The following is a 282992-nucleotide window of genomic DNA, read 5'->3' as shown; positions in this document are numbered from 1 at the left end:
ATGGGACAGTCACGTGATAATATATATATATATATATATATATTTATATATATTGTAAATTTGGGGTTTTTCGATGTAATTTTCAACGCATGTGTGTATATAGTCTTCTCTTTATAATATGTTGGTCTTTGAACCTCGAAAGTCCTTTAACATATTATAACTTTATAAGTTTCGTATAAACCATCTACAGGATGGGACAATCCCAAATCACGTGTGAACAATAATTAGTATAAGTTGCTCGCAGGAATCTCTGGTAGGGAACTTAATAAGTTAATTGATAATTTGTCGGTTTGAAATTAAAGTTATTCTATGTCAGACGTGTATCTGTACATATAGGGTCTGTATTATATCGCTCAATGTAAAGCCTACGTTTAAGTAAACTATATGGCAATCTATCAGAGATATTTAACTGGACAGCGCATCTTGCATGCATGTAAAAACATTTGACGTAGATAACTGAACATTCACAAGTAAAAGGTGACAATTAAATGGATTTTTTGAAAAAAGAAAGAGAAAAAACTTTGTATGTGTGTACAAATGTCCCTCCGCACAGAATATTATGTGACCACACAATGTATTGTTGGTTTTTGAAACAATATATATACACGCATAAAATCATTCGAATTCTGCTTGGCAACTTTTGCGTTTATCTGTATTTTGATTTGAGCCAAGGGGTTATATTCACAAACAATGCATTTCAAACGAGTAACTATAGTACGTGGGAGGCTCGAAGTCATTTATGTTCACGTGGCATCTGGTCATAGCCCTACGACGAGAAGTTATATTGAACAAGATCTCGTTTAATCAGTGAGTCACTTAAGCAGCTTTCTAGTTGTATATATCGCACAAGCGGGATGTGGTATTACTTCCTTGTGACAGCGTTTAGCGTTCTTTGTTCAGAGTGTACAGGTAAATGGCTGATATGCAAAATGAAATCAAGGCTCTGGGCAAGTGGGGAGTATGCAAACTACACGGCACAGCCGAGAATAACAGCGACTAAAATAGTGATTAATAGTGATGTATGTAAAGAAGACAAGAAAGACTTTTTTTGTCTTCTTAAAAATAAACCCTAAGTGACAATTGACTGAAAACTATCATTAAAATAAAACAAGGCAGATATTCTAGAGCAAGGATCCTGTGATCATGGTATCTGTAGTAGGTGTTTACAGTGTATACGAATGATACTTTGTACACTTTATAGATGTTTACAGTGAATTTACAGTGTACGAATGATACGTAGTACACTATATAGATGTTTACAGTGAATTTACAGTGTACGAATGATACGTTGTACAATATATAGGTATTTACAGTGAATTTACAATGTATGAATGATACGTTGTCCTATATAGGTGTTTGCAGTGAATTTACAATGTATGAATGATACGTTGTACACTATATAGGTGTTGACAGTGTACGAATGATACGTTGTACACTATATAGGTGGTTACAGTACGAATGATACGCTGTACACTAACGTATAGGTGCATAGCTCTTTGTTCGGTTATTAAACATATCTAAACGGAAACAAAACTGAAACTTCCATTCGGTCTAGTGACCGTATGTCAACTAAAGAAACTGAAACTTTTTTTTACAGTTTGAGGTGAATATGCTGAAATCTAAGCCCACCATAACAAGCACACATGAATCACAAATATCTACAAATGCCACAGTTTATCCAAATCTTTTCTTGAAACTGAAAGTGAAGAAGATTTTCAGTGATCTACATTCGCAAAAAGAAAAAAGAAAAAAGGGTTTTCATGCCATAATATCATCGAACCAGGTTACGGATTATTTGTTAAGGTAGTTCCATACCTATTATCTCTCCTTATATATAGTCCAGCTCTGGGAATCTCAAGGTTATAATGACAGCCGGCATAAACAGAACATGCAGCTTGACTTAAGAGAGAGGTTCGATAATATAATAATTACAAAACCAATACATTATATTTATTGAAAGGGAAAAACTACTAAATACAATATTGCACTTACCAAATTTTGCTTTCAGCAGAGGTCAGTCTTATACCCTTCCTAACAGTTCACACTTGGAAAACACAAATAACTTGACATAGATATAACAAAGAATCCACTTGGAAAGTATACGCCATAATATACTGACAGATTTGAAGAACAGACAACCAAATTGCCCTTTCAAAGTAAAAGTGAAGTTTTCCTGGCAAGCTCAGGCTGATCTAATTGATTAGTTGTGTTTCCCTCTTTTTAGTGTCCGTATCGGTAGAGGAACTGTACAATGTACTTGTGACGGAAAGAGATACTCACAACATTGGTATTGTAATAGGTGGTCCCTTCCTTCCTGCTATTATGAACACCATGCCATTCCTGCAGATCACTATATACCATCATCATACTGACTGGAATCCGGGAAGACACTTTTAAAGTCACGTCGCGTTCAGGAGTGTATAAATGAGGGCGCTGGAGAAAATTAACACAACAAGAGCCGTGTCCATATACGGCTCTGAACACTACCAGGAGTAGTAGATATAGATACGGCTCTGAACACTACCAGGAGCAGTAGATATAGATACGACTCTGAACACAACCAGGAGCAGTAGATATAGATACGGCTCTGAACACAACCAGGAGCAGTAGATATAGATACGGCTCTGAACTCAGCCAGGAGCAGTAGATATAGATACGGCTCTGAACACAACCAGGAGCAGTAGATATAGATACGGCTCTGAACTCAGCCAGGAGCAGTAGATATAGATACGGCTCTGAATAACACAACCAGGAGCAGTAGATATAGATACGGCTCTGAATAACACAACCAGGAGCAGTAGATATAGATACGGCTCTGAACACAACCAGGAGCAGTGGATATAGATACGGCTCTGAACACAACCAGGAGCAGTAGATATAGATACGGCTCTGAACACAACCAGGAGCAGTAGATATAGATACGGCTCTGAATAACACAACCAGGAGCAGTAGATAAAGATACGTCTCTGAACACAACCAGGAGCAGTAGATAGAGATACGGCTCTGAACACAACCAGGAGCAGTAGATAGAGATATACAGCTCTGAACACAACCAGGAGCAGTAGATATAGATACGGCTCTGAATAACACAACCAGGAGCAGTAGATAGAGATACGGCTCTGAACACAACCAGGAGCAGTAGATAGAGATACGGCTCTGAACACAACCGGGAGCAGTAGATATAGATACGGCTCTGAACACAACCAGGAGCAGTAGATATAGATACGGCTCTGAACACAACCAGGAGCAGTAGATGGAGATACGTCTCTGAACATAACCAGGAGCAGTAGATATAGATACGGCTCTGAACTCAACCAGGAGCAGTAGATATAGATACGGCTCTGAACACAACCAGGAGCAGTAAATAGAGATATACAGCTCTGAACACAACCAGGAGCAGTAGATATTCAGTTCAAGGGAATTTTGGACAGACATCTGCATTGTAGGGGAGTTACAAGAGCTGTGCTCTCTCTCCCTTCTTCATCCCACACTACATCTCTCTAGTGATGAGGTGTGGGATACAGGTGAATACAGGTGAATATATAGATACGGCTCTGAACACAACCAGGAGCAGTAGATAGAGATACGTCTCTGAACACAACCAGGAGCAGTAGATAGAGATACGGCTCTGAACACAACCAGGAGCAGTAGATAGAGATACAGCTCTGAACACAACCAGGGAGCAGTATATATAGATACGGCTCTGAACACAACCAGGAGCAGTAGATATAGAGACACGGCTCTGAACACTACCAGGAGCAGTAGATATAGATACGGCTCTGAACACAACCAGGAGCAGTAAATACAGATACGGCTCTGAACACAACCAGGAGCAGTAGCATGGTGACTTCGAAGTTCGGACACTTAAGACTTAAAACACCCCCAAACTAAATCTGGTCTAAAGCACCGGAAAATATACATCATATGGTGGGAGAATTGTGTTATAGTACGATACACGGCCAAACTTTCTTTCCTGCAAACTGTTTCACGTTGTTTTACAAGAAGATTCTTCGTGATTGTGGAACTTGTATTTCTGTGCTAGAGTATTGCGAAGTTCGGACACGCAACCCACAGTGTGGCGCTGCTGATAAAATTGGTGGCGCAGTTGCTCTTTCAGTAATTATAACAGACTTCATAGATCTTCGTCATTTTATTGACAAATATGTAAGTAATTTCTTGCACACAGGTCATTTTGGAGAGAAAATAACTGTAGCTTCGTACTTTTTGGTGAAATTTAGCTCTTCCTGTAGGTTTTCATGGTGAAATCGTGTATTTCTTAGGGTGTCCGAACTTCGCAGTATGCCGAACTTCGCAATACTGACTATATATAGAGATACGGCTCTGAGCACAACCAGGAGCAGTAGATATAGATACGGCTCTGAACACAACCAGGAGCAGTAGATATAGATACGGCTCTGAACACAACCAGGAGCAGTAGATATAGATACGGCTTTGAGCACAACCAGGAGCAGTAGATGGAGATACGGCTCTGAACACAACCAGGAGTTGTAGATATAGATACGGCTTTGAGCACAACCAGGAGCAGTAGATAGAGGTACGGCTCTGAACACAACCAGGAGCAGTAGATAGAGATACCGCTCTGAACACAACCAGGAGCAGTAGATAGAGATACCGCTCTGAACACAACCAGGAGCAGTAGATATAGATACGGCTCTGAACACAACCAGGAGCAGTAGATAGAGATACGGCTCTGAACACAACCAGGAGCAGTAGATATAGATACGGCTCTGAACACAACCAGGAGCAGTAGATATAGATACGGCTCTGAACACAACCAGGAGCAGTAGATATAGATACGGCTCTGAACACAACCAGGAGCAGTAGATATAGATACGGCTCTGAACACAACCAGGAGCAGTAGATATAGATACGGCTCTGAACACAACCAGGAGCAGTAGATATAGATACGGCTCTGAACAGTACCAGGAGCAGTAGATATAGATACGGCTCTGAACACAACCAGGAGCAGTAGATGGAGATACGGCTCTGAACACAACCAGGAGCAGTAGATATAGATACGGCTCTGAACACAACCAGGAGCAGTAGATATAGATACGGCTCTGAACACTACCAGGAGCAGTAGATATAGATACGGCTCTGAACACTACCAGGAGCAGTAGATATAGATACGGCTCTGAACACAACCAGGAGCAGTAGATATAGATACGGCTCTGAACACAACCAGGAGCAGTAGATGGATATTTGAATCATACGAGTAAATGTTTTTTATACTGATTTACCGATTTCTGTAAAAACCTGATATGTGACCATGGACCAACGGACAGTTCAAAACCTAAACCGTTTTATAGCTAAGCAAATTTATATAAACTTCCATGCTTATTGGAAACGAATGTGAAAGGAATTTGTTGTGTTTGTAGGTGTCACACCACGTCATGCGCTTACGTTACCAAGGAAAACGATCTACTTTTTTATACAAAGAAAAGTCAACCCTCTACAGAGCCTATAGGTACGAAAACCAAACAAAGTTAATCCACACTCAGCCCAGTCCCCTTACATCGAGACTGTTACCGTACTATGCTATCATGACAATGTTACGTCAAGTACGTATGACAAGTCCATTGGAAAGGGTATAGATATGAACCCATGCTAAACATGAAGTCTGTGAGCGATCTTCTGTGTATATATAGGCCTATATCAGTACTGTTCACACATGATCCTAGCCAAAAACAAACGTTTTAACGCTTTATTCAACGCTTTAGACCAGGGTTTCCCTAACTTTATCCCATCACGATGTCAAAGTTGTCCACGAATCCCCAACTTTTCGAGACACGATCTGAGTCATTATTATACTATAATACGCATAATAGTGCTTCGTAAAAGATCAAGTTCATAGTGTAATATTGTAATGAAAAAAAACAAGAGATGAACAAATATTTATTTGGAAACTTCAAGATTACGAATTGTACCACGCATCGATCACCCATCACACACGATGAGACGGATGCTCCTGTTTTTCCTCCACGAGGCGTTTGATCCTCGAAGCTGTCTTGGAGAGGGCCACCCTCATGTCGGGCCGACGTCAAGGCGTGCCCGCAGCTTTGTTTTCATGACGACCAACTTTTGTACATTACTAAATAATATAATATATCAGATTTTAGTTCAACCAAAAGTACTCTGGTTTTGACTTTCAGAAACGTCTCACGAACCTCATGGGATGGACTCACGCACCCCCTGGGGGTTCATGCACCCCAGTAAGGGAACCCCTGCTTTAGACAATATTGCAAACAGACGGAGTCTTTGCCACCGAGGTTCATAAAAGGTATGTTTATTAACCCTTATTCTGTTGTGTGTAAGAGAAGAAGCCAAGTTTCTAGTTCATGAATATTAAGCAGTTGATTATAACGTCAGTTCGAATGACCCATTTCATTAGACAACAATAAATTTAAATCAAAACAGATATAGTCTGTTTTGATTTCTTTAATTAATTGCAACCTGGATTTGAAATGTATGCTTTTTTGGTTGTTTATATCAGACGTCCATTGTTATACTTAAACTAATTACATATGGTTACTAAGTATCAAATCTATATAAACCAAATTTCATTGAAGAAATGGAGTTTTAGATAAGCAATGTAAACTCATTGTTAACAATACAAAAGTAATCAGCTGAAAGAAAGTACTTGCCTTTCTATGAGTTTAAAGGAGCATTCCATGTATTAATAAGACTATATACTATATATATACTATATATATATATATATATATATATATATATATACACACACACACACACATATATATATATATATATATATATATATATATATATATTGATATATATATATATTTATACACACAAACACACACACACATACACACACGCACACACACACACACACACATATATATATATATATATATATATATATATATATATATATAACCCTAAAGTGTACAGTACCAGGACACCGTCAAAAAAACCACCTTGGATGGACTTTCCATATAAAGCCACATATAAGTCTTAATGCAAATGCGTCGTTAAGGATAAATTCACCGCAGACTGGAGGGATTGATAGCAGTACATGGAACTTGGATCGCATCTTTTATGCAATTCATTGACAGATATATCAGAAAAGCGATAGTAACTGTGTCTTCTTTACGTACTTCAAACAATTTTTAGTACGATAGAGAGACACTTGCATATGTCCCTCTATTAACAGTTAAAGAGTACAGTACATATGTTCACATAATGTATGCATTTATACAACTCTCCGATCGGTATACGGTTTAAGTGTGTGTGCCATTCATTCATTGCATGTTATAGGAAAGAATCTTATATAAAAAAGTTGACTGCATTATCGGCAATTTTAAGCAATAAATTTGCTCAAAATATAACCAGCTAATGTAGAACTTTCAATTCAGTATACACATTTCATTAGTTTATAACAACACTATTTTCCAATGTTACGGTGTGACAAAAACCCAAATTATGGTAAAGATTTCTTGATTAGAGTACGACCGACATGATAATCAGCTTAACCGAGTACCGATTAGTTTCTATGACAATCGGGCCGATGCCTATAACCTTTAGTGGATAGGCAGTTTTATTTTAATATTTTATTGAAAAAGATAACACGATCCCGAACGTTTGCTTCAAGTTTTGCCATATGCGAGGGAAACCTTCCGATGGAACGTTGTTTAAACGATCATACACAGTAAGTCAATGGCGCTTCTCCATTGACATAACTACACGTGGGAAAACCACACACTAAAGTCCCTGGAAATCAGACATGCTTTAGTCGGTGAGTTTAATTACTGCAAAGGTGATATTTTAGCACGTATAGTACATTAGGTCAGGGAAAAAAAGTTGCTTCGGATTTTTCGCAAAAATATGCGTAAGAATATTTGCCTAATCAGTGATTGGTAATCACAAATGGTAATGCAGTAGAACTACCGAGGACTGTCGCCAAACCTTTCTAGGGAATTTTAGGAGTATTTGGGCCCTTGATTGCATAATTTTATGGCATTTGTAGAAAATTGGGCGTATTTTCAAACTAAACAGTTAGCTCAACAGTTCTCTAGCCAGACTAGCCTAATGTACGTAGAACTCACAATGAACAAAGCGTAATGCCACTCTCACTTTCCAGTTTTCACCTACGGTGAAATGGCCAAAGTGGTTTAAAAGTATATTGATTTGGTTTTACATTTACTCGAAACAAATAATCTTTCATATCAATCGTTGAACCTGATAACAGGAGGTTTCGTTAGATGCAAGAAGCGAAGTGAAAAAATAATAATAACGTCGTCCCTCTAAGCTTATCGCGAGTATACTGTATGATGTTAACTGCTAAAACTGGATAGTATATTGGAGCAGTAGATGGCTATTTGAATCACATGAGTAAATGTTTTTTATACTGATTTCTTTAAAAACCTGATATGTGACCATGGACCAACGGACAATTCAAAACCTAAACCGTTTTATAGCTAAGCAAATTCATACAAACTTCCATGCTTATTGAAAACGAATGTGAAATGAGTTTGTTGTATTTGTAGGTGTCACACCACGTCGTGAGCTTACGTCACCAAGGAAAACGATCTACCTTTGTATAAAAAGAAAAGTCAACCCTCTACAGAGCCTATAGGTACGAAAACCAAACAAAGTTAATCCACACTCAACCCCAGTCCCCTTACATCGAGACTGTTACCGTACTATGCTATCATGACAATGTTACGTCAAGTAAGTATGACAAGCCCATTGGAAAGGGTATAGATATGAACCCATGCTAAACATGAAGTCTGTGAGCGATCTTCTGTGTATATATAGGCCTATATCAGTACTGTTCACACATGATCCTAGCCAAAAACAAACGTTTTAGCGCTTTATTCAACGCTTTAGACCAGGGTTCCCCTAACTTTATCCCCTCGCGATGTCAAAGTTGTCCACGAATCCCCAACTTTTCGAGACACGATCTGAGTCATTATTATACTATAATACGCATAACAGTGCTTCGTAAAAGATCAAGTTCATAGTGTAATATTGTAATGAAAAAACAAAACAAGAGATGAACAAATATTTATTTGGAAACTTCAAGATTACGAATTGTACCACGCATCGATCACCCATCACACACGGTGAGACGGATGCTCCTGTTTTTCCTCCACGGGGCCGTTTGATCCTCGGAGCTGTCTTGGAGAGGGCCACCCTCATGTCAGGGTCGACGTCAAGGCGTGTCCGCAGCTTTGTTTTCATGACGACCAACTTTTGTACATTACTAAATAATATAATATATCAGATTTTAGTTCAACCAAAAGTACTCTGGTTTTGACTTTCAGAAACGTCTCACGAACCCCATGGGATGGACTCACGCACCCCTGGGGGTTCATGCACCCCAGTTAGGGAACCCCCTGCTTTAGACGATATTGCAAACAGACGGAGTCTTTGCCACCGAGGTTCATAAAAAGGTATGTTTATTACCCTTATTATGTTGTGTATAAGAAAAGAAGCCAAGTTTCTAGTTCCTGAATATTAAGCAGTTGATTATAACGTCAGTTCGAATGACCCATTTCATTAGACAACAATATATCAAAACAGATATAGTCTTTATTTGATTTCTTTAATTAATTACAACCTGGATTTGAAATGTGTGCTTTTTTTGCTGTTTATATCAGACGTCCATTGTTATACTTAAACTAATTGCATATGGTTTCTAAATATCGAATGTATATAAACAAAATTTCATTGAAGTAATGGAGTTTTAGATAAGCAATGTATACTCATTGTTAACAATGAAAAAGTTATTTGCCTGAACAGAAAGCAGTTGCCTTCTATGAGTTTAAAGGAACATTCCATGTATTAATAAGACTATATACTACCCTATTAATTATTTCATTTTGGAATATATATATTCTATATTTATATATGTTCGAATCCCGGTGGAGGCTGACAGTTTTTTCACTGTTCTTGATTTTCCAACTCATTACGATTTTCATTTATATATATATATATATATATATATATATATATATATATATATATATATTGATATATATATATATTTATACACACAAACACACACACACATATATATATATATATATATATATTGATATATATATATATTTATACACACAAACACACACACACATACACACACGCACACACACACACATACATATATATATATATATATATATATATATATATATATATATATATATATATATATATATATATATATATATATATATATATATATATATATATGTATGTATGTATGTATGTATGTAAGTATAGTTTTTCCTTATCTCGGATAGTAAATTTCTTAAAAGTACGAGATGCCTCTTGAACAGACAAAGTGACCAATTTCTTGACCTTCCTTGTCTTAATTAATCACTGTCTTTGTTTTCTGCGTGGACACAATACCCGCCACAACATGGATAGACAGATACATCAATCTGAATTCATCGCTTGTTTTTTCTCTATTTTTCACTCTATTGTTTTGACCTTAGAAATAGATCACAGTTCAAGTATACCTGAAAGGGTTATTAAATTTACACAATGTCAATGAATGTGATGTATTCCTTTCATATACAGCAACCAGGTTTGAAGTGGAAAAATTGGATGAAAATGTAAAATTAGATGCACTTTTAAATGTAAATTAAAATATCAAGTAAAATCCACTTAGCTTAATAAAATATGTTAAAACCAGCAATGGGTAAAGTAAAGATCTGTGTAAAAATTGTTTACACGACTATCTTTTAAAAAATACGGCATGGGCCAAATTAATGATACAATTATTGTAATGCATTTGACCTAAATATCATGGCATTATAATATTCGCGTTGGTTTGCGTCATCACGCAGGTATTTGGACGCTACGAACTGACCCACAAAATACGATAGACTTTTACCAAATTAATTGTTAATTTGTTTAATGGAAATCAAAATACATTTATACTAAAAAACACAAAGAGTTAAGCATAAAGATATTACAAATGGTTTCAAGCAATGTCTTTTGAAAACCACAGCAAATTAATGAACTATTACAAAGACTGCAGCCCTAAATCATGATGAAATGGTCTTATAGTTTAGGAAATAAAATAAATATTTAGGTAGATTCTTGAGTCGGAACATGACCTATATATCAAATCAGAAAAATGATAAAATAGGACACCAGCTCTGCAAAGATTCTCTTCATCAAACTAAAGTTGTGAATGTCTTTATTTATAATAAAAAATACTCAGCAAGGGAAAAATACATTTTCCTCCAATATTTGACAGATAATTAATATGTATCTACAAATTCTTGCGAATGAATGCTTTTTTGACGATGATGTATAATCAAATCCTTTTCTAGTATTTCTGCAGCCTTTATCAGACATACACAAGGGCGTAGGAACCGGGGGGGGGCTGGGGGGGGGGGGGGGGCGCCAGCCCCCCCCAGTGAAAAATATGGGGGCGGAAGTATCGTTCCGCCCCCCGCTCCGCAAGTCAGAAAACCCCTTTTTCATTTCCAAATGAGAAAAAAATCTCATTTGAAGCACCAAATTGCATCTAAGGCCAGGTGAAAATGCAAAATTCTTTACAAAATGGAGTGGGTGTTGAAGTGTGCTATATTGCACCAAATTGCATCTGAGGCCACCTGGAAATGCAAAAAAATTCCAAAGGGGAGGGGGACACCCCCTCCCCTTAGACCCCTCCCCCAGGCCGGCCATCAGTCTTCAGCCCCCCCCCCCCACTCAAAAGTACCTTCCTACGCCACTGGACATATATATTGCAAAAGTGTTACAGGTGTGTGACGAATGGTGTACAGCGGGTGTTGGAAAGGTGGTGAATCGGTCTTTGTATATACATGGGGAAGGGGGGGGGGTTGGTGGGGGAGGGCAGGACTTGGAAATGCTATGTAAAAGTAAGTGTCGTTGTTAATACAATATAGAAAACTTACATTTCCACTATGCATAGACTAAATATATTAGCCACTGCATGCCCGGTTGTATGTCTCGTAAATATTGCAAATGCCACAAATAAGCCACGCAGGTATCCATCTGATCTGAAGACGAGGAAAGGTGTTAATTCGGGAGTGAATGTCGGCATTAATTCGATTTAATGTTGTCATTAATTCGATTTAATGCTGACATTAATCCTGGGCCAATCAGGATACATGCTTTCTTCTTCTTGACTGCAGTATTAAATGTTATTAACACAGACATAAATTCGATTTTAATACCTAGCATATTTGTTTGAATAATGCAGGCATATATTCTTCACCGTATCATATGCTATAGCATTAATTCGTTTTAATACCTACTATAATTATGTTAAAGCATTTTGAGGATTATTTTTTTGCATGATATAAGGCGCCATGGCGTCATTTGTGAGTAAAACACCTCAGAATAAGCTGTTCAAAAAAACAAAAAAATTAGTGCGGAACGGCGGATGCTCATAACATGTATATGGAAAGCGCTAATGTCTTTTTTTTATTCAAATTTAAATACGAACACTCAAAGGATTACTGAAGCATAGAAATAATTTCGATATATATTGTACAGACCATTCAAAACCATGTTGAGGGCTCCTCTGGAAAGCAGTGCTCTGCACTGAGCAGGACTATACCCTCATTAAAGATGACAATAATAATAATAAAAATATTAAAAACATCACCGCCTATCATGCAGTCCAGGTTAAGTTTGAGAAATGGCCTTTTAAACAGCGTATAGGTTCATCAATTAAAACGACTGGACTTAATGGTCTAATATATAGACGTTTAAGTCAGTTGCTCAGATGCAACACTTAACTCCAATCGGAAATCATCATAGAGAATTTATAACATCAAATGACCTGTTTACAATATGTTATAAAATGTTTCAACGACCGTACACTGTGTTGAATGTATATATCCTGTTGTGCAGGTGCAATGTTGTATGTGACGGTTAATACAACATGTTTTGATTGAGTTTTTAAAATATATAAAACATGCATTAATATTAACATTATTATTAACACTAAATCGAAAAGCCGACGCCATCATCAATTAACCCTTAAAGGAGCACTATTCTTATTTTTAAAGCAGAATAATTGGAACTTCTGAAATAGCCATATATAGGAACTTTACTTTAGCACTCTCATTTTCCTTTCATTTTCGTGGACTTTAACATTATCAACACTAAGATTCTGCCTTATGTCAGCCTTTAATTTGCATATATTAGTTTCTACAACAGTTGTAACGTTGACCTATATCTAAACACTGTAGCTCCCTGCTATATCCTAATGTGTGAAATCGTGATTCCATTTAGGTCAAGCCGTTTGCAATATAGGCCTATAGCTTTGTAGAGTATATATAGTTGTGTATAGTTTATATAGTTTTGTATAGTATATATAGTTTTGTAGAGTATATATAGTTGTGCATAGTATAATATAGTTGTGTATAGTATAAATGGCTTTGAATAGTTTATATAGTTTTGTATAGTATATATAGTTTTGTATAGTTTATATAGTTGTGTATAGTACATAAAGTTTTGTATAGTATATATAGTTTATATAGTATATATAGTTTTGTATAGTATAGATAGTTTTGTATAGTTTATATAGTTTTGTATAGTATATATAGTTTTGTATAGTATATATAGCTTTGTATAGTTTATATAGTGTTGTATAGTCTATATAGTTTTGCATAGTCTATATACTTTTGTATAGTCTATATAGTTTTGTATAGTTTATATAGTTTTGTATAGTATATATAGTTTTGTAAAGTTTATATAGTTTTGTATAGTTTATATAGTTTTGTATAGAATATATAGTTTTGTATAGTTTATATAGTTTTGTATAGTATATATAGTTTTGTATAGTTTATATAGTTTTGTATAGTATATATAGTTTTGCATAATATATATAGTTTTGTATAGTATGTATAGTTTTGTATAGTATATATAGTTTTGTATAGTATATATATATATTTGCAGTCGAAGTGATATACCTTATTTTGTATAACGTTTAAATGTAACGACGCAATAGCAAAGTTACAGTACATCGTGACAAGTGAGCAACTATAAAGGAAAGTACTTTGATATGTTAGTGTAACTAAACACCATCTTTGTTTCTTTAATTTTAGTTTCAAGTTACGAGAGGTTATGTAATTTGACACTAAAGATATGCTTTAGTGCGGGTAAAATTTACTTAAGGGACCTATACATTGATTTTTTTTTTAGTACATTGACCGACACATACTACTTCCCGTTTTTTCTGTAATGTAAAACAAAAGGGAGAACCATAACGCTGAAAAGATGGCGTTTGAAACTGTTCAAAAGTATCTCGATGCGGTATAGGACTTAAGTTTCGCGTGTGAGCGTGTGCGTGAGCCTAAACCCGCCTACATAATATGAAGCATATGGCGAAGTACACATCTAATTATTGTAGGCGACGTGTGAAGTTTACTCGGCGAAAAAGGGCATATTTTTTAATGCAAAGTATTATTATGATACTGAATTAAACAATTCCGTCTTCGTTAAAATCTCAGGAATAAAGAACATCAAAGCTCTTTTGATATATAAGCAACTATATCCTTCAATGGTGTATTTCCACAACGGATTATCATGAAATTAAACAATTTGTGTAAGATTTAATTTCATTAATACCGTCCTAACCTGACGTGTGTTGCTCAGCACACCTATCTATAATTTCATTAAGAATACTTCAGCAAGGTCGGAATCACTTTGGTTTATAGATATTTCGAAGGTTTCGTCCTTTCGTAAAACCGAATATTAGTCAATATTTTAAACGAAAGAAATAAACTGAAGCAGTGAAATATCGCTGCAATATATACTTCATTGTTTGTCTTTTTTAATTTCCTTGTTTACGTCCGATGGGCGCGTTTCTTCTTGCGTGTCGATACAGCAGCACTGGGTCGGGGCATATGTTGACACCCTTCAAAGTGGGGTATAGGTTGCCATTTGGATCATGTGACTGAACACCATGGTAGGGGTCTCATGTTGTACCTTGTCTACCACTTGTCACATACTAGGGGGTATATGATGGCAAAACTATTTAGGGGTTATTCTATAACTCGTAAGGGAACGGTATATCCATTTCGGTTAACATAAGTCCAGAGCGCATTTCATATCCTATATTCGGGGTGTTTGTTTACCACCACACAATTAGTATTAATATATAGGCACCAATGCTATCAAGGTGTATATCTGGTGTGAAAGTAACACGATGATGCAATCGATAAGAGAGGCTGCTCCCAATATGTTTTGCATTGGTTCACTGCATGCCAAGGGTGGAGGAGGGGTAAGAGTGGAAGCTGGACACGCAGGGGAAAATCTTTTTGGAGTGGATGTAACACTATGAATAGGCAAATTTATTGGTGATATATCCAGGAATACTAACTATGACATTAATGTACCGGTTACCAAAGACAAAAGGAAGGGCACCACATCCCTTCCTTCCGTGATAAACAAAGGGAAATGATTCACAGCCCCTTCCCCCCAAGTGGTGTGTATGTTAACCTCTACATATGTTTAGTGTTATCAGATATCACATTAATGTTTGTAAGGCTTAAACCTGGTGTAAAGAAACAAAATTATGCAATCGATAAAGGAGGCAGCTCCCAATGGGATTTTGCATTCCAGTGGTGGACTGAGCGGCAGGGGGAGGGGGGGGGGGGTAGGGGAGGCTTGGCACAAAGGGGAAACAGTATATATAGGCAAAGCTATTGTAGTGAAATTTCCTGGATTTCTTACGTTGTGCAATGTACAGGTAACCCATAGACAAAAAGTAGGGCAGGACACCCCGTCCCATTAGCTGCATGCAAAAACAAAGTGAAATTATTCACAGTGCTTACAAATGGGGTGTATGTTAACCTCTACATAGATATAGTGTTATCAGATATGTCATTAATGTTTTAAAGGTATATATCTGGTGTAAAGGTAAGAAATGCAATAGATGAAGGAGGCAGCTTACAATGTTATTTTGCATTGCTTCACTGCATGCAAGGGTTGGAGGAGGGGGAGGTAATGGTGGGGCTGGACACACGGAAAAAAAATGTATCGGAGTTGTGTAACATTATATATAGGCAAAGTTATTGTAGTGAAATATCCAAGAATACTAACTTTGATGTAATGTACAGGCTACAAATAAACAAAAGGAAGGGCAGCACACCCCCTCCTCGTGACAGCATGAAAAAACAAAGAGAAATAATTCACAGCCCCCCACCCCCAATGGGGTGTGTGTTAACCTCTCCATATATTTAGCGTTTGCAGAAAGGGCATTAATGTTTTAGGCTGGTCTTTATCTGGTGTGGAAGAAACAAATTTATGCAATTATTAAGGGAAGAAGCTCCCAAGGGTAACATTTTTTGGAGTGGTGTAACATCATATTTAGGCAAAGTTATTGGTGAGATATCCTGGAATACTAATTTTGAAGTTAATGTGCTGATCACCAATAGAGTAAAGGAAGGGCAGCAAATCCCCCCCCCCCCTAGTTGCATAAAAAACAAAGGGAAATGATTCACAGCCCCCACCCCACACCAAAAAATGAGGTGTATATTATCCTCTATATTAAGTGTTATCAGATTTAGCACAATTGTTTTGAAGGTCTATATCTGGTGTAAAAGAAACAAAATTATGCAATCGATAAAGGAGGCATCTCCCAATGTGATTTTGGATTGCTTCAGTGCATGCCAGGGATGTAGGGGGCGGGGGTGGACACAAAGTGGAAAATGATTTTGCGTGGTGAAACATTATATATAGGCAACTAATTAGTGAATGTTTAGGAACACTAACTTTCACGACAATGTACAAGTCACGTAGAATAAACGGTAGGGCGAACACCCCCCCCCCCTAGTTGCATAAAAACAATGGGGAAGGATTCACTGTCCACAAAAGTGTGGTTATATGTTAACCTTCAAGTATATTTAGTGTCATCAGATGTGGCATCAATGTTTTCAAGGTCTATTTCAATTGTGAATTAAAGTAACAAAACTATGCAAATAATTAGGGAGGTAAGTCTCAATTTGATTGTGCATTGGGTCTGCATACCAGGATATGGAGAACGGGTAGAGATTGAAGAGAAAGGGGAAGGTGTTTTGGAGTTGGGTAACATTAGTAAATGAAATATCTAACACTGTTAATGGGTGGGCCAGCTTCATCCCTCCCCTATTTACAAGACAGATACATTGGTTCACTGCATACCAGGGGTGAAGGAGGTGTAAGGTCAGTGATTGAGAGGAAGATGTTTTGGAGTAGGTTCATTTAGTTTATAGATGGCATAAGTGAAATATCCAGGACTGCAGCAACCTTGATCTTTATGGACAGGTCAGCCACAGAAAAGGAAGGGTGAGACATAACACTTTTCCTTAGGTACAAAGCCAAGGTAAATTGGACAAATTGTCCAGCCCCTCTCCTATAGTTTAGGGTTCAATCATGGAAAACAAACAATGAAGCTAAAAATTCTTGTCCCAAATTAGAAGAAGTTTTAAAAACTTTGAAAAAAAAAAACACATTCCTCTCCAGTCTTATGTAAATAAAGGCAATGATGGGGAAATGTACTGCAAAGTGAATTAACTACATTTTCCATCTTGTTCCGTCTGGTTGCCTGCATTATCTACAAAAGATTACAGAAGCACAAACACAAACGAAGACATACTTCATGCTATTTGAATTGTCACATTTTATTAACGTACACAAAGGGTTTTACTTGTGTAATGTAATCCAATAGGATTGAATGCAAAGCGTTTGGAATGGCAAGATGTCACATAATATTGCCATTGTGAGTTCAAAAATATTCAAAAGTATAGGACAGGTGGATGAACCATTAATGGATGGGTCTATTATGCAAATAGGACAATATCAAATTGTGACAGTTCACTTTATAATATACCTGAAACAGAGGATTGCATCAACATAAAATGTTTAATTTAGGCAGAATTCTGGCCTTGAAATCTTATAGTACCACAAAATAGCTGAATATGATCCAAAGTTGTTTCCTTCTGTCTTTTATATATATTTTTTATGCATCTTTTATTTTCACGCTTTCAGTTTGCTTTCCTTAACCTGCAAAGGTAAGGGTAAAATGTTTAATCAGTGAATCTGGCTCCACGAGACCACTTAGGCTTTGACTACAGTGCCTTTTGTCCTTCATAAATTTGTGAATGTCTTTGAACATGGGATTGCCAGTGCAGGCCATAAAGTCCTAGTGTATGTGTGCTAGACTGAGTAGTACTCCAGCTACTTGGAATGATTAGACAACAATGATTAAAGCCAAGAACATCTTTAAGTTATATAAACTCTGACATAAAGCTTTTCACTAGGTTTAACTGGGAAATATACAAAATGTAACAGTGTATACTGTACCTATTTCATCATCTATCCAACAAGATGTCAATGAAGTGTGATCTGTTTTCTCTTTGCAGTGGTTCATTGCTGCCTGCAAATGACTAGTTTTTAAAATCTTGGACATAACTTCATCTAAAGGTTTAAAATACAAAATAGGTGAAAGGGCGAAAAAAACAAAAACAATGTAACTTCAACTACATTTAAGATGGATGGACACAACTCTTCTAAGGACTGTAGTAACTGTATAGGCCTAGGATATGTCATGTTACTCTATGGGTATTATACATAGATGTGACTGAGTTCAAAGACACCTTTCTCTAATCTTCACTAATTGAAACAATTGTGTCTGGCCTTAAATGGGTAAAAAATTCTAAACTAGTATAGCATATCAGGCTGGTGGGCTTTTTATCTCCAAGAGGTAGGTTAAAGCGTGAGCATACTCATTATGTTCCCTGTTGATTGAAAATACCGTCTCATAAATTCATGGACTAAAATGAAGTCAATCCACTACCAAGATTCATGAAGATGTTGATTAAACAATTGCCCAGCCAAGGCCCACAAATCATAAACCAATTGCATTTCATCTGAAAAATATGACTCCTTGAGTCCTCTATTAATAGAAAACGACCCAATACTACCAGTACTTTCTTGTTCAAATTGTTGAGTGGTAATGTCAGTTGTGACAGCTCCTTTGATTAAATGCCAGCATGATATATGCGATACTTCCTTTCTTAATGAGTTATGCATTGAATTAGTTGAATTTTCGATTGAGTAGCCTACACGTAGTTTGTAAATTGTAATTGACAGCCAAACAGTGTGAATAAATATATATATATATATATATATATATATATATATATATATACACATATATATATATATATACACACATATATATACACATATATATATATATATATATATATATATATATATATATATATATATATATATATATATATATATATATGCATCGGTGATATATGTTGACCCACATGTGCAAACTTAAAGTTGTCATGAAATACAATTTATCACTTCATAACCTTGAAAAGGATGCATACATTTACCACTAACAGTTAATCTTCATCGTCATTTTGCTTCTAATGTACAACAAGGGCTCCATCGTGTTGCATCTTATAGGCTTCTTAAGTAGCAATTTCAAATCAGTTAGGCCTATATAGGCTTTCTTGACAAAACTATAGGACAAAAAAATGTAACTAAAACAAACGTCCTCCCAGCAGTGTAAGTCTCGGAGGTTATACTTCTGCAAATAGTTCCTTCCTATCTTGGACAAACCTTAAACGGTCTATTGTTATTAAGATTTAAAATAATAATATTCATGAAGCCCAATACTCTATATACAGGAAGGGCAAATGAAGTTCCCTTCTGCAGAAACAGGAAGAAGAAAAAACAAGAAAGAAAAGAAAGGAAAAGAAAGTTTCTGCTGAAAAGATAGTAATTAACGGAAATCTAGGTTTACTTTCAATAGTTTCTACTTGTAGCATGTCTCCACGAATATGTTTTCATTGGTCAAAGGTCAATCTGATTAGTTAGTGTATGAGTAATTGTACGTCCGATCTTTAAAGGTCAGATATACGGTAAACCCCTATTGGTTAAGTATAAGTACGTTACACTGCTCACGCCATGTAGACTAGGCTATATGTATTCGCCTATACATGCCTATACCAAGTTTTCTTCCTAAAACTTGATAATGTTGTGGCTGCTAATGTATATTGTTGTGTATCTTCAGATATGTGTTAATGGTAACTGTGCGTTTTCTGCTATGTGTTAACGTGTATATGTTAGTCTTCCGCTACGGTATGCGCTTGTAGTATGATATGTGTCTTCATATATGTTTAATGGTAGCTGTGAGTCCTCAGTTATGTGTTAATTATAAATGTGGTGTCTTCAGATAGGCCTATGTGTGTTATAACTGTGTGTCATCATATATGTGTTAATGGGTAGCTGTGAGTCCCCAGTTATATGTTAATTATAACTGTACGTCTTTATATATGTGTTGATGGGTAGCTGTGAGTCTTCAGTTATGTGTTAATTGTAACTGTGCGTCTTTAGATATGTGTTAATAGGTAGCTGTGAGTCTTCACTTATGCGTTATTTATAACTGTACGTCTTTAGATATGTGTTGATGGATAGCTGTGAGTCTTCAGTTATGTGTTAATTGTAACTATGCGTCTTCAGATATGTGTTAATGGGAAGCTATGAGTCCTCAGTTATGCATTAATTATAACTGTACGTCTTTAGATATGTATAGATTGATAGCTGTGAGTCTTCAAGTATGCGTAGCCGTGAGCAGCGGCCATCAGTCGAGGTGTCACCCACCGTGATTCTCGATAATGTGTTGATGAGTAGCAAACTGTAAGTCTGTATCTATGCGTTCGTCTTCATGTATGTGTGAATGCGTAGCTGTGGGGATTGTGTTAATATGTAACTGTGGGTGTTCGGATACGGTATGTTTTAAGGCGTTGTGAGTCTTCAGTTTTGTACTAACGTATGGCTATGCGTTAACTAATAGCCATCAAACTGTAGCTGTGAACCTTATGTGTGTAAATGTATAAGTGTGAGTTCAGCTGTGCGTTATATTAGTCTTCGGTATATGTGTTGATAGTGCAGTCTTCAGATATGCGTTATTGCGTACTGTGGGTATCAAGCGGTGTATCAAGGTGTGGCTCCGATACTTCAGATATCTTCAGATAAATTATTTGCTTTAATGCTTAGATTTTAATCTTAAACTTTGTGTTATAAGGTGTGGCTGCGAGGCTTCAGCTATCCTATATGCGTTAATATATATATGTAACCGCTGAGGACATGCTTTAATTTGTTGCTGTGTTTTTAGCTGTGTGTTAATATCTAGGTGTGAAAGCTTCAGATATGTGTGACTGTTAATTTGTGCATTGAGGGAGAGAGGGGTGTGGGAGGAGGGGGTTCGGTGGGGGGGGGGGGGCGGGAGAAACTCCATTATATCGGATAGTTAGCTTCTCTTTATTATTTAACAGATTGTGTTTATGCAATCAGGGATCTCTTGGTGAAAATGGTTATGAAGTAATCGTCACGGTTGAAGTAACGTATTACATTTCTAGATTTAACTTTTTGTTTATATCGTTCTATATGTTATAATGAATATCGTACAAGTTTACAAAATTAGGACGGAATTTTATACTCTTTCCTGTAGACAGGGAGGTAGGACAATAAGTGACATGCAGATTACATGTGTTCTTAGTATTATGATCGTGAACAGACTTATCGGTTACTTGGAAAGTAGAGAAAGAACTATAGGGGGGAGATTATGATTAAAGCGGTAATGAAAAGGAGAGAAAATCGAGAGAAATTGGATCGTAAAGCTTAAGTATTTTTCAGAGAACCGAAATAATGAATTGGACTGCTACGAGGAACCGTCTCACCGAATTACAATGTGATATTGTTCTGTTTTTATTTAAAAAAATCATGCACTAAACTCAATGTAAAGATGATGAAGCTATAACGGTGGCGCTAGAGTACTTCAGATAATAATACGTTAAGGTTCTTTGACCGAGTTTATGTTAAGAAGCCTCAAAATGGGACAGCCAATAACAAACCGTCTTGAGGAAAGGAGTCACTTTACGCCTGAGGAAAGGAGTCACTTTACGAACGAAAATGTTGTTCTTCTGTTCTCAGATTTTGAGACTGACTGTAAGCAACTATAGTCAGTGCGGCCAGAAATTAAACATTGTATTTTACCACCATGGTTGAACTCTGTTCCCACCACCCCCCCCCCCCTCCCCCGACAAGATTAGAGGAATACACACTGGGCAATGAAGCCGCTGAACCAGATATAAATTTCAAAAGGTGCCCAACCAGACCGAAAAATCCGAAAAGCTCAGATGCACAAATTTAAATTTAAAGAAGTAACGCGGTGATGATATAACTGTTCCCAACCTAAACCTGTCCCTCTCGACGGTCTTTCATGATTGCACGAATCCACCAAGGCTTTTATAGCATATGCTATAATATATGATGTTATTGAGCTAAGTAAGCGGGTTGGAAAAGGTGCAGAGAAAATAGTATACACAAGGTAAATCATATCAGAACGTGGAAGATCGTAGATGGCAAGAGCACTAACATTACAGATAAATTTCATTCTACTTTTTAATTACAGGGTGACGGCACAGGGTTACCACTTATTTCCCGCCCTCTCTGTCACATGTTATGTTAAGTGTTATTACAACTACGCTTTCTATAACAAGAGAGAGTTATGTGAAACAAATTGCAGGGTTCTGGACGTACCTTATCTGTTATTAACCCTTTTGTAAATGTCGCCCTCAACTTAAAATTTAAAAGGATTGTCTGGTGGCCCAAAGAAGTTACCTTAAAAAATGATAAATAATTTTCCAAACATGTTGTCAAAGTATGAGAACGCTAATGTTGCGTTTTGACAGAGAAACGATTTTGTAATCGTTAAGGATGGACATTTCCAATATGATTTGAACAGTACAGAACGTGACGTCATCTACGCTAATGCAGATTGCGACATAACCCACGCCCCGTACAGTACCTACAGTAATCACAACAAACACCGCGTTTGTATACAGATTAATTTTTTCCTTAATTTTCGGTGAAATTTCTTATAAATTAGATATGTTTTCAAAAACTCCTTAAGCCGCCATATATGTGGTAGATTGGTGGTTTCGTGGTATTTGTGTAACACAAGATAAGTTTTAAAAGCAGACTCTTCGTTGTTTATACATCGCGCTATCCAGCTCTAACGCGAAGAATGTTCGCTTGTAGGCTACTCTAACGTTTACAATCGGACAGTTCTGCGAAGCCTAAGCTTCTCGGTACTACATTCTGCTCTGACATCGATTCCGCCAAGTTTAATCTTTCGGTGTTCCGAATACTTTTCAAATTTTACTTTTACTGTAAATTTGATCCGTGAATTTTATTTCAGTGATTTCGAAGAACAGTTTATGAACTGTTGTAAAGGAAAGAAGAAGGCTATAACCGATACAGCAGCCAATATCACACTCAGAGCGAGCTACATCATCTGGCTATGCAGAAACTCAAAGGCATTCAGACAGATGGAGCTACAAACAACTCCAGCAATTTGCTCTGAGGGAAGTGGGATGGTCGAGCGCCAGTGGCGGCGGAACCGCGGGGGCTTGGGGGGGGGGGGCTCAGCCCCCCCAATGAAAAAGTTGAGGGGGCAAATGCATGATAAGCCCCCCAATATTTACCAAGGCCCCGAAACGTGCATCTGCCCATTTTTCAATGCATACTTGTCGATCTGTCCGATGCACACGTATACTATATAGGTGTAATAATTTAAGTAATTGCTGGGGGACCCTCAGCCCGTCCCCTGGCTATAGACCACATTGTCACCCCAACCGCGTCTTCACGCCCCGTGAAAAGTGGAAACAGTGAGTGTGAGTACCGGTAAGCGTAACACAACTTCGTCTTAGGCCAATGACTTGCCTCATTTCAGCCAGTTCTCCAACATCCCCTTACGTAGTGGCGGAGCGTCCATATATACAGTCAGGGGCGGATGCCCCCCCCCCCCCCTGACGGACTCAAATGGACTGCTGGCGCCCTTTTCAGCTTTTCACTACTTTTCACTTATTCGCGATTATTGACTATATTATTGCGCTCTCATATACCTATTTACATTTGTCATATTCTGTTGGTGTAATTTTCCGACAAAATGGCGACGAAACCTATTTATTCTCCGTTTATCTGCAAATTAACAAGGGTCATTTCCTGCAATCTAGGGAGCATCTTTACTCAAAAATTTTCTGTACGCTCCGCGCCAACCTGTGGTGGCGCTCCGCTTAGATAGTGTCGAAAGGGCCCCTACAGACCATTCCTGCCCCCTGACCAATACCCCTAGCTCCGCCACTGCCCTTACTACACTCAAAACATCTTTGCGAGTACACTGCGAGTAATAGCTACTCTCTTAAAACACCATCGAATATACAAATTACAATGTTTTTACAGACTTTTTACGTGCAATCTGAGAAATTGCAGGCTTGAGACCCATATTTTAGGGCTAGGTATTCGCAGCATAAAACACTCGGGAAGTGCCGTATCCGGCCATCTGGGGCTTTGAAAAAACCGAAAATTTTCTTGTACGCTCCGCGCCAACCGATGGTGGCGCTCTGCTTAGATAGTCTCCACACATTAGCCCCCCCAATAATTTTTCCGTTCCGCCGCGCCTGTCGAGCGCTCATAAAACCAGGTTTCACCCACCAAAGTCTGGTCCCAAGTCCAGAGACCTCAGAGCAAACTAATCTAGACAGAGATATTCTGCATAAGGTGAATTTTTCCCTACTAAGCCACCTTCACAGAGTGATGTACCAGGAGTGCTTATCTTCAAACGGATAAATAGGCTCCGAAGGTGACAGCGCTGGTGTTCTACCAATGAACTATTCCTATTAGGAAATCACCTGTGCGTGTACACGTGAGAGTGTATTTGCTGCGGAAATGGGAGTGCTAACTTCAAGTCGCCTGTTTTGCCTATTTGCATGCACTACGTCAATCACCATATTGATGCGTTCGAACAAACGGTAATTTTGGTGTGAAACTGGTGAATTTGAAAACCAGATTTCTACAAGAAGAAAACGTCGAATGGGGACAGTTTTTACATGGTTAGAAAGAGAAAAATAATAACTACAAGGACAATGTATCAAAATCTTCCACCAGACAATTCCTTTAACGCCACTTTAAAACCCCCTCGTAGTCACTGGTGTAAGATGTTTATCCAAATGTTATAACATAGCTATAGGAGTAAAACAAAGTATATTTTAAGCATGGAGAATATAAAACGGCTAAAAAGTTAAGCTAATTTTCAATGCAAAAATGATTAATTATTGTTTATGCTCCACCTGCAGTAAGATCAATTGCGGGTCGGGGGTGTGGGGGGGGGGGGGGGTGAGCCTAGTATTTGCTCGATAACAAAAATGGAATAAAAGTACTATTATATATTATATATAATATATCCATTCACTTCGTAATTATGTTATTACGTACGCTGGTATGCATTATTTTATTTACATTGGTATGTACTATTAATTGCGGTACTTGTAAAATAGAAATCCAGATATCAAACAATTTGCCGCCACAATTGAACGCTGAACGTTAAAAGATATTTCAATTCTTTTATATCTATGGGTTAAGAAACAAAATGCTTAGCAGAGCACAGTTTATTCAGATATATATTTAGAACGGAAACATACGAATAATATTCTGTTTTACCACCTGGAACCTAAATGATCAGAGATTGTTCCAAGGCCTAAAGGGGGTGGGGAAGGGTAGGGGGAGGGGACGGAGAGACGGGAGATATTACATTTAAGAAGATAAGGGAGAAAAGGAAAGGAAGAAAAAACTTAAGGTTACTTGAGGACATAAAAGAGAACATAAAAGTATACATAATTTAAGAAATAAAAGGAAAAAAGAGGTTTACATAATTTCGTCTTCTTTTAATTCTCAAGCCAGATTGTGTTTCTTTTTTTTTTGGCTGACTATATATAAAGCAACTGTCATTTCTAAACCACGTACACTCGTGGATAACATATAATAATCTTTCATGCAAATGCTATTAATAATATCTTTCTTGACCGAATTGTAACCTCTTAATGGTAAGCAATCAGGAAAACAAACCGGCATTAATAATTTCCGTTCTAAGTTTACAGCCAACTAATCTAATTAGTTCGACCTTTTCTAAGAATAAACAGAGCCTCAACTAACAGCTGTTACAAATGAAAGTACACGATGCTCAGATATAAACGTACATGAATGATCATGTAAAAAGGTCATGATGATATTGGGAAATACATGATGATAATATTCAAGTCCACGGGTGGCAATATACATGTACATGATGATTCCATGAAAAACATACGACGAAAACCGAAAAAAAAACAAACGATGATAGGATATTCTTACAAGAATGATCATGCAAAAAGTACATGATGATAATGGGAAAGTACATGATAATATTGGGAAAGTACATGATGATAATATTTAAGTCCACGGGTGATAATGTAAATATGCATGATGTTTACATGAAAGCATACGATGATAACGTAAATATAAACGATGACAAAATAATCTTACATGAATGATCATGTAAAAAGTACATGATGATAATGGGAAAGTACATGATGATATTGGGAAAATACACGAGGATAATATTCAAGTCCACGGGTAATAATATAAATGTACATGATGATTACATGAAAAGCATACGACGATAACCGTAAAAAACAGACAAAGATAAGATATTCTTACATGAATGATCATGTAAAAAGTACATGATCAAAATGGGAAAGTATATGATGATTCTATAAAAGAACATGATTATAATATTCAATATCCACGGGTGATAATGTATAAATATGCATGATATTTACATGAAAGCATTCGATGATAACGTAACAATAAACGATGATAAGATAATCTTACATGATGATCATGTAAAACGTACTTGATGATCATGTAAAAAGTACATGATGATAATGTTAAGTAAACGATGATAATATAAATGTTCATAATGATAATCTCAAAGTAATTTATGAATAAACGATATCAACATATTTTTTATATATAGTGTTTACACCTACTTTAATAATATAATCGTAAGTTCTGGCTCTTCCGGCGTTCTCTAAAAACGTAGCAGAACGGAAATTATTTCAGTAAAAAGACAAACATTTCGGTATTTTTTGTGTGTAAAGTACAGATTGAAGGTTTTGAAGGAAAGTATCACAACTAGTATTTATATTACTATGCCACTATCCTAGTCCCAAAAAAACCCTCTATCACCATAGTACGACACGTCATATCAAATTGAGCCCATTTGTAGTCCTAACACATCACACCATACCACACCACACCTCACCAAACTGACCGATTCTCGGTCCTAACATCAGCACATCAACACCTCCACACTCCACCGAACTAACTCATTCTCGACCATTACACCCACTCGCTTCAACACTTACATCCCACACCTCACCGAACTGACACCATTTCAGCACCGACCCTCTCACATCAACACCACATCGCACCAAACTGACACCATTTTAGCTGTTACCTAATCACATCAACACCACACCACACCAAACTGTCTTCTCCCTGTTTCATCAACACCTTCACACCTCTACAAATTGGCCCTTTCCTCACCCCAACCATCCCACTGATAACATGAACGTAATCATGTGATTACGGTGACGTCATATATGTCGCTTTATTTGTATGTAAACTTTTACATCGATCTACATAGACCTTATTGATACTGAAAAAAAAAGTCCCAGGCAAGACTGGTTGCTTTCAACAATGTAAAAGTAAACCATTAGAATCGAATTGGGGGATATATTTATATGGTTAGGTCATTAGAAGAAGGTCGCGTTACTAAGATACATACTTACAAAAATAGCGAATAGTGATGTTAATTCAGTGCAAAATTTAAATCATTTATGGAACACTTCATAGTGCTACGACCTTTCTGCAATGGGTCGCATTACTAAAGCCTCATTAATGTGGTTTTTGAATGCACGTAGTTTAACGTTACTTATACACTGGTGGTATAAGAGGTATGTATTTCGCTGCTTTGATTGTTGCCACCACAAATGACTTGGGGGTGGGGTGGAGGGGGGGGGGGGTGGATAGACCCCATTAACCACACCGGCTGTTCATGGCCCCATTGTCATCATGTAGTCCTATATATATATATATATATATATATATATATATATATATATATATATATATATATATATATATATATATATGCACTTGATCTGATTCATGTGTATTGTTATAATATAATCTATGGCATGTCATTGTACTTCACCTGAGGACTTTTGATTTGTACTGTGCAACAGCACTGCGTCTTCGAGTATATTGAACAAACACATTCATGTACTGAAACATCGACTGTCCTCGACTGTCCTCTGAAAAATCAAGTCAGCTGCTGATCGATTTTAATTATTTCGTACAAGCGAATATTAAAACAAAAATCCCGCCACGACTGAATCCTTTTCACCGGATATGGGTTCCTACCCCACCCCCCCCCCCCTTTTTGTGCACGCCGTTGCGATATTCAACACCGTAGTGAATGGGATAATGCTACCAAGGAATTAACCGAGAAAGTTATCACATAACAAAGGCATTAATTTTTAATATCACTAATGTTTACAACAGCAACTTTCCCACAGTTGTATTAATTACAAAATAAATCCTTTAAATGGGAAAAAGAAAGAACGAAAGTTAACGAACTGCTTCGTTCTGCAATTTAATTAGCATCAAATAATATGCACTTACGAAAGTTCCCTCCCCCCGCCATCCCCGCCAACCCCCCCCCCCCAAAAAAAAACAAGAATAACATATTATTCTTTGACGTCATGCAATAGATTATAATGCTTGAAAACAACACGCCTTTATTTTCAAATATTTAAGTCCATTTTTACATTCCTTTATGTTCTGTGTTTACGTGTTTGTAATGGTAAAATATCACGAGGCAATTATTGTTATTCTAAGATATTGACCGATTTGCAAGGTAACCGATCATTACGTACTAAATATAGTACTCTATGACTCCGTGGGAATCAACTTGCCTGCGTTATCATTTACACGGATTTACAGATCTGTGTAACCAATCATGTTGTCCAGGATATATTATCCGGGATATACTATCTTGCCTTCCTGATAGTACATCCAATTAATCATGAACCTTTCTTGAACTTCAGCAGTTTTTTTTATGACTCTGGCGTGACTTATCAAAGTTTCGAGAAGTATAGCTTCAATTTTTATAGGCCTATAAAAGTATATTGTTTTTTATTTCTAGAAAATATTATTAAAATGCATCAAAAGTTAAAAACAAAACACAAAATAAATAGATTTATGAACTTTTGGGACATTGTTGATTATATATGGGCCAACCAGAGAGATGTAAAAATCCAAAATGCCGTCACACAAGTGTGACGAATGTAACACAGGTTGGTCAGTTTGGTCTATATGTAATCTGAAAACGTTAAAAACATAACAGCTTTACTAGACTGAACCGCTCATAAGTTCGTTTATAGGGTTTCAGTCTTACTTTTGAAAATTGAATTCATGTCGGCCTTTAGTTCTGTTCTTCTACAACGGATACAGATTTTATCAAGCATTTTGCATATTTTACTTAATATTTCTGAACATTGTATTAATATCTACAATTCTAAAGCAAGTCATCACTAACAAATACAGCTCCATTTTACATCCATCCCCTAAACGTGTCCCCTCCCTCAGTCCCGTTTCTTTGCCTCGCCCCCTCGTCCCCTCGCCCCCTCGTCCCCTCGTCCCCTCGTCCCCTCGTCCCCTCGTCCCCTCGTCCCCTCGTCCCCTCGTCCCCTCGTCCCCTCCTCCCCTCCTCCCCTTATCCCCCATTACTAGCCCCTGTTCCTGCCGTCCTTGTTACCGAATATCCTCACCGTTTACTCTGTCGCGAGGGCCTTTCTCGTGTATCTATAGGCTATGTTTACTTTAGGGAAAGGGAAGGGTATTTCTTTATATAAATCGGAAACGGAGGTAACCCATGTGAGGTGTGTATTTGTTTGTTTTTGAATGCGTGTAAAAAGATAAGCTCTGAGTTTCACTTAATCTAATATAAACATGATATTCACACTGCTCATACTGTCCATAATACGAGTGCTTTGTAGCGGGATATAAGGGCCTACAATTATTCTTTATATTAGTTTATAATTTGATAGTCACTGTATTCTTTTTTTGTGCAACAATCATTGAAATATTTTAAAATGCTTAAAAGTGTACGACCATGTGTCAGAGTAACGAAACATGGTTGGTTACCCCTGTACTGGTTTCTCTATAGCTGTTTTTTTTTCTTGTCGTGAGGGAAATGTTTCTATCACACCCGCGTTGCTAGCTTAAAAGGTGGTCACATGTACTTTGGATAGGTTGACACAATTTCGTATATGTGGTGATTTTGTGCAATTTATTCGTTCTGTAAAGTGCAAATACCAAACAACTTGATCCTTTTGTACTTTTCTGAAGAATCGTTAAAGAGACTAGGCTTACATAATGAATTCCAAACTACTGACTCATGCTTAAGTGACCACGATGCCCAGTGGTGTGAGCGAAGGGGGGGGGGGACCTACATCGCCAGGTTTTTATCTGGTGGATAGGCCCTCGAGCCACCCCCATCCCGAGAGTCAGCTACAACGAACCACGGACCACAACCCTCCTTAAGTCCTGATTCTGCCACTATACCTTCCATAAAGGTTCCTTCCCATATGTACTTTCACTGCACAATGCTTTACAAATCATATAAACCACCCATTCTATTTGTCATGTAGATTAGGAATTTATATTATTTTTATATATTTTTTTATGACAATTCATAGTTGTGATAGAACCATACGATCCACTTGCAGAGGTGTCGAGAACAATGTTGGGTCTCGAAAGACAATTACATCCAATAGTTGACCCCGGGCGCCCGACCGTCTGTATCCCCGTCCATTCACCCCTCCCCCTGACCCCGATCCCCTCTCGTCCGGCCTGCTCACCTAATTCGCATAAAGTTCAGCAGGGCAACTTTTCAACGAGTTTTTGTACGATCAAGTGAAATAATTGTTGCCCACTACTACAACAGTCCCTTTAAATATTGACTTTTTAATTAAGCATGTAATATGGAGTACTTCGACGATGCACGAGCAAGCATTATCCTATTATTTTAGATGAGGCGTAGTAATCTTTGCACTCACCCCGACGCAATGTCGCAAGATGCAATTTGTAAGTATTTTGGATAACTGATTTCTCATCAAAAAGTAGCATTAGGGGTACTTCGTGTGCAAACTCACGGTAAATTATCGTTGTTCACTTCAGTTCAATCGTGCGAAAAATGTGTGTTTGACTCATAAACTTGACTAATATAAAGCCTAACTTTTCGGGGAAATCCGAAACGATTTTGCTGCCTAGCGATACATTTGTAAACAGATCGCTCCATGGATGTAACATGACATATAAGTTTAAATAGCGGTGCATAAGAAAACATCGGTAAAAAATGTAATTAATGAAACCCTTGAGAAATATGTCCAAGGTGTACATTGCAATGGTCAGAGTAATGTTTGTGGTCGATTTTGATGCCCATCAGCCTTTGATCCGCCCCTTAATGTATACAGGGGTGATACTATTGTGGTTCATCATATGTGTGCCATGTAGAGTAAAACTCTTTCGAATACAGATGTGTATAGAGCTTAGATCGAGCATAATCAATAGCAGCGTTTCATCAGTCTGGAATGTTTGATAGCATAAAAAAAAGGCCGTGGCTATTCTTACAACTAGTTTTAACAATTATTTATAAACTATTCTTACGACATCGGCGAATTCATGCTCAGTAAAGTAAATAAAGCAACTGCGCATGTAATAGGGGTAACCCTAACCCTAACCCTGAACCCTAATCCTAACCCCTAACCCTAACCGGAAATTATTGTTACTCCTGGTCGTAAAAATAGTACTCCTGGTCCTAAAAATAGCAACTGCGCATGCGTATTCGGAAATTATTGTTACAACTATAGTTGTAAGAATAGCCACTTTGATAAAAAAATCAACAATAGCTTTCAGTGACTCAACACGTATATAATTTATATTCAGTCTAGACGTCCTCAAAATGTGAGTAATCAATCGACTCAGATTTCTAGAATAGGTTTTACTGTAAAACTCGTCTCTTCTAAAGTAAATATCGGCGACGAACTCGTGCCATATGGCTATCGTTAGGAATGCTGATTTATTCTTCATGTGTTTCCCCAATACAGGGGAAGGTTTACCCATTGTGACGTCAGAAATCATCACGTGCAAAACTCTTAAGTTCAGCGCGTACCGCTTATACAATAAGCGCGATAGAAAATTCCACTTAAAATTAACAATCCATCTTAAATCCACGGATGTGAATCTTTCTCGAGAAAAACGAAGAAACCGCCAGAATGTTTGCTTTGTATTAAATTATCCGTCATGAAGTGATTCGTATCTTGCAAGACCAGAGCAGATGTTATGCTGTCATAATAATCAGAGATCGTGCAAACTAAGAAGTTAAGATCCAGCTAAAACTGCAGGCTCCACGGAGTCCCACGCTGACTCTACAGGAAGACATAACCGATAAGATAAACTGTCATTTCCACCGAATAACCTTACAGGGCCATCTTGACATCTAAAACAGGGTAGATTTCATGATGAATTTTGTTGCATTTTATTCCATTTTCTTGTGTCACGAAGTGGAACGGTACCGTGCTGTACAACACGTCATTGAGGTGATTTATGAGTTAATTTGTCTTACAAGTATTTAACGTATATTAATCACCAATTCAAGAAAGCTGTTACTTGCGTTAAATTTCGGATTTTTCGTCACATTTGACCCAAACCATATATTATTCACATATTAATTCTCGTGGTCGGATGGTGATTTGGAAGGGTGAATGGTAAAATTGGCAAATAAATTCGAACGACTGTGATTTCGTTAGGGACATGAACCTTTCTATGAACGGTGTGTACCGATGGATGTAAAACTTTCACCAATTAATGAATGAGAGGTGCATGCTGTGGGTTCGTATATAGAATGCGACTCCCATGTAACAGGATTTGGGTGTGCTCGCTCACCCAGCAAAAGTTTAGACGGAAATGGTACATTTTGAAGCATATTTAGACTAGAAATGTGGTCAATAATTAGGTAAAAAAATAATGTTATGCTAATAACCACATTTGCATTTTTTATGTGAGATTGAGAGAAAATAAAAGGAAAGGGGGTGGGCTTGTGGGGGGGGGGTGACGGGAGGGGGTGAGGGGGTGAGGAGAAACCCCATGCAACACCCACCTGGCTTCTATACTGTATTAAGACTCGCTTACAGAAGAAAAGGAAGGAAATAGTAGAACACGGTTCAAATTAGCCGCGTCACTGCCTGAGACGATAACGCCACATTGTTTGACATAAATTACATAAAGGGGGAATCTGGGTCCATAACAACTCCCTGGTTCATATCAAAAGAAGATCCCTATAGTAACCTGGTAAATTGTTTTTCTTTTCTTTAGTTTGGTGGTGTGACATTATGGATATCGTCAAGTAGAACTGTTTATGTTGTTAAAATAATTCACTCTTACTGAGAATACCACTTACTAGTATATTTTTCTGACCCTTTTTTCTGATTTTTGATAAGATATTATCTTGTTATCTAAAATATTTACTGAAAAATGTTGACTTATTGGGGCAAAGTTCTCTTATATGTTGATGGCACTATTAAGCTTCCGTAGACCTCTGTGGTTTGAAAATGAGGAAGTTGCGTTTACGTTTACTACATTGTAGATTTACTCTGTATACTAGCATTTAACGGGTACCAGTAATTCCAGGTTCCCCCCTTTTTTTTTTTGTTCTTGTGTTGTTTGACGGGTACCTCCTGCTGAATAATTCAACAAATGGAAAGAAAATAAGGTAGGCTATGTCTCTACCACATGCACCCATTTATTCCCTCCTCCATAGACCTCATGATCCACTCCATCCCCAAGCTACTCCTCTCAACCTCGCTCAATCAATTCGACAATGATAGTTGTTTCTGACAGAATCACCCTGCTCGACCCCTTTCGACCCCTTTCGACCCCTTCCGACCCCTTTCGACCCCTTTCGACCCCTTTCGACCCCTTTCGACCCCTTCCGACCCCTTCCGACCCCTTTCGACCCCGCTCGACCCCGCTCGACCCCGCTCGAACCCGCTCGAACCCGCTCGATTCCCTGCTCGATTCCCTGCTCGATTCCCAGCCCGTTCCAATCCAATCCAAAGATAACCAATCCATGCATATCAGAATCTATTGGTTTATTTCAATCATTTTTGAAAGGAACAATCCTTGACAAAAATGAAGTTCGAACCCGGATACCAGAAACCACTTGCCAATGTGCGTGCACACACCTATTGAGATCTAACTAGACGTGTAATTGTGTCAAGATGCTGAATGCCTAATACTCATTACTGCAATAACCTTATATTACAATATTTTACAATTAAATATGTTACTATATTACAATATTACAATATCCGGAAACCTCCTGTAGCTAAACAAGATTGTCTGAGAGTTTTTTTTTCCCTTTCTCAAGTTCAAGGATTTTCTCCCATCATCTATATATAAACTTTCTGTGTGTTTCTAATTTTCAAATTGAAAGACAATCTATTTAAGGTCACGAAAAGGTCATAATCGCTAGTTGAGTCAGGTAATGGCATCGTACGTTCAAGGATGCATGACTTTCAAGTAGAATTTGATGTGTTGCTATGCAAAATACTCAGAAAATAGAAAACGCCAATAAAGAATATATGATTTTTCTTTATTTTTTAAACATAATTAACAATTTTCGCGTATCGTTATAGTGTTGTTATTAGCCGTGGTATCAGTGGTATCATCTTCTTAATGACTTCCGTGTTTCATTACGTTAATGATCTGTAATGTGATGCCATATTTCTTACTGTTATATATGTTCTAATATGTTAGTTTTAAATATACATTGTTTAATGTCTGGTACCTCATTGGGGCTTGGTGAAATCAGGCAAGAAATAATTTGAAACTGTATATATAAAAACTGTTTCTACTGATATTCCAAGGTTTTCAATGTACACCACCAGGATTCGTTAATTTTTTGAAAGGTATTCTCTCAGCTAGAATTTTTTTAGAGGGCGGGTCAATTTCATAGGTTTCCCTGGTACACCGTTACTCCACTTTCTGACTTGGTCACGTGATACGGTATATGTAATATACTGCTACTGTACAGTGTATATCCTGTATGTAAATGTACATAATGTATCGCATGAGTTTCATGCAGTGTTAGCATTACACACGTAACGTGTATATTGCGGTCGCCGCGCGGTTTAGGTGGAAGGCACAGGTTGCTTTATTGTGGGTCCCGAAAAAAACTCCCGATGCCAAAAGCAGTGAGCGAAAGAAGGACAGAGAATAGTCCATTCAAGGCGACGGAAAATGTCGGTCCTTCGGTTGTAGTAGTAAATGTTAAGTTTAAAATATTATTTTATAAAGTTATAATAACTCAACCAAAACATGTTCTTAAAAATTCTTATAAAATAACAGAACACCTTTGTATGAAAGTCAACACCACGCAGTATCCATGCGCAATGCCATTGTAAACGTGTTATATGGTGCTATAGAATATAATTCGTAGGTTTTTAAAAAAAAATTTTATTCAATTTTATGTACCATCTGAGGAATTGACATAATGGTATGTGTGTTAGACTAAATAGTCCAGTCACTTCAATTGAATAGCCTCAGCTTTCTAATGCGACAATTGGAAATGTTTTGAAATCACGTGATCTGGTGACGAAAAAGGGAGTAGTTTGTTTGCGACAGAACGCGCTATTTGTTGTAGTGAAAATACAGGCCACATAAATTTGCGTAAATTCGCGGAAACAAAGCGTCCGCAAATGTATTATCAGCCCATTGACATGAACCTCATTCTCTACTATAAGGTTAGAATAATTTATAAATAGATAGTTGACACGTTTAATTGTAAACGTGTGCATGCCGATTAGGATTTGGTCAAATTCCTCGAGGGAGAAATAATTACAAATTTCCTAAGGTTTGAATTGCCCAGTTATATCTTTCATTTCATTTCCCTCATTGCCGGCTTGTTTCCTAGCTCGTTCCGTTTACCTATATCTTAGGCTTTCCAACAAGTTTGAGCTGCTGTATAGATCTGTAGTTTCCGATTAGTATCCAACTTTTGAATTATGACCACCTCCCCGGGAATTTCTATGTATTATTTGCCCTTGAGTGTCGGCGAAGTATTGATCGGTATGTGCAAACTACTGATTGCAGAAAATTCGTCTTGTAACGTCCTTCAACAGTTAAAAAAAAAAACCGGCGAAACATGTCCACACTTTTGTTTCTTCTTGACACAGCAAACATATTGTAGACGAAAAACCTGGGAGTCGAACTAGTAACTGGCATCCCGAGCAAACTAATGATCAGCGGAGCCGAGTAACGGTTCTGGACATGGTTAATAGATCCCGATACCAATTAAGTTGGAAGAATATTTACATTTATGTACCCAGGGTACTATATCTAATCCCTTTCTAAGCTAATTAATTCTTTGCGCTTTCGACAACTTAGTTATAAGTTAATGAGACATTTTCTGTTGTTGATTTAGCTACACGATTATGTATATTGCATCTGTACAAGGACTTCTCATGCGAATCAATGTCCTTCATGCTGTTGGGTCAGACCAGCCTAAGCATGAGGTTGCATTGTCGTTGAGCAACATGCAATTAGTATCCACACCTATGATCGTTAATATCAATACAAATATCCTTGCTTAGAACAATAATAACAATAATAATCAGCAGTTTTTTTACGACGCTTGGGAGGCACCCGCAAGGGCTTTGGGATTACAACTTACACGTCGGGTGGCTTCCAATTCAACATTTTTAACGCAAATTTGGAAATCTTTTCAATTTAGAACAGGGGTTCCCTAACTGGGGTGCATGAACCCCCAGGGGGTGCGTGAGTCTATTCCAGGGGGTAGTGAGACGTTTCTGAAAGTCAAAACTAGAGTACTTTTTGTTGAACTAAAATCTGATATATCATGTAATTTAGTAATGTTCAAAAGTCGTACCCTATCGACAAACTCTTTTAGTGTTCCATATACATATATGTTGCCATAGTAGTACCGTACCGTGCAAACATGTGATAAATAACTGAATTATGAAACAGACACAGGCCGCATGACTTTGGTGAAGTTGGTGTACGCATAACAGTACGTCGTGAAGATAAAGAGCTGATCTGATCTTGAAGTTTCCAAATAAATATTTGTTCATCTCTTGTTTTTTTATTCATTACAATATTACACTATGCACTTGATCTTTGACGAAGCACTGTTTTGCGTATATAGTATAATAATGACTCAGATCGTGTCTCGAAAAGTTGGGTGTTCATGGACAACTCTGATACCCACAGGGGGTTCGTGGGGGGGGGGGATAAAGTTAGGGAATCCCTGATTTAGAAAGTCATTTCAGATGGGAAAACCGTAGATTGCTCTTAGATGAAAAAACCCACCTTACTATGACCCGGCCTGCTATCAAACCCGGAACCTCCCGTTGCTAAGCCTCATTGCTTCCGCAACTGTCACCGCCTTTATCCACTCGGACACAGCAACGGTTAATGATATAAATGATATATGCAATGCGTTCTGCTGCTTCTGGGAATGACATTTGCCTTAAAGAAGTCTTACCTGTGATTATAAAGTGGGAACACACCCTGCACTTGAGACATTTTGTTGTTGTCATTACTGAGCTGTCATGTCCTGCATCGTGTACAAACAGTATGAGCAGAATATCCTGTTTCTATATCACAGACAGGTTAGGAACTGTTCATACTCTCAGTAACAGTGCTTTAAAGCCTCAATATAAAGGACAGTATATATATAATGGTATTAGTATTAGGAAATTGAGTAAGAGTATCAATAACTTTATTAATCCTTAAAAAGGAAACTACAGTGCCTCGCAAGCCAATAAAACATAAAAAGAGTAAGAAGTAAACCTAAAAGAAAGAAAACATGAAAAGCAGCAAGTTGTACAGAAAAAACTTGTCCCAACTGGCTGGGAAACAGATGATCTCTGACCATAAATATCAGCAATATTGGCTTGTCTTTACATCATGGAAATTAGCCCTTGTACGGTTGTACCCCACTAAAGCAGTGCCACTCTGAGTGGATGGTATAGTGTAAACTATGCATTGTTGTGTTTCTGTTGCGCATACACGCACGGTACAAAGCATGACCGGGACGTTTTGATTCCGCTGGGGTGGGGGGGGGGAGGGTGGTCACGTGAAAAGAAGAACTTTGATGTGAGCATTTTATTTGCAAGCTCAGTTTGGTATATGAGTTACCAAATTGGTTGAGGTTATTTTGTACTCTGATGTTTAACCAGAATTGTTTTAAAGTGTTAAGTTGAAGAATTGCTACTGGGTGGAGTGCTGAACTCTTGCATGCCTAAGACGGACCTGTTCACTTGGTGATTTACTTTTCTAATTTAAGGTAAGCGTTGGATGCAATTCCTGAACTATACTATACCACTAGCCAGGCCTGTTTCAGGGGGTTTACAGCCTCTACCACTAGCTAGGCCTGTTTCAGGGAGGTTACAGCCCCTACCAAGCCAGGCCTGTTTCAGGGGGGGGGGGGTATAGCCCCTACCACTAGCCAGGCCTGTTTTAGGGGTTGTTACAGCCCCTACCACTAGCCAGGCCTGCTTCAGGGAGTAATAGCCTCTACCACTAGCCAGGCATGTTTTGGGAGGTGTTACATCCCCTACCACTAGCCAGGCCTCTTTTTTTTGGGGGGGGGGGGTGTTACATCCCCTACCACTAGCCAGGTCTGTTTCAGGGGTGTTACAGCTCCTACCACTAGCCAGGCCTGTTTTCAGGGGGTAACAGCCTCTACCACTAGCCAGGCCTCTATAAGGGTGGGGGGGGGGTGTTACAGCCCCTACCACTAGCCATGCCTGTTTTCAGGAGGTAATAGCCTCTACCACTAGCCATGCCTGTTTCAGGGGTGGGGGGGGGGTGGGTTACAGCCCCGGCAATATGGATTAAATAACATTGCACTCTCATTTTCATAATGTTAGGGACAATGAAGAGTGCAAAAGTGATAGCTGGTGATATAATTGTTTCCGGCACCGGCCCAGTGGCCTTCGAACACCGCTGTAGCTAGTTTTAAATGCTTAAGTTCACAGAGCATCATCGTTCTATAGATGTCAAAGTGCTCATAAATGAATATAAAGTTGTTTAAAGGAATTGTCATGCAGGCAATTCATGACAAACGCCTTCGCCAATTCAAATTTACAAAATAGACTACCAAAAGGATTAGGCTATTTTGTTGTTGTTGAAAGTAATACATTCCCTCAAGATACAAACCATATGCTGCTTTACAAATATTTAAAAAAATAATATATATTATATATAAATGGCTTCATATCTGCATTTCGCAGTTTACGCCTTGCCGTCCAACACAGACAGTCATGATCAAAGTTGTCTGTCTGATGGCATCCCCTGATTTGTATATAAGGGCGTGTGACGAGACTTGATGTTTTGTACTTGACATTGACTGGCGAAATATTAACACTCCGCCCACATAATAGACACCACCGACTCAAAAACGACTCAAAACTCTAAATGGGTAAAAGGTATCCGCTAGCCTAGCCAGGGGTTATATGTGACGTCATCGTGTCGTCATAATAGAGTCAAAACATGGGCCTTGTCATTCACCTTTCGTGGTTTTACCGGAGTTTAATATATCAACCAATTCTGCTGGAGTTTTTAGATTTATATAAAAGCTAGTTCATCTGCGTTTGTTATTAATTCTTGGCACTCGTCCTCTCCATCTCGCGTGCGCGCTCTCTCCACCTTTGTCTGTCTGTCTGTCTGTCTCTCTGAGCTTTAAGGAGAAGGAGAAGGAGGAAAAGAAGAAGACGAAGAAGAAGAAGAAGAAAATACAAGGGATAAAAGGAAGCAATCCTCTCCGCTGCATGAACGACGGTGTATGTTAATTGATTGGTAAGTGATCTTTGATCTCTTGGTACAATTTTACGGTATCGGTGTGATTAAAATATTGCATGGGGATATATGTTAGCAGTAGGTTGTGGGGTGGAAGTACTGGTGAGGGGGAAGGGTAAGGGCTACGGGGTCGCTACCATTAGACGATCGGTGGGTTGGGCTGAAAGAGGTTTTTTTTTACCAGCAGTGGGTCAAGGGGATTAGTGAAATATTTGTTGAGGTAAAGTAGTACATCGACGTAATTCACCAGAGGGAGAAAGAAGTATCGATTGGTAACATAAATTTTCTATCATAAATGAAAAAAAAAATAAGAGAAAAAAACACTTACATACAAAGAAATGCTACAATGGTTCGAGACAGGCGTTGAACAATCCAGCCGCAAATAGTAACATCTTGTGATTAGTGAAATATTTGTTGAGCGGTTATGGAAGATAGTGGAGGGCGTTCTGGACGTATAGTGTCTAAAGATCTATGGCTAAAATATCTGAATTTTGTTGTCAAACTTGTTTGTTGATTTCAAAAAGTATAGGAAAGCGTTTTTTGCAGTACTTCATGGAGTATTGTTAAATCGCTTGCCGCTGTATGTACAGTGTAGTATAGTTTTTGCGAATATTATAATAGCACAAAGATTCGTTTAATATGAACTGGAAATATACCGCTATAATCAACAAATAAACGTCTTTATTGTTACAGTTTACATTTACGGATGTTAGAACTCGGCGAAGGAGAAGAATGCATTTAAATATAACACATATTGAGCATCAGTTTAGTTGATTTTGATAAATTTTCGATATTCAAAAAGCCAAAAAAAAAAAAAAACCCATTCCATGCAAGACATTTCACAACCTTGTTCATCGTTCTTTTCAATTTATGAAAGCATGTTAACATGTTAACATTTGTAGTTTTGGAAAAAAGGCGTGGTTTTTGCGTTAATGCATGATATGAAGATTAATAATAATGTGAAAATTATCTGCGGGACGAAATGTAAATAACGTCAATAATGTGAATGAAAATAGTTAATTTCTGGATAAATAACGTCCATCTCTCGGTATTGAGTTTTGTCGTTTGCATTTTCATAAATTGTTATACATCGTTATATAGGCCTATACGTTTGGGTGATACCAATTTGATCAGGTGAATTGAGCAAAACAAATATCATACCTGGTGTAAATGTGACCAAACTAACAATAAGTACAGACAAAACGCATATATATCCTAGAAAATACAGGGAAATGGAATGGTACAGGAAGTGGCAATATTCTACACATACATAACAGATGTTAGAACTATAATTATGAAAGTGATTTGTACGATGGTTTAAACAACACAAACACGGATATACTATATATGGCGATATCAGGAGGACTTTGATATTTTGTTTAACGATATCTCCTTAAAATGTTTGGCTTACAAAGAATTGTGATGATAAAAAAGTTCGAATTTACTAACAAACATTAATGTAACATACGGTATATGAATAATGTGACATATAAACAAAAATGTGACATGTTACGCACATAAAACTAGGACATATATAAGAAAGATACATCGCGGGATGTTGTTAATGGTTCCGAATCACATGTGAGCAATGTTTCTTCCACTGTTTCAAACTTTCAGAGAAAGTGGCTCTAAAAAGTGCGGTTATGTTATTCAACATTTACTAATATCGGTGACAAATTTCAACTTTCATACTAAGAAATTCAACAAACATAATTATATACACTTCTTAACTCTATATTATATAAGTAACGATTTAAAAAAAATTTTTTGTTAACTCAAACGTATTTTCATGGTTGTCATTTGCGCTACGTAATTTGGTACGATATATTTTATCAGTAAAACTTTGCCTAATGTTAACACCGTCATGTAAGGAGACCCGAGTCATAAGAAAGGGGTTAAAATTAAGTATTTTATAAAGGTATAAAAGAAAAATTGCAGGTGCATATTTGACTTTTCGTGCTCTTTAATAACTTTACTTAAAGATGATATATATTGACCTGAATATGCAGCTGATTTCTAATGGTTAATATAAAGCCTGATGGGACTGATTGTTGTTTCTCGCACACCCAAATTCTCGTACCCAATTTTTGCTCCTTTTATGTTATTTTCGCTGCACTCTTCCTGTTCATTTCCAGGTGTGGGCATCCAGGGGTGGGTGTACACCCCCCCCCCCATTTCTCATCGAAAACTCACGAAAATAGTAGTTATTAACTAAACACCGGCCGAAATTGTCACCTAACTATGTCTCAGAGCGAACGAATTTGACGTCTGAAATATATTTTTTTTCTGTATGGGGGAGGGACCCACGCTGTCCAGGCCTCCCTCCATACATGGTAGTTGGCTTCATCGACCAGACTATCCACACTCCCTAATTTATTTAAAAAATTCATGGAATACAATCTAAGATTTCTGTACACTAAAGCGCGTTAAGTTCACTCTAGGTTAAGTTTGTTATTTTCTCCTCCCCGGTTAAAAGTTCATCGGTTACTGCGTGTTTTACGACATCAATTATACAAACGGAACTTTGACATGAATTAAAGTCACGTGAGGTCCTGCAGAGGTTATGGATATGGCACATGCTGTCAATAGAATATATTTAAATATATATATTATCATTAATGTATCAATCATGACTTGTGATCAACAATTTGTAAGGATTCAAAAGTTATGACCCCCCCCCCCTAAAAAGAAATGGCAATTTGTCAACAATAATCATACCATGATAAATTATCAGTTATATCGTCAAAATAGAGAAAGTTCGAACATTTAGAAATATATGAAAGAAAAAATAACCTCGCAAGTTGAAGGCGAAATGAAATATGGATCACAGCTTTCTTAGATGGTCTTGTCAACCCTTTTTCACCACGGGGTTTCACAGGGTCCAATCTAAGCAATAGGAACTGGAGACAAGAACATCTTTAATAGGAAAAATTTATTTTAATATTTCCTATCTGGTATAGATATACCGGACACCATTACGGAAGAAGTTGAACGCCTTTTTTTGTGCTTTTATCCAGCCTTAAAAATGTGTAAGTTCATAAATACTTTTAAAAACGGTACCCCCACCCCCTCCCCCACCCCTATTCTGGCGTACCATTATATTTGTCTTTCCGTCGAGGGAAACATTTTTTAACTTAGAATGATAAACACCTCTGATAGCTTCCACAAAACCCAGGTAAGCAAAAGTTAACAATTTGTAGGCCAAGGGTCGCCGAGATATCACCTATATCGGGAAACAGTTGTTACTAATCTAGTAATAAAAGCTTATATGTCAAAGTCTCTGAATATATCATTAACGTTCCCTGGTAAACTGGAAGTAAGTTCCCAGATCAGCAGAGCCGGGTGGGTGGGTGGGTGTATTATAAGATGATATCCACCTCAGTAAACTTTCGACCTTTTTCTTGGACTAAGACATAGCAAAACTATTACGGTTAGTTTTCGAAGTTCTGGTCTGGTCTGGTCGAAAACGAAACCCACCCCCCTCCCCCCAAAAAAGACGCGAATTCAGCAGACAGTGAAATAGGTCACATGGAGTAAACACGCCATTAATTTGTCCCTGAAGAACAAAACAGCAATCATCCATTTTGATTGATCACGTGATTTCTAATGCGTGCAGGTAACTTCCTCTGACCAGACGAATTGGTCAATCAATATACAAATAGAGTTCACGGAAATGTGATATAAGATAATCCTTAGGGTTTTAACAGCAAAAGCAGCCGGCGCATTTGTGGTGTCTTTGACCTGTAAGGACCGGTCAAGGGTCTCTTTGCAGGAGTGTCCACGATTGTCGCAAGAACAGGTGGAGGTCATGGTCAAGTTGCTGAGATATGCTGTCTGTAATGATATCATGAAGCTAATTCGGAGGAAGAAGAAACAAGACAGGCATAATACACGGTGCAGGATTTTTCACAAGTTTTTTTTTTGTTGGGGGGGGGGGGGTTAGGGGGGTGAGAGGCATTGAGGTATGCAGCTGTTAGGGTACCCGGCCAACAACTCTTTATTTATCCAAACTGCTGATATGCAAAGTTCTTGAGCGGTGTTTTCCGTGGATTTGGCATTTCTGATTTGGGAAATGGCAAATAGCGTTTTTTTCTGTATATATAATCCAGCGCTTATGGCCGAGATTCACGTGGATAGGGTTTCAAATAAGCTTCAGTTGGGATTTGAACTCATGAGGAATACTATGACTTAACTACATATGTATATGTATTAAGTTTTATAACTATCAAAATTCTATAGAAATATTGTTTTCAAAAAGTGAAAAAAATATATATATTTATATGTATATGCAGCCTTGGTTTAAAGTACATTGTTTTATAGTTTTCAAGAACACGTCTGCCGTAGTAAGTTGTCGCTATTCATATTTCCTGTTCATAGATTTGTACAAGCTACGTTAAATTTAGAAACATATGTTCTTCATTTCCACATTCACGTTATCATTCATCTGTCGTTACATTGTACGTGTGTGCATGAAATACCATACGGTATATAGCGTAAGTAGCCTAGATAGTATAGCTCAATTTGTATTTGCACGCTCGAAACCAATCGCGCGGGTTTCGTTGTTTAATCATTCGATGCAAATAACACCTGTGTTATTCCCCGTGTTGGACGGTAACGAATGTATCAGTGCTTAAAAGATTCATGACAAAGGGGCATGCAGAGGGTGTATATAAAAGTAGAATGACCCACAAAACAACAGCAGTGTTAAATGAGTTATGAATGGCAACCACAAATGAACTTCACTAGGAAGAAGAGCTTCCAGGGAAATTTACAACTTATAAAGTTTGCCTAGAAAGCAAAGAATTGAATTTTGATTTTTTGGAATATATATTTACAGTCCTGCAGTGCTCTGACAACAGAGCTATATACACCATTGCGACCTCCCCCTCCCCCTTCCCCAACCTACCCACACTTACCCTTCCCTCATGTTGGTGGCGATACGGTTTTAATTATTATGTTGCTGAGGGTGCTAGTCCTATTCAATAATATCATGTCATATATCCTTGTGACCCAGAGATTCACACCCTGCTTTTCCTTTTTCGTTACTCTTTGTAATTTTATTTGTAAACATCATGTTGCATCAATTTGATCTCAATCTGATATGTCCGGCTGTGAGTCATTCAGGAAATCGGAAATCGATTCTTGTTATTCATCGAAAATAAAAAAAGAAAATGAAAAGAGAATGAGAAATTGACGGTCCAATAGTTTATTAATTCATTTTCCATCATAATTGGAAGAATCAATTACTTGGCCATGGTCATTAATATTGTAAAACGACTGACTTTACAAGTTTACCACATGTCATCATTATGAAGTACAAAACATAAAAAAGACCCATTTACTATATATGTGTGCTCTATAATTCGTTGACAACGTATAGGCCTATATATCTTTTCTCCCGCGGATTGCACCGACTTTCATACAAGTATTTCTGATATAGTGCTTAAGAATATACTGACATGAGTCAAATTTGAATTGAATCGATCTAGGCCTATATTTTACATTTCCACGTGACCTTGGTATGTGTAACAATGCAACAGGATTATAGTTCATTGCGCAATTTAGTGCAATATTTATAACAGAGAGAAAAGAACATGATTAGTCACTTTTGATACTTTATACCTCAACAACAGCTGGGATAGAATTCTATGTCGACGTGAGATGGACCAAAGGGGAGCGGTACCATCCCTCCCCTTTGAGGAAATTTGGGTAAAAAAAGGGGGGGCTGGGTGGGTGGTGGATGGGGTTTGGATGCAAAATTGTGGTATATTTCGCAAGTTTGAAACACTGTTGAAGAATTTTCAACTGTTTAGCTTGTATGGCACATACATGTTATCTTTGTACGTACGGTGCGCTCAGATAATTTTGGTAATACGGCGTCAGTCAGTGGTGGGGGGGGGGGAGGAGCGTTGGGGGCGGGGGTTGATCTCCCCTTGATTTTATTCTTGGTAATGAAGTTTCGCTATATAAATATAATTTTTTGCGTCCCTGATTACGGCATACATAATTTCTTTCAGTTTAAAAAGGTTCTCTGTAATCACTATAATACTGTGAGCTCTTTAAGACATTTTTACCGGCCTAAATCGTATTTTATATTTATATATTTTATATCGTAAATTATATATATATATATATATATAATTGAAATCATATGAGTTGTAAAATCCAGAACAGTAAAAAAACTTCCAGCCTCCACCGGGATTCGAACCCGGGCCTCCCGCTTTGTAAGCGGACACCCTAACCAACTAGGCCATGGACGCTGATTGTATGTCCAGAGGTTCGAAACCGGTAAGGAAGGTCGTTATTCCAATGTATGCGTTTGTCACCTGGATATCGAACAATACTAGTTCTGTGTTTGGTGACATATTTGCCTTACTCTAGAGATCAAACATGATATATAAATATATATGTATTTATGTAAGGTTCGCTGAACTGTTTTTCAAAAGTACCGGTACTTCTCACTAGGCTAACATCTGGTTTGTGTAGGCTACATGAACTTTCTGAATGACATTCTATTCTTATTCTTCTTCTACACAATAGTGATCTCTCAGACAATGGCTTCTTCCCAAGTTTCGAAGTGGTTCTTCAAGACTTACTGTTGGTGTCTGTGCATAGTGACGTTATTTCCGGGATGTGTATTCACATGGGTTCATCGTGAAACGATCTTGAACGAAATACCAGAAGTGGAGGGCACAGTCCAACCTGCCTACGGAAGTGTTGTTGTACGTAACGAGTCGCTATATCAATACTTAGAGGCGCAGGTGGAACCGGTGGCAAAAATAAAGGTAAGCCCCCCCCCCCCAACATCATCTTTAGTACTGATGATATAGAGATTCCTGGATGCCATCCGACTTGTAGTAAGAGTATACAGCATGAGTATGAGTACAACAAGATGAGTACGGAGAACAACATCATGACTATGAGTACAACAAGATGAGTATGAGAACAACATCATGGGTATGAGTACAACAAGATGAGTATGAGAACAACATCATGGGTATGAGTACAACTGTATGAGTACGACCTGATGAATATGAGTACAACAAGATGAGTATGAGAACAACAGCATGAGTATGAGTACAACATTATAAGTACGACATGATGAGTACGAGTACAACAACATGAGTATGAATACAACCACATGAGTATGAGTACGACATGATGAGTATGAGAACAACATCATGAGTATGAGTTAAACAACACGACTACAAGTACAACAACATGAGTATGATTGCAACAACGCGAGTATGAACACGACATGATGACGAGTACAACAATATGAGCATGCGTACAATAGCATGAGTATATATGAATACAACAACATGAGTATGAGTACGAAATGATGAGTATGAATACAATTAATATATATCCCTTGGTATGTTCTCGAGTAAAAGGTTCTATGTGCGAATACAAGTACTTCAAATTGAGCTGCTATACCCGTCCGCGGCAGCTATTAAGATATTTCAAAAGTAACCCGAATACGAGTATAGCTACATATCTATGAGGTAGAGTAGTAGTACATGCAGTTATGCGTCAATATGACTATGAGTACGGACATGCTATAAGTCTGAGATATGCTGTGATAAATACCCCCCCTCGCCTCCCCCACCGCACCCCACCCCAGAATAAACAGGGAGACGAAGCAAAATAAATCTTTTCAGATACATCATCGTGTAACAATTTATGTTGTGAAATGACTCCCTATGCACATTGTAGGTCACGGTTGCATTTTCCCCCTCACTATGTGGGCACGCGGTCGTGGTCTCGAAGAAAGATTAAATTGCGAAATATTTCGACTTTATCAAGGCTACAATCATTTTTTTATGAAGAAACATCAACATTGCTAAATATGAATCTAAACAAAAATAACCTCTTTTATTATCATTATTAGTTTTGTCGTTGGCATTTACATATGTAATATTAAAAAATTATGTCAAGATCCATCCGGCGAACTAAAGCATATATATATGGGACCCCTACAAGTCAACCCAGAGTGCCGCGTTAAAAAGTTGGAAGGGTTGCGTCCCTTGACATCTGACCCTGTACCGAAATTATAGTCGATTGTAAAGGTTGTTCCCAGCGGGTCACCTATTCAGACGATACCTATTCTCTCCTCTTGAGGATTCTTCTTTCTCTTCAATACGGAACCTTCACAGTATGACATCCCCGCTAAAACCAACCAAAAATTATCTCTTTCTGTTATAAACATATTTTTAGATGAAATAATTGCTACGGGGGGTCAGGAAATAGTGTAAGGTGCTGCGCATTACTCTATATATATCTTAGCAAACTTGACACAATAAATTGTAACTAGATAACACAAAAACCAAATGAAAGAGGTTTCATTCAGTCATTCTATTCCTTTTTTTTTCAAGCGAGAAATCACACAGTTGATGATGATATTTGTTTGTTTTCGCCGACGGAATCGTTTTAAGGTTATTCCACCTGGGAGTTTTCCCGTTTTCTGTTTGTACCACAGCCTGGCAACAGGATGTATAAGTATATGTTATGTTACAGCAGTGGTTAAAATGAATATTCAGTGGCGTTGGATGTACCCATGGTAACACCCACGTCCGCGTGGCGTGTATCCCTGCAGTAGTCCAGTCACTGAAATTGATGAACCTTAGATACTAGACGGGTAATTTATCAAAATTTTAAACTGTTATAGAAATACAAAATGGAATAACAACAGCGTTCGTTAATGATCTATATACATAACAGATCATATTTTAATTTTTATTATTATGTTAGGTCAAACATAAATAAAGGCTGTTGTAAAAACAACTTAAGTTTCGCAGAGAGCACTTACAATGAACTATATCGTGTAGTAGGACTGTAGGCCTAGTTACTCCAGGGAGTACATGTTATGTTATTTAAAACTCCCTAGTTACTCTATTTGTATCGTCACATGCGCGGTAAGAAGACCGTCTACTTGGAATCGTGACCTAATGAAACGACATTTGAGATATTTTTGACGACACACCACGATGTATGGTAAATATATTAATCTGTCTATACATACAATGCTAGATAGACCACCTAAACATCTTTCCTGAAGTTTTGAGGGCTATCGAAAGAATGCTAAAATATTTCCTTGTGTTTGTTGTACGTCTGACCGGTATTTTTAAATAAACGTCTAACAAATCATACATACCATTGACAACAGTTGCATAAAAGGTAGGTCACTAAGCAATTTACCAAGAAAAGTGGAGCATTCAAGTTTTCTTTGTCAAATTGTTAGGTATCGTCTGATAAATTAATGTTCAAATCTCTTCGCGGCTGGTTTCTGCTACAGACAACAACATATTGAAAATTGAGGTAAACCCCATTCATAGAATTGAGTTATGTTATACTTTGTGGTTCAAGTTTTCAGGTATCAGGTTTTGATTTAGTTTGTATCTTTAACTTGCTAAATAATGAAGAGCTGCTTCTTGTGGTTTTTCACATGTTTTACCAGCTATAGATTAAATAAGCTTATAACTTTCCAGGATTGTTCAGAGAAAATCAAATCAGAAACCATCGTCAAGTCATTTTATATTCTAAGAAAAGTGTTGTAAGTTGATCGGGATTCTAAATACTTTTCAAATTAAATTTTTCGGAGGTTCTCGTCAAAAAACATGCATTTTCAGACACTTGGGTTTGGTAACTTACTAACTTAGATAATGATTCATGTTTGTGATGGGGGAGGGGGGGGGGGGGTGAGAGATGGAGGGGGGAAGGGTGAAGGAGGCAGATCTATGTTCAGTGGTGCTGAAAATGCCACCTGTGGCGGCACCACACACCAGTGTAAAAATCAGTGTTAGTGAAAATTATTTGGAGCTCCCCCTAACCCCCTCCTCCCATTATACCACGGTGTGCAGAACCCCGAAGATACACTGATGTTTGCGGTAGGATTAATGCTTCTTGTTGAAGTTTAAGTATGTGTGACCATATTGTGACATTCTATAGCATATTTGGTAGCAATACTGATGTGTCAGCGGTATATTTGCCGCCAAATTTAGCCAGTATGATCAAAAAGGTTGCTAAACAATGACACATTCTTAAAAAGTCATCAAGTGGAATGATGTCTCATCGAGGGAAAATACATTAGGGGTGGAGTTGAAACACTGGAACAAGTATTCATACGAATAAACATGTATATCCATTCAGCCTGTTAAGTGGGCGTAACGCTAATACTACTATACAAACAGGATAATAAAACAACAATCAAAAAGGCTACTCTGTATAGCTGGTAGATGACCTCACCATCACCTTCTATTATCAGCCTACTTGTCATATTTAACGATGTGGTGTTGATCCATCTTGAAACCCCTGCTGGTTAACAGGGTACCATTGACAGGAATCCTCCAAGCTTGCGTGCGTGGTTGATCCAAATAATTAAGATTCAATGAGCATTGAGAAGTTAGTACAGGTTACTAGTACTTGCTTTATTTACACAAATGACGAAAACTTTAAAAAATCGACAGGTAGGTTTGAACTGCGTGAGATTTGTGACGTTTTTGTTTGGGGGTTGGGGTGGGTGGGGAGAGGGGGGTCGCTTTATCACTAAATAATATTATTTTACAGATTAAGCTGGTCATTGTGAAATAATGATATGCCTAAAATGAAAAACTAACCGATCTAGCATATATATATATATATATATATATATATATATATATATATATATATATATATATATATATATATATATAGGCTACATGAACTTTCTGATATACATCACCTTCTCTTATACGCGCTATATATATAGGATATACATACGCTATTTATATACGCTATATATATATATATATATATGTATACGCCCTTTCCACATTCTTGTCATTGTTATACCTGCTTCCGAATATGCGTATGACACCCCGGACTACACCATATATTATTTCAATATATATGGTTTGCACTTTGTAACCTAGCAACCCATTTGGTTGTCAAATTACAGCAAAAAAGACATCATCTAGACAAACAAACCAAAGCAAGAATAAAGAAAAGACAAGATAATAGGAACCAAAAGAAAAATTTAAGAAAAAGTAAAAACGATGGCGTGTCCTTGCGCCTATACTGAGGTTTAAAAGTACACACACACACACACTAACACATAGAAAAACGCATGCACCCACACACAAAATATATGAAGTTGCTATTTTAGTATACTACTGTGCAGTCATATTGCATTTAAGAATGCTTTAAACATTAATCCGTTTTACCAATAAATATTGAGATAATGGGCTCATTGTACCAGACACAGTTCACATAAATGTCAAAACCAGATTCAAGTGCCATAGATTATTATTTGTTTTGACGGATTCCCTCTTTATTTCTTCTTCTCGATTTGATTTACCAATTTATTGTTCTATAGAGGTTCCTTACACAACACTGACAGCTTTACCCGGTTCAGGACCCCCCCTTGGCCTTTGAATATCTGGATAGCACTGTTGCATAAAAAATATACCCCTTCATCTTTCACGGTTCTGGAAAAGTGGGTGAGAAAAACTGAGCCAGATTAGGACACGTAAATAATAATGTATATATGTAATAAAATATTCGGTTCACTCGTTATATTTCGAAAAGGCCAAATCACTCTCCACCAAAAGCAAGCAAGGAAAGACAATACAAGACAGGACAGTAATTTAGGGGAAGACCTTAACGCTTTCATTTCAAGCGTGTGTACATGAGACCAGTGCATTTCTTGTATCAGATACCCCCCAGGGACGTAGCCATAGGGGGGAGCAGTGGGAGCAACTGCTCCCCCTCACAGTGTCGAGAAAATGTTAAAAACTGTTTTTTTTTTGCATGGTACTTTGTCAGTGCTCTTTTGATCTTGAATACTCCCGTCAGCTCGTTAACTCGATTATAATCGTATTAACACTCAGGCCTAATGATTCAGCAACTAATTTGGCAGATGCAATTAGCTAAATTTAGCCTATAGCCTATTAAAAGCCTACAGTTGGCAACTGCGTAATAAAATATAGCCTACCTAACCGCACTCGATGGAGTGTCACAAACTGTATGCACAACGACGACGACAACGCGCATGCGTTCTCATCCTTTCTATAGAAAGGATGAGGAATCATATATGATTCGCCATACGTTGTTGCGCGAACAGCATGGTATGAAGCTATAAGGTAGCCATCGACACCCCTCCCTTAGACCCCTCCCCCATATCAATCACAAAGTGTGCTCCCCCTTCCCCACTTGTAAATTCCTGGCTACGTCGCTGGATCCCCGAAGGTCCTTCTCTCCCTCTCCCTCTCTGAAAAAAAAGATTTACCATCTTGTTGGAATCCCAAAGCACTACAGTCTTGGTCATATGCTAAACTTATATTGGATAATGAGTGGAAAAATATCTGCAGTGTAGCACATTATGATGGTATGAGATTGATATGCTGATACTTAAAAGGCCCTCATTTTTGGTTGAAAAAAAAACACACAAAAAACAGATGGTTACGCAGCACGATCCGCACACTCTACCCATTTCAGATTGAGGTGCGATATTGTGTGTGTGGGGGGAATGGGAGGGGGGTGGGGTGGTAAGGGATCGGGATTGTGACATTTCTTTACCTACTCACTATATGTGTGATTAAATAGAATGAGTGTAGCCGTGACGTCACAGGACGAACATTTTGATTTGCTTGATACAGTATCATATATGACACACGCATATGTAAATTAATATTCCGGTAAAACTAATATAATAATGTTACCATAGTGATAACTACTACATTAATTTTATTAAAATTATACTCTGATATTAGTACAATATGATGTTTTTATAATAACAGGTATACGACCATATCACAGAGTGAATTTATATGCTACTAACGTAATATTACAGTATAACATTGCAACAGTAATAGGCCTTCTACTACAGTAATATAACTACAATAACAATGATATTCATATACACAGTGGTAGTAAATGATAAATAAAGTAACATTACAGAAACATACCAACAGCATTAAACTGACTAATAGTTATTGTAATACAGTATATAATCTTACAACAGCAATGATGACAGTAATATAGAGACCTTTACAATACAGTATTATATTTTAATTATCTCACTACAGTAATTTACTACAATAACATTATACTGTACTATATTAATGTAGTGATGATATTGCTGTAACGACAGTTGCACTATACTACAGCTGTACTGCAACACTACTGCAATGATACTATACACACACTAAAGACTTTGGTAGCACTGCAATGATACAGTAACTCTCATATACTGAACGTTATGTCCATGTTCCCAAACATGCAATATTGCCAACTTGTCACTAGGCTAGGCTAGAAATGCGTTGCAGGTCAGATGGGAACATATACAGGCTTCCAAGAAGTTCACCACAAGAGTGTTAATAGAGGTTACGGAGGGCAAATAGAGGTGGAATGGCAGAAAACATCTTCAGAATTTTGTTCGGGTCACATTTTCTGTGATATCTGTTTAGGGAGACAACTGGTTAATGACACGCCTCGACCTTAAATTGTCCTGGCTTGCTTTTCCTACTACGTTGCACGCAGTCATTACATCTCTCACTGAATCAAGACTCACACGGAAGGAAGTATGTTTCATCTTGTAGGGTTCATTACAAATAATCTGCCTTCTTTTCCCTTTAAAATTATGAGTTTGTTTCCAATTGCTTAAAGCTTTCGATAGTATAGCAACAGGCATGTACTATATTTCCCTGATCATTATCATTGCAACGAATAACTGATATCCCTATATACGAACACTCTCAAAGGGGAAGGTCGCGTGCACACTCATTTAACACAATGTAATGTGTAATGTGTTACTGTATAGCCGCAAGCGGATTACTGTTGTAATGTCGGCTCTTTGTAATATCTGAGAGGATTTCCCCTCGCAGAGCGCTTTTGTCCTTTTTCATTTTCAAGGATGCTAAAATCCACCAGCATAGTTTGATGGCATTAATCGATTTAGAAATATAGATGGCAAACTCTTCAGTAAATACAATATTAGTCTGTGTCAATAACAAGGTGAAACCCATATAAGTTTTTAAAAAAAGTTTTAAAGAAAGCCGTTCTAGAAACCAAAATCAGCATGCTTAAGGCTAAGCTATTTGGTATTTATATTGATCATCAGGTTCTGTTGTTTATCTTAGAAACGAGGAGATGAAAGCTGTTAAGATAACAAAGCTGTGTTGTGTCACCTGTAAGGTGTGAAAGGACTGTGATAAACTTGATCTTCATTACTTAACTGTAGGACAGTGTAGGCTCATGTCCCAATATATATATATATATATATATATATATATATATATATATATATATATATATATATATATATATATATATATATATATATATATATATATATATGTATATATATATATATGTATATATATATATATATAAATATATATATATATATATTTTAGTTTAGTTTAACAAACGTACTTCGCTCTTTACAATTTGCGTCTGCAGTAGCTGTCTATAACCCGACCTTCAAATGAGCTTGCTTCATGGATGTAATGCATCCCTGGTAATAGTTGTATTTTGAAAGGTGGTACTATATTAACCTCGGATAATCTCTAGGAAGTAATTAAGTACTGGAGAGACATTTTACGCGTACAACAGCATGAATACCCAAATATATAGAATAGATATTATAGATGATATATAGAATTCCTCTTGTTATGATAACGAGTACAGGGGGCGTTCCTGGGTGGGTGTGTTGGTGTGTACACACCACTTTTCAACACCTCTCCCCACCCCCACCCCAAAAACAAAACCCCACATAATAATATAAGTATTTATCAGTAAAACCCTTGCGTGCAGACCTAATTATATGACTAATTTATAACATTAATATGCCCCAGAATGCACCATAGCGAGTCTAAGTTTGCTTCTGGGAGAGACCCCCCCCCCTTCTGCTGACACCCCTATATTGGCTTCAATGACCCCATCAGGGACATACCCTAGCCTTTTTACAATATTGGATCCTCCATGAGTGAACCCACAAGACACTAAACGCGGCTTACGATTATACAGACAACTATATGCTAGATTATATACGGTACGAGATATAAGAGTACTGCAGACTTTCTATAACATCCTGCTAGGATCGAAACGTGAAGCCATCTAACTTTTTACAAATTTTCATACACAGTCTTTTACAGTAAAGAAGCAGTTTGCTTACATTTGTGTTTATTCTCTCTCTCTCTCTTTGACAACTATAGCATGGATTTATTATACATTTCTGGTATTGAACTGAGAATTCTTAAATGTATAAATTGAAGGTAAACTGGCCACCCATACAAGTTTCGTGAATCAGAAGTTATACATCTATTTCTTTGCAGGCGCGTAGCGAGGAATTTGCCAAGGGAGGGGCGAAACTGTATGCAAACTACCAGAGCCGTAGATACGGCCTTGCAAACTATCTAAGCGTAGCGCCACAATTGGTTGGCGCAAAGCGTACAAGAAAATTTGGGCTGAAAATGCCTCCCAGATCGCTGGAAAAGGCACTTCCCAGGCCTTGTAAGTTGCATCTTAGCATTTTCCTTTTGAAATTACTAGCGATATAATAAAAAAAAAAAAAAAAAAAATATGCTCAAGGAGGGGGGGGGGGGGCGCCTGTTTCTTTGCTATATCAATGGAATCATAATATGTGTTAGGAATTACAACGATCAATATCTTCGTACTTATATTTTTCATTTGACAGCATATCACATTATATGTTGGTGTCGTTGAGTATAGCGGGGAAGGGCGTTGGGTGCTGGGGAATGGGTGGGAATGGGTGGGTATGGGTCAAGGAAGGAATGTTACAGAAGTTTAATATGATTTGAAACAGGGCGTCCAGTTTGCTTATGTCGTTGATCTATACAATTCGTTCACACCTCCGAAGTTTCCCGAAGTTTTCAAGGTCCGTTCTTTGATAACAAGTTTGTTTTGTACCCTATATCGCATGTTTTGGATAACGAAATCTGGAATAAACTTAGTAATAAAACCCTAATAAACAAGATCTTGTTTGGTGAATTACGTACATCCGCTGTTCTATATGTGATCTCAGGGTGGTATGGTTCATGGAAATTATAATGATTGAATTACAGTAATTGCACGCGGCGTGTTGCAATCACATTCACTCGAAGCTGTTGTACTGATTTATCTCTGTTTATTGATATGATCATATACTTGGTTATTACAGTTGTTGTCATTTTAAAGCAGACATCTCGTGCTGGTCCAAGTGAAATCACTGCCGAAGAATGATTTTTGACGTCATCACATTGTATCTGATTGTGACATTGTGATCATGACGTCATCTGCTGTAATCATTCATACCGGTGTATGTATCCAGAACCCCAACCAACATTTAGAGCTGAAAAGATGACAACACGTCAATTCCGGTCACATTCTTAATAATACTTCTTGTAAATGTGATAAATTTGGAAAACCATACAAATAAAATTGGCTCCCTACATGCTACATGTTGTCGTATATAGAATAAATGATTTGGAACAATATCTGAGAAATTTTGGAATTCCAGCAACAACGAACCCCCCCCCCCCCACACACCCCCACTCACCAACTACTTGTATAGCCGACTGAAATTGCGGCCGTAGTCTACATAACGTTATATAAGCGCATAATAACCATCGAACAATTCATACATAGTCTTCTCCCGTTGAATGTGACCGAAGTTGTAATGACGTCACTTCTGGTCACCGTTCATAACGCTCGACATCGCAACACAGAGGTCATATAGTTGTGGTTGTAATTGTGACATCTCAGTATCATTATCATTTGTCATAGAAATATACACTCAAGCCAGGACCCGACACCGGCATTCAGTAATGGATACAAGTTTTCATGAAGCAAATCCCTTTAATAAGTCCTCAAATCGCAAATGTTAAGGTCACTCTAAGAAAACTTCATCCCGATATGAAGTCAACCGTTCATTCACGTCGCGTCCTGTGGAATCCATGACATTGACACAGCATAATCATTTACGTGGGTATACTTACAATTCCGTTTAGACTGATAAATACACCTGTCTTTATAATCTCCGCCGTGAGGGGAAAAAATGGCGAGTTGATGAAACATGTTATAATGTATTACATATAAGTAGCCTTGTCATATTGTTACCTCCCGGAGAGAGTTGAAGGTGGCTTCATTCGGTGTTATTTTATGCATTACAACTCAATCAGTTCTTGAATATTTTCTTTCATGATAATAAAATATATCAATATAATATAATATATGTATGTATATATATATATATATATATATATATATTTATAATATATTCTCAGTCCGTGTTTTCCAAACGTGAACTTCTACCTTTCCAGCTTACTGCACGTAAAGTTCAGTGAAAATGACACCGTTCTACGCAATTTTCATATCAATATTCATTATTGTTATTGAGTTATCTGTCTTTAAAAATGTTGAGCAGAATAAAATTCGCCAGATTTATTAACGAGTCTCGTAGATTCTACAAACTTTAATCAAAATTGCAAGCCCGCCCAACAGATCATGCGCCGATCAAATCTCTCTTTTTTGTTTACGACCGTTAGTCCTTCGCCTAATTTACTTTCGTGGCTAGCCTGTCTTAGGTCCCTGTTCTTGTATCTTTCTCTCGGTCTTACCGGTGTAGCTTGCGAAGTTGTGTCATTGCAATGAATAAACAGTTATTTTCGACGTTTCCTCCGTGAAGTTGTAAAAAGTGGATTATACGAGTATAGGACTGCGTTAAAATCTTTATCGGGCCGCATGTGTAGACTATTTTGTGTACACGTTATGAACATGCTGTCATCGGCGGTCGCAGTGATTTTACGGTAAATCGTTCGCGCCATAACGGCAATAGAAAATAAATTTCTTTCTTTCGATTGCGACAGCTTTTCTCCTTTAAACTCACCTGGCCAGAGTGCATTAAGAAATAAGAAACATTGAATCTATACTTCGGAAGTTTTATTTTCTCGAAATACATCAGCAAACACGTAATGAAACTTAAATTTACAATATAGAAAACGGTCAGGAAATTATAAAGCTGTATTTATTGTTTCCTCGTGTTTATTTAGGTCATAATTGGTCATATTGATCTGTAAAAACAAGTAAACAAACATTGCTGAACTGCGCTTATCCGGGAATATACTGACCTAGATCAACACAGGTCATACAAGGGTTCAGAATATCTCGCTAATTAACTAATTATTTGTTTTTATAAAGAGCAATTAATAGAATCTATTAAAGCAATGAAAACCGTCCAACCTCCACAATCGTCGGGATAGTCGTACCCTGGCATTCCATCTATTTATTTTTGGATGCCCTATAAGCTGCTTGGCTTTAGACTCCTACGTAATGTCCATTTATAGTGAAAGAAGACCAAGTAAAGGATATGGTCGAAGGGGGCGTCGCTATATCTATCGAGCATAACCGTACTAGTCCCTTTTTGTTATTTACTTTGCTTAACTCTATAGGTATATCAAGTACCGAATTAAAATTAGATGATTTGTGTAATCCTACATTCGGATTTTAATCGATTCAAATATAGGTCGGTACATGTTTACCGTGCCAGTTGATACCATGTGTCGACGTTCTACACCAGACACGTGACGGGAATTAATAATGAATACAATATGGAACCCTATAGTCTAAATATGAGCTGTGCCTGCTTTTGTCTTTTTTAATGTATTTGATTAAAATCATGAGATGAAAGACAGATAACGTTCCAACACGACCGAGTAACATCCATCGCGGTGTAACATTAGACTTTACAAAGGTGTAACAGTCAGTCCAGGCATGCACACAGTACGGTAGCTCTTATATATGCAAACAGATCAAACAACTGGAATCTATTGTAACCTTGTAACAACATGTTTTCCTGCTGAGATAGAATCATATGGTACAGAAAGGTACCGTACCTGTCATCCCGTGCACTGTCCTATGTTTACTGTGGGGTGGAACTTTACAATGCTTGTCTATACAGGGATAGATACAATGCTTGTCTATACAGCGGTGTGGATAATTCTAACGGACGGTGACGTTTAAAGGCTGGATGGGGGTGGGGTGGGGTGGGGTGTTGCTTTTAACGTTCACTGCTGGTTTTTCTCATGGTACATGGTTTATTATGCATTGCCCTTGCCCAACGGGGGTAGGAAGCTTCCAAAAAAATGGGGGGGGGGGGCACACAATCCACATTCCTCAACCACCACTCGTTATGCTATAAACAGATACACACCGGCCATATCACTTAAATATATATGATGTGTTAGTATGCTATTAATACTATTATGGTGCACGTGACTCTATTTAAAATGAACAAAGGCTTAAGATATCCAAAAGACAGTTCCTCATCAAAGGGGCATATTTTATTTGCCAGTAGGTCACATTTGCTATTTTGGAAAAAAAAGTAGGGGGGCACGTGCACCCATTGCCCCCCGGCTCCTACCCCCTGTCATTGCCTATTTATACAGGGTGCAGAACGAGCCCAATGGCCATGCAATACTATATGTGGGGGTGAGGGAAGGGTGACGTATAGCTGATACATAATACCACGGGGGAGACGCACATGAATGACATGTTTATAACTGATAGAAACGTAGTGGTGGCTATGGCGAGCTGCAGCTCGGGAAACGACAAACTCGTAATGTTAGAGGAGAAAAGGGAAGGGATGGGAGAGGAGAGGAGGGGAGGGGATTGGGAGCGTTGCTAAAGCCCACTTTTGCAGAACACACATCCATTATTATATTATTATATTATATTTAAAACATTTATTGATTATTGAATGAGTTATGCAACCAATGCCTTGTTTATACGGATAGTTATAACCCCGTACCTTATTTCCACGGTGACCTGGAGTGATGTTTCTCCATTAGTCAGCTGTTATACACATTTGCACCCATAGTGACCCATTGACCAAGGATTCCATCAAGGGACCTATATGTCATGTACCATAGCCTTTATGACAATTTCAAGTCAGGTTTGCGATAGAAAAAAGACGGTTCTGAAATTGGTTCATCCTCTGGGTATAAATTTGCTGAAATTCTGCAACTCTTGGACACCTGGACAGATCTTTTATATTAGTGTTCCTATCGTCAGTGAAACCGCGCCCCTACTGTTAAAGTTAACATGATTTATTTTACGAAGAAAATATAATAGATATAAAGGAAATATGGATTTCATCGTCTGAAAGTGTTTACTTAGTACCATGCAGTAGTCCACCCCCTCTCAAAATGTTCTTAATGTTCAGCTTTCATTTCTGATAAAATATAAACAAAGTTTCCTCTAATTCTTTTTGTTAGGAGTTGTTTCATTTACAATTATCAATTATTTATAAAGTAAAATACTGATATTTTATTTGTCTTCTCTTTTTACGTCTTCTATTATCTACATTCTTATAGATAAAATGGTTAAAGTCAGAACTTCGACAGGCAGTTTATTCGTCAATAATGTCGTGCGCAGCCTGACAATGACTGTAACAAATTTTAGATAAATAAATTCATCCTTTTCTTAGTAATTTTTTTGTTAATACGAGTGCCCCTTTCTCCAACATATTCTTTTTAAACTTTGTTTGCAGACCTTACATCCACCAATCAAAAAGCCACCTCACATCATATTTATCCTCGCAGACGACATGGGATACGCAGATATTGGTTACCATAACAACGGTATTAAAACGCCAGTTATTGATCGGTTAGCCAGACGAGGAGTTAAGTTTGAGAATTACTACTCGCAGCAAATATGCGCACCATCTCGCGCAGTTTTACTGACCGGAAAATATGTGGTAATCATTTTTCTTGTTTGAATTTACTTTCTCTGTTTTGTGCATAACTTCTTACACAATGTTTTCCGAATAATGTCGATAATTGCTCGAGATACATTTACTTATGCCATCATTAGCGAGTTTATCACTACACATTGGCAAGTTAAAGAAGAAAAACTCTTCTAAGACGCAATACTTCCTTATCATCACTACACATTATTCCATCGACTTGAACTTTGAGGAGATCAATTTACTTATATTAGAGCAAAATTGTTAAATGTTGTATCTAATTACCAATAAAATCTTTTCTCAGAAATTGGAAAAGCACATTAGTAGATGAAGCTATACTCGTTACAATGTGCCAGCGCAATGATTAAAGTGAGAAAGCCTTTACTTATTTCCAGAATATTTAAAATTAGTAAGTAAAATCCAATTCTCTATTCAGAAACCTTGCCAATGACAAATATGAACGCGAGATGTTAATTATTATTTTGAACGGCACCTAAATGCTGCCATACATAGTTGCGCGTGGTTGTCTCAGACAGGATGACGAAATGATGTTCATGTTAACACATTCTTGGTGCTCCCAGGAAATGGAAACGGTTCTACGGATACCGAGGGTTTCCCAGTGCACGATCATTATCTGTCTATAGCGTATCAGTGAAAGTCAATTTATTTCTTAAGCCATCGGATCAAAACTATGTTTATTTTAAAACCGATCGAAGATGAACTTACATTGGCCTCATCGGTTGCGCTATTAACTCCTTATTAGCGCAAGGCGAAGTATAAACGTCATATAGGTGTCACACCACTATTAATTGCTCCTATTGACTTACACACTAAACTCGTCACTTTCCAAGGCCGCTAGAGCATAGATAGAAGTTTTCAACTGACATGCCCTACCCACGTTATGATAGCTAATGGCTTGGGCTATCATAAAACCATTCAACATTTGCCACCATGACTGTTTAGGTTTTGAGCTAGAAGATCTCAAAGGTTAGAATATTGCTCCCTATCCCATCTGCCAGCTGTCTCTGCGGATCCTTCTTGTTTCACCCAAGATTTTCTAATATACCTTAAATCACCTGCACCTCCAGATGTTTTAGACCATCAGTAGTTTATTTCATCCTCTTCAACATCCAAGCATCAAGAATGGTGAATACTCAGAAAATGCCCCGCCCCCAAAAAGAAATCAATATAGTAGGTCACTTTAGGGCTATTTTCCGACAATGGTTAACCTCTTAGGCGGGCGTGCACTACTCTAATTGTGATGTGACACCCATAGATAGCGGCTGCATCGAGATAAATGAGTCTGGAGGATTCATGTCAGTTGGGCGCGCGCGTACCATGCATGGAGGGTCATGTGATGTGTTCCGGGGTGGTACCAAACTGATATTTCTCTGTAGCAGTTCGAGAATAGTGTTAGTGACTTTGTGAAAGATTTGCACCAAGACGGATCGGACATGGTAACTAACGGCGTAAGAAGGTACTGGTACTTCATAGTTAATATGCTAACGTTAGACATGATGGCCCAGAACAAGTACAGATACATTGGGCTTGCAGCGGGAAATGTCGATGTCTGAAGTGTATTTCAAGAACGTTTTTTTTGTCGAAAAGGATTGTTGAACTGGACGTGTTGCTGTGGGGAAATGTTAAGTTCAGTGCAACCACGGAGTTCTCCATGGAACAGAGCCTAAGTGCTGCTCGACGGGAATATATCTATCACGTTAGGCTACAGGCACGGTTATTGCTAGGTAACGGGTGTCGTCTGCTGCTCTAGCAGGCATACACATTTACGTACTAGTAGTAGTAAGTTGAGTCTCGTCTATCCGACATGCTCAGTGATTAACCTCCGCCACGTATCACGATCTTGCGCAAGGTTTATTGCTTCTTCGAAATTGTGAATATTAACATTTACGTACTAGTTGGGTGAAATCATCATGCGTTATGGGGAGAGTAATATATTAGTACCACCCTGGAACACATCACATGACCCTCCATGCATGGTACGCGCGTACGCGCGTATTTACTGTGTGATAGTTTCTCCAGATTCATTTACCTCGATGAGCGGCTGTACTTAAAATATAGAGGGCGTTCCTTACAATCAGGAATTCAAATCGTTGCACGTCAATAATTTGAATAGATTTCTAATCTATGAACATTGAAATGAATGTCACCATGAACAAGTCAACTCGCCACATTTATTGCGACAAGAAGGTGATATGAATCGCCTAAATATAAACAACATTGAAATGTTCTGCATTTCGCGACAAATGATACATTGGCAACAACCGGCCCTGACGAGAGGGAGGCCAGTATGTGTGGGGGTGTGGGGGTGTGGGGGGGGGGTCGGAAGTGACATAAATACCCCAGGGAGCCGACCTGGTGATCGACGCTCTTTTCATCTTGAAACAGAGGGCGTGTTTTACGGTTATTCGACATAATTTCCTTCATGATGTAATAACATTGGTTTTCCTTCCATAATCCTGCAGAGTCACCACAAGTTAAGTCATAACATTAATCCGCGGGATTCAGTGTGTTTACCGTTCGAGCACCATCTCCTTCCGCAAGAGTTAAAGAAACACGGCTACAGTACACATATCGTCGGCAAATGGCATATGGGGCGAAGTAGCTGGGAATGTCTACCGGAGAAAAGAGGATTTGATTCATTCTTAGGTAAAAGTTGTTTACGTCATCACTGATATTAAGACGGCTTGATGATAAATCAACATCGATATCCATCGATATAATTTATCGATACTATTATTATTATTATTAATATAATCAGTGTTTTGTTAGAGATAAATACTTATAGTTTGTATTGATTCGATGAATCGCTCACCCATATCAATCTCCCTATTGTCTAGACCGCTAATTATGGAAGCCAATTAACGTTTTATTAATTATAATTATTGTTTTTCTTAGTGAACACCAACAAAACCACAACAATATCATGGAGCGTTCAATTGGTATCAAGATATATTAGGACTGCATCATAAACATTTCCTTAAGTGGCAGCGATCATTGAATTTAGCTAACGTGCCAGGCTGAACCCTGGTTTGATCATTATACTAAATGTTTGAGAAATGTTGTCTGGATCCTGTCATTCTTAAACACATTAAACTTAAACTATTTACTCTCCTAATATCAATACCTTGAATTATTATACCGGAGTGGCATTTCATAAATAATATCCATTTCCTATTTCCCTGGAGCTGAAAGGGAAATCAGTGCATTTCTTACTGTTAATTTATGATGGGTGCTTGTGAACACGTACTTCCTGTATAAATAATTTGGTTTCCTTAAAGGCGATATCGCTCGTAGACTTTTTTTTGAGGGCGCTGGCATTATCGAGGTTTCAGCGAGGTTTAATGGGACCCCTAAAACTCACGTGACCTCGGTGGCAAATTTAGATCAGTGAATAGCACAGGCAAGCGTATGCGTAACAAGCCCGTACCCATGCACACATAATGTTATAGCACAGCATTTCAGATTATTGTACTGTTTACCGCAAAGGATTTTCGTACGCGATAGTTTGTTGTTTGTGTGCCTTTTGAGTAAAGAATACTGTACGATTTTCGTACAAATACATTCGATTAGACTAGAGTATAGTGACAATCATGGAAAAGGGATCAGGGCAAGGAGAATCGGGCGAAAGAAAACGACCTTATCCTGGAACGAGCGTATAGGTTCAAGTGGAGGAAAGCCATTGTTGCATGGACCTGACAAAAACAGCAGTGCAAAGGAACAACAGCGACGAAGAGATGCCACGAAGATCTATCTTCTACGTTCCTACGTAAACTGGCAAATGGAGAAAGAACTCTACAAACATGTCCACGATTTGACTTCTGTTAGCAACGCAGATTTCGCAGAACATTTGCTTCAGGATCACACAAAAAGGTAATGATTTGCTAAGCTAGGCTAAAACTGTATAGGGTAATACTAGTACATAGTAGTACTACAGGGTATTGTCCTAGGTAACTGTCAGTATTGCGAAGTACAGAAAACTGCAAAGTTCGGACACCCCTAAGAAATACACGATTTCACCATGATAACCTACAAGCGAAAGCCAATATCACTAAAAACTAGGAAGCTACAGTTATTTCCTCTCCAAAATGACCCGTGCGCAAGTATGTACGTACATATCTGTCAATAAAATGAAGATAGTTTTTGGGGTATTTTAAGGCTTAGGTGTTCGAACTTCGCAGTGTCTATGCTATTGTATTTGTAACATACATGATTTGATGAGCCTAGGCTTTGTAACTAGGCCTATCATTCATTATTTTTCCAATGGACCTAGCGTATGCTAACCTTATCATACTTATCCTAGCACAAAATAGCAGTAAGTTGTATTACTGAGTCATCATCATCACTGTTTGTGAATGCTTGTCATGAGGATACTGTATAGGCCGTTTCTTACGACTAGTCGTAACAATTATAAACTATTCTTACAACAAAGGCAAATTCAAGTGCAGTAAATAAAGCAACTGCGCATGTAGTAGAGGTAACCCTAAACATAACCCTAACCCTAACCGGAAGTTATTGTTACTCATCGTCGTAAAATTAGTACTCCTAATCATAAAAATAGCAACTGCCCATGCGTAGTCGGAAATTATTCTTACGACTAGTTGTAAGAATAGCCACTTTGTACTGTATACAGTTAAAAATTAAAATATCCTTCCTAAAGAAGACTCACAGGGACTGGGGGTCTTTAGTTTCACTCCTCATATTTATGCCATGGAAAGCTGGGCCTTCTCATCACCAAAAAGTAAACTGTTTTTGCCTCAACAAATTGATGGAAATATATTTTCTAACCACTAGGCCTAGGTGATCTGTTCATCCCCACCCCCTCCAGGTTCTAAATTGTTATCAGCTGTCCTTGTTTGAAGAATAATTCTTGTGAATGAGCATTTGAAAGAAAAGCCTCACCTATGCCCAGTCATAATTAACTGGGCATATAACATAGGAGTAAGGCCTATAGTATTAGTAATAAGTAATCAGAATTTAGTGTTCATAGTAACTGTATTCCCTAATTTTGTAATATACACCAGTGAGGAAGGCCTACTGTGCTGTACAAGTACAACCACATGGACCTGCAATTTTTCCTATAAAAATAATACATCTACATAAATAATTTAGAATCACTCCTAACTGATTCACATGTTTTCACACCGCTGCGTATGCAACTAGACCTTAGGTTTTTCTAAGGTCAGCCACAGCCAGCATATATGCAATCAAGTTTTAATGGTTCATTTGGGCAACAGGGTGTTATACTGTTATCTACTGACTGTCTGTCCAATATTCCAGCAATCATGTGTACATATCTGTGTTTGGGATTTTTGAAGGAACCCAACTGCTATGCAAGAAGTTAGGTAAATTAGCCTCACAAATTGAGGGACCATATTAGTACATATAGCTATACCTATATAAACCTTTATATAGCCATGCCTGGAGGTAAGAAAGTACCAGTTTTTTTTTTGCGTGTAGGCCTGATGCTCATACTTTATGATGCTGTGCTAAGTTATCATATTTTTTATATATAGTCAGTATATACTATGCTTGTTTTTGTTCAGCTTCTTGTGAATGATCTGATGTTTAGTGTTCAAAAATTATAATATCTATTAAATTTGGTGGCCGAAACTATCTCTTGTGGAGAGTAATCTAGCGTTAAATTAATGGTAGTCTGAAATCAAGCTATTCATGTGTAAACAGGAATTTTTCACAATGGTGGGCTTATGTCATGGTGTAAGCTACAGTAGCATCTCAATTCTCACTCATGAAACCAACTGCTCACATAAACAGGAAGTTTACACAGTAGGTAAATAATGAGTGTACATCAAACTCTCATCAAAAGACTGGACATCTTTTAGCGATATGAAACCAATCAGTTCACTAAGACAGGAAGTTTACATAGTAAATTTTACATTGACATGTGAGCTCAAGTTGTTGGGCAAGCAGTTGGGCAACACAAAATTATCCTTACAATTCTTGAAAGGTACCGCGGTTTATGGATATGTTGAAGAAGAGTATGAAAGAATATCTCATCCTTATCTGGGTTTAAATCAATGTGGGTTAACAATATGTTATTATTGAAATATGCCTAAGTGTTTGTTTGTTACTTTTCTCTTTCATATTTTTTCTTGGGTAGGTATGATAAAAACATGTATGTTTGTAATGATTTGGTCATTACCAGATTCATTATGCATACAATTAAGCTTGGGGTGTACAGTAAAATTACTATTTCAGTTATATGATTTACGGACAATTTTTTTGGTTTCATTGTATAGGTTTCAAATGCATCTTTTCCGGAAAGATGCTGAAAGTCAAACAGAGGCATTCTCAGCAGCTGTCACCACAGAAAGATCAGTTGACACTCAGAAAGGAGAAGGTAAATTTATATGTTTATCCTTGCATGAATTACAGACTGGAAGAGCAGTGCTAATCTTATCTGATCTGATGTGATCAGAAAAATAATACAATTTCATTCTCATTTAATTCCAAAAGAAAAGAAAAAAATGGTAGCATATTGCTCATCCACTAAAAAGCATACATGTGTATGAAAATTTATAAAAGTAAGTGGGCCTGATATTATCAGGATCTTCTTTAGAGGCAAACTGACTAGTAACAGTAAATTCAAGAGACACAATAGAGCCTGGAACAGAGAGGACATGGTGAACACAAAGAAAGAAGTTAATGGTGTATTGAACAAAAGGAGTCAGTGAAAGCAGAGGTATTTAGATAAACTGTGGAGTACAAAGCGAGGATTAAGTAAGGAGAGAGGGCGAATAAACTATAGCAGAATACAGAGATGGAGCAGGATAAAGTTAGTCATGTCCTTCCTGTATATTGAGCCTATTCAGTTGAATGGTGCTAGGGCATTCCGTCCGCTCACTTTATCTCTGCTGTGGTGTACTATGTCTGAGATGGTTAGTCTACGAATTCAGTTACCTGTTGGGACATGTCTTTAATGGTATGATTGGGCAGCTGAAAGTGTTCCCCTACTGGAGTCTCCATTTTCATGGTATTGACTTGTGACTAGAACTGCTTCTTGAGGGTGGTCTTGGTTTCACCAACATACTTGTAACTTCAATGTCCTCTAAACTCAATGACACCATTTAAATTGAAATATCAGTTTCCAGTGCTGCATAAGTGTGATAAGTTCTAAACAAAAGGTATATTTTTAGTCACAGCCATAGAAGCTATAGCAGGATACTTGCAATCTAGTAACTCTTGTTTTATGTAATCTCTACAGATACTCCTGATCCAGTTACTTCAACACCTCTCAAGAAGCCATCTGCCAATGTTCTGTCCAATGTTACCAGTAGGATTAGATATGGAGCAGCATGGGAGAAAAACCTCAGACTATACGAATACACATTGCCACATTTACATGATCCTGAACAAAAGAGATCATACATATGGCAGGGGCAAGCACTTTTCCCAGACTTTAGTTGACAGGTTGTGCGACATTCACAAATGTTGGATTAGCAGCTAATGATACATCTGCATCACCAGATTGAGATAAATTGCTTTCGTCCATTTTGTTCGATAGTAGCTATGACTGTGAATCAGGAGCTTGGCCACCCTCTAAGTCAAGGTGGGCAAGGTTGGGGAAATTCAATCAAGGAGTAACAATCAGAGAATGGCCAGCTTTATATTATTGTATATAGGCCTACACGCACAGCGTGTATAAATATCTGTATCGGTTTATTTATACTGGTGTTCATTTCCGTTGCCAGGAGGGGATATGATTTGAACGTGGGGGAGGGTGTGGGGGGGTGGGGAGGGGGTCCCATTTGAAGTGTCATCACAACTTAAAGAGTTGTGCGAGTCCCTGTGGTCTCTTACATCCTGGTAGCAGTAGAGAGAAGAAGCCTAATAGATCAGAAACCATAATCATCTTCTGTTGTGTCTTATTTTCCAGCATCCTTGAAACATTATATCCTTCCCCTTTGATTTCTTGATGTCATAAAGCTGTATTTATGTGGTGCATTATTTAATTCCAGTATTTAGATTGTATATTCTTCTTGTGTATTTGACAGTATCCCAGTGATCTCCATTTTTCTGCTCTTGGTTTTTTTCTCTCTGTACTTTCATATCATATCTATCTCTACCCCTAGCCTCCATCTCCACATTTTCTTTACTTTCTTCCTCCATCCCTTCATCTGTCTTTCACGCTTTCTTTCTTGACCTCTTTCCTCCGCTCTGTTTACCCTGTATGTTTTAGTTTGCGAATCCCCCCCCCCCCCCCGCATCTCACCCCCAAAAAAGTTCACAAGGTTGACAAGTCTCCCCGTGCTAGTCCCAAGCTATACACCCTTGTTGTGGTGACCGTTCAATATACTTGCGGATCAAATGGAAAGCCCCACCCCCCCAACCCCTTACTTCCCAGTGTCATGAATCGGCAAATGGAAGATTATTCGGAGTTGTTCGTGATGGTTCAATGATCTTATAGTCAGGCATAGGCCTATACGGTTCTCTTTGTCCTTCATTGCCGTCGAAGTTTGAAAAGAATTAATCGTGCTAGGAACTTCCGGGCAATGTTTAATTTTCTGTGGCAAGAAAAAAAGTTTCCCCCCAGTCTCTCCTGGTTGACTATATAGAGCCCGTTCGCCTATATGGTCACACAATAGTATAGATAAGTATGATCCATGCAGACATCTAGTATATATTTTTTTAAATTCAATCCAATTTCAGTTAAAGTTACGAGTTGTAATTCGAGTCAGTCGTGATGAGGTGCCCCATGGTGGAGCTGGGTAACCCACCCCAACCCCGTTGCCGACTTTTTGGCATTTCGTTGGGAGCCGTTCGGAACAAGAAACAGGATAGTCAATTCTGGGAGTACAGTACGCTGGAAAGCAATACACTGACGTGATTTAGAAAAAAAAAAGTTTTTTGCTTTGACGGCCGATGCTCAGCGAGACACTTTTCAATGGAAATAACTATTAGTTTATTGTTCATGTACTTATTCCCTTTTTGCCAATCCTTTCTAAAGAGGGTGGAGCCGCCCCTTATGGCAACGTATTTTCCTTTCCTTTTCCGTTCAAGTTTCGTTATTTTTTAATTCGGGTCAAAGGGGTGCAAGGACAGGGTTTACGTGCACCGGTTAGGAGGACGGGGTGCAGCTAGGGCAAGTGCTCTGTGATCGCCTAAAGGGCCCGTTGCCAGGAGTCCAAAAATAATTAAATATACATATTTATCTGTATATGGTATATGACATAAAATGCTTTGTCTTTCCCTCCTGATATATAACTAAAATTTATATATAAAATACAATGTAAGCTGTGACTCAGTCTATGTATAATTAATACCTAAATTGGCTGAAATACCAATTGTTCACACATGACGGACTTGACTTTACGTTTGATACCCAATAGTTTGTAATCACTTCAGTCAATTTTTTCACTCATTCGCGTTTGTCTTTTTGTGACACCAGTCAGCGTGAATCAGACATAAAGTTCATAACTATTAGTTTCTTGAGCTGTTTCTTGACTTCGACTGCTCACCATGTAGGCCTAAAAGAGTAAAAGCAGGGAACTGCTAGAGTAGCAGCTCCCTGGTCGAACTATTACGCCTGATGCAAAGCTCGACCGTAACCTATACTGTACAGCCCATTAGTTGTGAAAAGTTCTGAACGTAAAACAAAGCACTGAGTTTTGTATCACACAACACACACGAAAACGCGGCGTAATACCGCATACTACTGACCAGGGAGTTGTTCCATAACAACTCCCTGTACTGCCACAGACAAGAAACTATGCAGGAATTTCGCCAAGGCCACCGTTCAAGTAACCGAACCCGTTTATTGCTTACTAGCCGTAAATACGGGATTGCTGAGAAATTACGAGACAACAGCGACGATCCGATAGAGGGTAGTATTGATATTATTTTTGAATCGGGTGGTGTGAAGGACAGAATTTACGAGGAAATTACGAGCGATCCCACCTTTAAATAACCGGTTTTCATCAAACCAGAAAACCTGTCACCAATAATGTTAGATTATAGCTAAGCGACAGTTATGAAACATTATTCTTATGATGCAATCTTCTTTAAAAACAAGAAAGAAGGAAAAATAGTGGAATACACCTATATTCTCTTGGATAAACCTAACATAAGTTGCAAATTTTATTCCTTTTTTTATTTGCAAATATGACAAGTCAAAGAAGAAAAAAATAAGATGAAGAAAGAATAGTTTGTGGATATTCCTTTCATCTTTTACATTTGGAACAGATAACAGTTTTTCCTAGTAAGCTATATTGCACTAAAAGCTACAGAATTGTAATAAGTTTGAACAAAAGTTGGCAATTTTGTCATCATCAATTAAATTTAAATTTTCTGAAGAAACCAAGGAGAGAGTTGCCAGCACAATTCAAGCGCTTGTACTTTTCTTTGCTATAGTCACACCATGGATATTTTTTTCCTTTCCAAATGTGCGTCATATTTGGTACCGCATCATATTTGGTACCGCGTCATAGTCGGTACTTATATTATATATGAATATATATAATTGTTTTTATATATAATTCTTAGATCCTTTGATATTTTAAAACAGGTATTCATGGCGGTGGTGCGTCGTATGTGTCTCATCTACAAAGGTATAATGAAGGACAGAAAGGGTACGCCCTCTATAATGGTAGCCGAGTTGCCCTCGAACATAAAGGAACCTATGCTCCAGAGGTATACAAAATGAGAGCAACAGACTTAATTACACAACATAGAAATAAAGAATCGGTGAGTATACGGATATACGCAATCGAAACATGCACATTTTAACATTTAATGGACAATATATATATATATATATATATAGATATATATATATATATATATATATACATATATATATATATAGATATATATATATACATATATATATATATATATATATAGATATATATATATATAATATATATATATATATATATATATATATATATATATATATATGTATGTATGTATGTATGTGTGTGTGTGCGTGTGTGTCATGTCAGCCTTCTTTCCTCTGGCTGGTTCTTGTTTAGTTTGTTTTTTGCTTCCATTCTGAATAATATGCTTGTCTAGTTGGAACCTTTTCTATTTTTCTCTTCTTATTCATAAGTTTTTTATATTTCCGCCAGCCTGTAGGAGTTGGGTTTCTATCAGGCTTGCCCCCCCCCCTCGTCCCCCACCTGTCACATGAATATCCGTACGCTATACACTATATGTCATGAACCGTGGGGTATGCAGTTGCGTAACTGATGGAGACCCTAAAGCAGACCTCTCACCCCCTCTTTTTATTACGCTTTTTATTTTTTATTAATAATCTATTTTCTGGAATTTAGATGGATTGCTGAATATTGAAACTCTTAACATGGCCTAATGCTTAATGACGGCTTTTGTTTTTATTGACAAAACTGTTAAAATTTTTACTTGAAAATATATGAAAAACAGAGAGAAAATAAAATGTTCAAGTTCCCAGTAGCACTATGACATCACATTGACAGCTCCCCAGACTGTAGACTTTTAACCTGCGGTATCTCATAAACGGAACAAGAATTGTCTTAGCTGTTTCGAGGAGTTGTTCTTTCACAAAGGTCTCTGTCACAACAAAAAACGACTGACGATGGTATTTTGAGATAGCGTCTCCTCTAATAACGATAGTGTCTGGACCATGTGCAGTGGCGTAGGAAGGTACTTTTGAGTGTGGGGGGGGGGGGGCTGAAGACTGATGGCCGGCCTGGGGGAGGGGTCCCCTTTGGAATTTTTTGGCCTTTCCAGGTGGCCTCAGATGCAATTTGGTGCAATGTAGCACACTTCAACACCCACTCCATTTTGTAAAAACTTTTGCATTTTCTCCTGGCCTTAGATGCAATTTGGTGCTCCAAATGAGATTTTTTTCTTATTTGGAAATGAAAAAGGGGTTTTCTGACTTGCGAAACGGGGGGCCCCTCCATATTTTTCACTGGGGGGGGGGGGTGGCGCCCCCTAGCCCCCGGTTCCTACGCCCTTGACCATGTGACAGTGTCACACATTCTCACTTTAACTTCAGTCTTGATGTGTCAAAGTTCAAGTAAACAGGACGGAGAGTTTTGAATAATAATAGTATATAATGTTTCTATTTAGCTATAGAGGGTTTTGCAAGATATTCACTTTTAAAAAATATGCTCAAACTGTGGAATGCTCCTTTAAAAGCTTCAGAGATGATGACGTTGTCTCTTCAGTCCTGGCCTAATTGTTATTGTTAATCCATTGTGTTATAAATTCTAATTAAAAAATCAAATCAAATCAAAATAATACGATTTACTAATGAGGATAATATGAATGTTTCGCTATATAGACCTGCACAAGTTTTGGTATAGTTATATAAAACAAATATAGTATTTAGAGAAGTAAGGCCTTCTTCATCGCGAGCGGCTCACCTCTTGACAACCCTAACCACTTTCCTTACACTCGCTCCATGAACGCCGATGTCAATTCCAGCTGCTCTTTTTAGTAATTACTTTATTGTTCTTATTACTTGCGGAATTTAACCATATATGTGGTTTTATAACGTCTAAATATATTTGAGTAGAAGAACAAACACATCCAGCTGTTGATCTTTCAAACTATTGACCAACTGACTCTACACGAAAGGTCAACAAATCCCAGACTTAAATGGCCTAAATGACATTTTCCCTGGCTTTATTTTGTTTTGAGTGTTAGGAGCGAATAAGCTGAATAGGTACCTTTATATAATAAAGATTTCAATCCCCAATTTAAACACCGACAGCTGTCCCGGTCCCAAGAACCTATACGTTTATCAGAAGATGTTTACTTGGTGTCTATCCCGGGAAGGCAAATTGTCTCTTTTGTTTATGGCTAAGTACTCCTGGGAGGGTGCTCTTGCAAGGGCTGGGGCAGCCCCCGGGGAAGTCAGCTCCCCTCCCTCTGGCTGACACTAGTTTTACTTGGTGTATGTTTGGCCTATACACTTCCAGACTGAAAATTATTTGCTTGTCTTCTTGACTTCTATTCTATTCCCTATTATTTAATATTCTGCTCTATTTTGTATTTGTTTGCTAATCTGCAGGAGCTCTGCTTCGCAAGGCTCAATCAGGCTTGTCCACACCTTCCACCCCTTCCCTATCACATGCGTGTCTATCGTAAAACAAACGTACATATGCTTTTCAAGTGAAGTATAGTGTGTTTGGTGACCCTATCCATGAACTGTAAATTTCTGACATGCCGTTTCCCAAAGTTTCCCAAAGGGAAGAGAAAGGTGAAAATGTCAAGCTAAAATTACACCTTTCTATAAATGTTGTATTTTAGGGTTACACACAGTGCAATATCCAAATGAAGAATAGCTTCAAATTCTCATAGCCAAAATTCCCATTCAAAACCCAACTGCTGCAGGCCCCATTCCCCGCCGTCTGATCTCAAGATTAGCAGTTTTCTAAATCCACATTTTTATTAAACAAATTAAATATACGGGCGCTGGCTAAATCCTGAGCCGTATATCTAGAGTTCCTTTACAGAGGAACTCTGCGTATATCCAGAGCCGTATATAGAGAAATAGCGCCCTCACTTTGGTTTTCACTAAAAAAAAAGAAGTTTTATCTCCATTTATATATATTAGATGAGTATGTATGTATATGTTAACATATAACGCTGATTTCTTCAAGCCAAACACTGAAGAAAAATAAAGTAACAAAGTGCAGTTTTCGGCAGGTGCTAATTGGACTTTCAATAGTAATGTGAAATTTAAGTCGAATTTATAATGAATGAAAAAAACAAAACAAAGGGGTTTCTTCATAACTTATTGAAAACAGGCCTACTGCTGTTTTAATCTTTCTTAACGTTAGACACGTCATTACTATATGCGCTGTTCCCCACGCTGCTTTCAACTCCTAGAAGTTCAAAAGATGCCTATAGAAAACATGTAGCCCTTTATACAGCATCGTTTATACTTTATTTGCATTTCCCGAAGCAATTATTTCTGAATAAGCGACCCATCATAGTTAGGCTTTATAAAGGATTGGGCATTTATCCCCTTTTTACTTTCTTTCAAAGTTTCAAATATATCGAAAAGAAGCAAAAATTATTTTATGTGGGAGTGAAACATTGATCAATTCTCTCCTCTGGGGCTGGAGCCTACTGGCGAGTAGTTTTGGAGGCTAGCATCTCTCGCATAGAGTAATAAATGGATCATTGAATAAGAAATTGGAAAGAGCTTCTAGTTCTTGCCAAAAGTTCTTTGCCGTGTTTTTTTTTAAAGTTAAAATCGGCAATTTGAATGCTTGAAAATTTAATCCTCTGATGTTCATTGAATTGCATGTAACAACAAAATTATTTCATAGCATAGATCATACCAATATCCTGTGGAACGCCAATAGCCTACAACATACGATAGATCTTTAAAATCATTCCATAAGATCGGAATTAACATATACACCATTCATCGACTTTTTTAAATATCACGTGTCTAAATGAATCATTGAAAATGCTTTCATTAGTCTATAAACTTCAACTTCAATGGCGTTGTTGATATAATTGTAATAAATACACTGGTGTAATTTTTTGCCTGACAATAGCAGCTCTGAAAAAAAATACGGAGGTTTACGTGCAACATTGCATCTGCCACATATATCATGATATTTTGAGCGTTGTGACGTCATGTACCGTACGACGAATGCCTGGTGGAATTTTGTCTAACATATGTTAATATTTCCTCCCTTGCAGAAACCCTTGTTCCTCTTGCTCTCTACACAACTAGTCCATGGTCCTAACTTTGATGTTCCCATTGAACATCTAGAAGGCCATATGCATCACAACACCTCTAACAGAGTAGTCCATTCGGCGCAAGCTACAATACTAGACGGGGTCGTCGAGGCTGTTATAAAATCACTCAAGAAAAATCAAATGTGGAAAAATTCTGTACTTATATTCTCTTCAGGTAGGGTTCACTTGGGAAACAAATATTTTAACACTGGTTTAAACAAGAAAGTGACGGGACAGGGGCGGGAAGGGGGAAGGACAGAGGCACAAGAAGACATGGGCTGCTGGTGTTAAAGCATGAGGGAGCCTTTATCGCCACTATAGGAGTTTTGTGTACTAGAAAGCCAAATAAGAGGTTGGCGAGGGCTTCATTGCATAACTAGTGGCGCCATACAAAAATATAAAACGATCAACGTTTTACGCAGTACATTGTAGTTAGTGATATCGTGAGTACGGTTTTGCGCAGTATATAGGCCTATATTCAGCCACACCTAAGTACTGCGTGTGCAACGCATTAAGCTATATATCAGGATACATATATAAACATAGGAATTATCCAGCTATAGTCATAGCCTACAGTCCTTTATCCTGAACCCCCAAAACCTCTCCGAGAACATGTGTTTTTTCTTCTTTCAAATTTAGATAACGGAGGAAGCAGACGTTTCGGTGGACGGAATCTTCCCTTAAGGGGGTGGAAAGGTGAATTTTTTGAAGGCGGAATACGCGTTCCTGCCTTTTTAGTGAGTCCTCTGTTAGCAAAGCCCGCCCGAGGCAAAGTCTTCACAGGATTGATGGGTATTTCGGATTGGTACTCGACAATTATTAAAGGAATAATAGGGAAAAGCTTGCCACGCCATCTCAACTTGGACAGTGTCAATATGTGGTTAAATATAAAGTAAGTTCATATAAATGTTAAAAGTCAGAAGTAAATAATATAATAAGTTAAACCAGATTCATCTGTAACATATCCACAAAACCACCATGGCTATATACTATTGTTATGGCGGGGAGGGGTGCGGAAGTGGTGGGGGGGGGGTTTGGGTTAGATTGATGAGTATTATCAAGTTAGGACAATTTTATTCAAGGGACTAAAATTGGTACAATTATGAATATCCTATGAGTGCAGATATTATCAGTATGATAAATCTTACTAAAACAATATTCTTCAAGGCAGGGGTGGGGTAGGGTGGGGTAGGGTGGGGGATCTACTAACCTCACTTACCAAACACTGAGAGGCCGTGTCTTCCTGCTTAGCCACGCCAATCTATGTGCATGTCTGGAGATGTCAATATACATCTGAAGGCAATTTACTATATTATTTAGTAATACTTAGTTAAAAACGTTCTTATTTTTTGTGCAAATATTTTCTCGTAATGTTATAGTTTTATCTCTTATTTTCAGAAATGGAAATTCTAAATCCGCTCGAAAGCAATATTTATACTCGATAGGATCGGAATGCTTCCATAATCTGGTAGATACCAGAACAGCGTACCGATGGCAAGGTTGGAAGTACATTGATCTAGGCAACGGTAAGCCTCTTGCTGGTCTCTTATATACTCAGTGACTAAGAAAACTAGGTCGGGCACGAGACCTTTATCGGGCCCTCATTTGGTCAAAACATATCTTTCCTAATATTCTGTACCTCATATTTTTCGGACCCCTTCATTACCCCCCTGGTCAATGTTGTATGCTCTCGGATCACTCCTCTCTTCATACGTATGTATATGCTACCTACAGCATTCATGTGTCCATGTAAGCACACCATGTTAACTCTAAAAATGTCAACTTTCAAATTCGAAAGTTTAAAGATCCGTTATGTGTTGGTAGAACTCTCACATCTACTTCTCCCTTATCACCACCCCCTCCCACCCCCGGCCCCTACCGCACCTTCCACTCACGGTAGTTTTATTACGGGGTTATACTTCACTATTTAGCGCACTAACGGTTCCAAAACTAAGTAGTACTTAACTTATTATGATGCAAACTTAGTACAATCTGTCGTCTTGTGGCGTTCCATAGTTTAAACCAAAAGTGAGAAGTCCACCAACTCCGTCCCAGTGATTTACTTTCTAGTTTATTTGTTAACCGTTTCACACTTTGTGAGTTTGTTAATCTATGATTTCAAAAATTTGATTAAACTCTCGAGCATGTTACTGTATTCCAAACATGGGTTGAAGAAGTGCTGTTTAGAGGATTTCAAAGTTGTGTGTGCCTCAGAGGGGGGGGGGGGGGGTGGGAGGATGGGGGCAACAATTAGATAGGAGCATAAACCTTTAATGTATATATGATTTTCTAAGGGAGTTTTTACTATAGGGTCGTGGGAGCGGACTCCCTCCCATGAAGGATGGTCTGGGTGTCCTCCCGCCAAAAAAAACCCCGCCAAAACAATACCAAAACAAAATAGAAGTCAAATTGTGTATTCTGAGTCATATTTAGACTATACATTGTGTCTATAGATAGCTTAAACGCAAGACTGTGCTAATAAATACTATTGAACCATTTTGTGTGAGGTTAATTAAATTGCATCATCACATTGGAACAATCAGCTGAAATCAATTGTTCAATACCACTGGTCTTTATGTATACCAGCTATTATAAACTCTATGAATGAATTAACAATTTCACTTCTGGTTTGTTTTATTTCGAAATAGAAACGGACATAGGTGAGAAGGTATTCCTGTTCAATATCACAGCTGACCCCTTCGAAGAATATAACCTTGCATCAGAAAGACCGGATATGGTGGGAATAATTCAAAGAAAAATTAGAAGAAACTTCTGTAAGAAGGCTACACAACCAGTACACCCAGCAGAAGTCGACGAATCATCTCCGATACATCACAATGGGGTTATGAAACCTTGGTTGTGATTGGTCGAAGTGTGGCAATTACGTCGTTACCGAAACTACGACGGTTTTTTTTTCATAGGATGTAAACGGTTTCATTATTCTTACTTGAACTTTTCGCGAATGATAACTGAAGATACAATAACAAACGCTGATATTTTCTAATTTTTTTCGAAGGTGTGATCTAAATGAAAAAAGAAACAAAAATGTAGGTCTAGTTTGAAAATTAATCCACGTATTCAAGCCATGAAAAACTACGAAATTTGTTGCTTTAGAGCAACCTTTATGCTGATTTGAGACGGCGGGGTGCGAAATCTTGGCCTTTACCGGGCTGGGGAAAAAAAAATTCGCCGGCGGGGTGGTGTATGTTTTGGGCCTGTACCGAACATTTCTTCTTTTACGTATATTTTAATGCAGGCTAATTATTTGATGAGCTTGCATACAATAGCCCTGTACTTGAAACTATAAATATGTTATACCTTTGAGGTTTCGACTCTTATATTTTGAATGAATTCTAGTATTTTGAAGGGAAGTGGGTCGTGGAAAATTATTGCTTTCAGTGGAGTGCGCTGAGGTATATACGCTAGCTACAGTATAAAGGAATGAGCGGAGTAATAGCTAAAGTATATGAATTGCGGAAAAAGGGTCTGGAGTATTCTGCCGTGGGTTGAGGTATATCTTAGTTACAGCTGCCATTAATTGAGTGGGTTGAGTAGTGGGTTGTGGAGTACGATTGTTATTCTTTGGGTGGGCGGAGGAATTGCTACATTATATATGAATGGTCTGCATTCTTGTGAAAGAAGGGTCTGGAGTATTCAGCCGTGGGTTGAGGTACATCTTGGTTACAGCTGTCATTAATTGAGTGGGTTGAGTAGTGGGTTGTGGAGTATGATTGTTATTCTTTGGGTGGGCGGAGGTTTAGCTACATTATATATGAACGATGTGCATTCTTGCGGAATTAGTGTCTGGAGTATTCTACCGTGGGTTGAGGTATATCTTAGTTACAGCTGCCACGAGGGTGGGTTGTGCAGTGGGTGCACTTGTAGTGGGTTTCTGGAGTATGACCGTTATTAGTTAGGTGGGCGTAGGTATAGCTACATTCATTCATACTTAGTAAAGATTCCTAAATCCTATTGGTCCATTCAGGTCAGCTGACCGTGGTTAATCCTGTGAGTAACGCACGGTAAAATTACGGGGCATGACTTTAATAAATCTTTGGTTATATGTAACCAAAAATGTTTTGTTTTATGATTTTTCCCCCACACAAATGGTAGTGTATGAATGAACGGGGTTAATCAACGGTCTAGCGTGCGTTACTCACATGATTAATGCACTCCGGGTGTTAATGCTATCGCTGGATGCACTCGGGCTCCGCCCTCGTGCATCGCTTGCATTATCCCCCGATCGTGCATTAATCCTGTGAGTAACGCACGCTAGACCGTTGATTAACCCCTTATTATATATCGATGAGGTGCATTATTGCCAGGCGCGTATCCAGGATTTTCTAACCCGGGGGCGCGAATTACTATCTAAGCGGAGCGCCACCAGATGTACACTTTTTGCCTGAGAACCAAGTATTTCCTAATAGTTTTTTTCCATCCATAACCTTTTTGAAGATTGTGAACCCGGCACACGTCATGTTCGACCTGATCGCATCTCCTGTGGGTCTTTGCTTTTGCAGGTGATTCTACGTCGCGGCCCACAAAACCCGTCAGCCCCACTTTTCAAGGTTTTAAGCCCTAACTTTGTTCAGAATTTGAAAATTCACATTTCTCGTGAATAAACTCACTTCAAAACATACCCATAATGTTGTACAAAATTTCATCTATGGACAACCAATATAGAAAAACTTCCTTCAACCCCTAACAGACCGGTCAAAATTGCACGAGTAGAGGGAAGTGTGATGCAGAATGTTGGTCACAAATTTTCGAAAATTCCGACACAGTTAATTTATTGGTGTAGAAATATTAAACCTCTTATAACGGCTATTATAAAACTTGGTCGAAGGAAATGAAAATACAGCAGATATTTCCGAAACCGAACACTACACACATAGGCGTAGGAGGCGCGGCGGCAGTGGCGGAGCTAGGGGTATTGGTCAGGAGGGGCGAGAATGGTCTGTAGGGGCGCTTTCGACACTATCTAAGCGGAGCGCCACCACTGGTTGGCGCGTAGCGCACAGACAATTTTTGAGTAAAGATACTCCCTAGATCGCCGGAAATGACCCTTTCAGGGCCTGGCTAATTTGCAGATAAACGAAGAATAGGGTGTCATCGCCAAATTACACCAACAAATTGTGACAAATGTCAATAAATAGATGAGAGCGCAATAAAAAAGTCAATAATCTAGAATAATTAAAAAGTGGTAAAGAGCTGAAAAAGGCGCCAGCAGTCCATTTGAGCCCGTCAGGGGGTGCATCCGCCCCCCTGATCGTATGGACGCTCCGGCACTGCGCGGCGGGGGTGCAGCCCCTAATTCGCCATTACTAATGTAAAAGAAACTTTTGACATAATTGGACCTCCATGCTTTTTATACATCTACATGAGACATGTCGTTGTTTACATTAGCATCCCGCGGTATACTGCGCAATTTGAACGGACCGTACGGTACATGATGGCATGCGATGTAATAACCGATGCTTACTTATATGATATTGACATCGACACGTTGAACGCGCGCTTAGCGCGCGAAAATTTTTGGTTATTTTTTCAGGCAAGTCGGACAGTTTTGAGGCTTTTCATCCTGGAACGCCATTTTCATGCTCACTGATATGATGTGATATCTGCTGTTTGCGTTACAAATTCGAACAGGCGCGTAGCGAGGAATTTGCCAAGGGAGGGGCGAAGCCTGTAGGCAAATTATCTAAGCGTAGCGCCACCATAGGTTGGCGCGAAGCGTACAAGAAAATTTTGGACGAAAATGCCTCCCAGATCGCTGGAAATGGCACTACCCAGGACCATTTGTTAGCGCGAAGCGTACAAGCAAATTTTGGCCGAAAATGTCTCCCAGATCGCTGGAAATGACACTTCCCAGGCCTTGTAAGTTGCATCTAAGCACTTTCTATTTTGAAATTACTTAGCGATATCATTTAAAAAAATGCTGAATGGGGGGGGGGGGCGGGCGGTCGCCCCATCCCAAAATGCGTCATGTTCCCCGACGACACGGTCGAGTTCGAGACCAGCCACAGTTGGTTTCATAGCACAATTCTACACACGCGTTATGATAGACCATATATAGTATATATATAGATCATTAGTGAGAGAGGAAAATGGAAACGTAAAAAAAATGGAGTTGTCGGTGTAAGGGGTAGGGAGAGGCACACTTTTACGAAATCATTGATCCGTCACTGGCTTCCCTTCAGCGCTGTAATGATGTCACTGTTCCTCTTTCTCTTCCCGGTGTCTTCGCGTTTTTCTTTTACTCCCTCCTTTTCTCCTTCTTCTCTCTTTCTTCTTTTTCTTTTCCCTTCCTTCCTCTCCTCCTCCTCTTTTCCCCTCTTTTTTCCTTTTTTCTTCTTTTTTTTTTCTCTCCTCTTTTTCTTACCCGGGGGGCGCGCGCCCCCAACGCCCCCCTGGATACGCACCTGATTGCGGAAGAGGGTAGTGGAGTATTCTGTCATTAACTGGGTGGGTTGAGGTGCATCTAAATTATGCTGCTGCATAAAGTATGATTGAGGTACATTCTTGAAAAATTCGGTCGTGGGGAATGACTGTTATGAGTTGGGTGAAGTGCGGTATGTGATAGCTACAGTATAAATGACTGAAGTACTTCTACTATAGTGTTGTGGAGTATGACTGTTACATTAGTTGTGGGGGGGGGGGGGGTGAGGCATGCTTTAGCTCCTTCAGTGTATAGTTTATGTACATGTACATATTTATAGACTGTGAGGTATGTGATAACCACAGCATAAATGATTGAAGTATAACTCTAGTAGAGTGGTGTGGAGTAAGACTGTTACATAAGTCGGTGGGGGGGGGGGGTGAGGTATGGGGCATGCTTTAGCTCCTTCAGTGTAGTTGATGTGCATGTATATCTGTATAGACTGTGAGGTATGCGTTATGTGATAGCTACAGCATAAATGATTGAAGTACTTCTAGTATAGTGTTGTGGAGTATGAATGTTACATTAGTTGGGGGGGAGGGGGGGGGTATGAGTCATGTTTTAGCTCCTTCAGTGTAGTTGATGTTCATGTATATCTGTATAGACTTGTATATATGGCCATTATCAGATGAGTGAGGTCACATATAAATATATATATGTATTTTTCCTTTTCCCCTTAAGTTGGTCGAGATATATTACTTTGATTTGGGAGAGGTCACCGACGGGGAGGGGTGGGGGGGGGGGGTGGGGAGAGACATTTTCTGGAAATTAGGCGTTGATCATGCTTCGCGCTCAGGTAATTTTGGGAAACAAGGATTTGGTCTGACATTCATTACTTGATTACTACTAGCAGGTCGTATTACTTTTGTTTAATATTACCAAGCGGGGGTGGGCAGTTGGTGAATGGGTGCGGAGGTGATTAGCATAAGAATTTCAGGAATATGTTTCAAACATGATGTTGCGTGATGGTGTTTGTTTTAATTTTCTTTCATAAAATAATGGTTTACTGATTTCATGGAAACTCTGCGTGAGACGGAGTAAGATTTCAAGGAAAATGCAAAATAATTTTCATCCCAGTTTCACTGTTTTGTTAATTACCCAGGGTGGATCCAGGTAGGGTCAAAAGGCTGGGCCCGGAGACCCTAACTTTTTTCCCCTTCAGAATAGGGTACAGAGTGAATAAAATTAGCAGGCATTTTGTGCGCCGGTCTTCAGTACTTTTCAAACGATGTTTTCTTAATATACACAGCTATACTTCGGTGGTAATTTAATTCGATGGCTATCAATACGTGTTTCCCGAGGTCGGTTTTCCCTCTTTCGAGAAGTCCTGGATCCGAAATATTAGTCTGTGAGGACGAGGAAGAGGGTGGGGGGGGGGGGGAGGAGGAGGGGTAGCGAGGTATCAGTCAAGGGCTACCGTGATTACATGTTGCAAAATATATATTATAATCTTGTTTTATCCTGTGTTAAGTGTTAAAGAGACTTTTATAGAGAAATATCATGTTGCTTAAATATCTTCTGACTATTTTGGACTTTTCCCCCCTCCTTCATATGAAAGGGTTATTCGTTTCGAAACACCGAACACGGTACATACATAGCACAGTATGAATCATATGCAATAACGGGGAGGGAGGGGGTGGGGGTTATCTTTCTAGTGCCTCTATATTTAAAGGACCTAAGTTAGTTTGATTTATTGATTTTGCAGGGTTATGTCAATACGTCGCATATTAGGACTATACAATCACAGAAAAATTGCGAGAAATATCACACCTCCCCCCATCCCCGCCCATGGTGATAGTCACACCTTCCCCCTTCCCGCCCGTCTCCAACAGTGACAGTGAAAATCACATTTCAAGCTCACTAAGTCACGGGTCAAAGCCCACCGAAGAAAATTCCTTCCTAACACCGAAGCGACCATGAATAAATCAAAATAGAATTGCTTTAGACTAAATTTTACTTTTTTAATTGCCCAGGCATCTGTTTCATTATTCTCCAGCAGAGGGCCCTGTGATGCAAGGGGAAACATATAAACAACTTTTTCATAAGTCTTTCGTTTCTTTTTGTCAAATTCTCGAATTCAAATTACCCATTTTTAGCCCAGTAATACAACTGATATTTGATAGAGGCCTAATAATCTTGTACGGATCTGACGAATCAACAAAATAATGAGAAAAAGTCTGATTGTTTGGTTGAAAAATATTGTTTTTGCAGTAGGAAAATGATCCTATTTACAGAGAAAAAAAGACCCCTCATGAATACATATTAAATTTGTTTTTGAATACTTATAAATGGATCGTTTGGTTTGAATGCATAAACTTAGTACTTTTTTGTATCTTTATAAGTAATCACAAGTTATCGAAACTAAATAGAAAAAAACCTATATACTAATCACAACATATCTCATTTGGCTACTATACTATTATGATTATCAATAGCACAAATCATTACAAGAGATTATACCTCAAACACTCGCTGGCAGTCAGAATTGAATAAATTAAATTACCTCAACAACAATCGTCCCTAAAAAAATGGTAACCAACAATAGATAAAGATGGCGCTACAGCTTTTCTACTAGTTAATTAAACGTAGTAAGCGCGTATTAATACTATACTAGCAAACCAGAAAGTTGTAAAGAATGTCGTGAACCTGCCTTTGCTATTTTGTTTCTAAATATGCTAACTTTATACAAGAAAATACTTTCAAAATTTGTTTCCGATAAAAATCACTATATTCGTAATCTTTCAGCGTTATAATAATTAAAGATATAGAGGGCCTGATCTTTTTAATGCTAGTAGTCTCTTCTCCAGAAGCTAGCCGTGTTAATACTTATTAGACGGGTCATACATGTACACGGTGACAAACGATATAAAGATAGTGGATCTTGCAATACTTGAGTGCGTATTTTTCCGTACTGGTTCTCGGTACCTTGTACTCGAACGCGTACTCAAAGAAAGTAAATTTCGTGTACTCTAGTCCTCGTGGATTTATACTCAAACTAACAGTTTGATACTATTAAGTTAGCCTTTCAACGAGAGATTATTGTAATGAATAAACCAGTTCCGAATCAAGACTATTTCATTCCCAATATATAGATCATAAGGCCCTTATTCTATTCACAAAGTTCGATAGGCTCTATGTGTATAGGCTAAGTTATTCATTGAAAACTAGAATCTAGAATTTTGCTTTTCACTGTTGTGTTTTGTTGAATACATTTTGGCGGTACCTCAGAAATTTTGTCCAAGACAGAATTATTTTTTGACTGATAGAAATTATTCAAAGTAAAAGCCTCCAACAAACAAAAGGGAATAATTTAGCATATTCGTCCATGGCTAATTGGCTGCTGAATTACTTGAGAGTGAATAAATAAATTCCCTTTGAAGTAAAAGAGAAGCGTTATCTAATTCATTATTGACCTCTTTTGTTGTTTTGTTTAAGTTAAGATTATAAGGCACTTTAACTTAGATACCACGTATGAATAATGCCACGAATACAACTGCATCAACATAACCACCCCCACCCCCACCCAAATCCCATTGCATGCATAAGTAGTATTAATGGAAAACTTAAACATATAAAAACAGCATTATCTTCAGGCAAAATAAACCACGTAAATTCTTATAACCCCTTCGTAGTTGAATTTTGTAGGCTAATCACTTTACAAAATGAAAAAGCACCTGAGAATGATGGAACTATAAATGGTTATAGAAATATGATCTGCATTAATAATGGAAGCCCATCTTTAACGTCTAAGAGTATAAGTATTTCCCTAAAGTCATCTTACAAAGTACAAGCTAAATAAACAAAATGAATACGTTGCAATTTGGTAGTCCATGCATGAATACGTTGGACGATATAAATTAATATATTGGACTTTTTTAATAAATTATTAAGAGTTATATTTGAGGCACTTACGGTACTTTACATTAAATTAATGAATTTCTTTCTTTTAGAGGCAACTGGGAATACAGAAGGAGATGAAACCACGGTTACAGTATATAAAAAAGGACCGCACTGAATAAAAACAATATCCAACATTGCAGATTAACAATATACCCTGTTGCATATCTTCTATGCTTCAATGTTTTGGTAAAACGACTCCGATTTGTAATATTTTACAGATGACTCAAGTTAAAAAAAGGTTTGGTAAACTTTTAAAAGCAGTAAGTCTCCAAATACAAACTTCAGTACTTTATCTCTACGACACATTTCTTCAAAATACGTCACGCTGTATAATCACAGACAACTGTCGTAACAGGATCATTAAATCAACTTTGTTACTATCACTTTTCCTTTGCCCATAAGAACTTGAAAAATGTCTATATGGAGGCACCGATTGTTAAAGGTTCAGTTCTGAATATAAAATGGAATAGCGCCACTGATATGAGTCGGCGGCTACCGCAGACATTAACAACGCGCACAAAGATTACATTGTAAAAGGGGAATCGGTTTCGGTTATCACTGAAGTTTTAAGGCGAGAAGATGTCAAAAGGGAACAGACTGTAACAGTTAGAATAAGTATACGTTGAATAAAACTACTGAGGTATCGCTATAAACAGCGTGTACAGAACACCCATTCCTTCTTCATCGTAGAACGACATGTGTCCTATGACGTCATACGGTGGCCCCTTCAATGGAATCAATAGTGTCCCTAAGTATTCTAGAAATGGTGTCCCTAAAATATGCTCGAGATCATGTGCCAAAATATGCTTGAGAGATCTCGTATGGTCACTTAGGTCTAACTATATAGAATGTCTGCTACTGCCAGAGTTACTATATGGAGTACTGATAGAAACTTAGAAGGCACTTTAACAAGTTCAAATATGTTATGGGCAATACTTGGCCTTCAGATGATTGGTAGAAACAACTGGTAGTTCTCAGTTCAAACAACTAAGTAAGAACTTCATAAACATTCAAAACTTCTTATTTATTTGACAATTTGTTTACGATAGAAGATAAAGAGCAGAGCAATATTATTGCTACATGTACACTGCTTTCCTACTCATGGGCATCTGCCAACGTCTTTCCACCCCTTCCCCCTCCAGTCCCAATCACACCCACCGTCCCATGGAAAAGGAAAACAATTATAAAATGCGCTATCAACCTGCAGCGTCTACCTTATTAGCACGATTCATCATCATCCATAGAGCAGCATATATATTGCTCTATGGATTAATCTCACAAAATCTCCTAAGATATCCTTCTTGATCTTCGGCCTTGTTCTGACCATCACATCTCACCGGCTGAAGAAATACAACACTTTAACCGATGATGTTGCGGGACACTTTTCACGACTTGTCTGCAAATGCTGTAACAGGCGTATACCATCGGTAAGTCTAGCCTAGGGGGTGTGGTGGTGCTACGCCCTCCACCTCTCATGGATGCGACTCGATAACATGATTGTCATTGACGTCATTATGAACAGGTGGTGATGGTTTCTCTGAAGGGTAGTCTGTGACAAAAATAAGAAAAGAATAACAAATTAAAAATGGAAGATATAATTACACGTGTGAAAAACATCGACATTTCAGAGGATACCTGTGACAATAATTGCATTGGTGATGTCATTAGAATACAGAGTTGTAAATCTTCAGAAGAAAGGAAATTTAAAGTAGACTTTAACCTATGAAGCAGATGCAATAGGAGGAGGGAGTGGGGGGGGGGGTGGAGGGAGTGTTGAAACGTTGCAAATTTGTGTATAAGGTAAATAGTGTCCGAAGAACCAGTGATAACATAAATTTGATCCTTCCGGAGTTGAAAAGAAACACGACCACAGAAATAACATCACATCAAAACTCCTATGTGTCTGATCAAATTGCCTGGCAAGCGCGAAATTATCAAGAATAAGTTGAAAAGACAGATGGGTAGAATATATGCCAGATATTCTTGAAAACTAGGAATGATATAGGGTAATACGTAAAATGACGACGTTGACTTCACTATATAGGCGGAGAGAAATCGATTTGAGCGACTTGGGGACACCGTCTAACATGTTCTACCGCCAACCTTTTCGAAGCGTTGCAAACCCATTTGGGAGGGGGGTTGTTCCTAGCCACTGAAAATTTGCAAGTTCTCGATTTAAGAGCGTCGAAAAGAAACGGAATTCGTAATGTTTTTATTTCTGGAGGACGTTGTGCTACTTCACACAGCACTACTACGTTTGAATAAGTTTGCAAAGAATTGAATAAAGAATGAAATAAAGACTGTAATCTTATCCCAAATACATCCATAATATCCCTACATTTTGTAAATGACAGAAACATTGCACTACCCAGTACCACCCACTGTTGCCCCACCCTACTTTCTCTTGTTTTAGGCCACATGGCTTACAGCAGTTGAAAAAGTGAAAGCACTTTGCGATAGGTCATATAGCTATCAATCGTCAACCACCATTCTAAAAAAGACAGTGATTTTTATAGAGTACTTGAAAGCTTCCGTAGATTACGTGACGTCTATTGACTCCTTTAACGGAGCCACCAATCATTCGTGAGGTGTTTGTCATACACAGGATCATTAAGTAATTTATAACTTTAGGCACTTGGCGAGTAATAGCGCTGACAGAACGGTACGTTGGCTTCGAACAATAAACACTGGCAACTACACGTGAAAAACAGAGGTAACTCTTTTTTTAGGGTACAGAAAAAGAGGGTGTGATTACAAGTAAACTCTGTTACCGAAAACACAATTAATCCCTGCAAATACATTGTCTGGACGTGGTATCGTTTTGATATTGATGAAGTCGTTCCTCTATATTTCTTTTTATACATTTGCAAATATTTTAGTCGTGTTTTGTAAAGCGATATATTTTGAGTGGGCGATATCATGGCGATAGGTAAACTGTACTTTTCCAAGGTGCACATACTTTTATAGTTTGTCGTGTACACAGCTAATTTAACACTTCTCATAGTAGGGTGTGGGCTAATAGGGTGTGGGCTAATAGGGTTTGGGTTAGGTGCGTGGGTGGGTCAATACCTCCATGATACTCCTCTATTAATATTCAGTACATCAGAGGTGGGGATGGGAGGGGGGGTGATCAGTTCTACCTATAATTAGCTTTTTTAGGGGGGTGAGGTGTTGGTTGCTTTTGACAAATTTCTTGAAAGTACATTCGATTTAGTAAAATCCGTCTTAATTAACAGTATCAATTATGACTATATGAGCAACACTAATCATAAGTTGTACGTTCGTTTCCAATAATGGATTATAAAAACACTTTTTTTTATATTTTCGTAATGTAAATGTACTTAATAATGATATGAAAGTGTCTGGGTATTGAAATTATCGCTTGCATTTATCAATCGCTCAAAGTTGTCATTCCCTTCATCGAGAGTTGTATATAGGAGAGTGGCTTAACTTGACCAGCTGCACTGTTATTGGGATGTAATAATCGATAGGTTTGGTAGACGTAGACTATTGATCGAATACAAAATGTTCGATGCTTTGACCTGACATATTGCGGTGAATGTTGGGTGGGTTGGGGTGAAGGGGGGGGGGAGGACCTGAGTATAAGGAGTAAACGCTTATGATTCCAGTGCAGGATGTGCTGCATAATACTGGTGCAGTTTTGCGAAGGCAACCAGTTTTGCAAAAGATAAGGGAAAACATGACAGACCTTGTATTAAATTCACAAAATTCAACGGAGAATGTTTCTTCTTTCACAGTATGTGTACAATCATAGGCTAAATGGTTGAACATACAAACCCCACCCCACCCCTCAAAAAATGGAGAAAAACAAAAAAACAAAAAACAGTGTTCTTCGAAATTATGCCTGAATCATATATGCCAAACAGTTCGTGAGGTTTCGGACGAAAATACAGGTCATAAATATCAGCTTGAAGGAGGTGTTGACTTTTGCCTGATCATTTATTTTCATTTTTATTTAAATTTTGCATTTAATTTAATTTTTTCAAATGTTTAATTGCAGACGTTGCGCAAAATGCCTGGACAACGCCTTAAGGTCAGATTACCGTTAGTGCTTTTTAATGTACTTTTTTATGTCAAAAAAAAATCCTTCCATGACGAAGGCCGACGGCCACCCTAGCATGAGCCTATAAATTTTACTTGTAAAATAAACCTGTATAACAAACAGGATAAACCACAATCGTTTTCGGAATATGAATAATCTTTTACATAACTAAGCTACACAGATATTAACAACTACTTATACTCATCACATGATCACAGCATGGGTAATATAATAATCGGTTAAGAATCCTTGAAAATCATGTCATCAAAATTAAAGAAAATGTAGTTAACACCTCCAAAAACCGACTTTGGAGTCTGTCCAATCGGTTGCGGGTACAGCAATGTCACGTGCAAGCCTGCAGGGTGTTTCAGTAGGCCTACTTATAGTTTCTGTATGCTTCTCTGGTGAATAATGGAACTATCATAAGGCACCAGCATGCAGCAAGCATCGTCTTCGTATACGCGCCCGAAACTGCCTGCATGGTTTTAACAAGTTCATGAACCTCACGAGGGGTACCTACCAAGACTTGGTCGAGAATAATTCTGTTCGTCTCTCTAATCCAATTAAAATATTTGATAGGGGTCCCGTTATTATGGGTGTTTCTTTCTCGGTATTCTCATACGGCGTTGGGGAATTCCATCACCACTGGCCAGAGTTCAAGTGTTCAAATCTGCTACTACAAACGTGATTGACAGGTTGGATGAAGGAGCTCAAAAGTCAAAACTATACTGTTGCAAGAACAACGGCTTTACTATAGTCACGTGGATTACATGCACTTCCCTCGTCGTAATGTGGGAACCTCAGAAGGTATATAGTTGTACAACGATTGAGTACATTTCATAGGTAATTTGCAGCATGTTTGATTAACATATGGTTACCATTTCCATCTAGTTATTGTCATTAGATATCTTCGTCACGTTTGTTATTTACCTTTTCGCTTTAAGCTTGGTCGATAATCTCTAATTAGTTTAAAAAACGTCGACAAAAACATAAAAAGAGATAACATTTTGATGTTTATATATTTTTTGTTTTAATGCCGGATATCTTTCTTGTCTTTTCGTTTTTTCTTTTCTTTTGTCTTGTGTTGTTATTTTCTCTTCTATTATTTTTTATCTAAACTAAAGTATACAAGTTAATACGTTTGGTCCTAAATCTGCATCTAGTTTAACGTAACGTATTGCAATTGCTTTAATGAAAACGTTCAGCCTCAATTTCACGAAATGATTTTTGATAAATCAGTATACCATGTGTGTCTAGATTTCCAGACTTGTGAGTACAAAGTGACGAGTACGAGTACAAAGCCCATAGTAGGAGTACGAAGCCCCTCGTAGGAAAAACAAAGTCCCTAGTAGGAGTACAAAGCCCGAGTATGAATACGAGTGTAAAGCCTCTAGTACGAGTACAAAGCCCCTATTACGAGTAGGAAGTCCCGGATATGAGTACAAAGCCTCTAGTAGAAGTACAAAGTCCCGAATACGAGTACAAAGCCCCTAGTATAAGTACGAGTACAATGCCCGAGTATGAGTACGAGTGTAGAGCCCTAGCTAGTACGAGTACAAAACCCCTAGTACGAGTACAAAGCCTCTAATACGAGTACAAAGCCTCTATAGTACGCGTACCAGTACTAGTACACGAGAGAAACATGGAACGCTTAATTAACAATGATATTCTTTAGGACATGTTAAACAATGTGAGAGGAAATGGGATGTGGTTTGGATTGAATTACACAATCAATACAAGGCACAATACTTATATTACTTTTCACTGCAGACGATACTCAAGTCAAAACTACGAGAATGAAAAATATTAACTTTTCTATTGTCTGGCACATTTGGCGTTCGACAGAACATCTGATCAGAAGATGTCAACAGGACATATGCGTAAACTATGTTATGAATATTTCTCTACATTCCTTATCGGTTAGCCTAGCTTTTTAATCGGCTGCACTGGTCAGGCATGATTTAATCCATCTAACTCAATTTGAAAACCGACTTGATGAGTTTCTGGTGGAGCCCCATGTCGTGTATGCGGTGAAACTTGAACGCGAGACAAGGCTACGCTCTCTTCCCTCTGTCTCCAGGTGGAAGCCATTAGTGTCTTCAAGGTCGGGCTAGCGAGTCGGTGTCGACGGCAGCTGTCATCATTGTAGTGACAGCGCTGGTTGCAACCAGCGTGATTTACATCCTAGCCAATGATAATAATACAGACTATGTTGAAAGTAAAGAAGGGTCTTTATAGTGTTTGAGTAAAAGGCATGGTGATACAGTCAGTCTGTTATACTACGGCGCATGTACGTGGAAAAAAGCCTGATCTTTAGAACGACGTGTATACGTTAGAACAGTCTGTATGAATCATAACGTTAAGGTCTACTATACACGGCCAACACATTTAAGTAGTCTATACAAGCCAAGATGATTAATAAACATTTTTTTACTATCCTGTTAATGCTACAAGAAAAACGAAACATGGGTGGTTCAGGTTATAATAAGCTATGTGTAATAGGAAACTAATTAATCTATGCAAGAGGCCTAGCCACATTTGGCAAACTTCCTCAATGTAAATAACGGTCAATCATAAATATGTAGGCCAGAAGACCGTCCTCGACGAGGGCAAAATAAGACTTCACGTGCGATTGTAGCAGACGACACGGCAGTCCAATAAGTGGATTCAATTTTGCACACTAATCCGTTCCGGTCCTTCTCCATTTACGTTACCAGAAAAAGAGAAGCCTATTTGAAAATCTTCATTCAGTCACTAACTAATTGACTGGAAATACAACACTGCGTACTAGTCAAGCAGGACACATTTGTTTATTCGTTTCTTTCCCCCATTAACTTTTATAGCTGCTCCCTGTTTACAGATCGTGAAGTTTTTTTGTTATCACATGCAACGTCCACGTTAATCATTTCATAATGATTGTCGTGACCTAACCACGAACGACTGTTGCTATATTGACATGTGTTCAAGTTATCCAAAAAGAACTCAGAAAAAAAAAGAAAAAGAAAAAAAGAAAGAAAGTTATGCTTAGCAAACAAACCTCTTCTTTGTATCGGTATCAGAGAGCTATTACATCGAAGAAAACTGTCTGCAATCGACCCCGTCCCCCGCCCTTCCCCGCCCTCCACTTACCCACCCATCGTCAACTCCAAAGGTTCAAGTTCCAAAAATATGTCTGTTGCTGTTTACGGTGATGACAACAATTTTACGGATTTTCGGGATAAACTTTCCACCTTTTGATAATTTCTTTTCTTGAATGATATGGAACACTTATACGATGATGATGATGTAACCACTTGCGATGATGATGTAACCATTTGCGATGATGATGTTATATTTGATACGTTCATGATGTCAACATATTCCGCAGATTTCTACATACGTTCTCTTTAACTGCGACAGTTTGAATGTTCGCTTTAAATGACGGTCGCTTCTCGAGGGTCACTTTTACATTGTCATCTTATATGCCTATTTACATCATCGCTATTTCGTCCAAGCCTTTTGGGGTTCCATAGATTGAAGCTTCAATTTATTTTAAAAGTTACTTTATTGATCCTATTTTCCCTTCTTATATTTCTCCATATGAGAGGTATATATTCCAAAACTTACCGAGTTTGGATATTTACGGTACGAGCGACGAGCCTACCAGTCTCCTCACAACATTTGGATAATCTCGCCCTATGCTCCTCTGTCAGGTGTGAACCCTCGTGAATTCACTCGAGACACCGTGGTGCAGCGAGAGTGCTAACGTTGCCAAGAGACAGGTCAACGAGAGGTCAGCGAGAAGCTGGGGGTATATAGTGAAGTGTCGTAGTTTCCATACATTACGGTACAGGTTATTTTACAGTACGGTGATCACCAAAGATGAATTTCCGATAATTCATGTATATTATGATATATAGTGAATAAAAAAGCAGTACGGTATGATCCGAGAATCGAGCTAAATTTACTGTCATTTTAAATGTAATGGGAACATGATAGACGGACTTCAGTCTCATTATAGCCTCAGCTTAAACGATGACTTGTCATTTTGGAGTTGAATCGTATAAGAACACTTTCCGCATGTCAATCGAGCGGGACTATAAACTGTTGATTCGATTAAAAACTATAATTGGGGGAGAGGGTGGGGTGGGGGGGGGTGGGGTAAAACGTTTAGGATTATACGTGCATACAAATTATAATCAAAATTACAGCCCATTGAAGGCTTGGCATTCAACCTCTTATTATACTTTCCAGTTCCGGGAAACAGCAAAACTTGTAACCTGGTGATAACCATATTAGTTGGGAGTTGCATTGTGTACCTACTGTCAACTAAGTCCGGATTAAGAGTATGTATATATGTTTAGAGAAAGATAAGCATTCCCAAAGACCACACAACGTTCTCTTGTTGATTACACAGAGTTTAGCCCCTTATTTTTTATTGGCATAACCCACAAGCTTCATACACCCATCAATGTACACAGAGCGCTGACCCCCACCAAACAACAGGCCAAATACGCTAGCTAGACGACAGGCAGCCAGCGCTTGTCAAGCAACCACAAGGCTGCAATATCGTTCTAATCTAGTGATGCATTGATTGCAGCGGGAAGCATGTGATTGACACATGCCAATCAAACACAATTTGACCATTCCATTAACGATATAGGGGTTGTTCTTACGCCGATTTAACTAGATTAGAGGAACATTTTCATACTTATTCCATACCATTACTCATTTTTAACCTATAAATTCAAAATATTGACAAAAACGCCGACAAACCTTAATTCTATAGAAACATTGTTAGGGAGTCAATTGTAGTACAGTGTGTATTACAGAAGTAAAATATTTCTATTGTTGATTTCTTTTGTACAAACATCACCATGAAAAGCGGCACTCCACCCCTCTCCATTGAATGGTATTGAATAGAAGCACAATTATCCCCCTCTTGTTTAACAAAACAATCTAAATAGGGGCTGTCAAGATTATTGTCGCGTATTTACCGAGTTAATGCATTTATGGCTGACCTCACGGCACTGAAGGAATGCGCGTACAGGGCATATGTGGGTTTGCATGCATGCGTGTTAAAGAGAGACCACAGTAACACGCACTTATACGATGGCACCATACGGATTAGATATATATATATATAGGTATTGTCCTCAGTCACACTATTCAAAATGGCATACCACGGTTGAACTCTAGGTGTGTAACTTGAAGCCTGGCAGTTCATTTCCGGAAATGGACAAGTTATCGTCACAGGGTTTAAGATTACGGTTCACTACTGTGTTGAGAAATAAGGGCCATCATTATCATCATCCACTCCTTATCAAAGTCACAGAAATGTGGCGATGCGAACAAAATATTTACTGAATGAGTCAGACATTTTAGTCCACAGTTATAAGTCTACATTGTCGAGCGCGATAAGTCTTTTGGCATATTGTGTAAACTTGACGGTGAATAGATACTGTAGAAACTTGAATTGGTCTAATCGAAAGAGTACACTAGAACTGAGTAGTTGGTAAGTGCTCCGGTAAACTAAAAAGTAAACACAGGAACGCCAAACTATGAAGAAGTAGTTGAAGTTGTATATATATATCAAGTGTATACATGTACTTATTTTTTTTTGGGTATAAGCACACACACTGCACTCAATATACAACACGTGTTTAACGTTAGGTATTTTAGGCGGACGCTGTTTCATTTGCTTATAGGATAGGCCTAACTAGCCACAAAAAATAATAATGAATAAATAATAATAACAAATAAATAAAATTATTTTTTTATATCTTAGCCTACATATCATTAAAAGTAACTTCTGCTAGACTATATACCGTAGTTATACATTTCAATAACAATTTCATCATTTTGAAACAATTACGGTGAAGTTATTACAGAGTTTCATCTCAAGACGTACTAGACATGAATATGAAGTGGTAGTTGAACATTTGACCTATTTTTATTCGATATTGAATCCCTTAACAATATTACTCATCAGTTTCGCTAGAGCAAGTTATGACGTAACAAAAAATAAAGAATCTGAAGAATGTGACAATTTTTCCAGTTCTTCGTATGTGATTGACCAGTACTAACATAAGCTAGGTGCCAGGACATAGAAATGTTGAAATCTGAATCCCTGTCAGAATTGTCTTTTATTTCTCACTCATTAACCTGTTGGTGACAAACTTAGGACGATGTCTTAGTTTGATAAATGACAATGTTTTAGGTAAAATAAAACTTGATGGGGTAGGTTAATACACTGATTGTAGGCCTAATGTTGCTTAAAATAAGGTGTGCATATATATATATATATATATATATATATATATATATATATATATATATATATGTGTGTATATATATATATATATGCATATATATATATATTATATATATATATATATATATATATATATATATATATATATATTCATTTAGGAAGCTATATATATAATCATTTAGGAGCTCCATGCATGAAGTTATGGTGTGACTGATATTACAAGTACCCTGCACACTCTCAACTTGCCCAACTTTAATCAAGCCTCGATAAAACGTTATGATATCTCATTTTTTAATTATTCACCAAATTTCCAAGAGCTGTCGGCAATGATTATACCAAAAAATGCTCTACAATATTAACGATGCGCATGTGACTGTTTAATTTATAACTAAACTGCGGTGATAAACAAGTTACTGATAATGATTTGTAGATTGTGATCAGGTTTCTAGAACACTATAACAATCTTTAGAAACGTTTCAGACATCATGGGATTTTTTGCGGAAAGTTTTATTACGGTCTCGAAACTAGTTCCACATCGGAGGCTAAAATAGGTTATTTTTTTTTAGCTTATGTGGGGAGTCGCCCACCCCCCTCCCACCCTCCCTTCCCCTTTGCATCGATGTGCCATTGCATCTAATGAATCACTAAATAAAGTATACTCTAACTTTATATTTGATACACTCAAAGCAGGGTTCGGTTTCTTCCGGAAGAAACCTATTTCTTCCGGGGACGTGGAAGAAACTGGAAGAATCCTGTTTCTTCCAGGTTTCTTCCAGTTTCTTCCGGAAGAAACTGGAAGAAACCGGAAGAAACTGGAAGAAACTGTGAAAATTGGAATATAGGCAGCACAGCCCACATACATAATAAAGAGACAAATAGCTTACCACCATCTGACTGAAATGCATACCATTGAAACCATCAAAATATGATATTTTTGTTTTGATTACAATTTTGGGTTTTTTTCTAAACCAAAAGATGTTTGCTTATAAATCACAATATTGAAGGACTACTTATCATCTTGCGATCCCCCATCAACCAGAATGGCATAACTGGCCATACTGTATGAATGATTAACCTGGATTGGCCCATGCACTGAGGATTTAATACAATGAACACCAAGCAAATAGCCGAACAATATCTATTAGATTTAGGCAACAGTTTAATTTCTGCAACTCCCTAAATTACAACTTGTAGCTAATAGGAGGACTTGTCATCCCAACAGCAAAAGAACAAACATCCACAATTAAACACAGCTGGCCATGAGTCAACCCTCATTTCACACTACAACTTCCAGTCGAATCTGTAACCCTCATGTCTTGAGTTCAATCTCCACAAAATATGGTCATAGTGGTCAATGTAATCGTAGTAATGTGTGCATTGTAGTAGGCCTACACTAGTGTCCAGGGAACACTTGTCCCTCCACTCAGAAACTAGTTTTTAACTAAGAACTGGGCTATAATCAGGACCATTCTGGTCTGCAAAATATTGCTTGCCCATAGTTGTTCCCTTAATTGTCCGATGCTACAGTAGCCTAGTACTATATTGTGTACAGTATATGCTGGAGGCAGGTCATGTGCTCCAAACCTAGATATAGACTAACTAGATGACACTATAGTGCTTCTTGTCCATTTATTACATAGTTAGAAATCATTGCAGGTTGTTATGAAACTTTATCAACAGTTTTTCCCCAAAAAATGAGTTTCTTCCATTTTGTCCGGAAGAAACTGGAAGAAACCTATTTCTTCCGAGTGGAAAAAACCGCGGTTTATTCCGCGGTTTTTTTCCACCCCCGGAAGAAACCTGCGAACCCTGACTCAAAGCAAATAACATATCACTTAACTTATATAGTATACTGCTTCGGAGCGATATATCAGTCACAATGTTTCTTACTTAAAAAGCATTTCGTGTTCAAAGGTCACCATGACTGGGTACTTTATTCACGATAATGGCTATTTTATAACCCACTGTTTAACGATAAAGACCCATATCAAACACGTGGGCCGTGGATTAGCTTCTGTATACATTTATTATGTTAGAATTGTTGTGTGCCCTAATGGTAATAATGTGTTCGAATGCGTTTATACTATCATATATAGATACAAAGATCGCTAAATATAGTAAAAGGAAGTTAAAATAAATGGGTTGGTCTATACGGTATATGAACCGCTTTTGAGTCATGGGTTTCGGCCGTATCAATTTGTGTCGCTCTGACCAAACAAGACGGTAATATTCACACATACAGGACTATAGTTGCGAGGTCTCTCTCATTCTAACAACACATTTATAATTGTACGTGTTTTCCTGTTCCTGTTGCGTTTTCGGTATAGTTAAGTGGCAAACTATGTGCATTATCATGACTTAAACCGTCGTACACATAAGACACCATGCTGTAACGTACATTTTACCAATGTATGTATTGGCGACGGAAAGTAAAACATTGACAAACAGTTCTCGGAAAGTTTACATAATAATTTCTCTAAATTCAAAATGTAAAGATTTTTTTTTTTCATTCCGAGGAAGCGTTTGATAACAGATGTGATGTGTTTTGCTATGGACCCAGCGGCCGACTTAGCTATTGTTGGGATACATTTTAACAACATGATTTATGGCTCATTATACCTTGCAGTGTATACGACAAGAGGGGGTAAAAAACTTGCAAATAAATAATAATTACAACATATCGACCACAAATGAGACGTTTAATGGTTATAGTGGACCCTCAATCAGTAGTCGTGATACGGTAATAGCATGTACAATTTGTACTATATATAGGCCTCATATAACCAGGCAGCTGTTTTTAAATTCGGATAACCAGCTCCCTGATATATAAACCATACATGATATTAAATGCGTTAACCCCAAAGCGAACTTTGATCAATATAATATGCTACCACTCCCAATTCGTGCATATATATCAAAATGGATATCTTTTCATTGTAAATCATTTACTGCTGCAATAATGAAACTAGGTCCAGTGTTATGGATAGTATGGTAACTTGGTCACCAGTGCTCCAGTACTCACCAAAGCATACGATTTGAATAGCTGAAGTAAGGAGGGGAGGGAGGGAGGTTACGAGTGGGGGGGAGGGGTTGCAAGGGCCGAATGCGCGACTGTTGGACCAAACGTCTTATTGATTAATTGGTTCATTGTTTTATATTGAAGTAAGCTTTCTGTTATTTTCAGAAACTTCTTAAGAGTTCATAAACTTTACGAATCAACGATAATTCAATACAGATATACCCTAAAAAGGCTAAAACGTCGCAACATGCTGTGATAGTGGTCTAGGTTGAATATGAAAATTTAAATATATAACCACAAATCTATACCTGCAAATATCACCATCTTTTCTGATTTTTCTAATTTAAATACTAAAGAAAGTTACTTGTGACAGTTAAAATTGATAACTATAATTCTCGGACACGTTTGCTGATGTAAAAAAGTAATGCCACTATAAAGTTTCAAGTTTTTTTCTAAACTTTTATATCCCCTATACGGAGACCGTTGCAATGCTGATCAATATGAACAACAAATAGTGTCAAACAGTAAGATTAATTGCACATTTTACAACTTGTTTTGGGAGGGGAGGGGTGTGTGTGAGAGGGGGGGGGGGGGACACCTGGGCTTTCCATTGGAAGGCTATAGTCGCTGATAAGTTTGAACCATTTCACGAAAGAGATTACATTTTGTCAACACGTCTGTGTCCGAGTTTGAAAGTCGTTCTGTTACTTCAAAAAGTTTTTATTATTATAATTTTTTTTAATTTTAGGCCTTTAATTTTTTTTATATATTTTTTTCATAATAGAAATCGACTATTAATAATGGAAAACTGATGTGTAACGTATAAAGTAGTCATACATTAGAGATAGATCCTATAATATAAAATAATAATATATAAACAATATAAAATGGTTTCTCTCTATAATAATTTGGAGAAATGCACTGTAGAGTATGCTATGATATTATTGTTCATGAACTTCATTTCACCAGGCAGGAACTATACGAAAAGTTCGGTCTTACGTACTATTTCTCAAAAACAAAATAAGCAAGAAACAAAAAGGGATATAAATATAAAGTACTACAACAAGATTCATATATATAGTATCCTTTTACATTATTATATTACAAATACAATGAACGACGAAATACAATACTGTGCACACTGAAAACTAGGAATCAAGCTCTGAATGCAGATTTTTAAAGGGAAAATTATTTAATGAACAAATTTTCAGAGAATAAAAAAAGAAGCTCACCTGTACTAGAATTGTTGTTATTCTGTTCTTGTAATTTGTCTGATGAACAATCTAAGCTGAATTGCTGTCTTTGGATTTTAATCTGATCTTGGAGAATCTCAAGAGGGTGACGTTCCTGTGAATTGGCACCAACGGAAGATCCGTGTGACGACGACGACGACGTCACTATGGGGGGAAGACCCCCGTGGCTTGGCGAAGATGAAGACTGAGGGTGACCAGAGGGGTGTAAGACGGTTTCATAGTTCGAAAATGAGTTACAGTGCGGAAAATTGCCATTCCCATTAGTCCCTTCTAAAATAGTCGTGAGATCGTTCGCCGAAGTATCCAAGCTATTACCTGGTGAAAAGACACTGTCTAAAATATCGAAACTTACTGGTCCGTCAGAGAAAGTCGGACTAATGTTCCGTAAATCGGTATCCGAACTGTTAAGCACCGGTGACCGCGATGTATCGAAATCTTTACCAAAGCTATCATGAGGTGAATGTTGCGCGGTTATCATATTTGCTGGCCTTTTGGTTAAATCAGAATGTTCATAATGCCGACCGTTTCCAACGGATCCTGCGCCGCGACCGACGGTAGATTTTCTTTTCCGTCCCCGTCGACTTTTATCGGGATTCCCGTGAATCTGATTCGGTAATGGCAGTTGGGAATAATGAAGTGTGAAGGGGTCAACGGGGAAACTTTGATTGGGTTGCTGGTGTTGTTGCTGTTGTTGTTGCATGGATCCATAGGGTCCGTTGAAGCAGTTAACCATACCGTTTGTACTATCCATATAATTGTTCATGTTATTATTATTATTATGGCCTTGTTGAGATGTATTACTTGGTTTAGGCGACGATTGCTCCGTGGCGGCGTTCTTTTCCGGTTTATCCATATCCGCAATCATTTTACGGCACGAAGCCGACAATGCGGCGATACAGTTCTGAGAGCCGTAAGGATTCACGTCTGATGTTTGATCCAGATAATCTGTATGTTTCGTTTTCGGTTTACCGTTTTCATCTATCGGCGTCTCCGATGTTGTCGTCGAATTAGTTTCGTCTAATTTCTTTTCCCCGTGTTGCGAATCCGTTTCATTGAGCGAATTTACACGTACGGATCTAGTATTTGTCTCTGGTGTACATGGTAAACACTGTTCCAAATTTGTAAATTCTGACTGCCCTGGACTGTAAGGAACACGTCTCGTCGTGTTTTCGAAACAGGTCCCCTTTTCGGTGGACGAAATGGAAGAAGTTACAACACTAGTGCACGACATTTCTGATGGTATTGTCTTGATGGATGGCGATACTATATCGGTATTTGTGGCACCATTGGTAAACTCAAAGTCATCCGTTTCAAAGGTTTGCGAGAGTTTCGCCAGCTTTTCCAATTCTGCGCTAAAAATGCGCGCTTTATCATTAACTTCACATCCAGTGGTATTAATGTCGGCGATATCATTTTGCCACGCCTTGTCGGAGAGATCGCAAGTGGCCGGCAAATTTGGGCACGCTGATGGTGAGTTCATAGCCGACTGGGTTTGCAAGTTTCCACTCTGCGTAGATGACGCAATGCCTGTCGAAGTCATAGCATCACTCTGTGAGCAATACTGATATTTCGATATACCGTCAACGCTACGCTTACTAACTGTTGGGGTAGCACCATTCCAATATGGCGATTCACGCGAATGTTGTTGAGTGGGTGAGCACATTAATGGCTGCTGAGAAATCTGAGAGAGTTGACAGCTTGTATTGTTAGATATTTTATTGCCTGTCATGGCATAATGTGTAGGTTCTGCTGGCGGTGTGGGAGGAAAGGCACAACCGTGGTGTTGTTGCAAAGACTCCGGGCGGTTATCGTGATTTCGTTGACTCACAGACTGTGTACTGTTCATCGAGGAGGCACATGCATTTGGCATTGACGACATAGCTACTGGACTGTTCCACTGGTTTGAACTAAAGTGATTTTGAGGTCTGGTCATGACGTTGGCGCGATCCGTCGACATTGTGGAGGTTGCAGACTGGGGTGGACGCATAGTTTGTTGTAGTTTATGTCTCTGGTTCGTCATTTCATACGAATTCATTTTAAACTGTAAGCTGTTATCAGGTGGGGATATACCCTGATGGGTAGTGCTTTGGTGAAACCCATTTGGGTACCAGGTAGCAGTTCGGCGATTAACATCCACCGCATGTGATTTTGCGACCCAGTTCGGAGAGCTGCCTTGATCTTGTTGGTGGTTGTAGTTAGCATTAAATCCGTACCCAGTCGGCTCTGAATTCGACCTTTGCAACGGGTACCCGTTATGTGTGGGTACCCTCTGAGACGGTACCACGTGATTAGTGTGACCACCATGCCAACTAGGATGTCGCTGTGAGTACGGCGGTGTCGTCTGCATCTGGCTTTGACTTCTCCCGCTCAATTTCTGAATACCATAATTACACTGCATATATTCTACACATGAAGCACACATTCTACCGCTACGTTTACACTCGCCATAGCACACCCTCTGGTCGGGAGTTGTGCCTCCCCAACCCGCCTCGTGACTGTACCCAGCCTGCTGTTTATTAAAACCATTTGTAGCTTCGTAAACTTCCAACGAGTTCAGTTTGTTCACCTGATAATGGTTTTGCATTGAACTACTATTTGTACCCCAGGATGGCCTATAATTAGGCCCGTAATTCCCAGGCACGGTCGAATGGATGGACGGCATATTCCTCTCAAAACCAGGCTTAGGGTAAACGTTAGAAAAGTGTCCTGACCTTTGGGTACAGCCCGTTGAATACATCACATTTTCATGTGAAAACAAATGCTTTGAGAGTCACACTTCATGAATGAAAAAAACGTTTTCCAACAAATCCTTGAATCAAGCCAACGTTTTCCCCAAAAATCCAGTGTTTTATTACCAAACACACGTAACATCCACCTCCTACGGATTTCCAAGACAATATTCTCACGAAGTACTGTTGTTATAATATCCTATAACCGTCCTCCAAAAGCAATATCCCGATGCTACAAAAATTGTTACCACAAACGTTATTTCCAAGGCTCTTTTAACTACCTGATTATTTATCCACGAAGTAGAAGAACATTCGAAACAATCACATCCATGATTGCAAACATCTAACACTGTTTTACACCAATGAATTTGCAAATCGCTTGTAAAAAGTTTGTAAAACTTCCACTACCAGTTATTATAAACCTCAGTTAAAACGAAACGTGCGTCACACGTATAGACATATACAATATTCCCCTCTCAACAAGTCAGTTTGTGGAATCACCCTATGCACTGCGCTGATGAAAAGCTCCGTTGAGCAGCGAGTCACATTCCTCGACTCACAGTGTGATAACAATCAGAAAAGTAAACATGCCTGTTGAGAATTGCGTTCTACAAGCCTAATGACTATTCAATAGTTAGACTGTACCAATTTTAAAAAGGTAAACTGTATTTTTACTTGGTTTTAACTATTCCTAAATATTGTATCATTTACTTAAATTTGGGTAAAAATGTTTTGTAATTATTAAATGAATGCATCGATTAGCATATTTGGGATTCAAAAGTCTTTAACTTTTCTTATAAAATTTTAAAAGATTTTTAGATGAAAGAGAGATAGCTCTTCATAAATGGACGCACCCTGATTGACAGCCATCTCCCCGAGCGCTGTGTCAACTTACATGATTGACAGGACTAAAGGGGTATTAAGGGTGCACGTTGGGCTATTGAGCTATTGTTAAGGTGGAAGAGTAAGGGAGGGCAACTCAGGGATACGTGAATGGGATTAAATTGAGATGGTAATCTAACACTTAAAAGTTCATTATCAAGATTGTTGTGGTGTTTAAGGAAATAGTTTCCAGGTAGACGTTAGTTCTGCATTAGAATAAACCAAATCAGCAGCATTATTATACTGCTGACTTCAACTCGATTTTCCGAGAAACCCATGGGGGGGGGGGCGGGGAGGGAGGGGAAGAAGTCTACATGAGGTTAATGAGATTATGGCAGTAGCAGCAATATGTGAAAATATATCTGAAATTGAAGTTTGAAGTAAATTGATCAGATTAATCTATTAATGATATATTAAGGGAATGAAGAAAGAAGACATTTAATAAACAATAACAAAAGACAAACAGAAAATTTAGACTTTGTGTATCAGACAGTACAGTACTCTGAAATTATTCTTTTTTTAAGTCTATCTTGGTAGTTCAACTTTTATGTTTTATTTTAAGGAAAATAAGGTCTCCCTTTGTTGTTTCATTAGAATTTTAGTAAGAAAATTGATGAAGAAATAAATACATAGCAAGAACGATATGGGAGGGACTCTATGTATACAAATATCAAACAAATACACACAGACACACACACGCACACGCACGCGTTGGGAGGTGGTTAGGCTCTAGTTAACCTCGACCCCAGCCAATGTTATATAATGTTTCATTTCTTTCCTTTACAAACCGGTTTTGAATTTTTTACCTAATTTTATCGATTCCTTGCGAATATTATGTTTTCTGTTACCCAACTCTTTCCTTTAATGACGGAGTATGATATTATTAGATCTAGACTAAATCAACGAGAAAAAATATCCTTGACGCTATCTTTGGTTCTTTTATTGCTCGAAATTTCTCCATGGAACAGTTTGATCTAAAAGTATGGATTCGAATGTTGATTCAAGCACAAACAAGTATAACTTTATTCACAAGATGCTTCATCCCGGGTGAAGAGAGAGGGCTTTGTCCGGGGGGGGGGGGAGGGGGCGGGAGGAGGGGAGGGAGGGCGGGCTTTATCTCTGGGTGGAGGGAGAGGGCTTCACCCTTCGGGGCTGAAGTGAGAGGATTGGAGCAGTGGCATGCGGAAAGGGGACAGGGGAGTATCCCCTCATCCAACTTCCGTCCGCGTCAGTTGGGAGAAAATGTTCAGTCGAGGGACAGTTTACACATGCATCCGAGGAAGAATAACACCACTCCCCGGTGTGACCACCCCCCCCCTCCTTCCTTTCAACCTCACACTGTTGCCAGCATGACAACCATTTCGTTTAAACCTGATTACAGTCAAAATATATCCCCGAAGGCACCATTTGATGTATTATAAACGGATCCCCTGTTACTGTTCTTCACTTAACGTTAAATATATTATAACATGAGAATATCTACTATATTCTTTTCCCCATATTTCACCGCGCCCCTCCTTGTTGTCCCGGACCCTCTAATTCACTTTGGGCCTCGGACTGTGTAGCACGCCCTCCTCCGTTCCTAACTCGTCATGTAGGCCTTACAGAAGGAGTAACATTAACCCTGGTTTGTAACATTCTCGGAAAAAGCTCATCTTGGCTCTGCCGAGCGAAGCAGTTCTCCAAGTTGTTATTCGAGTTTTGTTTTTAGTAACCAAATGGTCCTTACTAGCACCCTTACCTTGCTTTATCGCGGTCGCTATAGCAACATTCTAGTGATTGAGGTTTTTTATGGATCTTTAATCACTTGCGTTTACACCTTGGTTTATGTTCAACGATCGCTTGTGGATTTACGTTGAGTTACTGACAAGGGAGTGAGGTTAAAGGTCAACACCTGTGAAGTTACGTGCAAATCGTCGACTCTGTGTATTGTTATTTATTTGCACAGGTAGAAAATAAGGATTCCTAATGTGTTTTTGATGGAAAAACACGGTTTGTTATCTCTTAAAATTAATCAGTTCAATCTAACCATGCCACTAATTAATTTGAGTTTGACTGCCAAATTCCTCGGAATGTGTGTCATGAGATTTGCTCCTACACACAACAGTCTTATTTATATAGTTTAGTTGCATGGTAACCCTAAAGGTAATCATAAAACTCGGTGATATAAAGTCGGCATTTCAAAAACCAACTGGGTTTATTTTTACCTTTGCTACATGTTTAAAGCTCAATTAACAATCAACATTCAGTCCTTTATTACGAGGACCGACAAGACCATATGTGAAACTATGCTGATCCCCCTTGCACGCTAAAGAGTATATGCTCATTAATATTCTACCATCATGTTTTGATAACACCAGGACGAATAAATCCCCCATTGAATAGTAAAGTGTCTCTATTTGTCGACGAAAGCGAAACCCACTGTTGTGATAAGCAAACAACATTTTGTAAATGAGTTTAAAGCCATTTGCATGTTACTAAGTCTGACATGACCATGTGCACTTGCGTACTTCATATTTCTCATTCTCCCAGTTGGGAAAATTTTTCTATACTGTAGTGTTATTTCTCGCTTCAGAGCACTCTTATTGTCAGTACGAGCAGTATGAATATCATGTTTCTATCAAATCAAGGTTAGGAACTGTTTGTACTGTCAATACCAGTGCTTTGAGAGCATTATATTGGAGTACAGCTAAGGGAGGTACTAGCAGTAGGAAAATTGTCCCAACTGGCTGTTCTAATTCATGGTATTCGTGAATATGCATGATGCACATATAGTAGAGTATGGTTGAGGGGAAGAAGTGAGGTTGGGGGGGGGGGGTTTCATGTCATATAAGGTGTGTTTGTTTGTGCACATATCTTAGATCAAGGATAATACATAAGAACATATAACAGGAAACATATAAAAGGACACATCAATATCTTTGCAATCTTTCTTGTCATTGTATTACCCATTATCACGAAATGATAAAAGAAAGATAGGAGCATTATCTTAAGTTCTAAATTAAAACAGTATTATTCATAATTACACTTTGAACATTTTACATCTATGGTACAATCATCAGCCACCGTTATTACTTAACAATGGAAACACAATTACGATAAAGAGTTATATCATAACGCTTAAAACTTTTACAATAATTAGAATATATTAAAAATCAGTTTTTTAAGGATGGTTTTTGGATTCTCAAAGGTACACTTTTTTAAGCTGTTGACACTGAAAGATGATCAGTATTCCTACAGGTAAACTATGAACAACTTCTAATGTATCACTCATTAAAACTCTGTCTGTAACTAATAAACCAATGAACATGAAAAAAACTGAAGAATATACCAGAAGATATATATATATGTATGTAAATATATATATATATATATGTATGTAAATATATATATGTATGTAAATATATATATATATATATATATATATATATATATATATATATTTATGGTTCATAACATACTTTACAATGGTATTGGGTTTAAACAAATTAATTCTATTGCAATATAGTTAAAGTTACTGGGCTATGTTCTTTCTCTGTATTTACGGTAATGTGAAAATGAAATGACTGATGTGTCCATCTCTTTTACAAAGGTTAACACGTCCACAAAATATATATATTGTCCAAATGCTTTTGTACAGCTCACGTGTGTACTTCATGGTTTTCACAGCTACGTAATGTGACGTCTATTGTCCACATCAGGGAGGTGTCCAGAAGTTGTCAACCTGAAGTCCACATGTACACATGTAAACTTTGTATGTGATGTCTATAACATGTCCATACAATTAAAGTGTGTCTGTCAGGACAAACATGGTGTTAGGTGTTCACGTGGACATTTTGTGAATGTTGATAGGTATTCACACACACACATATATATGTATACATATATGTATATATATGTATACACATATGTATATATATATATTTGTATATTATATATAGGCCCTATTATATATATATATATATATATGTATATATATATATATGTATATATATATATGTATATATATATATATATATATATATATATGTGATGTATTATAACATATTCATGACATTCAATGACAGGTGGTGATATATTTTATATTCGAGGCAGTGGTTTATTATTTTTAGGTAGATGAGAAAGTCTTGATCTGTCGTTCAATCACATGAAAAATATGTTTACTACAAACACTGCATGATATGTCATTATTAAACAAGAATACCTTTGAGCTTTCTCTTCATATTCACTTTAACACTAACCCTGTCCAAAATGGGTATGAATATAACAATTTTCTGTAATTACTTTGGGAAAATTGATCTTTTGGTTGTTCGTATGAACTGTTAGCAACAAACCCAAGAAGGAAAGAAATGGAGAAAGAAAGATGCCAACCAAGTCATTGATGAAAGAAACTAGCTGTGGTCCAACTTTCTAAGGAGGCAAAGTATCCTAAAACAATACCATTTCATATTAACTTTAAAGCCACTTCAAAAAGTGAACTACACTAAACCTGTATAAATATGTTTTTTAAGGAGACAATAATGGAATGGTCTTTTCATTTGTTTGTCAAATGTATTCTATCAAAGTTTTCAAATTTTATCTCAGGATTATGTCTTTGATATCTAATGAAAACTACAGATATTTTACCAAAGTTATTCTAGTGTTGTTCCAAAGAAGATTTGTTTTCAATTTATCAAATTGAAGACACAATGAAAGGCTATGCATACACATTCAGAGATTGGAAGTTAATCGTTTGTAAAATTGGAAAATATATGATATTCATCAAAAAGTTTCGTAAAAGATAAAATAATTCTATCAAGGAGCAAACTTAAATGAATATAACATTCCCAAAGATGGCAACTCAACCAAACTAGCAATATTTTCTCCTATTTTTTTTATCACGCAGTTCAATTATCTTGACAGATTCTTACCCTAAGAGCAGTTGCGTACCTGGGCCACAATTCACATAAACTGTCCGATCATTTTCAGGCCTTTTACATCTTACAAATAATACTTTTTTCGACTGTCACGTCTACAGGGTAACAGTTAGCCCCCTACTTAATTTGTTTTAAATCGCTTTTTTGGTACATTTAACTTTATAAATGAAATGTTTAAATAAACAGTGACACTATGTGTAAGGAAAAGGAAATTAAGTTATTGTAATAAGAGTTACCTCAAATTGGTTGAGATATATTGTCTCCTCTCAAAGCATCTACCTACATAAGTTAGTTTTAACTGAAATTATAACTTCGACAGTTAAGGGGACGGGTACAATCAGGAAAAACCCAATAAGCTTGCATGAGTTCAAACACAAGTCCACAAGGAAATGTCTGTTCATCTAGAAGTGCAAGCTTATACACTTGATCTTTTTACCTAAATCAAAGTAAATCTTTTTGTCCTTAAACTTTGTTTGTCCATAGTTTCGATAGTGTTAACAAGCATTTAAGTATGCCAGCAATAGGCAAGCAGTCATACTTCTTAATGATATAATTTGATAACCTTACATCAATATAATATTCAACGCAGAATTGGACACTCTTGTCTTAGGTAATGGGTGACAGCTTCTAAAAACTGTGGTAATAAACAAAACAAAGATATTAAATGAAAAACGAATTCTACACTACCATGATAACAAATCATCACAAGAAATTCTATTGAAATTATCTAAATATTGCTTAGTATCACACACTCACACCCATACAGCTAAGCTACATACCCCTGTTCATGACTATGTCCCAAGAAGACACATTCCTTTAACCCATTGTAAAATGCCACTTGCTTCAAGAATCATATTTTTTAAGCAATATTCTGGTTGTCATAGAGCCTGTTAAGGCAGACAAAATTTTTCAAACCAGATTTATCACTGAAAACAAATACTTGAAAAGCATGAAAAATTGATCTAGTATAATATATCTCTCAAGATGAAGAGATAGAATTCATGCTTGATCGAACACATCACAAGTTTCATTGATATGAAGGGTTAAAAGTTTAATGATATTTCCCACAAAAGTATTTATCTAAATGATTTCGTAATGAACAATTACATGTTCAAGAAATATGTAGAGGTCGCTTCTCTCTCTGTACTATTGAGGCAATTTTCAAGGGGTTGTTCTGTGAACAATGACCTGCCAAACAGGCAACACTCAGACAAACACCACCCTCCCACACCCACCCTCCTCCTTCCACCTCACACCCTCCCCACCTCACAGCCCTCCCAAGAGATTTTTCACCCAATGAGTTTTTATAATTAGCCTACAATTAACGATTCCATTCTGTTAAATGTATACACCTGGATTAATTTTCATATTGATATTTAGTGTTAACCACACCATGATTTTAAATTGTAAAATTGATCAAGTCCTCCACAGATGATAAAAATGTTGCATTTTCTTTAGCCTGAATTGACATCACATATCATATATATCCATTTGTTCCAATTGTGTTATAAGTTTGTGTTGGACTGTTATAGACCCTGTTAATAAAAACTGCACCAGCCCCCCAGCCATGTCCACAAAAGTCATGAGGTTTCTCAGATGGTAAAATGAGAAGACAGGAGCTAAGAATCGGTGGCAGGGGCAGGGGGGGGGGTGGGGGGTAGAGGAGGATGAAACAATAAATGTGCATGATTTGTAACCTTTCAGAATACTAGAAGTAATACTGTAGCATGTTTTTGCAAAATGAAGAATATATCTACTTGAGAAGAGGACATTAACCTCTCTCAATACACGATGGTTGGGACAACCATGGTAAGTTAAAAGCAAGAGTAGTTTAAAACAACCAAAAGCAGCAGGTACAGCAGCTGTGCAATAAATTACTGAAACGAGTTGAACAAAGCTAAAATGTTTGAAAATGCTTTGAATTTAGACGACAAATGAAGGAGGAGGGGGAGGGTTAGATTAGATTCTGTAGAAGAAGACTGTCCCTCCATAAGACTAAAGTTGTAGAAATAATCTCTGTTAAATGACGTGTCTTTTATTTTTGATGGAAAACTTACACTAAACCTATCATAGACAATATTGAGTATGACAAGATATGATTATGTCTTTAGAAGCATAGCTGATACATAGGCTAACTATATTTAGACAGAAAAAAAAAAGAGAGAAAAAACAAAAAACAAAGTGGGATACATATACCAAAAGAAACACAAATGAACTGTCTCATAACATTACATGCTGCATTGGAATTAAACGATGCTAAACAAAGACTTGTTTTCATTAATATACACCATGAAAGACAATGTGACTGTTTGATTAACAGGGGAAAGGGTGGAGGGAATGGGGGGGGGGGTGGACAATGTGACTTTGATTAACACAGGAAGGGGACACAATGTAACTGTTCAATAAACCGGGCAAAGGGTGTGGGGAGGGGGGGGGGGTGTTGATGTATAGAGGGAGAAGAATAAGAAGAAGAAGAAGAAGAAATTGAGAACCCAATGGTGAATTTAAAATTCTACTTGAAGAGCTATGCTCAAACATGCAACACACCTTGAGGTAACTTAAAAAGAATTTCTTGTTTTTGTAATTAGTACAGTTAACAAGTACACACTTGATACTTCCTAATTTGATCACAAGTCTTAAATATCAATGTTTGCTACTAGGTGACCGTGGCTTTCCCTGTGATGGAAAATTCATCCATCTCAGAAATCAATTCCATATTGAACTCTGATATCATTATCCTTGCTTGTTGGCTCATTTCTTGTTGTTCTTATTGTTGTAATGGAGGTTCTGACAGATTATTCACACTTTCATTAAGCTGAGAGAGAGAGAGGGAGCTTTCATTGTAAAGCATGCAATTTCCCTTCACCCCTTCCCCTTCCCAGCGCCATCAAAAAATATCAAACAAAACAAAACAAAAAAAACAAATTGAACGCAATGTAAATTTAATGTGGGAAGGTAGAAAAATGTTTCCAAAATGGTGATAAACTGGTAATGGGAAGATTAGATGTCGGTCGGTCTCTTGAATTAATCGACTGGTCTATTTCATTGGAAAGTTGGATGCCCGTAGGGTAATACATAACCTTTGAGGGGATCGAGATACTACTATTCCGTAGCCACCATTCCTCGAGCTGGAGCATTTTGCCTGTCCTGGAGAGACAAAAGCGTAACAAAAAAGAACCAAGTAAGAAATATCCAATATGTCGTGCTAAAATGTCATAGGACGATAGGAGATCATAACAAACGATACAATTGATCGAAACTGAAATCGGGTGGGCCACAAAAACTATGAATATCATCGGAAATGCTGAAAAAACTTTGAATAAGATCCTACGTTTTCTACCTCGATGTCATGCCCATTCCGATGGCATGACAGGTACCACGTGGGTGCGAGACACAACAAATAAAGCCTAAATACTGACAAATAGGGGTAACAATAGTTTGACAGTTACAAATGCTTACAGATACTTAATATTCTAAAGTTCATTTGTTTTATTGATTCAACCTGTAAAAGTCTAGAAGTATTTCTCAAATTTGAAAAGCATATAATGACATACCCATTACACACACAGAATTCAGTAACATCTATTACTTTTTTCGAACCATGTTATTTCTCCATGATTCAGTGACTGGTTTTTAATGTGGATGCGGTGCTTTGCCCTGTTTTCAACTGTTCATCTCATTTCCTTCATTCCTTTGTGTTATATGCTTTACTGATACCTCTATGCCTCATGGACTGTCATACATGCTTCATTGCATTGCCACAATCTCTTTCTCTGTTTAGTCTATGCATATCATCTGAAGTGAATGCTTGCTGAATGTACTGTACCCTGTTGCATTCTGTTAGAGGAATGATGAATCTTAAAATCGAGAGGTTGGGGGGGGGGGGGAAGGGGGCAACGTCAAGAGCAGAAACTCTTTACTCACTTTGTCTAACTCTTCTTTCGTCTTTAATTCTAGTTCCCTAATGTCTTCCATGTTCAAATTAAAATACTCGTCAAGGGTGCTGAAAACTTGTCGATGAAAGTTATGGAAAAGAATTCGTTCGTTCTGTACAGAACAAGGAAAAGAAAAATGGGAAAAAACATGTAGTAATAACCACCGTAGAAAGGATTCGAAGTTACTTCAAGCTTCAGGGTCATCCGTACTGGCCTCCAAAGTTTTGAAAAGTCCATTTCTGGTATTGGTGATTTCCAGAGGAGCGGGGAGTGTGGTGGAATTAGATAATTCAACGTTCATGTAATGGAAACATGCTTTAAGAGTGACAGTAAACGACTTGTTATAGCAGGAGCATTAGATACAGACACGTTAGGTATACAAGTATGGTATCTTGCCTCGACGAATAATCTCCTAGAAAAATTCTCTCATAAGTAACATTTCGAACAAATGTTTCTTAATATCGGTAAGTGGTTACGTTTTTTCAAGGCTACATAATCACAACTGCTAGGGACTTTACAGGCATTGAAGACTCGCCCCAAACCGCGTGCCGTCCTGTGAAAAAGTTAACTTTCCGTTGCTTGCAAGTGAAGTTTTTTTCTTATCGCTACAAAATGCAGACAGCAATGAAATGCGATATCTTGTTGTCTTTTAGCTGGACCTGAGATGTCCATCGCTGCTCTGTAGTACACTGTGTTGTGTGGTATTGACCGAAGCTGCATGTAGTGACAGTACACTAGTGTCTAATTACCGACAGTAGCAAGCTGTGTGCGTATTTACTGGGATTGATGGTGGTGTCTAACACCTCTGTTACACCTCAGTCAAAACTAGGTCAGATTACCGGCATGAGACGTTTCTATGTGCGTGAGTCTTCACACCCTTTAAGTTCTTGACAGGGAATAATTTATCTGGTATGGCGTCGCAAAATGCTATGAAAATATGGGCAAATTGCTATACAAGGGCTAAGATGTATTGCCGTCTTTGTACACAGACACCATAACATTTTATAAGAGATAAAGATTTGAACACTATTACTTATTCCTTGCTACAGAGAGTTCTTGTGTGACACCGAACTTGTTGAGCAAAATAAGGTGAATCTTGCAGAGAGTAGGCTAAACTACTTATTATATTAATGACATAAATTATCCCCTTCGTAGCCTCTGGTCAATTCGATAATTGGCCATTTGCAATTATTCGATAATTGGCTATTTGCAATTATTGTATTCGATAATTGGCTATTTGCCTCAAAATGGAATCTAACGCCAACCATAAATGCCGCGCCGCTTGTACAATAGAACCCACAAAGGCTTTGAGCCAGATGTACATGTATAATCGACTATATGAAAATGCTTCCATTATTTGAAACTTCACCAGATCCTCATTTATCTGCATCCATGCTTCGCAGTCTGTTGTTGTTCCTCTATGGTAGCTGCAGGCTATAAATTTCTAAGGCCTAAAATCACCCAATACTGCATATACCCTGCTAGTGATAAATGATCATTAAACTGGCAAATTTGGCTGACTTCATTGCAATTGAAATACAGAGTGACTTGAAAGTTAAATAGTCAACAACATCTATCATAAACATAGCTGAGAAACATAAAAACTGCAATATGACACCATCTTAGCCTCGCCCTTATAAATTGATAAAAAAATAGATTTATTGATATAGAAATAGTCATTTCAATTGGGACTTTAAAAAGGCTGACCTTGATGTTGTGGTTTCTCTAGACTGAGTTGTGACCCTATGAAAGTCCTAGAACCATCCAATATAGCATTCCCTGTACACTGACTGAGTTAATTACGATCGATTGCACATTGACTGATTCGATCGCAATCCGTCGCACATCGACTGACAGTCATCAATGGACACACACATTGATATTTACTCGGGAAAAAGATCACCACATGGCCAGGGAGCTTCTCCATCAGAAACTTTGATCACAGAGCATGTTTCTGTTTGTTTTATTCTGTTTTCCGCTAACCGACTCAACACCCACCGTAAAATCTCAGCGACCCATTTTTAAAGCCTGACTTTGAGAGGCGTAGAATTTGCGTAACGTTCAAACCCTGACTACCATACTCAGTGGGCTGTCTTTGTGTGTGTCAGCTCTGAATTATACATACCAAAGGATGCCATGGTCTGTTTTGATTTAATTTGATTTAATTATTTGTTTCATCACATAGTATAACAAGATGAACTAGACAATGTAACTGCAAATAAGTAAAAAAATGTGAAGGAAGTAAACTAAGAAACCCTTTTGGGCTTAATCGAATAGAGTACTCCCATCAAAGAAAATAGATAACCTTAACACCTATAAAAGAACTACCCCCCCCCCCAAAAAAAATAGATAACCTTAACATGTTCAACATAAATGTGTTGCAGCAACACTCATTCCGTACAGTTGGAAGTAGTACCTTACAGTATCAAGGAATTTATCAAAGTCGACCGCCCAAAAAACATTTCTGTATATATTGGTCCATCCATGGAGCATTTGGCTTACCTTCATTATCAAGTTTTCCACTCTTTTCTGTAATCCCCACCACTTGAATTCTACCGTGACCATTTTGTATGCACACATAATTGGGTCTGCTGTTTTCTGTAAAGAGCAAAATAATAATTAGAATTTTTTTAAATAATTCTAAATATACTGTTATGTATTCAAAAGGGGACAGGCAAAATCTTTGGTTCACATTTTTTTTTCTTGTTCTAATTTAAGCAGAATTCCAGGTTTGATATTAAATCAACTTTGCAATTCTTCTTGTTGTTTCAAAGCAAGTTTAAGCCAAAAAGATACGTTTCAAAGAGAGGAATTACATTACTCCGGGAACAATATTCTAAGCCCTGGAGGGGATCCCGGGGACTTCAGCTGTGACACCTTTTCACCTTTCATATGTTAGCTGACACTGAGTTACCAAAGCCAACAAACACTGGAATATAGTTGCAAGCCCCAGTAGGGAGTCCAGACATATAGGGCCCCTGGAAGCTATATAGTATTCTGCTCTTATATAGGCTCTGGCAGATCAGACCCAGCAGCACACCCGTTCAGAGCAGGCAGACCAATCTGGGACTGGGCCGGATGTGAAATGTAGTTGGCCATCCTGAAGTTCATTAACTTTAATTAATTTTAATTGTTTTTACCATCCAGCCCTCTGTCAGTGGTCCTCGACCTGACTTCTCAGATCTAGCAAGTCTTGGGTCGTATTCTTCATTGTAATGACTCTGCAGAGGAAGTTTGAGACAGATGATTAGTTTATTGGGCCTGTGACAATGGGCAGGACCTAGCGGGGAGGTTAGTCTATCGGGCCTGTGACAATGGGCAAGACCTAGTGGGGAGGTTAGTCAATCGGGCCTGTGACAGTGGGCAGGACTCATTGGGAGGATAGTCTATAGGGCCTGTGACTATGGGCAGGACGTAGCAGGGACGTTAGTTTATCGGGCCTGTGACAATGGGCAAGACCTAGTGGGGAGGTTAGTCAATCGGGCCTGTGACAGTGGGCAGGACTCATTGGGAGGATAGTCTATAGGGCCTGTGACTATGGGCAGGACGTAGCTGGGAGGTTAGTCTATCGGGCCTGTGACAATGGGCAGAATGCATTGGGGAGGTTAGTCTATCGGGTCTGTGACTATGGGCAGGCAGTGGCGGGGAGGTTAGATTATGGGCCTGTGACTATGGGCAGGACGTAGCTGGGAGGTTAGTCTATTGGGCCTGTAACAATGGGCAGGACACATTGGGAGGTTAGATTATGGGCCTGTGACTATGGGCAGGACGTAGCGGAGAGGTTAGTCTATCGGGCCTCTGACAATGGGCAGGACGTAGCTGGGAGGTTAGTCTATTGGGCCTGTAACATGGGCAGGACACATTGGGAGGTTAAATTATGGGCCTGTGACTATGGGCAGGACGTAGCGGAGAGGTTAGTCTATCTGGCCTCTGACAATGGGCAGGACGTAGCTGGGAGGTTAGTCTATTGGGCCTGTAACAATGGGCATTGGGAGGTTAGATTATGGGCCTGTGACTATGGGCAGGACGCAGCAGGGAGGTGTGAGAAAGTAGTTTTTGGATGAATTCCTTGTGGAAATTATTATCAATGCGTTTAGTGTTTGCATCAAGTAGTCCAGGTATTACACCCAACAGTTTTGTTATCTGGTTCAGAAATTACTACCCTGTGTCATGATTTTTCTCATCAATTTCATAGTGAAATATCACCATTATTCCAGCTTTTTTGCAGTGTAGGCTTTTCACATGTATACACCATGAAGACCCATGCAAAGGTGAGGTGGTAGGGAGGGGAGAAGGAAGCTGTGAATATGTGATGTTTACAATTAAGAATACACCAGTACAGACTGTACAATTTTCTTAGACTCTTGCTTAAAATTTTGGCAAAAGATATACAGGTACCCAGGGGGCAGCACCTATGAGTTACACTTGTACAGTACGATCAGGCACCAACCAATAGCAGCTTTTGCCTTGCCACACCTCAAAAGAAGTCAGCAAACTTAGTATGAAACACAATGAGACCTTGAAGGAGTCAGAGATCAACATTGTTTCTCCTCTTACTTTAATGCTGTGAAGGTTAAGATATTTCCAAGTTTTTTGTTCTGTATGAGAAAGACTTTGCTATGAAAATAGCAAACTGTGTGTAACGGAATTAACTACACCTCACCATAATAGTTCTTATCGGGGCATGCTAAAAAACATAAAAAATTCACATTGCTGTCAGAGATGAGCCTGGGGTAAAAAAAAAAATCACTGAACTTTGCAAAAATTGCGTATGCGTATGCTACAGTGTGATAGGATAATAGTTTTTGTCCCCGAGGTAGAAAAGAAATCACAGATATTCTGTGAATTCTGGGAAAAAGCTCATGCCTTGCTGTGCATGATTTATCTGGTAATGTCATCATTGTGCCCGACCTGAATCCTGACCAGGTCTAAATGGTCGGATATATACACTCTTGAATACTGTAAGTGCTCGATGCAAACAAACACTACATTTAGAGATAATAAGTGTTTTCTAACATACCCTATCTGGATTTTCGTATATATCAACCAAATCTACTTCCACCTTGGCTAATTGCTCTGGGGTAAGATCATGCACCTGTCATGAGAAAAAACATAGAAATGGGATTGAATGTTAAGACAATTTTGGTTCCTCATTGGCTTGGTCAACTTCAGAGGCTTCAACAATACCACACCAAACTTTTAGATATACACTATAGATTACATTCTCTGCTTTTCACACTTAATTGTCAATGTTAATACAGCAGCACTACGTAAAGTAAAAGGGTTTATCAAATCATTTTCTTTCAATCTCACAGAAGCGAGACACGACACTTGTTATGATATCAAACACTCCTATGTGACAAATTTCAAATATTGTACATTATAAGTGTATTACTTATTAAAGTAAGAGAAGTCTTACGCTTTTTATGTACATTATGTGTTCATTCATACTTTGTTAAAAAGTTCTTGAATCTGATTGGCCCGTTGTCATCAGCTGACCATGCATGTACCTATGGATTACGCACGGCAAACTCATGCCAAAGCTAATTCGAAGCAAACGGCGCAGGTCAAGTGTGATATGGCAACGAGCCCCTCGTTGTAAACACCCATTGACAAAATGATGCCCAAACTTTTTGAGAAAGCAAACTTTCAGCCTGAAGTATACAAACCACAGGGTGGGAGCAACAACCTCATGCAGCAATGCTGGCATTAATGATATTAATACTATGGCTTTAGCCACAGTTAGCAATAGTATCAGAACTTATTGGAAGCTTCGAATCAGCAAAAGAGGCAATGTTCAAATGTCCTGAGAGCAGCGATCCAATCAAACCAACAAAAGACAGTTATACACCACAGTAGCCTAGCCAATGACATATCACCATCAATATTAACACTTATGTCATGTTTAACTGACTGGCCTAGGCATACCAACTACTGACCGGGGTATCATACTATCTCTGGATGCACTCAGACTATGGCCTTGTGCATTGCTTGAGTTCTACACCAGTTCAAAGTCACAAGCTGCTTTATTTTATGAGGCATTAAGAGATTTTCCGAGTTTTTTTTTGTAAGAACTGCTGATTACAATAAATGATGTTGGGTGCTTGTGATCAAATCGAGGAATGAAGTCTGTCTGTCCCTCTCTCTCTTTTTTATGAGAATCCATTTGGCTCTACTGTAGATACGTAAAATTGAAAAACAATAGTATATACTTACAATAAAATGAAACAAAAGTTGAATTATACTCACGTTTTCAAGTTCTGGCTTCCCAGGTTTGTGCCATGTTTCAAGGATAATTTTAAAATTGTCTTTCATGTAAGGGTTCTGCAATATAAGAAGTTTTAAAAGAGGTTAACTGCTGCTGTACAGTCAAAGGGCAAGACACTCTTCTAAATTTCTAAGACAGCTTTTAATTCGAATAATGACAGGAGCTCCTATTGGTTGACTGCAAAGTCATATATCCCTGTGATTGGTCGCATTGTGAAGACAGGGTAATTCGTATTATGACCTGTGGCACCGCTAATGACTGACTGTGTTGAAGTTTCCCTCGAAACTGAAGCTGTTGCTACTTAAAAAACTGTGTGTCTTATTTCTACTCAGACATTAATTAGCCTTCTGTAACATACCAATAACTTTCCTTTTGCTTCCTGATTATGGTAATTTTATGACTTTTATTCATTTAAGAGTGGGTAGTTGCCATCATTGTATATCACATGCTGCTTTTTAATCACAAAGTAGGTCTTCCCGTCCTTGATCTTTTATGTTCCTTGTATACTCAAACTAAGAAGAGTTTAATTTTTAAATATTAGTGGAGTGGGAATCTGTCTTAGAGAAATTTGATTTTCACAGCTTTCATAATGAAACAGGTAAATAATAAAGAAGGAACATATTTTGTGAAGAAGATTGGGATTGTTTATTTTGTTTTAAACCAAATTACTGCACAATAGCAAGTGGATACCAATTCAGTTTGATTCTAACAAATCTTGTCAGTTGTCACCCGGACAATTTATTTTATGTCAGTTCGTTATTGTAGCCACATACAAACTGTACAATCAGTTAATTTCAAAACTAAGTACTGTACGCTCTCGTTTATACAAATCTGAAATGAAATCCCAACAATTAAAAACTGCAATGTCATGAAAATTATTAGCAAATTTAAACAACCATAAACGTTTAACGGAAATTAACAAGACATGCTTAAAAAGATACAATTTCCTAACTTTGGTGGAAGAGGTGGGTGGGTGGGTGGTGGAGGAGAGCCTTTTAGTAATGTCCATACTTTTTTATATTAGGCAGCCAATACCACTCTAGAAAACAAACCCATCGTTTAGCATGGTACGTAGGAGGCCTGTGCAACAACAGCAGAGCATTGCACATGTAAGCATTTCAAATTCAAGAGTGCAAAGAAAGAAAGATATTGTGTACCGTTATAACCGTTTTGCAGTACGGATATGCATTCCAGGCTTCTTCGTGGAATTCTAGAGATCCAGCCGGTGCAAGTAATTGTATAAATTTTGGTACTTTTCTGTCGGTAGAAAAAGAATATCAGTAATACAAGTATGTGAGATAACCATGTGCTAAGGTTTGCAACTCAATTAGTTAAAAGCTGCTGCATAAATCCACCTACAATCACGCACAAAGTATGACTCACATACCATTACCTGTGTAACAATAACGGCAGAGTAAGTCAGCAAGTTTTACAAGCACATTTTATTCATTGGTTCAGCTCCTCTTACTCGGGTAAGTTATGAGATTTGCATTGGAACATGTTGTAATCCAATGTGCAGGGGATTGAGGGTAAAGTCCACAATATGGCAATAGAGCAGATGACTGACAAATAGATTTATATATATTTCACAGAATTCACACAGAATTCTGAACTAGCATGATCTTAAAGACTTTCTTAATTGAAAAGATTCCAAATTTGAGATAAAATGTTGAATTGGAAATCATCCGACGTGAAAATTGTAATCAATAAGCCCTTGCAGCGGGCTTCTCCCACATTCGCTGAAAAGCGTTGTAACAATAACTGCCTAATTATCATCATTATTATGAATAGAGTATCTAGGGTTACATCCAGAACACTAAAGTTCTGTACATTCAGAACACTGCACTGCCGTAGATATGCATTAAGAACACTGGGATAGTGTAGCTTTTCAAACAGACACACTCTTATAACTGTACATTCAGAACACAGCAGTACTGCACTTAGCGCTCATACCTAGAACACTGCATTGCTCTGTGCAGTATTCTAGGAACATTAGTGTACAGTATGTGCATTCAGAACACTGCCATGGTGTAGTGTTCATACAAAACAGTGGTGTAACTTGTGTGCACTAGTGCAGTGTTCTTGAAAAACACAGCAATTATGTAGCGCTCAACAGAGAACAGTGCTACAGCACTAATGTAGTAAGTACATAGTTTTCACCTGAGTCAACCAGAAAATCATCTTTTATACAAAAGTCACTTCCTTGACTTCCTTTCCATTGGGGGTGATAAAAGATTAAAATGTTCAAATGTACAACTAACAAGTTTTGACTCAAATTTCACCAAAAGTGGTAAAATACTGCACATAATGGAACTACTGTATAACCTCTATAACATATCTTCTCTCACATGTTGTAAACCAAGTAACCATTTACAATGTTTTCATTTTCTGATCTCTGTTGACCTTTGCCATCTACTACTTGGGGGAAAACAACTTCCCTACATTTTACTGCAGGATATGACCTACACATGATCCTGCAATATATAGTATATATGTACAGTTTGCAGGCAGTTTTTGAAACCATGTTAGATTTTTAAGTTACTGTACAGTACATGCTTGTTGCATTTAATACCAATGGTTAATATTATCTTCAGCGTTTCGACAGAGGGCGCTGTCACATCAGTCCTAACAGAGCCATGTATATACATACATACATACATACATACATACAATACATACATACATACATCATGGCTCTGGGTCCTAACATTGCCGTACTGTAGATGCGGCTCTGGGTCCCAATGTGCGTGATCCACTGTATCATGTTTACAGATCTGCAACATATCTCAATCTATGTGCTACAACTGAAAATATGACTAGAAGATCTCGTCTTCGATAATTACAAGAAGGATCGCAGGTATAAGTCCAGCATGTATCCATTTGGGAGACTTGGATACAATTTTACTGACGCTCAAAGCTTGTAAAACTCAGTTCAGCGGACGTCATTAAAATGCCTCAGAGAAGCTTTCTGATTGGTTGATGGCCAGACGTGTGTCAAGATGCCACACGAATGGTGGACAACATTGCTTCAATGTTAAAAATGTGCTAGTTATGAGTGGTAAAATCTGTATGTTAGTTCGAATATATAGGTCACGCTATGTGTGAATTGGGAATGTGCAGGTACTTTGACCAGAAGTGTCTATCAGAGATTCCTCAAAGGAATTCTCAGTGATTTTTTTCAGACACTGAATCTTGTCAAGTTTTGCAGAACTAGAATGGACCGATGTGGCAGCACCCTCTGTTATCTCAATCTTCCTAATGTGCAGATGCAGTAAAGTACTTACAGTACTGTACTTAGCTAAATACTGTACTGTTACTGTACAAACTTAAAATCCTATTAATAAAACATAGAGTACCTACAGTACTGTACCCGGTGAATAATTCATCAAGTATTGCAGAGCAAGATACTATTCAAATCAGGCAAATTGCTACACAAATTATACAAAGGACCTTGTAAAACTTTCTGCACATATATATAACACTTATTATTTTGAGTGGTTTATGAGAAACCAAGAACACTGCTATATTACAAAAATGTGAACACTTTCATTTCCTGCTTGGCTTCTTTAACAATACAACAGCATACTCAAGTACTGTACAAGAGGCCAGGATATGAAACTTGCACTGTAAATAAACATGCAACTTACTCGGCTGTATTACTTCTGTCACATGTGGTAAACTACTCTAGCTCTGAAACTATACACCCAAAGTGTTAATTATGTCAAGTATTGAATATTAGCTAACTGCAATTCAGAGCGCTCAGGCAGAATTTCCTGACAAAATACAAAGAAAGGTGTAAAAAAGGTAATCTGTGCATATATAAACCAAACGACTGTATTTCATGTGAGAAACCAAATTTCGTAAAACCGTGAAGCTGCTCTACAAAAATGTGAACGCTTCATTATTCCAGGCTGCTTTAGCTTCTTTGACACCAGTTGCAAGGACATACTGTACTTAACAACTGCACAAGAGGGCAGGAAAAGAAAACTTGCAACTCATGCTACTTGGCTTTATACTGTACTTCTGTCATGGTAACTACTCTAAACTCAACTCCCAGTTCTGTGTTAATTCCTTCTTTCTAAGCCTTCATCACATACAGTGTGTATATATGCAGAGTGATCTGAGCTCTGTTAAAGAAACAGCCAGTAGCTGCTGACTTCAGAACGATCATTCACGATAGAAATCATTAAAACACATACAGTATGTCCAATCACTCCGATGCATACTGTGCAACAGTACTCTTAGTAATGAGTGTATCACACATGATACAGTTATGTACAGTACATGCAGTAGCCAATTAAATCCAACACACATATTGCAGTATTTGACTTCTTTCTATTGATTATGTTATGTGAACGGACTGAAAAGACACCAATTTACAGCTAATGAAGGCCACCTTCACACACATCGATGCAGACGATAGTAAATACAGTGTGATGCGTAGGGTAGTACTCTTGTTATTATACAGCTAGTACTACCTGAAAACTGTGCTACAAGACTTAAATTCCAAGTGAATGAAGAAATGTCTGCATTATAGAACCAGAGACTGCATTAATGGTACAGTATGAAGTAACAAATCTCTACAAATTATGTCAATCCCAGCTGCCTTGAAAAGCAATCCAGACTACAGGACTGACATTACTCTAAATACACACTGTACAACAGTAAATTTAGTTATTAAATCCTTGAAGCCATATAGCACAATATACTGTACTGTAGTCTGCTAGTACAGGATATACAGTACTCTAAAAACAGCAGGCTTTACACGTCAGTACTGGGAATAAATTAAGTGTTCAAATTTAGTGTAGCAGTTTTGAATGTTCTAAATCTCTGTCTCGTATTTTATGATACGGTCCCTTGCATACAAAAGGATGCTATACAACTTTGCACAGTCTGTTTACATACGTAGCAGTCTGCATCGCATTTTTCGATGCGATACCGAATAAATTATTCCCTGCAGAAATGATGATGAAATTTGGGCAAAAACTTCAAGGTTTGTCACTTAAATGTAAAAGTGACGCATTGCACTAAATTTGTGGGACACTAATGGGTTTATAGAAAAAGGAACCCCAATTCTAGATCTCTGATTGAAGGATATCAAATAATGTGTGAATAGTGAGTAACTACCTGGTAGTCTAACAGCTTGCTTGGTCAATGGTCAGAAAGGCACTGTATGCTAAAAGGATGATCTAAGGCAGAAGTTTAAAAAGTTGATATATATGTTTTAAAAAAATAAATTAAAAAAAGTGCTAATTATTGTTTCTGTAGATTGTAGGTTTTCAAGATATTCCAGAGCTCAATATATGTCAAATCTCTGAAATGCTCTGAAAATTGGATAAATCCATATGTTTAATTCCAATATTTAATAATTAATTAATTAATTTGGATTTTGTCTTTCTTTCAAATAACACTGGAAAACTGATCAAAATCGACTCCATGAACTGCTAATTAGATTGTTTAGATTTACACAATACAAAGTCTGTACTAAATACCATAATACTGTATGAACAGGTGCAGTACTGGAAATATGTGTACTGTAACCAAGTACTGCAGCTAGTGTAAGAATGCTATTAGAAAATGTCAGTTTTAAAATGTATACCATAGCCACTTGTGCAATCTCCTAGCATTTCAGAATTTTTTATGACTTGTCTTTAATAAATCGCTCAACAAGTGCTGGTTTATATACTCATTACTGCGCTAGTACTGCAGCCTGCACAAATCAAATGTTCCTCATTTTTAACATATGGATATGTAGCAAGGTATGTCACATAGTACAGTGCCCTACATGCACTGACATACAGTACCTTAAAATAACACTATACAGAGCTCTGGTGTCAGGCTGCTATATGTATTACATCACTATTAGATAAAACAGTCTCTGTGACAATTAGACCTACTCAATCTGTGGACTTAATGGAATGGCAACAATTACAGTGAGTGTAAATGATTAACAGAGGTCTGTTAATTAACAAATAATTATTATTCCCTGTGAGTTTGGATACCTGTTCAACTGTGTCTTGTATTCTTGCACATAACAGATTATACTATTGTACAGTAAATGGGTGAGTGAGTACATATATACACCGAGTACAATCAATGAGGGTCATTATGGGTACACAGGTACTACACAACAGACTGGTATTCCTGTATATTTTTGGTGGGAGTACAAGTTAGAATTCCCCAGGGTATTAGTACGGGTACAAGACCCTATTCAGTGCTAGCACGGGTACATACAGTAGTCACAGGTACTGTACATGGTCATGCACACTAGTATCTGGTTTACTGCATATCCATAATGCCTTAGTACAAGTACGAGTACAGACTCCATGATCATGGGGAGTATGGGTATACAAGTTAATGGATAGACTTGTAGTGTGAGTACTGTAGGAGTACAAGCAGCTTGATGTGAGTACAATATATGAGTACAAGCGCACTGCCCTGAGCATAAACACAATCGAACTTAATCTTGCGTTAGAATCTACTCTAAATTCCTGAAATGCCCTTAGAATAAGCAAAGGGGGGGGGGTTTATACTAGTGACTGTAACCAGTGGCGGCGGAACCGGGGGGAGGGCTTGGGGGCTTAGCCCCCCCAATGAAAAAGTTGAGGGGGCAAATGCATGATAAGCCCCCCCCCCCAATATTTACCAAGGCTCCGAAACGTGCATCTGCCCATTTTTCAATGCATACTTGTCGATCTGTCCGATGCACACGTATAATATATAGGTGTAATAATTTTAGTAAATGCTGGGGGGACCCTCGGTCCGTTCCCTGGCTATAGACCACATTGTCACCCCAACCACGTGAAGCAGTGAGTGTGGGTACCGGTAAGCGCAACACAACTTCGTCTTAGGCCAATGACTTGCCTCATTTCAGCCAGTTCTCCAACATCCCCTGAAGGATATATCCTTCTAATGGTAGCACATTTCCCATGGATATATCCTTCAGGGACATTTCCTTCTAATTGGAGATGTATCTTTCGTAGGGTATATCCTTCTAAAGTACACTACGAGTAATAGCTACTCTCTTAAAACACCATCGAATATACAAATTACAATGTTTTTACAGATTTTTGCGTGCAATCTGAGAAATTGCAGGCTTGAGACCCATATTTTAGGGCTAGGTATTCGCAGCATAAAACACTCGGGAAGTGCCGTTTCCGGCCATCTGGGGGTTTGAAAAACCCAAAATTTTCTTGTACGCTCCGCGCCAACCGATGGTGGCGCTCCGCTTAGATAGTCTCCACACATTGGCCCCCCCAATAATTTTCCCGTTCCGCCACGCCTGACTGTAACTATGTCAGAATTTGAGTATGAGTACAGAATATGAGCAAAACTGAGGGACTCAATACAAGTATACTGCTGTATACTGAAGTGATGTCAAGGTTGGCTATTTAGGTAACATAAATAACACTAAATAATCACATGCATGCATCCATGGCAAAAATTCGAAACAAACTTTGTTCAACTATTTAACCGCTATGAATTTTATGAGATATTATTGTCGATCAAAACTTCGCAACCATGACTGGTTCAATATAAAGATATAATGCACGGCTTTAATACGTTACAACTGAATGTAACACTGTTGCAGCACTTACTGTTTGGCATGATATATTTTGTATGTGTACTGTCCGTCTCCGTACAGTTTGTGATTTGTGTATGGTTCGTTCTTTAAGACCTCCACGCCATCTCCTCCTCCCGTTTCGTTTAAGCTTGCGTGAGCAAAAGCATAGAGTTGTCCAACACGATACTGCAGAACAAATGGATGAGAACAAAAGAGTTAAAACATAACAGCGTGAACAAAAATCTGATCACTGCGTTACTAAGCCATAAATTTATGAAGATATTAATCACTCATACTGAAAAGCAAAGTGGCCACAGAAAACAGGCAAATTGGTACATCAGTCTAAACGATCCATTCACTTCCCGTATCAATGTATTGCCTTCATATTGCCACGGAACCCTTTCACCTTTCATGATTAACAAAAATTTAAAAACCTCAAAGCTATGACACAAAATATGAGTGCACTTAAAACTTTTCCCCAGATGGATTAAAAAGATGTCAAAGAGATTTTTTATGATTTATAGTAAGAACACTGAATCTTTTATGAATCTGAAATCTTACTTACAATGTAAAGTATCTGTGGTAATGTTTTTTTTTTAGAGTGACATGGACGACATTTTGGTGTTCTGATTAGCATACAGTAGTCAACATTTAAATTCATGTATCATAATACTGTATCATATATACATGTGTCTGAGGTGGAGTGTACTGCCACCATGATCTGAAACATGTATGATGTGAAACAACCAACACGTGTACCCTGCATGTTTCATACTTTCAGTGCAACAACAATTTGGATATGAATGCCACTTGTCACTGTTTGACACATAGATCTCCTGTCTAGGTAGTGCAGTACTGTATGTCTATTGATTGAAAGTTGAAAGCTATGACTAACAAAACTAGAACTGCATTTGCCTGCAAATACGCAGTATTGTAGTGCGCGTGGATTGCTTGCAGTACAGTAGTAGGAAGAACTTTCCGCTTGTTCATGGTGTTAATTAATTATGCGGACAACACACCAGGGAGTATAGTCATGTAGGTACCTACAAAGTGACAGGCTCAGAATAAGTTGGCTACGCAGCTAGCCTTTGAATCTGCAAAAATACAGAGACTACAGTATATGAAACTTTAAGTTTCAATGTCCAGTCATGTAGGTATCGTTCCCTTGGCCGGTAAATGCCAATATTGTAGCGCGCACACGCCCTTCAATTCCAAAGGAAGGTAAACTACTATTTAACCAAAATCCAGGCTGCACCAAAGCTTCATGAACTAATAAAACTGTCAATCTGTTTTATATACTATGCGACCTCTACCCAAAGCTCAGGGCTAGTTTTCAACCACTTGCTGAATATTAATTGGTAAAACTATGCTCTTCATTGTATGGTGTTCATAGTACCTTTAATTCTACAATTAACAGGTCTACACCAAATTTTTTTAAATGCATTTTGTACTTGAAATGCAGAAAATCTGCATGCTTACTGTATGTGTAGTACATATGAACTTCATTCAGTCTTGTCTGGCTTGAACATGATGTGTTTACAAAGTTTCCAGTGTTGATTATATACAGTAGCTGAACTCTAATGACCTTTGACACTTGAAGTGATACCCATTCAGTCATTTCTTTATCATCAATATTGGGTACCCACATGCTACTGTAAGTACAGTATGGGATTTCTTTAAGTTGATATTCTTGAGGCATTTATCAAATATAGCAGTGTTCAAATTTGGACCTAACTTGACCTCAACACTTCAAACGACCTTTGACCTTAACAAAAAACAACACCCTACAACTTCATCCATGCAGATTTGCCATGCCTGTTACAGTACCTTGCTGTTATCACAGCATTCACATGTATGCCATGTGTGATATCTGTTCAAACTGGCTGTTCTAAAGTTTTACCACCACCAAAAACATTAGGCTTCTTGTACTCAATGTGGTTATGTGGATCAAGTTAACTTCGTATGGCATGTTGGGGTGGTAGAACGTGGAGGGCTTCGACCGGGAGTAGCCAGAAAAAGTTACCATTTCACTCTAGGCAAGGTATAGCCAGAGTGCTAAGGTTGTGGGGAGACAGGTAAGCGAGAAGCAAAGAAAACTTATGAAAGTTGAGATAATTGTACGGTAGATCTCTACTTATAAATGTAGGCAACACAAAAATGTGGACAAACATAGGCAATATATGGATGTATGCACTAGGTTATGTACATACAGTACTGTAGGCAAATGAAGGCAATAGGTAGCTGACGAACGTAGGCACTAATGTAGGCAACACACATACTGTACATACATTGATCCATATCTAGACATACTGTACATATACACACACCATCATGATCGAAAATGTTACTAGTTTGTGTTAACTGAAAAGCTCTAGATGATACAAGCAATCTTTGCATCATTTACTAGAAAGATCAAATAGAAGAGGCAAAAGTGTCATGATTATTATTGTGCAAAGTCCTACAAAGTAAAGTAATTTAAAGTAACGTGTGTAATACTACAATGTACACAAGTAAAATTCTAATTTTGTTTAAAAACAAACTAAACTTACCTCTTCCACAGTCATTGGCAGAGGTATCCGGCTAAATAAAATATAAGGAAAATAAATATTAGAATTATTACATTAATAACGGTCAAATGGGTCAATTTCTTTTATCATATCCACATTACAAAATAAAAAGTAAAAGCCTTGCAGTAAGTGGTTACGATTAAATATGGTGTGACTGTTTCTTTTGTTTTATGAGATTAAAGGAACACAGGACAAGTGGTAAAATTGTAAGTAGTCAAGCTGAATAACTACAATGCTATTGCAATTCAAATATTTACTATTGAATCACTATTGAATGATCAAACTCGACTCAAAAAGGCTACTAGTTTTAAGCTACTTAAAATGTATTCCCCTGTAACATGAATAATTATAAACAAAATAATATTAACAAATTAACAATAATATGAGAACGTTAATGAAGATGTTGAAATTAACAATACTTGTGGATGCAAAAAAAAATGTCATTAAATTTGAATGATGGACTGTTTTCCAGTAAGTTAAGTGGCATTCCGTTCTTCCCACATGCAGAGACTTTGACAACTAGGCATGTACTGTACACAAAGGAAAAAGAAGTTAAACATTACAAACAAGTTGAGGTTGAAAGTCTAAAGGACACACAGAATATCCTATCATTCCAAGTTGCTTCACTGATTCATCATTATAGGTGTGTCCTAAATAGTGTCTTGCAAACTCAAACCCTGACACAAACACATGTACTGTATATACAATACTGTACTGTACAATTAAGAATTAACTGTAGACGCAAACATGTTGTTTATTGAGTAGTATGAACTACAGACAGAAGTTGGCGAAAGTGTGAACAAGTTCCTGATTTGCTATTGATATTACATATATACACACACACATACAGTATCTATATACATAGCCTAGTGGTTAGGGTGTCCGCATATAAAGCAGGAGGCCCGGGATCGAATCCCGGTGAAGGCTGGAAGTTTTTTCACTGTTCTTGAATTTCCAACTCATAACGATTTCAATTATATAAACATATATAAATATATTTATATATATACATATATATAAACATAATTATACATATATATATAATATATATACTCAACCCTTTTTAATTCCCCAGTGAATGAGGTCGCCAGGAGGAAAATCCTGTGGCGACTAGATCTTTATTTTTCCCAAATTCTGGTCGCCCAGAATGAAAATGTGATCGCCACTTTGATATGCTAAATATTAGTACAAAAAACACTAGGCCTGGGCTCAACATCGAGTAGCACTACTGTCAGTACTGAGTACACTATCGTTGAACTATAGTATAATTAAGTTCTAATTCCCGCGCTTTGATAGTCGTGGCAACAGAAGGCCTGTGTGTACACACATGTATGGGACAATAACCGTAACGTAAACGATAGCTACAGTACCGCTCACGTATAACTGGACATGTGTACGCACACAGAATCGTATAAAGACGCATAGGCTAATAGGGTTGGGCGATATATCGAAATTATTATTATCGCGATAATTTTTATTCAAGAGGATATTTTTTGAGGATTGAAATAAATGACGATAATTTCTTGTGAAAGAAATTTGAAATAAATGTGGAAAAAAAATGCGATTATCCTTTCTCCGTTTTATGTGTAAATGTTATTTTAGCATTCCATGGTTAAGAAAGTTGAAAAGAAATAAAGTTTATCAACTTCATTGACTGACTTTTGAACTTCGTAAAAACCCGTCCTTTACAACATTCACTGTATAGAGAACAAAACTCTGAAAATCAGTAGAGAAATTACCAATTGTGTACGAAAAGTAAGTTGGTACACCTTTCAAATTTTACAAAAGATCGAGCAAAATACTTTCGAAAAATTCACGCGAAACTGGCATATCGTGCTAAATGCAACTAATGTCATGTAAACAAGGCTCTAGTACACCCATTTATGAATTAACCATAAGACCACATCTGGTGTTAAGCGGGGGAAAAAGAAAGTATTTTCTAGAATTTCCACAAAAAAAGGAAATATTAATATCCTACCATAGTTAAGTGTAGAGTAAAAAGCCTAACCACTTCGTCGGTTACGGATCTCACGTAACAACACAACTATAATTGTATTTTGCAAAGTTTACGTTCTCTACAAGGACATGGAAACATATTTAGCATTTAGTTAATCATGCCAAGTGGCCTAAAACATGGGATTGCAAGGTTTACTTTCATAAAGATGGCCATACTGTAGGTATTGGGGCCATGATATCGTGTTATGTCTGTATGGTATAGACTGTGCCTCGTGTATCATGGGGAATAGATGGTTTTGTTCATGCAGAGAAGTCTGTTGGCTTGAGGTGTGTTTTACTTACCCTAATGTTACGGGGATATTTACCTACTTTTCTTGAACGTCTAAGATAATATTTCGCATAACTTTACCGATCCTTTACTGACTGACCTAATTAATTCTAGAGTGGAGCCAAAATAGTTTACCCCATGAAAAGTGTTTTTGGAAACGTGCCAAAAATGTTAACAAACAGGTGTTAGACAGGGGGTTGCTTGGCAAGGTACCTGGTAAAATTTGCCCGCACATGTAGCCTACCAGGGTTAAACACTGATATTGCACGCTGTTCATTGTTAGGCAGTCTAGAAACGGGGCTTTGCCGAACGTAGTTTGTTTCATAATATCGACAGTTTTGTAAGTTAAACTTTTTAAAGATTGTAAGACAGATCAAATCTCTTTTCATTTTATCACATAATATAGCTACTCTGACTTGTCATTTTAAAATTTTCAACAGTTTCGTGACAATTTAAATTAAAAAAGTTGTCAGTATTTTGAATTGACCAATGTCAAAGGGAATTAGATGCATGTTACAATGGTATGGTACGTAGACCACTACGACATGTGCGGTTTTAGGAAATTATTGTTGAGCTCTGAATTTTGCGAAAATTTGGAACGGGAAATCCATTCAATATTAATTTTATAGCAACGTGCGTTTAGTCAGTAAGTACATTTCAGTTTTTTGTAAAGCATTGGTGAAATTTTCAGTTGCAAAAACTGATCGCCACAGTATTATACGTCTGGCGACTAGCATTAATTTTTCCAGAAATTCTCATCGCCAGCCGAGAATTGTGGCCGTCTATGCGACCATGGCGACCGTAATTAAAAAGGGTTGTAAAGACATACATATATATTGTAGTATATTAAGTTAGGTTATAGCAGTATAGTGCTCAATACAACTGGTGCAGAGCTATATTTTAATATACATGTATAAACATGCTATTCCATCGCGTTGCAACTCGGAGTTCCAAGAACACATTGAGTTCTATTCACTGTGGCGATCATCAGGCAACTGAATCTTTCAAGGACGACTACTTCCTTTGGTGACGGCCTGGGGGATTCTTATTCTTAGAATGGTTGCCATGACGACATTTGGACACAAATTCGCTACACTTGTTGTTTGAGTTGTAGGTTTTGTCGGCTCTGCTTCTTAATATGAAGTACTTTTTTTCCATACAGAGTTTACACTAGTCGGAGCTGCGCTCATGTGTATTAGAGTGCTTTAGGATCTCCCAAGAAATGGAGTGATCGATTTTCTTTCTTTTTAAATCCCAGATATGTCTTGAGCGTTCAGTTTCTTTTTTGGTAACGTTCATTGCGGAAAGATTTGGTGTGGTTGTTGTACCTTGCCTTGAAGCTTCCACCGACCAGACCGATATATACGACTGTCTCTTGACCTTTGCATTTGACAGGCCATTTGTAAGAAGTTTGTAAAGGAAGCAATTCATGATAAGGAAAAAAACATTTAGTGTTCAAAAATTGTAGCAGTTTTGAAGGCTCCAAATTTGGTCTGTTGCATTTATATAATAAGTACTAGTATGGTTCTTGTGTAAAATACCACTGTATTATCTTTGGCCTTTCACAGGATAAAAAATTGACCGTTTTGCAATTGTAGCACTTTGCGATGTGATACTTGATAAATTACTCCCAGATGACTCTAATATTACTTTAAAAATGCTTATTCATCTCCTAATCACATTCATTCCAGCTAAATTAATAACAATCATCATAATGAGCATTAGCATTGCCAAAATCCATCTATCTGCTGGATGCTCAAAGTGCATTGCAACAACAGCGAATAAGATAATTTTGTGCAAAATTCCATGTCAGTCAGACTACCAACATACAAAACTGCCAAGTTTCTTCGCTGCCTGAGAATGTAAATTTCACTAGTGTAGCGCTGTATTGTACATGTGGATACAGCACAATTAAAACTGAACATCCCCATATGACAACAGTCTTATGCTTCAAAAAATTCTTGGAAAGAATTCAAGAAAGTTTTTACACAATCGAATCAAATTGTAAACATTACATATTCAGACCCTCAAACAATACACCGTGGTCACCTACAACGGAAGAAGTCCTGAAACTATGTGTCTTATCACTAACATGCGCAGTGCTTTGACGGGCTCCAGTTAGAACAAAAGTTACAACACAAAAATTGTATGTTTCAAAATCTGCAAAGAATATCATTGATGCAGTTCTTTTCCTAAAAAGCATCACTGAACTGGCTTCTATCCATATTCATCACATGGAATGTCAAAATGTTTCATGACGTACGTAAATTGTGACAAAGAGGCCTTCACGTTATGATGTGTTCCCAGTCACATTTTGCTGGACTCAAATGATTTATGCACTTATAAAAAGTCTACCTGGAAACAATTTTCTTTTAGCAGCTTCAAGACATTATGTATGAATATGACTATGAACTAGCCTATGACATTTGTATGTCTTGGTTTAACTCATATACAAGAGCTGCTATATCTTGATTTCTTGCCGAAAGGCAGGGCTACCAACAATTTTGTAATTTTAGAAAGACAAAGTTTGAATAATATCTTGCAGTGCAAAAATATAATTCATTTGGTTTGCCGGTGATGCTGTGACAGCGTTAAGTTGTTGTGTTATAGGCTAGGCCTAATACTAACAGTAGGCTACATACAACACTAACTTACGTGTACTGGAACTGTGTAAGTTAACTTACTGTAGGCTAATTGAATGGTTTTAACTCACAGTCATTTCGGAAAACTTGCTTTTTAACGATTAATATAACATTGAACGAAAGAAAAGATTGAACTTACAATTCTTTTATGATCACCATATTTAAATTATTCGAGAAAAATAGTAGACTAGAAAAACAGGTTATAAAGCGTTGAAATGAATATAACCGATCTGAGTAAATTGCCGAAACCGGTAGTGCGAGATTGCCAGTATGTTCTGTGCTGTTACTATAGACATGTGCATCTGCGGGTCCGATCGAGAGAGTACAGTAGGCTAGGCCTACACAAATTGATAACGTAATATTGTCTATACATCGATCGAAAAGGTACATAAGATGACGTCAGTGCAGGTAGGTGTAGCAACATTGCGCAGTCGCAGATTACGTTCAACTTGTTCTCAAATACGTCATCGGAAATTCCCGAAATAGTCATAGTTGGAATGAAAGGTCAGCTGTCATTGGCCCGTTGAAAAGGATCCAATTTTTATAAAGTTCTTCGACAATCAAGGTTCTCAGTATCCAGGTGATTCCAAGCTAACACGCAGTGTTATATCATACCGTCAGTTGTCTCGGAGCGTTGTTGACTACTTACGAAAGAGAATGTTCCTAAAACCGTGTCAAGACATGTAGTGGCGTAACCAGGCTTCTTTTCATTTGGGAATGGGGGGGGGGGTGGGGAGTTCATGGGGGGGGCGTTTTGGTACTGTTGCAGCATGCCCCATTCCCAAATACTCAATTCATGGTAACGGTACTGGTACCCAAATTGAACAGTTGAAACCCGAGTTCCATCCGCTATATTGTTGAAGGGATAGTCCATCTAAAAAAATGAAGTGATATATTGTAGAGAAAGTCGCTATATATTAATTCATAGCTGGAAATCTCTGTGTTCTGTTTTCATACTTCATAAATGTATCATTCACACTTTGTCTACAAAAGCCTACGTATTTCTTTATAATTGGATGGTTAATTTTTTTCAGTAAAATTTGTTATTTGCCGAATCAAATTTAGACTCTGGATAAACGTAAAAAAATCATAAATGGTATAGCTTTTGATACACTTTGGATAAAGTTAAAAACAAATGGTATGATAGCGATGGGATTTTGACAATTGGGTTCAGTTTATCTTCCTTTCAAATGTTTTGTCTGAAGTTCCCATTTTGGTCTGGACTATTCTTTCACTGACAGTACAGTTTAATGCTATTTCATTGTCTATGACAAGATTTACTACAATTATGGTTGAAATAAAAAAATAAATAAAAAAATAATAAATAAGCTCAGTTCATCGACTTAGGCTTCATTCACTCAGCCACTACAAAACTGTCCATAGTCCATCATATAGAAGACGATTCTCCTTTGCTCACCGGAAGAGGCAACTGAGATTTCAATTAATCAAATTGAAAAATTAACAAATTTAGAAACAGCATTTGAATATCTGAATGAAGGGGGGGGGGTAGGGGAGTTGGGGCAGTGGGAGGTAAACTTAAACAAAGTAACATAAATATATGAGAATTCTGTTGCCCAGGATAACCGTCTAGATTTAAGATTAAAGGAAGAGTGATTAGTGACTTAAATTCGATTTGCAATATTTCATTTTCCAACACATCCACTTTTCATATTTTAAGGGATATTCCGGTGTCAGACAGCGAACGGTTTATCTTAAATGGGGAAGTATTCCACACTGAAGAGTTGAAAACCGCATCTCAAAGTCTTATCCGGGACTCCATCCATGTCTCCGACATTCGAAAACAGTAGTTTCATTGTGCATGGCACCGTCCGAGACGGAGCGGCACTGTTTTACTGAGAGATCTACTATAGCGCCATCGTTTCCAACTTTTTACTAGCAGTAGCAGTGAAGGTAGCATACGCCCAAGCCCCATTGACTTACACACTAAATCCAAAAAGTAATGTCTTCTCAAAGTCAAGATAGAAGTTTTCACTTGTTAAACGCCACCCGTCACTGGATAGCTGACAAGTTGGCCTTTCATTGCACCATCAATTTTCCGTACCATGACCATGCAGATTTTTTGCTACGAGAGCCGGAACTTTTCGTCACTTGTAAACAAACCTCTTTACTCAGTCGTAAACAATCTTCGTTCGCTGCTCCTGGGAGGGCTAAACTGGTCTAAAATTGCCTCAATTTTATCCAATTTTTTAACCACATGTGCTTCCATTCATGTTCTTTAACATCAAAGCCACAAAAAAGCACATCCTAATTGATAACATAGCAAAAAAAGTTGTTCTCCTGCTCCTAATTGGCACTTTTCCTGAAATAGGAGAACACTTAAATCGATGATAAGTAAAATAAATCGATGATATGTCGAAGTAAACTGGTATATGTCGATTTAAATCGATGATATGTAGAATGAAACTGGTATATGTCAATTTAAATCGACATATACACCAGTTTCATTCGACTTATACCGGTTTAATTCGACTTTTACCAGTTTAAATCGACATATACCGATTTAAATCGATGATATGTAAAATAAATCGATGATATGTCCATTTAAATCGACATCTACCAGTTTAAATCGATGATATGTCGAATTAAATCGGTAGAAGTCAATTTCCGTGGACTTATACCAGTTTTTAGCGTCTCAAATTGACATATACCTATTTAAATCGACATATCATCGATTTAGCTCATTAACATATTCCAAATCCCGATTTCGGTGATGATTGACATGTGGAGATACATCACGTGTAGTCACCTGACAAGGCGGGCGAATAATTGAAAATAAACACGAGCACAGTGGAATGCATGATTTGAGCTTGAATACTGTAATAAGCGAGTTCAGAGTTACGAGTGCGCATGCCCGATTCTCACTTGGGGTCAGGTCAACTGAGAATGAAATCCTCGGAAAACGTAAACAATGACAGCTGTTCATAACGATCTTCGCACTAAGAATGGGTTACTGCGACATTCGGAATCTATTTCAAGTTAAACCCCATGTGTATATATTTAGCTACATTAAAACGTAACCTTACAGTAGGCCTCACTGCAGAACAATATCGTCTTTGTTTATGGTGTAACTGGAGTAGGTAATTGCATCTGTGTACGTACTGTAGGCCTATTCAGTTGCATGTGCATTTCTATACTATAACGCCACGTGTTCGAGTAGACAAGCCCAGTTTGCATTGAGATAATTGCACGTCATTGACATATCAGTTTTTTCAGCCTTATTATTACACCGAAATCTTTTTGCAAGTAATTGTTCATAATTACCATTGACATAACCATGATGAACACCCTTGCTAGCTTCGTAATTTTGGAACTATTTAATTATTCGCCCTCCTCGGAGGGAATTAAAAACCACAATCGATTATTAAAGTTACCCATGTTGTTATATCAGGAGAAGGGAAACGACCCCTTACCCCATTCACAACTAGTCCCAAAATATCAACCATGTCGGACCCTGTCAGTGGTACTTTCACAAGTTATTGAGAAAAAAAAAACACATTTTGACCCATAAATGACCTTTGATGACCTTGGCCCACATCACGGATATTTTGGAAAATGTGCCCCTACTTCATTTACAACTTGTCCTAATATACCAGCCATGTCAGACTTCGTGACTAGAAGTTGTTGCAAAAATTAGCATAAGTTGGCAGTTTTTTTGCACATGAACAACCTTGAATGACCTTAGATGACAATATGAGTTTTATTAAAAATGTTCCTCTTGATGAGGTGCACTCTGTCCTAAAAATTGCTTGGCCTACAATGTACACACATAATGTTATTGCTAGAAAGGTATCAAAACCAACCTAATTGGCAGCTCATAACTTGAGAACTGGGTGTCCGATTGAAGTGGGAGTTGGTTTCCTATGTATAGCACAAAGAGCTCTATCATAACAAACTGGACAAACTTTTTTGTTTTGTTTTGTTTTGCCCCGTATCTCCTAAAATGAGCATATTTTTCAAGACTTGACCTTTGACCTTTGACCTTTTGACCTCGTGGTCTGATGTAGTTTGACACGCTGATCCCAAAAAGCAACATGACAAGTTTGTGTGACCATCCTAACTGTACTTATTAAAAAACAAAAACAAAATGACCTCTGGTAACTTCGCCCACGAAGGTCGCACAGGGGTCAACTATGGACCATTTTGATCAGAAGGTACCTTTGAGATCCGATTATGGCCACGAAATTTCAAATATCCCAAAAAACTGATAAAGGTCACCGGAGGTCAACCTGAGGTCAAAGGTCACCTAGATGCGGGTCGACTCCTGGATTACAATAGCGTAACTCCCAACCTTGACTGACATTTGGTTCTCAAGTTATTGCAAAAATACTAGTTTTTGACCCCTGACTGACCTTTGTTGACCTTCGATTACATGACCGTTATGTTTTGAAATGATCCATTACCCCCATTCACAACTAGTCCCAAAATATCAACCATGTCGGACCCTGTCAATGGGAGTTATTGCTTGTTTTAATATTTTGGTTTTTGGCCTCTAACTGACCTTTGGTGACCTTCACAGGCACCGAAAAAATAGGGCACATCTACTCAATGTGGTACTCATATGCACCAAATATTAGATTGGTCCAAGCTCCCCTACTTGAGATACCATGTTTACAAGCCAGGCGTCACACACACACATACACCCACACACTCTCCGCCTGCATGAATGCATAGGTTACGATTATCATCGAAACAAAAATGCCACAAATGGGTAATGGCTCGGCCTGTTACAGTATTATTACTAGGGGTCACAAAGAAACGCGTGGTTGATTTGCAAACAAAGTATGAACGGTTCGAAGAACACGAGCTGTGTTGTCTGCAATTCTATATTTAGTAAAATGGAAATTTTCCCTTTACCACGGTAAATTAACAATAGGGAAACATGAACCCTTCCTTCCTTGTTTGGATGCTTACACACTTTACCATATATCAACGAAACTGCTGTTCGTAACCAACAAGTTCTCGGGCTTGTAAATTGTTTATCTAAGCCTGTGTTAGCAGTTTTCTGAATATTTTGAAATGCATGTTCACTCACATCTCGGCAGAATGCAATATACATATAGACTTAAGCAGTGGCGTATAGGGAGCCAAAAGGGTGGGGTTGATGGGAAGGGGGTTCTCCCTGAGAAGAATTTTAGTATTGATAAAAAAAAATGACTATTTCTCCAGATATTGCTATCATTGTACCAACTATCCACTCGAAATGTTGACGTTTAGTAACGACATTTCTCTTTATTCCTCGACTTTTCGTACCATAAATTTGTCTATTCAGTCATTTCGGCAACCAGATTTCGAATAGCTTATCAAACTTTTCATCCCAAAATTTCGACTTTCTCAGTCTCACTAGCCTATTACGACCATTTCTTTAGGCCACAAACATACTCCCCCACCCGTCCCGTTCCTATAATAAGAAACAAACATATGCATAATACCTGACATTTGTCTTTGACGATCACTATTCAAAGTAACTGGAACTTCCCCGTTTCGCAATCGATTTGGTTCAAGTTTAAAAGAACGGTAAGCACTTGAAGTAAACATCGAGGAGACAAAGGGTGTTATATTATAATATGTAGACGAAAACATTGATCATATCAAATCTAGGTGTACGGTATATGGTCACGGCTAGTCCTGGGAACTTAAACAACCTCACCGTGTTAACAATTAACTGACTTTGCTGTTTATGTAGTTACGTTTGTCTTCTACTTCATGTGCTGACAGTAAACGAGGTAAGTGTACTTATTTATCTCTATAACGTTCAAAGGATTAAATCTCTGCATCGGTTAATCGACATAGGCCTATATAGAAGAAGCTATATCACAGCTCAATGCGTGTTACAATACTGCTGTAGATGTAGAAATACGTTAGATAAAATGATATGACGGCAACCGTTTCGTTGCCTCGTTACAATATATTAGTGTGTACTAAATATTCCCACCTTTAGATATTGTCTTGACTTGGTGGGGGAAGGGAGAGGGGGGGTACAGACATTATTAGGATGGAACGATTTGAGCTCCCCGAGCTGTCCCATGAAAGTTTCAAAAGTCATCCATTCTTCGTATACTTTCGTGCGGGTGGGGGCGGGACTGGAATCAATTAAGAGATAATATATATGTTCATTATACATCTGGAATCGAACGGTCTTGTGAATCAGTTACAAAGTTCCTCTCTCGGTAATCATACAACACAAATAGGCTTAGGAGAGTAGAAAATGACCACGCCCCCCTCGGCCCTTCGCCCCCTAGATTGAAACCTCTCCCTCCGCCCCTGCGAAATGCACTGGTCTACAATATAGCAGAGCTCCCCCTCAGTGCAAATTTTATAGAGTAGTTTGGGACTAATTATCATAAAATAGTAAGGGCAACCACTGGTGTGTTTATAAATGTGTTTACACGCAATAGGTTTATTTTGAGTAGATACTAGACCTATGGTACCAAATAAAATAGCATGTATATTGCGCTATGACTTACTTCCAAGGTTTTGTCATGCTACGTCATCATGATTTGAAGAAAGAATAAGCTGCATTTATTTGTATTTTAAGGAGGTGCTTTCCAGTAAGCATATCTGAAACGGTTCATACACCATCAATATATAACAGTGCACTGTGAACTTAGTATCCGTAACATTATGGCGTTTGTATGACATCATATTGCGTCATCATTACGTCACCAAGATATAAAAATACGACATTGAGAATTTTTTACCCTCAGATATACTCGTTATAACATTCAGCGAATCATCTCAGCAGTATTAATTTTCTGTGTCAACATAGAATATCTGTTCCTCCATTACCCTTATTAGTGATGTAGGCCCTACTGTTACAACATTGTTGACAGGATGATAATAGTTATGGTCTTTTCATGAAGATTATTTCCAATATGATAACCGTTACATTATATGAGAGGACGAGGGCGGCAGGAGTGAATGGCGGGTGGGGGGGGGGGGGTTGGATGAGTGGAGGCGTGTACTACAGCTTATTGCTCTCCATTAAGTTCAGTAATTGTTCATGTCTACTCATAGCATATATTATTATGTTATTATTACCATAGAGAAAAGATATATATATATATATATATATATATCTATATATATATATATGCTGGCGATCGACCAATTGATGGTGAATGGCTTGTTGCTCTGCTTCAGCTGCCAGATGTGCCTCGAGAGTTCCGTTGCGTTTTGGTGTTTTGGTGGTTGAATGACATCTTGTGGTTGCCATATCTGAGCTTGAAAGGGGGCTCCGGTAGACCTATGTAAGTCTTGCAGTTGTCGGTGGCTTTCACTTCGGCCTTGTATATGATGTTTGATGCCTGGCAGTTTCCATTTAGTGGGCATGTGTCCTTTTGTCGGCAGTTGCAAGCTTCCTTTTCTTTCGTTGTGTGAGTGGTTGATATCCGTTTGTTGTGTCCTTTGATAATGCTGGCGATGTTGGGCATGCAGCTGTAACTGACTTTCACGGTGTTTCTGTTGAATATCTTGTGTAGTTTCAATGTCTTCGGGAAGTGTTTGTTGATAAGCTTCAGGAATATGCCTCATATGTTCGTGGCTACGTTGCTGCTGAAAGGGGATTGAACCAAATTAATTGCGCCTTCTGTTACTATTGTTCTTGGTTGGTTAGTGATGTATGATAGGCCCTCAGTATAGTTGCTTGATTTCAGGGCTTCTCCGTAGGCTGGTGCGGATTTCTTGAAGATCTCCTCGGCGGAGATGCGTCTGCTAATCGAGGATGGTAGGGACCCGGTGATGCTGGGTGGGTGGTTGGATTGTCTGTGGATGTACCATGGTCGGTCGTTGGGCTTCCTGTAAGGGCAGTTGCGTAGGAAGGTACTTTTGAGTGGGGGGGGGGGGGGCTGACGACTGATGGCCGGCCTGGAGGAGGGGGTCTAAGGGGAGGGGGTGTCCCCATCCCCTTTGAAATTGTTTGCATTTACAGGTGGCCTCAGATGCAATTTGGTGCAATATAGCACACTTCAACATCCCACTCCATATTGTAAATAATTTTGCATTTTCACCTGGCCTTAGATGCAATTTGGTGCTCCAAATGAGATTTTTTTCCCATTTGGAAATGAAAAAGGGGTTTTCTGACTTGCGGAGCGGGGGGGGGGGGGGCGGAATGATACTTCCGCCCCATATTTTCACGGGGGGGGGCTGGAACCCCAGCCCCCGGTTCCTACGCCCTTGTGTAAGGGTAGTGTTTTCCGGTGTTGAGGTTGAAGGTTACGTCGAGGAAGTTGATAATCTTCAGGTTGTAGTCGATGGTAATGTTGAGCCCCAGTTCTTTGAATAAGTTGATCAGATATTTCTTATCCGGTCTGCTTTACTTCCGCTCGTGTTTTTGAAGACTGCTAGGCCGTCGTCCCTGTATAGACCGATGCATTCCTTCCCATATTCTTTTTCAAGGGTGTTTAGGATGTAGAGTTCTACGAGCTCGCATACCTCGGCCCCATCGTAGCTACCCATGGTGACATCAAAGAGGTCGTTGTGTTCTTTCTTCATCCAAGGTTTGGCAATAACGAATAGGAGTGACTTCATGGAGTGCATGATGATCTGGATGTCTTGGTTGGAGAAATAGGTGTGCTCTTTAGCCATAGCTAAGGCTTTTTCCAGTAGGCTTCTTGTTATGGAAGGGTAGAACTCAACAATGTCAAAGCTGATGAAGGTGTTGCACCAAATTCTTTTGAACAATAGGGAGCATTGTTATCCCCATAAAGAATGTCTGGAATTGGTATTGGGAACAGGGGACTGTTCAGTACCTTCCAAAAATAGGGATTTTTTGGCCTGCTTAGAACATTCCAATAAGCCTCCTCTTTTTATGCTCCTGGGTCTAATAGGGGTCCAGTTCTTTTAGATTCCTTATAGATGACATACAAAAGTGAGATGCCAGAGGATTGAATCTTAGTATGCAAGAGTGGTCCCCCATGGATAATAGAGGGACTTGTTACTCAGAGTGGTTATTGTCTAGTGTTGGAAACATAACAGCACAACATACCACACCCACAGTAATCTTTTCCCCTGGTTAAAAATACCAACAATCATGAATACAATCAAATTAAATTTCCATGGTTCACACTGACATAATTTTTGTGAGTACTGCAGCTTGTGGAATGTAAATTGTCACAGTGGGACTGTACTGGTGGTGGGTGTGAGATAGGGTTTGGCAAAACAGGAAGAAATTTAATGTAGTGGGAAATGAATGTTGTGAAAAGAGGGCAATGGGTACCCTTCATTCCACCCACCATTTCTGGTTAAAATAAAAATGTAAAGTGGGTATATTGTTTTGGCACCTGACCTACAGGAAAGCTGTTTGTCTTTGAACAGGAAATTTAGGTATGCTTCAATACCTGTTTACTCTCCAAAGTCCCCATAAGCAAATCTAATGGGATGGGTATGAATTGTTCTCTCTTCCACGTAGTTCCAAAATCCTTGCACCCAAGTCAAACTCATGATTCCTGGAGATTGGCCAATTGACTGAACTTCGTCACATATATAGTCTACAGTTACAGCTAGGTCTACCCGACCCATACTTGTGTCATTGTAGTGTTTTTAGGTGCATTTTTTTGAGTGAAACTAAACAGTCGAGGAAGTAGAATGACATGTAAAACTGGCCAAATTAATAGCGTGTGTACATGTGATCATGGAGCTATAAACTCGTTTATAGCTCCATGATGTGATCTTCTTACAGCTTGTTACCAGGAATACTATGAAAGTGAAGGGTCCTTGATTTTACATTGAAATGGTACCCTGGGGATTATTAAGATGATCAGGTGATTAGGTACTCTTGTCAAGAGTTGCTGGTAGAAACAAACTTTGGTCTTGAACCCGTCGTCTCGCTTGGCTTGTTTACCATGTTGTGATAAAACTTAGACAGTGGTTTGATGGGAAAGTACATTTGAGCCTCGAGCCTAGTATTTTTTTCAACTTTCACTGGTAAAACTCATTTAGCGTAACAGAATGCTAATCTAACATGAGGCCCTCAAACGTAATTTACAATTTAAAGAAAATCAGAAATTAGAAGAAATAAACATTTAAATAACAAGAGTAAAATAAGAAATAAAACACAAAATAAAATCACAAAGAACACTGAAATAAGTACAAGTATTCTGTAAAGTCCCTGGTCGATTGCAAAGAAAAGGGAGGATGAAAACGAAAAAGCACCAACGTAAATTTGTAGGTACATACTGTGAGAATCGAATTTATATATAGTGCGGTAAGTAATGCCAAGACTTACACAGAGTCACTCCAGTTATTGAGATTGCGATGGTTGTCATGGTTGGTCCTCCTCCATTTTGGATACCAAATTAAAACATGTTATGTCAAAAATCCTACTATTTATATTAACGTGACATGAATGGACCCCTTTTACTTTTCACTTTCAGAAATAATTTATGTTGTTTTTGAGATTTAACTACGAGACAGCAATTAATTTGCAACTAGTGCGCCCAGAATATGCATATTGCATTTATATATTGCTGAGTTAACAAGTTATTTAACTTTGTAAAAAGAAAGGTCATTGCTTTCCTACAGTACACCGGATAGCACTGCTGGCAATACTAGAGGCTGTAGTACTTACTACTATTACAGCACAACACAGTACTTGGTATTGTCTGTATAATGTAAGTTTAATACTGCAGTTCTAACTAGGTTGGTATTTAAGTCAAGGTTTGCCATGTTTGTCAAAGCTGTTTAACATCTTCTACACGTGAAAAGGAAAAAAAGAAAGAAAAAAATACGTCAGTTACTGTTACTCATATTTTTTTCTTTCTCCATTATTGCACTGACCTTTTTTTTATCCTCCAATGAATCCTGATCAATTTTGTTTTGGCATTTTCAAAATCTGACGATTTCTATGGTCAGTGAAGGAGAGTAACTGGGTAACTGGTTAAACTAGTCATCCATGATTCTAATCAATACTTTGTGTTGCTGAACCTTCCAGGGAGTCTTCATTTTTTGTTTTTCCCTCTTCTCAAATCGAGCTGATTAATCAAGCTGCAATGCATGTAATACTCACTGCTGATGCAGCGTGCGTCATGTGATTGGTTCAATCGTCGATTTGGTTTTTCTCAACTCTCTCTTCCTCTGTTCCGCTTTAGTCTCGACCTAGAGCTAACTAATTAAGCCAAAACATATGCAGCAAGTTGTGATGCCCCAAGTTTTTTAATTGCTGCCCATTAGCAAACTGGTCACCTCCAATCTATGTGACTACAGTATATACTGAATTAATAATATTCTGGTAGTGTACTCGGGAATTGGACTCCTATAAAGTCAGTCGTACTGTGTAGGTGTATAGATTTAGAAAGTACAGATTTGCTCAGAGTTGTACACAGATGGCTAAGTGGCTTTACCACTGCTACAATAGAGGCCAATTAAGCCGAGACTATGGCAGACAAAGTTTCGCTCCAACAAGATTCTGTCGTGAAGAATCTGATGGACATAAATTTCTTTACGTGCGACTCAGTTTGAAATATTACAGTCCTGCCTGACAGCATGTACATTGCTCACTGTGTTCAGTGTAGCAGTGGTTAGGATGGAGGAGCACTGCCTTATGTTAATTAAATTAAAATGAGTCGTTTGACTCTTTTGAGATAATGATCCTTCAGTAGTTTAATGGCTACAACATTCACTTTTGAGCTGTACCGTAATATATATATATATATACTGATATATATATATATATATAATATATATATATATATAATATATATATATATATATATATATATATATACTGATATATATATATATATATACTGATATATATATATATATTTATCAGATATATAAATATATCTATTAGATATATAGTTTATCTATTTATTTCAGATTAATACCAACAGGGTCATCATGGAGGGAATGAAGAATTCTTTATCTTGCCCCATATGTTTCGAGCTTTTCGACCAAGCTAAGACTCTCCCTTGTCAACATGTCGTCTGCGAAGGATGCATTGCATTATGGGCAGCAAAAAGAGGTCAACTTATTTGTCCGACATGTCGAGAGGAGCAGGATATACCTGCCGGTGGTGTATCAAACCTCCCAACGAATTTCATGGTCAACGGAATGGTGGAGTCCTTTAAGGAAGGATTAGAACTCGAAGACGATGAATCAGACGATGAATCTCCCGATCTTAACGGAAGCTCTATCGAACTCTCCGGGAAGAGTCACGAGCACATCTGTGACGTCATCATCACCTGTTCGATTCAGATTTGTGATTCAAAAGGGAAGCCCATTAGAGGAATCGATTCCAAACGGCTAAATGCGACCATCCGTTATTACGACAAGAATAAATGGGATGTCGTTCCAGAAAAAGCTGATGAGAAATTTGAAGTCAGTTTTATCCCGAAGAGATGCGGCATCTACGTGGTAGAAGCTTTCCTGGATGGGCAGGGGATTAATAAGTCTCCTTTAGAGGTAGTGGTACATCCCAAAGGCCGCATTCTTTCTGTGATAAGAGGTTGTATGAAACAACCGAAAGATGTTTTCAGTGATGGCGACTCCATATTTGTAACCGACTCATCGAATGGCAATTACCTTCATCTGGATTGGCTAGGATATGGCAAAAACCCCGTGAGTGACAACATAAAAGTGGGCTGCGCTGGTAAAGATTTGAGTCCATGTGGCATCTTCGGTGCAGCAGGTAACACTGTTTACGTGACTGATACAGATAGTAACAGCGTACGATTATATGAGAATGATAGATATGTGTGTTCCTTTGGTGATGGGAATCTAGATCAACCTCTAGGCATATCGGTAGATAAGAATAAGTTAATTTACGTAGCAAACAAATTAAGCAATGCTATTAGTGTGTTCGATGAATTTCATATGTCATTAGGTACCATACGAGTCGAGGGCGGGGGTAAGAAACCTAGCGTAGCACCATCCCTGGCTTGTATTGCTCTTAACAGTGCTGAAGATAAGCTAATCGTAGCAGATCAAGCCAATTGTTGTCTCAAAATCATCAATCTTGCTCAGAAAAAAGTGGAACATTCTATAACTACCAAAGTTTCAAGGCATACAGTTAGACCTTTTGGTGTGGCGGTCGACTCTAATGACAATATTTATGCCTCGGTTTGTTTTACCGAATCATTCAACAATTTCAAGGGTGGCGCTTCAAGAGTCAGTGATGCCCGTGAAAGGACCAAGGGGGCAGTTTTGATGTATAACTCTTCAGGATTTTTCTTAGGAAGATTCGGTGAGACAGAATTGATAAATCCTGGTGGTATTTGTGTCCTTGAGAATGCCAACCACATATCTATCCTTGTAGTTGAAACAGACGGCAATGGATACGGTTCTAGGGCTCCGGGTCTCCGACTGTTCAGTGTCGCTTGATATACGCCAGTCGTTGTACAAGCAACATAGATACTAGGTTGCTACACTCTTTACTACTCCCGAAAGTATGTTACATGCATACATCAATTACGGCCTCATTATACAAGGTATAAAACAGCATATGTGCTGTAAAAAGATATTTTTAGACTAGCTCGAGAAACTGAATTTCTATGAATTGTATTGCTTTTAGTCATTAAACGGACTCGATTGTTTCTGTTAGTGACAGGATTTCTTTCAAGACATTCGATGTTGACTATAATAAATAGAAAAGAAGAAAACAAATAATAGTATAACAACAACAAAACGATAAATGTAAAGACCTTTTACCATTAAGATGAAATAAAAGATCTTGAAACGCCTATTATAAACTGAAATGAGAAACAAACAACAAGAAGGACTTTAACGAAGGCAAATACAGTCAAAATGACAATAAAAGGAAGAGAAAAACTCTTACTACAAAGAGGAAACGGGTCTTATTTGGCCTCTGAATATTTGAAATAAATAAAGTAAAACGTCAAAATAACAAAAGAAAGAAAGCTAGGAAGAAGAAATTAAAAAACAAACAAAACAAACATTATAAGAAGATATTTTATGACTAGCTAGAGAAACTAAATTTCCATGAATTATATCGCTTTTAGTAATTAAACGGACTCGATTGTTTCTGTTAGTGACAGGATTTCTTTCAAGATATTCGATGTTGACTATAATAAATAGAAAAGAAAAAAAAAACAAATAATAGTATAACAACAACGACAAAACGATAAATGTAAAGACCTTTTACCATTAAGATGAAATAAAAGATCTCGAAACGCCCATTATAAACTGAAATGAGAAACAAACAACAAGAAGGACTTTAACGAAGGCAAATACAGTCAAAATAACAATAAAAAAAAGAAAGGAATAAAAGGAAGAGCAGAACTCTTACTACAAAGAGGGAAACGGGTCTTATTTGGCCTCTGAATATTTGAAATAAAATCAAGTAAATCGTCAAATTAACAAACGAAAGAAAGCTAGGAAGAAGAAATTAAAAAAAAAAAAAAACATTATAAGAAAACCAATCGGTCAAGTAATCGTCCGAATTTCATTCTAAACATAGGCCTGTTTGGTATCTGTTATACACTTATTGTTATATGTTACCTGCTGCAGTGACTGAGAATGGTCTCATATATTTTCTTCCATTAATTTACTATGCATACGGGACAGTCCTAACTCAAGTTTTTTTGCAATATTTTATATATACCAGTTTTTTAACCACTACATATGGTTACTCAAATATTAGTATGAGGGTTCACAATATTAAACGTTTCATCTAACTTTTCTAAAGCATATCTGCGGTATGATATAACCCTACAGAATAAGCATATTAAAGGATTGGTTCAGGTGTTTGACATGTCTATTTTGGTTGAAAGTCATGAAATCTCACAAAATATTTAGAGAAAAAATAAAGACTTTTCAGGAATCTGAGGATGTGACATCACAGCTAGTCAGATTTCAGCAGTTTCTACACAATCTGATAAAACTTTACACTTGAATATCTCTTTAACCGAAAAAGATATTTGAACAGTTTTTTTCCCACCATTGTGTGTCTTTTATTGTCCTCTTTCATATAACATAAACATGTATGACAACTGAACCAATCCTTTAATCATTGTATATAACGCGATTGGAGGTGATGAATTTTTGGTAAAATCTTATACATTTTCAAATTTGTTTTACGCGTCTTTGTTACTCGTTCAAAAGATGCACTAATATTTCAATCGTTTAATAATCGCAATACCTTCTGTTTACTTAATTATTAACGCATTGCTATCTATTTGCGAAACTTCCAAGTATTTGTAAGGTAAAGTTCTTCAAAACAAAAGATGTGCCAGATTTGTTTTGCTTTCCATTTCAAATGTAGAACTTTGTATTTATATGCTCTGTTTTATAAGTATTGTCGTAGATCCAGTTTACTGCTTCCATTAGATGTAAAATATATGTAAAATATAAACCGATGAACAAGAAAGAACAGTGCAACTGACATGCATAAACATAAACTATGCCGTAAATGTATCGGGTATTAGAACAGCCTGGGTTTCGTAGCTCAGTTCTGTGGGTCTACCCCAGTGTCTGAAACTAAATGAAAAAAATATATAGCGAAGGGATCTGTATGTAACAACCCCCTAATAATACACTCATATGACTAAGTGAGAGACCGGATTAGAATTTGTTTGTCTTGAAGTTGATAGGGTTTATCACAACCTAACGGAAGAATAAAGTTTGTTTCAAACAAATAGTCTATCTGAATATTCATGGCATATCTACTTTAGGAGAGCTCTGATTGGTTTTCAAAATTACTACCAGATCGGTAGTAGAAATATATAAGTTAAATTAAAAGGCATTGAAGACTCGCCCAAACCGCGTGCCGCCCTGTGAAAAAGTTAACTTTCCGTTGCTTGCAAGTGAAGTTTTTTTTCTTATTGCTATGTAGCACTTAGCTTTTGGACTAAATATGTGCTGGTTACGCAACCACAAGATACATGAGATCAAGGGAAGCGGGGTTCAAATCTGTGATGAGTCGCCTGCCTTTGAGAAGATATAATGACACAGTATATTAAAATGAGGACAAACGCAATAATCTATCGTAATCCGCAGGGTAAATATGTATTCACCATACGATAAAAGAGAAATTACGATATGCAAAATGAAAATATATAAAATACAAAATAAAGTTAAAACATGATTAAAACATGACATTCAACATGGCCTAACACTCTAATGGCCTACTAAACTAATAACTCGGGAGTCGCTCATCTCGTCTAGTATGTATTACTGCATAATGGTTGGCCCCTCAATCTTGTCTAGTATATTATAGTCTAATGGTTGGTCCCTCAGTCCACGAATAACGTCTATTGGTGGGGGTGCATCATGCGTCCTTGGTTACCCGGACCAGGAGTGGGGGTTCCGGCGTCTAAGATAACCTACAAGGACATCTATAATTTCGGTCTCTCGATAGGTGAGACTACATCAAAGTTCTACATGTATAAAAGCTGTGTAGAAATTAATGAAATTAATTTCTAATGAACTGGAACAGTTTGGTACAGCCAGGTGCATGGCAGCTTGGAGTGTCTTGGTGAATGGTCACCATGCATTGCCAACACAATAAAAATAAACTAAACAAAGGGCAAGGGGATTAACGGTCTCCCACAGTAAACAAACAATTACTAAGCAATTAAAATAAGTATGAAAATATGCGGTAATATACAACAAAGATAATCAGTAAGGGTGACACAACAATAATGAAATAGTATAAGCAAATGTCAACCTGATCACCTAATAAAGAGTGACATATATGGTGCACTCATCATGCCTGGTCGGCATGACAACAAGTAAACTGTAAAGTATTAAAATAAAGTGAACCTTCCGAGACCTAGACACTAATACACAACTGGTTGCTAAGCATACAACTACTTGCCTATGTTACTCATACAGCAATAACACAGTGCTCCATAAATAAGTGAAACTGTCTATCCCTATATGGCATAGCAGTAAAAACTAGGAATGTCGTAGGTTAACAAATATATATAACTAGAAGCTGGTTGCTCTAATTCCACTACGAACAATATCCAAATAGAGGCGAGTGATTAACTCTAAAATCATTACAACCTCTATGACTTACGTGAAGTCTGCAAGTATAAATAATGTACTACCGGGGAAATCCCTCAGCTAGTAATAATAGCAACAACAGTAGTATACTAACTATGTACTTCAACCCATGCACCTCTTACTAACTTAGACCACAGGTTGCCATGGCAACTGACACCTTTGTTAGGCTGCAGGTACCTAAGCGTCCCCTGGGACTAAGAGCAGGCTATAAAACGGAGACTATGTCACCTAGCTTATCTGCTGTAAATATCTGGTCAGATGGAGTCTGTACCAGTGAAGGGTGACTCACAGGGCTAAATACATGCTAATACTCTAATCTCTGATAAACAACAACAAAACTACAATAGTGTCTCGGTTCACAAAATAGTCAATATGCCTACTAACATATTGATACAACGATTGATTCAATATAACGGTTAACAGAAGTTCAACTATTCCTATCACCATGGCAACTAGTAAAAGTGTAGCATTGCATCATGGGATCTAAACATAGCTCAAATAGCGGAAACCAAGTACAACTAAATAAGAACATGAGTACATTACAGTAACGGGTAATGCTAGACGTATCGCAAGAGTACATAATAACTAAATAAATATCCAAATGTGGGTTCTCGCTAGACCAAATAACCTAAGTACTTTCAATACTCTTACATTAACTAAATGTAGGTTAGATCATAACAATACACAAGATGGCAAAGGTTGAGGGCATTATAAGTGCCATAATCAACCTTATAAACATACTATAAAACAACGGATAACAATAATAATGATCTCACCTGTAGACTCTCTATAGCCATTACAGGTACAAACGTTTAATTAATAACTTAAGTCTGTGTGCATGTAGCCATCACAGGAACAACATAATAATTACAGTCTGTGTGCATGTAGCCATCACAGGATAAATGTAGTAAATGGTAAATACAACACAATTACACTTAATGAGGGCTGCTACTATATTCTGTGTGCACATTGCCAGCACAGAACTAACATGAATACATTTGCAAGTAAAATACACTATGTATGCACAATGAAAATGAACAAGCTACTGAGGGGTCTGGGGCAAAGTCAAAAGATGAACTCTTACCTGTGTAGAAATTAATGAAATTAATTTCTAATGAACTGGAACAGTTTGGTACAGCCAGGTGCATGGCAGCTTGGAGTGTCTTGGTGAATGGTAGAGTCGCTTGCAAACTTAGCTGTTTTAAGCCATTCTTTGAACAAAGGGAAGGTTGTTATCCCACCCTACCAGACAAGATTTTACTTAGACTGGCTACCAATACTCCAGGAAGTAGACAAACTGTCTTCCCACATCTTTAACTTACTCCACCAGAGATTCCAAAGAGTGTGAACATACTTACTACACTTAAGGGAGAAATAAGGCAAGGCCTGGTCTTTTAATGTAGGGAATGACAGATAAGTGGTCACTAGATTTAGCGTAACCTTGGAGTAACCTTAATGTGGAACCAGACCACACAGAGACTTAGTGGTCTTTCTAGCAGGTGTGAGTGTTACCAGAAAATACCACAAATAGTTAAAAGGGAAATGGAAAAAATAAAAGTGAAGGGGAAGGGTATATTATACAGGGGGACAAAACTATAGACACTACTATTGGGAAATATTAGGGGTGCTACACACTCCCCTCACAAAATATGGTCGTCCTCGACCAACGAACACCACAGCTAAATACCTACCTGTTCCCAGCCATTAGGGTCTGCAACATCATGGCGGATTGCTCCATCAGCGACATCTGCTGCTGGACTAGCTTAGCCATAGAGGTTGAAGTGGTGGTACTTGCCTTGACCTGGTTGTTAACTGACCATGCTGCTGGTTGACCCATCTGGTCATAACTGAGTGGTACAGTCTGCCTTCGCCTGCGGCCTGATGTCCGTGGGTGCTGACCCTGGGTATCAACTAAGGCTGGGGGAGACGTAGGGGGCTCGACTGTTACTATCTGAGCAGGGGCATCAGGTTCCACTGCAGTCACCGGGTCATCTACCTCAATGTCCTCATCAGCTGTGTCCTCAGACTGCTCACTCTGTCGTTCGGCTGGGGTGGTGGTTGGGCTCTGCGGTCGCACCCTGTCTTCAGGCTGGTCATGGATCGGCTGAGTGGGTATGGCCATCGGGGGAACATCAACTGGAACTGGTGTGAAGTCCATATCCAGGGAGTAGTATGGCCCATCACTGCACTCTGATCCCGAGTCTGAAAGTGGTGGGGAAGGGTCCCTCTGCTGGATCCGAGGAGGTTGTCTCCTCCGTCTCGGGGGCCTTGTAGGAGTGTCGACTGCTTCTTGTGGGGCTGGGGCAAACCGGCATGGTAAGAGCATATTTCTATGTAGGGTGCGGGCTTGGCCATCACAACCCTCAGGTCTTACCTCAAAAACTGGCATGTCCTCCCCACATCTTCTGACCACTACATAGACTGTGTCTTCCCATCGATTTGCCAACTTGTGACCTCCTCGGAGCTTCACATTCCTCACGAGAACACGGTCACCTGCCTGGAGGGCCGACTCACGAACTCCAGCATTGTAGCGTTGCTCGTTGGCTGCTGCCTTTCTGTCAGCTTTACTTCCGGCCAGTTGGTGTGCCCGCTGTAGTCTGTGTTTGAGACGAGCAGCATACCTCTGGTGAGAAACAGGCTCATCGGGGCCTGGGCCCACTCCTAACCGCAAGTCAATTGGCAACCTAGGCTCCCGTCCAAACATAAGAGAGTATGGTGACATACCTGTTGCCTCGTTTCTGGTGCAATTGTATGCGTGTACAAGCGGGGCCACATGGATACGCCAGTGTTCTTTCTTCTCATCCTCCAGGGTCCCGAGCAAGTTGAGGAGGGTCTGGTTAAACCTTTCGCACTGTCCGTTACCCTGGGGATGGTACGGGGTGGTACGTGACTTTTTAATGTCCAGCAGATCACACAGCTCCTTGATGACACGTGACTCGAAATCACGCCCCTGGTCAGAATGAAGGCGTTCTGGGAAGCCGTAGTGCACAAAGACATGTTCCCAAAGGGCCTTGGCAACCGTGGTGGCCTTCTGATCCCGGGTTGGTATTGCAAAAGCGTAGCGGGTGAAATGGTCGGTGATCACTAAGACATTTCTAGTGTCCCTAGAGTCTGGCTCGATCTTCAAGAAGTCCATGCATAACAGTTCCAGGGGGCGAGTGGTAGTGATCGACACCAAAGAAGCTGAGTTATGGGCCCTGGCCTTCCTCCGGATACAACGCTCGCAACTTCTACATTTCTCTAACACATCAGCACCCATCTTAGGCCAGAAGAATCTCGATCTCACCAGATCCAGAGTTCGGTCAGAACTTGGGTGCCCTACATCATCATGGAGACCCTTCATGGCCTCTGTGCGATACCTAAACGGTAGAACAAGTTGCAGCTTACCTTCTTCACTCAGGGGGTCCACTACCTTACGATAGAGGATATTTTCTCGAAGTACAAACTTACCCCATTGCCTCAGGAGTAGCTTAGCTTCCAGAGATAAGTCAGCAAACTCCGTTTTGTCTGGCCTAGTACCCCTGATCACAAAAGCTTTGACCCTCCTAATGGTTTCATCCTCGTCCTGGTGCTGGGCCCAATCTTTTGGCTCGATGCCTGGCAGTGAATCTTGACCAAGGACTAAGGTTTCAGCAAACTGTTCTGGAAACACCTCCGGAGAGTCACACACTGATTCTATCAGAGCCAGCTGTGGGTCACCAGGGCTCACACCGGAAGGCTCTATCACATTTGCCACGTGAAGTCCCAGACATACCGCGTCCACTACTTCGTGGGGGACTGTCACTGCCTTAGGACTGCAGTGGAGCTGGTTAACCTCTGCTTCGACGTATGTCTCCATTGGCTGGTTGAGGAACTTCTCCCGCATACAGTTCGCCTGTCGCTGAAACTCAATGTACTCATCGTCATCGGGAGGGGGCTCCTGGGGCCGTCTAGAGAGGCCGTCCGCATCCTGGTTTTGCTTCCCTGGCTTGTACTTGATGTCAAAATCAAAAGTGGCTAGGGCAGCCAGCCAACGGTGACCTGTAGCGTCAAGCTTAGCTGTGGTTAAGACATAAGTCAATGGGTTGTTATCAGTGAGAACAGTGAAATGGTTACCGTACAAATAGTCTGAGAACTTATCTGTGACAGCCCACTTCAGGGCCAAGAACTCTAACTTGTGGGCTGGATAGTTGGCCTCACTCTTCGAGAGCCCACGGCTAGCATACGCTACTGGTTGTAGCCTGCCGTTGTTCTGCTGGTATAAGGCTGCTCCGAGTCCACTGGTGCTTGCGTCTGTATGGAGTACAAATGGAGCACTATAGTCAGCAAAAAGCAGCGTGGGGGCTGTTGTTAACCTTTGAATTAACATTTCGAATGCCTCCTGACACTGTTGATCCCATTTGTCACCAAATGGGGTATCTGGACTAGGGCGTGGCCCGGGTTGATTTTGGGGACTCTTGGGCCTACCTTTACGACCTTTCCTCACTGGCTCGTAGAGTCTGCTCAAGTCATTCAGAGGCTTCGCTATCCTGCTGTAGTGCTGGATAAAACGGCGATAATATCCGGAAAAACCTAAGAAGGACTTCAGTTCTCGTACATTCTGGGGTCTCGGCCAGGTGGTTACAGCAGAGATCTTCTCCGGATCTGTTTGCACACCTCCGGCAGAGATGACGTGACCGAGGCATTTCACAGAAGGATGGACGAACTGACACTTGTCTGGGTTTAGCCTCAATCCAAACTCCTCCAAACGCGTCAAAACCTTGTCTAACTTCTGCACGTGTTCCTCCAACGTACGTGAGAATACAAGTAAGTCGTCCAGATAAACCAACACATCTGTGAAAGCCATATCACCCATGCACTTCTCCATCAGCCGTTGGAAAGTGGCAGGGGCATTGCAGATACCTTGGGGCATACGGTTGAATTCGTAGAACCCTAGGGGACACCAGAACGCAGTTTTGGCTTTGTCTGCTTCGTCCATCTCTATCTGGTAGTACCCAGACTTCAGATCCAGGCAAGAGAACCAGGCAGCTCCGCTCAGAGAATGGAATGTATCCTCAATCTTCGGTATGTTGTACTGGTCACGTACTGTACGAGAATTAAGGAGACGATAGTCAACAGTGAGTCTAATATCGTTGTTCTTTTTTCTTACCAAGACTATGGGTGAAGCATAGGGACTTGATGACTCACGGATGATACCCTTCATCAACAGGTCCTGTAGGTGTCTCCTTGTATCCTCAAAATCGGCTGGGGAAATCCTTCGGCTCTTCTGTCGAAAAGGGGCGTCATCTGTTAGCCGAATCTGATGCTTCACAGCCGAGGTACACCCAATGTCGAGGTCATCGTTGGAGAAAGCGTTTTGATGTCTCGTCAGGACGTCAATAAACCTCTGTTTCCACTCAGTCGTGATCGGTGAATCTTTCAGATCGAAGGGCAATTGTTTTGGTGCGCTGACCTGGTGGCTTGAGGTAAAAACATTACATTGATTATTAGGTACCAATGGCTTAACGCTACCGGGTAGAAAAACTTTCCCAATGAGATGACCATCCTGTAATTTCACTTCTCTACCGGAGTGATTCTGTACCGTCAGCTTGATTGGGCAAGTGCCACCTTTCGCCAACTTGTTCAAGCAAGGGGGTACATGGAGGCCCCTTGACAGGCAGGGATGACCTTCTACCAGGACATCGACCTCTATACCCAACGGATTTCTTATCCCACAAGTTATGTCAATAGTGCCATTCGCTGGCACAACTCTATCTCCCTGTACTCTTACTGACCCTATACAACCATCCTTACCACACTCGTTCAATGAGGCGGCAAGTTTGTAAGCTGTAGCCCACCTGGGACTCACCTTGAGCTTACGGATAAAGCGACGTCCACCCTTACGGCGACAATCCTTCAGTAGGGTCAGCAACAGAGAAGTGTTTGTTCCAATTAGTACGGGTACCTTGGTTGTGGAAAGGCTATCAGGAAGGATTAGCGCAAGGGTTCTTACCTTACGCCGCGTCCCTGCATCACCTCCGGAAGGGGTGATGGTGACACTGATATACCCCAGGTAGGGGACCACATGCCCCCCTGCACCTGTGAGTCCTAACTCACTTAGGGGGTGGAGTTTACTGTGAGGAAGCCTTCTCTCGTAGAAGGACTTTGCTACACACGTTACCTGTGAACCAGTGTCCAGTAACGCCTCACACTCCTGCCCATCCAGCAACACTGAAGTAGTAGGGGCATCCCCCACTAACCCTGTGGGGATACCACTAGTACTAACCGAACCACTATGACTGTGGGACAAGATATTTACCGACGGGGCGCCTCGTTGTCCCTGTGGTGACGCCCTACCTCGTTTCCCGAGGGTCGTTGCGATCTCTCGAGAAGCCTTCGCTGCACCAGTTCTGCATTGGGGGGTCTCTGGCATTCTCTCACCATGTGTCCCGGCTCTCCACACCTGTAACAAATTATTTTGCCCTTAAAGGGGGGTTTAGGTGACCTACCTAGTGAGTTGTTCTTTAGCTGGGAGAGTTCCTTCCTAAGTCTCTCCAGCTCAGCGACTAAGTGGGCAGTCTCGGGGGTTGTCACAACAGGGGTGTCCGTCGGTGGAGGAGGGGCTTGTATGGCAGCCAGCTGGGCCTTCAAGTTGGTGAGCTCCTCTTCTATCTTCCGATTTGACTCGTCTGGGGCCGTCACTCTGCAGGCCTGGACCCTCTTCGTAGGCTTGCTCTGCTGGCGCCTCACGGACCTTGCGGCCTCTGCCCCCTCCTCCACCCGAACTTCCTGAAGCAACTCTAACAGACCAGGAGGCTTCAGTTTACGCTGTCGGAGCTGCAGGGCCCCCACCAGCCCATTGTCAAATATACATCCACGAATGAACTGGTTGAGGCGGTGTCTATCTGCATCCGCCGGGTCTATGTCCCCGAACTGGAGGGCCTGGTCTAAGCGCCCCTCCAGCCTAGTCAGATAGGCCGACGGCTTCTCCCCATTCTCCTGGTATGTTTCCCGGAAGAGGGTGAAAAGGTCATCTCCGTCACAGGCAACGCCAAAGGCCTGGGTTAGTTGGTCCAGCAGCTCGCTTGCTGTCGTCCCAGGTCCCAACTCCTTGACTGCCTTCCGGTAAAATGTGAGAGCTGGGGGCATGAGACATTCCGCCAGACGGGACCGTTTATCCTCCTCTGTAAGGGGGGCTTCCTCCACCATCTGGTCAGCATGTTGGTGCCAAACATCGAAGGGCAGCTCACCTGGGGGTACAGGGACCCTCCCCGAAAAAGTCCTCAACCGTCGGTAGTGGTGACCTTCACCCGCACCTTTAACAGTGTGGATGTGCTCCACTACCTGACGCCTTACCTTGTCTGGCACACCAGCGGGGCCCATCGCACCTGCTTGAGGTGACTCCTCCTTCAGATCCCCCAGGGATTTGTTGTACCTTGACAGCAGGTCCTGGAGTTCCGCATCGAAGTCACCACCTTCAGCAGTTGCGCCTCCTGGAACAGACATATCTAAACTTAATGGTAAAAGAAATGAGAAAAATCGGGGCTGATAGGCCTAACTGAAAACTAATACTATTCCTACTTAATACGGGCAGGGTCACAACTTCCTGTCCAATCTCTGGTGGAATACCTGCTTTTGACCTGGTACCTGGTACGAATTTTAGCAACCTTGCTTTCCCCTGCCTTACTCTTGGCGGTTTGCAGCTACTACTAATCACCAGAACCCCAGCGTCACACACCTGTGCAGAACAAAAAATACCAGAGATCATTAAGTAAAATCACAATAGCATGAGTTCATCAGTCAAGTCTACCCGACCAAACAACAACTCAATCAATGACATCATACATACACATGGCATAATACTATACAAAATATAATGTCAAACAACAACTTTTCAAATCAATATACATGTCATATCTTCAAAATCGGTAGGACTCATTAAGTCGTTAATTTCAAAAATTAACTAATCACAAGTCCCATATCGGGCGCCATTTTTGTAGCACTTAGCTTTTGGACTAAATATGTGCTGGTTACGCAACCACAAGATACATGAGATCAAGGGAAGCGGGGTTCAAATCTGTGATGAGTCGCCTGCCTTTGAGAAGATATAATGACACAGTATATTAAAATGAGGACAAACGCAATAATCTATCGTAATCCGCAGGGTAAATATGTATTCACCATACGATAAAAGAGAAATTACGATATGCAAAATGAAAATATATAAAATACAAAATAAAGTTAAAACATGATTAAAACATGACATTCAACATGGCCTAACACTCTAATGGCCTACTAAACTAATAACTCGGGAGTCGCTCATCTCGTCTAGTATGTATTACTGCATAATGGTTGGCCCCTCAATCTTGTCTAGTATATTATAGTCTAATGGTTGGTCCCTCAGTCCACGAATAACGTCTATTGGTGGGGGTGCATCATGCGTCCTTGGTTACCCGGACCAGGAGTGGGGGTTCCGGCGTCTAAGATAACCTACAAGGACATCTATAATTTCGGTCTCTCGATAGGTGAGACTACATCAAAGTTCTACATGTATAAAAGCTGTGTAGAAATTAATGAAATTAATTTCTAATGAACTGGAACAGTTTGGTACAGCCAGGTGCATGGCAGCTTGGAGTGTCTTGGTGAATGGTCACCATGCATTGCCAACACAATAAAAATAAACTAAACAAAGGGCAAGGGGATTAACGGTCTCCCACAGTAAACAAACAATTACTAAGCAATTAAAATAAGTATGAAAATATGCGGTAATATACAACAAAGATAATCAGTAAGGGTGACACAACAATAATGAAATAGTATAAGCAAATGTCAACCTGATCACCTAATAAAGAGTGACATATATGGTGCACTCATCATGCCTGGTCGGCATGACAACAAGTAAACTGTAAAGTATTAAAATAAAGTGAACCTTCCGAGACCTAGACACTAATACACAACTGGTTGCTAAGCATACAACTACTTGCCTATGTTACTCATACAGCAATAACACAGTGCTCCATAAATAAGTGAAACTGTCTATCCCTATATGGCATAGCAGTAAAAACTAGGAATGTCGTAGGTTAACAAATATATATAACTAGAAGCTGGTTGCTCTAATTCCACTACGAACAATATCCAAATAGAGGCGAGTGATTAACTCTAAAATCATTACAACCTCTATGACTTACGTGAAGTCTGCAAGTATAAATAATGTACTACCGGGGAAATCCCTCAGCTAGTAATAATAGCAACAACAGTAGTATACTAACTATGTACTTCAACCCATGCACCTCTTACTAACTTAGACCACAGGTTGCCATGGCAACTGACACCTTTGTTAGGCTGCAGGTACCTAAGCGTCCCCTGGGACTAAGAGCAGGCTATAAAACGGAGACTATGTCACCTAGCTTATCTGCTGTAAATATCTGGTCAGATGGAGTCTGTACCAGTGAAGGGTGACTCACAGGGCTAAATACATGCTAATACTCTAATCTCTGATAAACAACAACAAAACTACAATAGTGTCTCGGTTCACAAAATAGTCAATATGCCTACTAACATATTGATACAACGATTGATTCAATATAACGGTTAACAGAAGTTCAACTATTCCTATCACCATGGCAACTAGTAAAAGTGTAGCATTGCATCATGGGATCTAAACATAGCTCAAATAGCGGAAACCAAGTACAACTAAATAAGAACATGAGTACATTACAGTAACGGGTAATGCTAGACGTATCGCAAGAGTACATAATAACTAAATAAATATCCAAATGTGGGTTCTCGCTAGACCAAATAACCTAAGTACTTTCAATACTCTTACATTAACTAAATGTAGGTTAGATCATAACAATACACAAGATGGCAAAGGTTGAGGGCATTATAAGTGCCATAATCAACCTTATAAACATACTATAAAACAACGGATAACAATAATAATGATCTCACCTGTAGACTCTCTATAGCCATTACAGGTACAAACGTTTAATTAATAACTTAAGTCTGTGTGCATGTAGCCATCACAGGAACAACATAATAATTACAGTCTGTGTGCATGTAGCCATCACAGGATAAATGTAGTAAATGGTAAATACAACACAATTACACTTAATGAGGGCTGCTACTATATTCTGTGTGCACATTGCCAGCACAGAACTAACATGAATACATTTGCAAGTAAAATACACTATGTATGCACAATGAAAATGAACAAGCTACTGAGGGGTCTGGGGCAAAGTCAAAAGATGAACTCTTACCTGTGTAGAAATTAATGAAATTAATTTCTAATGAACTGGAACAGTTTGGTACAGCCAGGTGCATGGCAGCTTGGAGTGTCTTGGTGAATGGTAGAGTCGCTTGCAAACTTAGCTGTTTTAAGCCATTCTTTGAACAAAGGGAAGGTTGTTATCCCACCCTACCAGACAAGATTTTACTTAGACTGGCTACCAATACTCCAGGAAGTAGACAAACTGTCTTCCCACATCTTTAACTTACTCCACCAGAGATTCCAAAGAGTGTGAACATACTTACTACACTTAAGGGAGAAATAAGGCAAGGCCTGGTCTTTTAATGTAGGGAATGACAGATAAGTGGTCACTAGATTTAGCGTAACCTTGGAGTAACCTTAATGTGGAACCAGACCACACAGAGACTTAGTGGTCTTTCTAGCAGGTGTGAGTGTTACCAGAAAATACCACAAATAGTTAAAAGGGAAATGGAAAAAATAAAAGTGAAGGGGAAGGGTATATTATACAGGGGGACAAAACTATAGACACTACTATTGGGAAATATTAGGGGTGCTACAGCTACAAAATGCAGACAGTAATGAAACGTGATACTTGGTTATCTTCAGAGATGTCCATCGCTGCTATGTACACTGTGTTGTGGGTATTGACCGTAGCTGTATGTATTGACTGTACACCAGTGTCTAATTACCGACGGTAGCAAGCTATGTGTGTATTTCTTGGATCGATAGTGGTGTGTAACAATTCTCTTACACCTCAGTCGAAACTAGGTCAGATAACCGGCATGAGACGTTCCTTGTGCGCGAGTCTTCACACCCTTTAAGATAAGACGTGTGTGACTAATGCTATTCGTCTGTCCAGAGTCTGTGAAGCGTATGTAGAAAGGGGAGGAAAATATACCAGCCGTAGCATTTTTCTATTTTTATGTAGGGAGATTCATTCGCGTCGCTGAGCAGACTCAGCAGAGTCTAGCTTGGATCCAGGAAACAAGAACGTTTCGCAGTAAGAACTGTCAGATAGGTTGGGGAGCACTCTTCTAACTCTTGATCTATCCATATCATATGGTTGATAGGACATGCCAGTTGAAGTTCTTCCTATTCTCTAGCGGACTTGGCAACTGAGTAATTTAGTGTGTATGTCAATTTATCAATTAATTGTGGTACGACACCTGTAACGCGAGAGGCCTTAAATTAAGCAGGCACGCACAATTTAAGTCTTTGTGTTTCACTAACACATTCAGAAAAGTAACATCTTATATTTATTTCCATGGATGAGAGAAACTGAAAACAACGAGTTGAGAAGTAAAATCCTTGGTGTGAAAGAAACCCTCTTAGTTACCCCTTTCCATGGAGCTCTAACATCACTCGCGTTGGATACACAACCCTTCCGCATATCTCCTTCACATAAGAGAACATTTGCTATGAATAGTTCCAAGCGAGGGTGTGGACAATTTGGTGTGTAAATGTTCCCCTAAATCTGGAGGGCGGAGATTGGACGACAGGGGAGGGGGCGGGAAATACAAAGCAAATTGGCAAAAGAAATATAATATAGTCATGATATATGATTATACATACTAAGGAAAGAAAAGACCTCTTTGAATGAAGCCTTTTGATTCAGTGATTTACAAGTTTAGTCAAAATTCTGTGCGTCATATCGAAATTGATTGTCGTCTTTAATATTAAAGGAGAAATAAACTCTGGGTTTTTGCAGTGTACATGCGGTAGGGGATAATTTTATAATTCCATTCGTATAATAACTAAGCAAAATCAAGTTTCCCAGAATTTTACGCGAATTTCCCAATTATTTTTTTTACATATTTGAACCACGGCCATTTTGTTATTTTGAGGATTGAGGGCGCTTCAAAAGTGACGTAAGCGAGTCACTTCGTAACTGCAAAACAATGAAGCTTTGTATACGAGTCTATTCACACTATGTTCTAGCATCTCGCTTAGCTTATTTCGCCGGTAAAAATGCCTGAATGCCAAGCCTTTGGTTGTGTTAACCGAAGAGGGAGCAGGAAAAGGAAAAAAGAAAAAGAAATTTCGTTATTCCAGATGGAATAAAATATCCGGAAATTTAGGAGGGAACTTTCACTGAGGTGGCTGAACAATATCTCATTCTCGCTTTCCAATGGCGAACAGAGCGCACACAGACACCTTTATTTGCAGTGGCCCGCGGAATTCGAGCCGACATCACCAACAGTCGTGGACTGTGATTCTTTGCACAACTCTTCCTCTCGATGTCTCAGTTCTTCCTCTGAATATTCTAGTTCGAAAAGAAACGATTCCAATCCAAAGGCTTCAATTTTCCTTTTTTTTCAAGAAACTTGCTCGACAGTAACTGATTTAACTTTTGGAATGCAATGTTGGATGTAAGTAACGCTATCGCTAGGACTGAGTATGTGGTGAAAGCAATCTAAACACAGTAAAATCAAATCATTGAAAAGATCACAAAATTTATATTTCCACTGATGCTCGTTACAATAATAAATTTTACGCACGCTTTAAGCATTTTTTACAGATCAATAAAGACAAAAGATATTTTTTGATCGATATTTTATTCATTACTATTGTTGAAAGTACAATTCTATTTATTTTAGGGATTGGCAACTATTTTTTTCTTGAAATACACCAAGTGACTCGCTTTCGTTACGGTACATCCGGGAACTGGCTCAATTCAAACAATATGGCGCGACACATGAACTACATTCAAATCGTGTTTTTCATCTCAGAGAATGGATTTTTATGCTTTTCTATTGCTTTTACTGGAAAGACCATTTGTCAAAACTTAAGAATGAATGCAAAAAAGCTAGGGTTTATTTCTCCTTTAACATATTTCAATATGGGAGTTTATTAAAAATAGAGTAGACATGGGATACCTAGTAGATGTGTACCTATCCGTACATCAAAGACTGTCTATTACTTATTACTACTATTACTATATATACAGGGCCGTAGCTAGGCTGGGACATGGGAGCACGTGCCTCCTATCCATCACTACCCTCTCCCCAGCAAAAAACATTTATTGTTTTCCAAATGGCTTACATATCACATCACATGCGCAAAAAACGTTTGCACTGTAGAGTACTGTATAGTTAAATGATATCATAAAATGTCATATCAATTCAAGCGTAATTACACCTTAATTCGCTGACTAGGACAAAAAGCTGACAAGCCTCCCGCCAACACCCCTCCCCTCTCACTCTCACAACACGAACACTGGCTACTCGCCAGGTACCATCGGCATCACAGTAAGCATTAAAGTTCCATGAATAATCTCATGGATTATTTTTGAACATTTCCAGAAAACTTCTTGATCACGATGGTGTCAACAGTTCCATTAACGATAATTTTACCGTCCTCTTTCGTCGCAAAATCCGGTGAGCCGATACCATCAAGAACCGCGTTGACTAAATCAGAAGGAGCAGTTTTGCGAAACTGTGATACGTGCATCAGAAAATCTAACATTAGCTGCCCTTCTTCATTTTCAGGATCGAAGCAATCGGGGATGTCAATGATAAGTGGCATTTGTTTGGCTTCATATTGAATTTCATTTTTCCCTAACAGTTGTTTGACACTTGAAGAGGATCTTTCGGAGAATATGGATTCTGGTAACATCGGGAAACGATCGGAAAACTTCCAGCTCGTTAAATAAGCTACAAAACAAACGAAATGTGTAAGGTCAAAAGTTAAAGTGATAACATTAACACAGTTTCAGCATTCGAACTTTCAGCAACGAACTTTTCCCAAATCGGTGTTGTGATCACGACGAGAAGAGAAAATGGGCCAGGTGGATGCAGCGCCCCTTGTCCGGGTTTAATTAGGGTCAAGACGTGCTCGGTAAATATATATAAAGAATGTGTATAAGCATTTTTTTGCATCCAGGTTTCTTTTGTTATAGGTCAAATTCTTAAAGTAGGCCAGCACTGCACGGTACAAGGACGTCCCTTTCACCAGGCAATTGTCCAACTGGTTTCTATGCTTGTAAGAGCATTCAGACGATCGTGTTACTTTGATTTAGAGATCTGATACACAGCGCTTTGAAGATCTATAGAGTCCCTTTACAACATAGACATATAAATATATGCTTTATAGACGTGACAGTGCCCTCTGTTAATACACTGGAGAGCGGCCTCAATTTGATCCACCGTTAAGGCTATGATGGAGAAAACTGACGAAGCGTTTCAAAGGTGTAAATCGATCAGAGAGTCGCACTGCAAAGATATACCACAAACTTCCATATTCAGAGATGAGTGATGCTTGCTTGAAACATTTATACTCAACTCGTTTTTACATTCTCCAAGTAAACGACATACCTGCAGTTAAAGTCAATATAAGGACGCCCCCTTCAACTAAACAGTCCAGTAGTTGAGCGATGACCGTGTCTGTGTCACCGAGATGATAAATAGAATGAACAGAAGTAATCAAATCAAAGTGATTACGTGCATTCCCAACAGTTTTCAGATCCCTGTAGTACTGATCCCAGGTTTTATTCTGCCAATCCCACTCCACTGACAGGAGTCCTCTCTGTGTTACCTTCTCCTTGAATATGGTTAGGCTCTTCTGGTTAGGCTCTACGATAGTACTCAAAACATCAGGGAACTTGGTCATCAGTTTAGAAACGAATCCAAGGGCTATTTCACCTTTGACACAAAACAAAAACAAGAAGGAATGGTGATAATAGTCAAATTGGATATTAAACTCTTCCCTCCTCGTGTCAAAGAACAAGATATCTCATCAGAGACTCATAAAAAAATCTTCTTGGAGTGCAAAGTGAAAAGATTACAATATTAGAACACATGTCACAACATGCATATTGGACCAGACATAGTCCTACCACAATAATCCCTCTAATGTGATTTATGCACAGAAGTAGTTTTGATTAGTTGATGACTGTTAAAACACAGTCAAGCTTGTATATCAACCTGTTAGTACGTGTATATCAATTAAATGTTTACAATGAATGGCAAAGTGGCTGAATGTTTTTATGTTAACATAATGTTTTGGATGAACTATATACCTTTACAATCCATGGCAAAATCGTTTAAGGATGAATGATGCTGAATGTTATTTGTTAAGAGAATGTTGTGGTTGAATTACTCCCTGCCGCAATTTGTGTGAGAATATTCGACAGTTGGCTAAACATTGCAAACAAGATTTTTAAGTGTTGACCATTACTGCCTTCAAAGTGGATCTACACACCAAGTTTGAACTTCAACCTATATGTACTTTTTGGATTAACACATATACATTGACATATAGATTTTGAATTCTGCTCACAACTTTGTACCTTGTACTTCCACCAAAGATGTACTTTTTGAGTTAATTATCGTATTTACAAAGTTTTCAGAATTTGACCTTTGTTGACTTCTGTGGACATTTGACCTTCACAAAAAGTTGGCTTCTTGTAGGCTACTCGTAGACCGAATATGAAGTACCTCAACATGTACTAGTGTTTGGGTTACAGTGAAAACAAGCAGGCGTCACACACGTGCCTACACAACACAATATTCAAGACATCGAACTGTACATTTGAGTTGTGCAGAATTTGTGCATAACTTTGCAGCTGATACAAGGCCTATATATGTGGTAATAATGAATGATATCTTTTATAGTTTTCAAATATCCGCAGTTTCTACCTGCAGAGATATGAATATTAGATATTGTCATGGTTACCAATTATGTGGGTAGGAAAGTATATTGTATAATGAAATTCCTTAACTATATACGATCTATCAGACGTATGTAAACTATCTGCCAAAGGATTCAGTACTGCATTGTACAACGCCATGTTATATCTAATTGTCTGGAGCTTCTTACATGCACTGTGCTCATATGGGATAACCCCCTCGTCATCAAAACCCGTCAACTAAGGCTATTTATCATATGCGGTGGCTCTCTCGTGATCTGCATTATCAGAAATTCATTAACCTCGCCCCCTCTCCACTCCCTCCTTCCTCGGGAAATTTGTGGTAGCTTATAGATACACTGAAATCTCTGGCGTATGCAATGGATTTACTGACATATAAGATATCTTTTCAATCATGTTCCGTAAGGATCATTCACAATGTGATAATTCTCATTTAGCTAAGAAATGCCCTCTTTTTTAGTCCACCAACTCGAATTTTAGTAGGTAGGCCTACAAGTAGAATCTTTGTATAATTTTATAAAAAGTTATGTGGCGTTTGTATAGATTCCCTTGATATCTTCCACATCAAACTTGATAGAATCCATACATGGCCAGATATAAACTTCATATAGATGTTTTGACCAGATATAATAAAGTTCTCTATTGCCCATATAAAGTTTCATATGGGCTATATAAACTAATATGAGGTAGCAAATTTATCAAAAAAACATCAACATTTCAAAATACTGAATTGGCAACCACTGCTTTTGCCTGAAATCTTATGAAAATGTGTTTTGTTTTTGCAGTACCACTGAATGCAATGTAGTTAAATGTCATTTATTATCAACATGAAAGAACAATTTGTCTTTAAAACTGACAAGAAGTAGTGAAAATGTTCACTTAATACACATGTATCTCTTTTTCAACTGAAAGATGATTTGAAGATGTTATATTTGCAGTTACTGTGAATTACATATTGAAATTTTAATATGACACATCGGCATAATTTCAGAATAACCCGCAGCACAAAGATCCATGCTGTAGCTGGTTACACAATTTTCGATAGGTTTTCTTTTATTCACTTCGACAAATCAGCATACCAAGTTTCAAGTCTAGTCATCATGTACATTTTGAGGCATGGTGTTTCCAAGCTCGTGTGACATTCTGTCATCCGCAACTCAGGTAAGCGTTACCAAAACAGGGGTCTCAATGCAACATGTGTGTATATATATATATATATATATATGTATATATATATATGTATATATATATACATATATATATATCTATATATATATATATATATATATATATATATATATATATATATATATGAGTAAATGAGAATAACACGATTGGTGACTGCCACATTGTTTATAACTTTACATACCCGTTCCGCTCCCGATGTCCATAACCCTAAGAGTTGACTCATTGTCTTGCCTTAGCTTCTGAATCACCAGTTCTGGGTAAACTTTATCTGTCCATGATGAGAAAGACTCAAACTTTTTGCTGTATTTCGCAAGTTCGTTGAAGGCCTCGTTATAACGAGTTTCGTCATCAAGCAAGCGAGGAAGTGATATGTCCATATTGCAGTTTGGGTGTACTTTGCGACCAACTATGAACGGTCAAGATTATACTCAGTGAATTGAAATATACGTCGACGCATTTTCATTGCGTTCGTGGATGCCCATTGGTAGTGGTGGTTGGGGGGGGGGGGGGGAGTGAAATATGGAAGCATACAAGTGCCATCACATCATAAATACATGGCTTAACAAAATGCAGAAGATCGTTATTTTAAAGACTTACTTAGTTCTCCTTTAAATGCAGCAAATTGTTTGAATGTCTCGTTGCTCGTATATGGAACGTTTCAACAAATACATTCACTTCAAACTTATAAAAGGTTTAGTCGAATGAGAAACTTTATTTCATAATAGCCTACATGCGAGTGCTCCTGTTACGTCTTCTGCCGTGCAAGCACTTATTTTCGTCATAGATATATTTCCACTTTTGTTTTGTGATATACCTGTTGAATGTTTTTCCAACATTGACAGTGCAGACACTACGATTTTAGTAATAACAATCTTGAGAAATGACGATCGTCATTGTGATTATGAACATGATGATGATGATGTTGGTGATGGCAGTGGCGGAGCTAGGGGTATTGGTCAAGGGGGCGAGAAGGGTCTGTAGGGGCGCTTTCGACACTATCTAAGCGGAGCGCCACCCAGGGACGTAGCCAGGGGGGAGCAGGGGGAGCGACCGCTCCCCCCCCTTTCAGTGTCGAAAAAAATGTTTAAAAACTGTTGTTTTTTTAGCATGGTATTTTGTCAGTGCTCTTTTGATCTTGAATACTCGTCAGCTCCGTTAACTCAATTATAATCGTAGTAACACTCACGCCTACTGATTCAACTACTTACTTAGTTTGGAAGATGCAATTAGCTAAATTTAGCCTATAGCCTATTACAAGCCTACAGTTGGCCACTGCGTAATAAAATACATATTGCCTACCTAACCGCACTCTATGGAATGTCACGAACCGTATGCACAACAACGTCGACAACGTTCGTTCTCATCCTTTCTATGATTCGTCCTAAGTTGTTGCACGAACAGCATGTTATGAAGCTAAGCTAGCAATCGTACGTGATACGCACTTCCTATAAATAATTATTACACTGCTTATACACTGCGATAACGATATTTGTTTTTAGGCCACTGCATATCTGGCTATATTCCAAAATATGAAAGTTTATATTGTCCATCAGTTAAGCTGGTCAAATGTATTAAAGTCCAGACATTGGACAATAAACAAGAATCATCCTACTAGAAAAATTGTAAAAGAGCACTATGTTTGTCTTTCTGATATATTATGTAAAATATCATGTAAAAGAATTCAAACAGGAAACAAAATCTGCTGATAATATGATATCATATGATCAGGGGCATAGCCAGTGTGTAGCACTGTGGGCCCGGGCCTACACTTTTTTTGGCCAAGTTATCTTTTTTTTAAAACATGGCATATTTCAAATCCATAAGCTTGCTGGACGAGTTTAAGAGTCTAGACAGGAATAACTATTGAAATGAACGTAGCAAGAATATGGCTTAATTAGGTGACCTAGTCTTCTAATTTAGGCTGTCATTTCTATCGCGTGCCGTTTCATTCAACACTCTACCCGCCGAAAAAGACTATAGGATCCGATCTTGTCAGTGTTGTAACATCTAGTTAAGAACCTGTTTACGCAGATAATATTTCAGTTGAGAAAACAGTTGAGAAATTTGAATCAGATTGCAATCGTCAGATACCTCTCGCCTTCTCTTATTAAGCTAACTTAAACATTTACAGTTGTATCAAAGACAATTACTGGCTATAGTTGTATCTAAGACATTCCTGGCCTATCTATATATGTAACTACAAGTATCAGCAGTTGAAAAGTAAGACTACTCTGTACATGTACCTTGCTAATTTTAAATACATTATGTATTATTGAATTATGTACTATCTTAACTCGTTTGTTTTTTTGGTTGAAAAGTGATATTGAATGAGGTGTCTCAAGTTAACAAGAGGCCATGGAACCAGCATGAACACTCGGGAAGGGCCGTTTCCGGCCATCTGGGGGGTTTGTAAAACCAAAAATTTTCTTGTACGCTCCGCGCCAACTGATGGTGGCGCTCCGCTCAGAAAGTCGTGCCTAAATTTTTGAAAATCGATATCAATCGCAAAAAGTGCTCCCCCCCTTTCAAATTCTTGGCTACGTCGCTGGCGCCACCACAGGTTGGCGCGGAGCGTACAGAAATTTTTTGACTCTAAAGATACTCCCTAGATCGCCGGAAATGACCCTTTCCGGGCCTTGCTAATTTGCAGATAAACGAAGAATAAATAGGTGTCATCGCCAACAAAATGTGACAAATGTCAAAAGGTAGACGAGAGCACAATAAAAAAGTTAATAATAGCTATAAAGTAAAAAGTGGTAAAAAGCTGAAAAGGGCACCAGCAGTCCATTTGAGTCCGTCAGGGGGCATCCGCCCCCCCTGACTGTATGGACGCTCCGCCATTGGGTGGTGGTTGTGGAGGAGGTGGTGGTGGTCGTTGTCATCCTGAGGGTGTACAGGCCTCCAGGCTACATGAATTTGGTTTCCTTTTGTACATCCTTATCCGACTTGTGTTTTCATACTCTGTTGTTTGTATACTGTTCTTGTGTTTGGATCAAATATATAATGAAATGAAAAAATCATCATCATTATCATTATTATTAAAAACCTATTTTAAGAGTGTAACTCGTTTAGCCGGAGCTAATCTTCCACTAGGCCTTCAAAATAATACAAAAACATGTAACGAAAATCAATTACATTAAATTACAAACTTTATGAAATAAATGAAAGTGTAAAACTAAAAAGTTGTAAAGTGAAATTCAATTGAATTATATACTGTATGTATATGAACGTTCGATATCCTTAAAGCGTGATCCAATATAAAACCATAAAAATTACTATGTACATGAACAATAAATGGTGTGACTTTCAAAGGACATAATGCATAAAATTTGAATAAACATTGCATAACTTAAATAAAACAATGTATTTGTCTTTCAAAACTACTTAAGTTGTTTTCATTTTTTAATTCATTTTGGCAGCATGCTCATTGTGTTCCTGGAAGGATGCCCATTGGGTGGTGAAAGATTCATTGCGTTGGGTTGTTTGTTAAAGTGATATGGAACACCAGAGTAGCCACAACCCAAACCAGTTACCTCTAGGTGCTTGTGTGGTAATCGGTTCTCGACGTGCGTGTGTGTTAACTCGTACAAGGCTGTTCTTAACAACGTGTGTGTGCTGTCTCGACGTAACTGGTCTGTGTTGTGTCTGCTCTGGCATTCCATATTAAGCGGCATCAATAAATAAGGCTTTAACGTAAAAACATGTCATGACAATTTTCTCGCCCCTATTGACGCGTTAAAAGATGATGAGCATAACTCGTATAGGGCATTTTCAACTAAAAATTTACAAGTCATAAATTTGAATCAGCATGGCTCTGAAATTTACTCAGAGGCCTATCATGGTTCCAGCAGAGATGTGTGTGTGTATACGCTGGGGGAGAGTGGAGGTGGGGGATGGGTGGGGGGAGGAGGGGACTTACTGCAGCTGTGGCAGTTGTAATATTTCTCAGCAAAGCCGTTGAAACTGTAGCACATATAACCTGTTCTCTTCTGGTGCTTTCAAGCAATAAAATAAATGGTACAAAGAGAAATTACACAGTTAACAACCAGAAAACGGCACAAACGAAAAATGAAATGAAAAACTCATGTACGTGTAGATCATGCAAATGTTTAATACTATTTCAGGAATTTACAGTGATTAGGGCAAATGTAGTTAGATAAATTATCAATATTAAAACCGGAAGGGGGAGGTACTAAACAAGAGTATTCCACCTTTGTGTGTTGTACTATGACTTCATACAGCTTACCACGCATGCAGACCTGCAGTTTACAATAAAGTTAACTTTTTGGCCTTGTATCAATAGCAGTCCTCCTCCACTCAAGGAGGTCAACTACTGATGACCTTTAAAATCTTGAGAGAGATATTAAACTGATGTTATACATCACGATCTACCACATGTCGCCCTCCATCGACTGTGAGTATCTCCCCTGTGATGAAGGAAGCATGCTCAGAAACGAGAAAGAGGAGTGCTTGGCTGTAATCATGACTGCTTCCCAGACGACCAAGAGGGTGACACTTGGAGTTGTAATCTTGAAACTGCATATGGTATCAAATATGGAAAAATAAAAACACAAAAAGTTCAAGAAAAATACTGAAAAATCAAATGACATTATTGGGAGAAAAAAATCAAATGAATATCAAACTTAAATTATATAAATATAATTTTCACTATAATAAAGAAAAAGGGACCTCTGAGTAAATCTTGAAAAAAGAATAAGTACTTTTTTGTTGTTGAAAGAGAATCCTTCTCCAGAAGATAAGGACCTGAGGATTGTAAGTTAGATGGTTGTGAATATATTCATATCCTAAAACTATGTTTACTTGCATTTTTTCAGGTGAAATTTGAATATCCTATTCATCCATGCATTGTGATGATCAAGCAGCTTATAAGCAGCATCTCCTACTTTAATATATGCTTTTAAGTCATTAGTTATTCCACAAAATATTAGAAGGAACATTCCTACTTGTGAAGACATATTATACCACTCATTTACAACATTGAACAACAACTACTCATTTACAACACTGGTGTCTGGTTCGGAATGTCATTCCAGCCCTTTAATTTTAGGGAAGGGTTTCCATGTTTGCTAACAGTTTCTCAGTCAAGTTTCTGTTCATGGTTTTCTTACAAATGATTCAAGTACATACCAACCATTGATGTTTATGTATGAACAATAGTTTCTTACTAACTGTAGAATATAATCCGACTTCATTTAGTTTGTACTAATTTAATAATTTAATTTAATTTAAGTATTCAAGTCCAAGCAGATCAAAGTCCAGTTTAGCCTGATGCAATTCAACACAGAATGGGCAAATGTCCCCCCCCCCCCATTTTGACAACTTGGAGGGGGTAGGAGTATGTTTCTGCTCCCTCCCCACCCCCCACTTTTTCAAGTAGGGAAACACTCCCTGGCAGTACTGAATCATTCAGCTGTATCCTTGTCTTAGCAAAAGGATGGCCAGGCAAAGTAAATGATGAATGTTTTGTGTTTTGTAAACCCTTTATGTGTCTTATTTCAATCCGATATTTAAGTGATATGCTGAATTGGTACAGTTTAGAAAAAGTTACATAGCGACATAGAATAGTGAAAATGGTCAATGTTCCATGACCAATGGTTTTCTGCCCCTTCACATTTTGATAATTTACTAACATCTATTCCAAAACTTCTAAGGTCCAGTGGCACAACTAGAGATCTCATTCTTTTTGGAGGGGAGAGAGAATCTGAGCTAACAATGTTTCATTTTTTAGTATTTGTTTGCTTAAAAAAGGGAGAGTGGTGCAGGGAAAGGAGGGAGATGAAAGAGAAGGGGGCAGACAAAAGAGAAGGGGGCAGGTGATCTAAGTGCTATGTTAAGAGCTCTACAGACCTTTACCTCCCAAAGTTCTCCAAAAATTATGAGGTATCAACTATTTGCATAGCACATATTTAAAACTCCTAATTAATTTTACTACTGGTAAGTTGCTTTCTTTGAAAGAAAATAAATCACTCACCTTTTTAAAACTAGGATTTGATTGGTCCTTTTCATCTTGGGAACCAGTATCCATGGCTCCAGGGCTGCAGAGATAGGTAAATTAATTCAAACAGCTGATCATTTTACAGTTCTAAATGTACTACAAAAAGGACACTTTCCACAACATTCAAAAGCTGGTCTGATTCATGAGCTGGACTGATGATATGATAGTAACTATTATTATGATACATTACCAGACAAAGCAGGGGAAGGGGAGAAGGGGGTTCGTTTACCTTGCAGTTCAGTGCAGGGTGGTGCAGGTGGAGCAGGACTAAGGCTTGAACTTGTGATTTCAAGTAATACTCTACAATTATTTTTGTTGTGCATCATTTCTAAGATCTAACATAACCAAAAAAATTGGTCACCTTCATTTAATTCAGAGGTCTATCTGTAGGAGATTTAAAAAAAAATCGAAAATAAGCTCATTTTGAAGTTACATAGTACTTGCAAACTTTCAATGCGCAAAGTGTACATTCAATTTTTAACTGATCTGAAAATATCGATACCGCCTGGAATTTATATATATATAGATATATATAAATATAAGTTGTCTAACAAAAAGTTGTCTGATGATCGCTCAACGTGTGAAACTCTGAGTAAAAACTACTAGTGTTCCAATAGTCTCAACATATTTTTCGCTCTGTCCACCGGACATAGAGCATATATATATATATATATATATATGTATATATATATAAACATATATATAAAAAAAAAAATATGTATATATCCAGATCTTAGAGACTATGAAAATGGAGAAACTACCAAGTTATTTGAAATAATGGATCCAACCCTTACTCTTACAGAACATTGCAATTTGTATATACATATATATTCAATCTGCTTTATTTGGAGTGCTCAAGGCTGAATTTCACAGTGTCCATAGCCCTGCATATAGTAAAATTAATGTTGTAAGATCTGTATCCGTACCCCATGCCTGTTTCAACCATCTCATAATCTCATAATTCCACACTACATAGCCTTATACTTACATGATAGCATTAACTCTAACTCCATGGCTGGCAAGCTCTGAAAGTAAACAAGACAAATTTCAGCCAGTCAATTTGAGTAATGACTATGAAAAATACTTTGGAAATCGAGCATATTTAATAGCTTTCTTAAGTTATGTTTCATTCTCCACCAAAGTGGTCATTACAGCCTCTTTTCAGGGACAGGAAATCAGAGAGGAGATGTTGTACCTAATTAATTTAATCATTTTAATTTGGGCAGTACATAGCAGACAAGTTGATAGAGAAATTGTTTGGGAAAAAGAAATATACCAAAAAAGTATATTTTACACTGTGTCTTTATTTCTTACATTAGTCTGAATGTACCCAACTTGCAAATTTTGTTTAGTTTCAAAAACAAAACAAAACTGGGCAACTTTGGATTTAAGTTCTTGATCGGATTAAACACGATATCATATGACAACTTGCAAAACGATTAAACCCTGTGTTCTAAACATGACTTTAAAAACCATACCATTTGCACTGTTTGATGTTAGATGTATGAGGGTCTTCATAGCCATTCCATACGTGAGTGTCTGAGGAAACTAAATGGATATATGAGAAGAGACTGAAAACTTTGTAGAGAAATTGCAAAATTACAAAGCAGCCGAAGTATAGTTAAAGACGAGAATGACCATTGTGAATATCTTCAGTGAGATTTATAGGATGTCGACAAGCAACACTGTTATACAAAAGAAAATAATGAAATTGTATCTGAGATTATTAAAACTAGGACCACACATATGGTGATTCAAATTATGCTTGAAATTATTATTATCAGGTCAACTTACCTTTACACATTCTCTTACAAAGGCTTTCTAGTGGATAAGCAGTTTGCAAACAGTTTTATTTGATTTTGAAATTATTATTATCACTAGAATCAGTGTTCATGCAATTTTGATCCCCAAAAAACATGATATTTAGCCTCATTTTTAAAACCGTCTAGTCAGATTTGATCGGTAATTAATTAGAGTTAAAGGTAGACATGGTGAAACCCTTCCGTAGATGTGTGATCCAGGTTACATACAATCAAATAATCAAGTTTAATATTATTTATAGAACCCAACACCCATTACCTAAATATTACAAAACCCATTAAATAATTCTATAACTGTCTCTATATTTCAACAACCAGGTCTTGGTTTCCGATGAACAATGAAACATGTCTGTATTTCTGCATTTTATTCTGTAGTTCCTAGCATGTAATGAAAACCTTTCTTTACTCACTGGCCTGTACCCAAAGATACTGCTGACGTTGACAATGCAGCCTGAAAGAGTAAATGACAGGATAAATGAAGGAAATTTTAAAATAGATTAAACCACTTTTATCAATGACATATGGTAAGTTCAAACTTCTAATGCATATTACAGCGCACCTTTTGTTTTCACGAGATGAGCAGAGCTACGTTTCGTAATGAGGAGGGGTGTCCGAACATTCTCCGAAAACTGTTTGTCGAGATCTTCGATCTTGAAGTTCTCAATGGAATCTTCACTGCTTGTGCCTGTTATATTCACCTACAAAGATAAGAAGGAGACTATTTGCATCGATCCAGCCAATCTCAATTCCTCCGTGTCTTGAACAGGGTCAATTACTCACACTGTCTTGATTTAAAGCAGCACTTTGTCCATCAAGTTTTTTCACAAAACAGCCAACTAAGATAATAGCCAAGTTTTTTCCCTGCAAAAAGCATTATTGGCGAGTAATTAAGGACATTTGCAGATCATGAGAAAAGTATCCTCCGACAAATTGCACATTTAATATTAATCGCATACAGTTCCCCCAACCCACTAGTTTGAATTCAACCAATCAGAGATGCAGGTTTAGTTATGAGCCGTTGCTAAAAATTGATTCAAAACGTCAAACAGCTCCCTGGTACAACTGCCATAGACAATCTACACAAATCAAGAATGGTGTTCTATTACGTATTGGCTAATGACGTTCGTAGCTTTTAAATATTCATATTATGGGCGAGGTTTATTTGGATCCCAACGGAAAATATCTTCGAAAAAAGCAAAGTTGTAAGTTTTAAATTTTTCGACTTTTATGCCACCATTTGAAGTAAGATTTGAATAGATAAGCTAGTTATGTATGTCGTAATGGCATCGTGGAATCAGTAAAGTTGAGAAAAACCATAGAAAAGGACGAAAAATGCTGCTTTAAAGCAACCTGGGTTGAATCCACCTTTGTGTCCTATGTTTTCGATAGTCATTAATAACCACAGTGTTACAACAGACCATACACACTGAAAGAATGATGATCACACAAAGGAATGCTTTCTGTTTAACTATCGGTGATCGGTTAAGTCACATGGATAAATTTCTGGGGTGTTTTACACAAAAGGAGTCCTTCGTCACCCTGGAAATTCAAACACGAAACCCCCGCCCCCACCCCCGCCCCAATACATCCCACATATAAGTGTTGCAGTCCTAGCTATATGCCTATTAAGTGATGTGAATGGAATGGAAAGCCTCATTGTAGACTATATACGTTACCAACATCTATTACTACACTTACTGTATGCAAATCAACAAATTTTCAATTGAATGCTCATAAATATGCATGACATTGATTTGAGGCTAAATATCCAAAACAGTCCATACAGCTACTTTAACTGCACAAGAAATTGTTGAGCTGTGCCAACAGAAAAAGACACTATGATATCTCTTTTAGCATCTACTGATACCAAATTTACTGAGAATAATCAGTGGTATTAAGAGTAATATGTGACTAGTTAACTTACCAAGATATGCATTTCTTTGAAACTTTTTATGACTTTCTCAATTAAGGCTGTCAAACATTTGTCATCGTGCCTGTCAATAGAAAAAGTCTCCAGCTGGGAGCAAAGATGAAGAAATGTGTTAGCGGAAGTAATTAAGCAGTAATTTTTAAGATGTACCAAAGGCGGAAAAAATGTAAATAAATAAATATAATTATATAACTATATGATAATGGAAAACAAAATTAAACAGTTACTAAAGGTCCTAAATCAAACAATTAAGATCTTATCATCTTCTTTCTTTTCCAAATGAGTATAAGTGTTGTACTCCTGTCATTCGTGGCATTGTACATTATACCTATTACGGAATAGCAACCAAGGTGAAAATTCTTTTTCGATTCAGTATGATCTTGTTCAGTAAGATCATTTCAACTACCAGAACAAAGTATGAAAAAATATTAAACATGCTTTTTGAAGATGTGTGCATAATTTGGTAAAATAGTTTGTTTAAGAAGTCTTACCCTTGCCTTAGAAACTGATTTTCTTGAGCAGACTTCCGAGAACTCTTGTAACTTTTCTTTTTGGAAAGATGCGGCAGCAACAGAACAGCCGAGAGAGAGCAGTGACTCGGTAGTTTGTCTGCCGATGTCATTACACGTATCTAAAGTACATGGTAAACACATAAAAAACAATTCTTCTACAAACAATGTGAAAGGGTCTGTAGGGTGATGGATATAGCTGTGATATTAGTCACTCAATAAAAGCTCTTTTAATGCATATACCTGTGGTACATAACATATTAAAGATACCGATGCTTTTAGTACTGGTTTTTAGTTCTTAATTAGACAATTTAAGACAGCATGCCATTTAATTTTTTTTTAATTCAGCCAGTAATGAATCTAAGGTACAGCAGTTTTTGCTTACATACTTAGATGACCTTGATACTCATGTAGTTGTTGCAACACAAATTATGACCACTATTCTAAATGTGTTGTCCTTCTTTGCAATTCACAGATTTTTATATAATTAGCCCCCTCCACCTCCCCCCCCTTCCACCACCCCAAAAATATATGTCAAATTTGTGCTCACTTTACTTCCAGATGTTTTAGTCCAATGCCTTTGGGGGAGGGGGAGAATTTCCCCCTAACACAATCTTAAGACAGATACAGATTTTACATCTTTGAGATTAACATTCAGGAAAGGATCTAACATTTACTGCACTTGGGATAATATCTTATAATACTAAAAAATAGTTTACCTGGTACTGGACTCAACCTCAGAGAGAAATGTAAATGGAATCTGTTTTATATAAAATTATGCTGGTGCTCTCTAAACACAATCAAAAACCTGACTGCAACTTCCGATTTTAATTCTGAAAGCTTGCATATATTTTGATTTCAGTTACAAGTTGGCTTATAAATCTCATTCTGGCAAAATCTGCTCAAAGCATCAAAGAAATCATAAGGATAAAACTAAACCACAGAGAAAAATCAGAGATATCATCATTATGGTTATTCCCAAGCATTATTTATAAAAGCATCTGTTTCTGTACCAAAACATTAAAGGCATTGAAGACTCGCCCCAAACCGCGTGCCGCGCTCTGAAAAAGTTAACTTTCCCTCGTTTGCAAATGACGTTTTCTTCTTGTCGCTACAAAATGCAGACCGTGATACCTTGTTATCTTTTATCTATACCTGAGATGTCCACGCTGCTATGTACACTGTCTTGTGGGTACATGACCGTAGCTGCATGTATTGACTGTACACTAGTGTCTAATTACTGATGGTAGCAAGATGTGTGTGTATTTTCTGGGATCGATGGTGGTATCTAACACTTCTGTTACCGTACCTCATTCAAACCTAGGTCAGATTACCAGCATGAGACGTTTTCTTTGTGCGCGAGTCTTTACACCCTTTAACTTAACACATGCACTAGCAAATGTCTTGACCTCAATGTGGAGCCTACTGTACACGTACAGTGAACAATTTTCACTAAACACAGTGTAAAGCACCTAATGTCGCAAAGGTATTTGTCCTTCAAATGGCTGTCTCTCTCGACAGGGGGAATGTTAAGAGAGAGAGAGACATTAAGCAAAAGTACATCATCATGATTGCTTGATTATTACTGCTCAATAGTACCAATAACATTTGTAGAGTTTGTGATCACTTAGTTTGTGTTTGTAGTGTAAGTTGACCAGATATGTCCAAGATTCTGTATTTCATGTGCCGTCCCCAGATATAAAGGTTTCCCCTAGAATAACCATGATTTTGTAAGGCGACCTTGAATAACTTCAATCTTGAGCCTATATCGGCTAAGCTATGATTGTTTACATCTGAACTAGGCTACAAACGGGTCAACATCGATGTCCCAGGAATGTCTGGAAAAAAGGTGGTCACCTTAGTATAATGTGGCTTTAACCATATACGACCATACTGTAGGCCTTAGAACTTAGGGTATTCTATCTGCTAACATTTTGCATAACTCTTTGCTACCAAATTAAGTGCAGCGAGTATAGTGAGCCCAGCATTAGACCTAATCTACTGTAGTATAGGTTAGGACTGCGATTAGGCCTAACCTGGTGCAGTAACGACGTAAAAGTTAGAGAACCAATGATGTGACCTGACAGTGACATATCATTGTTTTCGAAATATTTCGTGAAATGGTGATCTTTCATATCCATACCGACGATAAGGGCTACTTTCTCTTCCAATCCATAACCCGGTCCACTTGCTGCCATTTTGGTCAATCATCAGTCGTTCCTACCAGTAGCAGTACCTGTACAGTTCCTACCAGTACCAGTTTACTCATTAATGACGTTGTCACGTTACTGCCAGGTGACCGCATTAAACATACTTTTGAGTATACTTTGCTGTTTGCTAGTATAGCTCTGCCTGCCAGGTTTAGTCCAGTTTCACGTTGTTGCTTCCTAATCGGTCGATCGTCCCCAGCGTGGGAAATTCCCAACATTGAAATTTGTGCAATAATCAAGGAACGCCATTGTAAATAAATATACGGTGGTTTGCATGACAACACCAAACGATCACAATGAATAAAAGCTCGTAAATTTCATCATATCCCTGCATTTGACTAAGGCAAGACTGTTACAAATTATGTATGAATTAGTAATAAATTGACGACCAAAACGTGAGTAAGCTTGTAAGTAGTCCAACTTATTGAAATATAGCCTATAAATTGTAAGGTGGTAAATCCCCATGACATTAGCCATCTTCTAACTTAGGCTGGGCCTCTTGCACCCTTTGGTCGTTAGGCAATGTTGAAATTACTACAAGCTAGGCCTAGCAGCTGGTGTTGGCTATGCTAGTATTAATTAGTATTACACACAATATTTATATAATAGTAAAGGTACGATGCTGCGCGAGTACAAGTATAGGCTGTAAACCATAATAATACGTTAGTGGCATTTGACATTAAGTGACCAGATTTACCAAACTAGTCATTGTAAGTAAGATCTGCCTTAGTTATCACCCAGAGCAAACGTGTAATCAGCTAATATTTTAATAAGCATAGCCATTCATTTGGCCAAGCAGTATGATCAGTTGGATACTATCTTCAAAGCCTGTGTTGAATAGCTACTAAAAAAAAAATATCACCCAGTTTTAAACCTCTCATGACTGAAACATATGAATGATTTCAGATAACTCTAATACTGGCCACAATTCTAATAGAACATGGCATTTTTGAAATGAAGGAAAGTAAATTTATATTATATATTTGCTAACATAGCTTTGGTCCTTGAAGTGTCAAAGGCCTACATTTTCTATATGCATAATGACTGTGTGGCAAACAATGGGAGCGGCTGTGTGCTATTTCTGGCACTAATGGATTTTATGCTTTCTTACAGAAATGGCATCAACTTTGTCACAGACATGGGATAACTCAAGAACAGGAACAGCATCTGCTGTAAATAAGGTAACCAAATATAATTTCATAGAAAACTTAACTCTTTTTTTCTATGGAATTGTAATTATAAGCTCATTTCTTGTGTGCATTTTGGTCACAGTGTGCAGTGTAGTGGAAGAACGTAACTGTCTTTTGCATACTTACTGAACATTGTTAATCCAAAACAAAAGAATGTAGTAAAGGGAAGAATAAATCCCAAATATGCATCAAGTTTACATTCATTTTTTTGTTCTTGACATGTTTGCCCAGCCTATTTCTCATCGCCCTGTGGAAGAACGTATCACATATGAAACACCCACTGATCCTGAAGCTGCAAGGCATATGGAAGCTGTGGTATCATATCTTAAAGATACTCTAGTACTTGACAAAATGACTGCATTCACCCAATCTCTGGCAAAAAGTTCAAAGTTACCATACAACCCTTATCCAGTATTTTCAAAACAGTTTATGCCTCTACTTGAAAAGTAAGTTTAAGTGTAAACTTGTTCAATTTTGTAATGTTTATACCATATGTAACCAATAATAAACTAAGCACCAGAAACACCCACCTCTCATCTTATCCCAACAGACCCTTCTCTCCACCTACTGCAAACCATTATTTAGGTTGCACCCAACGGATTTGCTCTTGAAACCAGTGCTTTGACGGTTGGTTTCTTACGTTACCACAAACACAATGCTGTTGTATTGTGGTAGCCTTGGTTAACCTTAATTACGCCTTCATGATTTCTATTACGAATGCACGACAGCCATTTTGTAATTCAACGTTTTAGCAGCAGAGATGAAAACAAATTGAACATCCATTGATGTTAGTAAAGTCAGGTGCAATAGAGGATCCATGCTTAGAACAAAAATGAATTACTAATGCTAACTTTTAAGCTATGTTGAAATTTTTCTGACTGTATAAGATGTAGCATACACTTTATATATTTTTTGTATTATTCTGCCTGCCTGTGGAAGAGGGGGGGGGGGGGGATGAGCTCCCTGATATTCTTAACTTATATTTTATTTAAATTAGAATTTCCTTCTTTCTTATCTCTTTCCCACAGCCCTGCTAAAAAAGCTTCCTTAGTTTGTTTTTACTATTTGGAATTGACCACTTATTTACACCTTTCTCCACCATTTTTTTTTTTTTTGCCATGATAACTCAGGTTTCACATGATGAAAGATAGCGAAGTTTTGGTCAAGTCTAAGCTACAAAATCCTCTCCAGTCCACAACATCTGAGCTGATTTATGGTATAAAAGGACACACTAATGTATGGGGTCTGAAGAGCATGGTCCAAGTCATTGATCCAGATTGTGTCAGAAAAATTCAGAAAGTCACAGAAAATTGTATTCCTTCAAATATAGACACTGCAGCACATGAGCTTTATACTGTGAGTCTAAACTCATTAATACAGATATTACTGTACAGTTTTTCCAAATTGTTTCTGTTTGTTTTGTTGCCATCAAAGTTTCCTTGTAAAGGCATTGAAGACTCGCCCCAAACCGTGTGTTGGTTCGTTGAGTTGCATTAATAGGGTTTTGAAAACCTCTTCACAGCCTCGCAGGCTGCAGAAATTTATTTCAGTACTATACTATACTATTATTATACTATAATATAGTATACTATTATTATACTATAATATACTATACTAACTATACTATACTATACCCTACTAGACTACACTGTACTTTACTTTACTGTACTATACCATACTACCGTCTTCTAAGAAACGGGTGGGTGAGGGCGGCTTTTCCAGTGCAGGTGATGTGTTGTGGAACTCTCTTCCCTCTCATATACGTAATTCTAATTCTGTTGCACTGTTCAACAAACAACTTAAGACTTACCTGTTTAATTAATTGTACATTTTGTTGGTATTATTTTTCTTGTAAATTTTAGCGTATTGATCATATGGAGTTTGCGCTTTATAAAAGTATGTATGTATGTATGTAGTATCCGATATAATATACTTTAATTAATAGACTAAGTCACCCTATATCTTTTCCTCAGGACTACTTTATGATGACTACTTTTGGATATTTTAATGAACTACAATTATGTTATCGTATTTAATGCGACATTTGTTAAAAAATTTCATTCTTCCAGGGACAGATTCTCACTTCAATAATCAGTCCATTGACAATGCTGGGCAGCTTCTACCCAAGACCAGGAGATGTACAGATAAGATTAGACTACCTCATCTATGGAAAAGATGTTGATGCAGTTGGTTATTTTCTTTATTCGTACTTTATCTTAATCTTTTGTTCTTCTTCTTTTATACTGGCTAGACAGGTCTGCATTAGTGCAAGAACCTTCACTTGAAGCCAGTAACGGTCGACACTTTCAAATCTTGTTTGCAGAGTCACTGTATAAATGTACACATATAAAATGTGGCAAGGAATCACTATTTATTAAGGCAACTGGCTTTCTAGTTATATAAGAATCATTAAAAATGTTAGATGCTGAGTGTTTAAGTTTAGCAAATAATCCCTCCATTATTAAAACAAATTGTCAACAGTAACGAAGATCTCATTTATATTTTTAAGGCATTGGACATTTTTGCGAACAACCTTCTCTCAGACATCGAACACGACATGTCAGAAGACTCTGATTGTAAGCTTCTATGTAAGTGAAACTTAAACGTTTGCATTTAGAGATGGATAGTACCGGTTTTCAGGGGCACAATTATGTAACTTCTGAGGCCGCTTTAGCCCCACCCCTACAGAATAAAATCAAGGGGGGCACATCCCCCCTATTGGCTGACAGAATATTACAAGGAATCTAGCATACAAAATATAAAGATAAAACATGTATATGAGGTATATACAACCTAAAAAGTTGAAAATTCTCTTCAAATGATGTTTCCAAAGGAGCAAACTATAGACACCATCTTGCATTTATTGAGATTAAATTACTCTTAATTTTACCAAAGTTTCTCCAAGAGAAGGGAGAACCTCTCTCCTTAGACCCTTCCCTTTGAGGCCATTACATCTTAGCCTGCCCCCCGCCCCTTATCACCCAGGACACATTTGGTCAAAGTGCCCGTCCCTGCCTATCGTATCAGCTCCTAACATTAACAACAGAAAAGGATTAAGATGTACAAATGCCTTCCAACTTAAACAGATCTGATGGTTCAATCGTCGGCTTCTTGCAATCGAACAAAACATTGAAACATGAAGACTACGGTATATGATAATATAAATAATAATAAAAACAAACTAATTAATACATAATGCCAGTTTAAGGAGTATGAATAGGGAGTAGTAGCTAGCTATATAGACCAATATGTACAACACTTGTAAGTTTGTACACATTGACAGCAACTGGAAATTAATTAAACTTTTGATACTGCCAAAAATTTAATCTCAGCTTGGATCACTTTATTGTGAACTACTGCAGAGAAAGAGATTCACATCAAAATATGGGACGAGATGGCTTGGTTTGTGCACTATTTGAAATTAGAGTGATAACTGACTTTCGGAAGTGTACTCGAGACTGTGGTATGTCGTAGAGAAACGCTGTATAAATATATAAAGACAAGTGAGACTGCAACCTGCACTTTGAGATTCAAAGAGTTTTGGCAACTTTTTATGATTTCCCAATGAAAGCAATCATGAGTTGATGCATCTGGTATCTTAATAGCAAAATATCAATCAGGGTGAATAACTAGAAGCATTCATGAATAGTTATCCTTCTTCTTTTAAAGCTACTTAGGTCAATTCACATCTGCTCAATGATTTATATTGCTTCAACAGATGTGAGTTTCACCAAGGTACAAGACCAGGGAAATGAGGTGGTTGTGAGAAAGTGGATCAAAGACAAAATAATAAATCAGAAGAATGAATTCAAAACAGAAATTGTTTCATCAACGAAACAAGTCAACTCAATAAAGGCTGAGGTAAAGTTAAGAAGAATGTGTGTTGATTTTTTTGTCCTTGTAATCTGTTTAAGTTTAGTCAACTATGGAATAAGATTTCATTTCAAAATAAGGTAAATACTTTTCTAGGACCAAGAATGAATAATTATCTCGCAATCCTTGCAGTTACATACTGAGTTGCCTTTCTTAATCTAATTCCGTCTTCTGCCTGATTCACTCAAATTAATTGAGCAGTATTGCTTTTCTTTCGAAAACGACGCTAACCTGTACAGTGTCATGTCATATTCTATCAGATCGAGGCATTACGGTCTATGTTTTTAGTTCTGTCCAACTATTTCCAACAAACAGCACTTTCATTATGCGTCCTCTCCGATGGAGTATGCCTTGTTCATACAGTATGTAAAAATGAGAGTCATTCGAAACTATCGCTAAACTACTATGGCCTTCTTTTTTCAAATCAGTTACGCTTCATTTCATTTTTTAAAAGAAATCAATTTACAGCTGAGGCATTTCGGTTTCCGTATTTTCGTACCTCATTTTTCCTCCAAAAAAAAAAAAAGCTAACCTTTAATCCATATTTCATCATTCATTAGGTCATTTTTTGCAATGACGATGGAATCAAGAAATCTTTCATCCGTGGTAGCAAAGAGTATGTGGTCCATTTCATAGAGTCTTTCCCGGGAATGGAGGGTGAACGGTAAGATGACCCTTTGATTTTATCTCCAAGTTTTTCGTAATGTTGATCTAATAATTTCAAGCATTCAATTCCAGCTGAGATTACATATTAACAAAGCACTTTGACTTGAACCTATAAGTTTACCAGAGAAAATCTTGAATGAGTCATCAAATAATAATCTCCACATGAGGGGGAGGGGGGGTGGATGGGGGGTTATATCCCCACCTCTCTTGATGATGTTGCAGCCCCTCTCCTCCCTTCCGTCGGCAGCATCCAATTTTTGGCACGCACTGTCTAAAATGCTCGTGTTTTGATTATTTTTCTGATCACTGTAGGATGTTCTCCTTCGCCGAGAACCCTTATCAAACGATTGCGGAAGGGATCTTTCTGAAGAAAGCCGATGTGGAGGCTTACGTGTTAAGCATGAGGAGACATCCAGCCTCTCCCATGAAGGCGGTACCTGGGAAGTTATCCAGGAGAACTAGCAGTAGACCTGGCAGTGAAATGATGAAGGCCTCCACTGGTGGCAGCAGACAGATGAGTGACTCTCTGGATGAGACGATCAAAAAGCCGCTCAGGTTTGTTAATATTGAATGCTTGTTTTCTGGTCAGCCCATCGGGAGTATTCCTGCTCATTTACCCAATTATATTATATTGTATTGCATTGCATTGTATTGTATTGAATTGAATTGAATTGTATTGTATTATATTGTATTCTATTATATTCTATTGTATTGTATGATATATTATATTGTATCATATTATATTCTATTGCATTCTATTGTATTGTATTGTATTGTATGGTATGGTATCGTATGGTATGGTATGGTATTGCGTTGCATATATCATATTATATATTTATTGTATCATATTATATTGTATTGTATAGTATATAGTATATATTAAGGAAAGGGAGAGGGGGAATGAGAAGCAGCTACCAAGGAAACCACTTTCAAAGTGTATGAGCTATTTATTGTAATGATTTGGTCATTACATGACCTTACAATTTATGTAGAGCACTCATTTCTGAGACCGAGAGATTGGTCAAGAATAACAATTTACTGTAGCAAATTTCTGCACCCGACCAAACATTTCCACCTTCCGACGGTAACAGTTTCCATAGGACTGAGTTTTAACCAGAACATTCATTTAGTTTCTCTCATAAAGTGTTAAACACAATTTGCTGTCATTCTTTGTTTTTGCGTGATTCTTCATTCGTTCACGTTTTGATTGATGGCCGTTAGTTATTTGTATTTTATCTATTTTTGGTTGACATCATGTTTATCTCTTTAGGCAATGGTACCAGCAGATGCTCAGGGGATTATCAGAGGTTCCTGATTGTTTCAGAATTTTGTCTCTTTCACTCATCTTGATACTTTTGGACAGGTTGTGACAATTTACTCTTTTATATTAATTTTTATCAATACCAGTTATAATTTGAGTTGACGTATAAAAGCTAACACTTTTATTTATTATTATTAAAGTGTTATTTCATTATCTCCTGTGAAGAGTCGAAAACAAAAGTGAAAAGGAATCCCAAATATCATCCATTTTAATGTACTAATTAAGGCTTCATGGACAACCTAAGGATGTTTCCTGTTAAAAGTCCCAACTGCTATTTTATCATTACCAATAGTGAATTGTTCCTTAAGGATGCTGTGACTTGAAGTTTAAATCCTCCAAAATGGATCAGTAAGCTAATGGTTGTTAGCCTCATAATTTTGACATGACAAAATTTAATGGGCATCATCAATGCTCATATGCATATAACCCTTAAATTCTCAGACAAATTAAAACAACTTTCTTGGGGTTATTAGACAACTACCATGACCAGATGCTAATGCGTTAAACTATAACACAGTGTTTGTGTTGGCAAACAAGAAAGAAATAAGTTGACGCAAACTTCTGTAATGAAGAAGAAATGTCCTGGTTGTTTTGGCATCGGAGAAAGTTTACCGCGTGGAACCCTTACCTGAAAAACTTTAATTTAATTTCTAATTTTTCTTTGATAGAAAAAAGTACAAACTGGAGACCATCACCAACATCTATAGATTCCTCCAGAGCACGAGTTCCAAGTTTCATTTTGCATCTTGTCAGAATCATGTGATTGTCGAGTTTATTCAAACGTTTGGAGTGGTGAGTTGGAAATTGTACTTTGAACTTCTAAGAACAAATATAGCAACTAAACACTGTAAAGCCTTATTCATAATATAACATTAACTTAATAATGGGCATATGTTTATCCAATGAGCAGACTGTAAATCACTGCAAAGGCGTGAAACACGTAATGCTGACTGCTTTTGAATCGACCTTTTATCATTTTCTTTGAAACACAGAAACTAAAGTCTCGTAGAATGCTTGCTGCACTTGTCCAGCAGTACAGGAAAGACATTTTAAGGACTTTGGATCCATCATTGTGAGTTATATAATATAACATATTTTATATAGTATTAATGAGCTTGACTGTAAGATTAAATGGCTTCTTAACTAAGCAAAGTTTATATTCGAAACGAAAAATACATTGGAACAAACTCTTTTATTCATCTTGCTCCAAGGCAGAGCACCCTTGATTGGGTAAAGCACTAGTAGACCTTTATCTGCACACTGTGTGTAAAATGTGATGTAAAAGAAAGATAAAGTGAAGTTTGGATCAATCACTGGGAAGGAGATCTTTTCTTTGTTCCTAGCTTAGTTCTACTCCCAGAAGGGTGTGGTTGCCAGGTCTGGAGCAGCCTCCCAGTATTTAAACTTCCTCTTGTTATAGTTTTCATTCTGTGCATATTGCCTGTCTTCTTTACCCTTACTGTTGTTCCAATATTTACAAGTCTGTCTTAAACAATTGCAGGAGCCAGCTGGATCAGACTTGTCTCACCCCCCTCCCCCCACCCTCTGACACCATGAATTGCATTCTATAACCTGTAACAGTGTTGGTATCCCTACATACTGCTTTATCTCATCTTGATCACATTAAAAAGAGAACCAAATCAAGCTGTCCATCAGTGGCATGCACTAAGGGGGGGGGGAGTGGGGGGGGGTCAACAGTCAGTCAACATAAAGCAGTCAGGTGCGGGGATATTTTCAAAACTCAAAAGTATTTATGAGAACAACCTTGCATTAAGACCTTATTATAGTCTAAATGTGCCTTAGAGTGCACTGTTTGACATCTGAACTTAACTTCTTTAACTTTTTAATATTTTTTTTTGGGGGGGGGGGAGTGGTTGTGGTAGGAACACAACACCCCCTACATAGGAATTGCATTCAATTAACCCACTGACAAACACACCTCACTTTTTGTGAAAAAAATTGATCCACCTACAGACTGTCCTTATAAGGTCCCCGCTCGTTCCAAAATATCATTTGAAATCCTGTGCAATCCACTGTAAACTTTAATATTAAAAAGACAGCTCTTACAAACAGCAACATTAGGAAATATACATTCTCCTCAATTCAATCAATATTTACCTTTATTAACAGACAGGAGAGGCCATCTCATCATGTTGCCTTTTATTCTTACTTTGTTTACTTCTTTGATGAATTGGAAGCTATCCTGAGGGATGAGGATGGCCCCCCTCTGGTGGCTAAACAGGTGAGTCTTTCATCTTCTTTTGTTTTAATATTAAAGTAAGATGGGAATATTTTAAAGCAATTGCAGAAAACGAACAATTTTGTCCTATCCTGATTTTTGCGTAGTAAGTCTCAGCTTAGGCAGGATTAGAACCATCGATCTCATTATGATAGCCCTGTACTCTGCCAACTGAGGTATCTAGCCCTTATTTAGTGGCAATCCCCATATAGCCTTTCTTTTGCTGGAGGGGGTGCTAAGGTTCCAGTCAGAAGCCACAAAAATTACCTTGCATACCTTGTAATAGGGATCACACCTAAAAAACAACCTGAAACAACTAAGAAAGCAACAGGGAAATGATTTAAAGGGAATGTGGGTTCCTTCATGTAGTGAAAATGTAGGTCAACATTAGCTTTACAGATAGGTTAATTGGTATTTGAAACATATTCTTCGAAACGACAATATTAATGGAAATCTGTCCGACTTTACTCTGTACGTGGTTTAATAGATTTCTTGTTTCAGTATTTGTGTTTGGCCTGATCAGATTCTGCCATGATAAAGAGATGGACTTATACACGAAACGTCTTGTATCAAAACACTCTTTAAGCAAGAAAAATATAAAGTTTACGAACATCGCACATGTGTTTAAGTTCACTGTATAATGCTGGTGTGTAATGGAAGCAATTATTTATGAAATCATTGCAACAATGTTTCCCTCTTTTGCTGTATAAAAATGAGCCATTTTCGTTTAAGACGTTCAGACTAAATTTACCGTAAAAACCGAGTATATGACTTGAATTTTGATGATGATGATGATAGCCACCATGCACAGAGCTACCAGTAGAAACTACATATTGTAAGTATGACACAGTATGCTAAGTATGGGGACATGCAAAGTAACAGCCTACCACCCTTACATCTTTAATATATATGATCTTTTCACATGCATCTGTGCTTTATTTTATTTTCAGATGATCAGAAAATTCTTGGAGTTTGAATTATTCTGTGATACGGTTCAGTATGAGCTTACCGAAGATGCTTTGAAGAATTTAGATGATTTAAACATCAAGGTAAAAGAATTGAAGGCACTTGAAACAGGGAACACCAAATTTTGCATGCCAAAGAAAGAAATAAATAAATATACGACTATCCATTGTACATATTAATTGACAGAAACCTTTGAAAGTGTGATATTTAGTAATTACAGTGTTAATTTATGATACTTGTTTTCCATTTGCATCCTGGTACACAACCCACTTGATAAAAGACCACAAATTCTATGCTATGATCTTGTGGAAGTTATGGATATAGTGATCAAACTTCCCACATTGTTCATTGGTATGTAAGTTTTAAAGGTTTTCAGCATACATGTGTTGGTTTTCAAGTCAAGTCCCTCACCTCCCCACCCATCCCCCATCTAACCCCTATCCCACAGCAGGGGTGTTCTCTACAGAAATCATCAAGGATATTTCAACCCATTTTTTTTCCTTGTTTTTTCCTTCTGTTATGAAGAGTTTCATCTCTTCATGTGAAGAGCAGCTGACACCGAAGAGTGAAGCTGGACAGAAAGTGAAGGATTCTTCGTCATCTAAAGGAAGTGGTAATGTAAGTAGTTTGGCAACTACCAATTATCCTTGGCATGAAGCAAATACATTAAATCTGCAACTTCCAGATTTATTGGTTGGTAGCTGTACGTCTTCAGACTAGTATTATAATAGTGTGAAGACATACTGCATGCTTTGTATGGTCAGACAGGGAAAGATTGAAGTACATTGATCAACACAGGCCTATTTGTCAGTTGGTAACAGTGGCGGGGCTAGGGGTATTGGTCAGGGGGGGCGAGAATGGTCTGTAGGGGCGCTTTTGGCACTATCTAAGCGGAGCGCCACCACAGGTTGGCGCGGAGCATACAGAAATTTTTTGAGTAAAAATACTTCCTAGATCGCCGGAAATGACCCTTTCCGGGCCTTGCTAATTTGCAGATATATGAAGAATAAATAGGTGTCATCGCCATTTGTGACAACTCGGAAGTTTGTATGTTAATATGTAGATGAGAGCGCAATAAAAGAGTCAATAATCACGAATAAGTAAAAAGTGATTAAAAGCTGAAAGGGCGCCAGCAGTCCATTTGAGTCCGTCAGAGGGGGGGGCATCCGCCCCCCCCTGACTGTATGGACCCTCCGCCACTGGTTGGTAAGCACATTTTGGACAGGTTTTCCCCTTTCGAGAGATAGTACGAGGTCAGTATCCGATAGGACATGGTGCTCAGTAGAAGAAAATCTACATTTCGTTGTTGAGTATTATCCGTCACCAACTAAATTTTCCAGTAATAGATGTAACTTTTAATTTCTGTCAATATATATTGGAGTGATCATGTACACTACAGTAAAACAACCTGGGTCGTCTTTATTCGTCCTGTTTGTTGACATCTTTAGCATGTTTGTTTTTATTTTTCTCTCTTGCTTGGTGGGGACAGGAGAAGAAGAGTGACCCGAAATTGATCCTAAAGCATGGTGCAGAGCCTGTAGGGATCATGCAACAGCGGAAACAGTGTGAGTCTCAGAAACATACTTTGGATCAGTTTATGCGTAATTTGGGATAAGGGAGGCAGGTCAAAGTCAAAATTAAAAAGATATATATATATATATATATATTGAGAATTGTACTGAAAATGAGCTTATTTAGAATATGTACAATTAACATCCTGTTTTAAATATGCACCATTGCTTGATATTTTAAAATTCCTGATATTTAAAGTGGGGATCAAGACCAAGTTTTGTGTCATTAAACAACTTCTGGAGGGTCGCCAAAAAGATTCGGAAGACAAAAAAGAAACTGCTGACTATTTGTGGCAAATATCTTCAACAGTTAGTTCAAAATATAACACCATGTTGCAACTAAGCAAATTTTAATCATACAAAAATATCTCAGAGGGGAAAAAGAGAATGTCATGATCCTGGCACAACGTCCATTGCTGGGAGATTGGGTACTCGAGTAAATAAATTTGAATACTATAGTCTGATGGCTTTAAAACATGAAGGAACAATCGTAGGAGTACTTGATCTTAATGATATTGGTACAGTTTACCTTTCATGTAATGGTAATGTGTGTGTTTGGAATAGGGAGAGGTAATCCTTATTGAAAACATATTGAGTTTCATTTAGTAGTTCTACTGTACACTGAAGCAAATAAGCCTAACATAATGAAAATAAGAGATTTCTTCTACAAATATTGATAGTAAGGAAAAGCTGTAAGTGTTTCTTAACTTCAGCAGTGTAGCAATGGGTTATTATATGTGGTAAGGTGTATTAATTATTATGATATTGTGAAATAGAAAAGTTTGGTCCTTATCAAATTAATTCCTCTGATCATTCCATGTTTGTGCAACAACATGTTTTCTTTGGACTTGATGAAACATTTAATGATACTGAGAGCAAAGAGGTTGCGCTAAGGGGGTGGAGGGGGGGGGGTGGGAGTTGGTGGATGAGGAGGGCTTTTATGCAACTTTGACATTAAGTAAGCCATTTAAGTTTGTCCACTTGACCTTCTTGTTTTCTCAAGTTTTAAGTCCATTCTGTTTAGGTATCATTCATTTATAGAATTTAATACTTTTGCTTCTTCTGGTTTGATCTGTTTTCTGTCCATGAAAGACAGAATACATCTTGAAGAAAAAAAATTGATACAATCGAGCGATTGGGTAGATGTCTTCTGAATTTTTGTTTCTGGCTTAAACAGATCTCTCAGTTGAAGAAGCTGTTAAGAATACCAACCATCCAGTTGTCATGGCAAAGGAGGGAATTCTGATGCAGGTCAGCATAAATAATACATCTTCTTAAATTTAAGTAACAGTTTTCTTTTTAAAAAGGTTTCTTGTGTTTTAATACAGCTCTACTCTTTGCCAATTTTGATGTAAAACATGTTTTCTCATGTCATAATGATAAGAAAATCCATCCAAGTTAAAAGTATTGTGCACTGAATCTGAAGATTGTTTCCAATGTTTGACATATAGGAAAAGTAAGATGACCTGATCATACCAGGATCTTCTTCAGAGCCTGGCTCAGAAAACCATCATGTAAATGTAATTTGATTTGTCTGGCCAAATCACACCGCCACATTTTAACATTGATTTATGTAAAAGGAAAGAGTCTAATCCATGTTCTCTTGTATTGTATTTTCTTGTATCTATATATACATATATGTATATCCATTTGCCTTAGTCGTTTACCTCCATTTCATTAACAAAGTCTGTTCAAAGTATCTGTTTCGAGATCCAGCTTTAGGAATCACAAATGATTTCGAGTTGGTTAGCACCATGTTTGATCTCTGGAGTAAGGCAAAATATGTCACCAAAAACAGAACTAGTATTTTTCGATATAGGTGTCAAACGCCTACAGTGAAATTACGACCTTCCATACTGGTTTCGAACCTCTGGACATACAATCAGCGTTCCATAACCTAGTGGTTAGGGTGTCCGCATATAAAGCGGGAGCCCCGGATTTGAATCCTGGTGGAGGCTGGAAGTTTCTTCACTTTCTGGATTTTCCAACTCACTACAATTTCAATTATATATATATATATAATTATATATATATATATATAATTATATATATATATATATATATATATATATATATATATATATATATATATATATATACATATATATATATACATATATATATATATATATATATTTAAATGTTACTAGACATAAGAAATAAGATATGACTCATGATTGACAATTATGAGTCATATCTTATTTCCTTTTCTATTTCTTTTGGAGTGCACATGGATTTTCTTTATTATATATATATATATATATATAATATTTATTTATTATATTTGTATAAGATTTATTTGTTAAAAATAATTTCTTTCAGTATTTGATTGATATCAGACTAGATGAGGTATGGGGAAACTACCTGACAGAACTGATCATAACAGCAGGCTCTCTGCCACAGAATCCGTACCCCAGATTAGTCTCTGCCATGAGGAGGGCAGCATTCAAGTAAGTGATCTTTGGTAATATGCTTGGTACTTGCTAATCTATATTTTGACATGTTTTGATAAAGGAATGATGACAAAACAATGAATATAGAAGACTTGAAAGGTAATTTTCTAGATTCTCAAGGCATGTTTTCTCTGTAAAGTATGAATTGTTGTACTGCACAACCTCACCTATTGATTACTTATTTGTTACAAGCTTGTCCTGTAATAAAAAAAAAAAGGTGGTGGAATTTATGACAGACAATCAAATGAGAGAAGTATAAAAGACTTGATGATGATAAAACAGACAATGAAATGAGAGAATTACAATAGACGAGATGCTGATACAACAGACAATAGAATATGATGATACAGCAGACAATGATACAAGAGAATTACAATAGACTTGATGATACAACAGACAATAGAGTATGACAATACAACAGACAATGAAATGAGAGAATTACAATAGACTTGATGATACAACAGACAATAGAATATGATGATACAACAGACAATGAAATGAGAGAATTACAACAGACTTGATGATACAACAGAAAATAGACTATGATGATACAACAGACAATGATACAGAGAATTACAATAGACTTGATGATACAACAGACAATAGAGTATGACGATACAACAGACAATGAAATAAGAGAATTACAATAGACTTGATGATACAACAGACAATGAAATGAGAGAATTACAATAGACTTGATGATACAACAGACAATAGAGTATGACAATACAACGGACAATGAAATGAGAGAATTACAATAGACTTGATGATACAACAGACAATAGAGTATGACAATACAACAGGCAATGAAATAAGAGAATTACAATAGACTTGATGATACAACAGACAATAGAGTATGACAATACAACAGACAATGAAATGAGAGAATTACAATAGACTTAATGATACAACAGACAATAGAATATGATGATACAACAGACAATGAAATGAGAGATATTACAAAAACTTGATGATACAACAGACAAAGAAATGAGAGAATTACAATAGACTTGATGATACAACAGACAATAGAATATGATGATACAACAGACAATGAAATGAGAGATATTACAAAAACTTGATGATACAACAGACAAAGAAATGAGATAATTACAATAGACTTGATGATACAACAGACAGTGATGTAGTAAGCTTGCAATACATTCATGCTTCTCCTTGAGTGATGAGAAAACATCACATCACTAAGATATCGCACCGCATCAAAATATATCCAACAGATTGAGTCCTTCCTATTACACTATTACACTAACCCTCCCCCCTATCATGTCAGCTTGCTTTCTCATTCTCTATCATATTCTTGTGTGTGTACAGGATGCGGCTGATGGGTAACAGTGATGAGCGTCTAAGGAAGCACTTGTTGTCTGTAGAACCTCAAGTAGCCGATGCTAGACTCAACCTTTACGTGTTACCTGAGTGTGGAGTATATGGCCTGAAGAGTGCTCTCGTAACAACTAACCAGGACACGGTGAAGAAAGTTCTACAGGTGGCTGATGCGGTTTCTAACGATGAGATCGGCTCACAGAGAGGAAAATTTGAAGTAAGAATTTTATCAATGAGAATTTGTTTCAGGTAGAATGAATTTCCTCCTGCCATTACATTTGCCTACTTGTTGCTATGATGGCACTCTGCACAAAAACAAGGTTTCCAATTGATTTTCAGTCATGGCCAATTACAGTGTCTATCAGTGCAACTATGTGTGTATAACACAGTATACAAAGTTTAAGGTCATATGAAGTTGCACTATATCACCAGATCAGTTATTTTGACTGATTTCATATATAACTGTATTTTAACCTTAAAGGGTGTGAAGACTCTCGCAAAAAGAAACGTCCAATGCCGGTTATCTGACCTAGTTTCGAATGAGGTGTAATAGAAGTGTTAGACACCACCATCGATCCCAGAAAATACACACACACTGCTTGCTACCATCGGTAATTAGACACAAGTGTACAGTCAGTACATACAGCTGCGGTCAATACCCACAGCACAGTGTACAAACAATACAGCGATGGACATCTCAGGTCCAGCTAAAGATAACATGGTATCACGTTTCATTACTGTCTGTATTTTGTAGCACGAACAAAACGTCATTGCAAGCAACGGATAGTTCACTTTTTCAGATGGCCGCACACGGTTTGGGGCGAGTCTTCAATGCCTTTAAATTTGACTGTTTACAGATTTTAGGTAGATTATGTAGCATTCTATCCCTAAATGTTTCTGTATAACTGTTTAATCATTAAATTTGATAATTTTTGACAGATTTCGTCTGGAATATCTCTCACTGGAAGGACAGTATTCTATGGCAAGACTGTCCCGTATGTTTTAAATCTTGAACTTCATCACCATTTCTATATCAAAGGACCTCTGGGCACAGGATCTGAGGCCCTACAGCTGTTTGCTAAGCTTGGTGAGTACCGAGAGATTGTTTCTCGACATTTAGTTTCCATTGAGTCTGGTAGATTTTCTGTACAGAATTAATAAATGATAAAATAATACCCGCTGTCCATTAGCCTGACTGACCCAAGGAAACGTCCAAGTTATCAATCAGAAGCAAAACCCGAAAGTATAAAAAAAATGATATGATATTTTACCGTGGTCGGTACAGTAGGTCCCTTATAAAGGTAATCAGGAACATGACTGGGTCCAGAGGGGGTAATACTCAGACGTCAGGAACTAGGCAGGCATATGGGTAACATGCTGTATAACAACTTTATTAAGAGTGTTGAGGAGGTGAGAGCTGCTCGAGTACAAACCATAGACTGACATAAAGATACACAATACAGAAAAATACAACATTAATTGCGTTATACAAATATTTTAACATATGTCGTGCAGTTAACATAACTTAAAACAGGTAAGTTTATATATTTTCTAAACCTGTAAGAGGATTTTACTTTTGGAATTTCTCAAAGAAGTCCCTAGCCTGGGACTGTTTATCATCATTGTTTTCAGGTAAACCATTCCTGATAAGCCTTGTTTGTGTGTTTGTTTGTTGGTTTTGTTTTGAGAAAAATCCATGTTATCTATCTTATATTATCTATATGTTATAAACATTACGGTTCTATAAAGTCAAGTCAGGGTTGTGGTTAGGGTTAAGTGGTTCCAATTTCTGTCATAGTGGTGTGCAGGCCCACCCCTCCCACTATCAGTACTCCGGTCGCTAGCCACTGGCAGGCACACACCTGGTGCAACCCACTATAGCAGGCTATTACCCTGATGGCAATATCATTGACAACAGACCATATTGATTCTCTTTTATTCTAAATTGCCAGTTTCTGATGACATACGGAATCTAAAAGAGGGTTCTGGTAAGGTTGTCATGGTAACCCTGTACGCAAATGGAAAGGCTGCAGCAACCTCTGTCGATGAACTGGATCAAGTCAAACTATCAACGGTGGTACTTGACACTGCTTCAAGAAAACAGAGTCTTTACCTCAAGGTGAGAGTTAGGCTCTGCTACCAGTAACTGTTCTCTGTTCTCAGGGGGGCGCTACAGGGTAAACGGGGAGTAGGAGGGCATTGGCACTGATTTGGGGGTCCCTGGCGGTTACAACACATCACTGCAGCGATTTAGGGCACAATAAGGCATCCAGGGGGTCTGGGAACAAAAAATTAAATTTTGTGACCCAAATTTATCCAAAAATGGTATTTGAAATTCAATAACTCCACCACTAGGTCCAATTTCTTTCACGTTTGGATTATATTGTAGCAGAGACATCACTTGTAACTTATAAGCGCATAGCGCTACCACTTTAGCCTGTCATTTGGGGTATTCCCTGAGCTGGTCACTGATTGCGAAGTCGAGGGGAGGGGGTAGTTGGAGGGGGGCATTGGTTCAATATGGTTGAAGGGTGCGGTCGTCTAAAAATGTTTGAGAACCACTGCTATAGACGATGACCAAATTTACAGACCTATCAACCCTCCCAGTGTTACCCAGAGTCTCCTGGTTCCCTAAGGCACTCTCACAAGTTTTCTGTGCTAACCCCCTGGCAATTACTGAAATCTAAACAGTTTTTCTAAAAAATGAGCTACACATATGATTTTAACCTGCGTTAGGAACGTGGAGAAAATCCACTTTGATTTTGTGGGAGATAATTGTATGAAATGCTTTATGCCACTTGATTCTGTGGTGTTAACGTTAGCGTTTAGCCTGACGATTAGTTTTTGGTAGGATTTGGTTGTGTCCAGTGTAAAGAATGAAGAAATGTCCCAAAATTATGATGTTACAATTATTTACCAATTTTCCTTCCTTTTTTGTATTCCTTTTGACAGATGTATTACCCTACCGGATGGAGATATATCCAAATCTCCAAGCATTACAGACTTCACTTTCTATTCGTTGATAATGCAGACGACCGGTAAACTCATGTTTTCCTTTTAGCATACAGCTAACCGTCTAAACTTAGTTAACATAGTTTCTTATTGGTCACAGTCAGTCCGAGTTGTCATGTGATGCTGTAATCTCCCACAATCCCCTCCCATCTTAAATATAATGTGCTGAACATAATAAGTCTCAACTTTCTTACTACGAGGACAGTTTTAATGAAAAGGACTTACAGAGTGTAAGGAAAGCTTTATATTTGTTTTCTATAGCTAACAAAATTTCACCACTGTGATGGAATCTTGCATTGTCTGTTCATGTGTGTCATTTTTTGTATTCCTCCATACCGTCAACCCAATTCCAACAGAGCTTATGAAGGAATTTTGCTATTCTGGATGTGTAGAGACTCCTAACGTCAAGCAGAAAACGTCTTCGCTGTTTCAGTGGCTAGATATCTCAATCAAGCGGAGAATTTTGGTTATCACCATTAATGACATATCCCATCCATTGCAATATTGCAAGGACCCGATAACTTCACTCTCTTTATGCTGTCATCACACGTTTTGTTAAAATTATCAGAGAGGAAATGACCTAATCTGGCACATCTGGTCAATATTTCTAAAGGTAGGAGCATCTAGGAAAGAATATATCTTGTATGTACAGTAGTCCCATTAAAGTCTTCTTGTCTCAACATCTTAACAGGTTACAAAAAAATGTCCCAAGATAAATTTAATTTGATGAAAGTTGTGTGTTCTTTTTTTCTTCTGCTTTGTTATTTCTGTTTGTAGGCATGAGGCATACTTCCCAGAGAACCCTGCAGAGGATCACAAATATTTGTTCATGTCCAGAGAGGAGGTGAGGCACCTGTAAAGGTCATCAGAATCCTCCACGATAGTTTAGCGTGCTAGAAATTGCTAAAAGGTGTTCAAGAGCACTTTCCTGAAGGTCCTGACTTTCCAAAATTATCTGCAGTCATTGAGAATTGAGATGAAATGTCTCAGTATGTGTATCTAGTAAAATGCTTGTTGAAATTTGAGCGTGGTTGACCGTAATCTCACATTCTAGCATATTTACGGTGAAATACCTATGACCTAGAAAATTTGTATTTCTAGTGTTGACATTATTAGATAGTAATGTCAAACAGATCTATCGACATCATTTGAAGATTTCAAACATGCTGTCATAAAAGCCGGTTAGTATTTAAGTAGCCTTTTATGCTTTATACTGAAATTTCTTTGCAATACTTTCTTTGCTTTCTACATTACTTTATTGTCCCTCTGTTAAAGTGTTCAAGCACAAGCATTGGTTGCAGCAAGCCAATATGTAACGCAAGTAAAGATTTATGCAGTTATGCTTATGCTACTTTTACCTTAAATTTATTTTTTTATCTCTCTGTTTTAACTTTCTTCATTTCTACAGGCAGTTGAGTATTTTCAAAAGTGTTCACAACTCACTAAAATATCAATGACAGAGAAGAAAAGGCATCTGATTGAAGAACAGAGAAAACTTATTCAAGATCAGAAATTATTGCCAGCGTACGAGACCTCCCTGGTTCAATGTTTGATGAATGAGGTCAGTCAAATATTAAGAGGAATTTTTTTGTCATGCATCATGGAATGATTTGCATTCACACCACTCGGATTATGTACATTAAGAACTCATCAATTGTAGTAGGCCTGATACTCTAAACCCCCCTCCCCCAGGACCCCCCTCCTCCAGGATGGTACAGTGATGGACTGAGGTATTGTCTTCATACTGAGTATATCTTTGGGATCTCAACATATCAGATAAGATTGGTGTGTTGATGCCTGTTTACATGGTATACAAGGCACCCAGGCTGTCTTCTGACTGCCAGACCATCCCTCCCACCATCACCTCTCCCCACCAGCAAGTACTGGGTCAATTGATAAAACACAGGACTTGTAATCCAGAGGTCACTGGCTCAAATCCTGCTCTTGAAAAAAAATATCCTCGCTCTTTTCAATATGTTTTAGAACAAATCTCTCTCATGTTATGCGAAACCCTTTCAAGTTTGACAAGTATCTTGTGACAACAAATGACAATGAAAACATCATTGAAGAGGTACACAATGATTATACTAATTTTGCAAAATGTCTGTAAAAGTCTTTAAAACTGACATAACATGATCTTCTGTCTTTACTGCAGTCAACGGACCTGGCTGATATATGGCGTTTACTAAACAGCCCAGCTGCTCAGGTCGAATACATCATGTCATTGGCAGCAGCTCTCAGAGACCTGTTCGCATTATGTCTCAAGTTTCACCAGTCCGAACAAATGCAACCGGCAAGCTCACAAGTGAAGAAGCGTAATCAAGTACAAACAATTACTGCAGAAATGAAGGTAGACATATCTTGCAGGAGAATTTTATTCCCCATTACTACCTAAGTTTGGTAACAAAATATTAAACTGTTCAACCATAAGGTTTTTAATAATTTCTGGGGGGTTCTTGTTTCATTTTAAAGCAACTCTGGATTTGCTTTGACGTCATTGTGTACTTAACTTCAACAACAATGCAATCGGACACCTTCTGTTGGAATTTCTTTCAATTCAAGTAATTTACAATCAAAATTATGTGAATTTCCTCTTGTGAAGTTTGTTGAACACTCATATGATCAAGTGTTCCGTGTGACAACATTTTTCCGAATTAAACTAGAATCATCGTCCACATTCGCAAAACCTCAAAGCTTTTAAATACAGCTATAAATCTGCATGGGTACACCATTTGGTGTAAGAAACCATGATGGTGTATATGTGGAAAAGGTGGCGAAAATAAATTGACAAATTAGTTTCATAATTTTTCATGTTAAATTTTGATATTCCTGCAGGGAAATATAGAGCTTCAAACTCTGTACAGGATGGGGCTTGCATTCTACGAGAAGGTAGTGGAGACATTGTCTGAACCAACAGTGTTCGCTCCTTCCTATCTTCATGAAGCAATCCAAAAGAAGATGAAAGACGTCCTGGATTTTCAATCATCTCGAATTAGACTTAATCAAAAGGTAACTGTCGCCACTCTACTCCAGCTGTAACAGTGGCGGAGCTAGGGGTATTGGTCAGGGGGGCGAGAATGGTATGTAGAGGCGCTTTCGACACTAAGCCGAGCGCCACCACAGGTTGGCGCAGAGCGTACAGAATTTTTTTGAGTAATGATACTCCCTAGATCACCAGAAATGACCCTTTCCGGGCCTTGCTAATTTGCAGATAAACGAAGAATAAATAGGTGTCATCGCCGTTTTGTCAGAAAATTACACCAAAAAAATGTGACAAATGTCAATAGGTATTTGAGAGCGCAATAAAAAAGTCAATAATCGCGAATAAGTAAAAAGTGGTAAAAAGCTGGAAAGGGCGCCAACAGTCCATTTGGGTCAGTCAGGGGGGGCATCCGCCCCCTCTGACTGTAAGGACGCTCCGCCACTGAGCTGTAACTTTGGATGGCATATTGGAGGGATATGACATTAAACAGTAAACATACCTATTACAGCCTAGTTTATATATATGGTATACATTTATGTGGATGTACTTTAGTTTAACCTTTCATTGATTGTTTTGCTTTTTCAATCTGTAATAATGATATCTGTTCTAGGTTAACTCACAGATAAAAGTCATTCTCATTTTGTGTTCAATCAAAAATATAAACAAAATGATATTTCCAATGATCTCATAAAATATTGTATATTTTGTAGGCTGTGAGAAAGGCAGTGTGTCATACCTCCATGGTAACTGCCTAATCAAATTTTGTACGCTAAGAAAACTTCTGGTAGTAATTTGTAGAGCTTGTGCAACTTTATCTGGCCATGGTTGCAAGGTGTTGGGGAAGGGGTGGGGAGGGTTGGGGTACATCTTTATACTACAATAGTTTCTTCAGCGTATTGTCATCTAAAGCTATCATTTTATCGCATTTGTCTTTCTGCAAAGATTATTAAACACTTCTGACACAAAAGAGAAATAAACTGGTTTCTTTTGGTATTCCAAATATATTTACAATTTCTTTTTTCACTTGCCAGACCATAATTGAAATGGAAGAAATTCACCATCTTCTGCATCCTCTACTCGTAGCAACATCCTCGGAAGCAGATCTCATTACAGAGAGACCGCTCCAAAACATCATCGGATCCTCTTAAAGACCTATAAGCCTCTTCTGATAGAAGTAGTTTCCTTATCACTTGTGTATTGCTTTCAAAATATTAATATCTCACATCAGATATATTCGTTTTCAGGCATAAATCTCTTTCGTATTTTTAATTCGTTCGGCCAGGAACACTTTGATGATAATAAAGAATTCTTACAAGCATCAACTATATATATTTATATATATGCTAGGATAGAAGTTCAAACCAGTTTCCTTCTTGAGCACCATAATTCTGGGACATAAACACTATAGCAGGTAATTAAATAAACACTATAGCAGGTAATTAAATAAACACTATAGCAGGTAATTAAAGATACTGAGACCATTAGCCCATGAGATTTTAAGCCAGGCAGATAAACGTAAGTTTCACATCTGATCAGGTCTATTATATGAACATTCATATAGGTGCTACAGATAACAGCAGGGAATAAATGCTCTCACTTTATTAAGTAGTTGAGGTCATGAATCTCGTAAATACTGAAATTGTCAAAGGTCCATTGCCATTTTGCTTATACCACATAATTAGTTCCCTGAGTTCAACAGTAGTTAGTACTAAAACTTGGCTGTCAGCAATAATTGTTGATTCCTGTTTTTTAACCTGAATTCCAAATAAGGTACAAAATATATATTTTCCTATTGAACTTCTGATCCAAAACCTAAATAACATCTTTCTTTCTTGTTTTAAAGTTTTTGTTATGTTGGTTTTCATTGGTGCTAAAAACAGCAACTCAGCTTTATACCACCAGACTTACAGTTTTATCATTAAAAATGTATAATTGAACCTGTAGCGGTATTGTCTAATCTTGAAATGTTGTATTTTCTCTACATGTCATTCTCTGGAAGCTGAACACCATCAAGTGTGTTTTAAATTCAGTTGCACTTCTTGTACAAGCTTTTGATATCTGTGACTTCGAGATATTTGACTGAAGTGGATTTGCTCTGTAGAGAATGCATTTAAGGTACCCATATACAGTACACATTTATAATATTGTACATATCATACATGTTTTGCCTGCCCAGCCCTCCCCCTACCTTGGCCTCCCCCTGTCCTCATCCTGCCGCAAACAATGTTCATATCCTATTTGGGAGTTGTATCTTTGATTGAACCATTCGGCTGAGAGAGCCCTTCTGGAGGTTTAGGAATGCTGGGTGGTGGCTGCGGTTCAGTCTTTGGAACTTTTGAATGGTTAGACTGGTTTGATTTTCCGGATTCCCTGTGCAAAGAGAGAAGAGAAAGAAATTATGTAAAAGCTATAGAACAAGAAGAAAAGAGCCTTCTTGTTGACTGATTGTTGACTCCCCTGTAGACTTGGAAAGTGAGTAATGTTACAGCTGTTGTATTTTAACTGTAATAGAATAGGTGGGGGGGGGGGGCATAGAATTTCCATGTTAATTTAACATTCATTCACAGAGTAAAATATTGGTTAATCTGTTTATAACATCTCCATTTATAGGTCAGGGTGTACTACAAAGATTTACTTGTGCTAAATTCACCAAATTTCTGTGAAATAATGTTGTCAAGTCGGTATTCCCTGTTCATTGACCTTTGACTCGATCATAGGTACATATATGTTACATCTCAAATTCTTCTTACTTTATGTATCCTTCATGCATCAATAACATTTAATTGGTCCACTTAAACTGAATGAACACAAATATGACGGTTACACATGCAGCCTGTTCTGTAAATTTCTCTTTTGGGAAAATTTGTTCAATATCTCACTGCAAATATGCTATGCAGTTGGGAATATTGCTATACAAGTGTAAAGATGTATAAGCACTTTTTGTAAACAGGAACCATATTTTTGATATAGAGACAAAAGATCACATCCTTTGAAACTGCTACACAAGATTTTAATATTAAAATGATAACCTGCTGCTCCTCACCTACCATTTCACTTTTAATGTCTTACCTATAACTAATAAACATATTCTGTATCATTCTTTTGTCATACCAATAACTAATAAACATATTCTGTGTCATTCTTTTAATGTTATACCATCAACTGTTAAACATATTCTGTATGATTATTTTGTCATACCAATAACTAATAAACATATTCTGTATCATTCTTTTGTCATACCAATTATTAATAAACATATTCTGTATCATTATTTTGTCATACCAATAACTAATAAACATATTCTGTATCATTCTTTTAATGTTATACCATCAACTGTTAAACATATTCTGTATCATTCTTTTAATATCATACCATAAACTGATTAACATATTCTGTATCATTCTGTTAATGTCGTACCATTAACTGATTAACATATTCTGTGTCATTCTGTTAATGTCATACCATTCACTGATTACATATTCTGTATCATTCATGTATTTAAGTAGGAGGGCCAGATTTTTTGTCCTACTGTAGCATGATTGTAATTGTTTTAACATTTTCACGTAAAACATAAATGAACACTTTTGCTAGTATTTTAACTTTTTCAGAAATTATATCAGCTACCAATGGTCTTTCTTGTAACGTTTCTTTGACGATGATTAACCTCAAAATGTATAAATTTTTTAAATCTTAATTTAAATTTCACATCACTATGAAACCAATGTAGTCGCATGTATGTTGGTACTGAACTATTCTCCTCACTAAAACGAGGTACCAATCAACAGAAATTAGTTGGAAGGGGTGGTCCAGTGGACAACCATCTATGCTTTATAGAAACCTCCAATATCAGTAATCTTGGTTGGATTCTAATGGCTGAAGTGGAGACCAGCTACACAAAGACCAAAATATATATAAGTAAATTTCAACAAAATGTGTATAAATTTGCAGAAATGCAAGTTCACTACAATTTACAATATTTATTTACTATTAATTCATAGTAGGCCTACTAGTGTGTACAGGGCAGAAATTTACATTTTTGTTTTATTCGTTTTACTCGTCATATGTTGTCACTAGATACACATATTTATACACACTTTGAGGTACATACAAAAACTGTCATTAGCTTCAGCAAGCAGTTGTTGTTCATATCTTTTTACTTTTATATACCACTTCCTCAAAGTTGTATTAGATTTAGAATACCTTAACACTCTTGAATGCTTTCCTTCTATATTTTTTCCCCATTTTTCCAGCCTTCGTGTTTACATTCCAAAAATAATCACTATGTGGTCGCCTTGATTTTATACTTGCTAGTAAGACTATGTAACAAACAGTATTATTTGTACTATTTTAAATGAAAACCACTTTGTTGTTGCATGTGAACGAGTATCAGACACTAGTAATATATTTATTCTATTCTACTTTGTCAAAATCAACCATCTCAGTCCTATCAGTGCAATGTTTGAAACCATTGCTGGTGGTTAATAGATGTATGTTAAATAAATAAATGTCATGTTTTCTTTACTGTTTTGGAAGAACTTCATGCAGAAAGTATTTTGGAACGAGTTATATCAGCTATTTTATGGTTTGAGGGATCAAAGACGGGTTCTCAGTTTCCTGATATGTTTAGAAAGTACCTATTACAGGTACAACATACTTAAAACAATGCACAGTGTGCTGTTTGAATCCTAAAATACTCTAACAACAATGTGGACCCCAAATTTACAGAATTACTCACTGTTGAACTGGATCAACTAATTGGGCAAAAGTTAAAATTTGATCTACTTTTGTAAGCTTTAACTGGGATAATTAACCTTTAACAAGTTCAGTTCTAGACTAGTCTCATGTAATATTTCATGTTGGGAAACTCTCCATTAACCTGATAACATTAAATGCAGACGGAACACTGTTTTTAATTTCTTCATATAAATGGCAATGCTTACTTCCGAACTTTTTTTCTCGGGGGAGTGTCTAATGACACCGGTAGATTCCTCATCATACCCAGTCGTGGAAACTGATGAGGACTCATCAAAAGACTCGGTAATACAGACGATGTCGTTGACGGGGGCAACTGCTCATAGACTTGTGCCAGGCTACCAGGATTTTGAAGATGTGGTAAAGCATAAGCTGGTGTGTATGGTAAACCTGCATGGTGAGAAAAAAAAATTGAAGGCAGCTCGGCATTATCCAGAAATGTTAGCATGCCACAAATTGTTTCTGATTTCCACAACTATCTTCCTGTTGTGTATGTGCCTTGATATTATTAGTTTTGTTTAATATCTCTCAAAGGTTAGTCCATAAAAAGCCAATACTACACGGTTCAGAGAATAATGAGGCAGAGGCAGACCTGTACATGTTGCATCCGTTCCTGCTCACAGAACCCCATCACTAAATGTCCCCTGCCAATGGGCTCATAGAACCCCACCACTAAATGTCCCCTGCCAATGGGCTCACAGAACCCCACCACTAAATGTCCCCTGCCAATGGGTTCACAGAACCCCACCACTAAATGTCCCCTGCCAATGGGTTCACAGAACCTCACCAATAAATGTCCCCTGCCAATGGGCTCACAGAACCCCTACACTAAATGTGCCCTGCCAATGGGCTCACAGAACCCCACCACTAAATGTCCCCTGCCAATGGACTGAGAGTACCAAAGCATCTGCTCACTTTCTCTAACACTGAGTGAGGCAAGCAGCAATCATCTTGATGCAGTGCAGACCTGGTGAAGGATGATGTTTCAAAACCATTGAAAGAACAGAACTTGAGCCCAAGTTGCAAATCGTTAAGTACAAAATCAACGGAAGACTCTGCTTCACAAACACTGCAAAGCAGCGATTTTGAATAGTTCAAAAGATTCTGGTACCAGATGGGGGTTTTGATGATACAAGAACCTAATTGTTGCAGTGAAAGACATGACTGCTACACAATACCTTCTATTTCACCTATGATTATATTACATAAAGGGAATTTGAATAGACAAGAATGTCTCTTATATGAGGAGAGATTCCCTACAGGAAGAAATAAAGCAAATAAGTGTTAAAAAAAAAATGAATCATAGGTGACAAATTTTGGTCTTTCTAACATATTGGGAGGTTTCTTACATATTGGGAGGCAACGGAGGTGACCATTAAAATTGACATAAAGTACACCAAACACTTACACCCAAGCACACATATCGTATGCAACTATGCATTTTATATTTTGCTTTCATGAGAACTGCAAAAGAATCTGAATATTTGAGACGAAAATTTAAAAAACAAGTCACATACACCAACACACATGCCAAACTGGAAAGTGCCATTAGAGCTGAGTGGCTTTGCAAAACTAAAATCATGTTCTTCAAAGAGGTTAAAGGAAAAAGGTATGTACCATGATGAAAAATCAACTAACAACCAGAAGGCAATATGACTCTGAAAGGATATATGTTCTTATCGATCAAAAGAGGATGGACCATTTGGAGAGTCTGATGACAAGTGAGTTAAAAGCTAGTTCTAACAGTTGCCCAAATTTTGCTATTAATTGAGGTTAGTATTTACTATTACAATGTTCAATTCTGAGCTCACCTGCAAATGTGTCTGGTGACACTGGTCCAACTGAAGTAGCTGCAGCCCGGTTTAACATTTCCACTAATTGCTGTAACAGCAACAACAACAACAAAAATATAAACCACAATGTTGTAAACATCTTTTCTTTGTGTGTCTTGCCTTTCCAAATAGATCTTACTTAATGAAACAGAAAACAAGATGGCATAGAAAGGTTTCAACATACTTTCCATGCAAAACCTTAGCACTTGATGAAATATTTATTTTGTGAATTAAAAAGGTCCCTAGCTGCGATGATAATGACACTTGACATGTTGTTGCTGGACATATCAATCAAGATATACAATATTTTTATGACTAATTGAATCAGCATTCATTGCCGGCACGATCTGATTTTGATTTTTAACCCACTAATGCAGCAAATGTTCAATGATGTTATGATGAATTCCATTACAATATCCCATACATAGTAAACACCACATAAACTCAGCATACAAAGAAAGGAAACACTGTAAAGTACAAACAGCGTTACTAATCTACTTACAGGCATGTGCTGCTTCAGTGAACTTGGAGGGGATTGAAGCTGGATTGGTAACACTGTTTTACCTGGACCTAGTTTAGGATCTGCCTGAAGCTTCTTGGCTGCTTTCTTCTTTGGCTTTCTTTTCACTTTAGGTTTCTCAGGTGGAATTATCTAAAGTTAGAGTTATATTTACAAAATCATCAAACAAGTCAGAATTTGAGACAAAAAAATATGTCGAACAATGACGATCCAGTCTATATTCTGGCCACATGATATTTAATATCTCAAGTAAGCAGAGGACAAATGTACTTAGATTTGTGGTACTGAGTGCAGTCCAATGATCAAAGCAAACAGACCTAATATTATTCCATTTACTGGGATCCAAATCTGCTAAAGAAAAAACATCATAATTGTACCAATCACTCCTTGCTTGAATCAATTTAATGAAAACAAAATTCATATATATTTACATCCTGCTGTGCATCTTGAATTAACTATGCCAAACTTGTGATGAAATCAGTGTGACTTGATCATAAAAGAATTCTAGTAATTAATAGGGCTAAACTAAAGGGCTTGACAGTGAGTAGGTTTATTTTCTGAATAAATAATCTGCACCTTTGATTAAAAGATATTCAGTATGCTTTGAATGGTTGCTGGTTATCCAACCTTTAAATTCAACCATGTTATCACCTTTGGTTCTGTCACCGGGACCTTCTTAGCTTCCTTTTCATCTTCAGACGAATCTGTCGGTTCCGAATCTGATCCTGAAAAGATTACTTTCTCATACTGTAGTAACCTATCCAATAGGAAATTCTTATCCCTTGAAACCTTTAAAAGTTTCCTTTGTGCTTTCCTCAGTTCTTCTTGAAAACATTCTTGTTCCTGATGGATGAGAAAACAAAAACAATTACTCAAGGTAGCCTGAGGCTTTGAGAGATACTGTTTTACTCAGAAAGACAGCTCAGAATTTGAGGAGAATGCTTGCAGAAAAATAAACAAGAAAACCTTGATCTAAAGAAAAACACATACATTAAAGAGTAAAATGTACAAGGAAAAGAAGAAGCAAGAAAAACTTGTACAGAGCATGCAGCCTAAAGTGATATCTTGATTATACATTATATAGATGCAAAGCTACAGTATTGTGAAAGTAACATATTATATATATGCAGTGGACATATATAGCCATCAGACGGTTCCCGATTCCAGTTTACTATTTAGCCGTAACTTCCGTCTGACACGCACAGTTATCAATCTTGCGGACTTGTGATTTTCCTGCGGTGCCAGCGGACGATCCGGTCCTCGAGTTATTTTGCCGTCCCACAAATTTTCTGGCGGTTTCTGCGCGTTACTACTATTTGACCGTATTTGCATTGGCAAGCGGCGGGATTTTGAAATATTTCATCTGTGATGTTTGATGAAGCATGTTTGTTTTCCGATTATGTGCGGTTTATTCCGTTATTTTCATTGCCCGTTTAATAGTTTAGATGGACACTATAATCCACACATTTTCCTGCATCAGTTGTCTTTATTCGTCTTTATAGCTTTTGAGAATTGACAGTTTGAATTTTTTGGCAGACAAATATCAACAAATGAAATCTCTACTTGGATGGTTGTACCTGAAAGGACCAGACAATTCAATCTAACAAGGACTCACTTCATGGGCAAACAAAAACATCCTTTGTTTTAGAGTTGGTGCATAGATAGAATCATCCTCACCCGTGCATGCTCCCATTCATGGAACATTGCAAACTGTCTATTCAAAAGTCAAAGATCTAGAAATGTTAAACTTGTACTCACATGAACTAAAAAGCGAAGCTTCCTCTTGAGGGTTCGGCATTTCTCCTTGTAATCAGGTTCATCTTTGCTTTTAGCTTCTCCTACAAAAAGAAAAAAAAAGGGAAATCTAACCTAACAACTCTGAATTATTGGAGTAGTTCGTGTCACACACACAATGTCAAACTTTATTAGGGCCAGTATAACTTTACTTCCAAACACAGAAATCTTTGCTTTTAGCTTCTCCCTATCAAAAAAAAAGGAGAAGTCTAAACGAACAACTCTGAATTATAAAAAAGTAGTTGGTGTCACACACAATGTCAAAATTGATTAAGGGCCAGTAACTATAACTTTTCTTCCAAATACATCAACCACAGCGTGTAGGAGCAGCTATGTGAGTTACACCATCATCTTCTGCTTTTTGTTACCTTTATACATTGGTCTAAGCTAGGTTACAATCTCTTGTAAGGCCTACTGTAACAACATTTAGCAGTCTGTGAGAAAGTCAGTGTTAAGAACCAGAGTACAGTAGGTCAGCCTAGCATGGGCATATGCTATACGTTATGCCTAGGTTATACTTCACTAGAGCCTAGTGAGTAAGTGTTACTGTTACTACTATTGTTAGTGTTACTAGGCTAGTCCGAACAACACTGAACAGTGGTCTTTGATCTTGATGACCAAAATACATTTTCTTTCTTAATTGCAAAAATAGATTTCTAAGACAGCTGGCATGTTCCTCACCTGGCATTTTTTTCATACCGATTCCCCGACTTTTGATGCGAGGTGTTTGTGAGCTGTGAGTTCTTTTAGTAAATTGTGTAGGTGTCTGGCCGAAGAGCTGGCTGTCTAGTCTGCGTGGCACACTACAGAATTACAAATCTCAATGAAATAAGATAAAATCTCCCAAGTATAGATGATGTTTCGTAGGCTTTATAAGCCTTACACTGTTTGGGATACATATAACCTACGGATGCTTCAAGGTCGGAACCAAGTAAAAAATTCAAGCTGATATCATCATCATCTCATACATATGGCTTTCTGTTAAGATAATTAAGTATGAAAATACACCTTTATATTGAACAATTCAAACATATAGTCCCTTTGTAGATCCGAAACGAAAAATGTTATACTTTCACAATAACAATGTGCGGAATTCTCTTCGGTACTTGCTTATCGTCCTCTTTACACGGACTGTTGTTGAACATGTAAGGACACATTTTTTAAGAGACAAAATCTTGTAATATCTAACAAGTTACGAAAAATCCATTAAATTCGGTAGCTTTCCCTATTAGCTAACACCGTAAACTTCTACTCTGGTTACAATTTATCTCACCAAATGCTAAAATAAGGCCAAATATTTGATATATTTTAGTACTTGTTTACTCTGAGAGCACTTGCCTTACCTACGTTATCTGAACTAACACCGAATACTAACATGACGAAGTTGCACACGACTAAGGCCTAAGCATGTGCACATCACATTTCTAGTGTTAAGATATCCGAAGGAGTCTAGCAGCAGGATTATATTGTTCAGGTTAACTGTGACATACAACTGCCTGGAATTAGGCCAAACTATGCCATTAATTAATTGGTAGTTGATCAAGAACATAGGCCTCTCCTCATGCTTAGGCTTAAGTTTTGTAACGTTAGGCTGAGTAGTGCTACTGCTGTGCTAGTCCTATGCTAAGAGCACAGTTATAGGAAGCCTAACAATTACCAGAATAGCTTACCAAGGACTGAGCTAATATAGCCGTAATTGGTGTGTTAAAATTTTTCATTAATTATGTGATTTTTAAAAGGCAAATCGTTGAATTAGGTGTACAGAAATGTATCAGTGATAGTTCTTTGAATCGAGTGGATACATAGATATACCGTTTTCAATTGTGATGGTACGCTGGATAGACTGAATTGTAGTTAAGACATGACTGGGGAATTGATACAAAGTCTCTAGTGTACAGGTTGATTGAATAGTATTAATTGTAGGTTCTTAAGAATTGATACCCTTTCTTCAAATATATAATAGTTGGTTGAATAAACCAAAATAAATTAGGCTGATTGTTTATTAAAAAGACCAATTCAGATTGTGAATTTAAATGACCTAGGTAGTGTTAAGCAAAACAATATACAGTTCATTTAGGCCTAGGCCTACAATGAAATGTATCGGTGGCGGAATGACACAGCCCCCGAATGAGGCTAGGCCAAGGTCCATATTCAAAAGAAAACCAAACCATGTCTTACAACCTACCAGATCAATGTATTAGTTTTAGAAGTGATAAAATGCACTTTTGCAAGTTTTATCCTACACTCTACTGGATCTTACCATCAGTTTTGCTAAAGATAGTATTGTACTCTATGGGCAGGGAGTATTGATCCTTGATGGGCTCCAAGAAAGCAAAGTCCTTTTTAAACCCTCCCAACTTCAGCACAAAACAGATACAAAAGTTTACTACAAACAACAGAAATAAACTAACAGCACTGTGCACTAATGATAGTATGATACACTGTACAACTCCAATTGCCTAAAACCTATACAGTTCCTCATCATATAGATTCCAGTGGTTGTCTGATTTTGCCTGGAAGTCATTCAATGAGTATATCTTGTTTATAGTTTTTTTTTCTCCTTTCTATTTTTAATAGCATGGAGGATGAAACAACTAAACGGAAGAAGCCCCGTAGCAGGCAGAGATGGCTGACGGGAGGCATCCCAATGTTTAGTCGGTCTGTCATGTACAGGCGCACTGCAAAGTACTTGAAGAAGAAGGTATGCTCAATGGAATGTTGTTATCGAAAAAAGATCTATTGTAAACTACCACTTGAGTTTTGACAGTAGTAGTTGATTGTCACTGTGCAGGCTTTACAGTAACAAGAGAGCTATGGGGAGACAAAATGTGACATTTTACCATCATGGCCATTAGATACTGACTTGGTATCATTAAGGCCTTAAAAAGCATTAATAATACTTTATTGGAGTGTCTGACTCTCCAAATTATTCCCAGACAAGGAGTGTCCAAAATGTCTCAATAAGAGAAGATGCTTCGAAGATGGGAGTAAAATGACTCTGGGATCTTCAACATGTGTTACCATTATTTGATTTCTAACATATTAGGGGACAATACTGAGACCTTTAAAGCTTTGGGGAAATATTACTTGAGTCAGAAGTTATGGTCCTGTTTCTAAAATCAATCCGGTTATGATTGAATGAAAGATCAATCGTAAAGGAAGTAAATCATATTGAATTTGGTAAAAGAATCTGAATATTTCATGTTCACCTCAATATTTTTGTGATAGGCAATGACAAACTTACCATGTTGTGCTTACAAAAGCTGTAAAATAAAACAAGTTTTTGAGTGAAGACTTAAAACCATGAATGAGTCCATGGAGACTAGATATTGAATTGTGCAAGTGCTACTTGCATGTACATATATGTACAGTATTAACATTTTTATGTTGATTTGTTTGTATTTTGTAGCCTATTGTCAAGAAAGAAAAGAAGGCTGTTGAGAGATTTGTTGTCAAAGAAGTCGGGGGAGAGAAGAACGGTGGCACAAGAAAAGTACCTCTGCAGAAGCAGGTGAGTAATTTCCCTTTTAAGATGATGGACGTGATTTCCTTTCACACGGTCCAGGAAAGTTTGGAGGAAAGATCTTCTTCCAATAAGATAACATCAAAGTTCTCAGCAAGTTTTTGTAAATATATTTAGGACAAAATGATGTGGTTGAACATTGTGATTTGATGAATGATTCAACTGCCAGTAGAATAAGATATGGCACAGGCATAGGTGGCATTCTACTGCCAGTAGACAGTAAGAACATAAGGTAAGTAGGTTAACAATCGTAAGTCAAAGAATGAGAATGGTTTCCATGTACCTAACATAAGCCCTGTGTTATGGCTTATTATCAGCACATACTACTGGGTTTGCTCTCAAGAGAGATATACAGCAAATGATGTGTGTCATTGACTATTACCGGTAGCATCTCTAAGCACTTCCATATTTTAGCAAGAAATCAACGAGAGTCCTGGCCTGGTGATATTGACCATTTGATTTGTTACCGTCCGACTGGAGACATAATACCCATTCAGTTTATGACGTTAACTGCAGCAGGTAGAATAAAGTATTAACGTTTACTTCAGTGTGTTGCTTATTGTTTGCTCGTTTGGACATTCCTTATGGTTTATGTGATCCCAAATCGGATAATACACATACTAACTTTTGTAAATAACATGGTTGGTTGATAGACGTGAAATGCAAAAATCCGAAAGTGGAAGATGCTACTCTTTGAAAACTGTTGCTCATAAAACGTGATGATATGTTTTGTACAGCTAATGATATCTTGGCTTCTTTAGACAAGCAGGGTTCAAAGTGATCACCTCGTCACATAGCGAAGGATTCACATGGTCATCTTTAGGGTTTACAACCATGTACCCATTCTTAACCAGTGTACCCCATCTGCAACCCATAAATTTCTAGTTTCAACCATTTAAGTGCTGCACATGTATTGTCAGTTGGAGAATATGAGAGAATGGTTTGTTCTTTTTGCATTCAGAACAAGAGCAGAGCTGGAAAATGCATTTTAAATTTGGTTTTCTGTTTCTTGTTGAGTAGCCAAGGTACTACCCAACACAGGAAGGAAGGAGAAAGCTGAAGGGGCACAGAAAGCCATTCAGTGAGCACAAGAGGAGACTTAGGCCCTCCATCACTCCAGGCACTGTGCTGATTCTTCTGGCCGGTGTTAACAGAGGGAGGCGTGTCATTTTCCTGAAGCAGTTGGGAACTGGACTTCTCTTGGTCACTGGTAAATATCAGGGTTGTTTGATTTAAATCACCTTGATTAAAATCACTGATTTAAATCGCGATTTAAATCAGATGATTTTTTTCAAAAAAATCACTGATTTAAATCACTTTTACTACTTTTCCATTTTTTATGTGAATAGTTGCTTGAAATCATTGCAAATCACCAATTCTATATTAGAGTACACACAATAATTTATTGTAAGACATTCAGGCTACCCCCCTCATTATTTCCAGTCTCTGTGGTACCAGAATTACTAGGCCTAGATTACTTGAACCAGACATACTGTACACTGTAGTTCGTTCACACACTAAATTTCCATACTCATTACGCTGGAATTTGTAGCTAAACCCTACAAAATCAGGAATGTAGTTTGCTATATTTTGATGCCATGAAAGTTGTATGCATGCATATGATATATTGAGTGATGTATTGCATGGTTGGTTTTGTTGCGGCACAACTCAGTGGTGATAGACAGGAGGTGACCATTCCTTTCATTGTATCCAGTTGTATCCCCATGAGCAGGCGTTGAAGTACTTGCACCACCTTCATCTTCCTTCCCTGAGCACTTGTTGTAGTGAATTTTCATCCTCTTCACAAGACCTTGCAATTCATGCCCAGAGTTGTTACACTTCGCACGGCACCCAGTCATGGTATTGGATGGTATTTTCTTGAAATGATGCCAAATGGCATCCTGTTTCCTACCAGACATACTGTATTTAGGTGTGTTCTAGCTGAGATATGATAAGACTAAGGCTTGGCAATGTTCTGCTATGTCCATGTGATTATGATATAGTGCAATGAGCTCACTGGATGACTAGTGGTCACTATGTGATCTGTGTACAATTATGGAGGTACCTCCATCCATGGCACAATCAATAGGCCCAATGGACAAGGTGTCTTAGGCATGAGTCATGACACTTCAATTCATAAGTCAAGTGCTCAAACAACACCCCAGAATACAATAGGTGTTAGTGTAATCTCCAATTATCACTAGTGGAGTGGACCAGAATGTATTTCCTGTGTATATTGATGAATAAACTATGAAGTGTTAGGCCCACAGTGCTTGCACAAACAAGCTCCCCAAGTGAATGACTGGAATTGGTATTCTTAGACTTGCAGTAGCCTTAGGTCATGTGTGTTCAATGGGAAATTGATTGAGGCCCAGGGCCCAGGTTTAATTAGCCTGCAAAGTATTCTGAATATATTATAGGCCTATAAGGCTTATATATTAAAACTAGACATCAGCTGGCGTTAAACCGCCAACGTATATCCCCACATCATAGCAATCACAGTGTGTTTAAAAGCCAAATGGGAGAATATCAGGAACTATATGAGATCACCACCAACTTTTGGTACCACCATATGTTGCTCTCATTTGTTTTGTTCAAATTGGATGAATTAAATGGCCACTGCAGTGGGTCACATGTGGTCAAATTGAAAGTGATCAACACCATAATATCCCCAATGTGGGGATATAATGATCTGGGTGGATATGGGTGCATATATGTGATAATGTAGGCAACAATGGGGTCCAACTGAAATGTGGTTTTAAAAAAATAAAAAAAAATCCGATTTAAATAAAAAAAATCTGATTTAAATAAAAAAAATCCGATTTTTTTGATTTTTTTAAAAAAATCAAAAAAATCAACAACCCTGGTAAATATATCATTACAGTATCATTATTAGGGATTAGTGAAAGTTACTAAGGCTAACCTATATGATGGCCAAAGTTTTGAGTTTTTCAAACACTATGAAATTCTGAAAAAAACATGTTTGCTGTTTGATAACAAGAACTTCCAGTAATTGATCTGTGAGATGTAATACTATTTCAATGGTGGTTCCTAAACTTAATGTGTATGACACTGTTCATAATCATGTTGGGTAGCGGGAATTCTCTGGTAGTGAAAAATGAATTCTGTAATCGTTTCCGGTCATTTCCAGAAACAGAGGGTAACCCAGGGTAAACAGCATGTACATTACAGCAACATAAACAAACATGCGGTATGCCCACTTGCACAGCATATCATTGCATACACATTGTACTTCAGCTAGCTTGTCATACGTACATGCGGCCGTGAGGTAGAAAGCAAGCGTGGTTGCAGCCGCCAGGGTCTGTAGTGTCGGAGGTATACGATACTTTACGTAACTATTAGTGCATATGTATGTACAGTATCCACATTCTGTCTTTACTAAGGAACAAAATGTGCTAACTGCAAGTCAGCTGAAGTGTAGGATTTTCCCCTCATTACAGAATGTACCAATATGTGATTTATTTCTTACGCTGTTTCTACTATGTTACCAACAAGATACTATCACTTTTGGGGGGCAGATTTTGATTTCTAAGAATAGGGTTTTTTGAGTTATGTTGAATATTTTCGCAAATTCTACTCGTCTGTCGGACAACCTAAGCAGTGTTTTAGGTTGTCCGACGTGATTTTTGGTCATCTCAGACGATAGTACGACATTGAATTTGAGTGCAGTAGCAGTTTGAAGACTCTGACCTTTGTCTCTCATAAGATACTGTGATTCCTTTGTACAAAATTGCTACACAGCTTTGCATTTGTGTAGCAATTCGACCATAATGAAAAGCATTTTGCAATGCGATGCTGGATAAATTATTCCCTGCTAGCAGTATAAATAGTAGCCTAACCAGAAGCATGAATATTCATTTTATGCTGAATTTAATTTTGTGCCTAAAGTTACCGTGAAATGCCTCCAATATGCTGGTTAGAATGTAAGAGAGAAGGAGATCGTATTGAGTGATAGCTTTAAAGAATATATTTTTATGTTCAGACTGAGGTTGAAGTAAGTATTAAGTGGGATATTTCATATTGCACAACTTTTATTGATTGGTGTAAGGTTCTGTCTGCTGTTATTGCTACATCTGAAATGAGCTTTTCTCAAAAACACGTACACATCATCTTTTATTCTTCCGCATCATCTAGGTCCCATGAAAGTGAACGGGATTCCAATGCGTCGCGTGAACCAGCGATACGTTATTGCCACCAGCACCAAGCTGGACATCAGTAGTGTCAAGATCCCCGGAAAACTGGACGATGCCTACTTCAAGCGAAAGAAGCTGAGGACTGGAAAAAGATCAAAGAACATCTTTGACGACAAAAAAGAGGTAACAGCTTTAATCTGCAAAAACAATATTCAATATGTTGTAACTGTAGTTTTGTAATTAATTAATAGAGATGAAAACAAAAGGGCATTGAACTTGAATTGACCATCTTAACATTTAATCTAGACAGTAATAAAATCACTAGAATTACATTATTGTAATAGTGACTTCAGTCATCAATTTGGACTTTTATTTCTGCCATTTCGTGGAACATCTTGGACCACTGTTGTTTGATATATTGTTGTCTACTACTAGCAACATTTATATAGTACCACATAGTTAACATTTTCTGAAGCATTTAGGTGTAGTTGGGTTTTCTCTGAATTTTCTAAAGTGACTTTGAGGTGTCACTAATATGATTAAAGACAAAAGGGGCTGGGGAGGGGGATTGGAGGGGGTATGCGAGGAGGTACATAGGACTTATCAGTAGTGTTAGTATGTTGTCATCAGTCTGTGTCAACTGCCTTGCTGTGACACTGCTTTCAGTTTGGAAGTCAGTTTGTCCACAAGCCACCTTTCCATTTCATATTTGTTCAGCTGCAGTACGAAAATCATAAATTCCACTTTGATACAGAGTTTGTGACACATATAAATATATATGAAGTCCACTTCACACTGGCCTGGCCTATGGGTCTCGTACTTTTGTAAACTAGGTCAAAACAGTCAAGTTCAGTCTTTTCTCGTTCGGTGGGCACAGTGTGCGGCTGGCTTTAACACCGCCAATCACCTCAGATATACCTCACTTGGTCTATTAATCAGTTACTGAAAATAATAAAAAACTTTTTTAGGAGTATAGAATTTTTATGCAATAAAACTTCATCATCAAGATCTTTTGTTTGGTGAATTCAGTTGTTCTCCTTGTCATGACATTCTGCTGTCTATTTCATGTTATTATCCTTGTTTATTCTGTTTAATTTAACAGACGTACGAGGTGAGTGATGAGAGAAGAGCCGACCAGAAGAGCTTGGATGCCCAGATCATTCCTTTAGTAAAGAAGGAACATCTGCTTGCAAAATACCTGCAGAATCCATTCAGCTTGAGGACAAGGCAGTACCCTCATAAAATGATCTTCTGAGTACAAGGACTTTGATGTGTAATTGATGAAGGGGTTCATAAATATAAAAAATTCTTGAAAATAGGCATTTGCTGTTCTTGTAATTTTTCTGTGAGAGTGTGTATGTGTGCTGCTTTACATGTTACCTATTTGTGAATTGTGGAAGAATTGAATATGCGCCCACCCACTGCATAAACAACAAACATATTGCTAAGTTTGTTTCCCGATTCCAGCTGTAACACATTATTCCCACAAATCTATGTTTCGCTTCCTTCTCTCATACACTATAAACCTGCAATGAAGCATGGAAATTCCCCTGCCCCTGAATAAACCATCACTGCTGCCACCCTCATAACAACAGCCTTTGTATTCAAATCAATTACGACTAGATAGCGAAGGGGCCTTTACATCTAACACGTAGCTTCGAGACATCATCTATAGGTAATTCATGTGCTTACGGCGACTAGATAGCTTCGACACGATTAATAAATGGCTTATTCACTGTAATTGCCTATATACTATCGGGGATAGCCATTTACTGACCGTGAAAACATGAAAACAAATTATACCGTTTTGGTAGTAAGAATGCAACACATTCAAATGCTGCATGTTTATCAATCGTGCAAATCAAAATAAAAGGACAAAATGTAAAAGGTCAAAAAATGTTGGCGGGGAATCGAACCCAGGATCTCGCTCATACAAGACGAGAGCCATCCATATAAACCAACAGGCCTCATGTACATAAGCTAACATGGTAGCATAGCCTAAGTAGCTTCGACACGTTGTCGTCCAGTCAATTGGTAATAGCTGTGGGTATACCTTCGATACGAGAAACAGATGACGTAATCACTGCAATTGCGTATAGCAGATCGATTATAGCTTTTTATTGGCCGTGGATATGGTTCCCCTGGTGTATCTATTCACAACTCATGATACATATTTACAAATTATTCCCGAAATCAGCGTCTACGTCTTTCCTTATGGACGTAATCTACACGTAATAATGCTCACTCAAGCCTGGGCCTTTACATCTACACGTAGCTTCGAGGCATCATCTATATGTAATTCATGTGCTTACGGCAACTAGATAGCTTCGACACGATTAAAAATGGCTTATTCACTGTAATTACCTATATACTATCGGGGATAGCCATTTATTGACCGTGAAAACATGAAAACAAATTATACTGTTTTGAAGTTAGAATGCAACACATTCAAATGCTGCATGTTCATCAATCGTGCGAATCAAAATAAAAGGACAAAATGTAAAAAGGACAAAAAATGTTGGCAGGGAATCGAACCCGGGATCTCGCGCGTACAAGACGAGAGCCATCCATATAAACCAACAGGCCGCTTGTACATAAGCTAACATGGTAGCATAGCCTAAGTAGCTTCGACACGTTGTCGTCCAGTCAATTGGTAATAGCTATGGGCATACCTTCGATACGAGAAACAGTTGACTTAATCATTGCAATTGCGTATAGCCGATCGGTTATAGCTTTTTATTGACCGTGGATATGGTTACCCTGGTGTATCTATTCGCAACTCATGATACATATTTACAAATTATTCCCGAAATCAGCATCTACGTCGTTCCTTATGGACGTAATCTACACGTAATAATGCTCACTCAAGCCTGTGCCTTTACATCTACACGTAGCTTCGAGGCATCATCTATAGGTAATTCATGTGCTTACGGCGACTAGATAGCTTCGACACGATTAATAAATGGCTTATTCACTGTAATTGCCTATATACTATCGGGGATAGCCATTTACTGACCGTGAAAACATGAAAACAAATTATACCGTTTTGGTAGTTAAAATGCAACACATTCAAATGCTGCATGTTCATCAATCGTGCAAATCAAAATAAAAGGACAAAATGTAAAGGACAAAAAATGTTGGCTGGGAATCGAACCCAGGATATCGCGCATACAAGACGAGAGCCATCCATATAAACCAACAGGCCGCTTGTACATAAGCTAACATGGTAGCATAGCCTAAGTAGCTTCGACACGTTGTCGTCCAGTCAATTGGTAATAGCTATGGGCATACCTTAGAAACGAGAAACAGATGACGTAATCATTGCAATTGCGTATAGCCGATCGGTTATAGCTTTTTATTGACCGTGGATATGGTTACCCTGGTGTATCTATTCGCAACTCATGATACATATTTACAAATTATTCCCGAAATCAGCGTCTACGTCGTTCCTTATGGACGTAATCTACACGTAATAATGCTCACTCAAGCCTGTGCGTTTACATCTACACGTAGCTTCGAGGCATCATCTATAGGTAATTCATGTGCTTACGGCGACTAGATAGCTTCGACACGATTAATAAATGGCTTATTCACTGTAATTGCCTATATACTATCGGGGATAGCCATTTACTGACCGTGAAAACATGAAAACAAATTATACCGTTTTGGTAGTTAGAATGCAACACATTCAAATGCTGCATGTTCATCAATAGTGCAAATCAAAATAAAAGGACAAAATGTAAAGGACAAAAAATGTTGGCTGGGAATCGAACCCAGGATATCGCGCATACAAGACGAGAGCCATCCATATAAACCAACAGGCCGCTTGTACATAAGCTAACATGGTAGCATAGCCTAAGTAGCTTCGACACGTTGTCGTCCAGTCAATTGGTAATAGCTATGGGCATACCTTCGATACGAGAAACAGATGACGTAATCATTGCAATTGCGTATAGCCGATCGGTTATAGCTTTTTATTGACCGTGGATATGGTTACCCTGGTGTATCTATTCGCAACTCATGATACATATTTACAAATTATTCCCGAAATCAGCGTCTACGTCGTTCCTTATGGACGTAATCTACACGTAATAATGCTCACTCAAGCCTGTGCGTTTACATCTACACGTAGCTTCGAGGCATCATCTATAGGTAATTCATGTGCTTACGGCGACTAGATAGCTTCGACACGATTAATAAATGGCTTATTCATTGTAATTGCCTATATATACTATCGGGGATAGCCATTTACTGACCGTGAAAACATGAAAACAAATTATACCGTTTTGGTAGTTAGAATGCAACACATTCAAATGCTGCATGTTCATCAATCGTGCAAATCAAAATAAAAGGACAAAATGTAAAAGGACAAAAAATGTTGGCGGGGAATCGAACCCAGGATCTCGCTCATACAAGACGAAAGCCATCCATATAAACCAACAGGCCTCATGTACATAAGCTAACATGGTAGCATAGCCTAAGTAGCTTCGACACGTTGTCGTCCAGTCAATTGGTAATAGCTGTGGGTATACCTTCGATACGAGAAACAGATGACGTAATCACTGCAATTGCGTATAGCAGATCGATTATAGCTTTTTATTGGCCGTGGATATGGTTCCCCTGGTGTATCTATTCACAACTCATGATACATATTTACAAATTATGCCCGAAATCAGCGTCTACGTCTTTCCTTATGGACGTAATCTACCAGTGGCGGAGATTTCTTGTCAGAAGTGGGGGGGGGGTTGCAGGCCATTGATGAAATAAAAAGTCATAACTGCTGGCTCACTATCTAAGTGGAGCGCCACCATAAGTTGGCGCGAAGTGCACAAGAATTTTTTGGCAAATATTGCCTCCCAGATTGCAGTAAATGGCACTGCCCAGGCCTTGAAAAGCTGGATTTAACCAGGGGTGTATGCAGGATTTTCTAACCCGGGGGGCGCGTATTACTATCTAAGCGGAGCGCCACCATTGGTTGGCGCGCAGCGTACAAGAAAATTTCTGGTTTTGGTACCCCCAGATCACCGGAAATGGCACTTGAAATGGCTTGAAACTGACCAACCATATGTACACTTTTGCCTGACAACCAAGTTTTTTCCAAATACTTTTTTTCTCATCTATAACCTTTTTGAAGATTGTCACCAGTCACACATCATGTTCGACTTCATCACATATCCTGTGGATCATTGCTTTTGTAGGTGATTCTTCATCGCGGCCCACAATATCCGTCAGCCCCACTGTTCAGAATTTGAAAATTCACAATTCTCGTGAATAAATTCACTTCAAAACATACCCATAATGTTGCACAAAATATCATCTATGGACAACCGATATAGAAAAACCTCCTTCAAACCCTAACAGACGGGTCAAAATTGCACGAGTATGATGAAGTATGATGAAGAATGTTGGTTAGGGAATTTTCGAAAATTCAGACGGCTACTAAAAAATTTCGTTGAAGGAAATAAAAATATACCAGATATTTCCGAAACCGAACACTACACACATCGACAGTTTTGACCATGGGCGCAGATCAGTCTTGGATAATGGTGGGGACGCGTGTCTGTTCTATGACACTATCTAAGCGGAGCGCGACCATGGGTTCGCGCGTAGCGTACGATTTTTTGGGGCAAATATACCTCCCAGATCGCCGGAAATAACACTTCCCAGACCTAATGATGCTCCTAAACCTCCTTAAGTTTTAGATCTCATTGCTTAGAAATTTAGTTTGGAGAAATACATGGGCGTCTGCAGAAAGAAAATCAGGGGACAAATAATCCAAGTAGACTTTTGTATATACGATGGGTCTGGGGTCCTCTCCCAGAAAACAAATATAGACTGCCGCAAATGCGATTTCCGTCCTATATTTTACAACTGTGGATAAAATACAATAAAATGAGAACTGCTGCATGTCATTTGCACAATGCTGGATCAAACTGCGCCAAAGTTCCATACAGGGGAACTTGAAATGCAAAGACAAATTGGTGGGGACACGGTATATCATGTCCCCACTACTGAAAAAGTTGGTGGGGACGCGTCCCGCTGTCCTCACCAGGATCTGCGCCCATGGTTTGGAGGCTGTTTATCGTGGAACGCCATTTTCATGCTCACTGATATGATGTGATATCTGCTGTTTGCTTTACAAATTCGAATAATTTTGTCACTGTTCCTCTTCCTCTTCCCGTTTTCTTGCCGTATTTTCTACTCCATCCTTTGGTCCTTTTCTCTTTTTCTTCTTTTTCTTTTCCTTCCTTCACCTCGTTGAAGTTGGCAAGTGTATACAGTTCCAAAGCTATTCAACAGCAACAAAACGTTATTTTGTGTATTTCTGTTGTGGGGTGAAGTTAGCGCTATGAGCTACAAGTTCCAATGCGCAAGGTGGGGGAAAGGGGCTAGAAATAATGTGTCGGTCAATTCTAACTCGGTTTTCGGTCGTTAATTGTTGATGTAGCCTACCAGGTAAAAGGTTGAAATGACTTTAACAATTTCAAATTTAATAATTTGATTTATTATGCCATTTGGAGCACATAACATAGGCTATAACAGAACATTACTGGCAAAAACTAGGGGGGGTTGATTGTGTGGGCCAACCCCCCCTCTTCAAAAAGTGGGGGGGTTAAAACCCCCCAACCCCCCCTGTTTCTCCGCCACTGTAATCTACACGTAATAATGCTCACTCAAGCCTGGGCCTTTACATCTACACGTAGCTTCGAGGCATCATCTATATGTAATTCATGTGCTTACGGCAACTAGATAGCTTCGACACGATTAATAAATGGCTTATTCATTGTAATTGCCTATATATACTATCGGGGATAGCCATTTACTGACCGTGAAAACATGAAAACAAATTATACCGTTTTGGTAGTTAGAATGCAACACATTCAAATGCTGCATGTTCATCAATCGTGCAAATCAAAATAAAAGGACAAAATGTAAAAGGACAAAAAATGTTGGCTGGGAATCGAACCCGGGATCTCGCGCATACAAGACGAGAGCCATCCATATAAACCAACAGGCCGCTTGTACATAAGCTAACATGGTAGCATAGCCTAAGTAGCTTCGACACGTTGTCGTCCAGTCAATTGGTAATAGCTATGGGCATACCTTCGATACGAGAAACAGATGACGTAATCATTGCAATTGCGTATAGCCGATCGGTTATAGCTTTTTATTGACCGTGGATATGGTTACCCTGGTGTATCTATTCGCAACTCATGATACATATTTACAAATTATTCCCGAAATCAGCGTCTACGTCGTTCCTTATGGCCGTAATCTACACGTAATAATGCTCACTCAAGCCTGTGCGTTTACATCTACACGTAGCTTCGAGGCATCATCTATAGGTAATTCATGTGCTTACGGCGACTAGATAGCTTCGACACGATTAATAAATGGCTTATTCATTGTAATTGCCTATATACTATCGGGGATAGCCATTTACTGACCGTGAAAACATGAAAACAAATTATACCGTTTTGGTAGTTAGAATGCAACACATTCAAATGCTGCATGTTCATCAATCGTGCAAATCAAAATAAAAGGACAAAATGTAAAAGGACAAAAAATGTTGGCTGGGAATCGAACCCGGGATCTCGCGCATACAAGACGAGAGCCATCCATATAAACCAACAGGCCGCTTGTACATAAGCTAACATGGTAGCATAGCCTAAGTAGCTTCGACACGTTGTCGTCCAGTCAATTGGTAATAGCTATGGGCATACCTTCGATACGAGAAACAGATGACGTAATCATTGCAATTGCGTATAGCCGATCGGTTATAGCTTTTTATTGACCGTGGATATGGTTACCCTGGTGTATCTATTCGCAACTCATGATACATATTTACAAATTATTCCCGAAATCAGCGTCTACGTCGTTCCTTATGGACGTAATCTACACGTAATAATGCTCACTCAAGCCTGTGCGTTTACATCTACACGTAGCTTCGAGGCATCATCTATAGGTAATTCAAGTGCTTACGGCGACTAGATAGCTTCGACACGATTAATAAATGGCTTATTCACTGTAATTACCTATATACTATCGGGGATAGCCATTTTTTGACCGTGAAAACATGAAAACAAATTATACCGTTTTGAAAGTTAGAATGCAACACATTCAAATGCTGCATGTTCATCAATCGTGCAAATCAAAATAAAAGGACAAAATGTAAAAGGACAAAAAATGTTGGCGGGGAATCGAACCCGGGATCTCGCGCATACAAGACGAGAGCCATCCATATAAACCAACAGGCCGCTTGTACATAAGCTAACATGGTAGCATAGCCTAAGTAACTTCGACACGTTGTCGTCCCGTCAATTGGTAATAGCTATGGGCATACCTTCGATACGAGAAACAGATGACGTAATCATTGCAATTGTGTATAGCCGATCGGTTATAGCTTTTTATTGACCGTGGATATGGTTACCCTGGTGTATCTATTCGCAACTCATGATACATATTTACAAATTATTCCCGAAATCAGCGTCTACGTCGTTCCTTATGGACGTAATCTTCACGTAATAATGCTCACTCAAGCCTGTGCGTTTACATCTACACGTAGCTTCGAGGCATCATCTATAGGTAATTCATGTGCTTACGGCGACTAGATAGCTTCGACACGATTAATAAATGGCTTATTCATTGTAATTGCCTATATATACTATCGGGGATAGCCATTTACTGACCGTGAAAACATGAAAACAAATTATACCGTTTTGGTAGTTAGAATGCAACACATTCAAATGCTGCATGTTCATCAATCGTGCAAATCAAAATAAAAGGACAAAATGTAAAAGGACAAAAAATTGTTGGCTGGGAATCGAACCCGGGATCTCGCGCATACAAGACGAGAGCCATCCATATAAACCAACAGGCCGCTTGTACATAAGCTAACATGGTAGCATAGCCTAAGTAGCTTCGACACGTTGTCGTCCAGTCAATTGGTAATAGCTATGGGCATACCTTCGATACGAGAAACAGATGACGTAATCATTGCAATTGCGTATAGCCGATCGGTTATAGCTTTTTATTGACCGTGGATATGGTTACCCTGGTGTATCTATTCGCAACTCATGATACATATTTACAAATTATTCCCGAAATCAGCGTCTACGTCGTTCCTTATGGACGTAATCTACACGTAATAATGCTCACTCAAGCCTGTGCGTTTACATCTACACGTAGCTTCGAGGCATCATCTATAGGTAATTCATGTGCTTACGGCGACTAGATAGCTTCGACACGATTAATAAATGGCTTATTCACTGTAATTACCTATATACTATCGGGGATAGCCATTTTTTGACCGTGAAAACATGAAAACAAATTATACCGTTTTGAAAGTTAGAATGCAACACATTCAAATGCTGCATGTTCATCAATCGTGCAAATCAAAATAAAAGGACAAAATGTAAAAGGACAAAAAATGTTGGCTGGGAATCGAACCCGGGATCTCGCGCATACAAGACGAGAGCCATCCATATAAACCAACAGGCCGCTTGTACATAAGCTAACATGGTAGCATAGCCTAAGTAACTTCGACACGTTGTCGTCCCGTCAATTGGTAATAGCTATGGGCATACCTTCGATACGAGAAACAGATGACGTAATCATTGCAATTGTGTATAGCCGATCGGTTATAGCTTTTTATTGACCGTGGATATGGTTACCCTGGTGTATCTATTCGCAACTCATGATACATATTTACAAATTATTCCCGAAATCAGCGTCTACGTCGTTCCTTATGGACGTAATCTACACGTAATAATGCTCACTCAAGCCTGTGCGTTTACATCTACACGTAGCTTCGAGGCATCATCTATAGGTAATTCATGTGCTTACGGCGACTAGATAGCTTCGACACGATTAATAAATGGCTTATTCATTGTAATTACCTATATATACTATCGGGGATAGCCATTTACTGACCGTGAAAACATGAAAACAAATTATACCGTTTTGGTAGTTAGAATGCAACACATTCAAATGCTACATGTTCATCAATCGTGCAAATCAAAATAAAAGGACAAAATGTAAAAGGACAAAAATTGTTGGCTGGGAATCGAACCCGGGATCTCGCGCATACAAGACGAGAGCCATCCATATAAACCAACAGGCCGCTTGTACATAAGCTAACATGGTAGCATAGCCTAAGTAGCTTCGACACGTTGTCGTCCAGTCAATTGGTAATAGCTATGGGCATACCTTCGATACGAGAAACAGATGACGTAATCATTGCAATTGCGTATAGCCGATCGGTTATAGCTTTTTATTGACCGTGGATATGGTTACCCTGGTGAATCTATTCGCAACTCATGATACATATTTACAAATTATTCCCGAAATCAGCGTCTACGTCGTTCCTTATGGACGTAATCTACACGTAATAATGCTCACTCAAGCCTGTGCGTTTACATCTACACGTAGCTTCGAGGCATCATCTATAGGTAATTCATGTGCTTACGGCGACTAGATAGCTTCGACACGATTAATAAATGGCTTATTCATTGTAATTGCCTATATATACTATCGGGGATAGCCATTTACTGACCGTGAAAACATGAAAACAAATTATACCGTTTTGGTAGTTAGAATGCAACACATTCAAATGCTGCATGTTCATCAATCGTGCAAATCAAAATAAAAGGACAAAATGTAAAAGGACAAAAAATGTTGGCTGGGAATCGAACCCGTGATCTCGCGCATACAAGACGAGAGCCATCCATATAAACCAACAGGCCGCTTGTACATAAGCTAACATGGTAGCATAGCCTAAGTAGCTTCGACACGTTGTCGTCCAGTCAATTGGTAATAGCTATGGGCATACCTTCGATACGAGAAACAGATGACGTAATCATTGCAATTGCGTATAGCCGATCGGTTATAGCTTTTTATTGACCGTGGATATGGTTACCCTGGTGTATCTATTCGCAACTCATGATACATATTTACAAATTATTCCCGAAATCAGCGTCTACGTCGTTCCTTATGGACGTAATCTACACGTAATAATGCTCACTCAAGCCTGTGCGTTTACATCTACACGTAGCTTCGAGGCATCATCTATAGGTAATTCATGTGCTTACGGCGACTAGATAGCTTCGACACGATTAATAAATGGCTTATTCATTGTAATTGCCTATATATACTATCGGGGATAGCCATTTACTGACCGTGAAAACATGAAAACAAATTATACCGTTTTGGTAGTTAGAATGCAACACATTCAAATGCTGCATGTTCATCAATCGTGCAAATCAAAATAAAAGGACAAAATGTAAAAGGACAAGAAATTGTTGGCTGGGAATCGAACCCGGGATCTCGCGCATACAAGACGAGAGCCATCCATATAAACCAACAGGCCGCTTGTACATAAGCTAACATGGTAGCATAGCCTAAGTAGCTTCGACACGTTGTCGTCCAGTCAATTGGTAATAGCTATGGGCATACCTTCGATACGAGAAACAGATGACGTAATCATTGCAATTGCGTATAGCCGATCGGTTATAGCTTTTTATTGACCGTGGATATGGTTACCCTGGTGTATCTATTCGCAACTCATGATACATATTTACAAATTATTCCCGAAATCAGCGTCTACGTCGTTCCTTATGGACGTAATCTACACGTAATAATGCTCACTCAAGCCTGTGCGTTTACATCTACACGTAGCTTCGAGGCATCATCTATAGGTAATTCATGTGCTTACGGCGACTAGATAGCTTCGACACGATTAATAAATGGCTTATTCATTGTAATTACCTATATATACTATCGGGGATAGCCATTTACTGACCGTGAAAACATGAAAACAAATTATACCGTTTTGGTAGTTAGAATGCAACACATTCAAATGCTACATGTTCATCAATCGTGCAAATCAAAATAAAAGGACAAAATGTAAAAGGACAAAAAATGTTGGCTGGGAATCGAACCCGGGATATCGCGCATACAAGACGAGAGCCATCCATATAAACCAACAGGCCGCTTGTACATAAGCTAACATGGTAGCATAGCCTAAGTAGCTTCGACACGTTGTCGTCCAGTCAATTGGTAATAGCTATGGGCATACCTTCGATACGAGAAACAGATGACGTAATCATTGCAATTGCGTATAGCCGATCGGTTATAGCTTTTTATTGACCGTGGATATGGTTACCCTGGTGAATCTATTCGCAACTCATGATACATATTTACAAATTATTCCCGAAATCAGCGTCTACGTCGTTCCTTATGGACGTAATCTACACGTAATAATGCTCACTCAAGCCTGTGCGTTTACATCTACACGTAGCTTCGAGGCATCATCTATAGGTAATTCATGTGCTTACGGCGACTAGATAGCTTCGACACGATTAATAAATGGCTTATTCATTGTAATTGCCTATATATACTATCGGGGATAGCCATTTACTGACCGTGAAAACATGAAAACAAATTATACCGTTTTGGTAGTTAGAATGCAACACATTCAAATGCTGCATGTTCATCAATCGTGCAAATCAAAATAAAAGGACAAAATGTAAAAGGACAAAAAATGTTGGCTGGGAATCGAACCCGTGATCTCGCGCATACAAGACGAGAGCCATCCATATAAACCAACAGGCCGCTTGTACATAAGCTAACATGGTAGCATAGCCTAAGTAGCTTCGACACGTTGTCGTCCAGTCAATTGGTAATAGCTATGGGCATACCTTCGATACGAGAAACAGATGACGTAATCATTGCAATTGCGTATAGCCGATCGGTTATAGCTTTTTATTGACCGTGGATATGGTTACCCTGGTGTATCTATTCGCAACTCATGATACATATTTACAAATTATTCCCGAAATCAGCGTCTACGTCGTTCCTTATGGACGTAATCTACACGTAATAATGCTCACTCAAGCCTGTGCGTTTACATCTACACGTAGCTTCGAGGCATCATCTATAGGTAATTCATGTGCTTACGGCGACTAGATAGCTTCGACACGATTAATAAATGGCTTATTCATTGTAATTGCCTATATATACTATCGGGGATAGCCATTTACTGACCGTGAAAACATGAAAACAAATTATACCGTTTTGGTAGTTAGAATGCAACACATTCAAATGCTGCATGTTCATCAATCGTGCAAATCAAAATAAAAGGACAAAATGTAAAAGGACAAGAAATTGTTGGCTGGGAATCGAACCCGGGATCTCGCGCATACAAGACGAGAGCCATCCATATAAACCAACAGGCCGCTTGTACATAAGCTAACATGGTAGCATAGCCTAAGTAGCTTCGACACGTTGTCGTCCAGTCAATTGGTAATAGCTATGGGCATACCTTCGATACGAGAAACAGATGACGTAATCATTGCAATTGCGTATAGCCGATCGGTTATAGCTTTTTATTGACCGTGGATATGGTAACCCTGGTGTATCTATTCGCAACTCATGATACATATTTACAAATTATTCCCGAAATCAGCGTCTACGTCGTTCCTTATGGACGTAATCTACACGTAATAATGCTCACTCAAGCCTGTGCGTTTACATCTACACGTAGCTTCGAGGCATCATCTATAGGTAATTCATGTGCTTACGGCGACTAGATAGCTTCGACACGATTAATAAATGGCTTATTCATTGTAATTGCCTATATATACTATCGGGGATAGCCATTTACTGACCGTGAAAACATGAAAACAAATTATACCGTTTTGGTAGTTAGAATGCAACACATTCAAATGCTGCATGTTCATCAATCGTGCAAATCAAAATAAAAGGACAAAATGTAAAAGGACAAAAAATGTTGGCTGGGAATCGAACCCGTGATCTCGCGCATACAAGACGAGAGCCATCCATATAAACCAACAGGCCGCTTGTACATAAGCTAACATGGTAGCATAGCCTAAGTAGCTTCGACACGTTGTCGTCCAGTCAATTGGTAATAGCTATGGGCATACCTTCGATACGAGAAACAGATGACGTAATCATTGCAATTGCGTATAGCCGATCGGTTATAGCTTTTTATTGACCGTGGATATGGTTACCCTGGTGTATCTATTCGCAACTCATGATACATATTTACAAATTATTCCCGAAATCAGCGTCTACGTCGTTCCTTATGGACGTAATCTACACGTAATAATGCTCACTCAAGCCTGTGCGTTTACATCTACACGTAGCTTCGAGGCATCATCTATAGGTAATTCATGTGCTTACGGCGACTAGATAGCTTCGACACGATTAATAAATGGCTTATTCATTGTAATTGCCTATATATACTATCGGGGATAGCCATTTACTGACCGTGAAAACATGAAAACAAATTATACCGTTTTGGTAGTTAGAATGCAACACATTCAAATGCTGCATGTTCATCAATCGTGCAAATCAAAATAAAAGGACAAAATGTAAAAGGACAAGAAATTGTTGGCTGGGAATCGAACCCGGGATCTCGCGCATACAAGACGAGAGCCATCCATATAAACCAACAGGCCGCTTGTACATAAGCTAACATGGTAGCATAGCCTAAGTAGCTTCGACACGTTGTCGTCCAGTCAATTGGTAATAGCTATGGGCATACCTTCGATACGAGAAACAGATGACGTAATCATTGCAATTGCGTATAGCCGATCGGTTATAGCTTTTTATTGACCGTGGATATGGTTACCCTGGTGTATCTATTCGCAACTCATGATACATATTTACAAATTATTCCCGAAATCAGCGTCTACGTCGTTCCTTATGGACGTAATCTACACGTAATAATGCTCACTCAAGCCTGTGCGTTTACATCTACACGTAGCTTCGAGGCATCATCTATAGGTAATTCATGTGCTTACGGCGACTAGATAGCTTCGACACGATTAATAAATGGCTTATTCATTGTAATTACCTATATATACTATCGGGGATAGCCATTTACTGACCGTGAAAACATGAAAACAAATTATACCGTTTTGGTAGTTAGAATGCAACACATTCAAATGCTACATGTTCATCAATCGTGCAAATCAAAATAAAAGGACAAAATGTAAAAGGACAAAAAATGTTGGCTGGGAATCGAACCCGGGATATCGCGCATACAAGACGAGAGCCATCCATATAAACCAACAGGCCGCTTGTACATAAGCTAACATGGTAGCATAGCCTAAGTAGCTTCGACACGTTGTCGTCCAGTCAATTGGTAATAGCTATGGGCATACCTTCGATACGAGAAACAGATGACGTAATCATTGCAATTGCGTATAGCCGATCGGTTATAGCTTTTTATTGACCGTGGATATGGTTACCCTGGTGAATCTATTCGCAACTCATGATACATATTTACAAATTATTCCCGAAATCAGCGTCTACGTCGTTCCTTATGGACGTAATCTACACGTAATAATGCTCACTCAAGCCTGTGCGTTTACATCTACACGTAGCTTCGAGGCATCATCTATAGGTAATTCATGTGCTTACGGCGACTAGATAGCTTCGACACGATTAATAAATGGCTTATTCATTGTAATTGCCTATATATACTATCGGGGATAGCCATTTACTGACCGTGAAAACATGAAAACAAATTATACCGTTTTGGTAGTTAGAATGCAACACATTCAAATGCTGCATGTTCATCAATCGTGCAAATCAAAATAAAAGGACAAAATGTAAAAGGACAAAAAATGTTGGCTGGGAATCGAACCCGTGATCTCGCGCATACAAGACGAGAGCCATCCATATAAACCAACAGGCCGCTTGTACATAAGCTAACATGGTAGCATAGCCTAAGTAGCTTCGACACGTTGTCGTCCAGTCAATTGGTAATAGCTATGGGCATACCTTCGATACGAGAAACAGATGACGTAATCATTGCAATTGCGTATAGCCGATCGGTTATAGCTTTTTATTGACCGTGGATATGGTTACCCTGGTGTATCTATTCGCAACTCATGATACATATTTACAAATTATTCCCGAAATCAGCGTCTACGTCGTTCCTTATGGACGTAATCTACACGTAATAATGCTCACTCAAGCCTGTGCGTTTACATCTACACGTAGCTTCGAGGCATCATCTATAGGTAATTCATGTGCTTACGGCGACTAGATAGCTTCGACACGATTAATAAATGGCTTATTCATTGTAATTGCCTATATACTATCGGGGATAGCCATTTACTGACCGTGAAAACATGAAAACAAATTATACCGTTTTGGTAGTTAGAATGCAACACATTCAAATGCTGCATGTTCATCAATCGTGCAAATGAAAATAAAAGGACAAAATGTAAAAGGACAAAAAATGTTGGCTGGGAATCGAACCCGGGATCTCGCGCATACAAGACGAGAGCCATCCATATAAACCAACAGGCCGCTTGTACATAAGCTAACATGGTAGCATAGCCTAAGTAGCTTCGACACGTTGTCGTCCAGTCAATTGGTAATAGCTATGGGCATACCTTCGATACGAGAAACAGATGACGTAATCATTGCAATTGCGTATAGCCGATCGGTTATAGCTTTTTATTGACCGTGGATATGGTTACCCTGGTGTATCTATTCGCAACTCATGATACATATTTACAAATTATTCCCGAAATCAGCGTCTACGTCGTTCCTTATGGACGTAATCTATACATAATAATGCTCACTCAAGCCTGTGCCTTTACATCTACACGTAGCTTCGAGGCATCATCTATAGGTAATTCATGTGCTTACGGCGACTAGATAGCTTCGACACGATTAATAAATGGCTTATTCATTGTAATTGCCTATATACTATCGGGGATAGCCATTTACTGACCGTGAAAACATGAAAACAAATTATACCGTTTTGGTAGTTAGAATGCAACACATTCAAATGCTGCATGTTCATCAATCGTGCAAATCAAAATAAAAGGACAAAATGTAAAAGGACAAAAAATGTTGGCTGGGAATCGAACCCGGGATATCGCGCATACAAGACGAGAGCCATCCATATAAACCAACAGGCCGCTTGTACATAAGCTAACATGGTAGCATAGCCTAAGTAACTTCGACACGTTGTCGTCCAGTCAATTGGTAATAGCTATGGGCATACCTTCGATACGAGAAACAGATGACGTAATCATTGCAATTGCGTATAGCCGATCGGTTATAGCTTTTTATTGACCGTGGATATGGTTACCCTGGTGTATCTATTCGCAACTCATGATACATATTTACAAATTATTCCCGAAATCAGCGTCTACGTCGTTCCTTATGGACGTAATCTACACGTAATAATGCTCACTCAAGCCTGTGCCTTTACAAATACACGTAGCTTCGAGGCATCATCTATAGGTAATTCAAGTGCTTACGGCGACTAGATAGCTTCGACACGATTAATAAATGGCTTATTCACTGTAATTACCTATATACTATCGGGGATAGCCATTTACTGACCGTGAAAACATGAAAACAAATTATACCGTTTTGGTAGTTACGGCGACTAGATAGCTTCGACACGATTAATAAATGGCTTATTCACTGTAATTACCTATATACTATCGGGGATAGCCATTTTTTGACCGTGAAAACATGAAAACAAGTTATACCGTTTTGAAAGTTAGAATGCAACACATTCAAATGCTGCATGTTCATCAATCGTGCAAATCAAAATAAAAGGACAAAATGTAAAAGGACAAAAAATGTTGGCGGGGAATCGAACCCGGGATCTCGCGCATACAAGACGAGAGCCATCCATATAAACCAACAGGCCGCTTGTACATAAGCTAACATGGTAGCATAGCCTAAGTAACTTCGACACGTTGTCGTCCCGTCAATTGGTAATAGCTATGGGTATATCTTCGATACGAGAAACAGATGACGTTATCATTGCAATTGCATATAGCCGATCGGTTATAGCTTATTATTGACCGTGGATATGGTTACCCTGGTGTATCTATTCGCAACTCATGATACATATTTACAAATTATTCCCGAAATCAGCGTCTACGTCGTTCCATATGGACGTAATCTACACGTGATAATGCTCACTCAAGCCTGGGCCTTTACATCTACACGTAGCTTCGAGGCATCATTTATCGGTAATTCATGTGCTTACGGCGACTAGATAGTTTCGACACGATTAATAAATGGCTTATTCACTGTAATTGCCTATATACTATCGAGGATAGCCATTTACTGACCGTGAAAACATGAAAACAAGTTATACCGTTTTGGTAGTTAGAATGCAACACATTCAAATGCTGCATGTTCATCAATCGTGCAAATCAAAATAAAAGGACAACATTTAAAAGGACAAAAAATGTTGGCTGGGAATCGAACACGGGATCTCGCGCATACAAGACGAGAGCCATCCATATAAACCAACAGGCCGCTTGTACATAAGCTAACATGGTAGCATAGCCTAAGTAGCTTCGACACGTTGTCGTCCAGTCAATTGGTAATAGCTATGGGCATACCTTCGATACGAGAAACAGATGACGTAGTCATTGCAATTGCGTATAGCCGATCGGTTATAGCTTTTTATTGACCGTGGATATGGTTAACCTGGTGTATCTATTCGCAACTCATGATACATATTTACAAATTATTCCCGAAATCAGCGTCTACGTCGTTCCATATGGACGTAATCTACACGTAATAATGCTCACTCAAGCCTGCATGGGCCTTTACATCTACACGTGGCTTCGAGACATCATCTATATGTAATTCATGTGCTTACGGCGACTAGATAGCTTCGACACGATTAATAAATGGCTTATTCACTGTAATTACCTATATACTATCGGGGATAGCCATTTATTGACCGTGAAAACATGAAAACAAATTATACCGTTTTGGTAGTTAGAATGCAACACATTCAAATGCTGCATGTTCATCAATCGTGCAAATCAATATAAAAGGACAAAATGTAAAAGGACAAAAAATGTTGGCTGGGAATCGAACCCGGGATCTCGCGCATACAAGACGAGAGCCATCCATATAAACCAACAGGCCGCTTGTACATAAGCTAACATGGTAGCATAGCCTAAGTAGCTTCGACACGTTGTCGTCCCGTCAATTGGTCATAGCTATGGGTATATCTTCGATACGAGAAACAGATGACGTTATCATTGCAATTGCCTATAGCCGATCGGTTATAGCTTTTTATTGACCGTGGATATGGTAACCCTGGTGTATCTATTCGCAACTCATGATACATATTTACAAATTATTCCCGAAATCAGCGTCTACGTCGTTCCTTATGGACGTAATCTACACGTAATAATGCTCACTCAAGCCTGGGCCTTTACATCTACACGTAGCTTCGAGGCATCATCTATCGGTAATTCATGTGCTTACGGCGACTAGATAGTTTCGACACGATTAATAAATGGCTTATTCATTGTAATTGCCTATATACTATCGAGGATAGCCATTTACTGACCGTGAAAACATGAAAACAAATTATACCGTTTTGGTAGTTAGAATGCAACACATTCAAATGCTGCATGTTCATCAATCGTGCAAATCAAAATAAAAGGACAACATTTAAAAGGACAAAAAATGTTGGCTGGGAATCGAACACGGGATCTCGCGCATACAAGACGAGAGCCATCCATATAAACCAACAGGCCGCTTGTACATAAGCTAACATGGTAGCATAGCCTAAGTAGCTTCGACACGTTGTCGTCCAGTCAATTGGTAATAGCTATGGGCATACCTTCGATACGAGAAACAGATGACGTAGTCATTGCAATTGCGTATAGCCGATCGGTTATAGCTTTTTATTGACCGTGGATATGGTTAACCTGGTGTATCTATTCGCAACTCATGATACATATTTACAAATTATTCCCGAAATCAGCGTCTACGTCGTTCCATATGGACGTAATCTACACGTAATAATGCTCACTCAAGCCTGGGCCTTTACATCTACACGTAGCTTCAAGACATCATCTATATGTAATTCATGTGCTTACGGCGACTAGATAGCTTCGACACGATTAATAAATGGCTTATTCACTGTAATTACCTATATACTATCGGGGATAGCCATTTATTGACCGTGAAAACATGAAAACAAATTATACCGTTTTGGTAGTTAGAATGCAACACATTCAAATGCTGCATGTTCATCAATCGTGCAAATCAATATAAAAGGACAAAATGTAAAAGGACAAAAAATGTTGGCAGGGAATCGAACCCGGGATCTCGCGCATACAAGACGAGAGCCATCCATATAAACCAACAGGCCGCTTGTACATAAGCTAACATGGTAGCATAGCCTAAGTAGCTTCGACACGTTGTCGTCCCGTCAATTGGTCATAGCTATGGGTATATCTTCGATACGAGAAACAGATGACGTTATCATTGCAATTGCCTATAGCCGATCGGTTATAGCTTTTTATTGACCGTGGATATGGTAACCCTGGTGTATCTATTCGCAACTCATGATACATATTTACAAATTATTCCCGAAATCAGCGTCTACGTCGTTCCTTATGGACGTAATCTACACGTAATAATGCTCACTCAAGCCTGGGCCTTTACATCTACACGTAGCTTCGAGGCATCATCTATCGGTAATTCATGTGCTTACGGCGACTAGATAGCTTCGACACGATTAATAAATGGCTTATTCACTGTAATTGCCTATATACTATCGGGGATAGCCATTTACTGACCGTGAAAACATGAAAACAAATTATACCGTTTTGGTAGTTAGAATGCAAAACATTCAAATGCTGCATGTTCATCAATCGTGCAAATCAAAATAAAAGGACAAAATGTAAAAGGACAAAAAATGTTGGCTGGGAATCGAACCCGGGATCTCGCGCATACAAGACGAGAGCCATCCATATAAACCAACAGGCCGCTTGTACATAAGCTAACATGGTAGCATAGCCTAAGTAACTTCGACACGTTGTCGTCCAGTCAATTGGTAATAGCTATGGGCATACCTTCGATACGAGAAACAGATGACGTAATCATTGCAATTGCATATAGCCGATCGGTTATAGCTTTTTATTGACCGTGGATATGGTTACCCTGGTGTATCTATTCGCAACTCATGATACATATTTACAAATTATTCCCGAAATCAGCGTCTACGTCGTTCCTTATGGACGTAATCTACACGTAATAATGCTCACTCAAGCCTGGGCCTTTACATCTACACGTAGCTTCAAGACATCATCTATATGTAATTCATGTGCTTACGGCGACTAGATAGCTTCGACACGATTAATAAATGGCTTATTCACTGTAATTACCTATTTACTATCGGGGATAGCCATTTATTGACCGTGAAAACATGAAAACAAATTATACCGTTTTGAAAGTTAGAATGCAACAAATTCAAATGCTGCATGTTCATCAATCGTGCAAATCAAAATAAAAGGACAACATTTAAAAGGACAAAAAATGTTGGCTGGGAATCGAACCCGGGATATCGCGCATACAAGACGAGAGCCATCCATATAAACCAACAGGCCGCTTGTACATAAGCTAACATGGTAGCATAGCCTAAGTAGCTTCGACACGTTGTCGTCCAGTCAATTGGTAATAGCTATGGGCATACCTTCGATACGAGAAACAGATGACGTAGTCATTGCAATTGCGTATAGCCGATCGGTTATAGCTTTTTATTGACCGTGGATATGGTTAACCTGGTGTATCTATTCGCAACTCATGATACATATTTACAAATTATTCCCGAAATCAGCGTCTACGTCGTTCCATATGGACGTAATCTACACGTAATAATGCTCACTCAAGCCTGCATGGGCCTTTACATCTACACGTGGCTTCGAGACATCATCTATATGTAATTCATGTGCTTACGGCGACTAGATAGCTTCGACACGATTAATAAATGGCTTATTCACTGTAATTACCTATATACTATCGGGGATAGCCATTTATTGACCGTGAAAACATGAAAACAAATTATACCGTTTTGGTAGTTAGAATGCAACACATTCAAATGCTGCATGTTCATCAATCGTGCAAATCAATATAAAAGGACAAAATGTAAAAGGACAAAAAATGTTGGCTGGGAATCGAACCCGGGATCTCGCGCATACAAGACGAGAGCCATCCATATAAACCAACAGGCCGCTTGTACATAAGCTAACATGGTAGCATAGCCTAAGTAGCTTCGACACGTTGTCGTCCCGTCAATTGGTCATAGCTATGGGTATATCTTCGATACGAGAAACAGATGACGTTATCATTGCAATTGCCTATAGCCGATCGGTTATAGCTTTTTATTGACCGTGGATATGGTAACCCTGGTGTATCTATTCGCAACTCATGATACATATTTACAAATTATTCCCGAAATCAGCGTCTACGTCGTTCCTTATGGACGTAATCTACACGTAATAATGCTCACTCAAGCCTGGGCCTTTACATCTACACGTAGCTTCGAGGCATCATCTATCGGTAATTCATGTGCTTACGGCGACTAGATAGTTTCGACACGATTAATAAATGGCTTATTCATTGTAATTGCCTATATACTATCGAGGATAGCCATTTACTGACCGTGAAAACATGAAAACAAATTATACCGTTTTGGTAGTTAGAATGCAACACATTCAAATGCTGCATGTTCATCAATCGTGCAAATCAAAATAAAAGGACAACATTTAAAAGGACAAAAAATGTTGGCTGGGAATCGAACACGGGATCTCGCGCATACAAGACGAGAGCCATCCATATAAACCAACAGGCCGCTTGTACATAAGCTAACATGGTAGCATAGCCTAAGTAGCTTCGACACGTTGTCGTCCAGTCAATTGGTAATAGCTATGGGCATACCTTCGATACGAGAAACAGATGACGTAGTCATTGCAATTGCGTATAGCCGATCGGTTATAGCTTTTTATTGACCGTGGATATGGTTACCCTGGTGTATCTATTCGCAACTCATGATACATATTTACAAATTATTCCCGAAATCAGCGTCTACGTCGTTCCATATGGACGTAATCTACACGTAATAATGCTCACTCAAGCCTGCATGGGCCTTTACATCTACACGTAGCTTCAAGACATCATCTATATGTAATTCATGTGCTTACGGCGACTAGATAGCTTCGACACGATTAATAAATGGCTTATTCACTGTAATTACCTATTTACTATCGGGGATAGCCATTTATTGACCGTGAAAACATGAAAACAAATTATACCGTTTTGAAAGTTAGAATGCAACAAATTCAAATGCTGCATGTTCATCAATCGTGCAAATCAAAATAAAAGGACAACATTTAAAAGGACAAAAAATGTTGGCTGGGAATCGAACCCGGGATCTCGCGCATACAAGACGAGAGCCATCCATATAAACCAACAGGCCGCTTGTACATAAGCTAACATGGTAGCATAGCCTAAGTAGCTTCGACACGTTGTCGTCCAGTCAATTGGTAATAGCTATGGGCATACCTTCGATACGAGAAACAGATGACGTAGTCATTGCAATTGCGTATAGCCGATCGGTTATAGCTTTTTATTGACCGTGGATATGGTTAACCTGGTGTATCTATTCGCAACTCATGATACATATTTACAAATTATTCCCGAAATCAGCGTCTACGTCGTTCCATATGGACGTAATCTACACGTAATAATGCTCACTCAAGCCTGCATGGGCCTTTACATCTACACGTGGCTTCGAGACATCATCTATATGTAATTCATGTGCTTACGGCGACTAGATAGCTTCGACACGATTAATAAATGGCTTATTCACTGTAATTACCTATATACTATCGGGGATAGCCATTTATTGACCGTGAAAACATGAAAACAAATTATACCGTTTTGGTAGTTAGAATGCAACACATTCAAATGCTGCATGTTCATCAATCGTGCAAATCAATATAAAAGGACAAAATGTAAAAGGACAAAAAATGTTGGCTGGGAATCGAACCCGGGATCTCGCGCATACAAGACGAGAGCCATCCATATAAACCAACAGGCCGCTTGTACATAAGCTAACATGGTAGCATAGCCTAAGTAGCTTCGACACGTTGTCGTCCCGTCAATTGGTCATAGCTATGGGTATATCTTCGATACGAGAAACAGATGACGTTATCATTGCAATTGCCTATAGCCGATCGGTTATAGCTTTTTATTGACCGTGGATATGGTAACCCTGGTGTATCTATTCGCAACTCATGATACATATTTACAAATTATTCCCGAAATCAGCGTCTACGTCGTTCCTTATGGACGTAATCTACACGTAATAATGCTCACTCAAGCCTGGGCCTTTACATCTACACGTAGCTTCGAGGCATCATCTATCGGTAATTCATGTGCTTACGGCGACTAGATAGTTTCGACACGATTAATAAATGGCTTATTCATTGTAATTGCCTATATACTATCGAGGATAGCCATTTACTGACCGTGAAAACATGAAAACAAATTATACCGTTTTGGTAGTTAGAATGCAACACATTCAAATGCTGCATGTTCATCAATCGTGCAAATCAAAATAAAAGGACAACATTTAAAAGGACAAAAAATGTTGGCTGGGAATCGAACACGGGATCTCGCGCATACAAGACGAGAGCCATCCATATAAACCAACAGGCCGCTTGTACATAAGCTAACATGGTAGCATAGCCTAAGTAGCTTCGACACGTTGTCGTCCAGTCAATTGGTAATAGCTATGGGCATACCTTCGATACGAGAAACAGATGACGTAGTCATTGCAATTGCGTATAGCCGATCGGTTATAGCTTTTTATTGACCGTGGATATGGTTAACCTGGTGTATCTATTCGCAACTCATGATACATATTTACAAATTATTCCCGAAATCAGCGTCTACGTCGTTCCATATGGACGTAATCTACACGTAATAATGCTCACTCAAGCCTGCATGGGCCTTTACATCTACACGTGGCTTCGAGACATCATCTATATGTAATTCATGTGCTTACGGCGACTAGATAGCTTCGACACGATTAATAAATGGCTTATTCACTGTAATTACCTATATACTATCGGGGATAGCCATTTATTGACCGTGAAAACATGAAAACAAATTATACCGTTTTGGTAGTTAGAATGCAACACATTCAAATGCTGCATGTTCATCAATCGTGCAAATCAAAATAAAAGGACAAAATGTAAAAGGACAAAAAATGTTGGCTGGGAATCGAACCCGGGATCTCGCGCATACAAGACGAGAGCCATCCATATAAACCAACAGGCCGCTTGTACATAAGCTAACATGGTAGCATAGCCTAAGTAACTTCGACACGTTGTCGTCCAGTCAATTGGTAATAGCTATGGGCATACCTTCGATACGAGAAACAGATGACGTAATCATTGCAATTGCATATAGCCGATCGGTTATAGCTTTTTATTGACCGTGGATATGGTTACCCTGGTGTATCTATTCGCAACTCATGATACATATTTACAAATTATTCCCGAAATCAGCGTCTACGTCGTTCCTTATGGACGTAATCTACACGTAATAATGCTCACTCAAGCCTGGGCCTTTACATCTACACGTAGCTTCAAGACATCATCTATATGTAATTCATGTGCTTACGGCGACTAGATAGCTTCGACACGATTAATAAATGGCTTATTCACTGTAATTACCTATATACTATCGGGGATAGCCATTTATTGACCGTGAAAACATGAAAACAAATTATACCGTTTTGGTAGTTAGAATGCAACACATTCAAATGCTGCATGTTCATCAATCGTGCAAATCAAAATAAAAGGACAAAATGTAAAAAGGACAAAAAACGTTGGCAGGGAATCGAACCCGGGATCTCGCGCATACAAGACGAAAGCCATCCATATAAACCAACAGGCCGCTTGTACATAAGCTAACATGGTAGCATAGCCTAAGTAACTTCGACACGTTGTCGTCCAGTCAATTAGTAATAGCTATGGGCATACCTTCGATACGAGAAACAGATGACGTAATCATTGCAATTGCGTATAGCCGATCGGTTATAGCTTTTTATTGACCGTGGATATGGTTATCCTGGTGTATCTATTCGCAACTCATGATACATATTTACAAATTATTCCCGAAATCAGCGTCTACGTCGTTCCTAATGGACGTAATCTACACGTAATAATGCTCACTCAAGCCTGGGCCTTTACATCTACACGTAGCTTCGAGACATCATCTATATGTAATTCATGTGCTTACGGCGACTAGATAGCTTCGACACGATTAATTAATGGCTTATTCACTGTAATTACCTATTTACTATCGGGGATAGCCATTTATTGACCGTGAAAACATGAAAAAAAATTATACCGTTTTGAAAGTTAGAATGCAACAAATTCAAATGCTGCATGTTCATCAATCGTGCGAATCAAAATAAAAGGACAAAATGTAAAAAGGACAAAAAATGTTGGCAGGGAATCGAACCCGGGATCTCGCGCATACAAGAAGAAAGCCATCCATATAAACCAACAGGCCGCTTGTACATAAGCTAACATGGTAGCATAGCCTAAGTAGCTTCGACACGTTGTCGTCCAGTCAATTGGTAATAGCTATGGGCATACCTTCGATACGAGAAACAGATGACGTAATCATTGCAATTGCGTATAGCCGATCGGTTATAGCTTTTTATTGACCGTGGATATGGTTACCCTGGTGTATCTATTCGCAACTCATGATACATATTTACAAATTATTCCCGAAATCAGCGTCTACGTCGTTCCTAATGGACGTAATCTACACGTAATAATGCTCACTCAAGCCTGGGCCTTTACATCTACACGTAGCTTCGAGACATCATCTATATGTAATTCATGTGCTTACGGCGACTAGATAGCTTCGACACGATTAATAAATGGCTTATTCACTGTAATTACCTATATACTATCGGGGATAGCCATTTATTGACCGTGAAAACATGAAAACAAATTATACCGTTTTGAAAGTTAGAATGCAACAAATTCAAATGCTGCATTTTCATCAATCGTGCGAATCAAAATAAAAGGACAAAATGTAAAAAGGACAAAAAATGTTGGCAGGGAATCGAACCCGGGATATCGCGCATACAAGACGAGAGCCATCCATATAAACCAACAGGCCGCTTGTACATAAGCTAACATGGTAGCATAGCCTAAGTAGCTTCGACACGTTGTCGTCCAGTCAATTGGTAATAGCTATGGGCATACCTTCGATACGAGAAACAGATGACGTAATCATTGCAATTGCGTATAGCCGATCGGTTATAGCTTTTTATTGACCGTGGATATGGTTACCCTGGTGTATCTATTCGCAACTCATGATACATATTTACAAATTATTCCCGAAATCAGCGTCTACGTCGTTCCATATGGACGTAATCTACACGTAATAATGCTCACTCAAGCCTGGGCCTTTACATCTACACGTAGCTTCGAGGCATCATCTATAGGTAATTCATGTGCTTACGGCGACTAGATAGCTCCGACACGATTAATAAACGGCTTATTCACTGTAATTACCTATATACTATCGGGGATAGCCATTTATTGACCGCGAAAACATGAAAACAAATTATACCGTTTTGGTAGTTAGAATGCAACACATTCAAATGCTGCATGTTCATCAATCGTGCAAATGAAAATAAAAGGACAAAATGTAAAAGGACAAAAAATGTTGGCTGGGAATCGAACCCGGGATCTCGCGCATACAAGACGAGAGCCATCCATATAAACCAACAGGCCGCTTGTACATAAGCTAACATGGTAGCATAGCCTAAGTAGCTTCGACACGTTGTCGTCCAGTCAATTGGTAATAGCTATGGGCATACCTTCGATACGAGAAACAGATGACGTAATCATTGCAATTGCGTATAGCCGATCGGTTATAGCTTTTTATTGACCGTGGATATGGTTACCCTGGTGTATCTATTCGCAACTCATAATACATATTTACAAATTATTCCCGAAATCAGCGTCTACGTCGTTCCTTATGGACGTTATCTACACGTAATAATGCTCACTCAAGCCTGTGCCTTTACATCTACACGTAGCTTCGAGGCATCATCTATAGGTAATTCATGTGCTTACGGCGACTAGATAGCTTCGACACGATTAATAAATGGCTTATTCACTGTAATTGCCTATATACTATCGGGGATAGCCATTTACTGACCGTGAAAACATGAAAACAAATTATACCGTTTTGGTAGTTAGAATGCAACACATTCAAATGCTGCATGTTCATCAATCGTGCAAATGAAAATAAAAGGACAAAATGTAAAAGGACAAAAAATGTTGGCTGGGAATCGAACCCGGGATCTCGCGCATACAAGACGAGAGCCATCCATATAAACCAACAGGCCGCTTGTACATAAGCTAACATGGTAGCATAGCCTAAGTAGCTTCGACACGTTGTCGTCCAGTCAATTGGTAATAGCTATGGGCATACCTTCGATACGAGAAACAGATGACGTAATCATTGCAATTGCGTATAGCCGATCGGTTATAGCTTTTTATTGACCGTGGATATGGTTACCCTGGTGTATCTATTCGCAACTCATGATACATATTTACAAATTATTCCCGAAATCAGCGTCTACGTCGTTCCTTATGGACGTTATCTACACGTAATAATGCTCACTCAAGCCTGTGCCTTTACATCTACACGTAGCTTCGAGGCATCATCTATAGGTAATTCATGTGCTTACGGCGACTAGATAGCTTCGACACGATTAATAAATGGCTTATTCACTGTAATTGCCTATATACTATCGGGGATAGCCATTTACTGACCGTGAAAACATGAAAACAAATTATACCGTTTTGGTAGTTAGAATGCAACACATTCAAATGCTGCATGTTCATCAATCGTGCAAATCAAAATAAAAGGACAAAATGTAAAAGGACAAAAAATGTTGGCTGGGAATCGAACCGGGGATCTCGCGCATACAAGACGAGAGCCATCCATATAAACCAACAGGCCGCTTGTACATAAGCTAACATGGTAGCATAGCCTAAGTAGCTTCGACACGTTGTCGTCCAGTCAATTGGTAATAGCTATGGGCATACCTTCGATACGAGAAACAGATGACGTAATCATTGCAATTGCGTATAGCCGATCGGTTATAGCTTTTTATTGACCGTGGATATGGTTACCCTGGTGTATCTATTCGCAACTCATAATACATATTTACAAATTATTCCCGAAATCAGCGTCTACGTCGTTCCATATGGACGTAATCTACACGTAATAATGCTCACTCAAGCCTGGGCCTTTACATCTACACGTAGCTTCGAGACATCATCTAAATGTAATTCATGTGCTTACGGCGACTAGATAGCTCCGACACGATTAATAAATGGCTTATTCACTGTAATTACCTATATACTATCGGGGATAGCCATTTATTGACCGTGAAAACATGAAAACAAATTATACCGTTTTGGTAGTTAGAATGCAACACATTCAAATGCTGCATGTTCATCAATCGTGCAAATGAAAATAAAAGGACAAAATGTAAAAGGACAAAAAATGTTGGCTGGGAATCGAACCCGGGATCTCGCGCATACAAGACGAGAGCCATCCATATAAACCAACAGGCCGCTTGTACATAAGCTAACATGGTAGCATAGCCTAAGTAGCTTCGACACGTTGTCGTCCAGTCAATTGGTAATAGCTATGGGCATACCTTCGATACGAGAAACAGATGACGTAATCATTGCAATTGCGTATAGCCGATCGGTTATAGCTTTTTATTGACCGTGGATATGGTTACCCTGGTGTATCTATTTGCAACTCATGATACATATTTACAAATTATTCCCGAAATCAGCGTCTACGTCGTTCCTTATGGACGTTATCTACACGTAATAATGCTCACTCAAGCCTGTGCCTTTACATCTACACGTAGCTTCGAGGCATCATCTATAGGTAATTCATGTGCTTACGGCGACTAGATAGCTTCGACACGATTAATAAATGGCTTATTCACTGTAATTGCCTATATACTATCGGGGATAGCCATTTACTGACCGTGAAAACATGAAAACAAATTATACCGTTTTGGTAGTTAGAATGCAACACATTCAAATGCTGCATGTTCATCAATCGTGCAAATGAAAATAAAAGGACAAAATGTAAAATGACAAAAAATGTTTGCTGGGAATCGAACCCGGGATCTCGCGCATACAAGACGAGAGCCATCCATATAAACCAACAGGCCGCTTGTACATAAGCTAACATGGTAGCATAGCCTAAGTAGCTTCGACACGTTGTCGTCCAGTCAATTGGTAATAGCTATGGGCATACCTTCGATACGAGAAACAGATGACGTAATCATTGCAATTGCGTATAGCCGATCGGTTATAGCTTTTTATTGACCGTGGATATGGTTACCCTGGTGTATCTATTCGCAACTCATGATACATATTTACAAATTATTCCCGAAATCAGCGTCTACGTCGTTCCTTATGGACGTTATCTACACGTAATAATGCTCACTCAAGCCTGGGCCTTTACATCTACACGTAGCTTCGAGGCATCATCTATAGGTAATTCATGTGCTTACGGCGACTAGATAGCTTCGACACGATTAATAAATGGCTTATTCACTGTAATTGCCTATATACTATCGGGGATAGCCATTTACTGACCGTGAAAACATGAAAACAAATTATACCGTTTTGGTAGTTAGAATGCAACACATTCAAATGCTGCATGTTCATCAATCGTGCAAATGAAAATAAAAGGACAAAATGTAAAAGGACAAAAAATGTTGGCTGGGAATCGAACCCGGGATCTCGCGCATACAAGACGAGAGCCATCCATATAAACCAACAGGCCGCTTGTACATAAGCTAACATGGTAGCATAGCCTAAGTAGCTTCGACACGTTGTCGTCCAGTCAATTGGTAATAGCTATGGGCATACCTTCGATACGAGAAACAGATGACGTAATCATTGCAATTGCGTATAGCCGATCGGTTATAGCTTTTTATTGACCGTGGATATGGTTACCCTGGTGTATCTATTCGCAACTCATGATACATATTTACAAATTATTCCCGAAATCAGCGTCTACGTCGTTCCTAATGGACGTAATCTACACGTAATAATGCTAACTCAAGCCTGTGCCTTTACATCTACACGTAGCTTCGAGGCATCATCTATAGGTAATTCATGTGCTTACGGCGACTAGATAGCTTCGACACGATTAATAAATGGCTTATTCACTGTAATTACCTATATACTATCGGGGATAGCCATTTATTGACCGTGAAAACATGAAAACAAATTATACCGTTTTGAAAGTTAGAATGCAACAAATTCAAATGCTGCATGTTCATCAATCGTGCGAATCAAAATAAAAGGCCAAAATGTAAAAAGGACAAAAAATGTTGGCAGGGAATCGAACCCGGGATCTCGCGCATACAAGAAGAAAGCCATCCATATAAACCAACAGGCCGCTTGTACATAAGCTAACATGGTAGCATAGCCTAAGTAGCTTCGACACGTTGTCGTCCAGTCAATTGGTAATAGCTATGGGCATACCTTCGATACGAGAAACAGATGACGTAATCATTGCAATTGCGTATAGCCGATCGGTTATAGCTTTTTATTGACCGTGGATATGGTTACCCTGGTGTATCTATTTGCAACTCATGATACATATTTACAAATTATTCCCGAAATCAGCGTCTACGTCGTTCCTTATGGACGTTATCTACACGTAATAATGCTCACTCAAGCCTCTGCCTTTACATCTACACGTAGCTTCGAGGCATCATCTATAGGTAATTCATGTGCTTACGGCGACTAGATAGCTTCGACACGATTAATAAATGGCTTATTCACTGTAATTGCCTATATACTATCGGGGATAGCCATTTACTGACCGTGAAAACATGAAAACAAATTATACCGTTTTGGTAGTTAGAATGCAACACATTCAAATGCTGCATGTTCATCAATCGTGCAAATGAAAATAAAAGGACAAAATGTAAAAGGACAAAAAATGTTGGCTGGGAATCGAACCCGGGATCTCGCGCATACAAGACGAGAGCCATCCATATAAACCAACAGGCCGCTTGTACATAAGCTAACATGGTAGCATAGCCTAAGTAGCTTCGACACGTTGTCGTCCAGTCAATTGGTAATAGCTATGGGCATACCTTCGATACGAGAAACAGATGACGTAATCATTGCAATTGCGTATAGCCGATCGGTTATAGCTTTTTATTGACCGTGGATATGGTTACCCTGGTGTATCTATTCGCAACTCATGATACATATTTACAAATTATTCCCGAAATCAGCGTCTACGTCGTTCCTTATGGACGTAATCTACACGTAATAATGCTAACTCAAGCCTGGGCCTTTACATCTACACGTAGCTTCGAGACATCATCTATATGTAATTCATGTGCTTACGGCGACTAGATAGCTTCGACACGATTAATAAATGGCTTATTCACTGTAATTACCTATATACTATCGGGGATAGCCATTTATTGACCGTGAAAACATGAAAACAAATTATACCGTTTTGAAAGTTAGAATGCAACAAATTCAAATGCTGCATGTTCATCAATCGTGCGAATCAAAATAAAAGGCCAAAATGTAAAAAGGACAAAAAATGTTGGCAGGGAATCGAACCCGGGATCTCGCGCATACAAGAAGAAAGCCATCCATATAAACCAACAGGCCGCTTGTACATAAGCTAACATGGTAGCATAGCCTAAGTAGCTTCGACACGTTGTCGTCCAGTCAATTGGTAATAGCTATGGGCATACCTTCGATACGAGAAACAGATGACGTAATCATTGCAATTGCGTATAGCCGATCGGTTATAGCTTTTTATTGACCGTGGATATGGTTACCCTGGTGTATCTATTTGCAACTCATGATACATATTTACAAATTATTCCCGAAATCAGCGTCTACGTCGTTCCTTATGGACGTAATCTACACGTAATAATGCTCACTCAAGCCTGTGCCTTTACATCTACACGTAGCTTCGAGGCATCATCTATAGGTAATTCATGTGCTTACGGCGACTAGATAGCTTCGACACGATTAATAAATGGCTTATTCACTGTAATTACCTATATACTATCGGGGATAGCCATTTATTGACCGTGAAAACATGAAAACAAATTATACCGTTTTGAAAGTTAGAATGCAACAAATTCAAATGCTGCATGTTCATCAATCGTGCGAATCAAAATAAAAGGCCAAAATGTAAAAAGGACAAAAAATGTTGGCAGGGAATCGAACCCGGGATCTCGCGCATACAAGAAGAAAGCCATCCATATAAACCAACAGGCCGCTTGTACATAAGCTAACATGGTAGCATAGCCTAAGTAGCTTCGACACGTTGTCGTCCAGTCAATTGGTAATAGCTATGGGCATACCTTCGATACGAGAAACAGATGACGTAATCATTGCAATTGCGTATAGCCGATCGGTTATAGCTTTTTATTGACCGTGGATATGGTTACCCTGGTGTATCTATTTGCAACTCATGATACATATTTACAAATTATTCCCGAAATCAGCGTCTACGTCGTTCCTTATGGACGTTATCTACACGTAATAATGCTCACTCAAGCCTCTGCCTTTACATCTACACGTAGCTTCGAGGCATCATCTATAGGTAATTCATGTGCTTACGGCGACTAGATAGCTTCGACGCGATTAATAAATGGCTTATTCACTGTAATTGCCTATATACTATCGGGGATAGCCATTTACTGACCGTGAAAACATGAAAACAAATTATACCGTTTTGGTAGTAAGAATGCAACACATTCAAATGCTGCATGCTCATCAATCGTGCAAATGAAAATAAAAGGACAAAATGTAAAAGGACAAAAAATGTTTGCTGGGAATCGAACCCGGGATCTCGCGCATACAAGACGAGAGCCATCCATATAAACCAACAGGCCGCTTGTACATAAGCTAACATGGTAGCATAGCCTAAGTAGCTTCGACACGTTGTCGTCCAGTCAATTGGTAATAGCTATTGGCATACCTTCGATACGAGAAACAGATGACGTAATCATTGCAATTGCGTATAGCCGATCGGTTATAGCTTTTTATTGACCGTGGATATGGTTACCCTGGTGTATCTATTCGCAACTCATGATACATATTTACAAATTATTCCCGAAATCAGCGTCTACGTCGTTCCTTATGGACGTAATCTACACGTAATAATGCTCACTCAAGCCTGTGCCTTTACATCTACACGTAGCTTCGAGGCATCATCTAAAGGTAATTCATGTGCTTACGGCGACTAGATAGCTTCGACACGATTAATAAATGGCTTATTCACTGTAATTGCCTATATACTATCGGGGATAGCCATTTACTGACCGTGAAAACATGAAAACAAATTATACCGTTTTGGTAGTAAGAATGCAACACATTCAAATGCTGCATGTTCATCAATCGTGCAAATCAAAATAAAAGGACAAAATGTAAAGGACAAAAAATGTTGGCAGGGAATCGAACACGGGATCTCGCGCATACAAGAAGAAAGCCATCCATATAAACCAACAGGCCGCTTGTACATAAGCTAACATGGTAGCATAGCCTAAGTAGCTTCGACACGTTGTCGTCCAGTCAATTGGTAATAGCTATGGGCATACCTTCGATACGAGAAACAGATGACGTAATCATTGCAATTGCGTATAGCCGATCGGTTATAGCTTTTTATTGACCGTGGATATGGTTACCCTGGTGTATCTATTTGCAACTCATGATACATATTTACAAATTATTCCCGAAATCAGCGTCTACGTCGTTCCTTATGGACGTTATCTACACGTAATAATGCTCACTCAAGCCTGTGCCTTTACATCTACACGTAGCTTCGAGGCATCATCTATAGGTAATTCATGTGCTTACGGCGACTAGATAGCTTCGACACGATTAATAAATGGCTTATTCACTGTAATTGCCTATATACTATCGGGGATAGCCATTTACTGACCGTGAAAACATGAAAACAAATTATACCGTTTTGGTAGTTAGAATGCAACACATTCAAATGCTGCATGTTCATCAATCGTGCAAATCAAAATAAAAGGACAAAATGTAAAAGGACAAAAAATGTTGGCTGGGAATCGAACCCGGGATCTCGCGCATACAAGACGAGAGCCATCCATATAAACCAACAGGCCGCTTGTACAAAAGCTAACATGGTAGCATAGCCTAAGTAGCTTCGACACGTTGTCGTCCAGTCAATTGGTAATAGCTATGGGCATACCTTCGATACGAGAAACAGATGACGTAATCATTGCAATTGCGTATAGCCGATCGGTTATAGCTTTTTATTGACCGTGGATATGGTTACCCTGGTGTATCTATTCGCAACTCATGATACATTTTTACAAATTATTCCCGAAATCAGCGTCTACGTCGTTCCTTATGGACGTTATCTACACGTAATTATGCTCACTCAAGCCTGTGCCTTTACATCTACACGTAGCTTCGAGGCATCATCTATAGGTAATTCATGTGCTTACGGCGACTAGATAGCTTCGACACGATTAATAAATGGCTTATTCATTGTAATTGCCTATATACTATCGGGGATAGCCATTTACTGACCGTGAAAACATGAAAACAAATTATACCGTTTTGGTAGTTAGAATGCAACACATTCAAATGCTGCATGTTCATCAATCGTGCAAATCAAAATAAAAGGACAAAATGTAAAAGGACAAAAAATGTTGGCTGGGAATCGAACCCGGGATCTCGCGCATACAAGACGAGAGCCAGCAGGCCGCTTGTACATAAGCTAACATGGTAGCATAGCCTAAGTAGCTTCGACACGTTGTCGTCCAGTCAATTGGTAATAGCTATGGGCATACCTTCGATACGAGAAACAGATGACGTAATCATTGCAATTGCGTATAGCCGATCGGTTATAGCTTTTTATTGACCGTGGATATGGTTACCCTGGTGTATCTATTCGCAACTCATGATACATATTTACAAATTATTCACGAAATCAGCGTCTACGTCGTTCCTTATGGACGTAATCTACACGTAATAATGCTCACTAAAGCCTGGGCCTTTACATCTACACGTAGCTTCGAGGCATCATCTATAGGTAATTCATGTGCTTACGGCGACTAGATAGCTTCGACACGATTAATAAATGGCTTATTCACTGTAATTGCCTATATACTATCGGGGATAGCCATTTACTGACCGTGAAAACATGAAAACAAATTATACCGTTTTGGTAGTAAGAATGCAACACATTCAAATGCTGCATGTTCATCAATCTTGCAAATCAATATAAAAGTACAAAATGTAAAAGGACAAAAAATGTTGGCTGGGAATCGAACCCGGGATCTCGCGCATACAAGACGAGAGCCATCCATATAAACCAACAGGCCGCTTGTACAAAAGCTAACATGGTAGCATAGCCTAAGTAGCTTCGACACGTTGTCGTCCAGTCAATTGGTAATAGCTATGGGCATACCTTCGATACGAGAAACAGATGACGTAATCATTGCAATTGCGTATAGCCGATCGGTTATAGCTTTTTATTGACCGTGGATATGGTTACCCTGGTGTATCTATTCGCAACTCATGATACATATTTACAAATTATTCCCGAAATCAGCGTCTACGTCGTTCCTTATGGACGTAATCTACACGTAATAATGCTCACTCAAGCCTGGGCCTTTACATCTACACGTAGCTTCGAGGCATCATCTATAGGTAATTCATGTGCTTACGGCGACTAGATAGCTTCGACGCGATTAATAAATGGCTTATTCACTGTAATTGCCTATATACTATCGGGGATAGCCATTTACTGACCGTGAAAACATGAAAACAAATTATACCGTTTTGGTAGTTAGAATGCAACACATTCAAATGCTGCATGTTCATCAATCGTGCAAATGAAAATAAAAGGACAAAATGTAAAAGGACAAAAAATGTTGGCTGGGAATCGAACCCGGGATCTCGCGCATACAAGACGAGAGCCATCCATATAAACCAACAGGCCGCTTGTACATAAGCTAACATGGTAGCATAGCCTAAGTAGCTTCGACACGTTGTCGTCCAGTCAATTGGTAATAGCTATGGGCATACCTTCGATACGAGAAACAGATGACGTAATCATTGCAATTGCGTATAGCCGATCGGTTATAGCTTTTTATTGACCGTGGATATGGTTACCCTGGTGTATCTATTCGCAACTCATGATACATATTTACAAATTATTCCCGAAATCAGCGTCTACGTCGTTCCTTATGGACGTAATCTACACGTAATAATGCTCACTCAAGCCTGTGCCTTTACATATACACGTAGCTTCGAGGCATCATCTATAGGTAATTCATGTGCTTACGGCGACTAGATAGCTTCGACACGATTAATAAATGGCTTATTCATTGTAATTGCCTATATACTATCGGGGATAGCCATTTACTGACCGTGAAAACATGAAAACAAATTATACCGTTTTGGTAGTAAGAATGCAACACATTCAAATGCTGCATGTTCATCAATCTTGCAAATCAAAATAAAAGGACAAAATGTAAAAGGACAAAAAATGTTGGCTGGTAATCGAACCCGGGATCTCGCGCATACAAGACGAGAGCCATCCATATAAACCAACAGGCCGCTTGTACAAAAGCTAACATGGTAGCATAGCCTAAGTAGCTTCGACACGTTGTCGTCCAGTCAATTGGTAATAGCTATGGGCATACCATATATGCCCATTACTCGGTGACGCCCTCTCTTGCGGCTGCACCACTCATTTCGCTCGTCGAATTTACCACGGTTTTACATCTTTTACATATCATTTTATCTTTTTCGACTTTTATTGTACTCTTGCGGAGTTCTTCAGGTACATATATGTACTTCATCCGAAGTTTCTACAGGGATTGTTGTCGTTTTCTGCGGGAATACGTTGTGATCTTGCTCGGACTGAACGTCGTTCTTCATCCTATCAACGGATCCATTGGTGACTATGCTTTATCGTATAACCTTAGGCTCTCCATATGTGCTCAATGAGTCGTGTAACCTACTCCAGAGTCACGCTAATGCTTCTTCGCCAAGGCGTGTTAATCCCCATTGTCCGTCCATTCACACCGGATGAATGGTGTGCTGCTACGGCTCTGGGCATCGTCAAGGTTACAAAGAGAGGTTACCGTGGTGGCAGATTACGAAAGAAGTTCACAATCCCAACTATTGTATCGCAGCCTAAATCTGAACCCTTGATTATAAATCCGCCTACTCGTGAATCTGTTGTTAACTTGGTTCGTGTTGCCAAAGAACGTTATAATAACAATGTCACAAGCCGTTTTGGTATTTGGAATGCCCAGTCTATGAAAAATAAGGCTACGGCGCTATCCGACCTCATTATCGAACAAAAGTTAGACATTATAGCTGTAACGGAGTCCTGGTTATGTGGAGATACCCGTGATGATCATGTTCTCGGTGATCTGAAGAACACGCTCCCACAATATAACATTTACCACAAACCTCGTAAGTCGAAAACTGGGGGCGGGATCTGCTTGCTATCTCGAAATATTTATGTGGTGAAGAGACATACTACCCCATCCTATCGCTCTTTTGAGCATATGGAGTTCACAATTTCTACGAAAACCGCATCTATTGAATTGCTGGCCATATATCGGCCGCCACCTTCCCAGAAAAATAAGTTGACACCTAATCTATTCTTTGAGGAGTTTTCATCGTTACTAGAACGTGTTACTATTATCCCTCGTCAAGTTATTTTGGCTGGCGATTTCAACATTCACGTTGACGTTGATCTTGATCCGCTGGCCGTCAACTTTCGTAACGTGCTCATTTCCGCTGGCCTCCAACAACATGTCAAAGGTCGTACACATAAAAATGGGCACACACTTGACTTGCTCATCACCCGCAAAATCGATGATGTCATATCTGACGTCAACATCTTGTATGATACGGATTCGGACCACAGCGCCATCAGTTGTCAGATTGGAATATCTCAACCAGCCGCTATTAGAGTGACAAAAACTACTCGGAATCTGCGTGATCTTGCCATCCCTGATTTCATTAATGACATTGGAAAATCTGCCCTCGCCAACCATTTTGATAGAGATCTCGACACATTGGCACTCCAATACGATAATGTTCTTACCAGCTTGCTCGATCACCATGCTCCCTGGACTACCAGGTCTACCACCCTGAGGACAAACGCACCGTGGTACACGGATGATCTGCGTCAAGCGAAACGTGTCAAGCGCCGTTGTGAACGGAAGTGGCTTGCATCAGGCCTGGAAGTACACAGACAAATTTTTCATGAACAGTGTAAGACTTATCGTCAAATGCTTAACGATGCTAAGCGGGCTCACCACCAAAGATGTATTGCCGACTGCGATGACCGTCAATTATTCCGCCTTGTTGACAAAATTTCTAATCCTGATAACACCAGAAGCCGTATTTTACCAGACTTTACGTGTGCTAAAACACTAGCAAACAAGTTTGCAAGCTTTTTCGACGATAAGATTAAGGATCTTCACGGTCGGATGCACGATGATGACTCACCTGTTTACATTGAGGATCTGTGTCAGTGCTCTTTCACTAATTTCACAGCTGCGACAGTTGGTCAAATTCGCGACGTCATTATGAAATCGTCCATGAAATCATCATCCTTGGATCCGCTACCAACAGATCTTCTGAAGGAATGCATCGAGGCTGTACTCCCTTGCATCACGCGGATTGTAAACCAATCTTTGACATCTGGAAAGATACCGTCCTCTTTGAAAACCTCCAGAGTTACACCATTGCTTAAGAAGGCCAACCTCTGTAAGAATGATCTCAATAATTACAGGCCAATATCGAACTTGAAGTTTTTATTCAAGACCATCGAACGAGTCGGTTTCTCTCAAATTAATGAATACCTTCAACGTAATAACCTGATGGCCGAGAAGCAGTCTGCTTACCGTAAATTCCATAGTACTGAAACTGCTTTACTCCGCGTCTACAATGACCTCCTCCAAGCAGTCGACCACCACCAGGACGCGGCTTTAATACTATTGGATTTTTCAGCGGCTTTTGATACGATCGACCATGACATTTTACTTCATCGCTTACATGATCGCTACGGCATTGGTGGGACAGCTCTTGATTGGTTCTCATCGTATCTCAGAGACCGAGTTCAGACAATTAACATCAATGGTGTTCAGTCCGATGAATATTCAATTAATGAAGGTGTACCACAAGGATCAGTAGCCGGTCCCTCCATTTTTACCATGTATACAGCACCTATCGCCGATATAATAAAGTCCCATGGTATCGAACATATGATCTACGCCGATGACACACAATTGTACCTCGTCTTGGACCCGATGGATCGCGGCAATGCGATTCATAGACTGGAGATATGTATCGCTGACATTAAAACATGGAGTGTGAAAAACAAGCTTATGTTGAACGAATCCAAAACCGAAGTTCTTCATCTTACGTCTAGGTTCAAGAGATCTCCCCCTTTTCCAAATATATCTATATGCGGGGCCGAAATTCCTCCGTCTGCAGCTGTGAAAGACCTCGGAGTCACGCTTGACAACACTCTACAGATGAGAGGTCATGTCAGAGAAGTTGCTCGAAACGCTTCATTTTCATTATACAAAATCGGCAAAATACGTCACTTCCTCGATAATTCATCAACAGAACGCCTTGTACACGCTTTTGTAACGTCCCGTTTGGATTATTGCAATAGTTTATTTTATGGTCTTCCGGCTCGTGACCTTGGGAGACTCCAGTTAGTTCAGAATGCTGCAGCGAGACTTGTCACTAAGATAAAGCGCAATGACCATCATCACATTACACCAGTTCTCCGAGATTTACATTGGCTACCGATTAGAGACAGAGTTGTTTTCAAAGTCTCGCTTCTTACATACAAAGCCCTTAACAATCAGGGACCTACTTACATCTCTGAACTTTTATTGCCTTACACACCACCCCGGTTACTTCGTTCTGCATCTCTTGCCCTACTGGAGCCCCCCAAGAACACCAACACGTCTTTCTACGGTCACCGAGCCTTTGCAGCAGCAGCCCCAGACATTTGGAACAAGCTCCCGGTTGACATCAGAACCGCTCCATCTGTGACTGTTTTTAAGAGCCGTTTAAAAACATATCTTTTTAACAATGACATTTCATAACTTTTTCCATACTTTAACTTTCTTATACCTTTATCCGCCTTTTTACCATGTCTATTTGTATCTCCTGTTCTTTTAGGTGTTTTTTAGTGTTTTTATTCGTTGTTTGATATTTTGCAGTTTTGTAGTTTTGCATTTTTCTGTTTCACCTTTTACTGTAAAGCGCTTAGTGGCCTTTGTGATGTTAGGCGCTATATAAATGCTTTATATTATTATTATACCCTCGATACGAGAAACAGATGACGTAATCATTGCAATTGCGTATAGCCGATCGGTTATAGCTTTTTATTGACCGTGGATATGGTTACCCTGGTGTATCTATTCGCAACTCATGATACATATTTACAAATTATTCCCGAAATCAGCGTCTACGTCGTTCCTTATGGACGTAATCTACACGTAATAATGCTCACTCAAGCCTGGGCCTTTACATCTACACGTAGCTTCGAGGCATCATCTATAGGTAATTCATGTGCTTACGGCGACTAGATAGCTTCGACACGATTAATAAATGGCTTATTCACTGTAATTGCCTATATACTATCGGGGATAGCCATTTACTGACCGTGAAAACATGAAAACAAATTATACCGTTTTGGTAGTTAGAATGCAACACATTCAAATGCTGCATGTTCATCAATCGTGCAAATGAAAATAAAAAGACAAAATGTAAAAGGACAAAAAATGTTTGCTGGGAATCGAACCCGGGATCTCGCGCATACAAGACGAGAGCCATCCATATAAACCAACAGGCCGCTTGTACAAAAGCTAACATGGTAGCATAGCCTAAGTAGCTTCGACACGTTGTCGTCCAGTCAATTGGTAATAGCTATGGGCATATCTTCGATACGAGAAACAGATGACGTAATCATTGCAATTGCGTATAGCCGATCGGTTATAGCTTTTTATTGACCGTGGATATGGTTACCCTGGTGTATCTATTCGCAACTCATGATACATATTTACAAATTATTCCCGAAATCAGCGTCTACGTCGTTCCTTATGGACGTAATCTACACGTAATAATGCTCACTCAAGCCTGTGCCTTTACATATACACGTAGCTTCGAGGCATCATCTATAGGTAATTCATGTGCTTACGGCGACTAGATAGCTTCGACACGATTAATAAATGGCTTATTCATTGTAATTGCCTATATACTATCGGGGATAGCCATTTACTGACCGTGAAAACATGAAAACAAATTATACCGTTTTGGTAGTAAGAATGCAACACATTCAAATGCTGCATGTTCATCAATCTTGCAAATGAAAATAAAAGGACAAAATGTAAAAGGACAAAAAATGTTGGCTGGTAATCGAACCCGGGATCTCGCGCATACAAGACGAGAGCCATCCATATAAACCAACAGGCCGCTTGTACAAAAGCTAACATGGTAGCATAGCCTAAGTAGCTTCGACACGTTGTCGTCCAGTCAATTGGTAATAGCTATGGGCATACCCTCGATACGAGAAACAGATGACGTAATCATTGCAATTGCGTATAGCCGATCGGTTATAGCTTTTTATTGACCGTGGATATGGTTACCCTGGTGTATCTATTCGCAACTCATGATACATATTTACAAATTATTCCCGAAATCAGCGTCTACGTCGTTCCTTATGGACGTAATCTACACGTAATAATGCTCACTCAAGCCTGGGCCTTTACATCTACACGTAGCTTCGAGGCATCATCTATAGGTAATTCATGTGCTTACGGCGACTAGATAGCTTCGACACGATTAATAAATGGCTTATTCACTGTAATTGCCTATATACTATCGGGGATAGCCATTTACTGACCGTGAAAACATGAAAACAAATTATACCGTTTTGGTAGTTAGAATGCAACACATTCAAATGCTGCATGTTCATCAATCGTGCAAATGAAAATAAAAAGACAAAATGTAAAAGGACAAAAAATGTTTGCTGGGAATCGAACCCGGGATCTCGCGCATACAAGACGAGAGCCATCCATATAAACCAACAGGCCGCTTGTACAAAAGCTAACATGGTAGCATAGCCTAAGTAGCTTCGACACGTTGTCGTCCAGTCAATTGGTAATAGCTATGGGCATATCTTCGATACGAGAAACAGATGACGTAATCATTGCAATTGCGTATAGCCGATCGGTTATAGCTTTTTATTGACCGTGGATATGGTTACCCTGGTGTATCTATTTGCAACTCATGATACATATTTACAAATTATTCCCGAAATCAGCGTCTACGTCGTTCCTTATGGACGTAATCTACACGTAATAATGCTCACTCAAGCCTGGGCCTTTACATCTACACGTAGCTTCGAGGCATCATCTATAGGTAATTCATGTGCTTACGGCGACTAGATAGCTTCGACGCGATTAATAAATGGCTTATTCACTGTAATTGCCTATATACTATCGGGGATAGCCATTTACTGACCGTGAAAACATGAAAACAAATTATACCGTTTTGGTAGTAAGAATGCAACACATTCAAATGCTGCATGTTCATCAATCGTGCAAATGAAAATAAAAGGACAAAATGTAAAAGGACAAAAAATGTTGGCTGGGAATCGAACCCGGGATCTCGCGCATACAAGACGAGAGCCATCCATATAAACCAACAGGCCGCTTGTACATAAGCTAACATGGTAGCATAGCCTAAGTAGCTTCGACACGTTGTCGTCCAGTCAATTGGTAATAGCTATGGGCATACCTTCGATACGAGAAACAGATGACGTAATCATTGCAATTGCGTATAGCCGATCGGTTATAGCTTTTTATTGACCGTGGATATGGTTACCCTGGTGTATCTATTCGCAACTCATGATACATATTTACAAATTATTCCCGAAATCAGCGTCTACGTCGTTCCTTATGGACGTAATCTACACGTAATAAAGCACACTCAAGCCTGGGCATTTACATCTACACGTAGCTTCGAGGCATCATCTATAGGTAATTCATGTGCTTACGGCGACTAGATAGCTTCGACACGATTAATAAATGGCTTATTCACTGTAATTGCCTATATACTATCGGGGATAGCCATTTACTGACCGTGAAAACATGAAAACAAATTATACCGTTTTGGTAGTTAGAATGCAACACATTCAAATGCTGCATGTTCATCAATCGTGCAAATCAAAATAAAAAGACAAAATGTAAAAGGACAAAAATGTTGGCTGGGAATCGAACCCGGGATCTCGCGCATACAAGACGAGAGCCATCCATATAAACCAACAGGCCGCTTGTACATAAGCTAACATGGTAGCATAGCCTAAGTAGCTTCGACACGTTGTCGTCCAGTCAATTGGTAATAGCTATGGGCATACCTTCGATACGAGAAACAGATGACGTAATCATTGCAATTGCGTATAGCCGATCGGTTATAGCTTTTTATTGACCGTGGATATGGTTACCCTGGTGTATCTATTCGCAACTCATGATACATATTTACAAATTATTCCCGAAATCAGCGTCTACGTCGTTCCTTATGGACGTAATCTACACGTAATAATGCTCACTCAAACCTGGGCCTTTACATCTACACGTAGCTTCGAGGCATCATCTATAGGTAATTCATGTGCTTACGGCGACTAGATAGCTTCGACACGATTAATAAATGGCTTATTCACTGTAATTGCCTATATACTATCGGGGATAGCCATTTACTGACCGTGAAAACATGAAAACAAATTATACCGTTTTGGTAGTTAGAATGCAACACATTCAAATGCTGCATGTTCATCAATCGTGCAAATCAAAATAAAAGGACAAAATGTAAAAGGACAAAAAATGTTGGCTGGGAATCGAACCCGGGATCTCGCGCATACAAGACGAGAGCCATCCATATAAACCAACAGGCCGCTTGTACATAAGCTAACATGGTAGCATAGCCTAAGTAGCTTCGACACGTTGTCGTCCAGTCAATTGGTAATAGCTATGGGCATACCTTCGATACGAGAAACAGATGACGTAATCATTGCAATTGCGTATAGCCGATCGGTTATAGCTTTTTATTGACCGTGGATATGGTTACCCTGGTGTATCTATTCGCAACTCATGATACATATTTACAAATTATTCCCGAAATCAGCGTCTACGTCGTTCCTAATGGACGTAATCTACACGTAATAATGCTCACTCAAGCCTGGGCCTTTACATCTACACGTAGCTTCGAGACATCATCTATATGTATTTCATGTGCTTACGGCGACTAGATAGCTTCGACACGATTAATAAATGGCTTATTCACTGTAAGTACCTATATACTATCGGGGATAGCCATTTATTGACCGTGAAAACATGAAAACAAATTATACCGTTTTGAAAGTTAGAATGCAACAAATTCAAATGCTGCATGTTCATCAATCGTGCGAATCAAAATAAAAGGACAAAATGTAAAAAGGACAAAAAATGTTGGCAGGGAATCGAACCCGGGATCTCGCGCATACAAGAAGAAAGCCATCCATATAAACCAACAGGCCGCTTGTACATAAGCTAACATGGTAGCATAGCCTAAGTAGCTTCGACACGTTGTCGTCCAGTCAAATGGTAATAGCTATGGGCATACCTTCGATACGAGAAACAGATGACGTAATCATTGCAATTGCGTATAGCCGATCGGTTATAGCTTTTTATTGACCGTGGATATGGTTATCCTGGTGTATCTATTGGCAACTCATGATACATATTTACAAATTATTCCCGAAATCAGCGTCTACGTCGTTCCATATGGACGTAATCTACACGTAATAATGCTCACTCAAGCCTGTGCCTTTACATCTACACGTAGCTTCGAGACATCATCTATAGGTAATTCATGTGCATACGGCGACTAGATAGCTTCGACACGATTAATAAATGGCTTATTCACTGTAATTGCCTATATACTATCGGGGATAGCCATTTACTGACCGTGAAAACATGAAAACAAATTATACCGTTTTGGTAGTTAGAATGCAACACATTCAAATGCTGCATGTTCATCAATCGTGCAAATCAAAATAAAAGGACAAAATGTAAAAGGACAAAAAATGTTGGCTGGGAATCGAACCCGGGATCTCGCGCGTACAAGACGAGAGCCATCCATATAAACCAACAGGCCGCTTGTACATAAGCTAACATGGTAGCATAGCCTAAGTAGCTTCGACACGTTGTCGTCCAGTCAATTGGTAATAGCTATGGGCATACCTTCGATACGAGAAACAGATGACGTAATCATTGCAATTGCGTATAGCCGATCGGTTATAGCTTTTTATTGACCGTGGATATGGTTACCCTGGTGTATCTATTCGCAACTCATGATACATATTTACAAATTATTCCCGAAATCAACGTCTACGTCGTTCCATATGGACGTAATCTACACGTAATAATGCTCAATCAAGCCTGGGCCTTTACATCTACACGTAGCTTCGAGGCATCATCTATAGGTAATTCATGTGCTTACGGCGACTAGATAGCTTCGACACGATTAATAAATGGCTTATTCACTGTAATTGCCTATATACTATCGGGGATAGCCATTTACTGACCGTGAAAACATGAAAACAAATTATACCGTTTTGGTAGTTAGAATGCAAAACATTCAAATGCTGCATGTTCATCAATCGTGCAAATCAAAATAAAAGGACAAAATGTAAAAGGACAAAAAATGTTGGCTGGGAATCGAACCCGGGATCTCGCGCATACAAGACGAGAGCCATCCATATAAACCAACAGGCCGCTTGTACATAAGCTAACATGGTAGCATAGCCTAAGTAACTTCGACACGTTGTCGTCCAGTCAATTGGTAATAGCTATGGGCATACCTTCGATACGAGAAACAGATGACGTAATCATTGCAATTGCATATAGCCGATCGGTTATAGCTTTTTATTGACCGTGGATATGGTTACCCTGGTGTATCTATTCGCAACTCATGATACATATTTACAAATTATTCCCGAAATCAGCGTCTACGTCGTTCCTTATGGACGTAATCTACACGTAATAATGCTCACTCAAGCCTGGGCCTTTACATCTACACGTAGCTTCAAGACATCATCTATATGTAATTCATGTGCTTACGGCGACTAGATAGCTTCGACACGATTAATAAATGGCTTATTCACTGTAATTACCTATTTACTATCGGGGATAGCCATTTATTGACCGTGAAAACATGAAAACAAATTATACCGTTTTGAAAGTTAGAATGCAACAAATTCAAATGCTGCATGTTCATCAATCGTGCAAATCAAAATAAAAGGACAACATTTAAAAGGACAAAAAATGTTGGCTGGGAATCGAACCCGGGATATCGCGCATACAAGACGAGAGCCATCCATATAAACCAACAGGCCGCTTGTACATAAGCTAACATGGTAGCATAGCCTAAGTAGCTTCGACACGTTGTCGTCCAGTCAATTGGTAATAGCTATGGGCATACCTTCGATACGAGAAACAGATGACGTAGTCATTGCAATTGCGTATAGCCGATCGGTTATAGCTTTTTATTGACCGTGGATATGGTTAACCTGGTGTATCTATTCGCAACTCATGATACATATTTACAAATTATTCCCGAAATCAGCGTCTACGTCGTTCCATATGGACGTAATCTACACGTAATAATGCTCACTCAAGCCTGCATGGGCCTTTACATCTACACGTGGCTTCGAGACATCATCTATATGTAATTCATGTGCTTACGGCGACTAGATAGCTTCGACACGATTAATAAATGGCTTATTCACTGTAATTACCTATATACTATCGGGGATAGCCATTTATTGACCGTGAAAACATGAAAACAAATTATACCGTTTTGGTAGTTAGAATGCAACACATTCAAATGCTGCATGTTCATCAATCGTGCAAATCAATATAAAAGGACAAAATGTAAAAGGACAAAAAATGTTGGCTGGGAATCGAACCCGGGATCTCGCGCATACAAGACGAGAGCCATCCATATAAACCAACAGGCCGCTTGTACATAAGCTAACATGGTAGCATAGCCTAAGTAGCTTCGACACGTTGTCGTCCCGTCAATTGGTCATAGCTATGGGTATATCTTCGATACGAGAAACAGATGACGTTATCATTGCAATTGCCTATAGCCGATCGGTTATAGCTTTTTATTGACCGTGGATATGGTAACCCTGGTGTATCTATTCGCAACTCATGATACATATTTACAAATTATTCCCGAAATCAGCGTCTACGTCGTTCCTTATGGACGTAATCTACACGTAATAATGCTCACTCAAGCCTGGGCCTTTACATCTACACGTAGCTTCGAGGCATCATCTATCGGTAATTCATGTGCTTACGGCGACTAGATAGTTTCGACACGATTAATAAATGGCTTATTCATTGTAATTGCCTATATACTATCGAGGATAGCCATTTACTGACCGTGAAAACATGAAAACAAATTATACCGTTTTGGTAGTTAGAATGCAACACATTCAAATGCTGCATGTTCATCAATCGTGCAAATCAAAATAAAAGGACAACATTTAAAAGGACAAAAAATGTTGGCTGGGAATCGAACACGGGATCTCGCGCATACAAGACGAGAGCCATCCATATAAACCAACAGGCCGCTTGTACATAAGCTAACATGGTAGCATAGCCTAAGTAGCTTCGACACGTTGTCGTCCAGTCAATTGGTAATAGCTATGGGCATACCTTCGATACGAGAAACAGATGACGTAGTCATTGCAATTGCGTATAGCCGATCGGTTATAGCTTTTTATTGACCGTGGATATGGTTACCCTGGTGTATCTATTCGCAACTCATGATACATATTTACAAATTATTCCCGAAATCAGCGTCTACGTCGTTCCATATGGACGTAATCTACACGTAATAATGCTCACTCAAGCCTGCATGGGCCTTTACATCTACACGTAGCTTCAAGACATCATCTATATGTAATTCATGTGCTTACGGCGACTAGATAGCTTCGACACGATTAATAAATGGCTTATTCACTGTAATTACCTATTTACTATCGGGGATAGCCATTTATTGACCGTGAAAACATGAAAACAAATTATACCGTTTTGAAAGTTAGAATGCAACAAATTCAAATGCTGCATGTTCATCAATCGTGCAAATCAAAATAAAAGGACAACATTTAAAAGGACAAAAAATGTTGGCTGGGAATCGAACCCGGGATCTCGCGCATACAAGACGAGAGCCATCCATATAAACCAACAGGCCGCTTGTACATAAGCTAACATGGTAGCATAGCCTAAGTAGCTTCGACACGTTGTCGTCCAGTCAATTGGTAATAGCTATGGGCATACCTTCGATACGAGAAACAGATGACGTAGTCATTGCAATTGCGTATAGCCGATCGGTTATAGCTTTTTATTGACCGTGGATATGGTTAACCTGGTGTATCTATTCGCAACTCATGATACATATTTACAAATTATTCCCGAAATCAGCGTCTACGTCGTTCCATATGGACGTAATCTACACGTAATAATGCTCACTCAAGCCTGCATGGGCCTTTACATCTACACGTGGCTTCGAGACATCATCTATATGTAATTCATGTGCTTACGGCGACTAGATAGCTTCGACACGATTAATAAATGGCTTATTCACTGTAATTACCTATATACTATCGGGGATAGCCATTTATTGACCGTGAAAACATGAAAACAAATTATACCGTTTTGGTAGTTAGAATGCAACACATTCAAATGCTGCATGTTCATCAATCGTGCAAATCAATATAAAAGGACAAAATGTAAAAGGACAAAAAATGTTGGCTGGGAATCGAACCCGGGATCTCGCGCATACAAGACGAGAGCCATCCATATAAACCAACAGGCCGCTTGTACATAAGCTAACATGGTAGCATAGCCTAAGTAGCTTCGACACGTTGTCGTCCCGTCAATTGGTCATAGCTATGGGTATATCTTCGATACGAGAAACAGATGACGTTATCATTGCAATTGCCTATAGCCGATCGGTTATAGCTTTTTATTGACCGTGGATATGGTAACCCTGGTGTATCTATTCGCAACTCATGATACATATTTACAAATTATTCCCGAAATCAGCGTCTACGTCGTTCCTTATGGACGTAATCTACACGTAATAATGCTCACTCAAGCCTGGGCCTTTACATCTACACGTAGCTTCGAGGCATCATCTATCGGTAATTCATGTGCTTACGGCGACTAGATAGTTTCGACACGATTAATAAATGGCTTATTCATTGTAATTGCCTATATACTATCGAGGATAGCCATTTACTGACCGTGAAAACATGAAAACAAATTATACCGTTTTGGTAGTTAGAATGCAACACATTCAAATGCTGCATGTTCATCAATCGTGCAAATCAAAATAAAAGGACAACATTTAAAAGGACAAAAAATGTTGGCTGGGAATCGAACACGGGATCTCGCGCATACAAGACGAGAGCCATCCATATAAACCAACAGGCCGCTTGTACATAAGCTAACATGGTAGCATAGCCTAAGTAGCTTCGACACGTTGTCGTCCAGTCAATTGGTAATAGCTATGGGCATACCTTCGATACGAGAAACAGATGACGTAGTCATTGCAATTGCGTATAGCCGATCGGTTATAGCTTTTTATTGACCGTGGATATGGTTAACCTGGTGTATCTATTCGCAACTCATGATACATATTTACAAATTATTCCCGAAATCAGCGTCTACGTCGTTCCATATGGACGTAATCTACACGTAATAATGCTCACTCAAGCCTGCATGGGCCTTTACATCTACACGTGGCTTCGAGACATCATCTATATGTAATTCATGTGCTTACGGCGACTAGATAGCTTCGACACGATTAATAAATGGCTTATTCACTGTAATTACCTATATACTATCGGGGATAGCCATTTATTGACCGTGAAAACATGAAAACAAATTATACCGTTTTGGTAGTTAGAATGCAACACATTCAAATGCTGCATGTTCATCAATCGTGCAAATCAAAATAAAAGGACAAAATGTAAAAGGACAAAAAATGTTGGCTGGGAATCGAACCCGGGATCTCGCGCATACAAGACGAGAGCCATCCATATAAACCAACAGGCCGCTTGTACATAAGCTAACATGGTAGCATAGCCTAAGTAACTTCGACACGTTGTCGTCCAGTCAATTGGTAATAGCTATGGGCATACCTTCGATACGAGAAACAGATGACGTAATCATTGCAATTGCATATAGCCGATCGGTTATAGCTTTTTATTGACCGTGGATATGGTTACCCTGGTGTATCTATTCGCAACTCATGATACATATTTACAAATTATTCCCGAAATCAGCGTCTACGTCGTTCCTTATGGACGTAATCTACACGTAATAATGCTCACTCAAGCCTGGGCCTTTACATCTACACGTAGCTTCAAGACATCATCTATATGTAATTCATGTGCTTACGGCGACTAGATAGCTTCGACACGATTAATAAATGGCTTATTCACTGTAATTACCTATATACTATCGGGGATAGCCATTTATTGACCGTGAAAACATGAAAACAAATTATACCGTTTTGGTAGTTAGAATGCAACACATTCAAATGCTGCATGTTCATCAATCGTGCAAATCAAAATAAAAGGACAAAATGTAAAAAGGACAAAAAACGTTGGCAGGGAATCGAACCCGGGATCTCGCGCATACAAGACGAAAGCCATCCATATAAACCAACAGGCCGCTTGTACATAAGCTAACATGGTAGCATAGCCTAAGTAACTTCGACACGTTGTCGTCCAGTCAATTAGTAATAGCTATGGGCATACCTTCGATACGAGAAACAGATGACGTAATCATTGCAATTGCGTATAGCCGATCGGTTATAGCTTTTTATTGACCGTGGATATGGTTATCCTGGTGTATCTATTCGCAACTCATGATACATATTTACAAATTATTCCCGAAATCAGCGTCTACGTCGTTCCTAATGGACGTAATCTACACGTAATAATGCTCACTCAAGCCTGGGCCTTTACATCTACACGTAGCTTCGAGACATCATCTATATGTAATTCATGTGCTTACGGCGACTAGATAGCTTCGACACGATTAATTAATGGCTTATTCACTGTAATTACCTATTTACTATCGGGGATAGCCATTTATTGACCGTGAAAACATGAAAACAAATTATACCGTTTTGAAAGTTAGAATGCAACAAATTCAAATGCTGCATGTTCATCAATCGTGCGAATCAAAATAAAAGGACAAAATGTAAAAAGGACAAAAAATGTTGGCAGGGAATCGAACCCGGGATCTCGCGCATACAAGAAGAAAGCCATCCATATAAACCAACAGGCCGCTTGTACATAAGCTAACATGGTAGCATAGCCTAAGTAGCTTCGACACGTTGTCGTCCAGTCAATTGGTAATAGCTATGGGCATACCTTCGATACGAGAAACAGATGACGTAATCATTGCAATTGCGTATAGCCGATCGGTTATAGCTTTTTATTGACCGTGGATATGGTTACCCTGGTGTATCTATTCGCAACTCATGATACATATTTACAAATTATTCCCGAAATCAGCGTCTACGTCGTTCCTAATGGACGTAATCTACACGTAATAATGCTCACTCAAGCCTGGGCCTTTACATCTACACGTAGCTTCGAGACATCATCTATATGTAATTCATGTGCTTACGGCGACTAGATAGCTTCGACACGATTAATAAATGGCTTATTCACTGTAATTACCTATATACTATCGGGGATAGCCATTTATTGACCGTGAAAACATGAAAACAAATTATACCGTTTTGAAAGTTAGAATGCAACAAATTCAAATGCTGCATTTTCATCAATCGTGCGAATCAAAATAAAAGGACAAAATGTAAAAAGGACAAAAAATGTTGGCAGGGAATCGAACCCGGGATATCGCGCATACAAGACGAGAGCCATCCATATAAACCAACAGGCCGCTTGTACATAAGCTAACATGGTAGCATAGCCTAAGTAGCTTCGACACGTTGTCGTCCAGTCAATTGGTAATAGCTATGGGCATACCTTCGATACGAGAAACAGATGACGTAATCATTGCAATTGCGTATAGCCGATCGGTTATAGCTTTTTATTGACCGTGGATATGGTTACCCTGGTGTATCTATTCGCAACTCATGATACATATTTACAAATTATTCCCGAAATCAGCGTCTACGTCGTTCCATATGGACGTAATCTACACGTAATAATGCTCACTCAAGCCTGGGCCTTTACATCTACACGTAGCTTCGAGGCATCATCTATAGGTAATTCATGTGCTTACGGCGACTAGATAGCTCCGACACGATTAATAAACGGCTTATTCACTGTAATTACCTATATACTATCGGGGATAGCCATTTATTGACCGCGAAAACATGAAAACAAATTATACCGTTTTGGTAGTTAGAATGCAACACATTCAAATGCTGCATGTTCATCAATCGTGCAAATGAAAATAAAAGGACAAAATGTAAAAGGACAAAAAATGTTGGCTGGGAATCGAACCCGGGATCTCGCGCATACAAGACGAGAGCCATCCATATAAACCAACAGGCCGCTTGTACATAAGCTAACATGGTAGCATAGCCTAAGTAGCTTCGACACGTTGTCGTCCAGTCAATTGGTAATAGCTATGGGCATACCTTCGATACGAGAAACAGATGACGTAATCATTGCAATTGCGTATAGCCGATCGGTTATAGCTTTTTATTGACCGTGGATATGGTTACCCTGGTGTATCTATTCGCAACTCATAATACATATTTACAAATTATTCCCGAAATCAGCGTCTACGTCGTTCCTTATGGACGTTATCTACACGTAATAATGCTCACTCAAGCCTGTGCCTTTACATCTACACGTAGCTTCGAGGCATCATCTATAGGTAATTCATGTGCTTACGGCGACTAGATAGCTTCGACACGATTAATAAATGGCTTATTCACTGTAATTGCCTATATACTATCGGGGATAGCCATTTACTGACCGTGAAAACATGAAAACAAATTATACCGTTTTGGTAGTTAGAATGCAACACATTCAAATGCTGCATGTTCATCAATCGTGCAAATGAAAATAAAAGGACAAAATGTAAAAGGACAAAAAATGTTTGCTGGGAATCGAACCCGGGATCTCGCGCATACAAGACGAGAGCCATCCATATAAACCAACAGGCCGCTTGTACATAAGCTAACATGGTAGCATAGCCTAAGTAGCTTCGACACGTTGTCGTCCAGTCAATTGGTAATAGCTATGGGCATACCTTCGATACGAGAAACAGATGACGTAATCATTGCAATTGCGTATAGCCGATCGGTTATAGCTTTTTATTGACCGTGGATATGGTTACCCTGGTGTATCTATTCGCAACTCATGATACATATTTACAAATTATTCCCGAAATCAGCGTCTACGTCGTTCCTTATGGACGTTATCTACACGTAATAATGCTCACTCAAGCCTGTGCCTTTACATCTACACGTAGCTTCGAGGCATCATCTATAGGTAATTCATGTGCTTACGGCGACTAGATAGCTTCGACACGATTAATAAATGGCTTATTCACTGTAATTGCCTATATACTATCGGGGATAGCCATTTACTGACCGTGAAAACATGAAAACAAATTATACCGTTTTGGTAGTTAGAATGCAACACATTCAAATGCTGCATGTTCATCAATCGTGCAAATCAAAATAAAAGGACAAAATGTAAAAGGACAAAAAATGTTGGCTGGGAATCGAACCGGGGATCTCGCGCATACAAGACGAGAGCCATCCATATAAACCAACAGGCCGCTTGTACATAAGCTAACATGGTAGCATAGCCTAAGTAGCTTCGACACGTTGTCGTCCAGTCAATTGGTAATAGCTATGGGCATACCTTCGATACGAGAAACAGATGACGTAATCATTGCAATTGCGTATAGCCGATCGGTTATAGCTTTTTATTGACCGTGGATATGGTTACCCTGGTGTATCTATTCGCAACTCATAATACATATTTACAAATTATTCCCGAAATCAGCGTCTACGTCGTTCCATATGGACGTAATCTACACGTAATAATGCTCACTCAAGCCTGGGCCTTTACATCTACACGTAGCTTCGAGACATCATCTAAATGTAATTCATGTGCTTACGGCGACTAGATAGCTCCGACACGATTAATAAATGGCTTATTCACTGTAATTACCTATATACTATCGGGGATAGCCATTTATTGACCGTGAAAACATGAAAACAAATTATACCGTTTTGGTAGTTAGAATGCAACACATTCAAATGCTGCATGTTCATCAATCGTGCAAATGAAAATAAAAGGACAAAATGTAAAAGGACAAAAAATGTTGGCTGGGAATCGAACCCGGGATCTCGCGCATACAAGACGAGAGCCATCCATATAAACCAACAGGCCGCTTGTACATAAGCTAACATGGTAGCATAGCCTAAGTAGCTTCGACACGTTGTCGTCCAGTCAATTGGTAATAGCTATGGGCATACCTTCGATACGAGAAACAGATGACGTAATCATTGCAATTGCGTATAGCCGATCGGTTATAGCTTTTTATTGACCGTGGATATGGTTACCCTGGTGTATCTATTTGCAACTCATGATACATATTTACAAATTATTCCCGAAATCAGCGTCTACGTCGTTCCTTATGGACGTTATCTACACGTAATAATGCTCACTCAAGCCTGTGCCTTTACATCTACACGTAGCTTCGAGGCATCATCTATAGGTAATTCATGTGCTTACGGCGACTAGATAGCTTCGACACGATTAATAAATGGCTTATTCACTGTAATTGCCTATATACTATCGGGGATAGCCATTTACTGACCGTGAAAACATGAAAACAAATTATACCGTTTTGGTAGTTAGAATGCAACACATTCAAATGCTGCATGTTCATCAATCGTGCAAATGAAAATAAAAGGACAAAATGTAAAATGACAAAAAATGTTTGCTGGGAATCGAACCCGGGATCTCGCGCATACAAGACGAGAGCCATCCATATAAACCAACAGGCCGCTTGTACATAAGCTAACATGGTAGCATAGCCTAAGTAGCTTCGACACGTTGTCGTCCAGTCAATTGGTAATAGCTATGGGCATACCTTCGATACGAGAAACAGATGACGTAATCATTGCAATTGCGTATAGCCGATCGGTTATAGCTTTTTATTGACCGTGGATATGGTTACCCTGGTGTATCTATTCGCAACTCATGATACATATTTACAAATTATTCCCGAAATCAGCGTCTACGTCGTTCCTTATGGACGTTATCTACACGTAATAATGCTCACTCAAGCCTGGGCCTTTACATCTACACGTAGCTTCGAGGCATCATCTATAGGTAATTCATGTGCTTACGGCGACTAGATAGCTTCGACACGATTAATAAATGGCTTATTCACTGTAATTGCCTATATACTATCGGGGATAGCCATTTACTGACCGTGAAAACATGAAAACAAATTATACCGTTTTGGTAGTTAGAATGCAACACATTCAAATGCTGCATGTTCATCAATCGTGCAAATGAAAATAAAAGGACAAAATGTAAAAGGACAAAAAATGTTGGCTGGGAATCGAACCCGGGATCTCGCGCATACAAGACGAGAGCCATCCATATAAACCAACAGGCCGCTTGTACATAAGCTAACATGGTAGCATAGCCTAAGTAGCTTCGACACGTTGTCGTCCAGTCAATTGGTAATAGCTATGGGCATACCTTCGATACGAGAAACAGATGACGTAATCATTGCAATTGCGTATAGCCGATCGGTTATAGCTTTTTATTGACCGTGGATATGGTTACCCTGGTGTATCTATTCGCAACTCATGATACATATTTACAAATTATTCCCGAAATCAGCGTCTACGTCGTTCCTTATGGACGTAATCTACACGTAATAATGCTAACTCAAGCCTGTGCCTTTACATCTACACGTAGCTTCGAGGCATCATCTATAGGTAATTCATGTGCTTACGGCGACTAGATAGCTTCGACACGATTAATAAATGGCTTATTCACTGTAATTACCTATATACTATCGGGGATAGCCATTTATTGACCGTGAAAACATGAAAACAAATTATACCGTTTTGAAAGTTAGAATGCAACAAATTCAAATGCTGCATGTTCATCAATCGTGCGAATCAAAATAAAAGGCCAAAATGTAAAAAGGACAAAAAATGTTGGCAGGGAATCGAACCCGGGATCTCGCGCATACAAGAAGAAAGCCATCCATATAAACCAACAGGCCGCTTGTACATAAGCTAACATGGTAGCATAGCCTAAGTAGCTTCGACACGTTGTCGTCCAGTCAATTGGTAATAGCTATGGGCATACCTTCGATACGAGAAACAGATGACGTAATCATTGCAATTGCGTATAGCCGATCGGTTATAGCTTTTTATTGACCGTGGATATGGTTACCCTGGTGTATCTATTTGCAACTCATGATACATATTTACAAATTATTCCCGAAATCAGCGTCTACGTCGTTCCTTATGGACGTTATCTACACGTAATAATGCTCACTCAAGCCTCTGCCTTTACATCTACACGTAGCTTCGAGGCATCATCTATAGGTAATTCATGTGCTTACGGCGACTAGATAGCTTCGACACGATTAATAAATGGCTTATTCACTGTAATTGCCTATATACTATCGGGGATAGCCATTTACTGACCGTGAAAACATGAAAACAAATTATACCGTTTTGGTAGTTAGAATGCAACACATTCAAATGCTGCATGTTCATCAATCGTGCAAATGAAAATAAAAGGACAAAATGTAAAAGGACAAAAAATGTTGGCTGGGAATCGAACCCGGGATCTCGCGCATACAAGACGAGAGCCATCCATATAAACCAACAGGCCGCTTGTACATAAGCTAACATGGTAGCATAGCCTAAGTAGCTTCGACACGTTGTCGTCCAGTCAATTGGTAATAGCTATGGGCATACCTTCGATACGAGAAACAGATGACGTAATCATTGCAATTGCGTATAGCCGATCGGTTATAGCTTTTTATTGACCGTGGATATGGTTACCCTGGTGTATCTATTCGCAACTCATGATACATATTTACAAATTATTCCCGAAATCAGCGTCTACGTCGTTCCTTATGGACGTAATCTACACGTAATAATGCTAACTCAAGCCTGGGCCTTTACATCTACACGTAGCTTCGAGACATCATCTATATGTAATTCATGTGCTTACGGCGACTAGATAGCTTCGACACGATTAATAAATGGCTTATTCACTGTAATTACCTATATACTATCGGGGATAGCCATTTATTGACCGTGAAAACATGAAAACAAATTATACCGTTTTGAAAGTTAGAATGCAACAAATTCAAATGCTGCATGTTCATCAATCGTGCGAATCAAAATAAAAGGCCAAAATGTAAAAAGGACAAAAAATGTTGGCAGGGAATCGAACCCGGGATCTCGCGCATACAAGAAGAAAGCCATCCATATAAACCAACAGGCCGCTTGTACATAAGCTAACATGGTAGCATAGCCTAAGTAGCTTCGACACGTTGTCGTCCAGTCAATTGGTAATAGCTATGGGCATACCTTCGATACGAGAAACAGATGACGTAATCATTGCAATTGCGTATAGCCGATCGGTTATAGCTTTTTATTGACCGTGGATATGGTTACCCTGGTGTATCTATTTGCAACTCATGATACATATTTACAAATTATTCCCGAAATCAGCGTCTACGTCGTTCCTTATGGACGTTATCTACACGTAATAATGCTCACTCAAGCCTGTGCCTTTACATCTACACGTAGCTTCGAGGCATCATCTATAGGTAATTCATGTGCTTACGGCGACTAGATAGCTTCGACACGATTAATAAATGGCTTATTCACTGTAATTGCCTATATACTATCGGGGATAGCCATTTACTGACCGTGAAAACATGAAAACAAATTATACCGTTTTGGTAATTAGAATGCAACACATTCAAATGCTGCATGTTCATCAATCGTGCAAATCAAAATAAAAGGACAAAATGTAAAAGGACAAAAAATGTTGGCAGGGAATCGAACCCGGGATCTCGCGCATACAAGACGAGAGCCATCCATATAAACCAACAGGCCGCTTGTACATAAGCTAACATGGTAGCATAGCCTAAGTAGCTTCGACACGTTGTCGTCCAGTCAATTGGTAATAGCTATGGGCATACCTTCGATACGAGAAACAGATGACGTAATCATTGCAATTGCGTATAGCCGATCGGTTATAGCTTTTTATTGACCGTGGATATGGTTACCCTGGTGTATCTATTCGCAACTCATGATACATTTTTACAAATTATTCCCGAAATCAGCGTCTACGTCGTTCCTTATGGACGTTATCTACACGTAATAATGCTCACTCAAGCCTGGGCCTTTACATCTACACGTAGCTTCGAGGCATCATCTATAGGTAATTCATGTGCTTACGGCGACTAGATAGCTACGACGCGATTAATAAATGGCTTATTCACTGTAATTGCCTATATACTATCGGGGATAGCCATTTACTGACCGTGAAAACATGAAAACAAATTATACCGTTTTGGTAGTAAGAATGCAACACATTCAAATGCTGCATGCTCATCAATCGTGCAAATGAAAATAAAAGGACAAAATGTAAAAGGACAAAAAATGTTTGCTGGGAATCGAACCCGGGATCTCGCGCATACAAGACGAGAGCCATCCATATAAACCAACAGGCCGCTTGTACATAAGCTAACATGGTAGCATAGCCTAAGTAGCTTCGACACGTTGTCGTCCAGTCAATTGGTAATAGCTATTGGCATACCTTCGATACGAGAAACAGATGACGTAATCATTGCAATTGCGTATAGCCGATCGGTTATAGCTTTTTATTGACCGTGGATATGGTTACCCTGGTGTATCTATTCGCAACTCATGATACATATTTACAAATTATTCCCGAAATCAGCGTCTACGTCGTTCCTTATGGACGTAATCTACACGTAATAATGCTCACTCAAGCCTGTGCCTTTACATCTACACGTAGCTTCGAGGCATCATCTAAAGGTAATTCATGTGCTTACGGCGACTAGATAGCTTCGACACGATTAATAAATGGCTTATTCACTGTAATTGCCTATATACTATCGGGGATAGCCATTTACTGACCGTGAAAACATGAAAACAAATTATACCGTTTTGGTAGTAAGAATGCAACACATTCAAATGCTGCATGTTCATCAATCGTGCAAATCAAAATAAAAGGACAAAATGTAAAGGACAAAAAATGTTGGCAGGGAATCGAACACGGGATCTCGCGCATACAAGAAGAAAGCCATCCATATAAACCAACAGGCCGCTTGTACATAAGCTAACATGGTAGCATAGCCTAAGTAGCTTCGACACGTTGTCGTCCAGTCAATTGGTAATAGCTATGGGCATACCTTCGATACGAGAAACAGATGACGTAATCATTGCAATTGCGTATAGCCGATCGGTTATAGCTTTTTATTGACCGTGGATATGGTTACCCTGGTGTATCTATTTGCAACTCATGATACATATTTACAAATTATTCCCGAAATCAGCGTCTACGTCGTTCCTTATGGACGTTATCTACACGTAATAATGCTCACTCAAGCCTGTGCCTTTACATCTACACGTAGCTTCGAGGCATCATCTATAGGTAATTCATGTGCTTACGGCGACTAGATAGCTTCGACACGATTAATAAATGGCTTATTCACTGTAATTGCCTATATACTATCGGGGATAGCCATTTACTGACCGTGAAAACATGAAAACAAATTATACCGTTTTGGTAGTTAGAATGCAACACATTCAAATGCTGCATGTTCATCAATCGTGCAAATCAAAATAAAAGGACAAAATGTAAAAGGACAAAAAATGTTGGCTGGGAATCGAACCCGGGATCTCGCGCATACAAGACGAGAGCCATCCATATAAACCAACAGGCCGCTTGTACAAAAGCTAACATGGTAGCATAGCCTAAGTAGCTTCGACACGTTGTCGTCCAGTCAATTGGTAATAGCTATGGGCATACCTTCGATACGAGAAACAGATGACGTAATCATTGCAATTGCGTATAGCCGATCGGTTATAGCTTTTTATTGACCGTGGATATGGTTACCCTGGTGTATCTATTCGCAACTCATGATACATTTTTACAAATTATTCCCGAAATCAGCGTCTACGTCGTTCCTTATGGACGTTATCTACACGTAATTATGCTCACTCAAGCCTGTGCCTTTACATCTACACGTAGCTTCGAGGCATCATCTATAGGTAATTCATGTGCTTACGGCGACTAGATAGCTTCGACACGATTAATAAATGGCTTATTCATTGTAATTGCCTATATACTATCGGGGATAGCCATTTACTGACCGTGAAAACATGAAAACAAATTATACCGTTTTGGTAGTTAGAATGCAACACATTCAAATGCTGCATGTTCATCAATCGTGCAAATCAAAATAAAAGGACAAAATGTAAAAGGACAAAAAATGTTGGCTGGGAATCGAACCCGGGATCTCGCGCATACAAGACGAGAGCCAGCAGGCCGCTTGTACATAAGCTAACATGGTAGCATAGCCTAAGTAGCTTCGACACGTTGTCGTCCAGTCAATTGGTAATAGCTATGGGCATACCTTCGATACGAGAAACAGATGACGTAATCATTGCAATTGCGTATAGCCGATCGGTTATAGCTTTTTATTGACCGTGGATATGGTTACCCTGGTGTATCTATTCGCAACTCATGATACATATTTACAAATTATTCACGAAATCAGCGTCTACGTCGTTCCTTATGGACGTAATCTACACGTAATAATGCTCACTAAAGCCTGGGCCTTTACATCTACACGTAGCTTCGAGGCATCATCTATAGGTAATTCATGTGCTTACGGCGACTAGATAGCTTCGACACGATTAATAAATGGCTTATTCACTGTAATTGCCTATATACTATCGGGGATAGCCATTTACTGACCGTGAAAACATGAAAACAAATTATACCGTTTTGGTAGTAAGAATGCAACACATTCAAATGCTGCATGTTCATCAATCTTGCAAATCAATATAAAAGTACAAAATGTAAAAGGACAAAAAATGTTGGCTGGGAATCGAACCCGGGATCTCGCGCATACAAGACGAGAGCCATCCATATAAACCAACAGGCCGCTTGTACAAAAGCTAACATGGTAGCATAGCCTAAGTAGCTTCGACACGTTGTCGTCCAGTCAATTGGTAATAGCTATGGGCATACCTTCGATACGAGAAACAGATGACGTAATCATTGCAATTGCGTATAGCCGATCGGTTATAGCTTTTTATTGACCGTGGATATGGTTACCCTGGTGTATCTATTCGCAACTCATGATACATATTTACAAATTATTCCCGAAATCAGCGTCTACGTCGTTCCTTATGGACGTAATCTACACGTAATAATGCTCACTCAAGCCTGGGCCTTTACATCTACACGTAGCTTCGAGGCATCATCTATAGGTAATTCATGTGCTTACGGCGACTAGATAGCTTCGACGCGATTAATAAATGGCTTATTCACTGTAATTGCCTATATACTATCGGGGATAGCCATTTACTGACCGTGAAAACATGAAAACAAATTATACCGTTTTGGTAGTTAGAATGCAACACATTCAAATGCTGCATGTTCATCAATCGTGCAAATGAAAATAAAAGGACAAAATGTAAAAGGACAAAAAATGTTGGCTGGGAATCGAACCCGGGATCTCGCGCATACAAGACGAGAGCCATCCATATAAACCAACAGGCCGCTTGTACATAAGCTAACATGGTAGCATAGCCTAAGTAGCTTCGACACGTTGTCGTCCAGTCAATTGGTAATAGCTATGGGCATACCTTCGATACGAGAAACAGATGACGTAATCATTGCAATTGCGTATAGCCGATCGGTTATAGCTTTTTATTGACCGTGGATATGGTTACCCTGGTGTATCTATTCGCAACTCATGATACATATTTACAAATTATTCCCGAAATCAGCGTCTACGTCGTTCCTTATGGACGTAATCTACACGTAATAATGCTCACTCAAGCCTGTGCCTTTACATATACACGTAGCTTCGAGGCATCATCTATAGGTAATTCATGTGCTTACGGCGACTAGATAGCTTCGATACGATTAATAAATGGCTTATTCATTGTAATTGCCTATATACTATCGGGGATAGCCATTTACTGACCGTGAAAACATGAAAACAAATTATACCGTTTTGGTAGTAAGAATGCAACACATTCAAATGCTGCATGTTCATCAATCTTGCAAATCAAAATAAAAGGACAAAATGTAAAAGGACAAAAAATGTTGGCTGGGAATCGAACCCGGGATCTCGCGCATACAAGACGAGAGCCATCCATATAAACCAACAGGCCGCTTGTACAAAAGCTAACATGGTAGCATAGCCTAAGTAGCTTCGACACGTTGTCGTCCAGTCAATTGGTAATAGCTATGGGCATACCCTCGATACGAGAAACAGATGACGTAATCATTGCAATTGCGTATAGCCGATCGGTTATAGCTTTTTATTGACCGTGGATATGGTTACCCTGGTGTATCTATTCGCAACTCATGATACATATTTACAAATTATTCCCGAAATCAGCGTCTACGTCGTTCCTTATGGACGTAATCTACACGTAATAATGCACACTCAAGCCTGGGCATTTACATCTACACGTAGCTTCGAGGCATCATCTATAGGTAATTCATGTGCTTACGGCGACTAGATAGCTTCGACACGATTAATAAATGGCTTATTCACTGTAATTGCCTATATACTATCGGGGATAGCCATTTACTGACCGTGAAAACATGAAAACAAATTATACCGTTTTGGTAGTTAGAATGCAACATATTCAAATGCTGCATGTTCATCAATCGTGCAAATGAAAATAAAAAGACAAAATGTAAAAGGACAAAAAATGTTTGCTGGGAATCGAACCCGGGATCTCGCGCATACAAGACGAGAGCCATCCATATAAACCAACAGGCCGCTTGTACAAAAGCTAACATGGTAGCATAGCCTAAGTAGCTTCGACACGTTGTCGTCCAGTCAATTGGTAATAGCT

The 282992-nt window shown here is 38.6% G+C and overlaps 11 protein-coding genes and 1 non-coding gene across 16 annotated transcripts in view; 5 read left to right on the top strand and 7 right to left on the bottom strand.

The window, feature by feature from the left end:
* LOC139980907 (allatostatin-A receptor-like) overlaps window positions 1-2334 on the bottom strand; it is a 19329-nt gene extending 16995 nt beyond the window's left edge. Inside the window, exon 1 of the mRNA XM_071992940.1 lies at window positions 1993-2334. The gene's annotated coding sequence lies outside the window, so the exon portion shown is untranslated. The remainder of the gene's footprint in view (window positions 1-1992) is intronic.
* Window positions 2335-39404: 37070 nt separating this feature from the next.
* On the top strand, window positions 39405-79610 carry LOC139981017 (arylsulfatase I-like). The gene is made up of 9 exons (XM_071993119.1): window positions 39405-39879; window positions 46420-46664; window positions 60410-60616; window positions 63088-63271; window positions 71148-71326; window positions 75293-75506; window positions 75971-76223; window positions 76730-76857; window positions 77980-79610. The coding sequence occupies exons 2-9, from the start codon at window positions 46434-46436 to the stop codon at window positions 78192-78194; spliced, it is 1611 nt and encodes a 536-aa protein (XP_071849220.1). The 5' UTR covers window positions 39405-39879; window positions 46420-46433; the 3' UTR covers window positions 78195-79610.
* On the bottom strand, window positions 46067-46139 carry Trnac-aca (transfer RNA cysteine (anticodon ACA)). Its single transcript has one exon. It is a non-coding gene; the product is annotated as a tRNA-Cys (tRNA).
* Window positions 63894-68367, top strand: LOC139981018 (uncharacterized). Its single transcript, XM_071993120.1, has 3 exons — window positions 63894-64495; window positions 66883-66983; window positions 67848-68367. The coding sequence occupies exons 1-3, from the start codon at window positions 64404-64406 to the stop codon at window positions 68048-68050; spliced, it is 396 nt and encodes a 131-aa protein (XP_071849221.1). The 5' UTR covers window positions 63894-64403; the 3' UTR covers window positions 68051-68367.
* Window positions 79611-83142: 3532 nt separating the features above from the next.
* LOC139980975 (uncharacterized) lies at window positions 83143-103550 on the bottom strand. Its single transcript, XM_071993055.1, has 2 exons — window positions 100238-103550; window positions 83143-87219 (listed from the first exon to the last, which is right to left on the bottom strand). Exons 1-2 carry the CDS (start codon window positions 102993-102995, stop codon window positions 87143-87145), a joined length of 2835 nt encoding a protein of 944 aa, XP_071849156.1. The 5' UTR covers window positions 102996-103550; the 3' UTR covers window positions 83143-87142.
* Window positions 103551-106785: 3235 nt separating this feature from the next.
* On the bottom strand, window positions 106786-134375 carry LOC139980605 (phosphatidylinositol transfer protein alpha isoform-like). Its single transcript, XM_071992361.1, has 10 exons — window positions 134185-134375; window positions 129102-129132; window positions 126587-126738; window positions 120146-120245; window positions 118970-119044; window positions 117741-117815; window positions 115861-115941; window positions 115223-115318; window positions 112710-112832; window positions 106786-111932 (listed from the first exon to the last, which is right to left on the bottom strand). The coding sequence occupies exons 1-10, from the start codon at window positions 134202-134204 to the stop codon at window positions 111888-111890; spliced, it is 798 nt and encodes a 265-aa protein (XP_071848462.1). The 5' UTR covers window positions 134205-134375; the 3' UTR covers window positions 106786-111887.
* Window positions 134376-139603: 5228 nt separating this feature from the next.
* LOC139981646 (uncharacterized) lies at window positions 139604-147636 on the top strand. Its single transcript, XM_071994199.1, has 2 exons — window positions 139604-139789; window positions 145881-147636. Exon 2 carries the CDS (start codon window positions 145902-145904, stop codon window positions 147381-147383), a length of 1482 nt encoding a protein of 493 aa, XP_071850300.1. The 5' UTR covers window positions 139604-139789; window positions 145881-145901; the 3' UTR covers window positions 147384-147636.
* A 14157-nt stretch (window positions 147637-161793) lies between these two features.
* LOC139981647 (histamine N-methyltransferase-like) lies at window positions 161794-169060 on the bottom strand. Its single transcript, XM_071994200.1, has 3 exons — window positions 168252-169060; window positions 165549-165875; window positions 161794-164888 (listed from the first exon to the last, which is right to left on the bottom strand). Exons 1-3 carry the CDS (start codon window positions 168445-168447, stop codon window positions 164518-164520), a joined length of 894 nt encoding a protein of 297 aa, XP_071850301.1. The 5' UTR covers window positions 168448-169060; the 3' UTR covers window positions 161794-164517.
* Window positions 169061-172157: 3097 nt separating this feature from the next.
* On the bottom strand, window positions 172158-180682 carry LOC139981651 (3-oxoacyl-[acyl-carrier-protein] reductase FabG-like). Its single transcript, XM_071994205.1, has 9 exons — window positions 180489-180682; window positions 178328-178467; window positions 177831-177923; window positions 176466-176604; window positions 176317-176357; window positions 175565-175634; window positions 175075-175111; window positions 174063-174126; window positions 172158-172606 (listed from the first exon to the last, which is right to left on the bottom strand). Exons 1-9 carry the CDS (start codon window positions 180541-180543, stop codon window positions 172445-172447), a joined length of 801 nt encoding a protein of 266 aa, XP_071850306.1. The 5' UTR covers window positions 180544-180682; the 3' UTR covers window positions 172158-172444.
* A 124-nt stretch (window positions 180683-180806) lies between these two features.
* On the top strand, window positions 180807-203960 carry LOC139981645 (uncharacterized). Of its 4 annotated transcripts, none has more exons than XM_071994198.1 (27): window positions 180807-180950; window positions 181669-181736; window positions 181977-182191; window positions 182876-183101; window positions 183815-183931; window positions 184255-184333; window positions 185464-185606; window positions 186179-186282; window positions 186597-186839; window positions 187555-187647; window positions 188274-188397; window positions 188598-188677; window positions 189736-189847; window positions 190795-190893; window positions 191336-191428; window positions 192303-192375; window positions 193559-193632; window positions 194704-194831; window positions 196167-196392; window positions 197115-197262; window positions 198128-198294; window positions 199128-199213; window positions 199965-200031; window positions 200596-200748; window positions 201343-201537; window positions 202023-202196; window positions 203202-203960. In XM_071994198.1, the coding sequence occupies exons 2-27, from the start codon at window positions 181671-181673 to the stop codon at window positions 203316-203318; spliced, it is 3402 nt and encodes a 1133-aa protein (XP_071850299.1). In that variant the 5' UTR covers window positions 180807-180950; window positions 181669-181670; the 3' UTR covers window positions 203319-203960. The 4 variants fall into 4 exon arrangements, with proteins under 4 accessions (XP_071850299.1, XP_071850296.1, XP_071850297.1 ...); XM_071994195.1 differs by having other exon boundaries at window positions 192300-192375; XM_071994196.1 differs by having other exon boundaries at window positions 180827-180962; window positions 192300-192375.
* Window positions 203359-211919, bottom strand: LOC139981649 (uncharacterized). Its single transcript, XM_071994201.1, has 7 exons — window positions 211750-211919; window positions 211033-211112; window positions 209926-210117; window positions 209257-209406; window positions 208734-208803; window positions 207111-207312; window positions 203359-204540 (listed from the first exon to the last, which is right to left on the bottom strand). Exons 1-7 carry the CDS (start codon window positions 211763-211765, stop codon window positions 204405-204407), a joined length of 846 nt encoding a protein of 281 aa, XP_071850302.1. The 5' UTR covers window positions 211766-211919; the 3' UTR covers window positions 203359-204404.
* LOC139981650 (large ribosomal subunit protein eL6-like) lies at window positions 205474-220065 on the top strand. 2 transcript variants are annotated; one of them, XM_071994203.1, is made up of 6 exons: window positions 205474-205514; window positions 213646-213769; window positions 214478-214579; window positions 215612-215801; window positions 218747-218928; window positions 219848-220065. In XM_071994203.1, exons 1-6 carry the CDS (start codon window positions 205489-205491, stop codon window positions 219998-220000), a joined length of 777 nt encoding a protein of 258 aa, XP_071850304.1. In that variant the 5' UTR covers window positions 205474-205488; the 3' UTR covers window positions 220001-220065. The 2 variants fall into 2 exon arrangements, with proteins under 2 accessions (XP_071850304.1, XP_071850303.1); XM_071994202.1 differs by lacking the exon at window positions 205474-205514 and adding an exon at window positions 212077-212213.
* Window positions 220066-282992: the final 62927 nt, after the last annotated feature.

This window comes from Apostichopus japonicus, chromosome 15 (genome assembly GCF_037975245.1).
Source record: "Apostichopus japonicus isolate 1M-3 chromosome 15, ASM3797524v1, whole genome shotgun sequence".
In the NCBI taxonomy this organism is placed as follows: domain Eukaryota; kingdom Metazoa; phylum Echinodermata; class Holothuroidea; order Aspidochirotida; family Stichopodidae; genus Apostichopus; species Apostichopus japonicus.
This window is presented reverse-complemented; position numbering and strand designations above follow the sequence as displayed.

Coding starts and splice junctions, on each gene's coding strand:
- LOC139981017 (XM_071993119.1), top strand. CDS start 46,434: ATGGCTTCTTCCCAAGTTTCGAAGTGGTTCTTCAAGACTTACTGTTGG. Junction 63,272..71,147: donor AGGATTTGATTCATTCTTAG/GTAAAAGTTGTT, acceptor ATTTTAAAACAG/GTATTCATGGCGGTGGTGCG. Junction 75,507..75,970: donor TGTACTTATATTCTCTTCAG/GTAGGGTTCACT, acceptor TTTCAAATTTAG/ATAACGGAGGAAGCAGACGT.
- LOC139981018 (XM_071993120.1), top strand. CDS start 64,404: ATGGAGAAAGAACTCTACAAACATGTCCACGATTTGACTTCTGTTAGC. Junction 64,496..66,882: donor CTTCAGGATCACACAAAAAG/GTAATGATTTGC, acceptor TTCATTGTATAG/GTTTCAAATGCATCTTTTCC. Junction 66,984..67,847: donor TGACACTCAGAAAGGAGAAG/GTAAATTTATAT, acceptor TAATCTCTACAG/ATACTCCTGATCCAGTTACT.
- LOC139980975 (XM_071993055.1), bottom strand. CDS start 102,995: ATGTATTCAACGGGCTGTACCCAAAGGTCAGGACACTTTTCTAACGTT. Junction 87,220..100,237: donor TAACAACAATTCTAGTACAG/GTGAGCTTCTTT, acceptor TTTTTGTCACAG/ACTACCCTTCAGAGAAACCA.
- LOC139980605 (XM_071992361.1), bottom strand. CDS start 134,204: ATGGTGATCATAAAAGAATT. Junction 117,816..118,969: donor GGAAGCCAGAACTTGAAAAC/GTGAGTATAATT, acceptor TTCTCATGACAG/GTGCATGATCTTACCCCAGA. Junction 115,942..117,740: donor TATACGAAAATCCAGATAGG/GTATGTTAGAAA, acceptor CTTCCTCTGCAG/AGTCATTACAATGAAGAATA.
- LOC139981646 (XM_071994199.1), top strand. CDS start 145,902: ATGGAGGGAATGAAGAATTCTTTATCTTGCCCCATATGTTTCGAGCTT.
- LOC139981647 (XM_071994200.1), bottom strand. CDS start 168,447: ATGGACATATCACTTCCTCGCTTGCTTGATGACGAAACTCGTTATAAC. Junction 165,876..168,251: donor GGACATCGGGAGCGGAACGG/GTATGTAAAGTT, acceptor TTTGTGTCAAAG/GTGAAATAGCCCTTGGATTC. Junction 164,889..165,548: donor TATATTGACTTTAACTGCAG/GTATGTCGTTTA, acceptor TTTGTTTTGTAG/CTTATTTAACGAGCTGGAAG.
- LOC139981651 (XM_071994205.1), bottom strand. CDS start 180,543: ATGGCAGCAAGTGGACCGGGTTATGGATTGGAAGAGAAAGTAGCCCTT. Junction 176,358..176,465: donor TCATCTCGTGAAAACAAAAG/GTGCGCTGTAAT, acceptor TTACTCTTTCAG/GCTGCATTGTCAACGTCAGC. Junction 175,635..176,316: donor GTATCTTTGGGTACAGGCCA/GTGAGTAAAGAA, acceptor ATATCCATTTAG/TTTCCTCAGACACTCACGTA.
- LOC139981645 (XM_071994195.1), top strand. CDS start 181,671: ATGGCATCAACTTTGTCACAGACATGGGATAACTCAAGAACAGGAACA. Junction 183,102..183,814: donor CAGCACATGAGCTTTATACT/GTGAGTCTAAAC, acceptor TCATTCTTCCAG/GGACAGATTCTCACTTCAAT. Junction 201,538..202,022: donor CAATTACTGCAGAAATGAAG/GTAGACATATCT, acceptor ATATTCCTGCAG/GGAAATATAGAGCTTCAAAC.
- LOC139981649 (XM_071994201.1), bottom strand. Junction 209,407..209,925: donor TCCCGGTGACAGAACCAAAG/GTGATAACATGG, acceptor CTCTAACTTTAG/ATAATTCCACCTGAGAAACC. Junction 208,804..209,256: donor CACTGAAGCAGCACATGCCT/GTAAGTAGATTA, acceptor TTGCTGTTACAG/CAATTAGTGGAAATGTTAAA.
- LOC139981650 (XM_071994202.1), top strand. CDS start 212,152: ATGTGCGGAATTCTCTTCGGTACTTGCTTATCGTCCTCTTTACACGGA. Junction 214,580..215,611: donor AAGTACCTCTGCAGAAGCAG/GTGAGTAATTTC, acceptor CTTGTTGAGTAG/CCAAGGTACTACCCAACACA. Junction 215,802..218,746: donor TGGACTTCTCTTGGTCACTG/GTAAATATCAGG, acceptor CGCATCATCTAG/GTCCCATGAAAGTGAACGGG.